The sequence below is a fragment of the Balaenoptera physalus genome, assembly GCF_965194825.1.
Source record: "Balaenoptera physalus genome assembly, chromosome: X".
NCBI classification, from domain to species: domain Eukaryota; kingdom Metazoa; phylum Chordata; class Mammalia; order Artiodactyla; family Balaenopteridae; genus Balaenoptera; species Balaenoptera physalus.
This window is the reverse complement of record NC_138903.1, coordinates 22,895,811-23,144,401: the sequence shown is the minus strand read 5'-3', so window position 1 is coordinate 23,144,401 and position 248,591 is coordinate 22,895,811. Positions and strand designations below refer to the sequence as shown.

The following is a 248,591-nucleotide window of genomic DNA, read 5'->3' as shown; positions in this document are numbered from 1 at the left end:
CCCCACAGCTCCGGGGGTGGGGCATGTTCCCCTTAGTCGTCACTCAGCGTTCTCAGTTTGACTCCTGGGAAGGCCTGTGGCTCCTCTCTCTTTACCTGAGGACATGTGCTCGTAGAAAGGCCCACAGCTCTCTGAGGCCCAACAGAAGGAAGTGAGGGTAGCCTGATTCCCCACGTCTACCTGTGGTCTCCGAAGGCAGAAAGCTGTGGCAGGCGAATCCAGGCCTTATTACGGTTGGCCGCGCCAGTCCTCACTCAGGCTCCTCCGTCTGACTCCTGGGAAGACCTGTAATTTCTCGCTCTCTTCACCTATTAACTGTCCTCCCGTCTCTGTCACCCTGGGAGGAGTTAAGGGTTGCCTCTGCTCGGCCTGACATCTATCCAGGCGTCTCCCAGGACTGACGGCAGGGGAGAGATGATGTGCTGCCCCCATCGTTATGGTTTTCCTGCTCCACTCCAGCCTTAGGTCCTCACCCCAACTCCTAGCACAACCTGGAAAGTCCCCCTGTGCTGAGTCAGCCAGCCTCAGAGCAAAGTCCTCACCACCCTGAGTCCCCAGAAGGAGAAGTCACAGTAGGCCACATGCAGCCACAGCTCTCTCTGAGGGGCTTCTGAGGACTAACAGCAGAGGGCAAGATTCTCCGGGCTCCACTCTTCTGGGCTTTGTGACCTCAGTAGTCCTCACTGTGTCAGGATCTGGGACTCTTCCCTCTACTGACCTGAGTCCTCCAGAGCTGGAAGCAAGTGGGGGACACATCGAACTACCCCTGCCTGGGGCTTCCCAGGGCCGAAAGGGTGGTGGGGCTCTGTGTTCCTCTCTCTTTTCGGTTGGGCGTTCCCCTTGGTCCTCACTCAGGAGTCCTTACACCGACTCTTCCCGTGACCTAGAGAGGCCTGTCCTCTCATACCACAGCCTTTAATTCCCTGAGACCACCTAGGAGGATGTGAGGGTTGCCTCGCGTGGGCATGACTGCCTGTGGTCACTCATGGGCGACAGTAAGGGAGGGATTCTGTGGCGTCCCCACTTTTATGATTTGGGTGGTTCCCTCAGTCCTCACGGTGCTCTGCTTTGACTCTTGGCAGGACCTGGAACTCCTCCCTGTGCGAACGTGAGGCTGGCCCCTGAGACCAAGTGCCTCATCTACCGGAGATGCTCTAAAAGGAAACGTGTGGGGCGCATCATGCCAACATTCCTGGATTTGCCGAGGGGAAGTATCCAGTGGCAGGGCTCTGTTCTAGGTGGAGTCCCTTTATCCTCATTTAGAGTCACTAGATTTCCAGTCTCTACTGAGTGAGGCTGTTCCCAACAGACCAAGGCCCTCGCCTCCCTGAGACCACTCCCAGTGGAAAGAGGGGGCACGTCAGCCAGAAAGCTTTGTCCTGGGCCGCCTGGGGCTGACATCAGGGGTGGGACTCTGCATTCTCCTCTGTTCTGGAGTGAGTGGTCCCCTTGCTCCTCATTCAGGGTCCTCATCGTGATGCCGGACCAGACCCAGGACTCCGCCCTCCACTCCCCTGAAGCTGTGCTCCTCAGAACAAAGGCGTTACCTTCTTGGAAATTCGGAATTGGAAGTCAGGATGAACCAGATCTGTCCAAAGCTGTTGGGGTCTTCTGAGGAGCAGGATTTTACAAGGCCCCACTCTTCTGGAGTCAGTGGCCCCTCAGTCCTAACTCAGGTTTCTTACCTTGACTTCAGGTGGCATATGGGACTCCAGCCTCCCTGCTGACTGTCTGCCTGCCAGCCTCAGGCCAAGGCTTTCACCTTCCTGAGACACCAGAAGGGGAGGTAAGAGACCTATTCCCTGGCTACCCCTGCCGGGGGCCTCTGTGTGGTCCCCTTTGTTATGGGGGGTCCACTCATCAGCACCCAGTGTCCTCACCCTGAATCAAATTAAGGCCTGTTAGGATCCCCTACTTGGGCAGGATTGGAGATGCTGCCACAAGACCAAGGAACTCGCCTCCCTGAGAACCTCTCCACCCTTGCCCCGGAGGAAAAGAAGGGGTACCTTCAGACACACAGCTCTGCCCATGGCCACACAAGGGAGAAAGCAGGGTACACTTTGTGGGGCCCCCTTCTCTTCTAAGGTCCTCACCTTGAATAACTATCAGAGGCTGGGACTCCTCCCTCCACTGACCTGAGGACACAGCTCTTAAACCAAGGCTTTTATGTCCCTGAGAAACTTGAAGAGTAAATGAGGAGATGCTGATCTTTTCAGGTTATCTGGCATTGCATATGTAGAAGACCCCATTGTCACCGAATATTTTTTTTTTTATTCATACCATTCACTTATTCAGCGTTACTATTACTGTGTTCCAAAACAGTGCTTTGGGAACAGGGCCCCTTTTATCCCATGAGATACCTTTTGGAGTGGTGAGAAGAAAAATGAATTAAAAGACATAAGGTCTGCCTTAGGCTGGGAGGAGTGGAAGAGTGTAGGCTCTAGACTATTCCCGACCAGGGGACTAGACCCAGCAAGGTCACTTAATCAGTCTTGTGAACTTGAGAAATTTGCAAGTTATTCACCTAGAAAGGGAGTCTGCCAAATCCTATCCTGCATGAATGTTGGAATGTTATGTACTACATATAAAGCAGTGGCATACTCATTAAGAAATATTGGGTTTTTGATGAATGGCAGTTATGATGTGATTATTATGAACCCCCAAAATACCACCCTCCCATCAGAGTTTATTTTTAATCCAGTAGGTAGCAGAGAATATGCAGTGCACTAGGACAAAAGAAACAAATACTCACAAATGAGAAAGTTTAAAAGAAATAAGGCAAACCACGAATTAAATACCTTTTACTCTATGTTTTCTCCATTTTTTGTTTCCAAATATTTTCTGTGGTCGTCTTTCACGTTTCCATGAAAATCTCTATTGCAGTGCCATGTTTTCTACTTGTGGATCATACAGAAAATATAGATGGTTCGTGAATTTCTTTTACATGTACCAAAACTGTAACTTTAGAACTCTTTAAACAGCAATAAATATGCAAGCAATGTCATGTACGAATTCAATACTCTTAAGAAAACACACTATCTATTACAAGATAAAAACATTTGAAAAAACCTAAATAAGTCAATAAATAAGGTATAGAGGTTACTAGTTTAAAACAGGAAGATAAATAAGATCTATACTTTGTCCCCTCCACCCCTACTACTCTGCACTATTTAGGAGCTTGACTGCTCCCTTCCAAAACAAAGTGAACAAACTGCCCGCGGCCTCCCTCCCTAGATGTGGGAGGAGCTGCGGGGCCTTGGCCCTGGAAGTGCACTGCCCTCAGCCATAGCTGCAGCTCTGGCCGCGGCTCTCACTCCTGCTCTCTCTTCCTCATCTTCCAGAGCCTCCTCATAGAGATCTGGGAAGGCACTGGGGACGGTACCAGCGATCTTGGCCACAAACTCCAGCACTTTCATCTTGCTGGTTTCAGCCAGGGCTCTCGGGCCCCACAGGAACTCATAGCGCGGAGGATCGCTGTTGGGCACCTGGCGGTACGTCAGGTACTTCTGCTGCACGAAATCTTCGCTGATGATCCTCCTGGGCTCCCCAAAGATCGAGTGCCTCCTCCCAGCATACAACCCCACCGCATTGAGGAATTCCCAGATCTCCTCCTCGGTGGCACGGTTGCCCTTCTTGAAGATCATGCCCAGTAGAATCATCAGGAGACCGGACGTGGGCAGCCCCGACTCATCACTCGGCCTTCCCTCGCTGGGGAGGGCCAGCTTGCTGATGAGGGCGTAGGAGTGACGGCTGGGGTCGACTTCCTTCAGCTCGAGGCCAAAGACCAGCTCCATGCACTCAGAGGCTCTCCGGAGGATCTCAGGGAAGTGCTTCGTGTACTTCTTGCTGACAGCCTTCAGCATTTCTGCCTGCGGGATGGGCTCGTTCAGCTTGTACGTCTCCAGCAGGACCTGCACCAACATGCTGGCCTTCATGGACAGAGGATCTATGCAAGTGCTGTGAGTGGAAGGTGCTGTGTGGGAGGTACTTGCACTTTCCTCATCTTGGCTCACCCGGGCACCCTCTTCAGATCCTGGGCAGGAAACCCCTGCATCACGAGAGCTAGTGGCTGGGGCTCCCTGAGGCTCCCGGCGAGCGCCAGCAGCACGGGAGCTCGGGGGAGTACCCCGAGAAACAGAAGCGGGGGAGGAGGGCGACTCTTCTATCTCTGCCGCCGCCGCCGCCGCCGCCTCAGTGGCCTGGGCACCCTTGAGACTCTGAGTCTCCCCCCGGGCCTGGTGGCGTCTCTCGCGGGCACGGCGCTTCCTCTTCTGGCCCCGAGGCATGATGACACAGGTTAGGGCCAGCAGGCGGGAGTGTGGGCAGGAAGGCAGGCAATGAGGGCACCTGGGGGAGGGACAAGGAGATGCTGTGAGCACCTTCAGCGGGGAGATTCCTCCCTGGCTTTAACCAAGGCCGCCTCTGCAGGGTCCTTGAGGGCACTGCTCGAGGACCCACAGGGCTCCCGTTCTCCTGCTCCGCCTGTCCCCTGAGACCCCTGTGGAGGACGGTAGAGTGAGCCTTGGGGCACAGCCAGCCAGCCCTGCCTGGGCGGTACGGGGGTGACAGTGGGGGCTGGCAGGGGACGTCGGTCCTCGTGGTTCCCATTCAGAGTCAGGATGACAGTTGCTGGCAAGACTCCCCCACCCTCCCCCCCCCACCCCATCCCGTCTGCTGCTCTGAAGTTGACACCACCATCTTCCATGACACCCAGGAGGAGGAAAGGAGGGAGCGTTCAGCCCACCACCGAAGGGTCCTGGGACCCTCCCTTCTGCTGCCTGGTGATGGCCCCTTCAGAACAAAGCTCTAACCTCCCTTGGACCTGGCAGAGGAAATTACGGGCAGTCTCAGCCTGACAGTCCTTCCTTGGGAGTTTACGGGTTGGCAGGAGGGGACAGGCCATATTCTCTCTCGTCCCTTCTCTTCGGGGTGGGTGGCTCCCTTAGTCCTCACTCGGGGTCCTCCCTGGACGGCCGGTGCAGCCTGGAGCTCCCCTCTTGCCCCGAGGGCCATCTGCTCGCACCAGTGCCGGCACCTCCTTGAGTCTCATTAGGAGGCAGTGAGGGTGACCACGCGGCCGCATGTGGCAGAGTTTTACCAAGCCTGCAGCGTGCGGCAGACAGGTCGAGGCCCTGTGGTTGGCGGCCCCACTGGTCCTCACTCAAGGGCTTGGGCTGACTCTTGGGAGTGCTCAGGGACGCGCCTTCTGCTGGCCTGCACCTCCCCTCTCAGACAGCCGCCCTCCCTTCTCCGTGTGTGGCCGGAAGGAAGCGGCTGACAGCAGGGGAGGGGTTCTGAGGTGCCCTTGCGACGGGGAGGACGGTCCTCACCCTGACTCCTCCCGTGCCCTGGAAATCCTCCCTCTGCTGACCTGCGGCCAGCCCCTCAGAACAAGGCCCCCTCCTCCCTGAGTCTCCCGCGTCCGTCCGTCCGTCCGTCCGCGTTCGCACTGAGGGAGCCCCTCCATCTTGAGACCTGCCCGGAGGCTCCCAGGCTGACGTCAGGGGCGGGGTCTGCGTGGCCGCCATTCTGGGGTGTGGAGCCCCTCGGACCCCACGAGGGTCCCGTCCTTCACTGCACAGGGCCTGGGGCGCTCCCTCTACTGAGCTGAGCCAGGGTCCACCAACCTCAGAGCGAGGCCTTCCTTGCCCGAGACCCCGCGGGGGAAGCGGATGGACTTGGGGCCTAACAGCCAGGCCCGAGCCTCTCGGGCCGAGAGCAGGGGCGGGGTGGGCGGGGCCTGTGTGGCCGCCTCTTTGGGGAGGGAAAGGGGATTGGGGGTGTCGGGGGCGTCCCCGCACTTCTAACTGGGGTTACCTCACACTTTAACACCTGAGGAGACGTGGGACTCCTCCCGCGGCTCACCCTCGCAGGACGGCAGCTCTCAAAAATGGCCTCGCCCCCACAGCGTGGTTAGGAGGACGTCGCATCCGGTCATGCGCATCTGGGCTCCAGGAGGACAGCAGGGGCGGGGCGGGTCCGGCCGGCCGGGGCGGGGCGGACCCCGGCCGGGGTGGGGTGGGGCGGGGCGGGGCGGGGCGGGGCAGGGCGGGGCGAGGCGGGGCGGGGCGAGGCGGGACGGGAGGTGTGGGGTGGTGCCGGCGGAGCTTCCCGCAGGACTGGCACGTGGGCCTTTCATTGACTCTTGGCAGGTCCTGGGACTTTTCCCTCTGCTGAGCTGAGTCAGCAGGCGTCACACCTTGGCTCTCATTTCTGTGGGCACCCCCAGCCGGAAGTATCTGGGGGCCTGAGCCTCACAGCCATGCCTGGGTCCCCCGAGACTGACAGTGAGGCCTCTTTGGGGCCCCCTGTTCTATGGTGGATGCTGCTCTCAATCCCCTCTCAGTGTCTTCTCTTGACTCCCTGTAGGTGCTGGGCTACCTCCCGTCTGCTGACCTGAGGCCGAGGCCTCGCATCAAAGACATCAGCTCCCTGAGACTGCTGGTGTGAAGTGCAGGCACATCTCATCTGGACACTTCTGCCTGGAGCCTCCCAGAGATGGCTGGTGCAGGTAAGATGAGCTGAGGGGAAAGGAGACGAGACTCTCTTCTGTGGTTTGGAGCCCATCAGGTCTCACTCAAGGTCCTCACACTGACTGCTGGCAGGGCCTGCGATTCCATCCTTCTCTGGTATGACTCCATCCCTGTCCCCAACCATGCCCCACAGAATCCCAGAGGAGTTAGTGAAGGGGCTCCTTAGCCTGACAGTTCTCACCGTGGTCTCTCTTTGTTGACATCAGGGGCATTGCCCAAAAGTTCAGAAATGAATTTCTGTCCTTTTGTACAACTGCTGTGTTACTTGCTATTCTCTTTGAGTCCGTGTGTGATAGTCTATTAAGATGATCATTTAAAAAGGCCAGTTGTCATCCACTAACAAAGTTTCAGATGGTTATCTCACAGCCTGTGGACCATACTGCCACATCCAGCCCAATCTTTGGTGTCCCATGCTCCTGGCATGCGGGCTCTGAAATGCTGCCTCAGGTTCCTTCAGTGAAGCAGTAGAGATTCATGGTCCCAGAGCACAGTGGAAGAATCAAGGGCTCAAGTTTAAAGGCTTTTCTCTAATCAATCCTGTCATCTGCCTCTCTTGCAGGCTACAGACCTGTCTCGAATTCAGGGCATCCCCCTACCTGCCCACACTCAGGTTCTAGTTCAGTGGAGACTTATCGTCCCTCAGGGATTATTTAGTTTTGTGTTTTTGCTTTTGTTAATGTTTTCTCTTTATTCCTTCTGTAATTTTTCCATGGTTGATTTTGGGTACAGGAAACAGTAGCCCATGTTTGATTGTCATCAGCTGCTATGGATAAGGTACTAAATCTGTAAATGAATTAAGGAAAATCGATATTCTTACAATATCTGTGCCTCACGAATACACATAACATACTATTCTGGTTGAGACTTCTTTTTCCTAAGTCAGTCAGGAAATTCTTCTAATTGCCTCCATGTAGATTATATACATTTTTGTATGGTTTCTTTCTAGGTATGTTTTTTATATTATTGCTTTAGTCTCTGGTGTATTTTCTTTTTTTTTTTTTTTTCCTTTTTTTTGATTTTTTTTTAACATCTTTATTGGAGCAGTATTGCTTCACAATGGTGTGTTAGTTTCTGCTTTGTAACAAAGTGAATCAGTTATACATATATCCCCGTATCTCTTCCCTCTTGCATCTCCCTCCCTCCCACCCTCCCTATCCCACCCCTCTAGGTGGTCACAAAGCACCGAGCTGATCTCCCTGTGCTAAGCGACTGCTTCCCGCTAGCTCTCTGTTTGACATTTGGTAGTGTATATATGTCCATGCCACTCTCTCACTTTGTCCCAGCTTACCCTTCCCCCTCCCCGTATCCTCAGGTCCATTCTCTAGTAGGTCTGCATCTTTATTCCCATCTTGCCCCTAGGTTCTTCATGACCATATTTCTTTTTTCTTAGATTCCATATGTATGTGTTAGCATACGGTATTTGTTTTTCTCTTTCTGACTTACTTCACTCTGTATGACAGACTCTAGGTCCATCCACCTCACTACAAATAACTCAATATGTAGGCTTTTTAAACTAGCTCCTTTTGCTAATCAGTATACATTTAAGTTTCTCTATATCTGTTTGTGGTTTGAAATGTCATTTCTCTTCATGGCTGAATAGCATTCCATCATGTGGACTACCACAGTTTGTTTACCCATTCATCTGCTGAAGGTCATCTTGGTTGATTTCAGTTTTTGGCAACTATGAATTTGTGTACTCTTAACATTGGTTTGAAGGCTTTCGGATGGACATAAGTTTTCAACTCCTTTGAGTAAATACCTAGGCGTTTAATTGCTAGATCATATGATAAGATTATGTTTAGCTTAAAAGAAACTTCCAGCCAGTTTCCAGACAGTGTGTCTCTATCACTTTGCATTCCCTTTAGCACTGAATGAGAGTTCCTATTGGTCCCCATCCTTGCCAGCATTTGGTATTGTCAGGTGTTTGTTTTTGTTTTAGCCATATTAATAGGTATCTCATTGTTGTTTAAATCCCAAACTCCCTGAAGACCTGTGATGTTGATCGTCTTTTCGTATGCTATTTGCCGTCTGTGTATATTTTTGGTGAGGCGTCTGTTCAGCTCTTTTCACCACTGTTAAATTGACGTTTTTGTTTTCTTATTGTTGAGTTTTTTAAGAGTTCATTGTATATTTTTGATTCATGTTTATTATCAGATATGTGTCTTACAATTATTTTTTTCCCAGTCTGCGGCTTGTCTTTTCATTCTCTTAATAGTACCTTTTACAGAGTAGAAGTTTTTAATTTTAATGAAGTTCAGCTTATCATTTTTCTCTTTCATGGATTGTGCTTTTGGTGTTGCGTCTAAAATCTCGTTGCCAAACCCAAGATTTTCTCCTATATTTCCTTCTGTTTTTTTGTTTTGTTTTGTTTTGTTTTGTTTTCCCACTCCGCATGGCAGGCAGGATCTTAGTTCCCTGACCAAGGATCAAACCCATGCCCCCTGCCGTGGAAGTGCAGTCTTAACCACTGGACCATGAGGGAAGGCCCGGGCTTTTTTTAAATTTTGAGTTTTCCATTTAGGTCTGTGATCCATTTTGAGTTAATTATTTTGCAACATGTAAAGTCTGTATCAACATTCTTTTTTGTTGTGTGCGCATGTCTAGTTGTCCCAGCACTGTGAGTTAAAAGACTCCTTTCTCTATTGAATTGCCTTTGCTCCTTTGTTAAAGGTCAGTTGACTGTATGAGGGGTCTATTTCTAGGTTTTCTATTCTGTGCCTTGGTCTATTTGTCTCTTCTTTTGCTAATAGTATGTGGTCTTGATTATTGTAGCTTTAAAGTCCGTTTTGAAATCCAGTAATATCAGTTCTCTGACTTTGATCTTCTTCGGTATTGATTTGAGTTGGTTATTATGGATCTTTTCATTTTTTATATAAACTTTAGATTGTTTGTTGCTATCTACAAAATAACTTGCTGGAGTTTTGAGCAGAATTGTATTGCGTGTATAAATCAAGTTGGGAGTAACTGACATCTCAACAATCTTGCATCCTCCTATCCATGAACATGGAGTGTTTCTCTATTTATTTAGATCTTCTTTAATTTTTTTCAGTGACGTTTGTATTTCTCATATAAATCTTATACGTATATTTTTAAGAGTTATTTATAATCAATCTTTTTTTGGTGCTAATGTAAGATGGCATTAGGTTTTTCAATTGCAAATTCCATTTGTTTATTGGACAACAATTGACTGTTGAGTATTAACCTTGGCTTATTAATACCAGGAGTTTTCTTGTTGTTGATTATTTGAGATTTCCTACATAGACAGTTAGGTCATCTGTGAGCAAAAACAGCATTTACACTTGACTGCTCTCATCTGGAACCTCCTCTCTTTCTCACCCCTTGTTTTAACTTGTCATTTATTTAGGTCTTAGAGTGTGTCTCACCATCTTCTTGATATGGCGGCAGCTCCTAGGCTCTAAAGTTCTGTGCACAGTGGCTCAGTCTTCTTTTTCTTACCATCCCCAGTTCTGCCATGGAGCCTTCCAAAGAGTAGATGCTCAATTAATGGTTGGGAATAAGAGTGGCAACGATAAGGATGTCTACTTTATTATTGTTTAATTTCTCTCACAGTCTTGAATAATCTAAGAAAACATCTTTCAATTTTACAAAAAGAAGCACTAAAAGAATAAACCAAACCAAAAATGTACCACCATTTACTCTTTTTCTTTTCTTTTTTACTGGACCCACATTATTTAACTGCCGAGTCTATTCACAGTTCCATGGAAATCCCTCTTCCATTGCTGTGTTTTCTTGTTCGAGGTCATAAAAAAAATGGAAGGTTTCTAAATTTGTTTTATAAAATATGAAAACTTTAACTTGTACCTGATAAAAGTAATGAATGTGTGATCCATACTGTCACCAGCAGAATGGCGATTTCCTTGGTTCTTGCCCTCCCAAAGAGGAAGAATTCAATCGAGAGGCGTAGAGCAGTTTTAAGTAGCAAGAGTTCAGTTAAGCAGAGCAAAAGTACACTCCCGAGAAAGCAGGAGAGCGGGCTGTCTGGAAACCAGAAGCAGCCCCGCAATGGGGTAGGGCCGTGTTTTGTAGAGTGGTGGTCCCTCCCTGTGTCCTGTGTTATTTGACTGACAAATCGATTGACAGCTTTAGGTTATGTAACTTTCCTGCTAGTATGCAGGCACTTACCCATAAGCACCCAAGCAGAACCCATGGGGTGGGGCGGGGAAGCAAAAGCCGCAATGCTAAGTTATTACAAATGAGGCATAACGAACCCTGGGTTACCTTGAGTCACCTTCTCGGTCTTGGTGCGCCTGCGTCAACCTGTGCTGGCGGTTTTGTCTTGCTTGGTCCTGGTATGGCTGGAAACCTAGCAGTGGTCCTTGACCACGAGAGGGAGGATCTCTGGGCATGCTCCAGCCACCGGTGTCCAGGTAGGGGAGGGAAAGACGAACCGTCCAGGATGGGGCAGGCCCGCTCATCTGTGACTCGCTATCCTCATCTTGGCTCTGGGCACCCTCTTCAGATCCTGGGCAGGAAACCCCTGCATCACGACAGCTAGTGGCTGGGGCTCCCCGAGGCTCCCGGCGAGCGCCAGCAGCACGGGAGCTCGGGGGAGTACCCCGAGAAACAGAAGCGGGGGAGGAGGGCGACTCTTCTATCTCTGCCGCCGCCGCCGCCGCCGCCGCCGCCGCCTCAGTGGCCTGGGCACCCTTGAGACTCTGAGTCTCCCCCCGGGCCTGGTGGCGTCTCTCGCGGGCACGGCGCTTCCTCTTCTGGCCCCGAGGCACGATGACACAGGTCAGGGCCAGCAGGCGGGAGTGTGGGCAGGAAGGCAGGCAATGAGGGCAGCTGGGGGAGGGACAAGGAGATGCTGTGAGCACCTTCAGCGGGGAGATTCCTCCCTGGCTTTAACCAAGGCCGCCTCTGCAGGGTCCTTGAGGGCACTGCTCGAGGACCCACAGGGCTCCCGTTCTCCTGCTCCGCCTGTCCCCTGAGACCCCTGTGGAGGGCGGTAGAGTGAGCCTTGGGCTACAGGCTGCCAGCCTACCTGAGTGTCCCTGGGGTGACAGAAGGGGCTGCCAGTGGGACCTTCCGCGTTCTAGGGCGGGGAGTCTGCTCAGTTCATCTTCAGGATCTTTAGGTGGACGGCAGCCAGGGCCTGGGCTTCCTCCTCTCTGTTGCTCTGCAGTTGACACCTCAGTGGTCCCGGGGACCCATGAGGAGGAAGTGAGGGGTGCCCCAGCTCACCGCCCTGACAGGGGGAACACAGTGCTGACAGCTCTGTGGAGTCCTTTCTATCCTGGGATCACTGGGTCCTCAGTCCCTATTCAGTGCTCTCAGTTGGCTTCACGTAGGGCCTGGGACCCACCCTTCTGCCCTCTAATGGCTTTACCTTCAGGCTAAGGACCTCACCTCCCTTAGACCTGACGTAAAGGAGCCTCGGCCCGACTGCCCTGTCCTGAGCCTTCAAGTGCTGAAAGCAGGGGCAAGGCTAGACTCTTTGTCGTCCCCACAGCTCCGGGGGTGGGGCATGTTCCCCTTAGTCGTCACTCAGCGTTCTCAGTTTGACTCCTGGGAAGGCCTGTGGCTCCTCTCTCTTTACCTGAGGACATGTGCTCGTAGAAAGGCCCACAGCTCTCTGAGGCCCAACAGAAGGAAGTGAGGGTAGCCTGATTCCCCACGTCTACCTGTGGTCTCCGAAGGCAGAAAGCTGTGGCAGGCGAATCCAGGCCTTATTACGGTTGGCCGCGCCAGTCCTCACTCAGGCTCCTCCGTCTGACTCCTGGGAAGACCTGTAATTTCTCGCTCTCTTCACCTATTAACTGTCCTCCCGTCTCTGTCACCCTGGGAGGAGTTAAGGGTTGCCTCTGCTCGGCCTGACATCTATCCAGGCGTCTCCCAGGACTGACGGCAGGGGAGAGATGATGTGCTGCCCCCATCGTTATGGTTTTCCTGCTCCACTCCAGCCTTAGGTCCTCACCCCAACTCCTAGCACAACCTGGAAAGTCCCCCTGTGCTGAGTCAGCCAGCCTCAGAGCAAAGTCCTCACCACCCTGAGTCCCCAGAAGGAGAAGTCACAGTAGGCCACATGCAGCCACAGCTCTCTCTGAGGGGCTTCTGAGGACTAACAGCAGAGGGCAAGATTCTCCGGGCTCCACTCTTCTGGGCTTTGTGACCTCAGTAGTCCTCACTGTGTCAGGATCTGGGACTCTTCCCTCTACTGACCTGAGTCCTCCAGAGCTGGAAGCAAGTGGGGGACACATCGAACTACCCCTGCCTGGGGCTTCCCAGGGCCGAAAGGGTGGTGGGGCTCTGTGTTCCTCTCTCTTTTCGGTTGGGCGTTCCCCTTGGTCCTCACTCAGGAGTCCTTACACCGACTCTTCCCGTGACCTAGAGAGGCCTGTCCTCTCATACCACAGCCTTTAATTCCCTGAGACCACCTAGGAGGATGTGAGGGTTGCCTCGCGTGGGCATGACTGCCTGTGGTCACTCATGGGCGACAGTAAGGGAGGGATTCTGTGGCGTCCCCACTTTTATGATTTGGGTGGTTCCCTCAGTCCTCACGGTGCTCTGCTTTGACTCTTGGCAGGACCTGGAACTCCTCCCTGTGCGAACGTGAGGCTGGCCCCTGAGACCAAGTGCCTCATCTACCGGAGATGCTCTAAAAGGAAACGTGTGGGGCGCATCATGCCAACATTCCTGGATTTGCCGAGGGGAAGTATCCAGTGGCAGGGCTCTGTTCTAGGTGGAGTCCCTTTATCCTCATTTAGAGTCACTAGATTTCCAGTCTCTACTGAGTGAGGCTGTTCCCAACAGACCAAGGCCCTCGCCTCCCTGAGACCACTCCCAGTGGAAAGAGGGGGCACGTCAGCCAGAAAGCTTTGTCCTGGGCCGCCTGGGGCTGACATCAGGGGTGGGACTCTGCATTCTCCTCTGTTCTGGAGTGAGTGGTCCCCTTGCTCCTCATTCAGGGTCCTCATCGTGATGCCGGACCAGACCCAGGACTCCGCCCTCCACTCCCCTGAAGCTGTGCTCCTCAGAACAAAGGCGTTACCTTCTTGGAAATTCGGAATTGGAAGTCAGGATGAACCAGATCTGTCCAAAGCTGTTGGGGTCTTCTGAGGAGCAGGATTTTACAAGGCCCCACTCTTCTGGAGTCAGTGGCCCCTCAGTCCTAACTCAGGTTTCTTACCTTGACTTCAGGTGGCATATGGGACTCCAGCCTCCCTGCTGACTGTCTGCCTGCCAGCCTCAGGCCAAGGCTTTCACCTTCCTGAGACACCAGAAGGGGAGGTAAGAGACCTATTCCCTGGCTACCCCTGCCGGGGGCCTCTGTGTGGTCCCCTTTGTTATGGGGGGTCCACTCATCAGCACCCAGTGTCCTCACCCTGAATCAAATTAAGGCCTGTTAGGATCCCCTACTTGGGCAGGATTGGAGATGCTGCCACAAGACCAAGGAACTCGCCTCCCTGAGAACCTCTCCACCCTTGCCCCGGAGGAAAAGAAGGGGTACCTTCAGACACACAGCTCTGCCCATGGCCACACAAGGGAGAAAGCAGGGTACACTTTGTGGGGCCCCCTTCTCTTCTAAGGTCCTCACCTTGAATAACTATCAGAGGCTGGGACTCCTCCCTCCACTGACCTGAGGACACAGCTCTTAAACCAAGGCTTTTATGTCCCTGAGAAACTTGAAGAGTAAATGAGGAGATGCTGATCTTTTCAGGTTATCTGGCATTGCATATGTAGAAGACCCCATTGTCACCGAATATTTTTTTTTTTATTCATACCATTCACTTATTCAGCGTTACTATTACTGTGTTCCAAAACAGTGCTTTGGGAACAGGGCCCCTTTTATCCCATGAGATACCTTTTGGAGTGGTGAGAAGAAAAATGAATTAAAAGACATAAGGTCTGCCTTAGGCTGGGAGGAGTGGAAGAGTGTAGGCTCTAGACTATTCCCGACCAGGGGACTAGACCCAGCAAGGTCACTTAATCAGTCTTGTGAACTTGAGAAATTTGCAAGTTATTCACCTAGAAAGGGAGTCTGCCAAATCCTATCCTGCATGAATGTTGGAATGTTATGTACTACATATAAAGCAGTGGCATACTCATTAAGAAATATTGGGTTTTTGATGAATGGCAGTTATGATGTGATTATTATGAACCCCCAAAATACCACCCTCCCATCAGAGTTTATTTTTAATCCAGTAGGTAGCAGAGAATATGCAGTGCACTAGGACAAAAGAAACAAATACTCACAAATGAGAAAGTTTAAAAGAAATAAGGCAAACCACGAATTAAATACCTTTTACTCTATGTTTTCTCCATTTTTTGTTTCCAAATATTTTCTGTGGTCGTCTTTCACGTTTCCATGAAAATCTCTATTGCAGTGCCATGTTTTCTACTTGTGGATCATACAGAAAATATAGATGGTTCGTGAATTTCTTTTACATGTACCAAAACTGTAACTTTAGAACTCTTTAAACAGCAATAAATATGCAAGCAATGTCATGTACGAATTCAATACTCTTAAGAAAACACACTATCTATTACAAGATAAAAACATTTGAAAAAACCTAAATAAGTCAATAAATAAGGTATAGAGGTTACTAGTTTAAAACAGGAAGATAAATAAGATCTATACTTTGTCCCCTCCACCCCTACTACTCTGCACTATTTAGGAGCTTGACTGCTCCCTTCCAAAACAAAGTGAACAAACTGCCCGCGGCCTCCCTCCCTAGATGTGGGAGGAGCTGCGGGGCCTTGGCCCTGGAAGTGCACTGCCCTCAGCCATAGCTGCAGCTCTGGCCGCGGCTCTCACTCCTGCTCTCTCTTCCTCATCTTCCAGAGCCTCCTCATAGAGATCTGGGAAGGCACTGGGGACGGTACCAGCGATCTTGGCCACAAACTCCAGCACTTTCATCTTGCTGGTTTCAGCCAGGGCTCTCGGGCCCCACAGGAACTCATAGCGCGGAGGATCGCTGTTGGGCACCTGGCGGTACGTCAGGTACTTCTGCTGCACGAAATCTTCGCTGATGATCCTCCTGGGCTCCCCAAAGATCGAGTGCCTCCTCCCAGCATACAACCCCACCGCATTGAGGAATTCCCAGATCTCCTCCTCGGTGGCACGGTTGCCCTTCTTGAAGATCATGCCCAGTAGAATCATCAGGAGACCGGACGTGGGCAGCCCCGACTCATCACTCGGCCTTCCCTCGCTGGGGAGGGCCAGCTTGCTGATGAGGGCGTAGGAGTGACGGCTGGGGTCGACTTCCTTCAGCTCGAGGCCAAAGACCAGCTCCATGCACTCAGAGGCTCTCCGGAGGATCTCAGGGAAGTGCTTCGTGTACTTCTTGCTGACAGCCTTCAGCATTTCTGCCTGCGGGATGGGCTCGTTCAGCTTGTACGTCTCCAGCAGGACCTGCACCAACATGCTGGCCTTCATGGACAGAGGATCTATGCAAGTGCTGTGAGTGGAAGGTGCTGTGTGGGAGGTACTTGCACTTTCCTCATCTTGGCTCACCCGGGCACCCTCTTCAGATCCTGGGCAGGAAACCCCTGCATCACGAGAGCTAGTGGCTGGGGCTCCCTGAGGCTCCCGGCGAGCGCCAGCAGCACGGGAGCTCGGGGGAGTACCCCGAGAAACAGAAGCGGGGGAGGAGGGCGACTCTTCTATCTCTGCCGCCGCCGCCGCCGCCGCCTCAGTGGCCTGGGCACCCTTGAGACTCTGAGTCTCCCCCCGGGCCTGGTGGCGTCTCTCGCGGGCACGGCGCTTCCTCTTCTGGCCCCGAGGCATGATGACACAGGTTAGGGCCAGCAGGCGGGAGTGTGGGCAGGAAGGCAGGCAATGAGGGCACCTGGGGGAGGGACAAGGAGATGCTGTGAGCACCTTCAGCGGGGAGATTCCTCCCTGGCTTTAACCAAGGCCGCCTCTGCAGGGTCCTTGAGGGCACTGCTCGAGGACCCACAGGGCTCCCGTTCTCCTGCTCCGCCTGTCCCCTGAGACCCCTGTGGAGGACGGTAGAGTGAGCCTTGGGGCACAGCCAGCCAGCCCTGCCTGGGCGGTACGGGGGTGACAGTGGGGGCTGGCAGGGGACGTCGGTCCTCGTGGTTCCCATTCAGAGTCAGGATGACAGTTGCTGGCAAGACTCCCCCACCCTCCCCCCCCCACCCCATCCCGTCTGCTGCTCTGAAGTTGACACCACCATCTTCCATGACACCCAGGAGGAGGAAAGGAGGGAGCGTTCAGCCCACCACCGAAGGGTCCTGGGACCCTCCCTTCTGCTGCCTGGTGATGGCCCCTTCAGAACAAAGCTCTAACCTCCCTTGGACCTGGCAGAGGAAATTACGGGCAGTCTCAGCCTGACAGTCCTTCCTTGGGAGTTTACGGGTTGGCAGGAGGGGACAGGCCATATTCTCTCTCGTCCCTTCTCTTCGGGGTGGGTGGCTCCCTTAGTCCTCACTCGGGGTCCTCCCTGGACGGCCGGTGCAGCCTGGAGCTCCCCTCTTGCCCCGAGGGCCATCTGCTCGCACCAGTGCCGGCACCTCCTTGAGTCTCATTAGGAGGCAGTGAGGGTGACCACGCGGCCGCATGTGGCAGAGTTTTACCAAGCCTGCAGCGTGCGGCAGACAGGTCGAGGCCCTGTGGTTGGCGGCCCCACTGGTCCTCACTCAAGGGCTTGGGCTGACTCTTGGGAGTGCTCAGGGACGCGCCTTCTGCTGGCCTGCACCTCCCCTCTCAGACAGCCGCCCTCCCTTCTCCGTGTGTGGCCGGAAGGAAGCGGCTGACAGCAGGGGAGGGGTTCTGAGGTGCCCTTGCGACGGGGAGGACGGTCCTCACCCTGACTCCTCCCGTGCCCTGGAAATCCTCCCTCTGCTGACCTGCGGCCAGCCCCTCAGAACAAGGCCCCCTCCTCCCTGAGTCTCCCGCGTCCGTCCGTCCGTCCGTCCGCGTTCGCACTGAGGGAGCCCCTCCATCTTGAGACCTGCCCGGAGGCTCCCAGGCTGACGTCAGGGGCGGGGTCTGCGTGGCCGCCATTCTGGGGTGTGGAGCCCCTCGGACCCCACGAGGGTCCCGTCCTTCACTGCACAGGGCCTGGGGCGCTCCCTCTACTGAGCTGAGCCAGGGTCCACCAACCTCAGAGCGAGGCCTTCCTTGCCCGAGACCCCGCGGGGGAAGCGGATGGACTTGGGGCCTAACAGCCAGGCCCGAGCCTCTCGGGCCGAGAGCAGGGGCGGGGTGGGCGGGGCCTGTGTGGCCGCCTCTTTGGGGAGGGAAAGGGGATTGGGGGTGTCGGGGGCGTCCCCGCACTTCTAACTGGGGTTACCTCACACTTTAACACCTGAGGAGACGTGGGACTCCTCCCGCGGCTCACCCTCGCAGGACGGCAGCTCTCAAAAATGGCCTCGCCCCCACAGCGTGGTTAGGAGGACGTCGCATCCGGTCATGCGCATCTGGGCTCCAGGAGGACAGCAGGGGCGGGGCGGGTCCGGCCGGCCGGGGCGGGGCGGACCCCGGCCGGGGTGGGGTGGGGCGGGGCGGGGCGGGGCGGGGCGGGGCGAGGCGGGGCGGGGCGAGGCGGGACGGGAGGTGTGGGGTGGTGCCGGCGGAGCTTCCCGCAGGACTGGCACGTGGGCCTTTCATTGACTCTTGGCAGGTCCTGGGACTTTTCCCTCTGCTGAGCTGAGTCAGCAGGCGTCACACCTTGGCTCTCATTTCTGTGGGCACCCCCAGCCGGAAGTATCTGGGGGCCTGAGCCTCACAGCCATGCCTGGGTCCCCCGAGACTGACAGTGAGGCCTCTTTGGGGCCCCCTGTTCTATGGTGGATGCTGCTCTCAATCCCCTCTCAGTGTCTTCTCTTGACTCCCTGTAGGTGCTGGGCTACCTCCCGTCTGCTGACCTGAGGCCGAGGCCTCGCATCAAAGACATCAGCTCCCTGAGACTGCTGGTGTGAAGTGCAGGCACATCTCATCTGGACACTTCTGCCTGGAGCCTCCCAGAGATGGCTGGTGCAGGTAAGATGAGCTGAGGGGAAAGGAGACGAGACTCTCTTCTGTGGTTTGGAGCCCATCAGGTCTCACTCAAGGTCCTCACACTGACTGCTGGCAGGGCCTGCGATTCCATCCTTCTCTGGTATGACTCCATCCCTGTCCCCAACCATGCCCCACAGAATCCCAGAGGAGTTAGTGAAGGGGCTCCTTAGCCTGACAGTTCTCACCGTGGTCTCTCTTTGTTGACATCAGGGGCATTGCCCAAAAGTTCAGAAATGAATTTCTGTCCTTTTGTACAACTGCTGTGTTACTTGCTATTCTCTTTGAGTCCGTGTGTGATAGTCTATTAAGATGATCATTTAAAAAGGCCAGTTGTCATCCACTAACAAAGTTTCAGATGGTTATCTCACAGCCTGTGGACCATACTGCCACATCCAGCCCAATCTTTGGTGTCCCATGCTCCTGGCATGCGGGCTCTGAAATGCTGCCTCAGGTTCCTTCAGTGAAGCAGTAGAGATTCATGGTCCCAGAGCACAGTGGAAGAATCAAGGGCTCAAGTTTAAAGGCTTTTCTCTAATCAATCCTGTCATCTGCCTCTCTTGCAGGCTACAGACCTGTCTCGAATTCAGGGCATCCCCCTACCTGCCCACACTCAGGTTCTAGTTCAGTGGAGACTTATCGTCCCTCAGGGATTATTTAGTTTTGTGTTTTTGCTTTTGTTAATGTTTTCTCTTTATTCCTTCTGTAATTTTTCCATGGTTGATTTTGGGTACAGGAAACAGTAGCCCATGTTTGATTGTCATCAACTGCTATGGATAAGGTACTAAATCTGTAAATGAATTAAGGAAAATCGATATTCTTACAATATCTGTGCCTCACGAATACACATAACATACTATTCTGGTTGAGACTTCTTTTTCTTAAGTCAGTCAGGAAATTCTTCTAATTGCCTCCATGTAGATTATATACATTTTTGTATGGTTTCTTTCTAGGTATGTTTTTTATATTATTGCTTTAGTCTCTGGTGTATTTTCTTTTTTTTTTTTTTTTCCTTTTTTTTGATTTTTTTTTAACATCTTTATTGGAGCAGTATTGCTTCACAATGGTGTGTTAGTTTCTGCTTTATAACAAAGTGAATCAGTTATACATATATCCCCATATCTCTTCCCTCTTGCATCTCCCTCCCTCCCACCCTCCCTATCCCACCCCTCTAGGTGGTCACAAAGCACCGAGCTGATCTCCCTGTGGTTTGCGGCTGCTTCCCGCTAGCTCTCTGTTTTACGTTTGGTAGTGTATATATGTCCATGCCACTCTCTCACTTTGTCCCAGTGTACCCTTCCCCCTCCCCATATCCTCAAGTCCCTCAGTTTCGTTCCTTTTTTTGGCTGAGTAATATTCCATTGTATATATGTGCCACATCTTCTTTATCCAGTCATCTGTTGATGGACACTTAGGTTGCTTCCATGTCCTGACTTTTGTAAGTAGAGCTGCAATGAACATTTTGGTACATGACTCTTTTTGAATTATGGTTTTCTCAGGGTATATGCCCAGTAGTGGGATTGCTGGGTCGTATGGTAGTTCTATTTTTAGTTTTTTCATGAACGTCCATACTGTTCTGCATAGTGGCTGTATCAATTTACCTTCCCACCAACAGGGCAAGAGAGTTCCCTTTTCTCCACACCCTCTCCAGCCTTTCTGTTTGTAGATTTTTTGATGATGGCCATTCTAACCAGTGTGAGATGATATCTCATTGTAATTTTGATTTGCATTTCTCTCATGATTAATGATGTTGAGCATTCTTTCATGTGTCTGTTGGCAATCTGTATGTCTTCTTTGGAGAAATGTCTATTTAGGTCTTCTGCCCATGTTTGGATTGGGTTGTTTGTTTTTTTTCATATTGAGCTGCATGTGTTGCTTGTATGTTTTGGAGATTAATCCTTTGTCAGTTGCTTCATTTGCAAATATTTTCTCCCATTCTGAGGGTTGTCTTTTCGTCTTGTTTATGGTTTCCTTTGCTGTGCAAAAGCTTTTAAGTTTCATTAGGTCCCATTTGTTTATTTGTGTTTTTATTTCCATTTCTCTAGGAGGTGTGTGAAAAAGGATCTTGCTGTGATTTATGTCATAGAGTGTTCTGCCTATGTTTTCCTCTAAGAGTTTGATGGTGTCTGGCCTTACATTTAGGTCTTCAATCCATTTTGAGTTTATTTTTGTGTGTGGTGTTAGGGAGTGTTCTAATTTCATTCTTTTACATGTAGCTGTCCAGTTTTCCCAGCACCACTTATTGAAGAGGCTGTCTTTTCTCCAGTGTATATTCTTGCCTCCTTTATCAAAGATAAGGCGACCATATATGCGTGGGTTTATCTCTGGACTTTCTCTCCTGTTTCATTGATTTTTATTTGTGTTTCTGTGCCAGTATCATACTGTCTTGATCACTGTAGCCTTGTAGTATAGTCTAAAGCCAGGGAGCCTGATTCCTCCAGCTCCATTTTTCTTTCTCAAGATTGCTTTGCCTATTCAGGCTCTTTTGTGTTTCCATACAAATTGCGAAATTTTTTGTTCTAGTTCTGTGAAAAATGCCAGTTTTAGTTTTATAGGGATTGCATTGAATCTGTAGATTGCTTTGGGTAGTAGAGTCATTTTCACAATGTTGATTCTTCCGATCCAAGAACATGGTATATCTTTCCATCTATTTGTATCATCTTTAATTTCTTTCATCAGTGTCTTATAATTTTCTGCATACAGGTCTTTTGTCTCCTTAGGTAGCTTTATTCCTAGATATTTTATTCTTTTTGTTGCAACGGTGAATGGGAGTGTTTTCTTAACTTCACTTTCAGATTTTTCATCATTAGTGTATAGGAATTCAAGAGATTTCTGTGCATTAATTTTGTATCCTGCTACTTTACCACATTCATTGATTAGCTCTAGGAGTTTTGTGGTGTCATCTTCAGGATTCTCTATGTACAGTATCATGTCATCTGCAAACAGTGACAGTTTTACTTCTTCTTTTCCAATTTGGATTCCTTTTATTTCTTCTCTGACTGCTGTGGCTAAAACTTCTAAAACTATGTTGAATAATAGTGGTGAGAGTGGGCAACCTTGTCTTCTTCCTGATCTTAGTGGAAATGGTTTCATTTTTTCACCATTGAGGATGATGTTGGCTGTGGGTTTGTCATATATGGCCTTTATTATGTTGAGGTAAGTTCACTCTGTGCCTAATTTCTGGAGGGTTTTTATCATAAATGGGTGTTGAATTTTGTCAGAAGCTTTTTCTGCATCTATTGAGATGATCATATGGTTTTTATCCTTCAATTTGTTAATATGGTTTTTTACATTGATTTGCGTATATTGAAAAATCCTTGCATTCCTTTGATAAACCCCATTTGATCATGGTGTATGATCCTTTTAATGTGCTGTTGGATTCTGTTTGCTAGTATTTTGTTGAGGATTTTTGCATCTATGTTCATCAGTGATATTGGCCTGTAGTTTTCTTTTTTTGTGACATCTTTCTCTGGTTTTGTTATCAGAGTGATGGTGGCCTCGTAGAATGAGTTTGGGAGTGTTCCTCCCTCTGCTATATTTTGGAAGAGTTTGAGAAGGATAGGTGTTAGCTCTTCTCTAAATGTTTGATAGAATTCGCCTGTGAAGCCATCTGGTTCTGGGCTTTTGTTTGTTGGAAGATTTTTAATCAGTTTCAGTTTCAGTGCTTGTGATTGGCCTGTTCATATTTTCTATTTCTTCCTGGTTCATTCTCGGAAGGTTGTGCATTTCTAAGAATTTGTCCATTTCTTCCAGGTTGTCCATTTTATTGGCATAGAGTTGCTTTTAGTAATCTCACCTGATACTTTGTATTTCTGCAGTGTCAGTTGGTATTTCTCCTTTCTCGTTTCTAATTCTACTGATTCGAGTGTTTTCCCTTTTTTCTTGACAAGTCTGGCTAATGGTTTATCAATTTTGTTTATCTTCTCAAAGAACCAGCTTTTAGTTTTCTTGATCTTTGCTATCGTTTCCTTCATTTCTTTTTCATTTATTTCTGGTCTGATGTTTATGATTCATTTCCTTCTGCTAACTTTGGGTTTTTTTTGTTCTTCTTTCTCTGATTGCTTTCAGTGTAAGATTAGGTTGTTTTTTTGAAATTTCTGTTGTTTCTTGAGGTAGCACTGTATTGCTCTAAACTTCCCTGTTAGCACTGCTTTTGCTGCATACCGTAAGTTTTGGGTCATCGTGTTTTCATTGTCATTTGTTTCTAGGTATTTTTTTATTTCCTCTTTGATTTCTTAAGTGATCTCTTGGTTATTAAGTAGTGTGTTGTTTAGCCTACATGTGTTTGTATTGCTTACAGATTTTTTTCTGTAATTGATACCTAGTCTCATAGCGTTGTGGTCGGAAAAGATACTTGATACGATTTCAATTTTATTAAATTTACCAAGGCTTGATTTGTGACCCAAAATATGATCTCCATGAGCACTTGAGAAGAATGTGTATTCTGTTGTTTTTGGATGGACTGCCCTATAAATATCAATTAAGTCCATCTTGTTTAATGTATCATTTAAAACTTGTGTTTCCTTACATGTTTTCATTTTGAATGATCTGCCCTTTGGTGAAAGTGAGGTGGTAAAGTCCCCTAATATAATTGTGTTACTGTCAATTTCCCATTTTATGGCTGTTAGCATTTGTCTTATGTATTGAGTAGCTCCTATGTTGGGTGCATAAATATTTACAGTTGTTATATCTTCTTCTTGGATCGATCCCTTGATCATTATGTAGTGTCCTTCTTTGTCTCTTGTAATAGTCTTTGTTTTAAAGTCTATTGTGTCTGATATGAGAATTGCTACTCCAGCTTTCTTTTGATTTCCATTTGCATGGAATATCTTTTTCCATCCCCTCATTTTCAGTCTGTATGTGTTCCTAGGTCTGAAGTGGGTCTCTTGTAGACAGCATATATATGGGTCTTGTTTATGTATCCATTCAGCCAGTGTATGTCTTTTGGTTGGAGCATTTAATCCATTTACATTTAAGGTAATTATGGATATGTATGTTCCTATTATCATTTTCTTTATTGTTTTGGGTTTGTTATTGTAGGTCTTTTCCTTCTCTTGTGTTTCCTGCCTAGAGAAGTTCCTTTAGCATTTGTTGTAAAGGTGGTTTAGGTGATGCTGAATTCTCTTAGCTTTTTCTTGTCTTTAAAGGTTTTAATTTCGCCATCGAATCTGAATGAGATCCTTTCTGGGTAGAGTAGTCTTGGTTGTAGGTTTTTCCCTTTTATGACTTTAAATATGTCCTGCCACACCTTTCTGGCTTGGAGAGTTTCTGCTGAAAGATCAGCTGTTAACCTTATGGGGATTCCCTTGTATGTTATTTGTTGCTTTTCCCTTGCTGCTTTTTTTTTTCTTTGTATTTAATTTTTGATAGTTTGATTAATTATGTGTCTTGGCGTGTTTCTCCTTAGATTTATCCTGTATGGGACTCTCTGCACTTTCTGGCCTTGATTGACTATTTCCTTTCCCATATTAGGGAAGTTTTCAAGTATAATCCTTCAAATATTTTCTCAGTCCCTTTCTTTTTCTCTTCTTCTTCTGGGACCCCTATAATTTGAATGTTGGTGCGTTTAATTTTGTCCCAGAGGTCTGTGAGACTGTTCTCAATTCTTTTCATTCTTTTTTCTTTATTCTGCTCTGTGGTAGTTATTTCCACTATGTTATCTTCCAGGTCACTTATCCGTTCTGCTGCCTCAGTTATTCTGCTTTTGATTCCTTTTAGAGAATTTTTAATTTCATTTATTGTGTTGTTTATCATTGTTTGTTTGCTCTTTAGTTCTTCTAGGTCCTTGTTATACGTTTCTTGTGTTTTCTCCATTCTGTTTCCAAGATTTTGGATCATCTTTACTATAATTACTCTGAATTCTTTTTCAGGTAGACTGCCTATTTCCTCTTCATTTGTTTGTCCTGGTGGGTTTTAACCTTGCTCTTGCATCTGCTGTGTATTTTTCTTTCTTCTCATTTTGCTTAACTTACTGTGTTTGGGGTCTCCTTTTCACTGGCTGTAGGTTCTGTATTCCCGTTGTTTTTGGTGTCTTCCCCCAGTGGCTAAGGTTGGTTCAGTGGGTTGTGTAGGCTTCCTGGTGGAGGGGACTAGTGCCTGTGTTCTGGTGGATGAGGCTGGATCTTGTCTTTCTGGTTGGCAGGACCGCGTCTGGTGGTGTTTTTTGGGATGTCTGTGACCTTATTATGATTTTAGGCAGCCTCTCTGCTAATGTGTGGGGTTGTGTTTCTATCTTGCTAGTTCTTTGGCATGGGGTGTCCAGCACTGGAGCTTGCTGGTCGTTGAGTGGAGCTGAGTCTTAGCGTTGAGATGGAGATCTCTGGTAGACCTTTTGCCGTTTGATATTATGAGGGGCCAGGAGGTCTCTGGTGGACCAGTGTCCTGAACTTGGCTCTCCCAACTCAGAGGCTCAGGCCTGACACCCAGCCAGAGCACCAAGACCCTGTCAGCCACATGGCTCAGAAGAAAAGGGAGAAAAAAAAGAAAAGAAAAAGAAAATAGTTATTAAAATAAGAAAGTATTAAACTGAAACATTAAAAAGTAATTAAAAAGAAAAGAAGAGAGCAACCTAAAGAAATCCACCAATGATAAGAAGCACTAAAAACTATACTAAAAATAAGTGGACAGACAGAACCCTAGGACAAACGGTAAAAGCAAAACTATACAGACAAAATCACACAAAGAAGAATACACGTACACACCACAAAAAGAGGAAAAAAATATATATATATATGAAAAAAGGAAGAGAGCCACCAAATCAATAAACAAATCTAACAATGATAATAAGCTCTAAATACTAAAAAGATAAACATAAAACTAGAAACAAATTAGATGCAGAAAGCAAACCCCAAGTCTACAGTTGCTCCCAAAGTCCACCGCCTCAATTTTGGAATGATTCGTTGTCTATTCAGGTATTCCACAGATGCAGGGTACATCACGTTGATTGTGGAGATTTAATCCGCTGCTCCTGAGGCTGCACGGAGAGATTTCCCTTTCTCTTCTTTGTTCGCACAGCTCCTGGGGTTCAGCTTTGGATTTGGCCCCGCCTCTGCATGTAGGTCGCCTTCTGGCGTCTGTTCTTCATCCAAACAGGAGGGGGTTAAAGGAGTGGCTGATTCGGGGGCTCTGGCTCACTCAGGCTGGGGGGAGGGAGGGGCACGGAATGCAGGGCGAGCCTGTGGCGGCAGAGGCCGGCGTGACGTTGCAACAGCCTGAGGCGCGCCTTGTGTTTTCCCGGGGAAGTTGTCCCCAGATCACGGGACCCTGGCAGTGGCGGGCTGCACAGGCTCCCGGGAGGGGAGGAATGGATAGTGACCTGTGCTTGCACACAGGATTGTTGGTGGCTGCAGCAGCAGCGTTAGTGTTTCATGCCCGTCTCTGGGGTCCGCGCTGATAGCCATGGCTTGCGCCCATCTCTGGAGCTCATTTACGTGGCGTTCTGAATCCGCTCTCCTCCCGCACCCTGTAACAATGGTCTCTTCACTCTTAGGCAGTTCCAGCCTTTTTCCCGGACTCCCTCCCGGCTAACTGTGGTGCACTAGCCCCCTTCAGGCTGTGTTTACACAGCCAACCCCAGTCCTCTCCCTGGGATCTGACCTCTGAAGCCTGAGCTTCAGCTCCCAGGCTCCACTCGCCCCGGCGGGTGAGCAGACACAAGCTTCTCGGGCTGGTGAGTGCTGGTCGGCACCAATCCTCTGTAAGGGAATCTCTCCACTTTGCCCTCTGCACCCCTGTGGCTGCGCCATCCTCCATGGCTCTGAAGCTTCCCCCCTCCCACCCCCCATTTCCACCAGTGAAGGGGCTTCCTAGTGTGTGGAAACTTTTCCTCCTTCACAGCTCCCTCCCAAAGGTGTCGGTCTCATCCCTATTCTTTTGTCTCTGTTTTTCCTTTTTTCTTTTGCCCTACCCAGGTACATGGGGAGTTTCTTGCCTTCTGGGAAGTCTGAGGTCTTCTGCCAGCATTCAGTAGGTGTTCTGTAGGGGTTGTTCCATATGTAGATGTATTTTGAATCTATTTGTGGGGAGGAAGGTGATCTCCATGGCTTACTCCTCCGCCATCTTGAAGGTCCTCCTGACTAATAAACTTAAGTTGTTGATAACTTCTAATACCTCTTCTCTGTAGATTTTAATAATTTTAATTGAGAAAAGTGTCTCTTGTACAGGTGCCAAGGTGCCTGGTAAACTCTGGCCAATCCTGCTAAATGGAGGACATTCTTAGGCCTGTTTTTCCTATTGCAAGGTGTGAATATATAATTCCAAATATTTTATTTTTTCACCCATATTGAGTAACTTTCTTGAACAAATATTTTCCCAAGGCAAAACTTAACAAATAAATTGCTTGTATATATGATGTTTTTAAAATATTTCACTGGATTGAAATGCCACACAATCATGTTCTTTCAACTTCTCTCCTTTTCAGAACAGAATATAAATTTTTTCCATTAGAAATATGAGCTCCGTCAAAATATCCTTCCAACACATCTAGATTTCTAGGCACAATTATAAAATTTCAAAATGAGATGTTATACTTCTTTAAAGTTCTCATAATTAAATTTCGTCTGCTTCTCCCTTGCTTTTATCTATTTAAGAAAAGTTGTATATACTTAAGGTGTACAACATGATAATTTGATATACATAGTGAAATGATTACTAAATCAAGCTAATTAACATATCTCCTCACATAGTTACATTAGTGTGTGTGATGAGAGCACCTGAAATGTACATTCTTAACAAATTTCCAGTCTTCATTACAGTATTAGTAATTATAGGCATCTTGCCAAACATCGATCTCTAGACTTACTCATACTATGTAACTACAACTTTCTACTCCTTGACCAACATCTCCCCATTTCTCCCACCTCCCCACTCCTGGTAACCACCATTCTACCTTCTACTCTCTGTTTCTGTCTATTCTACTTTTTAGGTTCCACATATCAGTGAGATCATGCAGGGTTTTTTGTTGTTGTTATTGTTTGTTTTGTCTTTCTGTCTGGCTTATTTCACTTAGCATAATGACCTCCAGTTTCACCCATGTTGTTGCAAATGGCAGGATCTCCTTTTTATAAGGCTGAATAATATTCTAATAATATACACTAATATACATGCGTACACACATTACATTTTTATTCATTCTTCTATCAACAGATACTTAGGTTGTTTCCATATCTTGGCTATTATGAATAATACTGCAATGAACATGGGAGCACAGATATCTCTTCAAGGCACTGATTTCATTTCCTTTGCTTATATACCAGAAGTAGGATTACTGAATTATATGGTAGTTCTATTTTTAGTTTTGTTGAGAAAGCTCCATTGTGTTTTCCATAATGGCTGTACCAATTTACATTCCTACCAAGAGTGTATAAGGGCTCTGTTTTCCCCATATCCTCATGAACATTTGTTATCTCTTGTCTTTTTGGTAATATCCATTGTATCAAGTCTGAGGTGATATCTCATTGTGGTTTTGATTTGCATTTCCCTGATGATTAGTGATGTTGAGCATCTTCTCATTTACCTGTTAGTTATCTGTTTATCTTCTTTGAAAAAAATGTCTGTTCAGGTCCACTGACCATTTTTTAATTGGGTTCTTTGTATTTTGCTATTGAGTAATAGGAGATCCTTAGATACTTTGGATATTAACCCCTTATCAGATATATGGTTTACAAATATTTTCTCCCAATTTATAGGTTGCCTTTTCATTTTATTGATTGTTTCCTTTGCTATGTAAAAACATTTACTTTGATGTAGTCTCGCTTGTTTATTTTTGCTTTTGTTGCCTGAGGTTTTGGTGTCATTATAATAATTCCTTTTTTATATGCTTTGTTTTTAATAATTGCAGTTTGTAACTGAAGTTCTTTGTTGCTCCATTTTGTGACTACTTTGATTAAAGCTTTCCTACTAGTTTTGGACAGAGTGCAACTAAATTTTAGAATCATTTAGAAAACTGTTGCATTGACAATATATATGGTCAATTGATTTTCTATAATGATACTTGAACAATTGGATATCCATGTGCAAAAAAAAAAAGAGAGAGAGAGAGAGAACACCCATCCATACCTAGCACTACATATAAATATTAATTGAAAATGGACCCTAGAGATAAATGTAAACCCCCAATTATGAAACTTACAGAAGAAAACATAGGAGAAAATTTTAATTGCCTGGGATTATCAAAGATTTCTTATATACAACACCAAAAGCATAATGCGTAAGAGAAAAAAAAGAAAAATTGGACTTCATCAAATTAAGAACTTCTGCTCTTTGAAAGACATTGTTAAGAGGATGAAAATAAAAACCATACTTCTCAAAATGAGTTTTATCCATGATATATATAAAAGAACATGTACACTTATATGAATACACACGCATAAATACACATATATATACAAACTCAAAACACTGAAAAAAAGCAAACAACCCAGTGAAATAAAATGAACAAAAGAGTAAAAAAGTACTCCTCCAAAGAAGATAAATGGATGGTAAAGATATATCTGTGTTTAATCATTATTCATTAGGGAAATAAAAATAAAACTACAATGAGATATCACTAAACATGTTTTAGAATATCTAAAATTTAAAAGTCTGACCATACCAGGTATTGGCAAGGACATGCAACTAAAGGAACTTTTTAAAAACATTTTTATTTTATATTGGAGTATAGTTGATTCACAATGTTTAGTTTCAGGTGTACAGCATAGTGATTCAGTTATACATACACGTGTATCTATCCTTTGTCCAGTTAGGTTATTACAGAGTATTGAGCAGAGTTCCCTGTACCATACAGTAGGTCCTTGTTGGTTTTCTATTTTAAATATAGCAGTGTGTACATGTCAATCCCAAACTCCCAATCTATCCCTTACCCCACCCTTCCCCCGCAACCCCAGTAACCATAAGTTCATTCTCTAAATCTGTGAGTCTGTTTCTGTTTTGTAAATAAGCTGATGTGTATCATTTTTTTAGCTTCTACATATAAGCGATATCATATGATATTTGTCTTTCTCTGTCCGACTTATTTCACTTAGTATGATAATCTCCAGGTCCATCCATGTTGCTGCAAATGGCATTATTTCATTCTTTTTAATGGGTGAGTAATATTCCATTGTATATATGTACCCCATCTTTACCCATTCATGTTTTGATGGACATTTAGGTTGCTTCTGTGTCTTGGCTATTGTAAACAGTGTTGCAATGAACATTGGGGTGCATGTATTCTTTAGAACCATGTTTTTCTCCAGATATATGCCCAGGAGTGGGATTGCAGGATCATATGGTAGCTCTATTTTTAGTTTCTTAAGGAACCTCCATACTGTTCTCCATAGTGGCTGTACCAATTCACATTCCCACCAACAGTGTAGGAGGGTTCCCTTTTCACCACATCCTCTCCAGCCTTTATTGTTTGTAGACTTTTTGATGATGGCCATTCTGACTGGTGTGAGGTGACACCTCACTGTAGTTTTGATTTGCATTTCTCTAATAATTAGTGATGTTGATCATCTTTTCATGTGTTTGTGGGTCAGCTGTATGTCTTCTTTCAAGAAATGTCTATTTAGGTCTTTTGCCCATTTTTGGATTGGGTTGTTTGTTTGTTTTTTTTGATATTGGGCTGTATGAGCTGTTTGTAAATTTTGGAGATTAATCCCTTGTTGGTTGCATTGTTTGCAAATATTTTCTCTCATTCTGTAGGTTGTCTTTTCATTTTGTATATGGTTCCCTTTGCTGTGCAAAAGCTTTTGAGTTAATTAGGTCCCACTTGTTTATTTGTGTTTTTATTTCCATTACTCTAGGAGACAGATTGAGAAAGATATTGCTGCAATTTATGTCAAAGAGTGTTCTGCCTATGTTTTCCTCTTAGAGTATTATAGTATCTGTTCTTACATTTAGATCATTAATCCATTTTGAGTTTATTTCTGTGTATGGTGTTAAACAATGTTCTAATTTCATTTGTTTTACATGTAGCTGTTTAGTTTTTCCAGCACCACTTATTGAAGAGACTGTCTTTTCTCCATTGTATAGTCTTGCCTCCTTTGTTGTAGATTAATTCACCATAGGTGCATGGGTTTATTTCTGGGCTTTCTATCCTGTTCCATTGATCTATATTTCTGTTTTTGTGCCAGAACCATACTGCTTTGACTACTGTAGCTTTGTAGTATAGTCTGAAGTCAGGGAGCCTGATTCCTGCGGCTCTGTTTTTCTTTCTCAAGATTGCTCTGGCTATTCGGGGTCTTTTGTGTCTCCATACAAATTTTAAGATTATTTTTGTTCTAGGTCTCTGAAAAATGCTATTGGTAATTTGATAGGGATTGCATTGAATCTGTAGATTCCCTTGGGTAGTACAGTCATTTTGACAATATTGAGTCTTCCAATCCAAGAACATGGTATATCTTTCCATCTGTTTGTGTCATCTTTGATCTTTTTCATCAGCACCTTATAGTTTTTGGAGTACAGGTATTTTGCTTCCTTAGGTAGGTTTATTTCTAGGTAGTTTATTCTTTTTGATGTGCTGGTAAATGGGATTGTTTCTTTAATTTCTCTGTCTGGTCTTTCGTTTTTAGTGTATAGAAGTGCAACAGATTTCTGTGTATTAATTTTGTATCCTGCAACTTTACTGAATTCATTGGTGAACTCTAGTAGTTTTCTGGTGGCATCTTTAGGATTTTCTATGTATAATATCACATCATCTGCAAACAGTGACAATTTTACTTCTTTTCCAATTTGGATTCCCTTCATTTCTTTTTCTTCTCTGATTGCTGTGGCTAGGACTTCCAAAACTATGTTGAGTAAAAGTGGTGAGAGTGCACATCCTTGTCTTATTCCTTGTCTTAGAAGAAATACTTTCAGCTTTTCAGTGTTGAGTATGTTGTTAGCTGTAGGTTTGTCATATATGGCCTTTATTATGTTGAGGTATGTTCCCTCTATGCCCACTTTCTGAAGAGTTTTTATCATAAATGGGTGTGGAATTTTGTCAGAAGTTTTTTCTGGATCTATTGAGATGATCATATGGTTTCTATTCTTCAGTTTATTGATGTGGTGTATCACAGTGATTGATTTGCAGATATTGAAAAATCCTTGCATCCCTGGGATAAATCCCACTTGATCATGGTGTGTGATCCCTTTAATGTATTGTTTGATCTGGATTGCTAGTGTTTTGTTGAGTTTTGCATCTATGTTCATCAGTGATATTGTCCTGCAATTTTCTTTTTTTGTGGTATCCTTGTCTCGTTTTGGTATCAGGGTGATGATGCCCTCATACAATGAGTTTGGGAGTATTCCTCCCTCTTTAATGTTTGGGAATAATTTCAGAAGGATAGGTGTTAACACTTCTCTAAATGTTTGATATAATTCACCTCTGAAGCCATTTGGTCCTGGACTTTTTTTTGTTGGGAATTTTCAAATCACAGTTTCAATTTCAGTACTTGTGATTGGTCTGTTAATATTTTCTATTTCTTCCTGGTTCAGTCTTGAGAGACTGTACCTTTCTAAGAATTTGTTCATTTGATCTAAGTTGTCCATTTTTTTGGCATGTAGTTGCTTGTAGTAGTCTCTCATGATCCTTTGTATTTCTGCAGTGTCAGTTGTTACTTCTCCTTTTTCATTTCTAATTCTATTGATTTGAGTCTTTTCCCTTTTTTTCTTGATGAGTCTGACTAATGGTTTATCAATTTTGTTTATCTTCTCAAAGAACCAGCTTTTAGTTTCATCTATCTTTTCTATTGTTTTCTTCATCTCATTTCATTTATTTCTGATCTGATCTTTATGATTTCTTTCCTTCTACTAACTTTGGGTTTTGTTTGTTTTTCTTTCTCTAGTTGCTTTAGGTGTAAGGTTAGGTTGTTTGAGATTTTTCTTGTTTCCTGAGGTAAGATCGATTGCTATAAACTTTCCTCTTAGAACTGCTTTTGTAGCTTCCCATAGGTTTTGGGTCATCGTCCTTTCATTTTCATTTGTGTCTAGGTATTTTTTGATTTCCTCTTTGATTTCTTCAGTGATGATCCATTGACTGTTTAGTAGCATATTGTTTATCCTCCAGGTGTTTGTGTTTTTTACCATTTTTTTTCTTCTAGTTAATTTCGAATCTCATAGCATTGTGATCAGAAAAGATGCTTGATGTGATTTCAATTTTCTTAAATTTACCAAGGCTCGCTTGTGGCTCAGTATGTGATCAGTCCTGGAGAATGTTCTGTGTGCACTTGAGAAAAATGTGTGTTCTGCTTCTTTTGGATGGAATGCTCTATAAATATCAATTAAATCCATCTGGTCTAATGTGTCATTTAAGGCCTGTGTTTCCTTACTGATTTTCTGTATGGATGATCTGCCCATTGATGAAACTGGGGTGTTAAAGTCCCCCACTATTATTGTATTACTGTTGTTTTCTCCTTTTTTGGCTGTTAGTATTTGCCTTATATATTGAGGTGCTCCTATGTTGGCTGCATATATATTTACAATTGTTATAGCTTCTTCTTGGATTGATCCCTTGTTCATTATGTAGTGTCCTTCTTTGTCTTTTGTAACAGTCTTTATTTTAAAGTCTATTTTGCCTGATATGAGTGTTGCTACTTCAGCTTCCCTTTGATTTCCATTTGCATGGAATACCTTTTTCCATCCCCTCACTTTCAGTCTGTATGTGTCCCTAGATCTGAAGTGGGTCTCTTGTAGACAGCATATATACAGGTCATATTTTTGTATCCATTCAGCCAGTCTGTGTCTTTTGGTTGGAGCATTTAATCTGTTTACATTTAAGGTAATTATGGATATGTGTGTCCTTATTGCCATTTTGTTTATTGTTTTGGATTTGTTTTTGCAGGTGTTTTTTCTTCCCTTCCTCTTTTGTTCTCTTCTATTGTGATTTGATGACTAACTTTAGTGTTGTGTTTGTTTGGATTCCTTTTTCTTTTTTTTGTGTGTATCTATTGTAGATTTTCTGTTTGCAGTTACCATGAGGTTTTGATATAGCAGACTGTATATAAACAAGATGGTTTTAAGTTGCTGGTCTTTGAATTTCAAATGCATTTCCAATATCCTGCATTTGTGCTCTCCTCTTCTCACATTTGCTAGTTTTGATATCATATTCTATGCAGATGATTTCCTACCTTTACTGTATGCTTGCCTTTACTGGTGAGCTTCCCCATTCATAATTTTCTTGTTTCTAGTTGTGGTCTTTTCTTGTCTGCTAAAGAGAAGTTCCTTTAGCATTTGTTGCAAAGCTGGTGGACTCCTAGAGGGCTCATGCAAATGCATACTCCCCAGAACTACCACCACCAGTGTCCTTCTCCCCACAGTGAGCCACACCCACGCCCCCACCTCCACAGGAGACCCTCCAATACTAGCAGGTAAGTCTGGCCCAGACTCTTATGAGGTCATCGCTTTTTTCCCTGGGTCCTGGTGTGCACGAAGCCCTATGTGCACCCTCCAAGAATGGAGTTTCTGTTTCCCCCTGTCCTGTGGAATTCCTGCGATCAAACTCCGCTGGGCTTCAAAGCCAGATTCTCTGGGGGCTTCTCCTCCTGTTGCCAGACCCCCAGGCTGGGGAGCCTGACATGGGGCTCAAAACTTTGACCCCATGTGGGAGAACTTCTGTGATATAATTATTTTCCAGTTTGTGGGTTGCCTACCAGCGTGTATGGGATCTGATTTTATCGTGATTGTTCCCCTCCTCCCATCTCGTTGTGGCTTCTTCTTCTCTTTGGATGTAGGGTATCTCTTTTGGTAGGTTCCAGCATTTTTTTGTTGATGGTTGTTCAGCAGTTAGTTAGTTGTTATTTTCGTGTTTCTGTAAGAAGAGGTAAGCTCACATCCTTCTACTCTGCCATCTTGTCTCTGGACCAGAACTAATGGAACTTGAATTAACTGCTGATAGGAATGTAAGATAGTACAACCACTTTGGAAAATGGTTTGGAAGTTTTTTAGAAAGTTAAAAATACACATACCATAGGATCCAGCCATTCCACTTCTAGAAGAGAAATTGAATATACATATAAAGACTTACACATGAATGTTCACAACAGCTTTATTTGTATCACCCTCAGACTGGAAATAATCCAAATCTCCATTAACAGGTGAATGAATAAACAAACTGTGGTATACCAGTCAATAGAATACTACTCAGCAATAAAAAGCAATAAACATTCAGAAACATTGATGATTCTCAAAATAATTACAATGAGTTAGAAAAAGTAGACAAAAAGAATATGTACTCTGTTTCCATTTATAGAAAAATTCTAGAAAAGGCAAACTAATCTACAGTGACAGAAAGCAGGTCAGTACTTGCCTGGGAATGAGGGCATAGGAAGTGAGGGGCAGAAGAAAGGAAGTACAAAGGAACATTAAGTAACTTTTAGAGGTGATGTTCATTATCTTATTTATGGTGATGGTTTTATAGTATATACTTATATCAAAACTCATTCAAACTTTTTATCATTTAAATATGTAATGTTTATTGTATGTTAAGTATACCACAGTAAAGGTATTAAAACTGCAGATTTAGTCATCAAAGCTACTGGTGAGATAGATAGGTGATTTTGAAAGCCAAAACAACAAATGATTGATTGACTTGATCAAATGATACATTTGATTACAGAAACATAAGAATGTGTACATCTGACAATATGCCAGCAAAAGAGCTGAAGGTTATTGGCAGTGTGATCAAAAGTATTTGCAATATTTATGTCACACAATGTGTTAATGTCTTTAATGTATGAAGAGTTTAAAGTATGAACATGAAGTAGAAAATTAATTAAAAGGCATAAATGTGCCAAATCAGTAGAAATAAAATAGAAATCATCAATAAGCATATTTTAAAAACCGTACCTCAATAGTTGTAAAAATTCATATTTTAAAATAAACCATTTCTCGTATTGTCAAATACATAAAAAAATAAATAAATAATGTTAATACTGAGTCTTGCCTCCACAAAGAATATTTGGTTGTTCCCACATATTGTGGGGAAATTAGTACAAACTCCTAGAGTTTCAACTGTCAATATATTCAAAATCCTTAAAACAGGCCCTGATCAGCAACTCCACTTCTATAAAATTACTCCAAAAAAATCATTATGGATATGTCCATGTACAAAGATTTACTAACAAATACATGCTGTTAATATTAGGAAAGAACTTAAGTATCCAAAAGTAAAAGATTGAGACAACTGTGGTGCACCCTTAAGATGGAATACATTGCTGCCTCGCGTTTCTTGATATTCAAATAACATAGCAAAATGTTTGGAGTGCAGGTTTTGAATACAGACAACCTGTGACACCACTTACTACTTTCACACCTTCCTTATGAGGCATAAGTTGTTTAGCGTACCCAAGTCTCAGTTTCTCGTTGTGTAAAGATGGTGATAATTATAGCCATCTACAGGCTATAGCCTTATCTACAGGCTTCTACTGGATACTATACAAGGTAATGGGTGGAACATTTGTAGTCCAGTGCCTGGCCCTGGTAGGGTTCATGAATGTCAAATATTATCATTAAATGAAAATGTTTAAAACAGTATTTTTTATTTTTGTAAAAAAGTATACACATATATTAATAGTAGTTAACTCTTGAGTCTTGGACTTATACATAATTTTCAGATTCTTCTTTCCTCTGTTACTTAATTTTACAATAAACAAGTATATGTCATTTAAAAATTAATGACGACAGATTTTTATAAAATTACTAAAATAATTTCAATGAAGATTAATAGTGTTTAATTTGGAGTATTTGGGACTATGAGTCATTTTTAACATCTTTATATTTTCAAATTTGCTACATTTATAAATAGAAAAAGACAGTAAATAGATTTCTTGATACTTCAAACATTTAACTTGAAAATGCACTTAATTGAAAAAATTATGCTTTTATTTTATTAAAGAGGTAAATCTGTTGTTAAGTGAATGTAGTAAAAAAAAAAAAGCTATATTTATTAAGTTCTCCAAAAGAGTACGGCACCTTCTTAAAATTGTGAATTTTCATTCAATATAGTATTGTGAATTGACTTTAATATATAGTGATCAAACTATATTTCCTCTGAACTTGTATAGTTTCCTGAGATAATTTGGAAAGATCAAGGTCCAATTGCCAATGACCTTGTTTCCTTGTTTGTGAAATAGGGAAAATGAATCATCTTAACTGCTGCCACAGGATTGTTGTGACTCTCATATAATAGAATATGGAGAAAGGTCCTGATAAAAGAAATATCCTGTAGAAATACAAAATATTTTTATTATGAAAATCATCAAGTATTTGTTGCCTATTCTTTTAATAAGTTGAAAGTATACTAAAAATTATTAATCAAGAACAAATATAACCCTATCTGGTAAATATTAGCTTCAATAACAAAGATAAAAACATACAATGACTAAAAGTGGATGGAAGTATATTTCTTTCTCATGCAAGTTCGACATCCAGACTGGAGGTGTGGCTTAATGCCAACAAGATATTCAGTGGTGACAGTGCTGTCCATGTTGGTGCTTCGCCATCCCCTAGCATAGAGCCTTCCTCTGCAGGGTCATAGTTGTCCCCTGCTTTGTTTGGCTTCTAGCTTGTGTGAAGAGGAAATAGAGAAATCCAGATCAAGCAAAAATTGCTTGTGCTCATATTTTATTAGCAAGAATTTAGTTGAGTGACCATATGTAGCTACAAAGGAGGCTGGGCACTGTGGTCTCCAGTTGGGTTGCGCTATATAACCAGGAAGAAAGTTACAACAGATTTAGAGGGCACAAGTAACAGTCAAATATATCACCCTACACAGCACATCTGGCCACTTGAAACTAATGAATCTAGCAATAATACTTGAAGTAATTTCCTGGAATTCATGATTAAATTTGCTTTACGCCTAAGTCAGTCATGCTGTTTATCTTTTTCTGTGTGTGGATGTTCTTTATTCTACAAGCTATATTTTAGTATAAGACAAAAAGAACAATTTTGACAAGTCTTCTGCATTTTACAGGGATTTCACCTCTTCTAGTCGCAAAAGAACTCTGCCCCATCATCAGATTTCTTGCTTGTCAATAGCTCCCTGTGTGAAACTTCACAAGAGCTAAAAAAAGAAATTAATGTTCTATGTTGGGTAACTTTGATGGCGTCTGTAAGGAATAGAGAAAAAAGAAAGTGAGAGAGAAGAGAGTATTTGAGCTATTTCAGAGAAAAACACATTTTATACAAAAAGCCTGTAATGCAGCTTAAAGATTTGGCAAAATGCCCACAAGGTAGCTTAACATGCTTTAGTATTGGGAGGTTGCTTTAATACTGCTCATGAGGAAGCAATTCCTTTGTTAAAGGGCTTTCCAAGTGAATGAGTCTGCCCTGTGCTTACCTTAGGAGGCCTTCCATTCCTAGGAACTCATGTTAATTGCTTAATGCATGCCTGGAGACAGACCTAACCTTGATTTCTCAAGGAAAGAAAAAAAAAAACTTCACCTTTGATTGATTTGAAAAATGAACTTAATAGATCAACCCATTAAGCCTTTCGTTATTCTTAGGTATTATTGCCAGGATTAGGTATAACCTCACACTATTTAAAATTCCGTCCGTTTCAAGAAGCATGTGGTTTGGGACAGAAGGTCTCCAATCTAATTTCAGAATTTCCATGGCTGCTCTAAGGCTGCTGTAAATTACTTTGGGCAGAAAGGTAGTAGCAGACAAAGTTCCTGTGAAATACATCATTTTAAATGTCATGGAGAGAATCAGTAATCAAGGTTTGTGACGTAAAGTTTCTTTTAGCAGATACAAGAATGAAAAGAGGCTCTATAAATTCCCTAAGGTCTCCTGTCTGATCCCCACAAAAGGATTAATAGTAAGTGAACTGGATGAGGGACCTGAAAAGATTACAATAATTCCTTCATGATTTGAAGCATGAAAAATAATGGGAAGTTATAAGAATGTGTCAGGGTCATTAAGCAACTGTTTCAGAAATTGTGAAAAGTAAGGGTGACAGGAAGTCATCATATTGAGAAATCAGATGTGCTTTCTAAGTGAATGTTTTGCAAAAATATAACATTCAAAAAACAAAAAAGACACAAGAAAACTCTGGGAGGTGTTGGATAGGTCTATTATCTTGATTGTGGTGATGGTATCACAAGTGTTTGCCTATGTCCAAATTTACCAAATCATAAACATTAAGTATGTGCAGTTTGTATATCAATTATACTTCAATAAGCTATCGAAAATATAATATGCAGAAAAGTACACAAACCTTAATGGTACAGCATGGTACCTTTTCATTAAGTAAACACCTCCATATAACACCACTCAGATCAAAAAGTACAACATTACCAACACCTTTGAGGCCCCACTCATGCCCACTTCTACTAAATGCCATTATGAAAGTAACCATCCTGATTTCTAGCACCTTAGTGTCACCTTGTCTTGAACTTTACATAAATACAATTATATGGTGTATACTCTTTGCCTGGCTTCTTTTGCTAAATATTATGTTGATGCTCATCCATGTTATGGAACATGGCAGTAATTTAATTCTTCTCATTGCCATATAGAGTTCAGTTGTGAATATGCCTCAATTTGTTTATTCTTTCTAGAGTTGATATGCATTTAGATTGCTTCCAATTTAGAGATCATATGAATAATACTGCTCTGAACACCTTTGTATACATACATACATTACTTTGGGTTATATACTTAGGAGTTGAATTCCTGTGTCATAGAGTGTACATGTGTTCAGACCTAGAAGATACTGCCAAGGAGATCTGCAAAGCAATTGTACCAATATAAACTCCGAGCCGCAGAATATGAATGCTCCAGTTACTCTACAGCCTCAACAGTCGTTGAAATTGTCAGGCATCTTAGTTTTCTGCATTCTGATTGGCATATGGTTATAACTCTTTTTTGCCTTTAAATTTGCATTTAAAGATATAGTAATAGATATTATATTTATAAATATATATATTTAAATTTGCATTTAAACATATAAGGACATAAGAATAGGTTAATCTATATATGATTTAGGGGCAGTAAATTAATTATATAAAATAATCAGTCATTGTAAATTTCATGCATTCATATAGAGAGAGAGAGAGAGAGAGAGAGAGCAAGAGTGAGAGATCTACATATACACATATATTTTTCCCCTCTCTCTTTTGATATATATGAAGAGATTGATTTTAGTTGGTGACTTATTTACATGCTTTATCTTAATAGCAATTTATTCATTTTAGTTAATGTTTTATGACCTTCATTATCCTTTATTTAGGAACCAAATGAAACATTTTCTACTTTTCCAATCCAGTGAATTGGTTATATCATAAAATAAAATAAAATCATTGAGACAAACAGTTTAAATTAATAGCATATGCTGGGTCTCTATCACAAAGTTTGGTTCAAGAAGTTTATTTTCTTTTTCATTTAAGGAGTTGGGTCATTATGCTGCAACTAATGGGAAATTAATAGATTTTTAAAGTTCTGCAAGCAATAAGGATCTTACACCCCTGCATTATTTTTAATTATTAAATGTTATGGTTGATTTCCTTCAATGTTGATCTATACAACAAGGGTTTAATTTTAAATAGATGTAAATCATTAAAGCACAAGGAAAATTCAGCTTATTCCTAAAAATTGTTCAGAAATTAAAGTCTGTAATCTAAGACTCATAGATATACTGCTAAAGAGGTAGTTGATATAAAAATTAAAATATCCTTATATTTCACTATATTGAGAGAAGGGAGGTAGACATTAATTATCACTGTTTGCATATGTCTAGAAAAGAATCTTAGAAATAATAACAAGGGCTTCTTGAATTGTTTTTATCCTATGTTATAATGTAGTCTGATAATAAGGTGGACTAGTATATGCAGCCCTCAAATGATCTAAGGTTAGACTATCACTGAATATGGAAAATGGACCCACAGATTAGTACTCAATAATATTCATTTATCCTTTGAACAAATGGAGCAATTAGCCAGCAGTGCAATATTTTGTCTGCTTTGTTAAGGACTAACCTCCAAACCTCTTGGTGTAGACTTAAGTTTGGTCACAATGCTTTTCTCCTTGTATCATCTTTCCCCCTGTGACTTTGCAATTCCTCCCACTAGAGACAGAGTTTACTTTCTCTCTCTCTCTGACTTTGGGCTCAACCACGTGACTCGTTTTGGTCAGTATGTTTTCGAAGTGCTGTAAACAGAGGCATGTAATCTATACTTCTTTGGTAGGGCTTACCTTCTTGCAGTTCTGCCATCATAATGAGAAGAGACTGGGTCTCAGAATAAACGTACGTTGAGTAAAATGGAGCAAGGAACCATATCCAGCAGAATTTGCAATTTGAAGCAGTCAGGAGAGAGCGCCCAATTAGCAGTCAACCTGTGTATCCATGAGTATGAAAATAAATGCCTGTGGTTGCATGCCACCAAGTTGGTTATGAAGCATTGTTGCAGCAACAGATAATTGATATAGTTCCTAAAGGCAGATACCATGTTGAATTCAAGTTTGTCCATAGCACCTATCCAAGTACATGTAGTAAGTAGTCTACAAATGATTATGAAATGAATATATGAAAAGATCTATTTTCAAAGCCTAAGCTTTGAGTACTTTTCTTCTCAGTATTTTATTATGAAAAGTTAAAGACAGATAAATTGAAAGAACTGTATGGGGAACATCCATATACCCATGACCTGAATTTGCAAGCTTAACATGAACTTTCAGATGCCATTTATAATAACTAAATGAAACTAGCTAAACTAAAGAATCTAGTAGTACATTCGTGTACTTTCCCCCCATAAATTATGGTTATCATATTGTATCATCGTTCCTTTGTTATATTTCTTAAGTAACTCAGAAAAGAAACAGATCAAGGCTAATGTGCTGAAGGATGGCTGCTCCATGTATTAATTGAAATGCCTAAGACAAACTACACACCTACATCTCACATACATGATACAACTAAGTGTACAGATTGGTAAGGATAGTTTCTGTTGTTCACTATCTGTCCCTGGCATAGTTCTCCTATGAAATGCCCAAATTAATCATTTTAATGCAAGGAAAAGGGGATTCTCTTCAATGGAGTGGAATCGGGCTAGTTCAGCCATTTCTGGGCTTCCCACTAGATTTAGGGTCTCTTTCAGACCTGCACTAGAATTTAGGGGCGTTATGATGAAGGGGAAGAAGAAATTTACATTTCAGAGCTTACTACTTCATCCAAACGATGAAGTAAATACTTGTTTAGTAGTATATACTTTCATGTGTATAAAGCAAATTAAATGGATTATGAAGTTGAGGCAGTACAATTGGTCTGGATGAATCCCTCAGCACGCTGTGCATCTATTCCATGCTATGTGTATTTGTCCTTATACTGTTGGAGCACAACAAACATGCATTTAACTCATACTAATTCAAGTATGTACGCTCAGGACAATTGAGAGGAATTGAGGGATGAGAGAGAGAGAAAGATAGTGCCAGTGATTCTTTTAGTAATTCTATTCATCCAAATGTGCCACAGAATAAAGGTGTAGTAGGAGTTATAATTCTGCTCTTCCTTTAATCCACCTCACCCCATCTCTGAATTCCTTTACTTGTGTAAACTTCTTTCTGTTATGAGAGTGATTCCAGTGTTTAAAAATACATATTTTTCATACAGTATGACTTTTAAATATAAGGCAACTGCTTAATCTGTTGCCGAACTGAGGAAAGAGAGATCTTCTAAAACTGGATGAAAAACTGTCAATGAGACGGAGTGTTTAGACAAGACCAACCCTTACAATCTTGAGATTGATCAAAGGTAATTTTGACTTCAAATGATATCATGTTCACAGACTTTAAAATCTAACCCTCATGTTAAATTGATTTTAGTCCCCTGAGATGAGAATAAAACCTCTATCTCCCAAATGAATTATGGAATCTCCAATCTGTCATGGAAATAAGATTTTCTAAATTTTAGAATAAATTAATATTTATCAAGTGCTGCTACTAATACACGTATCATAGCTTTACTGTTTATCATCTGTAAAATAATTTCAGTAGTTATTTGCCTAATATTCTTATCTCTTCTACTAGATAGTAAGATTCTGGACATTTTTCTCTCTTTTCATCCCTCTGAGTATTAGCACATTTCAGTGCATGATCTTATAAATGAATGAATATATTTATTCAAACACCATCCATAACTACTTCCCTACTGGATCATATTGACATCCAAAAGGACACTACATGTAAACAGATACCTAACATTTGTCAATATGAATACTTTTATATTATTCCAAATAAATGTAAAGTCAAAGTAACTATCCTACCTTAAAAACAAAACAGGAAAAGTAATATGATATAACAGCCATGACACAGAGGAGATCTAATCTGATGAGAAATAAATCTTTTCTTACTTAATCCATTGAATTTTAAAGATTGACTTGGAAAAATATAGAACCACAAGAAAATACCACAGTACTATATAATGCTAACATGTATGGACTACTTAAAACAAGCCTATGAGGCAGGTACTGTTCTCGATTTTACAGATGAGAAAAATGTCATGAGAAAATAAGTAACTTTTCTAATGTCACATAGCTAGTCAGTGCTAGAATTTGAACCCAAGCAGGCTAGCTCCAGAGACTGTATATATAATCTCTCTATCATAGCACCTAGTGCCAGGTTTATGACACTGACAGGCTATATCTACACAAATGATTTTCCTTTTAGCCCTGCTGGGAGTAAAAATTCTTACATGCACGAATAAGATTCTGAATATCAACTATCCTTTTGTGAAGTATATTCCCAAAGCAATGTAATTGAAAATGAAATAATAATGGAAAAAAAGAAAAACCTTTAAAAGCATTTTTTAATCTAACACTACATGAGAAAATAATGCACCAATCAGCAAAATATGTCCCTTGGATCAATTGTAGGCTGTAGAAGTAGCTTACCAAGAAAAGGAATAATTCCTTGGTACTAACAATTCATCAGTAAAGGTCTTAGGAGTAAAAAACAGAAATACCCTTTATAGTATTGTACCAGTTTTATTGAAGTCCAGATAAAAATCTATAAGTATTGATAGTCTTTCTAATCATGAATATTTCAAGCATGCAATTGCTTCTTGAACCCATCTTCTAACTACAGTTTATCTGGAGGCATCACTGTCTGTTATGGTTTAGCATCCTTTGGACTGACAAAGACAGGCACCCCTGAAAATAATGAATACAGGGTGTATCTTGCTGATTACTTAGGAAAGGCCCAATCGTTGTGTTTTCTTTAAATCTGGAGATAGATGTGGGTCTACGTTTTTCTGTGTGTTTTATTAAATTCATAGTACCCAGGGCTCATTCTAATGCAAAGACAGGGCTGGCTATTCCCCATTTTCTCCCTTTCTCAGGTCTGTTTTTTAACTTTCCTCTGATGTCACCTCCTTACTATGTGAGCACCTATGAATACTCAATAAATATTTATTGAATAATGAATAGTATCACAAACAAAGCCCCCCAAATCCCAAACTACTTTCCATGCTGATTTTTTAGCTTTTGCACACTATCCATGACCACTTTCTGATGGGTCAAATTGACATCCAGAAGGACAATTTCAATACAGTTTATCTTCTGATTTTATTTGAGGCAATTTTAATGCAACCCAGAACTTTCAGTGGACTACACAGGTCTTTACTACTACTACTTATAGCTTTAAAACTATCACATGTAGCTGGAATCTGATTCAGATTAACTTAGGTGATAAAGTTCTGCGGTAAACAAGTAGGGTGTGGTTTATTCCCCCATAAACTTAGGTTGAATAAATAATGTATTTTTTATTTTACTCCTAGCCTGTCTATTTAGACCCCTGGTATTTGGGTTTTCATTTTTATAAACTTTAAAAAGTTTTTTTTTAAACTTAAAAATAATGAAATGTTTGTTTCACCTTAATTACAATATACAGTTAGAATTCATAAATACAATTCGAATATTAGGTAAAGGTACCATTTTTAAAATGTTGAATGTTATTTCCACCACTTGCTTTTCAAATCATCAGTGCCTGAAATAACCAATCACCTGTATCAGCAAAGATACACTTACATTGTAAAAAAGTTTCCACCATTAAAATACTCGAGCTTCAAAACTTCCAGATGGATGGTTTCCAGTTAGAAAGAGGGAGTACACATTACTTTCACAGGCAGTAAGAAAAGTGCCTAACAAAGGATTTTAGCTAAGCCTATGTGGGTAGAAATTTCAGTCAAGAGAAAAAAATCTGGTAAGAAAGATATTAAAAAGAAAAGAACAAACTTTGTTAATGCTGCAGGAGGTAGAAATAGAGTAGCTTTCCAAAACTTGGCATAAACAAATGTGTGTCACCAGATTATAGGTCGAACAGGCCTATCAAAAAGTCAATAAGAAAACACTTTTTCAACAGCTCCCATTCATGTGACCTAAGTTAGTAAAATTCAGGCCTGAAGATAAGATGACATTGGTTTTTCCGATGTGAGAAAAACTTTGCAACAACATGAGATCATTACCATAAAAGAGATTAAAGGTGATCTGGGGCAAATATGCCAGCAAAGCATATTGGCTGAGGGTATAGAATCTTGGGTTGGACTATCTGGATGTGATCCTGGTTTTTCTACACTTTGCCTTCATATCCATGAGTAAATGGTGCAGCCTTTCAGGCCTCACCTTGCTCATCTCTAAATCATACCAAATTAATAGAATTTTCCAAAAGGAATAAATAAGAAGTTGTACGTAAAGCTCTTGGGACAGTGTCTGTGCTCCAGGACAACTGGAGTTAAAGGTTTGAGATGGCAACAAGACTTATAAGACAAAATAGGCTTCAAGCTGATGCTACATTTAATTAGCTTGATAGACATTACCTGTTATTGTTCCAGTTAGCAAACAGGTGATATACTATGTGAATGAGTGCATACCCTCACCACAAAGGAAGGTACTGTTGATAATACATGAAAGTGAAGACTGCCAAAAGAATTTAAATTATCCACTGAGTACTGAGACAGCAACTATATGTTGAGACTACTAAGAATGCTGTTTTTGCCTGGTAAGTTATCCATTTCCCCCTTCTTCTAGTAAAAGTACTGCATCTTTATTCCTGTCCTGCCCCTAGGTTCTTCAGAACCACTTTTGTTGCTGTTGTTTAGATTCCATATATATGTGTTAGCATATGGTATCTGTTTTTCTCTTTCTGACTTACTTCACTCTGTATGACAGACTCTAGGTCCATCCACCTCACTACAAATAACTCAATTTTGTTTCTTTTTATGGCTAATATTCCATTGTATATATGTGACACATCTTCTTTATCCATTCATCTGTCAGTGGACACTTAGGTTGCTTCCATGTCCTGGCTATTGTAAATAGAGCTGCAGTGAGCATTGTGGTACATGACCCTTTTTGAATTATGGTTTTCTCAGGGTATATGCCCAGTAGTGAGATTACTGGGTCATACAGTAGTTCTTTTGTTAATTTTTAAAGGAACCTCCATACTGTTCTCCATAGGGGCTGTATCAATTTACATTCCCACCAATAGTGCAGGACAGTTCCCTTTTCTCCAGACCCTCTCCAGCATTTATTGTTTGCAGACTTTTTGATGATGGCCATTGTGACCGGTGTGAGGTGATACCCCATTGTAGTTTTGATTTGCATTTCTCTAATGATTAGTGATGTTGAGTATCCTTTCATCTGTTTGTTGACAATCTGTATATATTCTTTGGAGAAATGTTTATTTAGGTCTTCTGCCCATGTTCGGATTGGGTTGTTTGTTTTGTTCATACTGAGCTGCATGAGTTGTTTATATATTTGGGAGATTAATGCTTTGTCAGTTGCTTCGTTTGCAAATATTTTCTCCCATTCTGAGGTTGTCTTTTCGTCTTGTTTATGGTTTCCTTTGCTGTGCAAAAGCTTTTAAGTTTCATTAGGTCCCATTTGTTTATTTTTGGTTTTATTTCCCTTTCTCTGGGAGGTGGGTCAAAAGGGATCTTGCTGTGATTTATGTCATAGAGTGTTCTGCCTATATTTTCCTCTAAGAGTTTGATAGTGTCTGGCCATAATTTAGGTCTTTAATCCATTTTGAGTTTACTTTTGTGTATGGTCTTAGGGAGTGTTCTAATTTCATTCTTTTACATGTAGCTGTCCAGCTTTCCCAGCACCACTTACTGAAGAGGCTGACTTTTCTCCATTGTATATTCTTGCCTCCTTCATCAAACATAAGGTGACCATATGTGCGTGGGTTTATCTCTGGGCTTTCTATCCTGTTCCATTGATCTACATTTCTGTTTTTGTGCCAATACCATACTGTCTTGATTACTGTAGCTTTGTAGTATAGTCTGAAGTCAGGGAGCCTGATTCCTCCAGCTCCGTTTTTCTTTCTCATTACTGCTTTGGCTATTCGGGGTCTTTTGTGTTTCCATACAAATTGTGAAATTTTTTGTTCTAGTTCTGTGAAAAATGCCATTGGTAGTTTGATAGGGATTGCATTGAATCTGTAGATTGCTTTGGGTAGTATAGTCATTTTCACAATGTTGATTTTTCCAATCCAAGAACATGGTATAACTCTCCATGTGTTTGTATCATCTTTAATTTCTTTCATCAGTGTCTTATAGTTTTCTGCATAGAGGTCTTTGTCTCTGTAGGTAGGTTTATTCCTAGGTATTTTATTCTTTTTGTTGCAGTGGTAAATGGGAGTGTGTCCTTAATTTCTCTTTCAGATTTTTCGTCATTGGCGTATAGGAATGCAAGAGATTTCTGTGCATTAATTTTGTATCCTGCTACTTTACCAAATTCATTGATTAGCTCTAGTAGTTTTCTGGTAGCATCTTTAGGCTTCTCTATGTATAGTATCATGTCAGCTGCAAACAGTGACAGTTTTACTTCTTCTTTTCCAATTTGGATTCCTTTTATTTCTTTTTCTTCTCTGACTGCTGTGGCTAAAACTTCCAAAACTATGTTGCATAATAGTGGTGAGAGTAGGCAACCTTGTCTTCTTCCTGATCTTAGAGGAAATGGTTTCAGTTTTTCACCACTGAGAATGATGTTGGCTGTGGGTTTGTCATATATGGCCTTTATTATGTTCCCTCTATGCCTACTTTCTGGAGGGTTTTTATCATAAATGAGTGTTGAATTTTGTCGAGAGCTTTTTCTGCATCTGTTGAGATGATCATATGGTTTTTATCCTTCAGTTTGTTAATATGGTTTATCACATGGATTGATTTGTGTATATTGAAGAATCCTTGCATTCCTGGGATAAACCCCACTTGATCATGGTGTGTGATCCTTTTAATGTGTTGTTGGATTCTGTTTGCTAGTATTTTGTTGAGGAGTTTTGCATCTATGTTCATCAGTGATATTGGCCTATAGTTTTCTTTTTTTGTGACATCTTTCTCTGGTTTTGGTATCTAGGTGATGGCGGCCTCGTAGAATGGGTTTGGGAGTGTTCCTCCCTCTGCTATATTTTGGAAGAGTTTGAGAAGGATAGGTATTAGGTCTTCTCTAAATGTTTGATAGAATTCACCTGTGAAGCCATCCAACCCTGGGCTTTTGTTTGTTGGAAGATTTTTTTTTTTTTTAACTTTTTGGGTTTATCTATTTATTTATTTATTTATTTATGGCTGTGTTGGATCTTTGTTTCTGTGCGAGGGCTTTCTCTAATTGCGGCAAGTGGGGACCACTCTTCATCGCGGTGCGCGGGCCTCTCATTATCGCGGCCTCTCTTGTTGTGGAGCGCAGGCTCCAGACACGCAGGCTCAGTAATTGTGGCTCACGGGCCTAGTTGCCCGGCAGCATGTGGGATCTTCCCAGACCAGGGCTCGAACCCGTGTCCCCTGCATTGGCAGGCAGATTCTCAACCACTGTGCCACCAGGGAAGCCCTGTTGGAAGATTTTTAATCACAGTTTCAATTTCCACGCTTGTGATTGGTCTGTTCATATTTTCTATTTCTTCCTGGTTCAGTCTTGGAAGGTTGTGCATTTCTAAGAATTTGTCCATTTCTTCCAGGTTGTCCATTTTATTGGCATAGAGTTGCTTGTAGTAATCTCTCATGATCCTTTGTATTTCTGCAGTGTCAGTTGTTACTTTTCCTTTTTCATTTCTAATTCTATTGATTTGAGTCTTCTCCCTGTTTTTCTTGATGAGTCTGGCTAATGGTTTATCAATTTTGTTTATCTTCTCAAAGAACCAGCTTTTAGTTTTCTTGATCTTTGCTATTGTTTCCTTCATTTCTTTTTCATTTATTTCTGATCTGATCTTTATGATTTCTTTCCTTCTGCTGACTTTGGGGTTTTTTTGTTCTTCTTTCTCGAATTGCTTTACGTATAAGGTTAGGTTGTTTGAGATTCCTCTTGTTTCTTGAGGTAGGATTCTATTGCTGTGAACTTCCCTCTTAGAACTGCTTTTGCCTCATCCCATAGGTTTTGGGTCGTCATGTTTTCATTGTCGTTTGTTTCTAGGTATTTTTTGATTTCTTCTTTGATTTCTTCAGTGATCTCTTGGTTATTTAGTAATGTATTGTTTAGCCTCCATGTGTTTGTATTTTTTACATTTTTTTTCCTGTAATTGATATCTAGTCTTACAGCGTTGTGGTTGGAAAAGATACTTGATACGATTTCAGTTTTCTTAAATTTACCAAGGCTTGATTTCTGACCCAAGATATGATCTATCCTGGAGAATGTTCCATGAGCACTTGAGAAAAAAGTGTATTCTGTTGTTTTTGGATGGAATGTCCTATAAATATCAATTAAGTCCATCTTGTTTAATGTCTCATTTAAAGCTTGTGTTTCCTTATTTATTTTCATTTTGGATCATCTGCCCTTTGGTGAAAGTGGGGTGGTAAAGTCCCCTACTATGATTGTGTTACTGTCAATTTCCCCTTTTATGGCTGTTAGCATTTGCCTTATGTATTGAGTAGCTCCTATGTTGGGTGCATAAATATTTACAGTTGTTATATCTTCTTCTTGGATCGATCCCTTGATAATTATGTAGTGTCCTTCTTTGTCTCTTGTAATAGTCTTTGTTTTTTGTTTTTTTTTTTAACATCTTTATTGAAGTATAATTGCCTTACAATGGTGTGTTAGCTTCTGCTTTATAACAAAGTGAATCAGTTATACATATACAATATGTTCCCATTTCTCTTCCCTCTTGCATCTCCCTCCCTTCCACCCTCCCCGTCCCACCCCTCTAGGTGGTCACAAAGCACCGAGCTGATCTCCCTGTGCTATGCGGCTGCTTCCCACTACTTATCTATATTACATTTGGTAGTGTATATATGTCCATGACACTCTCTTACCCTGTCACATCTCACCCCACCCCCTCCCCATATCCTCAAGTCCATTCTCTAGTAGGTCTGTGTCTTTATTCCCGTCTTGCCACTAGGTTCTTCATGGCCTTTTTTTTTTTTTTCCCTTAGATTCCGTATATATGTGTTAGCATACTGTATTTGTTTTTCTCTTTCTGACTTACTTCACTCTGTATGACAGACTCTAACTCCATCCACCTCATTACAAATACCTCCATTTCATTTCTTTTTATGGCTGAGTAATATTCCATTGTATATATGTGCCACATCTTCTTTATCCATTCATCCGATGATGGACACTTAGGTTGCTTCCATGTCCTGGCTATTGTAAATAGAGCTGCAATGAACATTTTGGTACATGACTCTTTTTGACCTATGGTTTTCTCAGGGTATATGCCCAGTAGTGGGATTGCTGGGTCGTATGGTAGTTCTATTTTTAGTTTTTTAAGGAACCTCCATACTGTTCTCCATAGTGGCTGTATCAATTTACATTCCCACCAACAGTGCAAGAGTGTTCCCTTTCCTCCACACCCTCTCCAGCATTTATTGTTTCTAGATTTTTTGATGATGGCCATTCTGACTGGTGTGAGATGATATCTCATTGTAGTTTTGATTTGCATTTCTCTAATGATTAATGATGTTGAGCATTCTTTCATGTGTCTGTAGGCCATCTGTATATCTTCTTTGGAGAAATGTCTATTTAGGTCTTCTGCCCATTTTTGGATTGGGTTGTTCGTTTTTTTCTTATTGAGCTGCATGAGCTGCTTGTAAATCTTGGAGATTAATCCTTTGTCAGTTGCTTCATTTGCAAATATTTTCTCCCATTCTGATGGTTGTCTTTTGGTCTTGTTTATGGTTTCCTTTGCTGTGCAAAAGCTTTTAAGTTTCATTAGGTCCCATTTGTTTATTTGTGTTCTTATTTCCATTTCTCTGGGAGCTGGGTCAAAAAGAATCTTGCTGTGATGTATGTCATAGAGTGTTCTGCCTATGTTTTCCTCTAAGACTTTGATAGTGTCTGCCCTTACACTTAGCTCTTTAATCCATTTTGAGTTTATTTCTGTGCATGGTGTCAGGGAGTGTTCTAATTTCATACTTTTACATGTACCTGTCCAATTTTCCCAGCACCACTTATTGAAGAGGCTGTCTTTTCTCCACTGTATATGCTTGCCTCCTTTATCAAAGATAAGGTGACCATATGTGTGTGGGTTTATCTCTGGGCTTTCTATCCTGTTCCATTGATCTATATTTCTGTTTTTGTGCCAGTACCAAACTGTCTTGATTACTGAAGCTTTGTAATATAGTCTGAAGTCAGGGAGCCTGATTCCCCCAGCTCCATTTTTCGTTCTCAAGATTGCTTTGGCTATTCGGGGTCTTTTGTGTTTCCATACAAATTGTGAAATTTTTTGTTCTAGTTCTGTGAAAAATGCCAGTGGTAGTTTGATAGGGATTGCATTGAATCTGTAGATTGCTTTGGGTAGTAGAGTCATTTTCACAATGTTGATTCTTCCGATCCAGGAACATGGTATATCTCTCCATCTATTTGTATCATCTTTAATTTCTTTCATCAGTGTCTTATAATTTTCTGCATACAGGTCTTTTGTCTCCTTAGGTAGGTTTATTCCTAGATATTTTATTCTTTTTGTTGCAATGGTAAATGGGAGTGTTTTCTTAATTTCACTTTCAGATTTTTCGTCATTAGTGTATAGAAATGCAAGAGATTTCTGTGCATTAATTTTGTATCCTGCTACTTTACCAAATTCATTGATTAGCTCTAGGAGTTTTCTGGTAGCATCTTTAGGATTCTCTATGTATAGTATCATGTCATCTGCAAATAGTGACAGCTTTACTTCTTCTTTTCCGATTTGGATTCCTTTTATTTCTTTTTCTTCTCTGATTGCTGTGGCTAACACTTCCAAAACTATGTTGAATAATAGTGGTGAGAGTGGGCAACCTTGTCTTGTTCCTGATCTTAGTGGAAATGGTTTCAGTTTTTCACCATTGAGGACGATGTTGGCTGTGGGTTTGTCCTATATGGCCTTTATTATGTAGAGGTAAGTTCCCTCTATGCCTACTTTCTGCAGGGCTTTTATCATAAATGGGTGTTGAATTTTGTCGAAAGCTTTCTCTGCATCTATTGAGATGATCATATGGTTTTTCTCCTTCAATTTGTTAATATGGTGTATCACGTTGATTGATTTGCGTATATTGAAGAATCTTTGCATTCCTGGGATAAACCCCACTTGATCATGGTGTATGATCCTTTTAATGTGCTGTTGGATTCTGTTTGCTAGTATTTTGTTGAGGATTTTTGCATCTATGTTCATCAGAGATATTGGCCTGTAGTTTTCTTTCTTTGTGACATCTTTGTCTGGTTTTGGTATCAGGGTGATGGTGGCCTCGTAGAACGAGTTTGGGAGTGTTCCTCCCTCTGCAATATTTTGGAAGAGTTTGAGAAGGATAGGTGTTAGCTCTTCTCTAAATGTTTGATAGAATTCACCTGTGAAGCCATCTGGTCCTGGGCTTTTGTTTGTTGGAAGGTTTTTAATCACAGTTTCAATTTCAGTGCTTGTGATTGGTCTGTTCATATTTTCTATTTCTTCCTGGTTCAATCTCGGCAGTTTGTGCATTTCTAAGAATCTGTCCATTTCTTCCAGGTTGTCCATTTTATGGGCATAGAGTTGCTTGTAGTAATCTCTCATGATCTTTTGTATTTCTGCAGTGTCAGTGGTTACTTCTCCTTTTTCATTTCTAATTCTATTGATCTGAGTCTTCTCCCTTTTTCTCTTGATGAGTCTGGCTAATGGTTTATCAATTTTGTTTATCTTCTCAAAGAACCAGCTTTTAGTTTCATTGATTTTTGCTATTGTTTCCTTCATTTCTTTTTCATTTATTTCTGACCTGATCTTTATAATTTCTTTCCTTCTGCTGGCTTTGGGGTTTTTTTGTTCTTCTTTCTCTAATTGCTTTAGGTGCAAGGTTAGGTTGTTTATTCGAGATGTTTCCTGTTTCTTGAGGTAGGCTTGTATTGCTATAAACTTCCCTCTTAGCACTGCTTTTGCTGCGTCCCATAGGTTTTGGGTCGTCGTATCTCCACTGTCATTTGTTTCTAGGTATTTTTTGATTTCCCCTTTGATTTCTTCAGTAATCACTTCGTTATTAAGTAATGTATTGTGTAGCCTCCATGTGTTTGTATTTTTTACAGATCTTTTCCTGTAATTGATATCTAGTCTCATAGCGTTGTGGTCGGAAAAGATACTTGATACGATTTCAATTTTCTTAAATTTACCAAGGCTTGATTTGTGACCCAAGATATGATCTACCCTGGAGAATGTTCCATGAGCACTTGAGAAAAATGTGTATTCTGTTGTTTTTGGGTGGAATGTCCTATAAATATCAATTAAGTCCATCTTGTTTAATGTATCATTTAAAGCTTGTGTTTCCTTATTTATTTTCATTTTGGATGATCTGTCCATTGGTGAAAATGGGGTGTTAAAGTCCCCTACTGTGATTGTGTTGCTGTTGATTTCCCCTTTTATGGCTGTTAGTATTTGCCTTATGTATTGAGGTGCTCCTATGTTGGGTGCATAAATATTTACAATTGTTATACCTTCCTCTTGGATCGATCCCTTGATCATTATATAATGTCCTTCTTTGTCTCTTGTAATAGTCTTTATTTTAAAGTCTATTGTGTCTGATATGAGAATTGCTACTCCAGCTTTCTTTTGATTTCCATTTGCATGGAAGATCTTTTTCCATCCCCTCACTTTCAGTCTGTATGTGTCTCTAGGTCTGAAGTGGGTCTCTTGTAGACAGCACATATATGGGTCTTGTTTTTGTATCCATTCAGCCAGCCTGTGTCTTTTGGTGGGAGCATTTAATCCATTTACATTCAAGGTAATTATCGATATGTATGTTCCTATTCCCATTTTCTTAAATGTTTTGGGTTTGTTATTGTAGGTGTTTTCCTTCTCTTGTGTTTCTTGCCTAGAGAAGTTCCTTTAGCATTTGTTGTAAAGCTGGTTTGGTGGTGCTGAACTCTCTCAGCTTTTGCTTGTCTGTAAAGGTTTTAATTTCTCCATCGAATCTGAATGAGATACTTGCTGGGTAGTGTAATCTTGGTTGTAGGTTTTTCTCCTTCATCACTTTAAGTATATCCTGCCACTCCCTTCTGGCTTGCAGTTTCTGCTGAAAGATCAGATGTTAACCTTATGGGGATTCCCTTGTGTGTTATTTGTTTTTTTTCCCTTGCTGCCTTTAATATGTTTTCCTTATATTTAATTTTTGACAGTTTGATTAATATGTGTCTTGGCGTGTTTCTCCTTGGGTTTATCCTGTATGGGACTCTCTGTGCTTCCAGGACTTGATTAACTATTTCCTTTCCCATATTAGGGAAGTTTTCAACTATAATCTCTTCAAATATTTTCTCAGTCCCTTTCTTTTTCTCTTCTTCTTCTCGGACCCCTATAATTCGAATGTTGGTGCGTTTAATGTTGTCCCAGAGGTCTCTGAGACTGTCCTCAGTTCTTTTCATTCTTTTTTCTTTATCCTGCTCTGTAGTAGTTATTTCCACCATTTTATCTTCCAGGTCACTTATCCTTTCTTCTGCCTCAGTTATTCTGCTATTGATCCCATCTAGAGTATTTTTAATTTCATTTATTGTGTTTTTCATCATTGCTTGGTTCCTCTTTAGTTCTTCTACGTCCTTGTTAAACGTTTCTTGCATTTTGTCTATTCTATTTCCCAGATTTTGGATCATCCTTACTATCATTATTCTGAATTCTTTTTCAGGTAGACTACCTATTTCCTCTTCATTTGTTAAGTCTGGTGTGTTTTGACCCTGCTCCTTCATCTGCTGTGTGTTTTTCTGTCGTCTCATTTTGCTTATCTTACTGTGTTTGGGGTCTCCTTTTCACAGGCTGCAGGTTCGTAGTTCCCGTTGTTTTTGGTATCTGTCCCCAGTGGCTCAGGTTGGTTCAGTGGGTTGTGTAGGCTTCCTGGTGGAGGGAACTAGTGCCTGAGCTCTGGTGGATGAGGTTGGATCTTGTCTTTCTGGTGGGCACGTCCACGTCTGGTGGTGTATTTTGGGGTGTCTGTGGCCTTATTATGATTTTAGGCAGCCTCTGTGATAATGGATGGGGCTGTGTTCCTGTCTTGCTAGTTGTTTGGCATAGGGTGTCCAGCACTGTAGCTTGCTGGTCGTTGAGTGAAGCTGGGTCTTGATGTTGAGATGGAGATCTCTGAGAGATTTTTGCCGTTTGGTATTACGTGGAGCTGGGAGGTCTCTTGTGGACCAGTGTCCTGAAGTTGGCTCTCCCACCTCAGAGGCACGGCCCTGATGCCTGGCTGGAGCACCAAGAGCCTTTCGTCCACACGGCTCAGAGTAAAAGGGAGAAAAAATAGAAAGAAAGAAAGAAAGAAAGAGGCTATAATATAGTGAAGTAAAATAAAGCTGTTGTAAAGCAAAGCTATACAGACAACATCTCACCCAGAAGCATATACATATACACTCACAAATAAAAGGAAAAGGGGAAAAATTAATATATCCTGCTCCCAAAGTCCACCTCCTGAATTTGGGATGATTCGTTGTCTATTCAGCTACTCAACAGATGCAGGCACATCAAGTTGTTTGTGGAGTTTTAATCCGCTGCTTCTGAGGCTGCTGGGAGAGATTTCCCCTTCTCTTCTCTGTTCGCACAGCTCCTGGGGTTCAGCTTTGGATTTGGACCCGCCTCTGCGTGTAGGTCGCCTGAGGGCGTCTATTCCCCGCCCAGACAGGACGGGGTTAAAGGAGCAGCTGCTTCGGGGGCTCTGGCTCACTCAGGCCGCGGGGAGGGAGGGGTACAGAGGAGGCGGGGCGAGCCTGCGGCGGCCGAGGCCGGCGTGACGTTGCACCAGCCTGAGGCGGGCAGTGCGTTCTCCCGGGGAAGTTGTCCCCGGATCACAGGACCCTGGCAGTGGCGGGCTGCACAGGCTACCGGGAGGGGTGGTGTGGAGAGTGACCTGTGCTTGCACACAGGCTTCCTGGTGGCTGTAGCAGCAGCCTTAGCGTTTCATGCCCGTCTCTGGTGTCCTCACTGATAGCTGCACCTCGTGCCCGTCTCTGGAGCTCATTTAGGCAGTGTTCTGAATCCCCACTCCTCGTGCACCCCAAAACAATGGTCTCTTGACTCTTAGGCAGTTCCAGGCTTTTTCCTGGACTCCCTCCCGGGTAGCTGTGGTGCACTAGCCCCCTTTAGGCTGTGTTCACGCAGCCAACTCCAGTCCTCTCCCTGGGGTCTGACCTCCAAAGCCTGAGCCTCAGCTCCCAGCCCCCACCCACCGCAGCAGGTGAGCAGACAAGCCTCTCAGGCTGGTGAGTGCTGGTCGGCACCGATCCTCTCTGTGGGAATCTCTCTGCTTTGCCCTCCGCACCCCTGTTGCTGTGCTCTTCTCCATGGCTCTAAAGCTTCCCCACTGCCAACCCCCCATTTCCACCAGTGAAAGGGCTTCCTAGTGTGTGGAAACCTTTCCTCTTTCACAGCTCCCTCCCAGAGGTGCAGGTCCCATCCCTATTCTTTTGCCTCTGTTTTTTCTTTTTTCTATTGCCCTACCCAGGTACGTGGGGAGTTTCTTGCCTTTTAGGAAGTCTGAGGTCTTCTGCCAGTGTTCAGTAGGTGTTCTGTAGGAGCTGTTCCACATGCAGATGTATTACTGATGTATTTGTGGGGAGGTAGGTGATCTCCACGTCTTACTCCTCTGCCATCTTGAAGGTCGGGCAGTTGAGGTCATTCAGTTTAGCTATTTCTACTCTAAATATATTAAACTAAAAATTCTTAGTTTACGATGCCATTAGACTATGGTGGCCCTAATGCCTTGGTAGTCTGTGTAAGCAAACCTAAACCTAAGCAAGAGCCAACACACTCTAAAATGCGTTGAAAGGAAACTTCAGAACAACCGATCACAAACAGCCACTAGGCTTTTTGAAATAAGGAAGCCACTTAAGCTATACCCAGTCAAGTAATTGCTTTGGTTTGCTTTGCTTCCTCCTCTTCCTTATAAAATCCTTGCCCTAGCTCCTGTATGTGGAGTGCTCTTAACCACTTCTGTTTTGGTGCTGCCTGATTCAAACTGATGTTTGCTCAAGTAAACACTTGAAAGTTTAATATACCTTAGTTTATTTTCTAACACTTGTAACCAATTTGGCAGTTGTTGACAGGCCCTGCCTGGTACCCCAGGCGTATATTCTGCTCTTCCAATATATGGGACAATTTGCCTCCTATCTTATGCTTCAAATTTTAGGACATAGTTTATGTGGTCAGAGTTCCTCAAGGAATGGTCCTTGACCAGCTGTATTAAAATCACGTAGGCTTCTTTCCCCAAAAATGCTACTCCTCAGTCCTATCAGAGACCTATAGAAACAGAATATTTGGTGTGTAGAACCTATGAATCTGCATTTGTATAGGCTATCCAAACACCATAGTTTTTGAAAACTACTCCTCTGGTGACTTTCAAACCTGGTGCTTCCTAAAATCAAGAAGTTGGATGCTGAGCAAGAGCTGTAAACTGCCAGCCCAATTACAGATTGGACACCAATGTCCTCAAGTCTGTCTGCATGGCTCCAGGTATCACATCCTCACTGGACACAAATTTCCCCTGATCCTGCTGACCACTTTTTGGTCCCTTCCCAGTATCACGGTCACAATCTCAGACTCCCATGTGCTTTGGCTGTCAGTAATCCCTCTGCTTAATCCTGATCCCAAATCTCAGTGATTCGTATGGTCTCTACTACCTCATTATGAACTTCTGTAAATTCTTCCTTTGTGGTCTGGGGTAGTAAAATGATGAAATATTTCTAGGTTTGTGTGTGTGTGTGTGTGTGTGTGTGTGTGATTGAACTCTCAGCTTTATGGTCTGACAGCAGTGAGACAGAGAAGATTAAGAAGAGCCACCATCTAAAACTAGACATACCCATTCCAACAGGGATATTCTAGAGGATATTCTAATCTCAAATATTAGCTTAGATAGCAAATCCAAGCCCAGGGGAAAAAGGGGAACCAAAATGGGAATGCAGGGATGGTACTCCCTAGGAGAATTCTTTATTGAGGGATCCAAAATCAAACTGTGCTGATTTCCTAGTGAATGGCAATCTCAATGGAGGAAACAATAGTCAATACTGGGAAACCAGGATTGACAGATTTGGGTATCATGAAATCTTATAAGTAGAGAACAGTGCTCCAAGTATTAGTCTTTGGTTTAAGGGCAGAATTTTACCCAGCTGGAGTAAAGGTGGTATTTTTCTTTTAATTTTTATTTTTTAGGAAAGTTACCAAATCAGGAACTCACAAACAGTGAACCTCACCTTGGCTTATGATGTGGGGGCATATGTTAGAACCTACTGGAAGAAAGGATGACATGATGGGCTGGAGCCTCCTAAATCCCTCCTGCTTCTAGTTAAGCCGGGTCTCACTGAGGCTGCCTGTCAGAAATATCTTCGGAGTATCTTTGTTGTTGTTATAGGTCCAAGAACTATCTAATGAGAATCCCGTTTTTTGGCCTGGACAACTATGCATTTTAAAACTGCACAAGCAATTCATATGAACCACCAGGGTAAAAGCTACAGTCCTAGGAATCAGAGTTAGGCTGAACCTGAAAGGGGGTGGGGCAGCAGGTAGTGGGGGGCAAAAGTGGCAAGTGGATGGAGGCACTGTTCCAATCAAAACAGGCTTCTGGTGTCCATACGTTTGTTCTCTACATCTGTGTCTCTATTTCTGCCTTGCAAACCAGTTCATCTGTACCATTTTTCTAGATTCCACCTATATGCATTAATATACGGTATTTGTTTTTCTCTTTCTGACTTCACAGGGAACTCTACTTCACTTTGCTGTACAGTAGAAACTAACACAACACTGTAAAACAACTATACCTCAATTAAAAAAAGAAAAAACAGGCTTCTGGCAAAGTGCTGTGAGGAAAGTTAACCCTTAAAAAGCATAAGAACATTTCCTCTTTTCTAGTCCACGTACTTCTTAGGATTATAAAGTATGAATCAAAAGAGCTCTGCATTACATTCCAAAATTATGGGAACCACTGCTATCCCAGGAAGGGGGAGCCTTTTCTGCACCTTTGCCTTTTTCCTTCTCCACCAAATACAGGTTACCTTGACACGCAGAAGATTTTATTTATAACATATGGACCACTAGACATTCAGGTCCAGTATTCAAAAGAATTTCCTACTATGAGAAATCTCTGAAACATCTAAAGAAAGTAATTTTGGCACTTTTCTATCATTCAAAAATTGTTAACTGATTTGCTTCTCACCTCTCAGGTATATTATTTTAGATAAAGGAATTTCAGTGGCAGCAATTCTTTCATAGCTGTCCAGAAAACCCATTATAAACAACCACAGGAAGGCAACCATTATCTCTCTAAAAGTGAGAGTAAACACGAGGCTTAATTTGTTCATGTGCAGTAAACAGTTGAGTTTTGAAGGCAGAATCTAAAGTGAAGATTTGATTTCTCTCTGGTCATTTTGATCTCCCTGGTTGAAAGATATTACTGAGATAAGGAAGCGTCAAAACATAGTGCCAGGTAATCAGAGTTGAAGGAATATAACTTTGTTGGGGAATTATTGTCTTAAATCTTCTCTGGCTCAAGATAGTAAAGCTTGGACCCCTTACAGGCTTTCTTCTGAGGAGGCTTGAACTAAGAATCAAGCCTGTAGGGACTTAGGAGCCAAATGGTCAAAAGCAAATATTCAGTTGGTGATTAGGTGCTTGGGATTCAGATCTGTCCACCAAGTGAGGATAAGAAGGCAAAATCTGTTATACTGCTTCTAAGTTTCAAAGGTTATGTCACTTTGTGATGACGTTTGTGAGATGCCCAAGATCATTATCATGGTGGAAAAAGACAACCAGTTCTGAAACAGCTTTGATCAGCAGGAGCACCCACCACGGAACTGGGACTAGACAGGACATTACATCCCTGATGCCAGGGTAGCTTAGGGTGAGAGCTTAGAAGTGCTAACTGGCTCACTGTTTACTGAGAGATGTGCCCCCTGTTGGAATCTACACTGGGACTAGTAGAGCACTTGAAGGCACAGCCTTTTTGTTTTGTTCAATGTAAGTAATTCTGAGAAAGATGATTTCAGAACAGAGTATCTTTAGAATATCTAAAGCTGCAGTTTTTTCCTAACACCAAGGAATCCATACTGCTTGGTGATTAAGTTGAAAGTCAGCTGTCTTGTACCGGTACCTTATTCAGTTATCTCTTTAAATTACCAAGACAGACATCATTTTTCTTCACTCACCATTTTCCAAACCTGAACAGACAGCCTCCATAAGAAATGATACCTCCTTAGAAAATACTAACCTCAAGGTGCAATATTTTGTCCTTGGAAACAGTAAAATATACACAAGGAAGAAACAGGCCTATAACAAGAGAGCTAACTATCATTTCAAATCTCCAGACTAACACTTTCACCTCTTCTCCTTATTCCAGACAACTGCTGCATGCAGGCAAGTATAGGAAATGAAAAAAGTAAAATTTCCACAGAAACTTTGTTTCTAGTGAACCCTGGAAGGGGAAGATGATCAGCCCTGGGTACACCACTGACCCAACTTGGCTCAATCAGGGTCTCTTCCTTGGGAGTTTGGAAGTCAGGCTGAGAAAAGGAATGGATTCACTTGCTAAACCAAAAAGTCAGGAGCTATGAGTTGTTTATAGCAAATCATCTACCACGTTTCTTTTTCGCTAGGAAAAAAAAGGGAAAGCCTATCTCAGAGGGAAAAACAAAACAAAACAAGCAGACAAGCATAGAGTAACAAACAAGATGTGCAGAAGGAATCAGGAATCCCAGGAGAATTTGTTTATAATTCATTTCGGAGTCCTGAAAAGACCCTTGCCTTTAAAGTTGACTGAGATACCTCCGAATCCTGCCATTAAATATGACTTCCACCTTTTGTAGCTGTAAACTAACTGGAGTAAGTTTCCCTGACTAGCAGTAGGAACCTTTACTAATATAACGAGTTAGAAAAAAGGAACTGCTAATAACCAAAAATATAAAGTTCCTGGTAATAATAAACTTAATGAAATATTTTAAATGATATGGGATTTTATATCTAAAAATATAAATAATTACTAAAAGATAAATTAAAAGAGATACAGGACTTCCCTGGTGGTGCAGTGGTTAAGAATCCGCCTGCCAATGCAGGGGACATGGGTTCGAGCCCTGGTCTAAGAAGATCCCACATGCCACGGAGCAACTAAACCCATGCGCCACAACTACTGACCCTGTGCTCCAGAGCCCGTGAGCCACAACTACTGAGCCTGCATGCCACAACTAATGAAGCCCTCACACCTAGAGCCCATGCTCTGCAACAAGAGAAGCCACCGCAATGAGAAGCCCATGCACTGCAACGAAGAGTAGCCCCCGCTCGCCACAACTAGAGAAAGCCCACGCACAGCAACGAAGACCCAGCACAGCCAAAAATAAATAAAATAATAATAAAAAAAAATTGAACTCTAGGGAAAATAAACTATTTAAAAAAATAATAAACAAACAAAAGAGATACGTAAGTGGAAAGAGAATCTCTTCCTAGATGTAAAAGAATCACATAAAGACATAAATTCTCCTTTGCTTAAATTATAAATGTATTTTGGATCCATTAGGATTTTTTTTTTAACTTGACAGGATGATTCCAAAGTTTTTTTTTGAAGAATGAACAAAAAAATTAAAAGGAAAGAATAAGGTAATTTCCAGTGCCTAGTATTGGAATGCATTTTAAAAATGACAATTTTTATAATACTGTGTATATGTACAGGAATACAGACATCCTTAAAAAACTTAGACAATCCAAAAACAGACCAAGCTTTATCTAAGCACTTACTATTTGATCAAGAGTGGTCATTTAATAAGTAAGTCTTGGATAAATTATTCTTTTTGGAAATATAAAATAAAATTAGTATATAGATTCACCTGTACAACAGTATCAATCCCAAGTAGATTAAATACAGAAATGCAGTTGAAAACCACACACACTAAATAATTAGAATAACATGTGGGTAAGTATTAATTTGATCCCGGGTCAATGAAGGCCCTTATAAATATATTTTTTTAAATAGTATATGTGACTATGTAAAGACTTAAAATGTCTTTATCTTAAAAATAAACATGAGCAAAAATAGATACATTGGGAAAAATACTCTCAAATTATACAGCAAAGTAGGTCTTAATATTGTTATATAAAAACACTTAAAACTAATAAAAGGACATGAACTGGGAACTTTATAATGAAAAATAAATAAGAAACATTAATAAACATGCAAGTTCACAAAGTGTCCAAGAAAAGTAAATTAAAGCAACAATGAAACGCCACTGACCAAAATTTTTTGTTCATTTATTTGTACTGTAATGACAATCAGTGTGTTGGCACTTTTATATACTACCGAGAAAGAGTAAAGTACAACCTTTCCATCAAACTGCTTTCCAAAACATATCAAAACTGCTCAGAGCCTAACTCAGCTATTTAACTTTGGGAAGTTATCCTATGGAAATCATCAGAAATATTCTAAGGACTCCCCTGGTGGCGCAGTGGTTAAGAATCCACCTGCCAAGGCAGGGGACATGGGCTCGATCCCTGGTGCAGGAAGATCCCACATGCTGCAGAGCAACTAAGCCCATGCACCACAACTACTGAGCCTGTGCTCTAGAGCCCATGAGCCACAACTACTGAGCCCACATGCCACAACTACTGAAACCCATGCACCCTAGAGCCTGCATGCCACAACTACTGAAGCCCACGCGCCTACAGCCTGTGCTGTGCCACAAGACAAGCCACTGCAATGAGAAGCCCACGCACCGCAACAAAGAGTAGCCCCCACTCGCCGCAACTAGAGAAAGCCCACATGCAGCAATGAAGACCCAATGCAGCCAAAAAAAATAAATAAGTGTTCTAAGATATAACCATAAGGATGATCATTGCAGAAAGTTTTACAACATGAGGTCAGTAAAATATACAATAATGCTAGGAAATTGATCAATTAAATTGTTAATTATAATTGCAATGAATACTGAGCAACAATTAGACTATCAAAGCATAATAATGAGGAAAATCTTACAATATTATTAGAAGTGGTGAAATATAAAATAACATTCACAGTAATTTATAATAGTTTAAATTATGAGGTTGTTTAATATAAATAACTAGAATTATATAGACCAAAATAAAAAGTTCTAGATATATTAGGATGGTGAGATTTTTATTTTATTCTTTATAATTATCAAATTTTCCAGAAAGAAAAAAAACTGGAAAAAGTACAATCCATGCTAATAGGAAAAAAAGTAAAAAACAAAGTGGTAATAATATCAACAATATAAAACAAAAATTAAAGAAGGCAGAAAAAGTCATTCTAGACCGGAGACCCATGTGCAAAAGCACTAGAGTGGAAAAGAGTTTGAGATGTTCTTGGAACTCCCAAGTAATTCTGTGTGGCTAAGTCACAGGCTATATAAGGGGTCAATTCTTTTTTTTTAACTTTTTATTTTATATTGGAATATAGTTAACAATTTGTGCTAGTTTCAGACGTACAGCAAAGTGATTCAGTTATACATATACATGTATCTATTCTTTTTAAGTTCTTTTCCCATTTAGGTTATTACAGAATATTGAGCAGAGTTCCCTGTGCTATACAGTAGGTCCTTGTTGGTTATCTATTTTAAATATAGCAGTGTGTAAATGTCAATCCCAAACTCTCAATCTATCCCTCCCCCCACCCTTCCCCTCTGGTAACCGTTAAGTTAGTTCTCTAAGTCTGTGAGTCTGTTTCTGTTTTGTAAATAGTTCATTTGTATCAATTGTTTTTAGATTACGTATGTAGGCAATATCATAGGATATTTGTCTTTCTCTGTCTGACTTACTTCACTCAGTATGACAATCTCTAGGTCCATCCATGTTGCTGCAAATGGCATTATTTCATTCTTTTTAATGGCTGGGTAATATTCCATTGTATATATGTACCACATCTTCATTCCTGTTGATGGACATTTAGGTTGCTTCCATGTCTTGGCTATTGTAAACAGTGCTGAAATGAACATTGGGGTGTATGTATCCTTTTGGACCATGTTTTTCTCTGGATATATGCCCATGAGTGGGAGTATACGATCATATGGTAGCTCTGTTTTTAGTTTTATAAGGAACCTCCATAGTGTTCTCCACAGTGGCTCTACCAATTTACATTCCCACCAACAGTGTAAGAGGGTTCCCTTTTCTGTACACCCTCTCCAGCATTTATCGTTTGCAGAGTTTTTGATGATGGCCATTCTGACTGGTGTGAGGTGATATCTCATTGTAGTTTTGATTTGCATTTCTCTAATAATTTAGTGATGTTGAGCATCTTTTCATGTGCCTCTTGGCCATCTGTATATCTTCTTTGGAGAAGTGTCTGTTTAGGTCTTCTTCCCATTTTTTGATTGGGTTGTTTGTTTTTATGATATTAAGCTGCATGAGCTGTTTGTAAATTTTGGAGACTAATCCCATGTTGCTCACATCATTTGCAATATTTTCTCCCATTCTGCAGGTTGTCGTTTCATTTTAATGGTTTCCTTTGCTATGCAAAAAAGCTTTTGAGTTTAATTAGGTCCCATTTGTTTATTTTTGTTTTCCATTACTCTGGGAGAGGGATCAAAAAAATATTGGTGCGATTTATGTCAGAGTGTGTTCTGCCTATCTTTTCCTCTAAAAGTTTTATAGTGTACGGTCTTAATTTAGGTCTTTAATCCATTTTGAGTTTATTTTTGTGTATGCTGTTCAAGAATGTTCTAATTTCATTTTTTTACATGTAGCTGTCCAGTTTTCCCAGCACCATTTATTGAAGAGACTGACTTTCCTCCATTGTATAGTCTTGCCTCCTTTGTCATAGATGAATTGACCATAGGTGTGTGGGGTTTTTTTTTTTAATTTTTTGGCTGCACCTCATGGCATGTGGGATCTTAGTTCCCCGACCAGGGTTCGAACCCACACCCTTTGCAGTGGGAGTGCAGAGTCTTAACCACCAGACCACCAGGGAAGTCCCCGTGGGTTTATTTCTGGGCTTTCTATCCTGTTCCATTGATCTATATTTCCGTTTTTGTGCCAGTACTATACTGTCTTGATGACTATAGCTTTGTAGTATAGTCTGAAGTCAGGGAGCCTAATTTCTGCAGCTCCGTTTTTCTCTCTCAATATTGCTTTGGCTATTCAGGATCTTTTGTGTCTACTTAAAATTTTAAGATTTTTGTTCTAGTTCTGTGAAAAATGCAATTCTAAGGGATGTGGTTCAAAAAGGACCTTGTGAAGAATGTGTTAGTTTCCTACTGCTGCTGTAACAAATTGCCACACAGGTGCTTGAAGCAACAAATTTGTTACTTTACAGTTTTGGTGGTCAAAAGTCTGAAATGGATCTCATTAGCTAAAATCAAGGTAGGCAGGACTGTGCTCCTTTCTAGAGGTTCTAAGGGAGAATCCATCTTCTAGTGGCGAGTCACATTACTTGGCTTGTGGCTCCCTTACATCTTCAAAGCCAACAATGGCAAATCAAGACTTGCTCACAATGCCATCTCTCTGGTTCTGACTCTTCTGCCTCTTTCATCCCCATTTATAATGACCCTTGTGGCTACATAAGACCCACTCAGATGATCCCGAATGATCTCTTTATTTGAAGGACAGCCAATTAGCAACCTTAATTCCCCCTTGCCATGTAGTATAATATATTCATAGGTTGTGGGATTAGGATGTGAACATCTTTGGGGGGAAGGCCATTATTCTGTGTACTAAAAAATGTTTCCTCTGGAGATAGATTGATGGTGGGGAGACCAGTTAAAGTCTACTTTATCAACATAATGACAAATATTTAACTGGCTGGGAGAAAATGGTGTCTTATTGAGACTTGCAGAGTATGAAAGAATGGGCGGGTGGGGTGGGGTGGTGGTAGACTAACCAGAGGGACTGTCGCCTCACTCCTTCTCACAGGTTCAAATTGTGTGTTTAGGGCAATGCTTTGCATATAGTAGAGGCTCAAGAGATACTTGCTGAATCATTGATTGACCTAAGGAATAATTCATTCCTCTACTTTTCTTCTAAAGTTCAGTGATTTCTGCTCAAATTTCCTGGATATCTACTGCCTGAACCCTTTATTTTAGTACTTGATCAAGCCTTAACATTATTTATTTATTTGTTTGTATTCTTCATTTCACCAACGAAGTTGAAATATTATTCATTTATTGAGAACTAACTACAGTATTGTCCATGATCTAGTTTATGTGAGTGGTACTCTATGAACTACACTTTCAAAACCTGGTTTCATGAGCAAACTTTTACATGTAATGTGGACACTCCACGTTTACATAGCTGATTATTTTCTGCATGTAGATAAGACTAAAATCTTTGTTCCCTTTTCTATTTTTATTGCCTCCAGGCCAATTCCCACATGATCATAAAGGGATTCATTGGGTGGGTTGTGAGTTTACTAGAATAACAAAGGAAAGCCTTCTCTGTATATTTCACATGAGTTGATCACCCCCTCCAATATCCTGTTATATTATTGGATTTTTAAAATAGTACAGAGTTTCTGCTCTGATAATTACTAGTGGATAGTTCCCTGCTATTTTCAGTAGAGGTGAACGCAACAAAGTATAAAAAGAGCAGAGCTCAGACTCTAAATCTTAGACACAGTATGTGAATATTAAAAATAAGTGGGCTATATGCCATTTGTTATCTTGGAAATTTTTGAATTTTTCCTGTAGTATCTTTTCATTGAGTACATACATATAATTTAATAATCAAACAGAAATAATCTTTTTTAAGTTCATTTTTACAGGAGTATATTTGCTTTAGAATGTTGTGTTAGTTTCTGCTGCTGTACAGCAAAGTGAATCAGCTATACGTATACATATACCCCCTTTTTTGGATTTCCTTCCCATTTAGGTCACCACAGAACACTGAGTAGAGTTCCCCGTGCTATACAGTAGGTTCTCATTAGTTATCTATTTTATACATAGTAGTGTATATATGTCAATCCCAATCTCCCAATTCATCCCACCCCACCCTTTCCCCCTTGGTATCCTTACCTTTGTTCTCTACATATGTGACTCTATTTCTGCTTTGCAAATAAGTTCATCTGTACCATTTTTCTAGATTCCACATATAAGTGATATTATACGATATATGTTTTTCTCTTTCTGACTTCAGTCTTTATGACACTCTCTAGGTCCATCCACGTCTCTGCAAATGGCACAATTTCGCTCCTTTTTATGGCTGAGTAATATTCCATTGTATATATGTACCACATCTTCTTTATCCATTCCTCCATTGATGGACATTTAGGTTGTTTCCATGTCCTGGCTATTGTAAATAGTGCTGCTATGAACATAGGGGTGCACGTATCTTTTTGAAGTATGGTTTTCTCCAGATATATGCCCAGGAGTGGGATTGCTGGATCATATGATAACTCTATTTTTAGTTCTTTAAGGAACCTCCATACTGTTATCCATACTGGCTGCACCAATTTACATTCCCACCAACAATGTAGGAGGGTTCCCTTTTCTCCACACCCTCTCCAGCATTTATTATTTGTAGATTTTTTGATGATAGCCATTCTGACCAGTGGGAGGTGATACCTCATTGTAGTTTTGATTTGCATTTCTCCAAAAATTAGTGATGTTGAGCATCTTTTCATGAAACAGAAGTAATCTTAATGGATTGTACACTAAAGCTGTATCAGGATTAGATATATCCATGACAAAGAAACAGCAGAGTCAAATTTATAATATAGCATAGATCTGAGGGTATGCCAAAAGCCAAAGATGGTGTATGTGATTTTCCCTGTCTGTAAAATAAACAGTAACAATGGAAGAAGTTCTGACTACTAGTCAGGAATAAATGTGGGTCCATTTCTGATTCTGCCAAATATAGAAAGAGGGATTGAACTAGATCTTTATGTTTTATTTTTTATTGAAGTATAGTTGATTCATAATCTTAGTTTTAAGTGTGCAATATAGTGATTCGGTATTTTTATAGATTATTTAAAGTTATGACAAAATAATGGCTGTATTTCATTGTTTATACATGATAGTTTGTGTCTCTTAATTCCATACCCCTATTTTGCCCCTCCCCCCTACCCTCACCCCACTGGTAACCACTAGTTTGTTATCTATATCTGATTCAGTTTCTGTTATATACGTTGATTTGTTTTATGTTTTAGAGTCCACATATAAGTTATAACATACAGTATTTGTCTTTCTCTGTCTGACTTATTTCACTAAGCATAATACTCTCTAGGTCCATTCATGTAGTGGCAGTTTTCAGAATTTCCTTCTTTTTTTATGGCTGAGTAATTTCCTTTGTGTATATATGTGTGTGTGAGTGTGCATACTTACATACATACACATACCACACCATCTTTATCCATTCTTCTGTCGGTGGTGACTTAGGCTGCTTACATATTCTGGCTATTGTAAATAATGCTGCTATGAATATTGGGGTGCATGTATCTTTTTGAAATCGTCTTTTTGTTTTCTTCAGCTATATAGCCAGAGGTGAAATTGCTGGATCACATGATAGTTTTTTTAGTTTTTTGAGAAAACTCCATACTGTTTTCCATAGTGGCCGCACCAATTTACAGTTCCACAAATAGTGTACTAGGGTTGCTTTTTCTCCACATCCTCAGCAATATTTGTTATTTATGTTCTTTTTGATGATAGCCATTCTGACAGATGTGAGGTGATATCTCATTGTGGTTTTGATTTGCATTTCTCTGATGATTAGTGATGTTGAGAATTTTTTCATGTGCCTGATGAACATCTGTATGTCTTCTTTGGGAAAATGTCTATTCATGTCTTCTGCCCAGTTTTTAATCAGGTTGTTTTTTTGATATTGGGTTGTATGAGCTGTTTATATATTTTAGATGTTAACCTCTTATCAGTCATAGCATTTGAAAATATTTTCTCCTATTCAGTAGGCTATCTTTTCATTTTGTCGGTGGTTTCCTTTGATGTGTAAAAGCTTTTAAGTTTAGTTACATCCCATTTATTTATATTTGCTTTTATTTCTTTTGCCTTAGGAGACAGATCCAAAAAAAAAATATTGCTATGATTTATGTCACAGAGTGTCATGTTCTCTTCTAGGAGTTTCATGGTTTCAGGTCTTACATTTAAGTCTTTGATCCATTTTGAGTTTATTTTGTATATAGTGTGAGTAAATGTTTTCTAATCTCATTCTTTTACATGTAGATGTCCAGTTTTCCCAGCACCACTTATTGAAAAGAATGTCTTTTCTCCATTGTATATTCTTGCCTTCTTTGTTGTACATTAATTGACCCTAAGTGCATGGGTTTATTTCTGGGCTCTCTATTCTGTTCCACGATCTATTTGTCTGTTTTTGTGCCAGTACCACGCTGTTATGGTTACTGTGGCTTTGTAGTATATAGTCTGAAGTCAGGGAGCTTGATACCTCCAGCTTTGTTCTTTTTTCTGGGCATTGGTTTGGCAATTCGGCATCTTTTGTGGTTCCATATAAATTTTAAGATTATTTTTTCTAGAACTGTGAAAAATGTCATGGGTATTTTGATAGATTATATTAACCATGTAGAGTGCTTTTTAACAGTATTAATTCTCCCAATCCAAGAGCATGAGATAGCTTTCCACTTCTTTGTATCATTTTCAAATTTCTTAATCAATGTTTTATAGTTTTCAGAGTATCGGTCTTTCACCTTCTTGGTTAAGTTTATTCCTAGGTATTTTATTCTTTTTGATGTGGTTTTAAACAGTATTGATTTTTTGGCTTTCTCTTTCTGTTAGCTCATTGTTGAATTTTGTCAAAAGCTTTTCCTGTGTGTATCAAGATGATCATGTGATTTTTATACTTCCTTTTGTTAATGTAGTGCTTCACATTGATTGATTTGCGATACTGGATAATTCCACTTGATCATGGTGTATGACCCTTTATATATAGAATTCAATTTACTAATATTTTGTTGAGGATTTTTGCATCTGTATTCATTAGAAATACAGGCCTGCAATTTTTTTGTAGTGTCTTTGTCTGGTTTTGATGTCAAGGTAATGATGGCCTCATAATATGAATTTGGGAGTGTTCCATCCTCTTTAATTTTTTAGAATAGTTTGAGAAGGACATGTATTAGCTATTATTTTGTCTGTTCTTTCCTAATTCAGTCTTGGCAGGTTGTATGTTTCTAGAAATTTGTCCGTTTCTTCCAGGTTGTTGGCATATAACTGGTCATAGTATTCTCTTAGGATTTTTCGATTCTCTGTGGTATTGGTTGTTATTTCTCCTCTTTCATTTCTTATTTTGTTTATTTGGGTCCTCTCTCTTTTCTTCTTGATGAGCCTGCCTAAAGGCTTATCCATTTTGTTTATCTTTTCATAAAACCAGGTCTTGGTTGCACTGATCTTTTTTGTGTTGTTGTTGTTGTTGGGTTTTTTTGCTATTTTATTTATTGCCTCTCTGATCTTTATTTCCTTCCTTCTGCTGACTTTGGTCTTTATTTGTTCTTTTCCTAATTCCTTTACATGGTAGTTTAGCTTCCTTATTTGAGATTTTTCTTGTTTCCAATGTAGGCCTATATTGCTATAAACTCCCTCTTAGAACTGCTTTTTTGCTGCACCCCATAAATTTTGGAAAGTTGTGTTTTCATGTTCATTTGTCTCTAGGTATTTTCCAATTTCCTCTTTGATTTCTTCACTGAACCATTGGTTTTTTTTTATAAGCATGTTGTTTAGTCTCCATGTGTTTGTGCTTTTCCTATTTTTCTTCCTCTAATTGATTTTAGTTTCATACTGTTGTAGTCAGAAAAGGATGCTTAATATAATTTCTATCGTCTTAAATTTGTTGGGACTGGTTTTGTGGCCTAGCATATGATCTATCCTGGAAAACGTTCCATGTGCACCTGAAAAGAATGTGTATTCTGCTGTTGTTGGATGGAATGTCCTGTAGATATCTGTTATGTCCAACTGGTCTGTCGTGTCATTTAAGGCCACTGTTTACTTACTGATTTTCTGCCTGTATGATCTGTCCATTGATGTAAGTGGGGTATTAAAGTCCCCCACTATTACCGTGTTACTGTTGATTTGTCCTGTTATGGCTGTTGGCATTTGCCTTCTATATTGAGGTGCTCCTATGGTGGATGTAGATATATTTACAATTGTTAGATCTTCTTATTGGGTTGATCCTGTGATCATTATGTACTGTCTTTCTTTGCCTCTTGTAACAGTCTTTATTTTAAAGTCTATTTTGTCTGATACAAGTATTGCTACCCCAGCTTTCTTATTGTTTCCATATGCTTGAAATATCTTTTTCCATCCCCTCACTTTCAGTCTGTGTGTGTCTTTAGCACTGAAGTGAGTCTCTTGTAACCAGCATATAGGTGGGTCTTGTTTTTTAAGCCAATCAGCCAACCTGTGTCTTTTGATTGGAGCATTTAGTCCCTTGACATTTAAAGTAATTATTGATAGGTATGTACTTATTGCTGTTTTATTACTTATTTTCTGGTTGTTTTTGTAGTTCTTCCCTGTTTTTTTCTTCTTTAAGTTTCCTCCCTAGTGATTTAATGATTTTCTTTAGTGATGTCTTTGTGTTCCTTTCTATCTTGTTTCTGTGTATCTATTGTAGGTTTCTGATTTGTGGTTACCATGGAATTCATCATATATGTTGGCCTATAAATTATATCTATTTGTTTTAAACAGGTAGTCCTTTAAGTTCAAATACATTCTAAAAGATCTATGTTTTTACTTCCTTCCTCCACATTTTGTGGGGGTTTTTTGAATTTTTGAATTTTATTTTATTTTTTTATACAGCAGGTTCTTATTAGTTATCCATTTTATACATATTAGTGTATGTATATGTTTTTTAATCACTTTTTAAAAAACATTATTTATTTATTTATTTTTGGCCGTGTTGGGTCTTCGTTTCTGTGCAAGGGCTTTCTCTAGTTGCGGCAAACGGGTGCCACTCTTCATCGCGGCGCACGGGCCTCTCACCACCGCGGCCTCACTTGTTGCGGAGCACAGGCTCCAGACGCGCAGGCTTAGTAGTTGTGGCTCACGGGCTTAGTTGCTCCGTGGCATGTGGGATCTTCCCAGACCAGGGCTCGAACCCGTGTCCCCTGCCTTGGCAGGCGGATTCTAAACCACTGCGCCAACAGGGAAGCCCCTATGTATGTTTTTGATGTCATATTTTACATCTTTGTTTATCTCTTTACTGATTATTTTAGTTATACTTGATTTTACAATTTTTTTCTCTTTTAATCTTCATGCTAGCTTATTTAAGTGGTGGATCCTCAGCCTTTATTACATATTTGCCTTTAACAGTAGGATTTTTCCTTTCCTAGAGATATTTACTTCTTGTTATAGCCTTTTCTTTTCCACTTAGAGAAGACATTTTAACTTTTCTTTTAGGTCAGTTTTGTGAGAGATGTATTTGAAGTGAACACAAGTCATGTCTTTCCTAAGGGTGTGCTGGCAGCTGTCACCTTGTTAGGAGGTGGGGCAGGAGAATGGAGGGGCTAGTACGTCCCCTCTGCTCAGTGGCTGTCACTGCCCTATCGGGGTGGGGTCCGGCCCCACATTGCTTGAGCAGAAGCCCTGATGTTCAGGTCCAAGCTGGCTCAGTTCCCTTTATGCATGTGGTTTCCCCCTCCCAACATTGGCAGCCTTGCCCCAGAGGCGTTTAGTGCTGGAACAAGAGGAGTGGGTGTTAATGTTTGATGAGGGTCAGGTCTTGGGTTGTGGCAGTCTAGCTAACATCAGGGATCTGGACTGCCTCTGATGGGCCACCTGTACAATTGCCAGTAGTGGCTGCCCTCTCCCTGCTCAGATGCAGCTTAGGGTTTAAGCCCACCTCAGCATCTCACAGCTGAGTTTTTTTCTCAGTTGTGGCAGCCCTTGCTCCAGTGTGGAGCAGCGACATGAGGCAAGTGTTGCTAAAGCGTTTGGTCGGTTCAGGCCGGGGTCCATGCCGACATGGTTGTGGAAAACCAGTCAGCCACCTGAATGGCTTCAGTCTACCTTTTCTGCCCTGCTTTGGGAGCAACTAAGTATTCATGTTCTCCTCACAAGTGGAGACCAGACTTCCTATAGCCCTCCTGGCAGTCCCACCAGCCCTCTGTCCGGCCAAGGGGGCTTGTCTTCCCTTTGTAGGACCCCAGGGTTGGAGTGCCTAATATGTGCCTCAAACCACTCACTACCCAGGGAGGGTTTCTGCCCATGTAACTCCCTTTTTCCTCTGAGTTTCCCTCCCAGGGGACAGGTCCCAACCTGATTACTTCTCTTCCTTTCCTACCCAATTCTGTGTGTATCTTTCTTACAGCCTTGGTTGTACAGGGGTCTTTCTGCTAATCTTCACTTAGTTCTCAGTGAGAATTGTGTGACATGTAGATGTATTTTTGATGTGTTCTTGGGCAGAGGTGAGTTCTGCATCCTCCTACTCTGCTATCTTGATTCGAGTCTTTGAACTGGGTCTTTTTTTTTTTTTTTATAAATTTATTTATTTATTTTTGGCTGTGTTGGGTCTTCGTTTCTGTGCGAGGGCTTTCTCTAGTTGTGGCGAGCGGGGGTCACTCTTCATCGCGGTGCGCGGGCCTCTCACTGTCGCGGCCTCTCTTGTTGCGGAGCACAGGCTCCAGACGCGCAGGCTCAGTAGTTGTGGCTCATGGGCCCAGTTGCTCTGCGGCATGTGGGATCTTCCCAGACCAGGGCTCGAACCCGTGTCCCCTGCATTGGCAGGCAGATTCCCAACCACTGCGCCACCAGGGAAGCCCTGAACTGGGTCTTTAGACTAAGAAATGAATGAGTTCCTCAAAGGAGGAGTGATACATTTTACAGGATAGAAGAGGGCATCTGCTGAAGTCAGGATTGAAATGGAGAAAAGAAAAACATGAAAAAGTCAGAAAATGTTGAGAGTACTAAGATGATTGATATAAAAAATAATTGCAAAATATGTTTCAGATGATGGTAAAATATTTCATTCTTCTCTGTCTTCTCTTTCCCTCTCTCTCTTTCTTCTGTGCTTATCGAGAGACTAAGTTCAGGCCAGCCCTTATGCTAATTGCTGAAGACATAAAGATTGGATCTTTGTGGCAATGTCATAATTTAATAAGTAAAAACAGGTCTTTTATTTTGAAGTACAAATTAAGTCTTCAAGTAACAATTTATGCATAATAGAAGTTTACCAGTGAAGTACTATAAAATCTACATTGATATAACATATCCTGGAGATGCCTTTTTTTAAAGCTGTGTAAAATTGTCCTTGCCCTATATAGACTCATATTCTAATAAAGGACCCAGGCATAAAATCATTTACTATATACTTTACTTTAACAATTTTTAAAGAAAGATCAAGAGATCAGCAAGTAGAGAGAGAAAGAGAGAAGTAGGGAGGAAAAGCGTTCCTGGTAGAGATTATTTCCTGGAACTGTTTTTGTAAGAAATAAAATTATAAATGTATTAAGAGCCACGATTCATTGAAGGCCTTGTATCTATGGTCAAAGTTATAACTTCTCCTAGAACAGTAGAAAGCTTCTATTAAAGTTTTTTTTTATTTGTTTGTTTTTTGTTTTTTTTTAAGCAGGATAATGGGCCTGCATGTTGGTACATGGATGGCAAAATAAAACTGAAGCATTAACAAAGGCAAGATCTTGTTAAGAGCCGCATCTTTAAACTTTTCATTTATTTATGTATCAATTCAACACATATTATTAAGCACCCACTAGGTGCATAAGTTTATGTTAGGTTTTGAGGATGCAGCTCTGAGCAAATGAGAAACAATCCTGCCAAAATAGCCCTTAGGATCTTAGGAAAACAATCACTGAATTGATACATCCATCATTTATTTGGTACATCAGGCATTGCTGTGTGTGCTAAAAAATATACTGAACAAGACATAAAAAGTCTTTACTTATGGTGGGGGAGGCAGAGAAAAAAATGAAATTGAAATTTCAGGCATGGATAACTGTTATGAAGAAAACAGTATTGTGATAGAGATCACTGGGTTAGCTAGGAACCCAGCGATCTGGGTTCTTCTTTCATAAACCATAATTGGCTTAGATAAGAATTCAAAACGAGAATGAATCAGCCATGGAATTTTCAGGAAATAGAAACTATAGAGGTTGTACTGAGACATCAGAAGGTTAGCATGCTAGAGAAATGGAAACAAGGTCAGTGTGGCTGGAATGTGGGAAGCAGTGGGGGAGTACGAAGAAATAATTTTGGAGAGATAGACAAGGACTGAATAATATAGAGCCTTATATGACTGGGCAAAGATTTTGGAATATATTCTAATTATATTGGGAAACATAGAGAATTTGATTCTGTGGTGTAACATAACGTTATTTGTATTTGCAAGAGGATTGATTTGGGTGCTATGTAGTTAACGGAAATTACCAGAGGCAAGAGTGAAACAATCAAGAGACTATCAATCATTCTATTCCAGGTTAGAGATGATAGTATATTTGAACTGAAAAGAAGATGGAGAAAAACTGGAAAAATTGGGGATATATTTTGGAGGTGGAATGAATAAAACTTTCTAATGTGAGGGAATGAGAAGCACGAATAATTTCTAGATGTTGTCACTTGAGCAGCTGGGTGGATGGTTGTGCCTCTGGCTGAGTGATAAGGGGAGGGATTGTGCAGACAGCAGGTTGATCTTGGGGTATGCTCCAGTAATCAAGAATATGTTACAGTTAAGAGTTTTTGAAAATCAAAAAGAAAACCTTAAAAGTAGTAAACGGTAAATAGACAGTTTGATATACAAATGTTTTGTCCAGGGACAAGTCAGGGTTGTAGACATGTATTGGGGGAAATGGTATTTAAAGTCTTGGGACTGAGTTAAATAATCTAAGAAGGGAGAGTAGGTAAGAATGAGAAGGGAGGTCAAGACCAAGTCATGGAGCAACCAAACCAACATTTAAAGATTCGGCAGCAGAATCAAAGAAGCTGCCTGTTAGTGGGGAGGAAAATCTCTTAGAAGCCAAAAGGAGAAAGTATTTCAGAAATGGAAGAGTTAATATTTTGGTGAAATGTTGCTTAGTGAGGACTAGGAACATGGAGATTGTTGTTGACCTTGATAACAACAGTTTCAGTGAAGTAGAAGAGACAGAAAAGCCTTGATGGAATGGATTTGGGAAAGAACAGAAGGTGAGGAGGTTGAGACAGCAACTATAGATAACTGTTTTGGTAAAATTTTCTATACCTATAAAATAGGGAAGAAATAACTGATGACACAGGAGAAAGAGTGTCTTATTTCAAGAAGAAAATTGTTTAGAAAGCCAAGTGCGAATGGGTCAAGAGATCATGTGCAGGGTGTAGCATTTTTCCAAGCAAGTGCAGTGGAAGTACTGAGGAGCAAGTGAATTAGTGATGGTAAGGAAGTTGTTATAATGAAGGACCCTGGAAACTATGCTGGATAAGAGGGGAATTGCACTTACTTGAGGGATGAGTATGAGGGGTGTGATGGTGGGTACAGAAATATATAATAGAGTAGAGGTTTAGATGTAGTTAAGGAGTGATAGTGAGGGTACAGAGTGAGCTGGAAGGATTGGTGGTGGTGGTAGTCAGGGTTGTAATTACAGGATTATCACTGCGCTGAGTGTTAAGAGGGATAAATAGAGGACATTGTAGGAGCATAAAGCCAGACAGACCTAGCCAGATTTGCAATGTCAAGAAGTCTTCCTAACAGAAATATTGAAGTTGAGGCCATTAAGATGTGAAAGAGACAGTTACATGGAGTAAAGTGGAAAGTGTTCTATTTAAAAAGAAGGCCCTGCCCTGTTAAACTGATGGAGAACTGGAACAGTTAATTAATCAATGAATTTGTTCACACAACACACATTGAGTACCTTCTATGTTCTAGGCACTATTTTGGGGGTGGGGGGAGGTATTACAATTGATGATATAGTTCCTGCCTGTGTGGAGCTTGCATTCTAGTGGAAGGAGTTAAAAAGTAGTTCTGAAAGAGGAGTAAAACACAGGGGCAGAAAGTGGTACAGCCAAGGATGCAGAGACTGGGGTAGCAGCATCATGGTGGACCTTGGATAAGGAGTAAGGCCTTTATCTTATGGGTAAAGAAAATGCACTGAAGGGATTTGGACAATAAGGGAGCAGATTTGCATTTTTGTTATAAAAACTCTACATGATCATTATAAAAGAAATCAAAGCAAAGAAGGTTAAACTAAAAACAAAAAAAAGATCCCCTCCCTTTCTGGTCTTCAACCACAAAAATACTACTGTTGGTAATTCTTTTGTTTCTTTACAAGTAGACACATAGACACACACATATATGTGCATTAGTTTCCAAACCATGCATTATACACACACACACACACACACGTATACTTGATATATTTTGAGTATTTTGTCATATCAACACATATAGATCTACCTCAGTCTTAAAAGAATTTATTTACTTCCAGTGTTGTATCTTAATTTAACTTGCCATCTACTATTAGACATCTAGGTTGCTCCTTTTATTAAAACCAGGTGTTAAATAGATCTGCAAAATTGTAAATCAAATTGTAAAACACTCTTCTAATTTTGTTTCAGAAAGGTTATTTTTCATAAAATGCGTTATTTATGTTAACATGAATGGGTTGGAAGATAACTACCTATGGGTCTGTCATGTTTCTGCACTTTCTTGTGAGTGGAGGCACTCACTCCCTTTGTTCTGGACTACTTTTTCAAGGATGTTTATGTAGTAAACAGCCTGGGAGACAGAGATAATGTCTTCCTCAATTGCAAAGAGCAGTTATGCTTACTGCCCATTATAAAAAAAACCGGGCTCCTAAACTCAAGTTTCCTCCCCTGTAACATGACTCACACTGCATGTGCTCATGTCATCTGGCACTCTTCATGTTGCCCTGTGGGAAGTGGTGCTCGGAATTAGTAAAAGAAAATTACAGTACTCTGACCACTATTAATGTGAGTTATTTCCTTTCTCATTTCTCTTTTGCCAGCATCCACGAAACTGTGGCAGGCTAACTTGTAAAAGCTCAGATGCATCACAGCTCTAAACAGTTTATTAAACCATATCTCAGTTTCAGTTTTAATACTGTACATGTTGATAGATATAACACACATATAGGCTTTGTATTAATTCTCTCAACAAGTGTTAAGGCCTGATACACTTAATTTTTTAAAAAATTTATTTTATATTGGAGTATAGTTGATTAACAATGTTGTGTTAGTTTCAGGTGTACAGCAACGTGATTCAGTTATACATATACATGTATCTATTCTTTTTCAAGTTCTTTTCCCATTTAGGTTATTGAGCAGAGTTCCCTGTGTTATACAGTAGGTCCTTGTTGATTATCTATTTTAAATATAGCAGTGTGTACATGTCAATCCCAAACTCCCAATTTGTCCCTCCCCCTTAACATTCCTTGCCAATAACCGTAAGTTCATTACGTAAGTCTGTGAGTCTGTTTCTGTTTTGTAAATAAGTTCATTTGTATCATTTTTTAAAGATTCTACATATAAGCTATCTCATATGGTATTTGTCTTTTCTCTGTCTGACTTACTTCACTCAGTATGATAATCTCCAGGTCCATCCGAGTTGCTGCAAATGGCATTATTTCATTCTTTTTTATGGCTGAGTAATATTCCATTGTATATGTGTACCACATCTTCTTTATCCATTCTTCTGTTGATGGCCATTTAGGTTGCTTCCATGTCCTGGCTATTGTAAACAGCACTGCAATGAACATTGGGGTGCTTGTATCCTTTCAAACCATGTTTTTCTCTGTATATATGCCCAGGAGTGGGATTGCTGGATCATATGGTAGCTCTATTTTTACTGTTTTAAGGAACCTCCATACTGTTCTCCATAGTGGCTGTACCAATTTACATTCCCACCAACAGTGTAGGAGGGGTCTCTTTTCTGCACACCCTCTCCAGCATCTATGCTTTGTAGAATTTTTGATGATGGCCATTCTGACTTGTGTGAAGTGATATCTCATTGTACTTTTGATTTGCATTTCTCTAATAATTAGCGATGTTGAGCATCTTTTCATGTGCCTCTTGGCCATCTGTATGTCTTCTTTGGAGAAATGTCTATCTAGCTCTTCTGCCCATTTTTTGATTGGGTTGTTTGTTCTTTTGGTATTGAGCTGCATGAGCTGTTGGTATATTTGGAGCTTAATCCCTTGTCAGTTGTATCGTTTGCAAATATTTTCTCCCATTCTGTGGGTTGTCTTTTCGTTTTGTCTGTGGTTTCCTTTGCTGTGCAAAAGCTTTTGAGTTTAATTAGGTCCCATTTGTTTATTTTTGTTTTTATTTCCATTACTCTAGGAGACAGATTGAGAAAGATATTGCTGTGGTTTATGTCAAAGAGTGTTCTGCCTATGCTTTCCTCTAAGAGTTTTCTAGTGTCCGGGCTTTTACATTTAGATCTTTAATCCGTTTTGAGTTTATTTTTGTGTATGGTGGTAAAGAATGTTCTAATTTCATTTTTTTACAAGTAGCTGTCCAGTTTTCCCAGAACCACTTATTGAAGAGACTGTCTTTTCTCCATGTATATTCTTGCCTTCTTTGTCATAGATTAGGTGACCATAGGTGCATGGGTTTATCTCTGGGCTTTCTATCCTGTTGCATTGATCTGTATTTCTGGTTTTTTGCCAGTACCATGCTGCTTTCATGGCTGTAGCTTTGTAGTATAGTCTGAGGTCAGTTAGGGAGCCGATTCTTCCAGCTCCATTTTTCTTTCTCAAGATTGCTTTGGCTATTCGGGATCTTTTGTGTCTCCATACAAATTTTAAGATTTTTGTTCTAGTTCTGTGAAAGATGCCATTGGAATAAAGGCTTTTTAATATCATCAACCTTTTGTTAGAGTGCATGGGTTTCCTGATATCAAAAAGTATATCAACCACTGCTACATAATACTTCATTATATTATTAATTTATTTACCCATTTTACTGATGGACATTGGATTGTTTCTTATTTTGGCAATTTTGAATAAACCTGCTATAAATATCCTAGTATGTTTTTCTGTGCACCTTTATTTTGAGAAGATATGTGGGGTTTATGCTATTATAAATGGTAATATTTTTTAACATTTCATGTTCCAATTTTGCTGGTACATAGAAATATAATTGATTTTTATATGTTGACCTTACGTATTATGATCTTGCTGATACCCTTCTAGTCTCTGTTGATTATTTTAAATTTTCTAAATAGATGATGATGTCATAGGAGAATTAGTTTTATTTCTTCCTTTAAAAATCTATATACTTTTATTCATTTTTATTGCATGTTTGCACTGTTGGGAACTCACATTCAATGATGAATAGAAGTGATTATAGAATACATCTTTTTTATTTTTATCAGTATTTTTTATTGAAGTATAGCTGATTTACAATGTTGTGTTAATTTCTGCTGTACAGCAAAGTGACTCAGTTATACACATATATACATTCTTCTTTTTCATATTCTTTTCCATTATGGTTTATCACAGGATATTAAATATAGTTCCCTATGCTATACAGTATGACCTTGTTGTTTATCCATTCTATATATAAAATAGTTTACATCTGCTAACCCCAACCTCCCACTCCATCCCTCCACCAACCCCTCCCCCTTGGCAACCACCAGTCTGTTCTCTATGTCCTATGTCTGTGATTCTGTGTCTGTTTCACAGATAGGTTCATTTGTGTCATATTTTAGATTCCACATATAAGTGATCTCATATGGTATTTGTCTTTCTCTGTCTGACTGAATTAGTGTGATAATCTCTAGGCCCATCCATGTTGCTGCAAATGGCATTATTTCATTCTTTTTCATGGCTGAGTAGTATTCCACTGTATATGTGTACCACATCTTTTTTTTTTAAAACATCTTTATTGAAGTATAATTGCTTTACAATGGTGTGTTAGTTTCTGCTTTATAACAAAGTGAACCAGTTATACATATACATATGTTCCCATATCTCTTCCCTCTTGCATCTCCCTCCCTCCCACCCTCCCCATCCCACCCCTCTAGGTGATCACAAAGCACCGAACTGATCTCCATGTGCTATGTGGCTGCTTCCCACTAGCTATTTTACATTTGGTAGTGTATATATGTCCATGACACTCTCTCACCCTGTCACATCTCACCCCTCCCCCTCCCCATATCCTCAAGTCCATTCTCTAGTAGGTCTGTGTCTTTATTCCTGTCCTGCCACTAGGTTCTTCATGGCCTTTTTTTTTCCCTTAGATTCCATATATATGTGTTAGCATACTGTATTTGTTTTTCTCTTTCTGACTTACTTCACTCTGTATGACAGACTCTAACTCCATCCACCTCATTACAAATACCTCCATTTCATTTCTTTTTATGGCTGAGTAATATTCCATTGTATATATGTGCCACATCTTCTTTATCCATTCATCCGATGATGGACACTTAGGTTGCTTCCATGTCCTGGCTATTGTAAATAGAGCTGCAATGAACATTTTGGTACATGACTCTTTTTGAACTATGGTTTTCTCAGGGTATATGCCCAGTAGTGGGATTGCTGGGTCGTATGGTAGTATTTTAGAGGTATTTTAGAGATAGAGATTGCATTAACTATGTAGAGTGCTTTTTAACAATACTAATTCTTCTAATCCAAGAGCATGAGACAGCTTTCCTTTTTTTTTTTTTTTAATCATTTTCAAATTCCTTCATCATTGTTTAATAGTTCTCAGAGTATAGGTCTTCCACCTCCTTGGTTAAGTTTATTCCTAGGTATTTTATTCTTTTTGATGCAATTTTAAACCAGATTGGGTTTTTGGTTTTGTAGTTTTTTGCTTTTTCTTTCTGATAGTTCATTTTTAGTCTTAGAAAAGCAACAGATGTCTGTATAAATCTTGTATCCTGAAACTTACTGAATTCATTTATTCTAATAATTTTTGATGGAGAATTTAGGGTTATATGTATATAGTATAATGTCATTTGCAAATAGTGACAGTTTTACTTCTTTCCTTCCACTTTGAATGCTTTTCTTTCTTTTCCTTGTCTGACTGCTGTGGCTAGGACTTCCAACACTATGTTAAATAGAAGTAGCAAGAGTGGGCATCCTGTCTTTTTCCTGATTTTAGAGGAAAAGCTTTTAGCTTTTCACTGTTGAATAGGATGTTACCTGTGGATTTATCATAAATGGGCTTTTTATTACGTTTATATGTTCCATCAGTGCCAACTTTGATGAGAGTTTTTATCATGAATGGATCTTGAATTTTGTCAAATGCTTTTTCTGTGTGTATCAACATGACCTTGTGATATTTTTGTTAATGTAGTGTTTCACATTGATTGATTGATTTGCAATATTGAATGGTCCTTGCATCCCTGAAATAAATCCCACTTGATCATGGTGTATGATCCTTTATATATATTATTGAATTCAATTTACTAATATTTTGTTGAGGATTTTTGCATCTATATTCATCAGAAATACAGGCCTGCAATTGTCTTTTTTTGTAGTGTCTTTTTGTCTGGTTTTGACGTCAAGGTAATGGTGGCCTCATAATATGAATTTGGGAGTGTTCCATTCTCTTTAATTTTCTAGAATAGTTTGTGAAGGACACGGATTAGCTATTCTTTGTATGTTTGGTAGAATTCCCCTGTGAAGCCATCCCATCCTGAACTTTCATTTGCTGGCAGTATTTTTTTTTTTTTAATTACAAATTCAGTTTCACTACTAGTGATCTGTCTTTCAGATTGTCTGTTCTTTCCTAATTCAGTCTTGGCAGGTTGTACGTTTCTAGAAATTTGTCCGTTTCTTCCAGGTTGTTGGCATATATAACTGGTCATAGTATTCTCTTAGGATTTTTCGATTCTCTGTGGTATTGGTTGTTATTTCTCCTCTTTCAGCAGTAATGGCTGCCCCCACTCTCCTCAGATGGTGTTTCAGGTCTGAGTCACTGCTGTATTTCATAACTGAGTTCTTTCCTCATTCATGGCAGTGCTCACTCCAGCATGGAGCTGTGACATGAAGTACATGGGGCCAGAGTGTTCGCTTGGCTTATGCTTTGGTGTGCGCTGGTGCAGTTGTGGGTAACAAGTGAGCTGCCCCCATGGTTTCAATCTGCCCTCTCTATCTTGCTTCAGGAGAAGCATGCACACATGTGCTTGTTCCTGAGCAGAGTCCAGACTTCCCAGAGCCCTCCTGTTAGTCCCACTGGCCCTCCAAGCAGCCAAGGTGGCTCGTCTTCCCTGTGTTGTATCCCAGGGCAGGGGTGCCCAGTATGTGACTTGAACCACTCACTTCCCAGGGAGGGTGTCCACCTGTGTAATCTCCCCTTTCCTCTGAGTCCACTCTCTGGGGCACAGGTCCCAACCTGATTGCTTCTCTTCTCTTTCTATCTGATTCCATGTGGATCTTTCTTTCAGCCTTGGTTGTATAGGAATCTTTCTGCCAGTTTTCAGTTAGTTTGTAGTGAGAACTATTCCACATGTAGATGTATTTTTGATTTGTTCATGGGGGGAGGTGAGTTCCATGTCCTGTTGCTCCACCATCTTCATCTCCTCTCCATCCTGTGTGTTTATGATGAATGAGAACAAAGCCACTCCAAGTTATTTGACAGTTGAAGCTAAGCAATTATTGGGGGTTTTTTCTTCCTTTTCCACCCTACCTTTGACCGGAGAGGCAGAGAAGAGGATGATGGCTAATGAAACTATAACAACTGGGACAAATACCTGTCTCAGTCATCTCTCCCCACCTCTAAAATTCTTTATCAATTGTTGTCTGTGTTACCAATTTGGTACTTACTTTAGAAAAACATTATGCATTTTCTATCATCTAAATGTCTCCTTCATAAGATGGAAACTACTTGAGGGCAAGGACTTTGTGTCAGTTATTTTGTAACCCTCCCACACTCATCACACAGCCAGAGATCCCACAAGCTGGTCCTTTGTTTACTCTCAGTGAAATCCATACTTGGTGACACAGAGCTAATAATATCTCCCTTTTATTTATACATCACAAGCTGGAAATTTTTATTTTCTGTTATCTAGCATCAGGTACATTAGTAACAATCCAGAAATACTTTGTATTTTGTGAATTTTAAAAAACGTCAATAATTTGATGCTAACACCCCACATCTAGAAGCAGAAAACAATCCTGAATTGTCTGGATTGGTACCCATAGAAAACTTTGCTAAATTTCCTCCAGAAACCAAAAAATCTTTAGGTCACATGAAGTTACTTAAAAAGTGGTAACCCACTGGTTGTTGAAAGGGGCTTCCAGATGATGCATGGCTCACTTACTTGTGGTAAAATGTGGAGACAAGCCTTCAGTTCCATTCTTGACCACAGGCATGGAAGTAAACAATTTAAATGTGTCAGAAAAATGATCTGCTGTATTTTAAGGTACAGTTTCATGCACTGTCTGTCTTACCTTCTACCTGGCTACTTATAGGGGTTAAAAAAAAAGGCCAGGAAATATGTACCCTTGGAACCAAACTCAAAATGCAAACTCAGCTTTCAGTGTCCTCAGTGAGCATGGGGTTTAGCTTGAGTGACAGTGGAATCCCCCACCAGCCAATTAGTGTGTGGTTGAATTGGAGGAAGACTGAAAGATGCAAGAAACAAAGTCACGCTAGAATGTACGGGAGGGTGAGGAGTGTTCGGAAGTGCATTGTGGCTAGCAGAAGTGATTATGTTTGATTTAAATTGAGTTTTCTAACACTGGTACTGGAGCAGGGAGCAGCCAGATTTATATGGAATGGATGGACTTTTTCTGAACAGTAGCTGCCATAAAGGCAGAGTCAGTCAGAAATTAGTATGATACAAACCATTGGGAAGGGCTCATTAGCTACATTTCACTTTTATTACAGTCTGTAAATGGCATCCCATATAGCTTTTGCCTGGGTTTTCTTTCAACCTGAAATCAGGGTTTCTGTGAGTTGTAAATGTGCAACTAATGTACCTTTTTTATAATTGGTCTGGAAGAAGAGTATTTTTAAGGCAGTTAATATTTCTGAGAATTTGTGCAGTTTGTAATAAGTAAATATCAGTGCTAAAACCTAGGATGTCTTTTTTTTTTAACCACATTAGCTATCGTTTTCATGGTTTTTTTCTAGTATGGTTTATAAAATCAGAGATGACCAATCTGAGGGAATTCTGTCCTTGAATAAAGAAAGAAGTATGTAATTTTTTTTTTATTCTAAGTACTGAGTCTCTAAAAATATGTGGACAGAGATTTGATTTTTGATTGTTGATTAAGTAGTTCATATTCCTGTCTTACTATTTTACAAAGCACATCCCGCCTCTGCTTTCTATAAGCAGCCTCTTTAAGGTAGTACATGAGAGTGGGATGTTTCTTCTCTGAAATGTTTGTATGATAGGCCTCTGTAATAAATCCAACTGTTTTTGACTTGTCTAATAAAGATGCTATTTTAAAGATCTCAGTGGAAGTCTTCTATATCAATAGGAGCTGTGATAGTTAAATTGTAAAGTACTGTAAGTAACATACTTTCTGTTTAAATAGAGATTATAATGCAGTTACTGTATTTTAGAATATAAAATATTTTTATATGCCTCTTGAAGGTATCTTATTTTAAAACTTGCTAATAATTTCCTTAAAAAAACAGGAGATTCATGTCATCACAAAATTGATGTTAACCAACTATTATTTTTTCTCTGAAAAACATAATCAAACTTGTCCTCTCATCATGATTAGTACAGTAACACATTATAGATTGTCCATTGATTCCTTTGTGCCAGTAGCTGAGAGATAAGGTGAAGATGTTACATCTGTTAAGACATTTATTCTGTACAACCCATGGAACATATTGAACAGAAGCTCAAACTTCAACTGCAAAAAGTAGAAGAAAACCCAACAATATGGTATGCATCTTTTTAATTTAAATTTAATCAATTATATACTGTTAGTGTTTGCTAAGGATATTATAATTAATACCAAAAATAACACATGGATGCATTAGCAATATATGGTGCGTATATATCTAGGTAGATAGATAGATAGAGTTCTGAGTTATGGGATAAATAGGCTTCCTAAATTTGGGAACTATCTGATTCTAACAAACATGATATTCAAAACTAATTAGTTTTAAAGTACATCTAAACCTTCTTGTTTTCTACATTTTGTTTTAATTTTGTAATTAATCTCTATTTTGCATATATTGACCAAAATCAGACATTGGAAATCTACTTCATTTAAATGGATACTGCTGTTTATGCTGAGAGCACATGTATCTATCTATCTTTTTTCTTCCTTGTTTCAGCTATCAAGTATATATTTACTGTTTTATTCTATATTTAAGGGATAGATTTACGAACATAGACTTGGGAAGCCAACTTACTTGGTTCAAATCCTAGCTCTGCAACTTTATGTTAATTAACTTACCCAAAGACACAAAACTATAATTTTGCCTCAGTTTACACCTCATCTGAAAAATGAGAATAATATGCAGACTCGTTTAGATTGCTATGAAAAACTATTAATTAAATACATATAATATTGCTTCAACTATATTAGCACTTAACAATTAGGCCTGGGGTTTAGATGCAGCGTCTCCCTAACAGCCCACAAACATATCTATGAAGTTATAGTGAAAAAAAAAGTGCCTAGTACTGAAAAAAGTAGTGTTAAGCACTAACGTATTAACAAACAATATAAGAGCAGTTACAACTAAGTAAACAGTCTTAAGTAAACATTCTTAAGAATTCTTTAAAATTTCAATATCATTTCCATATGACCCAGAAATCCACATCTAGTTATTTACCTGAGAGAAAAGAAAATATATGTCTAGTCTATTCAGCTGTTCATAGACTCTTTATACCTGAGAGTGAAAACCTGGAAACAATCCAAATGTCCATCAAAAGTGGAATACATAAATTGTGGTATGTCTATACAATGGAATACTACTTAGCAGTAAGAAAGAACTACTGATAACATGTAATAACATGGATGAATCTGAAGACATTTAACTAACTGAATGAACAAGGCCAGGCACAAGAGATAATGTATTGTATGATTCTATTTATATGAAATTCTAGAAATGACAAATCTAAATTACGCAGTTGTAAAGCATCAGTGGTCTTCTGAGGCTGAGGATGGGATGTAAACAATTCTTTGTGTTAAATTCCATCTGTTTTAAATGCTTAATGTGATTGCTATTTTCCTGACTGGATCCTGCCTGAGGGAACAACTTTGTCAAGACATTTGAAAAAGAACAGCATATTTATGATGCACAAATAAAGTAAAATAAAAAGGAATTATAAAGATACTAGAAATTAGTAAAATAGAAAATTATAGAGAACATGAAGGCAAAAGATAGTCCTTTGAATAATCTACTGGGAAGATTAAGTTAAAAAGTGAAATATGTTTATGTATCAGGAATGAAAAAAGACAATTCATTACAGATTACACAGACACTTAAAACAGCAAAGAGGATGTTTTATGACTAAAAGCTTTTCTCAAAGAAAACTCCAGGTATACATTACTTCACAGATAAATTCTTCTAAACATTTAAGGAAAAAAGACATCATCAAGCTTATATAATTCCTACCAGAGAACAACAACAAAAAAACGAGGAATGACTTCCCAACTTTTTTATGACTTCTTTAACATAACTTGAACTTGGAAAACTTGAAGATATTATGAAAAAGGAAAATTATAGGCAAATCTCATAAACATAGGTACAAAAATCCTAAATGAAAAATTAGCATATTAAATCCAGCAATATATACAATAAAATGTATCATGGTTAAGTAGCTTGATAAGGATTGGATTCATGTTTGAAAATCGATTAATACCATTTTGCACAGTAACAAATGAAATATAAAATGACATGATCATCTCAGTACATGTAGGAAAAGCATTTGATGAAATACAATGTCCAAATATGACTTACCAAAAAAACTCTTAGAAAACTGGGAATTGGAAACAACCTTCTTAATCTGATGATAAAGATTTTCTACAAAAGCAAAACAGAACTATCAGAAGCACTGTACTTAACAGCAAAATGCTGAAAACTTTCCTTCCGTGATAAGGAATAGAAAGATGTATTCTGCAGATGGCCAACAGGCACATGAAAAGATGCTCAACATGGCTACTTATTAAAGAAATGCAAATCAAAACTACAATGAGGTACCACTTCACACTGGTCAGAATGGCCATCACTAAAAAGTCTACAAATGCTGGAGGGAGTGTGAAGAAAAGGGAACCCGGAATATGAGGAAGATGGCGGAAGAGTAAGACGCGGAGATAACCTTCCTTCCCACAGATACAGTAGAAATACATCTACACGTGGAACTGCTCCTACAGAACACCCACTGAATGCTGGCAGAAAACGTCAGACCTCCCAAAAGGCAAGAAACTCCCCCCCGTACTTGGGTAGGGCAAAAGAAAAAAGAAATAACAGAGACAAAAGAATAGAGACGGCACCTGCACCAGTGGGAGGGAGCTGTGAAGGAGGAAAGATTTCCACGCACTAGGAAGGCCCTTCGCGGGCGGAGACTGCGGGTGGCAGAGGGGGGGAGCTTCGGAGCCACGAAGGAGAGCGCATCCACAGGGGTGCAGAGGGCAAAGCGGGGAGATTCCCGCACGGAGGATCAGTGCCAACCAACACTCACCAGCCCGAGAGGCTTGTCTGCTCACCCGCCGGGGCGGGCGGGGGCTGGGAGCTGAGGCTCAGGCTTCGGTCGGATCGCAGGGAGAGGACTGGGGTTGGCGGCGTGAACACAGCCTGAAGGGGTTAGTGCGCCACAGCTAGCCGGGAGGGAGTCCAGGAAAAAGTCTGCAGCTGCCGAAGAGGCAAGAGACTTTTTCTTCCCTCTTTGTTTCCTGGTGCACGAGGAGAGGGTATTCAGAGCGCCGCCTAAACGAGCTCCAGAGACGGGCGTGAGCCGCGGCTATCAGCACGGACCCCACAGCAACAGGGGCGCAGAGGAAAAAACGGAGAGACTCCCGCACGGAGGCTCGGCGCCGAGCAGCACTCAGCAGCCCGAGAGGCTTGTCTGCCCACCCGCCGGGGCGGGCGGGGGCTGGGAGCTGAGGCTCGGGCTTCGGTCGGATCGCAGGGAGAGGACTGGGGTTGGCGGCGTGAACACAGCCTGAAGGGGTTAGTGCGCCACAGCTAGCCGGGAGGGAGTCCAGGAAAAAGTCTGCAGCTGCCGAAGAGGCAAGAGACTTTTTCTTCCCTCTTTGTTTCCTGGTGCACGAGGAGAGGGTATTCAGAGCGCCGCCTAAACGAGCTCCAGAGACGGGCGTGAGCCGCGGCTATCAGCACGGACCCCACAGCAACAGGGGCGCAGAGGAAAAAACGGAGAGACTCCCGCACGGAGGCTCGGCGCCGAGCAGCACTCAGCAGCCCGAGAGGCTTGTCTGCCCACCCGCCGGGGCGGGCGGGGGCTGGGAGCTGAGGCTCGGGCTTCGGTCGGATCGCAGGGAGAGGACTGGGGTTGGCGGCGTGAACACAGCCTGAAGGGGTTAGTGCGCCACAGCTAGCCGGGAGGGAGTCCAGGAAAAAGTCTGCAGCTGCCGAAGAGGCAAGAGACTTTTTCTTGCCTCTTTGTTTCACGGCACGCAAGGAGAGGGGATTCAGAACGCCGCCTAAACAAACTCCAGAGACGGGCGCGAGCCACGGCGATCAGCGCGGACCCCAGAGACGGGCGTGAGACGCTAGGGCTGCTGCTGCCGCCACCAAAAAGCCTGTGTGCGAGCACAGGTCACTCTCCACACCGCCCCTCCCGGGAGCCGGTGCAGCCCGCCACGGCCAGGCTCCCGTGATCCGGGGACAACTTGCCCAGGAGAACGCACGGCGCGCCTCGGGCTGGTGCAACGTCATGCTGGCCTCTGCCGCCGGAGGCTCGCCCCGCATCCATATCCCTCCCTCCCTCCGGCCTGAGTGAGCCAGAGCCCCCGAAGCAGCTGCTCCTTTAACCCCGTCCTGTCTGGGCGGGGAACAGACGCCCTCAGGCGACCTACACGCAGAGGCGGGTCCAAATCCAAAGCTGATCCCCAGGAGCTGTGCGAACAGAGAAGAGAAGGGGAAATCTCTCCCAGCAGCCTCAGAAGCAGCGGATTAAAACTCCACAAACAACGTGATGTGCCTGCATCTGTTGAATACCTGAATAGACAACGAATCATCCCAAATTCAGGACGTGGACTTTGGGAGCAGGATATATTAATTTTTCCCCTTTTCCTTTTTTTTGTGAGTGTATATGTATATGCTTCTGGGTGAGATTTTGTCTGTATAGCTTTGCTTTATAATAGCTTTATTTTACTTCACTATATTATAGCCTCTTTCTTTCTTTCTTTCTTTCTTTCTCTTTTTCTATTTTTTCTCCCTTTTACTCTGAGCCATGTGGACGAAAGGCTCTTGGTGCTCCAGCCAGGCATCAGGGCCGTACCTCTGAGGTGGGAGAGCCAACTTCAGGACACTGGTCCACAAGAGACCTCCCAGCTCCACGTAATACCAAACGGCAAAAATCTCTCAGAGATCTCCATCTCAACATCAAGACCCAGCATCACTCAATGACCAGCAAGCTACAGTGCTGGACACCCTATGCCAAACAACTAGCAAGACAGGAACACAGCCCCATCCATTAGCAGAGAGGCTGCCTAAAATCATAATAAGGCCACAGACACCCCAAAATACACCACCAGACGTGGACGTGCCCACCAGAAAGACAAGATCCAACCTCATCCACCAGAGCTCAGGCACTAGTTCCCTCCACCAGGAAGCCTACACAACCCACTGAACCAACCTTAGCCACTGGGGACAGATACCAAAAACAACGGGAACTATGAACCTGCAGCCTGTGAAAACGAGACCCCAAACACAGTAAGATAAGCAATATGAGACGACAGAAAAACACACAGCAGATGAAGGAGCAGGGTCAAAACACACCAGACTTAACAAATGAAGAGGAAATAGGTAGTCTACCTGAAAAAGAATTCAGAATAATGATAGTAAGGATGATCCAAAATCTGGGAAATAGAATAGACAAAATCCAAGAAACATTTAACAAGGACGTAGAAGAACTAAAGAGGAACCAAGCAATGATGAAAAACACAATAAATGAAATTAAAAATACTCTAGATGGGATCAATAGCAGAATAACTGAGGCAGAAGAACGGTTAAGTGACCTGGAAGATAAAATGGTGGAAATAACTACTGCAGAGCAGGATAAAGAAAAAAGAATGAAAAGAACTGAGGACAGTCTCAGAGACCTCTGGGACAACATTAAACGCACCAACATTCGAATTATAGGGGTCCCAGAAGAAGAAGAGAAAAAGAAAGGGACTGAGAAAATATTTGAAGAGATTATAGTTGAAAACTTCCCTAATATGGGAAAGGAAATAGTTAATCAAGTCCTGGAAGCACAGAGAGTCCCATACAGGATAAACCCAAGGAGAAACACGCCAAGACACATATTAATCAAACTGTCAAAAATTAAATATAAGGAAAACATATTAAAGGCAGCAAGGGAAAAAAAACAAATAACACACAAGGGAATCCCCATAAGGTTAACATCTGATCTTTCAGCAGAAACTCTGCAAGCCAGAAGGGAGTGGCAGGATATACTTAAAAGTCATGAAGGAGAAAAACCTACAACCAAGATTAATCTACCCAGCAAGGATCTCATTCAGATTCGATGGAGAAATTAAAACCTTTACAGACAAGCAAAAGCTGAGAGAGTTCAGCACCACCAAACCAGCTTTACAACAAATGCTAAAGGAACTTTTCTAGGCAAGAAACACAAGAGAAGGAAAACACCTACAATAACAAACCCAAAACATTTAAGAAAATGGGAATAGGAACATACATATCGATAATTACCTTAAATGTAAATGGATTAAATGCTCCCACCAAAAGACACAGGCTGGCTGAATGGATACAAAAACAAGACCCATATATATGCTGTCTACAAGAGACCCACTTCAGACCTAGGGACACATACAGACTGAAAGTGAGGGGCTGGAAAAAGATATTCCATGCAAATGGAAATCAAAAGAAAGCTGGAGTAGCAATTCTCATATCAGACACAATAGACTTTAAAATAAAGACTATTACAAGAGACAAAGAAGGACACTATATAATGATCAAGGGATCGATCCAAGAGGAAGGTACAACAATTGTAAATATTTATGCACCCAACATAGGAGCACCTCAATACATAAGGCAAATACTAACAGCCATAAAAGGGGAAATCGACAGCGACACAATCACAGTAGGGGACTTTAACACCCCACTTTCACCAATGGACAGATCATCCAAAATGAAAATAAATAAGGAAACACAAGCTTTAAATGATACATTAAACAAGATGGACTTAATTAATATTTATAGGACATTCCACCCAAAAACAACAGAATACACATTTTTCTCAAGTGCTCATGGAACATTCTCCAGGATAGATCATATCTTGGGTCACAAATCAAGCCTGGGTAAATTTAAGAAAATTGAAATCGTATCAAGTATCTTTTCCGACCACAACGCTATGAGACTAGATATCAATTACAGGAAAAGATCTGTAAAAAATACAAACACATGGAGGCTACACAATACACTACTTAATAACGAAGTGATCACTGAAGAAATCAAAGGGGAAATCAAAAAATATCTAGAAACAAATGACAATGGAGACACGATGACCCAAAACCTATGGGACGCAGCAAAAGCAGTGCTAAGAGGGAAGTTTATAGCAATACAAGCCTACCTCAAGAAACAGGAAACATCTCGAATAAGCAACCTAACCTTGCACCTGAAGCAATTAGAGAAAGAAGAACATAAAAACCCCAAAGCTAGCAGAAGGAAAGAAATGATAAAGATCAGATCAGAAATAAATGTAAAAGAAATGAAGGAAACAATAGCAAAAATCAATGAAACTAAAAGCTGGTTCTTTGAGAAGATAAACAAAATTGATAAACCATTAGCCAGACTCATCAAGAGAAAAAGGGAGAAGACTCAGATCAATAGAATTAGAAATGAAAAAGGGGAAGTAACCACTGACACTGCAGAAATACAAAGGATCATGAGAGATTACTACAAGCAACTCTATGCCAATAAAATGGACAACCTGGAAGAAATGGACAGATTCTTAGAAATGCACAACCTGCCGAGACTGAACCAGGAAGAAACAGAAAATATGAACAGACCAATCACAAGCACTGAAATTGAAACTGTGATTAAAAACCTTCCAACAAACAAAAGCCCAGGACCAGATGGCTTCACAGGTGAATTCTATCAAACATTTAGAGAAGAGCTAACACCTATCCTTCTCAAACTCTTCCAAAATATTGCAGAGGGAGGACCACTCCCAAACTGATTCTACGAGGCCACCATCACACTGATACCAAAACCAGACAAAGATGTCACAAAGAAAGAAAACTACAGGCCAATATCACTGATGAACATAGATGCAAAAATCCTCAACAAAATACTAGCAAACAGAATCCAACAGCACATTAAAAGGATCATACACCATGATCAAGTGGAGTTTATCCCAGGAATGCAAGGATTCTTCAATATACGCAAATCAATCAACGTGATACACCATAGTAACAAATTGAAGGAGAAAAACCATATGATTATCTCAATAGATGCAGAGAAAGCTTTCGACAAAATTCAACACCCATTTATGATAAAAGCCCTGCAGAAAGTAGGCATAGAGGGAACTTTCCTCAACATAATAAAGGCCATATAGGACAAACCCACAGCCAACATCATCCTCAATGGTGAAAAAATGAAACCATTTCCACTAAGATCAGGAACAAGACAAGGTTGCCCACTCTCACCACTATTATTCAACATAGTTTTGGAAGTGTTAGCCACAGCAATCAGAGAAGAAAAAGAAATAAAAGGAATCCAAATCGGAAAAGAAGAAGTAAAGCTGTCACTGTTTGCAGATGACATGATACTCTACATAGAGAATCCTAAAGATGCTACCAGAAAACTCCTAGAGCTAATCAATGAATTTGGTAAAGTAGCAGGATACAAAATTAATGCACAGAAATCTCTTGCATTTCTATACACTAATGACGAAAAATCTGAAAGTGAAATTAAGAAAACACTCCCGTTTACCATTGCAACAAAAAGAATAAAATATCTAGGAACAAACCTACCTAAGGAGACAAAAGACCTGTATGCAGAAAATTATAAGACACTGATGAAAGAAATTAAAGATGATACAAATAGATGGAGAGATATACCATGTTCTTGGATTGAAAGAATCAACATTGTGAAAATGACTCTACTACCCAAAGCAATCTACAGATTCAATGCAATCCCTATCAAACTACCAATGGCATTTTTCACAGAACTAGAACAAAAAATTTCACAATTTGTATGGAAACACAAAAGACCCCGAATAGCCAAAGCAATCTTGAGAACGAAAAATGGAGCTGGAGGAATCAGGCTCCCTGACTTCAGACTATATTACAAAGCTACAGTAATCAAGACAGTTTGGTACTGGCACAAAAACAGAAATATAGATCAATGGAACAGGATAGAAAGCCCAGAGATAAACCCACGCACATATGGTCACCTTATCTTTGATAAAGGAGGCAAGCATATACAGTGGAGAAAAGACAGCCTCTTCAATAAGTGGTGCTGGGAAAATTGGACAGGTACATGTAAAAGTATGAAATTAGAACACTCCCTGACACCATGCACAAAAATAAACTCAAAATGGATTAAAGACCTAAGTGTAAGGGCAGACACTATCAAACTCTTAGAGGAAAACATAGGCAGAACACTCTATGACATACATCACAGCAAGATTCTTTTTGACCCAGCTCCCAGAGAAATGGAAATAAGAACACAAATAAACAAATGGGACCTAATGAAACTTAAAAGCTTTTGCACAGCAAAGGAAACCATAAACAAGACCAAAAGACAACCATCAGAATGGGAGAAAATATTTGCAAATGAAGCAACTGACAAAGGATGAATCTCCAAGATTTACAAGCAGCTCATGCAGCTCAATAACAAAAAAACGAACGACCCAATCCAAAAATGGGCAGAAGACCTAAATAGACATTTCTCCAAAGAAGATATACAGATGGCCTACAGACACATGAAAGAATGCTCAACATCATTAATCATTAGAGAAATGCAAATCAAAACTACAATGAGATATCATCTCACACCGGTCAGAATGGCCATCATCAAAAAATCTAGAAACAATAAATGCTGGAGAGGGTGTGGAGGAAAGGGAACACTCTTGCACTGTTGGTGGGAATGTAAATTGATACAGCCACTATGGAGAACAGTATGGAGGTTCCTTTAAAAACTACAAATAGAACTACCATACGACCCAGCAATCCCACTACTGGGCATATACCCTGAGAAAACCATAGGTCAAAAAGTGTCATGTACCAAAATGTTCATTGCAGCTCTATTTACAATAGCCAGGACATGGAAGCAACCTAAGTGTCCATCATCGGATGAATGGATAAAGAAGATGTGGCACATATATACAATGGAATATTACTCAGCCATAAAAAGAAATGAAATGGAGGTATTTGTAATGAGGTGGATGGAGTTAGAGTCTGTCATACAGAGTGAAGTAAGTCAGAAAGAGAAAAACAAATACAGTAATGCTAACACATATATATGGAATCTAAGGGGGAAAAAAGGGGCCATGAAGAACCTAGGGGCAGGACAGGAATAAAGACACAGACCTACTAGAGAATGGACTTGAGGATATGGGGAGGGGGAGGGGTGAGATGTGACAGGGTGAGAGAGTGTCATGGACAGATATACACTACCAAATGTAAGATAGATAGCTGGTGGGAAGCAGCCGCATGGCACAGGGAGATCAACTCGGTGCTTTGTGACCACCTAGAGGGGTGGGATGGGGAGGGTGGGAGGGAGGGAGATGCAAGAGGGAAGAGATATGGGGACATATGTATATGTATAACTGATTCACTTTGTTGTAGAGCAGAAACTGACACACCATTGTAAAGCAATTATACTTCAATAGAGATGTTTAAAAAAAAAATTAGTACTTCTGAGATAGCTTTGAATTCTTTTTCTTTAACATTATATTTATGAAGCCTTTTATTATCAAACCATTTCTTTCTCATTTCATTTTGCATTTGTTTTTCCTTATACAAAATCATGAAATCATTATTTTTTCCAATCAAGCATGCATATAAGGAATTAACTAAAAATCATCTTTTAAGACAATACAAAATATCCATTTAGTAGGAAAGAATACTGAGAAAAATACTAACATAAAAAAAAAGACTGATAGCAAATAAAACTTAAGCCCTCTAAATTTATCCATGCTATGCAATTTTGATTACCACACTAAAATGGCCCTAACTTAACATTTGTGTAAGCTAGTTTCAAATGGTGTTTTTTTCACAACAGTAATTTTAATTTCCACGGACATAAGAAGGATGAATATTTTGAGAATCACTCAAGATCTGATATTACCCCTTAACTTGCTATATTATTGTTTAGAACTTTGAGTGAAAGTAAATATGAGACATAAATACCATTTCCTTTATCTCTATATGAGGTTTTTAATCTTACTTGCAAAATAGGAAGTATGCTTATCCCTGAGGGTAATTAACTGTATTATTTTAGAACAACTATAATAAACATAGGGAAGGAAACACATCTCTAGGTCTCTGCTTGAAGACATTGGAGAAATACCAAGGCAGTGAAGACCTCAAGTGTTAAGACACCAGAGAGAAGGAAATCCAGAGTAGGAAGCCTCAAATCCCATGCTGCATTTCCTAACTGAGAAGCCAGGCAGGAAGCAGTGACTGAGAGGATGGGAAGGTGAGCAGAGCTTCTAGTGGTTTTATATAGCTAACAGGGCAAAAACTGAGGTTGCGGCCCACAAAGGATGAGGGTCCCTGACAGTAACTCCAGACATACAGTTGTGGTGGCCAAAGAACTAAGAGTGACATAGAAATAGAGTAGCCTGTACAAATACTAAAGACCTGTTATGAATCAGCAGGATTTAAGATTGCTCGTTTACTTGCCCCAAACATCACATATGCTGGAACCTAAAGCAAGTTCTCTCAGGAGGAAATCATTCAGTGATTCAAATTATTTCTACTGCATTTTCTATATAATGTCCCACAATCCATAAAAAATAAAGAGGCATATGAAAATTAGGCCAAATGAACAAAAAAGCAAGAGGACAAATAAAGCAGAACCCAGGAGATCCAGATATTGAGGTTGTCAGAGGTTGGCTTTAAAATGACTGTAATTAATATGTTCAAGAAAATAGTTGACAACATAGAGAGTTTCAGCAGAGAACAGCACACTATGAAAAAAATTAAAATCTCTAGAACTAGAAAAGGCAAAACATGAAATCAAGAACTCCATGAACGTGTTTAACAGCACATTAGATACAGTTGATAAAAAAGGTTTGGCAAACAGGAAGATAGATCAGTGGGAAAGAATGCATGCTGAAGAATGGAGAGAGACAAGGGGTAGAAAATACAGATGAAATCATAAGAATCGTAAAGGACACGGGAGAAACGGTCTAACATATAAGTAACAGAAATCTCAGAAAGAAGAAATAGACAGAAAGGGACAAGAGCAATATTTGAATAAATAATGACTAAGAATTTCCCCAAATTCATGGACATCAAGCCACAGATTCAAGAAACACGCCGAACACCAAGAAGGAAAAATACAAAGAAAATCACTCCAAGTTTTATCATAGTAAAAATGCCAAAAAATAGTAAAATCATAAAAGCAACAAGAGGGTCAAAGACACAGTGCCTTTAAAGGGGCAAAATTAGGACTAACAGCTAACATCTCAACATTAACAGTCAAAGCCAGAAGACAGTGGAATGAGTCTTCAAAATATGAAAGAAAAAACTGCAAGCAGAGAACTTTATACCCAGAAAAAACTGCCCTTCAAATAGTAAGGTAAGATAAAGACATTTTCAGAGATACAAAAAGTGAGTGGAATCATCTCTAGAGGATATGCAACAATAAAAATATTAAGGGAAATACTTAGGCAGATCACAATGAACTCATATGGAAGCAGGAAGAAATAAAGCATTACCAAAAAATTAAATGAATAGTGGCCATTTAAAAAATAAAAATAAAATTTAAATACTGTGGTGTGTGTTCTAAAATATATATAAATTATAAAATCACATAAAAACAGTAACACAAAATATGAGAGGATAGTGAAAGGAGTTAAACTATTCTATGGTCTTTGTGTCGTTCTGGAAGTGATTAAAGTACTAATTTATGATAGACTCTAATGAATCCATGATCAATATTGTAATCACTAAAATTAATACTCAACGAAGTTTAAAATATGTATAAGCTGATACAGGGGAAACGGGCTATGTTTAAAAAACCAAAAGGAGGAGAAAGGAATGAAGAAAAGGTGGGGGAAATCAGAAAGTATATGGTTTGATAGTTGATTCAAACCCAAATATATCAGTAATTACATTAAGTACAGTGAGTGGTTAAATGTGGATTGGGTTTGAACCAAGTTTGGAAGCAAGGAGCAACTGTGGTGATATATATAGAAAGAGATAGAATACCACAACGTCAGAAAATATCAAGGAAGAGACAGTTCTGAGATGCAAAGCAGAAAACAAACCAGTTACGCAAATGAAGATTTGTATGGCAGGTTGGGGAGAGGATGGCAAGAACATAAAGTAGATATGAGACCTTGAAACTACTCTAAGATTGTGTATTAGTTTGCTTGGGCTGCCATAATCAAGTACCACAGAGTGGGTGGCTTAAGCAACTGAAATTTATTATCTCACAGTTCTGGAGGCTGGAAGTTGAAATCAAGGAATCAGCAGGGTTGGTTCCTTCTGCGGGCTGTGAGGGAAGGATTTGTTCCAGGCCCCTCTCCTGGGTTTGTAGATGGCCGTCTTCTGCCTGTCTCTCTTCACATCATCTTCCCTCTATACATGTCTGTGTCCAAATTTCCTCTTACTATAAGGACACCAGTCATCTTTGACTACAGCCCACCCTAATATCCTCATTTTAATTTGCTTATCTTTGTAAAGACCGTATCTCCAAATAAGGTCACATTATGAGGCACTAGAGGTTAGGACTTCAACATATAAATTTGTGGTGGGACACAATTCAATCCGTAACAATGTTTAGCATTGATGTAGTGGTTAGAAAATAAAATGTGTTTGGAATGCTATACAAGCTAATAGAAAATGTTAGCAGAAACATAAAAATGTTACTAGAGATATATAATTCCTGTGTACTTGGGTATGAGAAGAATCTGCCATCATCAGCAGTGAATCAGCTTAAGGACCTTTTATTTGTGTACAATTCTGGGTTCCACACAAAGATTTCAAAACCTTATGGAGGGTCAGTGCAGAGCCCCTAAGTATTAGTGGACATCTGTTACTCTCATTTCCGAAGAACAAAAGATATGAATTAGTTCAACTGATGAAAAGATATTTACTGCTCCCTTCCCCATGCCCAGAATATACTTCATACCCACCTCAAAAGTGTTGGCTAGATTTCTACAATTCCATCCATACATCTTACTCTTCATGGCATTTTAATGACACAACAATTTGACTGATATACACTAACTTCTTTAAAGTTTTATTTATGTTAAATAACTGTTCAAATATCTATTGATCCACTTGGACTTTCACACACCTTAATACAACCACATTAAATGATACTTTTGTTCTCCAGAGTGGATTGTGTGTAATCCAACAGGCTTGCAAGATATTCACTTTGTGAAAATGCAGTTTATATTGCTATTTGTTTTAATTCTAAAAATAAGAAATTAAGCTTTATTGATATTTTTAGATTAACTTGAGTAATTTTGTCACCCTATATTGGTCACATGTCACGGCTGGTATGTGAACTACTTTGAGGGCAATGCTAGAGTTCCATAATGAGAGGGATTGTAGTAGTCATGCCCTCCCACCTCTGTTCATCTAAAGCATCTTGAGACAATCTGTAGCTTTTGTGTGCCTAGTTAAGATTCATTGACTACTTTGTCTAGTTTCAACCAATCTAACCCTTTGAAAATGGATGTGACCTAGTAAGATATCTGAAAAGTAACATTAGAGTGAAGATATGAAAAATTCAAGCACAAGCAAAGAACAATAAAGTGGCAGAGCTGGCACCTCTAGCAAGGGTTTCTCATCTGAGATAGGAAGGAAAACAACATCAATTGTTTCTGATCAAAGTTTTAAAAAATACAAATCCTGGAGAATACTACTAGAAGAATGAATTTACGTTCATTACTGTTCACAGTGACCTTTGACCTAAAGGTATAATTTGCCTTGAGATATTAACTAATAAATCTTTCAAGCCATAAAAAATTATAAGACACTAAAAAACTAAGCATCTAGAACATGAAAACAAACCTCTATAATTGGAAATAAAAAGCTTTTTATGTACATTAGTGACAACATTATTTAAAATAATGTTAAGTTGATGATTACCTTCTTTTCCATTTCTGTTTTGGTGTTTTTCCAAAAATGCATATACTATGATATTACATGTGTATATAAAACATAATTAAATAGTTATACGTATATTGAGATGCTGTAAACTGTTTTGCTGGCATTAGGGTCTGATAAAACAGTTGGGAGATTTATACTCTACATATGCTTTATTTTTATTTGGAAGTAGATATAGCAAGTGAATTTCCAACTGGGTTTTCTCCTTTGTAAAAAAATCACACTTATTTTGACAAAGTGAAGCTAGGGAGTACTGACTAATAAGTTTCTGAAATTCCAAGATCACTTCAGAAGCAAATTCTATACAAGAATAACTAGCTCATTAAATGGATGTGGGACACAATAGTGCTTAGTTAAAAATAAATAACATAGTTGAATATACTTTTCACTTATTCAACAGTATTTATTGAATGCTTATTATATGTCAGGGACTCCTTGGACTCCATATAGAAGAGTGAATAGGAATGATATAGTTCCCATCCTCCCAGAGTTTACATTCCAGTGGAAATGAAAGAAAAATAAATAAATATGCAATGTGTCAAATGTGATAAATGCTAGGGAAAAATAGACATTAGGATGCATTGGCTAGAGAATGCTGGTGAAGGAAACTGTTACTTCATAGAAGGTTATTGGCAAACCCTTCACTGATGAGGTGAATTAAGCAGTGACCTGCAGGAAGTGCAGCAGAGAGCCAAGAGGATCACTGGCTGTTCCATGCATCGGGAGGTGAGGTACAAAACCCCTGTGTGACGTGTTCCAATAAGAGCAAGGATGCCAGTGGGGGAGAAGTGGAGGCAGCAAGGTTGGTAGTAGTAGGACAATAACAGAGCAGAAGACTAGATCAAGAGCAAGCCTTAGGCCACTGTATGAGATTTGTATTAGCTCTGAATGAAATGGAAAAGCCATTGGACGATAAAGAGAAAATGAGTGACATAACTGAAAAGGATTGACATGTTTTAAAAGTATTACTCCAGCCTCTTGAGTCATAAATAAGTTGTTTGTGGACGGGGGGCTTAGCAGGGAGACCATTTCTTTTCTTTTTTTTTTTTAATTTATTTATTTTATTTATTTATTTTTGGCTGTGTTAGGTCTTCGTTGCTGTGCGCGGGCCTTCTCTAGTTGTGGTGAGCGGGGGCTACTCTTTGTTGCGGTGCGTGGGCTTCTCCTTGCAGTGGCTTCTCTTGTTGCAGAGCACGGGCTCTAGGCGCACAGGCTTCAGTAGCTGTGGCACGCAGGCTCAGTAGTTGTGGTTCACGGGCTCTAGAGCACAGGCTCAGTAGTTGTGGCGCATGGGCTTAGTTGCTCCGCGGCATGTGGGATCTTCCTGGACCAGGGCTCGAACCCCTGCATTGGCAGGCAGATTCTTAACCACTGCGCCACCAGGGAAGCCCTGAGACCATTTCTGAAAATGTAATAATCTGTGTGAGAGACGGTGATGACTGGACTAGGGTGGCAGCAGTGGAAGTGGTGGGAAAAGGTTGAATTCTGGACATATTTTGAAAATAGAACCAACAGTATTTGCTGAGGAGTTGAGAAAGAAAGAGTGAGAATCAAAAATCCCTCTAAGGTTTGGGGCCAAAGCAACTCAACTTGAGATTGGGAGGAGCACATGTTGGGGGGAAGGGGAAAGTTGTCAGGGAGGATGGTGGAGGGGTAGTTTGGAAGCACCAGTGAGGAACAAGGAGGGTACCCATCTCTAGGACCATGGTACAAGCATGGGGTTTGTGAAATAACAGAGCAGTAAAGAAGGAAGTTGCAGAGGAAGTATGTTCTCAGGGAAAAGTCAGGCTTGGGATAGAGTAAGAAGATGAAAGGACAGTTTTAGAAAGAGACTTAGTATCTGTATAACTGATTCACTTTGCTGCATGGCGGAAACTAACACAACATTGTAAATCAACTATACGCCAATAAAAGTTAATTTGAAAAAATAAAAAAATAAAAAGGGAATTAGGATATACAGAGTTATGACATACGGAATTTTTTTCTGATGCGGGAATAACATGAGCTCCAGAGACCAGTGGAAAGGATTGGGGGAGGTGGGCTTTAGGATATGAGGATAGGTTAGGGGATGTACAGAGTCATGTGGGGATGAGTCAGGGTAATGAGGGGTAACCTTGTTACTTCAGTCACTGATATAAAGAAATTAAAGGGCATCATTTAGTAATTCTAATGACCTAATATTTTGGTAATTGATATTATGATGTCATTTGATTGAAATATAATATACCATGGTTTTTGAAATATAAATTTCCAAAGAACCCTTGAGGATGAACCATGTGAAGGAGTTGGATAAGAATAACAAAACACAGACCCTCACCTTCAGTGAAATAATAATTCAGTTGGGGATTTAAGCCAAATAAATGAGAATTTCTATAATGGACTATTTTATAAAAATGAAAAATAATACGACTCATTTAAGGCTATATTTATTTAAACAAGTACCACATGGGTGGTATATTTAAGAAGCTACAAGCTCAGAGGAGAGATACATAACTGGTCTGGGGTTTCCTGAAGAGGTGTCTTGAAAATAGTGACAAATAAGCAATGAAAAGGGGGAGAACAAATTCCAGGCAGAGAGAAAGATAAAAATTTAAGGAACTTTTCTGAGTTTCTAGGTAGATGTTCTTCCTTCTATCTAAAGCATAAATTCTCCATAAATATCAAAATATTTCACCAGTATGATTATTAACTATTGGATGATTATATTCCTTTTCTAGTATATTAACCAGCTTGTCTCTACTGTCATAGCCATACATTTTTATTTTTAATTATGCTACTGACATAAAAAAAAAAAATCAGAAAGCAAAGAGAGCAGATGTGTATTCCACGGGATTTAAAGATTAATCTATCCTCCACTGCACCCACTTAGTTTCAAGCAGGAAGAAACACTTGCTAATGAGTCAAATGATTACCAGCATTGAGTTTATTTAGAGGAATTCCATGTGTGAGGGTGGGCTTGGAGTGAGTACACCCAGAAATAGAAATGTGAATGCCACCCTTTCAACATTATTAAAATAAAGATACGCTGACACTGCTTCGTACAACTGAAGTTTATCAATTGTTACTGTTCTAAGCTGCAGCTTCAATCTAGATGCTCTCTTAACAGGGACTAATCTTATAGGTGTTGTTCGGCTGCCCACACGGCAGAGGTAGATACTATAAAAAGCTGAAATTGAAATAATGCCATGCACTTGGCAAGTCGATGACAAGAATTTTACTGCCATCAAGAGCATCCTTCCTTCACAGCAGGTCAAATGTGACTCTAATTCAATCTGTGAAATGCTAAAATCTTTGTTGGAGAAATAACCATACCAGCTTCCCCAAAGCACTAGGAAGTAACTCTCTCTTCACCAAGTTGCAATGTATTTCACAATAATTATTTGATTTTTGACATAAACTGAACAATTCACTGCACGATTGATGCTATTAATCATTAACTGGTTGTGTTAGGAGGATACACACACACTAATCATCTGCCACAAAAATAAAGAAAACCTTCCTTCTTTTGTCTTCAAATTGTAATATTTGCTTAATTATTTTGTTTCAGTCAAACATTTAGCACAAAGTTAATGTGTCTGTTTGCAAAATATGTGGGTTTTTTTTACTCTGAATTTTTTTAAACTACATCTTAAAATGCTGTTTTAATTTCTGTCTTTTCTCCAAATGATTGTCTTGTCCCTCGTGAGGAAACCTGCTGATTTCAAAACATGTTTGAGATACTTGATAATCTGCAAGGGATTTCAAAGCTCCATTTCTGTCAGCATTTAATTATAGCCAAACTTAGGTAATACTCACTCTTGTACAGTTATAGTGGAAAAATCATTAACCTTCCCAGAGCAAATCAAACATATCCCCAAATAAAAGCTTTACTTGGGTATCATCTCCTTAAAGATTATCTCATCGCAGAGCTCAAAGTAAAGTTACTCCATGGTTTATACCACTAGGTGATTCTAAGCATAATTACAGATATTGACATTTGTCTGAGGACATAGATTATTTAAAAATTTTTAGGTTAATGACTGTGTGTCTCTCTCATAATTATGCCAACAGTTGAATCCATTAACAAACAAAACAGTTAGTTGCCTACAAGGTTTCTTGTCAAAACCTATAAATAAGCTATGTGCTCAGATGGAAAGAGGATGGACACTGGAATCCAAATACCTGGGTTTGAATCCTGTTTGTCTTTAGGAAAACTAACTAACCTCTCTGAGTCTTTCTCTTTTTTTGTTCTTGTTTGTTTGTTTGTTTATCTTTACAACAGTGATCTTCTGTTTATGGTTGTTGAAAGAATTAAATAATTACCTGTCACATATGTGATACATAGTGACTTAAACTAACTGCCAGTTTTGGCTGTAACCTCACCAAAATTATTTAAATCTATCACACGGTTACAAAAGACAAGGGAAGGGAAATATTTAGTATTAGGTAATATCCAGTATGTGGGAAAATAATTATTTTTACTGGCACCGAATCAATATTGTATGCTCTCCATCCTCCCATCCTCCACTCTTCCATGTACCGCCATGGCCTCCACACCATCAGAAGGCATGAGGCTCCCATTTAAAGGCAACACCAGTATCCTCAAAAGAGAACTGAAATTAGGATTTGGATGGAGGGTAGACAGATCTAGGCAAAGATCTAACACTAGATAGCATGACAGTCAAGAGATAAGACTGGGAAAGGAGAACATGAGGGCAGTGACTAACCAAACTAAGATTCTGTCTTTAGCAATCTGTGGAGCCTTTGGAAGAGGCAAAGCAAGTAGATAGTGGCTATAGGTATCTGGAGCTCAGAAATGAATTCTAGATTAGAAAATTCATTAGGCATTCAACAGCATTTACGAATGAGCTGAAGCCATGTGTAAGGGGGAGGTTACCCTGGAAGAATACACAGGATGAATACATAGGATTTAGGCAATATCTAAAAGATAGGATTTTGCCTTAGGTACAATTAAAACTGAGCTTAGAGGGAGAGAAACTCACATTGGGAAATAAAATCATTGGCAGATAGATATAAAGAAAACAAAGATGAATAGTCTCACAGAAATCTGAGAAAGAAACATTTTTAAGGGAAGTAAGAACAGAAAAGTCATTGGATTAAGTGATTTGTTGGACATTTTTCTAAGAAAGGTGAGAACAAAAGCCACCTTTATTGCCAAGACGATAAATATAACCTATCTCATTGGGAAGCTTGGTTGAAAAGGAAGGAGAGAAATTGGACACTGCTTATTATGGGACATGTGCTCTAGATGTGACAGTTTCTGAATATGTTTTAAGCAGAGGAAGCATTCAGTATAGAGAGAGAAAGTAGACAAGGGAGAGGAGAGCAGATCTAACAGGGGAATGGAGATGATTCCTGAAGAGAAGGAATGGACTGAAATCTAATACTTATTGTGATTTCCCTTAACCTCCAAGTGGGAACAAAGACAGTCTCTCATTAATGCACATTTTAAAACTGTCAGAGAGACACAACATAGCAGCATCTGGTCATCTGCTAGAAGTCACATTCTGTTAAGTGCAGATTATACAATAAATTTGTGACTTTCAGTGCTGATAATTCCATTACTCTGCCAACTGAAGAGACAGCATGCAAACACGCTCATTTCCACCCACTAGAAAATTGAGGATGAAGGAGAAGAGCTAAAACTCTGGGAGAAAGTGATGGGTCAGATGAAAATTTCCAACTGAAATTAAGGGAATGTACTGAACCCGAAATGGGCTATACACCACAAGAAAACAGCTTCTAGAAAATTCAGGGTAAAAGCCACTGCGTTGTATTGGCTGGAGATTACAACAGAAGGTACATACTAAAGGATAAAAGCTATCTGGGAAAGTTAAAGCCCAAAATTTGTTCAACTTATAATACTAGGGGCAAGAAAGAGGACTCTATGAATCCAGAAAAAAGCATGGTGTCTGGAAGCAGGCAGTTTTATCTGAGAATGCAGAACCTCTCAACATTTATTTTGATTGAATCTTTGCTATCAAGGATCATGATCTTCAAGCTAAAAAGAATAAAACAAACATGGTCCAGAGATATTTGAAGTCCATGAGAGGTGACAAGATAAGAGAGAACAAGTTCAAGTCACACAGGATACATAAACAATTCCCAGAGCACAGAAAGAACTAGCAAACCCAGCAAATGTAATTTTTGAGACTTTTTTTTTTTTCAATAGAAAAATAGGAAAGGTGCCAGGAAACATAAGAAAAAGGAAATCACCTTAAGTTTCGGGGAAAAAAAAGATCATAGAATCTAGGAACCATAATGCCAAAGGCAAAAATACTAGGATTTGTCATTATATAGACATACAGATAATTTGTACATATGAGAGATCAAAGCAGGAAAAAGTGAACATACACAGCTTGTGGAGACATCCACAAAGGCTCTTTAGAAGAGATGGCTTTTGAAGATTGGGGACATTTTAACAGATGGAAAGGAGGAGGGAGTGGGACAGTGGGTAGGGCATGTCAGACAAATGGGAGTAGCACTGCAGAGAAGGAAGCAAGACTGTACTTGTTAGGTTTGGAAAAAATAAATGGTATAAATATGGTAGAAGAGAAAGTAAATCTGGAGCTAAAAAGTAGTAAGTGCATATATTATGCTTTTCCTGCTAAGGATAGTGTTAGCAAGTGATAGGTGAACTTGAATGCCAAGCTAAAGCATATTTCATATTGACCTTTGTTTTTTATGTAGAGACAGCATTGGTTATTTTTCTTTAAAAAAGTCTGTCTCTGTCTACCTTAAACGTACAACTGATCCAAGAGGGAAGAAGATATGCCACTATCAAGACATTTTTGCAAATTCTAACACTTTATGGATCCTTTAACTTAAAGGAAGCTTCACACCTCTATACTATATCTGGTCCTCCAGGTCAGTGATCCAAAACTTCCCACACTCTTTAAAGGTTTTCGTTACTCATTTCTTAATATGCCGCAGGTCTTCTGTGATGGATCCCTTCATAGTGTAGGGGTTCTGATATGGGTTTTGCTCCGCCTTAACGGATGTCAGCCTGGCAGGCAGAGCTGTGAAAACTCTGACGGGAATCTATGGTATTTGGAGTTATATGACCTAATTATCAATTTTTAATGGTATGCATTTGTTGTTTTTAAATAAAAAATTCAGTGAGGGCTGCCCTGGTGGCGCAGTGGTTGAGAGTCCGCCTGCCAATGCAGGGGACATGGGTTCGAGCCCTGGTCTGGGAAGATCCCACATGCTGTGGAGCAACTAAGCCCGTGCGCCACAACTACTGAGCCTGCGCGTCTGGAGCCTGTGCTCCACAACAAGAGAGGCCGCGATAGTGAGAGGCCCGCGCACCGCGATGAAGAGTGGCCCCCGCTCGCCGCAACTGGAGAAAGCCCTCACACAGAAACGAAGACCCAACACAGCCAAAAATAAATAAAATAAATAAATTTAAAAAAAAAAATTCAGTGAAAGTCTCAGTATTTCAAAGGCTGTCACCCATTAATACTAATTCCCTTACTGTCAAGATGCTGTCACCTGCCAGCCTACTTAAGACCAAATGCAGAATGCAGTATGGCAATTTTATTTATGTGTAAATAAACTCACTCCATTGCCTTAAGGTTCCATAGTAAAGCAAACAATATATTTTTCTGGGCAGTTGGAAAAAATACTAGTACATTCCAATGGCAACATTCCAGCAGATGCCCTAGTAGATATTTTACCAACTCTAGCAGTAAATTAAGCTATGACAGTGATCATAGAGATGGAAAATTCAATCAAAGCTGCACACAGACCTCAAATTTTAAAGCATATAAACATATAAATTGGATTTAGGATACTAGCAAAGGTTGCATGTTAAAGACTGACATAAATGTGGACGAACGATATCTGGTTTTGATATTAAAGATGGTACCTGGGGGTTGAACCAGGAATTCCTAAATTTGAATCAGATTCTGCTTCCAGCTTAATCATCTCCAAAATGGGAATAACTTGCATGATTGGGATAGTATCAGAATTTTCATAGAATGTAAAAATGCCTGGCGCATGCATAGAAGGTGAGCATTAATTTTATTGTAACATTTGTATCTTCATCCATTAATAAGGATATTTCTTGATCCACATTTGTCACAGGCCTATTGTCTGATTATTTAAAAGATTTGAAGTTTTTGGAAAGCATATTAAATATAAACTTCAAGTCTGTTAATACCATTTTCTTATGAAATACTGATTTTTCTTAAGCAAATAATATTAATTATCTCACAAGGGCTTCTGTTCTGTCTTCAGTACAGCCCATTTCTTCACAAGTAACTCAGCTTCTACTTGCAGGGAATTTTTCACCTAATCAAGTATTGACATAGAAAATGTATTCCTGTCCTAACCCAAGCAATAAACAGCTGACACAAAGAGGTTCAATATTTGTGCACCAAGTGTTATACAGATGATTTGTGATGACACAAAAGTGTAGTTTTCATCTTTCTGAAAGCATTTCCTTGGCTCTCTGCTGAAAGAGGGGAAAAATCTGCCCTCACTCCTTTCTATTTAGACACCTGGATTTCATTGAGAAGGAGACTTGGTTACAGAGTGACATGATTACATGCTGCTTAGTGCCTTGCTGAGCAGGTGTGGAGGTACCAAGGCAGGATGGGACAGGGGAGAATGTGAGAAATGAGGAGTGAGTTCACGCATTTGATGTTTGTTTATTCTCTTAATCCAAATGATTATATTTAGTTAGAAAAGACACGTTGCTTTTTAATGCATCTTTTATACAGCCATATTTTAACCCCCAATTAGCTGAAGTTTCCTTGGTTTTTCCTAGTGCCCAGCCAGCTGGCTTCAGAGCATAACATGGGCCTGATGCCAAACCCTGGAGTATCTGGCACCTACAGGCTACCTACAGCCACCAGGCAGGAGTGACGATTTGATTTTTATATCTCTTGTCATTACAATGAAACAGACTCACAGCGCTTACGGCATCCATTTCCTGTCATTAGGAGAGGGAATTGGTGACTTTTTTTTTTAAACCATGTCAGTTTACTTGCCAATGAAAACAGGTTTTCCTGAAGGCGCCAGTAACCTCAAGGCACCTGTATGGGACAAATTCCTTCAAAATACGGACAAAATTTCTTCTCAAGCTGTTGAATCACTGCAGCCCTAGGCCAGAGGAAACTTGGAATGCAAGCCAATCAACAAAGAAAGACTCAGGGCTAAACCCTCAAGTGCAGAGAGCTCATTTTACAATACAGTTTTCTCCCAATTCTTTTAGGTACACAGAGCAGCTACAGTTTTGCCTGGTTCATACATATCGCCTCATCTCCTGTGTATTCCTCCGTTTTCCTTAAGAAATCGATAAAAGGGGAATACCCCTCCCAACAAAATGCTCCTGGCAGTCCACAGTACGGAAGGAATGGACAGCAAAATACAGTCGTCTATCAATAACAGCCACCACTGAGCAACTTTTAGCGTCTTTGGAAGCCAGCAGCTAGTCCCACTCAGAACTCCCACGTGCATACCCAGGCTCCTACCTACACAGTAAAATCGAGAAGCTTTTTCTTCTTGGCTGATTATTTAACATCGCTAAAGTCTTTTGAAGCATATCAATAAGTTGAATAAGTAACATGTTCATTAATGTCCTTGGATCTCCTACAACTCTAAACACAGACACTGAATAAATCAAACCCCAAAGTCCTTTAGCACCAAAGTAATGTTTTTTATTTGAAATATCTTACTCGTCTTTGAAAATGGAAATATTCCTTCAAATGAAACATAGATCTAAACTGCTAAGGGATACAAGAACTAAGAGATGGAGATAGAGATATATGTGCTATTTCCTCAGGGGAATATATTTCAATTTATTTCTGTAATCTAAAGAAAAATGTTAAGTTTGTTTTTGGTTTTGTTTTCCTTTTCAATGGTTATTTAATCAATATCTAACTTTAGGAATAAGGGACTTTAATATTACGTAGTTATTCTGCTTCCCCCCAATACAATAGAACTTAAAGCAAGTTCAACGTTAAAAGGGCATCAATCCCAACCTAAGAGGGTCATTCTATGTTTAACGTATAAAAAAACTCTAGTGTGAAGGGAGGCAAATGTCTGTTCTCTCCATTTTGACTGGTGAGGCATATGCAGTTCCTGTTTCTGTTTCTCTGTGTGTTTACTCTCTTATATATTATATAACTTAGCTCCCCGGAGATAATTTTAACAGACACAACTCAGACCCTACAAAGAGTGACCCAATGCCTTGGGGATCGGCATCAGGCCAGGCTGACATACGGTTATCAGTTTGACAAGAAATATGCTAGGCTATGTTAGGTTAGAGTGTTACCAGCCAAATTCTCCTTTGAAACCACTCAAAGGGAAGCCTGTGAACACATGCATGCTTTTATACATAAAGAGATTTTCCAATTAGGCTATTCCAGTGTTAACTTAAATAGATGACTTAGAAGTAAATTTAGTTGCCCATTTTTGTTGACTTACTTGTTTCTTGGATTTTGAATTTATGTGGTTATTCATACCCAGCAGGAAATGGTTTTTGTATTCCTGAAATTCATGGAAGACACTCAAACTGCATCCAAAAGGCTTCTGTCCTCCTGTGTAGGCCTCTAGCCAAAGCAGGAAAACAATTGCTCAGGATTGTTTTTTCTAGATGCTGAAGCTTGCTAAGGAATTGCTCATGTACTTTTACCCCACCTTATACTTGATAGAATCTGCTATACAAACTAAATGAAGATGACATATCACCTTCTTTGATTATCAGTAAATAGTTCACAAATTAACACTAAACTGCAAATGAGGGAAATAATGTGTCTTTTTCAGAAAACCGGATGCTTTCTGTTCGGAAGTACGTGCGATAACAGGGTGGAATGGTTAATGTACAATGTATGCCATCTGCTGACTAATGCAGAGTATTTACAAGGGTAAATTCTCCCAATAACTGTGTTTGGTAAATGATTATCTAAATAATACAACTACATTTGAACCACGAATTGGATCTTGCCAATTCTGTTTAACTTTACTTGTCATGATTTGGCATTCCCTCTAATTAGAAAAAAATGATAATAAAAGGCAGCTGCTCTGAGGTTAAATTCGATGATAAGTTTTCAAATGCCTCTCAGATATGCCATAAATAATGAATAAATCTGAATGCTTCTCCCTTTATCCATGTCAATTAAAGGAATAAAATATATTTCTTAAAACCCTATAGTAGAGCCATGAATCCCTGAGCTTTCCCTCTTCCTGATGTATGCTTTGTGCTACTTTACAAATCAGTTTGAATTATATGTAAACCACACAACTGGAGAAATGTAATTCGTTGTACTTTTGTTTAGACACAGCAAGTAACGCAGATAATTATTAGATATCTTGTACAATTTATATTCAGTAGAAACAGTTCAAAAGAATGATAAAGATTACCTATCTGTTTTGTTAATTTAATAGTACCTCTGTACAACTGAAATGTGTTCAAATGTAAATCCACTCGCAGGTAGTAATTTCATGGGCGTTAATAATTTCTGTCCTTAAATATAAATAGAATAACAGAATATTAATTTTGTTTTTTTCTAACCTAAAATTTCACCTGTAATGACAGCCTCTGATTGACTGCCACAGATAATTCACACTTTGATTTTCGAAGTTCAAATATCATTTTCAGTGTCATGGAAACTTAATCACAAACTTCATTTGATTAGCATATATGTTAACAGATACTAATCTCACCACCTCTGTTTAGATATTTTTTTTCATTGGCATTGTGAATATTCCCTTTTAAAGACTCATAGGGAAAGCAAGTATGCAGGAGGTAGAAACTGATAGTAATTTGGATCTTGAAATAAGGGAATCTCATTTTGTGAACAATTAAACACCTTTTTACCTGAGGGCACTTTTCAGTCTTCACAATGCAAAATAGTCTTAACTGGCTTGAGGAGTCAGAAGACAAAGTTTTAGGCTACTTGGGTGGCTGGAAATTAAAGAGGGAATTTCCAGAAAAGAAAGCCAAAGAGAAGGGAGCGCCAAAATCTACATAGAAACTGCATTCAAATACTTGGCTGACCTTCAGACTATGCATGTGCACAGGAGACTCCAGGAGCAACATATGGAAGGCTAAACTAATTGAACAGAGATTTCAGCTGCTTCCCATTTCTGGGAAGACAGAGTTTGAGTCCAGCAAAGGTAACTGCCTGCTACAACAAAATCAGCACTGTTCAGGGAAAGAAAACAGCATCTACAGTCTCTAACATATAACCCAAAATGTCTACTAAAGAATCAAAATTTATTAGACATGAAACAGTGAAAAGTGACTCATGTTCAAGAAGACAAGCAGTCAATAGAAATCAACCCTGAAATGACCCAGGTAATGGAATTACCAAGCAAAGATCAGCTATTAGAAATATATTCAAATACTTAAAGAAAAACTATGGTCATAATGAGTATACTGATGAGAAATGTCAGGAGAGAAACTGAAGTTTGTTTGTTTTTTAAAGGACCAAATAGAGAGTCTGGAAGTGAAAAGAACAATATCTGAAATGAAAAAGTCAGTGGATGGGCTTAATAAGAGATTCGGAAAGGAAAGAAAGATTTCAGTAAACTTAAAGTTAGATCAATAGCAATTACCTAATCAGGAAAACAGGACGAAAATATATTGAAAAACCGAAAGAGACTCAGTGACTTTGTGGGACAATAGTAAGTGGTCTAAGACACATGTAATTGGTATCTTAGAAAAGAATGTTGTAAGAGAGTGGATATATTTATATGTACAACTGATTCACTTTGCTGTACACCTGAAACTAACACAACATTGTAAATCAACTATACTCCAATAAAAGTTAAACACTAGGGAAAAAAAAGAATATTGTGAGAGAATGAGGCAGAAAAAAAATAAGAAAAAAATGGCCAATATTTTATGAATTTGGTGAGAAATATTCACTTATAGACTCAAGAGGCCCAGAAAACCCAAAGCAGATAATACAAAGAAAAACATGCCGAGACACACCATAGTCAAACTTCTGAAAGCCAAACATCAACAGAAAATTTTAAAGCAGAAAGGAAAAAAAGCCAAAACATTATACATACAGGGGAATAATTAATATGAATGATGACTAAGTTCTCATCAATAAAGGCTGGATGTCATATTTAAATTGCTGAAAGGAAAAAAAATCTTTTATCCCAGAGTTTTATATCCAGTGAAAATACCATTTAAAATGAAGCTGAAATAAAGGCATTCTTTAAAAAAAAAAAAAAGACCTGAATTAGAAAAAAAAATGCTTAAAGTATTTCTTCAACTTAAAGGGAAATTATACCATAATAACCCAGATGCTAAGGATGAAATCAAGAGCATCAGAGAAGGTTAATATCTGGGTAAATGTAAAGGATAACTTTTTAGTGCCATATATTTTATTTTCTTAAACTTATTTAATAGACCTATGAGTGTTTAAATCAAAATAGGAAAAGTAGTTGTGAGTTTCATAGAAATATCAGAAAAATGTAAGACAACAAAAACAAAAACAGCAGTAGGTGTAAATGGAGTTACAAAGGTGTAAGGTGCTTCTTGTGAAGTAGTAAAATATTAGTTGAAATTTGCCTGTGATAACTTAAAGATGTATACTGTAATCTCTAGATCAGCCACTAAAATAGCAAAAGAAGTACTGTATAGCTAAATATCTAAATGTTAGATACAGCTAAAATGTCAATACTGGAGCAAAATGAAATCCTTAAAAATAGGCTATCCACCCTGTGAAGACAACAAAGGGGGAAAATAAATACAAGCAAGGAAAATGATATATTATGAAAACATTGGCCTTAAGATACTTGGTATGGCCATATTACTGTAAGACAATGTAGACTTCAAGAGAATTCAAAAACACATGGAATAGTTGTATAACAAAATCAACCAACCTGACTCAAGTGGAATATATAGAACATTATACCCACAAACTGTAGAATACATGTTCATTCAAGTGTGCACAGAACAGAACATTGATCAAGACAGATCAGACTTTCAAAAGACTGAAATCTTATGAGAATGTGCTCTGACCACAATGGAGTTAAATTAGAAATCAGTGAAAATAATATATCTCGAAAAGTCACAAATATTTGGAAATTATCAATTTACTTCTAAATAGCCATGGGTCAAAGAACTCAGCATCATTTTTCTTCAGGGAAATTCAAATTAAAACCTAATGTGATACCATTTCACAAACACTAGAATGGCTATAACAGAAACAAAAATCTGACAACACCAGTGTTGGAAAGTATGTGGCACAACTGAACTCTTATACACTGCTGGTGACACATAAAATGGTACCACCATATTGCACAATATTTTAGCATTTTCTTATGAAGTTAAGCATACTCCTACTCTATGACTCAAGATGTCCACTAGATATTTATCTAAGAGAAAAGGAAACACATACTGACCAAAATATTTGAACAAGAATGTCTATACCACTTTATCCGTGATAGCTAAAATTCAGATACAACCCGAATGTCTATCAACAAGAAAAATTAATTATGGCTTATCCATGAAATGGAAGCATACACTTACAAAACAATGAACTAGGGATACACAATAACAATAATGAATCTCAAGTAGGGTATGTTAAGTCAAAGAAGTCAGACACAACAGAGTATATTCTGAATGATTCCATTTCTATGACGTTCAAGGAATAAGTAAAAGTAATGTATGGTGATAGAATTCAAAAAGAGGTTGACAATGAGGGGTGTGGGTTGACTGTAAGTGGGCAAGAGGAAACTTTCTGGGATCAAGGAAATGTCCTGTTTATTGTATAGGGAAATCATTATAGAATTGTAAACATTCATCAAAATTTATCAAACTATACCCTTCATAACTGAGCATTTCACTGTGTGTAAATGCTGCCTCAATGAAGAACGATAAACAAATATTGAACTCTAGTTAGTAGGTTTTCTTTTTGTAGGGGCATGGGTTAGCAATTCTGAAACTAATTTTGTATCCCAGGTGTGAACAAATAAGTATATTAAAGATAACAGGTAAAAGTTTTTTCATTGTTGAGAAGAGAGATACAAAGATGGAAAGAGAAGACTAGAATAAAGTCTTTAGTGTGGGAATTAAGAGTTGTCAGGTAAGTGTGTGTGTGTGTGTGTGTGTGTGTGTGTGTGTGTGTGTGTGTGTGTGTGTGTGTGTGTGTGTGTGTGTGTGTGTGTGTGTGTGTGTGTGTGTGTGTGTGTGTGTCTTTCCTAGTTCAGGCCACTGAAAGAGACAAAAGCTCTCCAGCAACATGACATATCTAGCACCTAGATCTTGGTTTCTGAGTACTGTTTTCCACTAAAAGGAAATATAACTCCTTAGAAAAATGGCTGACACCAGCACTGAGACTATGCCAGAAAATAAGTGCTCAAAGAATCATGAGAACACATCAAGGCACAGAAGAGCCAGCTAGAAGGGACTCACACAAGTCAAATCTGGGGAAATTTGAGCATCAAAATAAATAATAATAATAAAAGATTATAACCCATTGAACAAAATAAGAATCCATGTTTCCAAATTAAATAAATAAATGAGCAAATAAACAAATGAAGAAGGAAAAGCTCTTTCTCATAGTAGAATGCCAACTAATAGATGTAAACAAATAATGTAGTTAGAATGTCATCAATGAGAAATAAAATTAATGGATGAAATGTGATGCGAGAGGGGATATTTCTGTAGCCTCAGTGCATCACTCCACAAATTACTTATGCATTACAAAGAAAAATATAGTTACTTTATATTCATGAATTCTGGGAGACAGCACTTTAAGTTCAGAAAATATATGCATACATACACATATATACACACACACAGAGAGGGAATGATAAAGGAAAAGGGGCAAAATACATAAACAATTGGTGACCTTGATAAAGGATTATGGAAGATCTGTACTACTTCTGTATCTTTCATTTTTGAATTCACATTAAAAGTTAAAAATTAAAACAACAGCACGGTTCTGGTTCCACTATAGAAGTATAAGCCCACTGCAGCCCATTTCTCCACTGGTTACAAGATCTCTGGACAAAACATAGAAAACAACTACCTATTGCCAATCTGTTTGTCTTCGTTGGAAAACTATTCAGGTCCTCTGCCCATGTTTTTATTAGATTTTTTTTTATATTGAGGTGTATGAGTTGTTTAAATATTTTGGATATTAACCCCTTATCAGATATATCATTTGCAAATATCTTCTTCCATTCAGTAGGTTGCCTTTTTGTTTTATTGATGGTTTCCTTCCCTGTGCAAAAGCCTTTTAGTTTAATGTAGCTCCATTTATTTGTTTTTGTTTTTGTTTCCTTTCCCTGAGGAGACAGATCGAAAAAATATATATTACTAAGACTGATGTCAAAGAGTTTACTGCTTATGTTTTTCTACTAGGAGTTTTATGGTTTCAGGTCTTACATTTAAGTCTCTAATCCATTTTGAGTTTATTTTTGTATATGGTGTAAGAAAGTAATCAAGTTTCATTCTTTTGCATGTACCTGTGCAGTTTTCCCATCACCATTTATGCTAAGTGAAATAAGTCAGACAGAGAAAGACAAATACCTTATGATTTCAATCATATGTGGAATCTAAAAAAACAACTAACCAAAACAAACACAGAAACAGACTCACAGATACAGAGAACAAACTGGTGGTTGCCAGAGCAGAGGGGTGTGGGGACAAAAATAGGTGAAGGGGATTAAGAAGTACAAACTTCCAGGTATAAAATAAATAACTCATGGGGATGTAATATACAGTATAAGGAATATAGTCAATAATACTCTAATAACTTTGTACAATGATAGATGGTTACTAGACTTAACATGGTGATCATTTTGTAATGTATTTAAATGTCCAATCAATATGTTGTGCACCTGAAACTAACATAATATTGTACGTCAACTATACTTCAATTGAAAAAAAAAAAAAAAGCAACTACCTGAGAGCTCTGCTAAGTAAACAAAAGCAAGAAGATTGCGGAGGGGAAGTCAAAACATGGTAAAGCATCCTGTTAGGAGGATTCTGTATTCAGCTTGTTTCACAAGTGTCCTTAGAATCTTGCTTTATTTTTATATAAACAAAACTGGAAATTATATACAATCTATCATGGTTGTAGTTTATGAGAAAAAAAAAGCAAAGGCAAAAACTTCCTGTGGTGGGATTAAACTCAAAGGTTGGTGAGTAGATGCATATCTCTTATCATTTAAATAAATAAATTTTTTAAGGTTATGGTTTGTACTTTTTAAATTATTTCTCACTTTAACAACTTTTTCAATTAACCAAAAACTTTCGTGTGATATGAAATAGTTCCTACTCTATTAATAAATTCATCCAGCAGCAAAGATAATTTAAAACTTTGGTGTTCAGTTGACTTAAGAATATGCACATTCGCAAAATGTCATGAAGATTATACTTGAACAGTGTATTGTGCTTTCTAACTTTAACAAAATGAATTGCTTAAATATTTTATTGCATGTCAAAATCTGTTAGATTAAAATAAAATTAACTTGAAAATGTAATATTACAGAGGATTAAAAATGCTAAAAAGCCCAAGTACATGCTAGCCCTTTTGGTTTTGAATGTCTACTCTTTGTAATACTTGGGGAAAGGTTGGCTATTAAACAGAATGGTGAGTTACTACTATTTCAGAATCCCTGGAAATACCAAAGTATAATTTTTAAATAACAGCATAGGAAAAACAGAAGTAAATTTAAAAATCAAATATAAAGTATTTAAATTTCACTATAGGTATTATCATTATAATTGCTTGATTTTTACTAAGCATCATGACCATAATTTTCATCTGACTACAGCACTAAAAATCACTCTTACTGAGAGGAGATCTTGAAAATGTGCCGTTTTCTTTGGAAACATATCAACGTGTTGGGTCTGGAGAAAGCAATTGCCTTCATTTCCTGTACATTAATAGAGAACAACATGAAGATGGACATCATTGTAAGAACTGATCATAAATTGTAACCAAAAGTCCCACATGGTTGTGGGAAGAGAAGACTAAGAATTGAGTGAGTCTTCTCATGACAAGATGGAAGGCAGGTTAGAGCAGGTTAAATTCTAAAGCGATGTTTCAAAATGCCTACGCATTTTAACTACTCGTCATTATAAAATGTAACATGAGGAGCTAGTCTATATTTAATTCAGATATTCTCTACTCTCTGAAAATTGCATGATGTTTGGACACTATATATTAGATGACTGTGATGAAGACTATGTAAGGCTATCTAACATTTTTTCATTGTTTCTTATCTGTGATGTATTGAAAAACACTCCAGCTTTTCTATCAAACCTGATTAACTTAATTTGTATTACTAAAAATAGTAGGGCTTTTGCTTTATAAAATCTAATTTTTACATAATTCAAAGCCACCTTTCTTTTATATATCCTTATAAACTTAGAATGTGCTTTCAAGGAACAGTAATCAGTCATGAGTTGTTTCCAATTCATTCTTCTTCATTCCCTTCTGCAACATCTCCAAAATCCTCTGAGATCCAATACCTTTAGGTTTGCATTTAAAAGCCTCAGTAGCCCAAGCCTCAACCTCTGTAACTTTTATTTCTTCACAACCCTCATTTATTCTGCTTTCCCTGGTGTATTTTTCAGATGCTGGTGCTTCATGTCTTTAAAGTGCAACTAGATTTTTAAACCTAGCTCATCCTTCCAGAGCTTCCCTCAACAAAGACTTATAGAGCCTCCTGGGATCAGTACAGAAGACATTCTCATAAAACAGAACAAGCTCAAGAATTTTCACTGGGGCTGCATTTGAAGAAGGCCGGTCAACCCTTATCGGAGAGATCATTGTGAGGAAAATGGAGTTAGAGTTCTATGAAAAAAAGGGGGAAAAAATTGAGCCCCACAAGTCAAGGAAATAGAAGATATTCAAAAAGGTAACACATGTAAATTACATTTGAACAAAATACATAAATTAGATTTGAACATAAAAGATGACAGAAAAAATTTTTTTTAATTTCTATGCAATGCTAAAGTAAGGGTTGAAAACAGAACATTCAATAAAAACATTTACTTGGTCCATATGAGAAAAAAAAAAAAAAAATATATATATATATGTATATATATATATATATCTCAGTTAACCTTTATATATAGTTAGGCTTTAATGAGGCATAAAATATTTCCATATAAAATATAGATTAGTTAGCCACAAAGAGTGCCAAAACAAAAGCATTTCACAATTATGAGACTTTGATGTAATCGTATCCAAGGATACACCTACAGAGTCTGCTAAATTCCAAAAAACCCTTAAACTAATCCTTAAATTGAAAGCTGACAATCAAATTGTATTCTAGTGATTGAGGGCTTTATTTTTATATAAACTTTAATTTTTAAAAAAATTTTCTGTGTGTATGAGATATTATTTTTACACCCAGGACGCACTCAAAAACTTAGCCATTTGTTTAAAAAAAAATCTTCTGCAGCATTTAAAGTAAATCTCTCTCCATCCTAATATAAACAATGACTATATATTTGCTAAAATAAATATTTTCCTAAATGAAATAAGTTATTCATTCACTGTAAAAGATATCTTGCTCGTGATAAAAAAAAAAACCCACAGCAATATCAAGCTACCAATCTGTTAGGGCAATGCATCATCATAATGATAAATAAATTACTGTCCTTGGTAAATTCAGTGAATACCATTTAAAAGGAGGACTGAAGCCAAGTAGAAAGTACTAATAAAGATAAAGCAGGGAGTTAGCAATGTCCTTTGAAATTGAACATATGCATTTTAACAGGCATTATCAGCCTTCCATGTTTTAAAGAATGATACATTAGGCACCACTCAATACTCCAAGGGAAAACCTTTAAGGAGTTTATAAAGTATGACTTGGCATACCTAGTTTTAAAGTGAATATTTATAGCAAAGTGTTAACACTATGCTTTAAAACAATCACAGCAACAGAATAAAGCACATTGGTCCATCAACACTTTATTCAGCAACTACATATAATGTGTAAGGCACTGTCAAAGTCTGTTCTAGATCTCAAGTCTAAAATTTGTCTTGTTTTCCTCCGAACAGGAAGTTCTTCACAATGTTTTAGGACATCAAAAACTCTTAAGCTGGTGATCAAGAGGCTTTCTCCTTATTAAAATTTGTTACTGAAGTATATTATAATATGTAAAAGGACATATTTCATAAGTTTACACCCAGATAAATCTTCACCAAGTATACAACTATATAACCAACACTCAGATTAAGAAACAGAGTATTACATACATCCCAGAAGCTCCTTATTCCCCCTGCTAGTCACCCCACCTCCACAGGTAACTACTATCCTGCCTCTAACAGAATGGATAAGCTTTACCCTGATGTTGTACTTTATGTAATAGATTCACGCATCATGGGCTCTTTGGTTACTAGCTTCTTCCAATATTATGCATGTGAGATTCAGCTACATGGCTACATGTAGTTATAGATTGTTCATTTTCATTGCTATATAGTATTCCATAGAGAGAAACAGAGAGTATACACATTCATAATGTATTGTATATTCCTCTTTTTTGGAAATGTGAGTAGTTCGGGTTTGGGGCTATTACAAGTGGTGATGTTTGGGGCTATTACAAGTAGTGATGCTAGGAACATTCCAATGCGTACCTTTTGGTGAATATGTAAGTATACAACTATGAATGGAATTGCTAGGTCATATATCCTTATTAATTTGTAAATACATTTTCCATATTGAAAAATGGGGGGGGAAAAAGCAATGTAGTACCAAACAAATCACTTAAAAGCTCACCATTTAAAAAGATATACAAAGTAAGAACTTAAGGGACCTGACTCTAACTTATTTCTTACCACAGGTCAGATACCACATTTAGCAATCTGATATGACTCATCCAGACTTTCTCTGTGCTATGTGGAATTAATAAAGGCAGAACAATTATTAAAAGTGACAGTCAGGAGTGAAATTCTACCATGTGTTGAGTGAGAATGTTAATTCACGTTTCAAAAAACCTCATCACCAAAGTACAGGCAATATTTCTGACCACATCATAGTAACTGAGCTAAGAAGCATACACCGTAAGATTGGGAGGCTATTACTATCTTCACCAGTAGATAGCCAACAGCTCAAGAAATGAGTTTACTACATTTTAAAGTGCTTTCAATGATCTCATAATTTGAATTGCACTCAACTGTGATCTCTGACAGCTATAGCAAAGTTTTAAAGTTTTACGGGTATTTATCATACAAGCATCTGAATGAAAGCACTTCTGATTCAAATTCTAGAAGACACACATCACCAGAAAAAATAAACTTAAATTCATCACCTTTAATTGTGTCAGTTTGCAGCTCATTTTAAAAGTTTTTTAAAAAAGTATTTAAATCCAAATATTTGGCACTATCTCTTCATATAAAGAAATATATCCATTTCAACAATGAGATCCTTAACCAACCCCCCCAAACAAACCCCACTTTCTTTTCTGATAGACAAGTATTTTAAAGTATTCCTACCACTTTAAATTTGCAATGACCTTATCATCCTCATCCTGGTTTCTTGCTTATAGAAAAAGCAGTTCTGTTTTCTCACACTACTTAAATCTTGAGTAAACAACAGATCTTTGCTGAACCTCACTTGGTTCTCTTATTCCTCTCTATTCCTGTTTTTCTCTATTTTGAAATTTTCTAAACATTTTGAAATATCACAAGAAAATAGAAGATACTATCTTACTTTTTAATTTTAGACTAAACTACAGATATTTGAAGCATCTTTGTGCTTTCAGATAAATTATTGTACAGCTGACCCTTGAACAATGTGGGTTTGAACTGCCTGGAGTCCACTTATACGTGGATATTTTTCAATAGTAAATACTACAGTACTACACGGTCCATAGTTGGGCGAATTGTGGATGCTGAGGAACCCCAATGTGGAAGGCTGACTATAAATTATACATGGATTATACATTGTTCAAGGGTCAACTGTATTGTGCAAATGGTTAATTCCTCCAGAGTACGCTTAGAAGTGTCTCAGTGTCTAAGATAAGATCCCCTGTCTTTTTCTCCTGAAGTTACCTATACATGTAACTCTTACTTTAAAGTAAAATTGACATCTCAGAGTTTTAAAAATAATTCCCACTGAAACCTAATTGAACAATATTTTTAAGAAAAGTATATTTTCCTTTATACCCAAAATTTATTGAGTGCTTACATATACCATTATCTAACCCAAGTGGTTTGTATGTATAATCTCATTTACCTCTCACCCCCAAAAAAGGAAGAAAAGCTATAAGATAAATTATATTATTATTATGGTTGATATTCTTGTTTAATAAATAAAATAAGGTATAGCGAGGTTAAGTAACTTTCCTAAGACCATGCACTATCAAATGTTGGGGCCAAGATCTGATCCCAGGCAGAGGGACAACGAAGTTCACCTACTTAACTACCACGCCCTATTGTTTCCCAGATTCGTACATATGCCTGTATATTCAAAATACTTCTAATTTATTCACTGCTCCCACACAGGACTCTCAAGAACAATAAGAACTATCTTCAACACCCACAACCTAGAATAATTACTTATAGGAAGCTCCAACTTCCCTAAAGACTAGTTTGTCAAAAAACTAAGTTGACACCATTGACACCAACTGAACATCTTAAGACCAATGGCCCCTACAGGCATATTCCAAAGGAAGATGGAACAGTTTAGGCATCCAAAGTCCAAGGAAAAGATCAGAACTTGGAGATGTGTAGTAGTTAAAAGGGAAGAACAAAATGTGTCTAAGATTCAGGGAAAGCAGGTACAAGAAAGCTAGAAATTAGAGCAAGGGAAGCAAATAAGGTAAAGAGCAGATCATCAGTACTTAAAGCTCAGAAAGGATGTCTGAACCTTAAGGCACCTACCTTTCCTATTCAGCCCCCCAGAGTCAATGCCAAATAAGCCTGTGTGAAGGCTGGTGGGAGGTAATCACATACTCATGGTCTGCGTGGGCAGGAGGCCAAACCCATTTAAGAAGAAGTTTTCCTCATGCCAGGCTAGCATGGGAGCCCTGGAAAATAGGCAGTGACAAATCAAACACTATAATACACTTTCAGTGGGGAGAAGGTGCAAAATCAAGTATCAGAGCCACTCCAGGTAAACTTCCCCTACTTACCAGTTTTACATTGGGCCGGCCCTGGGGAATACTCAGTATTAATGGGATCACAATATTAATAGGATTTCATAAAGTTTAGGGATGCATATCTTTAAATTACTTGCTTATCCCCTCCTCCCCACTGCTTTTCCCCTCTCCTTTTCCAATCAGAAATCAACAGAGGAAGGTAAGAAAAAAGGTGTAAAGGTGGAGAGACTGAATTCCTTGGGAAGTCTAGAATAGCCTTAACCAAATGGCAGAATGGAAGAAGACTAGGGTACGGAGATTAGACATGTCCACTGAACAAAAGGGGTCTATTCAGACGAGCTGAGCACTGTGGCCAAGCTGTGCAATGTTCTAGGGCAAATTACCTCATAATTGTGTGCCTCAATTTCCTTACCTGGAAAAATAGGTGTGACAATGCTTTCTTCACAGGGTTATGAGGAATTGAAATAAGACATGTGACAGTATCTGGTATATCTTAGGCACTCAAAGATGTCAGCTGACTCAATTCTTTCTCTGAACACTCACACAAATGTTTATGTCTCTCTTAAGGCATAATTTACTTCCTACTTGCACTATAGTTATTTCTACATGCATCCTATCTCCTGCACTAGTGTGTAAGCTCACTGAGAGCAGGATATATGTCTGATCCATGAGTATCTTTCTTAGTTGGAATTTAGTAAATGTTTATTTGGATGGATATGCTTAAAACAGAAAAGACCACTGAAAGATAATGGAGTGCATAATAATCAGCCAAGTAAAGATTGGGAATGGACCCTGTCAAATTACCCATGACCTTTTTCACAGAACTAGAATAAATAATCCTAAAATTCATAAGGAACCATAAAAGACCCAGAATTGCCAAAGCAATCCTGAAGAAGAACAAAGCAGGAAGCATAACCATCCCAGACTTCAGACAATACTACAAAGCTACAGTAATCAAAACAGTGTGGTATTGGCACAAAAACAGACATACGGATCAATGGAACAGAATAGAGAGCCCAGAAATAAACCCACACACCTATGGTCAATTAATCTTTGACAAAGGAGGCAAGAATATACAATGGGAAAAAGACAGTCTCTTCTGCAAGTGGTGTTGAGAAAGTTGGACAGCCGCATGTTAATCAATGAAGTTAGAACACACCCTCTCAGCATACACAAAAATAAACTCAAACTGGCTTAAAGACTTAAACATAAGACATGACACCATAAAACTCCTAGAAGAGAACATAGGTAAAACATTCTCTGACATAAATCATACTAATGTTTTCTTAGGTCAGTCTCCCAAGGCAATGGAAATAAAAGTGAAAATAAACAAATGGGACCTAATTAAACTTACCAGCTTTTGCACAGCAAAGGCAACCATAAACAAAATGAAAAGGCAACCTACAGACTGGGAGAAAATATTTGCCAACAGTGCGACCAACAAGGGCTTGATTTCCAAAATGTACAGAGAGCTCATACAACTCAACAACAAAAAAACAAACAACCCAATCAAAAAATGGGCAGAAGACCTAAATAGACATTTCTCCAAAGAAGAAATACAGATGGCCACTAGGCACATGAAAAGATGCTCAACATCACTAATTATTAGAGAAATGCAGATCAAAACTACAGTGAGGTACCACCTCACACCAGTCAGAATGGCCATCATTAAAAAGTCTACAAATAACAAATGCTGGGGAGGATGTGGAGAAAAGGGAACCCTCCTACACTGTTGGTGGGAATGTAAGTTTCTGCGGCCACTGTGGAAAACAGTATGGAGGTTCCTCAGAAAACTAAAAATAGAATTACAATATGATCCAGCATTCCCACTCCTGGGCATATATCCAGACAAAACTATAATTCAAAAAGATACATGCACCCCAATGTTCATAGCAGCACTATTCACAATAGCCAAGACATGGAAACAACCTAAATGTCCATTGATAGATGAATGGATATAGAAGATGTGGTACATATATACAATGGAATACTACTCAGCCATAAAAAAGAATGAAATAATGCCATTTGCAGCAACATGGATGCAACTAGAGATTATCATACTAAGTGAAATAAGTCAGAAAGAGAAAGACAAATAGCATATGATATCACTTATAGGTGGAATCTAAAATATGACACAAATGAACCTATCTATGAAACAGAAATAGAATCAGGGACATAGAGAACAGACTTGTGGTTACCAAGGGGGAGGTGGGTGGGGGAGGGTTGGATTGGGAGTTTGGGATTAGCAGATGCACACTGGTATATACAGAACGGATAAACAACAAGGTCCTACTGTATAGCACAGGGAACTATGTTCAATATCTTGTGATAAATCATAATGGAAAAGAATATGAAAAAGAATGTATGTAAATGTATATATGTGTATAACTGAGTCACTTTGCTTTATAGCAGTAACACAACATTGTAGTTCAACTACACTTCAATTAAAAAAAAAAAAAAAGGATTGGGAATGGAGATGTTCAAGGTAGGAGATACCTGGACATTCGGTCCAGTGGAGAAAGAGCCAGAAAGTCCTTATAAGTGATAGAGGGACACAGCAAATGGACTGTGTTCATGGGAACCAAGCAAGATGGGACACCATCTTGGGTCTTATGTTTGCGACTTGAGTGTAGTTGAACTAGTAAAAATTTAAACAAAAAAAAATTTGAGCCGAAAAAATCAAGTTACTGGGGGACATGGGAGGAAATAAGTGAACATATACATAATTTTAATGTTAATAAAAATAAATACTTTTTAGAAGTAATGACTGTGGTTCTAGAGTTAGTGAATTCTAGGTTTGACTCTGGTTACTAGCTATTTAATTGTGGGCAAATTATATAATTTCTCATGTATAATATATGCAGAATAACAGTACCTACTTCAGGGGAATGATGAGGGGATTAAATAAGATAATTCATGCTAAGGCACTTAGCACAGTGGTGGCAATATAGTAAGTACCCAAAAAATGTCAGTTTTAACAATAATAATTATTATCATTATTGCTTTCATTTTACAACTGAAAAATACAGAATCTGGAAAGGTAACATAATTTTTCCAAAGTCATATAGCTAATAAGTGTTGGAACCTGGAATTAAGCCCAGGTTGGACAGCCAGGAAAGCCCACACTGTTAAGACTTACAATATAAGCAGGACGTTTGGACACATGAACAAAACAAAAGAGTACTTCTTAGAATGGCAGAGTTTGCACAGGACTGACCCTGTTGGTGGTGTGTATTCTCTTGACCCACTCTGTCCTAACATAAAGATTAGTCTCATAGGCAGCAGAAGGGTAGCTTAAACCTTAGGGCTCTGGACCCTAACCCAACCATGGGGGCTGGAAAGAGGTATAAATGGGAGTTAGTTTGGTCACTTCGATCTCCCTTAAATGTTCCTGATAATCTGGCAATCCATCAGTTGGGAAAATATCAACATAAAAACTATTTATTGTTGGGAGGTAGAATAAGAACATGGTCCTTGCATTGATATAAACATGGTTTTAAGTTCTGGATCTTCCACTTACTAACTCAAACTATAGGTGAGTCATTTAACATCTTTAGGGTTCAGTTTTCTCATCTGTAAAATGGCAGTATTAAAAGTAGATACAATATACGTTAGTTTTGAAAGTTAAATATAATGTACATGCTGTATACTCAATAAGTGTTAGCTATTCTGGACATATTATTAGTACTCACCCATAACTGGTTCTCCTCTCCTTCTTTGACTCATGGGAGGCTGACTTCCCAGCTGTCTTGAAGTAGGTGTGGCCATAGGAATAGCTCCAGCTAATGAAGTGTAAACTGAAGTGACATAAGTTACTTAGTGAGAGAAAGTATGAAAAGGCCCTACCCAGCCTCCTCTGCTGTGGCAACCCTGGAAGACCATGTTGAGACGGTGTTGTGACAAGTTGGTGCCTCTATCCAAGCCTGGGTCTCTTAGTGACTGTGTGGCACTGGGCTCCTCCTTGCCCTATTTTGGACGTGCACTTTGAGTGAAAAAATAAAACGTTGTTGTATTGTCACTGAGATTTAGCAGTTACCGTGTTATCCTAGCATACTTAAGTCTATCCCATCTAATACAGGTATTATTATCATCATCCATTATCATTATATTGTTCATCATCATTTTCATGGTATCCACCACTGTACTTAGTATATTTTATGTTATGAATTTTGCTCTATTTATATTTTGCAGCACGTTAAATGTAAATTAAAGTAAGTATAGTTTGGGTCAACAATAAGTATGTTTAAATGTTTTGTCACCTTTAACTCACTATCCTATGGGACATTGAAATTCCACACTATGGACAATTCAAGAGGTGAGAGTTAATTTTTTTAAAATTTAAATACCTTTAAAAAGTATGTAAAGTGTACAATATGGCAAAAACTCAAATTCCAAATGGAGGAAAATTTTTTGAAATACTGACTTTACATAAGCCTAGGCATCTATTTCTAAGATACAGAATAAACTTACTTTACTTTTAAAGTAGCTACTGAAAACTTACAATGAGTAGTGAACTGTGTTGGGTGCCGAATGATACAATGATAATTATAGGAAAGGCACAGATAAGTGCCTTTGCACCATTCTTGACAAGACAGTGAAGTCTGAAACCATGGGATGAGAAGAAATGAGATGCAAAGAAGACTATGTTAGAATTTTAATTTTATCTAATACTATCAAATGTCAGCATTATACTAGATAGTATTGTATAATATCTGCATTATTTAAAGAACACCAGCTGCTTCAGGATATAACCCCCAAATCTCAGGAACTTACCCAATCAACGTTTATTTCTCTCTCATGCAGAGTCCTGGTCAGGAGGTTCTCCTCCACGTGGTGACTCATGAATCCAGTTTCCAACCATCTAATGGCTGTGCATTTGGCTGGCTGCTAAACAAAGAGAAAGAACATGCAGAATGGTAAGAAAAACTTAAGAGCACAGGCCTAGAAATGTAGCCCAATATATTGTCCAGAGCTAATCAAGTGTCTCCACCCATATGCAATTATGTTGAAACAAGAATATGCAGTAATATGCAATGAATATATACATATGTATATATATGCAGAATTAAGGATTTTACATTATTAAATATTGAATTTAAACTCTGGAAAATGAGACTGAGAGTATCCAAAATTATAGAGCAAGCAATAATGTACTAAAAAGTATGGAAAAAATGCTAAGTAGAATGAAGAATGAATCCAGACACTTCAATGTGCATCTAATGGGACTTCCAAAAAGGCAACAAAGAAAGAATTGAGAGAGAAAATATAATGCTTAGAAATTTCTCCAAGCTGAAAATATTCACTATATTCTGGATTGAAACAACCAAAAACTATACTGCAAAGCAGGATTTTAAAACCCATTCCTAGGCACAGTAGACTGTAATGTCAGACAAAAGATACAGGGAAAAGCGAGATTACTTATAATAGGTAAAAAACTGACATCAAGCTTCTAATCAGAAGTATCTGAAATAAAAAATCTATGAAGAGAGCTTAAAATTAGAAGAGATAAAAAGAGAAAAACTTTGAACATAGAATTGTATATGTAATTAAAGAGTGGGAGAAAGAAAAACATTTTCATACATTCAAGAACTCAAAACCTTAACCATTAAAGAACACGTTCTGAAAGAGCGAGTAAAAGATGTGTTCCAACAAAAAAAGAAAATAAAATTAGAAGTAAGGAATGGGGTACAAGAAGTAATGGTAAACAAAGCAAAACAAAAAATCAGGAACTCGTTAAATCTAAGTATTTATTGTAAAATATCATGCTTATAAAAATCTGGAGCTAAAATTCTAAATAGTAGCCGCATTAGAATTTGAAATGATAAGGGGAAAGAGTGGACAATAATGAAACCATGATGAGTTTTTTGTTTTGTTTGCTGTAGAGTTTTAATTACAGATTTACTGGAAAATTATAGGTTAAATATTTGAAAATTTAAGAGCAATTCACAGAATAATAAAAATTAGAATATTAGAAAATTAGAATAGAATGGAAAATTAAAATTTGAAAATAGGAGATGAAAAGAAATAAACAAATTCAATAAATCCAATAAAAAGCCAAAAAGGGAGGAAGGAGAAAATATAGAAAGTATACCACTACACAGAAAAAAATAACAGAAGTTGGCAAAATTAAACTAAAATCATAGTATATATGAAAGGTTCAAAATCGCCCCTTAACTCCTCAGAATGCATTTAAATATTTGAGAGCTTCATCCTTATTTTCAATATACTCTATTAATCCTTAATTATTCAAGTCATTCATTTCTGAAGAGCTTTTGCAGTTGTTTTGAGTTGTGATTTCAGTTTATCTTTGCAGCTTATGACAATGAGGGAAAGACCAACATAAGAGACACTAGTGTTAAGCAGAGAAGGATTTGCAGGGTAGGAGACTAATGGCATAACTCTCTTTTTACTAGTTTTATTGAGATATAATTGGCATATAACACTGTATGAGTTGAAGATATACAAAGTAATGATTTGATAGATGTATATATTGCTAAATGATTAGCACTGCCAATCCCTCTCCAACTCTTCTAACAAATTGAAGAGGAGGCAACACTCCCAAACTCATTTTACAAGGCCAGCATTACCCTGATAGCAAAGCCAGATAAGGACACTACAGGAAAACAAAACAAAACAAAAAAACAACTACAAGACAGTATCCCTGATGTTTATAGATGCAAAGATTCTCAACAAAATACTAGCAAATCTAATTCAACAGTACATTTAAAAGACTGGACACCATGATCAAGTGGGATTCATCCCTGGGATGCAAGGATGGTTCAATATATGCAAATCAGTAAATGTGATATACCACACTAATAGAATGAAAGATAAAAATCATATGATCATCTAATAGCTGCAGAAAAGACATCTGACAAAATTCAACATGTACTCAAGATAAAAATCTCTCAACAAATTGAGTATAGAAAGAATATACTTCAACATAGTGAAGGCCATATATGCATAACTCTTTATTCATTAGCAGACATTCCAATGTTGCAATGACTTTTACTTTCCTATAGAATAACTAAAGAGGGGACTTTGATGATCAACACTCAGATAACTAAGACCCAGTATACTCAGTTACTGCTGGCACATCTATATGTTGGCAAAGATATATAGAACATCATCTAAAAGGACATCTACCAATCACACATATGTGGATACTAATAGGGTAGATATCTGTGTCAGTTCAGGGTCAGTTCTGATTTATCTCCTCATCATGGGTCTTATTTTCCTACCACTTTGCATACCTGGTAAATTTTGACTGTATTATAGACATTTCAATTTTTACCTTGTTGGCTGCTGGATATTCTTGTATGCCTAAAACATTCTTCATCTTTGTTCTAGGATGCCATTAAGTTCTTGGAATAGTTTGATTTTTTTCAGATTTTCCTTTAAAGACTTGTTTGGCAGAACCAGGGCAGTGCTCAGTCTAGGGCTTAGTATTCCTTCCTATTAAAATAAGACTCTTCTGTGTATTCTACCTAATTCCCCATGAGTCATAAGGTTTTCCAGTCTGTCTGGTGGAAACAGGCTCTATTCCCAACCCTGTGTGTATATTGAGCACTTTTACCTCTCATGTGAAATATATCAATTCACCTTAAATAACATAATTAGAAATTTTATCTGATCCTGTTGGTCCCTTCCTTCCCAGTTTTGATTCCTTTTTATCTTTTTTTTTTAATTATTATTTATTTATTTATTTATTTTTTGGCTGTGTTGGGTCTTCGTTTCTGTGTGGGGGCTTTCTCTAGTTGCGGCAAGCGGGGGCCACTCTTCATCGCGGTGCGCGGGCCTCTCACTATCGCGGCCTCTCTTGTTGCGGAGCACAGGCTCCAGAGGCGCAGGCTCAGTAGTTGTGGGCTCACGGGCCTAGTTGCTCCGCGGCATGTGGGATCTTCCCAGACCAGGGCTCGAACCCGTGTCCCCTGCATTGGCAGGCAGATTCTCAACCACTGCGCCACCAGGGAAGCCCCTCCTTTTTATCTTTTAGCCCTTTAACTTTCCTTTGCATTTGAAAAAGATTTACTTCACTTGTATCATCCTGTCCCCTTTAGCCCTCCAGCTTATTTTCCCATCACTGGACATATCTGAATGTACTGGGTATCTTTACAGAAAAATGCTGGTAACAATTGAAGAGTTTATTTTATTTAGCTTGCCTTTTCCCTAATCCATTAATAATTTTGCCTAGCAGGCCCATAACATTGAAAAGTTAGAGACTGAATAGCACATTCTTATTTGTTTTATCCACAGAGAAATAAATCTACTTGTAAGATTTAATCCTACAATCCGTTAAAAACCATCCAAGTGTCATTGACTTCCAACTGAGAAGTCAATGCTTTCAATTTAGGAAGATAATGCACCATCTTTCATGACAAAAATCTTTTTCACTTTTGGGTTTTTAAGAGTATTATCAATAAATATCAATTTAAAGCACACTTAATGTCAGATTCTACAGAACAACCAGGAAGAGTTATTCATCCCAGGTTCATACTATATAAGCTTTTAGATGATGTGCGTGCATGTGTGTATATGTATATGTGTGTTGGATATTATTTACAGAGGAAATAAAATGATTATAAGATCCTCTCTTTTTGATAGGTAGATGGATCAATGAATGGGTGGCATTGAAAAAGACCATAAATTTCCTTAGTACAAAAGGCAGTACACAGAAAAGTTTGTATAGATTTACATCAAGCTAGATACGCAGCAAGTCTAGTTTTTACCACTATCTTTACTATTGACTGAAGTGGCTAAACTCTCACTTTTGTGAGGCTAGAATAAGGGAGATAAGTGGCCAAGAAACAGGCCTGACAAACAGTGAATCTGTTAACAATGATAGGTAAAAAGCATGGATTCTGGAAACAAAGAAAGAATTCTTTAAGACCTTGACTAGGTGTCAAAACAAGTTTGAAATGAGGGAAATGAGAAATCAAAAAAAGTCTAAAATCACATGTTGGAGTCCTGTAATAAACAGAGAATAATGAGAAGGAGACTTGAGGGAAATGTGTAAAATTCAATTCCTCAGAGAATCATGATGAGACCCTGGGAAAGAGAACAAATCCTTTCATGAAGATAGTATTTGAATCAGGGATATCCATGTACCTGAATTGATTTGAAAGCAATTCTACCAAGAATCAAGAAAGATTAACTGGAAAACATTTACAATATTTCTATGTGCTTATCCTGCCTTTTTATTGAGGTATAATTGACATACAGTATTATATTAGTTTCAGGTATACAACATAATGATTCGATATTTGTATATATTGCAAAATGATCACCACAATAACCCTAGTTAACATCTGTCACCATATAGTTAAAAATTTTTATTTTTGTGATGAGAACTTTTAAGGTCTATTCTCTCAGCAACTTTCAAATATGCAATACAGTATTATTAACTATAAGCACCATGCTGTACAACACATCCCTTTAACTCATTTATTTTATAACTGGAAGTTTGTTACAATATTTTAAATCTTATAAGCCTAAATCATAAGTCATAGGTGGAAAATTCATTTTACTTCATTTTTATATTTTTCAACAAGAACTTCTTAATGATTTTAAGAGAGCCAATTTGTTCAGAAGAGAATATAAAAGGGAGGTGGCTCATGAAGTAAGGAACTTCCTTTCCTTCATACATGCAGCACTGGATAAATAGCTGTATTTCATATGGGTTTAGGTTTAGGCCATGTAAAATGAGTTAATTCTATATCCTTTGTACTCCAAAGATGGCACTATGGGCACACCATCTCTAGGCACACATATCTGTAAGACACACATCACACAAATCTCAAGACATACATACCCACATACCACTGTATGTTCCACCAAAACCCCTAGCAATAGTGGTGCTAGGTTTCCCTCTGAGTCGTTGTTCAAATGGTAAGGAACATTTACATGGGTAATGGAACCAAGTCCATCTCTACTCTCTTGTACATAATCCCCCTAGTGACCACAGCACACTGTTCTAAAAGGAATACCTGAATGTAGTCAGAAGCTATGAGAGAGTTGGATGAACTGGTTCACAAGGGCATTAAACATACCCTTGGAATCATGAGAAACTCTTCTCATGAAAGCTAGTGAAACAGAAAAAGAGGTCAAATTAAAGCCTTTAGAATTGGAATGGCTAAAGATTTTAATCATGATCAGTGAGGTGGTCTATTTCTAAGATGCCTATTTAACCCTAATAGCTTAATCTCTCCGAAACAGAAGATGATAATCTCTCAAAAACAGCACAGAAAAGAGGGTAAAATAGAATATAAGCCCTGGCTATGTGTATGACTGTGTGACCTTGTGTATGTGTAGCTTAGAAAGTAGGCATGAGACGTAAAGCTTACTTTAAGATTGCGATCTTGATCGCCTAAGTTTTAGGCCGTAGGTTAGTTTCCATATATATTTAAATTATTCAATGGAAGTTCTTATGAAAAGGATTGTGTAGTCCAAAGGAATTCCTGCTGCTTATATTAAAATGCTTGCTATATGCTCCTCTACGATATTTCCAGGGGCATTTTTTGTTTGTTTCTTGGTAGAATGTCTGTAAGAGGGTGACATACTATCACCATTGTACAAATATTTGTTTCACAGCTGTGAAGAAAGTATAATGAGAGAATAGGAAAGTAAAACAAACAGTAAATAGGACCACACATGAAACCCTGAAATGTGCTGCCACCATAAATGAAATATGTATTTAATGATTCCATAATTACCATGACTGAAAAGGTAATATACATGGAAAGCTTTAAAAACCTATTGCATACTCTCCAGAATAAATAACTTGGCTAATACAAAATTATTCACTTTTTCAATAGAAAATTGTGGGGAAATTTTCTTTATCAATATCATCTTTCTTCTTTGTTGTTATACATATATGTTGTCATAAATTGAAAAATTTGAAAGAGAGTAAGTTTCCCACTTAGAAGGAGCACTGTTAAAGTGGCATTAGCTACTTCATTTTTAATGAACTGTTGGTAAAATTAATATCAGAGAAGGCCAGTAATACTGATAATTATAAAAAAACAGAATGATACAGTGCCCACCCTCGAGACACACACAGCTACATACACTCTATCAAAACTCCTAGCAATAGCAGTGGTAGGTCTCCCAGCAAGATGGTGGCTGGCTCAGGTCATTTTGATTAACATACCTCCATTTCTAGCACACAGAAGTAAAGTTTCACAAGCCCAATATTCTAGTCTATGCCTCAGTCTTCTGAGTAGATGTTCCCTAAGCTTCCTTTCTGGCCTATGTGGATTTCTCGCAACAAATTTGAAAAAGTACCTACTGTGATTCACCAAGTAAACATTCCCTGCATCTTGCCCTCCACTCTCTCACTTCCCATTTGCATTCAATAGTTCAGAGGTGGCTAGAACAGCAGTTATGGTCTGCCACTGGGAAATTTCTATACAGCTAAATATTATTTATAACAATAATAATAGCTAACGTTGATTAACAATTTCTATCTGCCAAAGACTTTGCTAAGTGTTTCACACATTTTATCAACCAAATTTAAGAAGAAACAGAGGATTAGAAAGATTCAATACTTTATTCCAAATCACCCAGATAATAAAGGTGGAGCTGGAATTTGAACTCTTTGTATGTCCTACTCAAGATAACAAGCACTTAATCACTCCTTCACTGCTTATTGTCCAAACGCAACTACAGATATACTGGTTGTAAGCCAATTCCTAATGACCTGAAGTGAAACAGAATATACTGAGGACAACTCAGAAAATTCTAGAATCACAGAATACCCTAGGACCTAATTGGTTACTAGAGACTTCAAGCAAGGGTTCTTAAACCAAGCTTCCATAGGTGGCACATGTAAGAAGTAAAAATTTCAGGTAAAGACCTATGTCAACAAGAGTAACACTCAAGGAGCCTTAACAGATAGCTTGTTCAGTACGTGGCTCATTGGACATATGATGATAGCATTTAGTTCCGGTCTCAATCGTGAGTTTAATATATGGCTGTGTGAAGTCAGGCAGCGAAATATTCTTAGACCACTCGAGATGTTCAGATCACGGATATCCCCTCTAATGTCTAAGTATTTAGAGTATCTGTTATAGATACAAGTTCAAGACCCACATCATTCACTTGCCTAACTTTAAACTTTGTGAAATCTTTATAATGTATTGGCTACACTGTGAAAAATGTAAAAGATTCCATTTTTGTATATTACAATAAAATCCTTTCTTATTTTACTTAGAAAAATATTTTCCTTGCAGGAGCACTAGTAAAACAGAATTTGATATGCTTCAGGAGCTTTCTTGAAGATGTGGGGATATGGAAGAAATACCTCAATAACTTGTTTCCCACTTCTAAAGCTGCACTAAATGAAAGGAGCTGTTATTAATCTTGCCGTCGCCACAGAGAGCAATGTGGCAATCAAGTGTGGTTAGTCAAAGTAGATTCAATTATGCACCTATAGAACTTTTTTTACTCAGAGCACAAAAATGTCACTTAATATAGATTTTGAGTTCTATACAGTAGAATTGTAGTATATTAGAAAACTTTCTTCAAATTGAGCAACTCTGAAAGCTGTGAAAACCTTCCTACTCCACATGTCTCACAGAATATAAATGGAACAGAGATGTCAGTGAGAAAAGTCAATTTTATTTTTCTGCAGGTTCACCAGCGTATGTTTGCTCAAAGTCCACTGGCAAGATTAGAAGTTTGTTGCTATTCAAGTCATTTTCCATGTTCTGAAGAAGGACTTTATTCATAGTTCCCGTATTGCTAAAACTTAATCACTTAATCTTCTACGAGGTCCCGAGAAAGCACAAAGTAAATAATGCTTTACTAATGGTTCTGATGAACCTAGGGGCAGGACGGGAATAAAAATGCAGATGTAGAGAATGGACTTGAGGACACGGGGAGGGGGAAGGGGAAGCTGGGACGATGTGAGAGAATAACATTGACATATATACACTACCAAATGTAAAATAGCTAGCTAGTGGAAAGCAGCTGCATAGCACAGGGAGATCAGCTCCATGCTTTGCAACCACCTAGAGGGTGGGAGGGAGATGCAAGAGGGAGGGGATATGGGGATATACGTATGCATATAGCTGATTCACTTTGTGATACAGCAGAAACTAACACAACACTGTAAAGCAATTATACTCCAATACAGATGTTAAAAAAAAGTAATGCTTTACTGAACAACAAGGGGAAAGTTAATGAAAAGGTGAGGGAGGGGAAAGGAAAAGAGCAGGACCCCACGGAGAAAAAACAGAGTTGCATTTCTTACATTTAGTCCTGACACATCATGAAAACTAATGATGTAACTCCCATGAGTTGCATGCAAATCAGAGCATTAATCTCTACCAAAATGGTTTATGTTATAGGAACCAACAAACAGATCTCCTTCAACTGCAGTAAATCAAACATGGTGGATCGTTTCTGTTTGACTGATGAGTACACATGTCACTGGCAGGAGGGCAGTGACATATGGAAGAGCAATAAATATTTTTTCCGACACTCCAGCAGCCCTTGTTCAATGACACTAAACGAAGATAGAAGACTTCAGGAGAAAATGCAGGCCTGTCTCTATTAGCTGTCATGCCACTGCCGAGGCAGCAACTCCAAGGTGATTTGGTGTTCTGTGGTGTAGCTTACACATTTAGTCTTAAACAAATGAATAGCCTGAAAGCAAAGAATCAATAGTTCTCTCAGAACAGTGTCTACAGTGTTTCAGATTATGGCATTCTCCTAATAACTTAGATTTCCTTTAATGACAGTGATCTTGGGCACCTTCAGATTCTCTGACCCAGTGCTCAACCAAATCTTGCTAAAGATTTTCTTTGTCCTCCTCAACACTACAGTTTATGTGCTGTCTGCATAACTTCCCTTTTCCTAGTAGGAAGAAAATCAGGGACAAATGTGTTAGAATGTATTATGTTATAATCCATGTCCAAGAGATTTTGAGGTATTTGATTCCAAAACACCATGTACTAATTTTTCAATTATCTCAATATTTCCTCAAATCTCCTCATATGTTATGATTTTGGCCCCTACCAAGCATGGTTATTAATGGCTACTATGATTCCCTTTAATAGGCAAAATGCAATAGGTATATTAAAATGTAAACCTGAGTTGTTTACAGCTTGACTTGTGTGGCTTCTAATTCCCTTTGAACATCTGCTGTCACCAGAGGACACCCTGAATCTCAAGTGGTGAGGAGAATAGCACATGGTTCACATGGACCTCTGCCAACTCTGGTGCCAGAGTCGCAGTATAGTGGAGTGTAAAACCTTCGCATGGTTCAACCAGATTCTGTGGGGCAGGATTGGAAAGACAGAGTTCTGGGCCTGCCACAGAACAAAGATCCAACCAGAGAGATGGCCGTTTCCAGGGCTGCCAGGAAAATCACTCAAAGAGATGTGTGCGGCAAGTTAGCAATAAGAGACAGGCAAGTTACCCATTTTGAGATCCAAGAAAAGGAAGTTTGTCAGACATGGATGCCACACCATGATAAAAGGTAAGGCTCTTTGGTCCAGTTTCAGGGAGTTGTATTCTCTTGCTGAAAGCCTCTATTCCAGTCTCCTGACTGCACTTTAAGAGAAATGAACAAATCTGGCCTGGCCTCATAATCACTCAAAATTTAAAACTTAAAATATAGGAGAACAGTGGAGTATTGTCCAATATAAAAACAAGTCAAGAATTGGACTTAATAGATAGCCTCAACCACCAGAGGGCAGACATCAGAAGGAAGAAAAACTACAATCCTGCAGCCTGTGGAACAAAAACGACATTCACAGAAAGATAGACAAGATGAAAAGGCAGAGGGCTATATACCAAATGAAGGAACAAGAAAAAACCCCAGAAAAACAACTAAATGAAGGGGAGATAGGCAACCTTCCAGAAAAAGAATTCAGAATAATGATAGTGAAGATGATCCAGGACCTCGGAAAAAGAATGGAGGCAAAGATCGAAAAGATGCAAGAAATGATTAACAAAGACCTAGAAGAATTCAAGAACAAACAAACAGAGATGACCAATACAATAACTGAAATGAAAACTACACTAGAAGGAATCAATAGCAGAATAACTGAGGCAGAAGAACGGATAAGTGACCTGGAAGGCAGAATGGTGGAATTCACTGCTGCGGAACAGACTAAAGAAAAAAGAATGAAAAGAAATGAAGACAGCCTAAGAGACCTCTGGGACAACATTAAACGCAACAACATTCGCATTATAGGGGTCCCAGAAGGAGAAGAGAGAGAGAAAGGACCAGAGAAAATATTTGAAGAGATTATAGTCGAAAACTTCCCTAACATGGGAAAGGAAATAGCCACCCAAGTCCAGGAAGCACAGCGAGTCCCATACAGGATAAACCCAAGGAGAAACATACCGAGACACATAGTAATCAAATTGGCAAAAATTAAAGACAAAGAAAAAATATTGAAAGCAGCAAGGGAAAAACGACAAATAACATACAAGGGAACTCCCATAAGGTTAACAGCTGATTTCTCAGCAGAAACTCTACAAGCCAGAAGGGAGTGGCATGATATACTTCAAGTGAGGAAAGGGAAGAACCTACAACCAAGATACTCTACCCAGCAAGGATCTCATTTAGATTTGATGGAGAAATCAAAAGCTTTACAGACAAGCAAAAGCTAAGAGAATTCAGCACCACCAAACCAGCTTTACAACAAATGCTAAAGGAACTTCTCTAAGTGGGAAACACAAGAGAAGAAAAGCACCTACAAAAACAAACCCAAAACAATTAAGAAAATGGTCATAGGAACATACATATCGATAATTACCTTAAACGTGAATGGATTAAATGCTCCAACCAAAAGACACAGGCTTGCTGAATGGATACAAAAACAAGACCCATAACTATGCTGTCTACAAGAGACCCACTTCAGACCTAGGGACACGTACAGACTGAAAGTGAGAGGATGGAAAAAGATATTCCATGCAAATGGAAATCAAAAGAAAGCTGGAGTAGCTATACTCATATCAGATAAAATAGACTTTAAAATAAAGAATGTTACAAGAGACAAGGAAGGACACTACATAATGATCAAGGGATCAATCCAAGAAGAAGATATAACAATTATAAATATATATGCACCCAACATAGGAGCACCTCAATACATAAGGCAACTGCTAACAGCTATAAAAGAGGAAATCGACAGTAACACAATAATGGTGGGGGACTTTAACACCTCACTTACACCAATGGACAGATCATCCAAAATGAAAATAAACAAGTAAACAGAAGCTTTAAATGACACAATAGACCAGACAGATTTAATTGATATTTATAGGACATTCCATCCAAAAACAGCAGATTACACGTTCTTCTCAAGTGCACACAGAACATTCTCCAGGATAGATCACATCTTGGGTCACAAATCAAACCTCAGTAAATTTAAGAAAATTGAAATCATATCAAGCATCTTTTCTGACCACAACGCTATGAGGTTAGAAATGAATTACAGGGAAAAAAACGTAAAAAACACAAACACATGGAGGCTAAACAATACGTTACTAAATAACCAAGAGATCACTGAAGAAATCAAAGAGGAAATCAAAAAATACCTAGAGACAAATGACAATGAAAACACGACGATCCAAAACCTATGGGATGCAGCAAAAGCAGTTCTAAGAGGAAGTTTATAGCTATACAAGCCTACCTAAAGAAACAAGAAAAATCTCAAGTAAACAATAACCTTACATATAAAGCAACTAGAGAAGGAAGAACAAACAAAACCCAAAGTTAGCAGAAGGAAAGAAATCATAAAGATCAGAGCAGAAATAAATGAAATAGAAACAAAGAAAACAATAGCAAAGATCATTAAAACTAAAAGCTGGTTCTTTGAGAAGATAAACAAAATTGATAAGCCATTAGCCAGACTCATCAAGAAAAAGAGGGAGAGGACTCAAATCAATAGAATTAGAAATGAAAAAGGAGAAGTTACAACAGACACCGCAGAAACACAAAGCATCCTAAGAGACTACTACAAGCAACTCTATGCCAATAAAATGGACAACCTGGAAGAAATGGACAAATTCTTAGAAAGGTATAACCTTCCAAGACTGAACCAGGAAGAAACAGAAAATAGGAACAGACCAATCACAAGTAATGAAATTGAAACTGTGATTAAAAATCTTCCAACAAACAAAAGTCCAGGACCAGATGGCTTCACAGGTGAATTCTATCAAACATTTAGAGAAGAACTAACACCCATCCTACTCAAACTCTTCCAAAAAATTGCAGAGGAAGGAACACTCCCAAACTCATTCTATGAGGCCACCATCACCCTGATACCAAAACCAGACGAAGATAATACAAAAAAAGAAAATTACAGACCAATATCACTGATGAATATAGATGCAAAAATCCTCAACAAAATACTAGCAAACAGAATCCAACAACACATTAAAAGGATCATACACCATGATCAAGTGGGATTTATTTATCCCAGGGATGCAAGGATTCTTCAATATATGCAAATCAATCAATGTGATACACCCTATTAACAAATTGAAGAATAAAAACCATATGATCATCTCAATAGATGCAGAAAAAGCTTTTGACAAAATTCAACACCCACTTATGATAAAAGCTCTCCGGAAAGTGGGCATAGAGGGAACCTACCTGAACATAATAAAGGCCATATACGACAAACCCACAGCAAACATCATTCTCAACAGTGAAAAACTGGAAGCATTTCCTCTAAGATCAGGAACAAGACAAGGATGTCCACTCTCACCACTATTATTCAACAAAGTTCTGGAAGTCCTAGCCACGGCAATCAGAGAAGAAAAAGAAATAAAAGGAATACAAATTGGAAAAGAAGAAGTAAAAGTGTCACTGTTTGCAGATGACATGATACTATACATAGAGAATCCTAAAAATGCCACCAGAAAACTACTAGAGCTAATCAATGAATTTGGTAAAGTTGCAGGATACAAAATTAATGCATAGAAATCTCTTGCATTCCTATACACTAATGATGAAAAATCTAAAAGAGAAATTATGGAAACCCTCCCATTTACCATTGCAACAAAAAGAATAAAATACCTAGGAATAAACCTACCTAGGGAGACAAAAGACCTGTATGCAGAAAACTATAAGACACTGATGAAAGAAATTAAAGATGATACCAACAGGTGGAGAGATATACCATGTTCTTGGATTGGAAGAATCAATATTGTGAAAATGACTATACTACCCAAAGCAATCTACAGATTCAATGCAATCCCTATCAAATTACCAATGGCATTTTTTACAGAACTAGAACAAATCATCTTAAAATTTGTATGGAGACACAAAAGACCCCGAATAGCCAAAGCAGTCTTGAGGGGAAAAAACGGAGCTGGAGGAATCAGACTCCCTGACTTCAGACTGTACTACAAAGCTACAGTAATCAAGACAATATGGTACTGGCACAAAAACAGAAACATAGATCAATGGAACAAGATAGAAAGCCCAGAGATAAACCCACACACCTATGGTCAACTAATCTATGACAAAGGAGGCAAAGATATACAATGGAGAAAAGACAGTCTCTTCAATAAGTGGTGCTGGGAAAACTGGACAGCTACATGTAAAAGAATGAAATTAGAACACTCCCTAACACCATACACAAAAATAAACTCAAAATGGATTCGAGACCTAAATGTAAGACCGGACACTATAAAACTCTTAGAGGAAAACATAGGAAGAACACTCTTTGACATAAATCACAGCAAGTTCTTTTTTGATCCACCTCCTAGAGTAATGGAAATAAGAACAAAAATAAACAAATGGGACCTAATGAAACTTCAAAGCTTTTGCACAGCAAAGGAAACCATAAACAAGACAAAAAGACAACCCTCAGAATGGGAGAAAATATTTGCAAATGAAGCAACTGACAAAGGATTAATCTCCAAGATTTACAAGCAGCTCATGCAGCTCAATATTAAAGAAAAAAACAACCCAATCCAAAAATGGGCAGAAGACCTAAATAGACATTTCTCCAAAGAAGACATACAGACTGCCACGAAGCACATGAAAAGATGCTCAACATCCCTAATTATTAGAGAAATGCAAATCAAAACTACAATGAGGTATCACCTCACACCAGTTAGAATGGGCATCATCAGAATATCTACAAACAACAAATGCTGGAGAGGGTGTGGAGAAAAGGGAACCCTCCTGCACTGTTGGTGGGAATGTAAATTGATACAGCCACTATGGAGAACAGTATGGAGGTTCCTTGAAAAACTAAAAATAGAACTATCATACGACCCAGCAATCCCACTACTGGGCATATACCCTGAGAAAACCATAATTCAAAAAGAGTCATGTACCACAATGTTCACTGCAGCTCTATTTACAATAGCCAGGACATGGAAGCAACCTAAATGCCCATCGACAGATGAATGGATAAAGAAGTGTGGTACATATATACAATGGAATATTACTCAGCCATAAAAAGGAACGAAATTGAGTCATTTGTTGAGACGTGGATGGATCTAGAGGCTGTCATACAGAGTGAAGTAAGTCAGAAAGAGAAAAACAAATATCGTATATTAACGCATGTATGTGGAACCTAGAAAAATGGTACAGATGAGCTGGTTTGCAGGGCAGAAGTTGAGACACAGATGTAGAGAACAAACGTATGGACACCAAGGGGGGAAAACTGCGGTGGGGTGGGGATGGTGGTGTGCTGAATTGGGTGATTAGGATTGACAGGTATACACTGATGTGTATAAAATTGATGACTAATAAGAACCTGCAGTATAAAAAAAACAAACAAACAAAAAAAGAACTGGACTTAAAATATTCTTCTAGTACTAATTTATCTTTATAACCTTGGGTAAATCACTTATCATTTGTAAGTATTTATTTTTAACATGTCTTGGTTGTGCTAAATTAAACCTATGGATGCTCCAGCTCTCAAATCCTGACTTTCTATTTCTACTAATTATTGAACATATATATTTACAACCATATCTTGCTATTGAGCTGCTGTGTTACAATCACGATTCATAATTAATGAAGCATTCCTGCTTATAAATTATGTTATGCAGTCTCAGTTTTACAGAAGATATTCCAAGATTGAAAGTTGACATGAATTGCAATGTCTCTTCAACATACCTAACATGCAAATATCAAAAAAACTAGAAAATTTTTAAAAACCTGCTATATGAAACTTTTAAAACTTGACAGAACAAAGAGACAATTCTTCTGCATACTAAAAGTTAATGAGTTTCAGTCATATATCCATCCATTCATTCAACAATCATTTATTGAACGAATACCATAAGCCAGATGCTATACCAAGGGGGGCTAAGAATGGAGTAGTGAATAAGAAAGACAAGGGCATTATCTTCATGAATCCCACATTTTGGGGGAAATTGAAACCAGTTAGAGAACAGTAATATTGTCATTTATAAATGTCCTGTGTAGCACAGCCTTTTCCTCATGGAACTGTCAATCTAGCTGGGAGATGATGTTAAATAACCACATGAATACTTTCACTCAGGACAACAGTTACAAAGAAGTGCAGGTAGCAGGGAGAACATAACACAGTGGAAAGAAAGCCACTCTGGGGATCAAAGGATGCTTTTCCAAAGAAGTGACTTTATCCTATGAGATGAAAGAGGAAAATTTGTTTCTTAAAAGTGAGAAAAGAGAGTGGAGGTGGAGAAGAATGTTTCGCATGGGGAGTATTTGTAAAAGCCTGAGGCAGAATGGTTTGTGGAGCTTCACAAGAAATCCAAGTAAGACTGGCGAAGAGTAAATGAGAGGTAGAATGGCAGGCATGTCAGTCAGTATACTGGGGACAAGGGCATAGACCAGGTTGGCAAGGGCCTGGTGGTCAATTTTCATAGTTCTTTAACTTTATAGGAACAAATACATTTTAAAGAGAATTCAACTTATTGAAAGTATTGAGTCAAAATATTTTTCACAGGTTATCTCTTTTGTATCTCACATGTGAAGTGAAGAAAAATAATATATAAAGCTATAATTATCAAAATGATTGAAATATTGATGTCAACTTGACCGAAATTGTATATACAGTATCACTTTGAGCGTGCCCATGCACACGTGTGTGTGAATTCTATTACTGATGATTTCAGGATTGTATAAGCGCTTTCTCCGCACAGACTTCTCTTATAACTGTTCAAAATAAAATACTATTTTGTGTGAAAAACATTCTTTTTAATATTACGATTAGTTATGATCCTGATAGGGAAATGATATGGATTGTAAGAACATGACTTCAATGTTCTAGGGCAGTTGTAAACATGACATATACTTAGTTCACATGCTAAACATCAAAGAAAAAAATTCTAAGGTTCCTAGCCCAGATTCTGACTCACATTTTATTTTTCCTCATGCAGGGGCTTAATCAGACCAACTGAACACAATAAGGAATTCAATCTTATCTTTTATATGAGTCATCTTGAATAATAATAAGTTACTCATAGACATAAGGGAAATAAATTATCCTCCTCAGACATTTTACCATGAAGATATATACCCTTTCTATAAACAAACCACTTTCTATAACTTAAACTATTTTAGGTAGGATTCACCCTAAAATTGACTTAGATATTCCAAGGTTTAAGCTTTTAGAGAGGACACTAGCAAAGCTAGATTCATTGATGATGAAAGAAACCAATGCTCCATCAGAGTAGCAGGTAACACTAGATCATTCTATTTTCTAAGTTCTGAAAACTTAACGGTTATGACATGAATTTACACCCATTCTTTACATTAAGTACAAGCTAGGAACACGTGATCATAAATTGATGAGGAAAGCAGTGCACGTTGAGTGTAAACACTTCTTTCTGAGGTCTTTAAGACTCCTATTCCAATTCCACTAAGTCTAGCTATATTTCCACTTCCTTTTTTTTCATAGTTTTTTTTGTGACTCATCCCTCTATCGCACTGATAAATGGATGAAGTAAATAAACGTATTAGTTTATTTTTGTACAATATAATGTCAAACCGTATAAACTATGGGTTCTCATTCCAATTTTGCCTCTAACACTATTTTCATTCTTCATATTGTTTTTTCAGAATCTGTGGCAGAAAGTTCAGACTTCAAATGAATAATGGTTAAACTCAATCTAGTACATATTTTAGATGCAGCCTGTAAACATTGGGAATAAGGTTTTTTCCCCTGTGTTTTATTCTCCTTATCTCAGAGACAAGATTAGAGACGAAAAATAAAACCTAATTTAGATCCCTTATATAACAACATGTTAAAATTGAAGTTTAAACCAAGACACCAATGCCCAATAAATGTGAAATTCCAAAGTGAGGTGTCAGATTACCATATGCAGAAATTATAAAGGAAAGAGAAGTGGTTTTCAATACATGGATGCACATTGGAATCACCTGAGGACCTTATGGATCCACTGATGCCTGGGTTCCAGCCCCAGGAATTCTTCTTACATTCAGCTGGTGTATGGACTGGGCATTGGGATTTTTAAAAAGCTAAGACATTCTAATGTTGAGAACCACTATTTTAGCTAATAGTAATGAGTTAGAGAACACTGAAGAGTCACACTTTACAGATAGTTAAACACTGTAATTGTTCAATGAATATTTGTTGAATTAAACCAATAACATGATGCTTCAAGTCTAGTGAAATATTAATGTAGGAATTATGCTTAAACTATTGAAGTAGAGATTGAAGCATCCCTCAGCTGATACTGCTTATGGACTTGCTAGGAATAAAGTTAGATGTCTTCATGGAGTCTTTTTCCCATAGGGATTCTAAGACCATAGCTAATTCTTCTGTTACTTCTTGAATCATAGTGTAGGTTGATTAATATCTAGATCAATTATAATTTGTTCATGCTTACAAACTTTTTTTAAAGTCTAAAAATACTATTTTTGAAGTAATTGTTATCTGGAAGTTCCATTTCTAAAATATATCCTATCTATTAAATCTGTAGGTATTGTGATAGACAGAAGTAAGGGATATTTTTCTGACAGGGATCACAAAATAAGTTTCAGGCCAGGATTTGGGAAAGAATTTAAGGTTGCTAGAAATCCATACTATTTTAGTGGTTCTAGTAAAGTGAATTAAGTCCATTTCCCTTCAAGCCTTCCACAACTTGCTATGCACCCTCAAATGTGTGTGTGTGTGTACGCACGTGCATGTGCAAGCACACGCACACATGCACGTGTGTGTTTTACTGTCATCTTTCACATTTTGGCACAACCAGATTTTTTTACTTAAATTCTATTTGCCTCTTTTGTACTTAATACCAGTCATTTTTATTTGCTTCTTATATTTCAAACAACTTCACAACTTTACTCTGAGGGATGCTCTATGGTAATGGGATGAAGGACAGATACAGCTGCAGCATATCAGCAAGAAAGCTGTGAACACACACATACACACACAATTCCCTTTGGGAGTTTAGAGAAGAACAGGGAATCAGTGAATGTTAATACCTCCCATGTAGCAGCTTTACTAGACAGATTTTGGATAGTTGGCCTTTTTCATAGCTAATAGCCATATAAGTTCTTTCAATGGTCCTTCTCCTTGCGATATTAGAGCTGTCTCATTGATAGGCTCTCAATTCTCAGAGAATAGAGGACTTTTGAATCTTGTTTTTTTATTTGAAGGTACAGTTGATTTATGACATCATCAGTTAATTCTCGCCTCTCAATATTTAGAGTAAGAACTTTCTTAGCTGGTTGATATTTGACAAGACCGCACATTCTTTAATGACACTGGTTGAAGACCAGTGAAAGACCACAGTACTTCCTTCAGTCGAGATAGATGTATTATTACTTGTGTTAAGAAATTCCTCAAATTGCATCTCACAAAGTGATTATGTTTCTACTAAGGTGATAACCCTAGAAATACTGAAATATAATGGTGGGAAAGCACTATGTTGTAAATTGCTTGGTGCAAATATCACCATAACATTTTTAACAATTATTTAAAGTCTCTATTGTGTGCATTCACCTCACCATAGTTCTGCTTGTTCATAAATAAGGGCAAGAGCACGGGAAATGGCTAGTTAAAAAGATGTTTTCCTCCCCCCCCCAGAGGCCTCCTAGGATTCAGGAGGAGTGACATATTCTTAGAATCTAGCAGAACTAATAAGATTATGTGGAAAGGATTGAAGATGTGAGAGGGAACTTGCCTACTGATTCCATATGCTTCCATCCTGATTTGCCTGACAGATTTGATCAAGCAAAGTTCAGGAACTCCTGAAGCTAAACTAAACAATGTCTTCAGGGATCTGTTACTTAAGTTAAAGTGTAGTCAACCAATACAGGAACAGTCCCCTATAAGGAGGAAGCAATTACTCTGCCATTAAACAATCCTGATACCAAAATGATAACTCTACTACTTACTAATAATTTAAGACATCTAAGCCTCAGATTATCATTAGCAAAATAGAGAGGAGCTGCTGAGAAGACTGAGAGGTATTTCGTCAGGTCAGAAGATCAGACTGTTTCAACGAATAATTATAGGGCATTTACTGTACTTCATGGATGACACAAGGGCTGAGAAGATGCAGATAAAATGGCAAACCCTGCACTCAAGGGGACTGCCGGGTGGTAGGGATACAGACTTATAAATCATTATAATAGAATATGGTAATCAGTGTCATTATAATGTGTAGTGGGAAGACAGGGGGAAGAAGTCCAGAAATGCCTAGAAGAATCAAGGAACTCCTCACAAGGAAGATAACCTTGGGCTTGGGCTAAGACTTTAAGGATTCAAATAGGCATTTATTAGAGATACTAACTTAAGGATCACAGTTTAGGCAAAAGAACAATGGTGTAAATGACAGGAAGGTGTAAGAGTGCTCTTGGGCAAGAGGTTTGTAAGAGGATGTTAAAGAGCAGTTATAGAAAATTTGGTTGATCAGGTAGGCAAGGGCCAGAGGATGAAGAGACTGGTATGTCATGCCAAGGAATTGTTGTTTGTTTGGGTTTTTTTCCTAAAGATGATGAGAAGCCAATCACATATTTTGAGCAAAGAGCTGACGTCATATTTGTTCTCAAAAGATCATTCTCAAGAGATGTTAGAGGATGGATTGGAGAACGGTAAAATTAAGGAGGAGAACACAGTGAACAGGACATTCATTACTGTGGGTAGGATCTGGTGAGAGTAGTGGCAGAAGGGATGGAGACAAATACATCAAGAATTTATTATGGAGCAGAGTGAATAAATATGCAGAAAAATTGGGTATGGAAGATGAGGAGATCTAGAAGGAGATTTAGGATTGGGACTTGGACAACTGAATGGATGGTAGTTGTTCCTCACCAATATAAGAAATTTCAAAAGAAGCATATAGAAATGGGAAGATGGTGAGTTTGTTGATAAGCCTCCAGAATATGAGGGGTTCATAAGACGTTCATTTAGAAATGTAAAACATCAAGAAAAGAGCCTGGCCCATAGTAGACGGTCAGTAAATTGTAGTTCACCTTCCTTTTGAACCAAGAAGTGTCATTAAGCTACTGAATATATGTAAATAAAATCTAAAAAGAGGGACTTCCACAGTGGCGCAGTGGTTAAGAATCCGCCTGCCAATGCAGGGGACATGGGTTCAAGCCCTGGTCCAGGAAGATCCCACATGCGGCGGAGCAACTAAGCCCGTGCGCCACAACTACTGAGCCTGTGCTCTAGAGCCTGCGAGCCACAACTACTGAAGCCTGTGTGACACAACTACTGAAGTCCACGCACCTAGAGCCAGTGCTCCGCAACAAGAGAAGCCACTGCAATGAGAAGCCCGTGCACCACAACAAAGAGTAGCTAGCCCCCGCTCGCCACAACTAGAGAAAGCCCGTGCGCAGCAACAAAGACCCAATGCAGCCAAAAATAAATTTAAAAATTTTTTTAAAAACCTAAAGAGAAATATTTGGTATCCTTTCAGTTTCAAAACTGATTCTTCCTATATATTTTGCACATGCTCTTCCCTTCACCTAGATGATCCTGCCTGCACAGTCCTCCTTCAGGCTCTTTTCATCCTTCCAGTCTTGGTTTGAAGATCTTCTAAGCCAGGCCTTCTGTAATCATGTTGAGAAACAGTAACCTCCCAACTCAGTACACATCACATCTTCCTACTGATGACCTTCACAGAAAATTTCTCAATTTTCAAATAAATGATTCATATTAGTTTATTTGCTTATTAGTTTATCTGCCTTTCCCTTTAGGTTCTATTTTAAGGTGAAGAAAGAAAGAAAAAAAGAAAGGGAGGGAGGGAGGGAAGGAGGGAGGGAAGGAAGGCAGGAAGAAGGGACGGAAGGAGGAAGGGAGGAAGGGAGGGAGGAAGGAAGGAAGGAAGGAAGGAAGGAAGGAAGGAAGGAAGGAATCAGTAAACTCTGTTTAACTTTGAAATTAATTATCCAGTCTGTGGATATAAAAACTCCGTCACCTGTTCTTATTACAAATGTATGCAAAACCCACATTGTTTTCAGTTTTTGCATATTTCACTCCTTAACATCTCAGAATAAAGCAGGGAAGGAAGGGAAAGTATAAAACACAAATAAAATTGTGCAACAGTCTCTTTCACAGATAATAATGATCTCCTGAGGTTTGTGCCCCACACCATGGCAAGTGTACTGATGATTAGAATTCTAACAAAAATTATGATCCAGCAAGGAAATGGCTCCACAATACCATCAGCCAGCTGAATGTATCTACAGCAATACAAGTCAAGAAAATCCTACTCAAGCATCTATTATAGGCAAACCAGTGTGCCATTTTTGGCAGGTGATAAAAAATGATTTAAAGCACAGTATCTTCCTTAAATGAATTTACAATTTAGTAATGAGGATGAGAAAATTACGAATAACTAAACCATATGGCAGAATGTGAAACAAGCTATGAGAGATGTTCAAACACAACACCGTCAGATGCCATAACATTCCTTTTCCAAGTCAGCAGTGTGCGTTCTTAAATGGCAGTGGCTTCCTTTTTAATTCAAGAATAGATGAGGTAACAAACCAGAGACCAGGGGAGTAATGCAGGTGTTGGGAATTTGATATTCTTCTTGGAAATATAAACTACAGAATGGAATGCAATCACAGGATCAGAAACCATACAGTAGGTTCATGGCAGTTAGTACATATTTGAAATCCATCTCTTCATCAAATTTTTGTGACTTTTTAAAGCGTCTATATGAAAGTGGTTTTAATAAAATGTAACAGTGACTTAAGAACATATTTGTAAAGAATTTCATATTCTACCTATGTGATGCTAAGTTACTGCATATGGTACAGAGCTCTGCTTGTTTTTCTTCCATGTCAGTTTTGACTCTCAAATACACATAAAAGACCCATAATGTCTGTAGCCTGAGATATTACATTTGAGATTTTTATACTCTGTAGTCTTTTTACTGCTTAACTTATCACTTAAAGAAATAGAACCTGAAATCAATGGCCAGTTCATTTTCCTTAATGATGTAAGAGCAAATAAAATCCACTCCAACTGTCGTGGTTCGTAAGCAATGGGAAAGAGTTTTGTCAAAGTAAATAGGACGTGAATACATTGAATGATGAAATAAGATTCCAATGATACAGTCATCTTTCTGACTAATTTCACAATATTAAATATCTCCCTTGAATGTTATCATGTTGAAGTAATACACCAGAAAAAAATTGTAAAACCTAAGGAAGAAATTCTACAGTAAAATATTAAATCTTACTTCTTTAAAAACCTAGCAATTCTCAGTCCAAAATTTTTTTTCCACATCTTTATTGGAATATAAATGCTTTACAATGTTGTCTTAGTTTCTACTGTACAACAAAGTGAATCAGCTTTATGTATACATATATCCCCATATCCCCTCCCTCTTTGGAGATTAATCCTTTGTCAGTTGCTTCGTTTGCAAATATTTTCTCCCATTCTGAGGGTTGTCTTTTCATCTTGTTTAGGGTTTCCTTTGCTGTGCAAAAGCTTTTAAGTTTCATTAGGTCCCATTTGTTTATTTTTGTTTTTATTTCCATTTCTCTAGGAGCTGGGTCAAAAAGGAACTTGCTGTGATTTACGTCATGGAGTGTTCTGCCTATATTTTCCTTTAAGAGTTTGACAGTGTCTGGCCTTACATTTAGGTCTTTAATCCATTTTGAGTTTATTTTTGTGTATGGTGTTAGGGAGTATTCTAATTTCATTCTTTTACATGAAGCTGTCCAGCTTTCCTAGCACCACTTATTGAAGAGGCTGTCTTTTCTCCATTGTATATTCTTGCCTCCTTTATCAAAAATAAGGTGACCATATGTGCGTGGGTTTAACTCTGGGCTTTCTATCCAGTTCCACTGATCTATATTTCTGTTTTTGTGCCAGTACCATACTGTCTTGATTACTGTAGCTTTGTAGTATAGTCTGAAGTCAGGGAGCCTGAATCCTCCAGCTCCGTTTTTCTTTCTCAAGATTGCTTTGGCTATTCGGGGTCTTCTGTGTTTCCATATAAATTGTGCAATTTTTTGTTCTAGTTCTGTGAAAAATGCCATTGGTACTTTGATAGGGATTGCACTGAATCTGTAGATTGCTTTGGGTAGTACAGTCATTTCCACAGTGTTGATTCTTCCAATCCAAGAACATGGTATATCTCTCCATCTGTATGTATCATCTTTAATTTCTTTCATCAGTGTCTTATAGTTTTCTGCATACAGGTCTTTTGTCTCCTTAGGTAGGTTTATTCCTAGGTATTTTATTCTTTTTGTTGCAATGGTAAATGGGAGTGTTTCCTTAATTTCTCTTTCAGATATTTCAACATTAGTGTATAGGAATGCAAGAGATGTCTGTGCATTAATTTTGCATCCTGCTACTTTACCAAATTCATTGATTAGCTCTAGTAGTTTTCTGGTAGCATCTTTAGGATTCTCTACGTATAGTATCATGTCATCTGCAAACAGTGACAGTTTTACTTCTTCTTTTCCAATTTGGATTCCTTTTATTTCTTTTTCTTCTCTGACTGCTGTGGCTAAAACTTCCAAAACTATGTTGAATAATAGTAGTGCGAGTGGACAACCTTGTCTTGTTCCTGATCTTAGTGGAAATGTTTTCAGTTTTTCACCATTGACAACGATGTTGGCTCTGGGTTTGTCATATATGGCCTTTATTATGTTGAGGTAAATTCCCTCTATATGCCTACTTTCTGGAGGGATTTTATCAAAAATTGGTGTTGAATTTTGTCAAAAGCTTTTTCTGCATCTACTGAGATGAATATATGGTTTTTCTCCTTCAATTTGTTAATATGGTTTATCACACTGATTGATTTGCGTATATTGAAGAATCCTTGCATTCCTGGGATACACCCCACTTGATCATGGTGTATGATCCTTTCAATGTGCTGTTGGATTCTGTTTGCTAGTATTTTGTTGAGGATTTTTGCATCTATGTTCATCAGTGATACTGCCCTATAGTTTTCCTTTTTTGTGACATCTTTGTCTGGTTTTGGTATCAGGGTGATGCTGGCCTCGTAGAATGAGTTTGGGAGTGTTCCTTCCTCTGCAATTTTTTGGAAGAGTTTGAGAAGGATAGGTGTTAGCTCTTCTCTAAATGTTTGATAGAATTCACCTGTGAAGCCATCTGGTCCTGGACTTTTGTTTGTTGGTAGATTTTTAATCACAGTTTCAATTTCATTACTTGTGATTGGTCTGTTCATATTTTCTGTTTCTTCCTGGTTCAGTCTTGGAAAGTTACACCTAAGAATTTGTCCATTTCTTCCAGGTTGTCCATTTTATTGGCATAGAGTTGCTTGTAGTAATCTCTCATGATCCTTTGTATTTCTGCAGTGTCAGTTGTTACTTCTCATTTTTCATTTCTAATTCTGTTGAGTCTTCTCCCTTTTTTTCTTGATGAGTCTGGCTAATGGTTTATCAATTTTGTTCACCTTCTCAAAGAACCAGCTTTTAGTTTTATTGATCTTTGCTACTGTTTCCTTCATTTCTTTTTCATTTACTTCTGATCTGATCTTTATGATTTCTTTCCTTCTGCTAACTTTGGGGTTTTTTTGTTCTTCTTTCTCTAATTGCTTTAGGTGTAAGGTTAGGTTGTTTATTTGAGATGTTTCTTGTTTCTTGAGGTAGGATTGTATTGCTATAAACTTCCCTCTTAGCACTGCTTGCTGCATCCCACAGAGGTTTTGGGTCGTCGTGTTTTGTCATTTGTTTCTAGGTATTTTTTAATTTCCTCTTTGATTTCTTCAGTGATCTCTTGATTATTCAGCAGCGCACTGCTTAGTCTCCATGCACTGTTTAGTCTCCATGTACTGTTTTTTTCCTGTAACTGGTTTCTCATCTCATAGCGTTGTGGTCGGAAAAGATGCCTGATACGATTTCAATTTTCTTAAATTTTCTAAGGCTTGATTTGTGACCCAAGATGTGATCTATTCTGGAGAACATTCCATGTGCACTTGAGAAGAAAGTGTATTCTTCCACTTTCAGGTGGAATGTCCTAAAATTATCAATTAAGTCTATCTGGTCTATTGTGTCATTTAAAGCTTGTGTTTCCTTAGTTATTTTTTGTCTGGATGATCTATTGGTATAAGTGGGGTGTTTAAGTCCCCCACTATTATTGTTTACTGTCAGTTTCCCCTTTTATGGCTGTTAGCATTTGCTTTATGTATTGAGGTGCTCCTATGGTGGGTACATAAATATTTATAATTGTTATGTTTTTTTCTTGGATTGATCCCTGCTCATATTGTAGTGTCCTTCCTTATCTCTTGTAACTGTCTTTATTTTAAAGTCTATTTTATCTGATACGAGTATTGCTACTCCAGCTTTCTTCTGATTTCCACTTGCAAGGAATATCTTTTTCCATCCCCTCACTTTCAGTCTGTATGTGTCCCTAGGTCTGAAGTGGGTTTCCTGTAGACAGCATATATAGGGGTCTTGTTTTTGTATCCATTCAGCCAGTCTTTGTCTTTTGGTTGGAGCATTTAATCCATTTGCATTCAAGGTGATTATTGATATGTATGTTCCTGTTACTATTTTCTTAACTGATTTGGATTTGTTTTTGTGGGTCTTTTTCTTCTCTTGTGTTTCCTGCTTAGAGAAGTTCCTTTAGCATTTGTTGTAAAGCTGGTTTGGTGGTGCTGAATTCTCTTAACTTTTGCTTGTCTGTAAAGCTTTTAATTTCTCCATCGAATCTGAATGAGATCCCTGCTGAGTAGAGTAATCTTGGTTGTAGGTTTTTCTCTTTCATCATTTTTTTTTAATTTATTTTTTATTTTTGGCTGTGTTGGGTCTTCATTGCTGCACACAGGCTTTCTCTAGTTGCGGTGACCAGGGGCTACTCTTCGTTGTGGTGCACGGGCTTCTCATTGTGGTGGCTTCTCCTGTTGCAGAGCACGGGCTCTAGGTGCATGGGCTTCAGTAGCTGCGGTGTGCAGGCTTCAATAGTTGTGGCACAAGGGCTCAGTAGTTTTGGCTCATGGGCTCTAGAGCACAGGCTCAGTAGTTGTAGCACACGGGCTTAGTTGCTCCACAGAATGTGGGATCTTCCCAGACCAGGGCTCGAACCCGTGTCCCCTGCATTGGCACGTGGATTCTTAACCACTGCGCCACCACGGAATCCCCCTTTCATCATTTTAAATATGTCCTCCCACTCCTTTCTGGCTTGCAGAGTTTCTGCTGAGAAATCAGCTGTTAACCTTATGGGGATTCCCTTGTATGTTATTTGTTGCTTTTCCCTAGCTGCTTTTAATTTTTCTTTGTATTTAATTTTTGATAGTTTGATTACTATGTGTCTTGGCATGTTCCTCTTTGGATTTATCCTGTATGGGACTCTCTGCACTTCCTGGACTTGATTGGCTATTTCCTTTTCCATGTTAGGGACGTTTTTGACTCTAATCTGTTTAAATATTTTCTCAGACCGTTTGCTTTTCTGTTCTTCTTCTGGGACCCCTATAATTTGAATGTTGGTGCATTTAATGTTGTACCAGAGGTCTCTGAAACTGTCCTCAATTCTTTTCAATCTTTTTTCTTTATTCTGCTCTATGGCAGTTATTTCGACTATTTTATCTTCCAGGTCACTGATCCATTCTTCTGCCTCAGTTATTCTGCTATTGATTCCTTCTAGAGTATTTTTAATTTCAGTTATTGTGTTGGTCATCACTGTTTGTTTGCTCTTTAGTTCTTCTAGATCCTTGTTAAGTGTTTCTTGTATTTTCTCCATTCTGTTTCTGAGATTTTGGATCATGTTTACTATCATTACTCTGAATTCTTTTTCAGGTAGATTGCCTATTTTGTCTTCATTTATTTGGTCTTGTAGGTTTTTACCTTGCTCCTTCGCCTGTAAGTAATTTTTTTTTCGTTTCTTTTTTTTTTTTTTTTTTTTTTTGATGGGTGGTGCTGTATTCCTGTCTTACTGTTTGTTTGGCCTGAGGCATCCAGCACCGGAGTTTGCAGGCAGTTGGATAGAGCCAGGTCTTGGTGCCAAGATGAGGACCTCCAGGAGGCCTCATTCCGATTAATGTTCCCTGGGGTCTGAGGTTCTCTGTTAGTCCAGCGGTTTGGACTTGGAGCTCCCACCACAGGAGCTCAGTCCCAACCTCCGGCCTGGGAACCAAGATCCCACAAGCCATGTAGTGAGGCAAAAAAAAAAAAAAAAAAAAAAAAAAAAAAGGAACAATACAATAACACACAGTAAAAAATAAAATTAAAAAGATAAAAAATATATTAGGAAAAATAAAAGTGTAATTGAAACAACTGCAATAAGGTAAAACAAAACAACAACAGAAAAAAGAAAAAGAAAAAAAAATGGTAACAAGCCAAAAGGAGAATAATAACAAAGTATAAAGAATAAAATAAAATTAGAAAAATAAAAGATTAGAAAAAATAAAAATATAAATGAATCAACAACAATGAATCAACAACAAGGTAAAACAGAACCCCAATCTAAAAGAGAAAAAAAGAAAAAAGAAAACTTTGGCTATGGGGGGGCAGAGTTTAGGCGGGGGTGGCACTTAGGCAGGGGCAGGGTTTAGGGTGGGGCAGGACAGGTGACGTTTGTGTGTGGGGCAGAGCCTAGGCTCAGGACCCACCTGGAAGAGGAGAGGCAGCACCTTCACAAGGCTGCCCCCGGGCCGTCTGGAGCTCCCCCACACGGACGATGCCCGCAATGCCCTTGCGGGGCTCGGGGCAGTGAGGCCCAGGGCACAGGGTAGCTATGGCAACCGGGAGCACAGCCCGTGGTGCCGCCTGACAGGTGTGGGGCCCCGGCAGTGGCAGCACGGGGCAGCACGTACACCAAGGTGGACAAGGGCTCAGCCATGCCCTCCAACGGCCAGGCACGCGAGAAGTGAGTTGGTGGGCCGGGACGGTGGAGTGTGGAGTTCCGGAATTTGGAGGTAGGGCCCTGGGTGGGGGTGTAAGGGTGGCGCTTGGGCTCTGCACAGTAGGAGGGAGGCTCTGGGGGCAAAGGATTAGGCCAGGGAGCCCAGCAGGCTCCCTGGTGCCTAAGTGGACAGGGAAAGCACTGGCCGCGTTCCCTTCTTTTCCTCCGCGTCCCTCTATGTCTCCCCTGTCGCCGCTGGACCCCTAACCGTGGGTGGGTCCTGGTGGGTGTAGGAACTCCTCCCCTCCCCCCAGCCACCCCTCAGGGGTGCCGTCCTGGAGGTCCGGCCTTTACTTTTGCTCCCCCTTGCCTCCCTCCCAGTCCCTCAGGATCCGTGCAGCTGCAGGGGGCCTCGGTGGGCAGAGGATCATGCCCTGGGATCTCAGCAGGCTCCTGGGAGCCCAAGAGGGCAGGGGAAACCTGGCCACTCTCCCTTTTGATCCTCTGCCCTCCCAGTGGTCCCCTAGTTTCCCCCTTCGGTCGTGGGATCCCTTCCCCTTCCCCAGCCTCCCCTCAAGGGGCGCCAGTCCCATCCTGCCTCCGCTTCTCCTCCCCCCTCACTCCTCCCCATGCCCCACATCCTACCTGGTCACTGGGGGTTCCTCCTATCCCCTTAGGTGTCTGTGGTCCCCCACCAGTGCCTGGTAGGTGCCCTAGTTGTGTGGAGACACGAATTCCACATCCTCCTAGTCTGCCATCTTGACTTCTCCTCCCAAAATTTTAATAATGCTTATAACTCCCATGACCATTACTTTTAAATTAAGTTCAATGTCTGCATCCTTCCACATCTGCTAATTTCTGACTTAACCATTTAGTGCTGTCATTTGATCACAAAATAGATTATTTCATTTGTACAATATTAATTGTACTTACTATTTAAGTCAATAATATTTCTTTATTTCTATGATCTTATTACTATTTTATATTAACTGGAAGCACTTACTGGTACCAGTGTCTCCATTCTGTCAATAGATAGTAGCAATGCACTGTGTTTAGAAGTCCACTCACCAGTTTTCTTCACACTATTATTAGTGCACATAGTCCTCAAAAATCGTACATCACTGATGTAGGATATAATAGTTGCCAATGAAAGGAAATTGCCTATTCATTTGTAAAATATACAGCATAAAGAAATAATTTACCTAATAAAACTGAATACTGTACTACATTGAGTTAAGATAATGAAACAGATTGAAGATACAGGAATTACTTTTGTAGACATGTCAATTTTTAAATAACTTTGCTCTTTAATATCACTTCTTTCCCCTCAATTCATTTTATGTCATTAAAATAATCTTTACAAATTTTAGGGGTTTTCCAGATAATACTGATTTATAATTGTATAATAAATGACTTAAAAATTGCCCTGCCTAAAGTTACAAATTTTGGAGCTTTCAACAGACTGCAATTTACCAATTCTTTTCCACTAATGACTACACATTAGTTCTTACTTCTGTTGGACCCTAATGGATATTATTTTATAAATTTGGGGAAAGTATCAGTTTGCTGGTATTTAAAGTCATTTCCTTTTGTTCCCATACCAGCTCTAGATTCTCCTTAATAGAAAATGGCAAACTGTTTTCAATGTATTTTAGTTTTTCTTGTCTTCATTCCAAACATAGAGGCAGAGCATCAAAGGTGTTTCATTTGTGAAACAAAATTTAAGGTGAAACAGAATTAAAGGCAAAGCTAGCTCCTACCTTGGGCAAGTTCTGTGTAGAAATGTGGACACCCTGCTCCCCAGATTTGTGCCTCACTGAAGATAAAATGTAAAAGTCCAAATATGCCAGGGAAAATTCTATCTTAAGAAAAAAAAAATGGCTTGCTTCAAATGGGCTGGCCTTCATTTCAGTCAATAAGTATGTTAGTTTCTTGTTCACTGCTGACAAATGCTCCATAATACTCATTGGTCCTACAACTAAGCAAAAATACCAGTAGCCTATTAAGAAAGGTAGGCGGGGGCTTCCCTGGTGGTGCAGCGGTTAAGAATCTGCCTGCCAATGCAGGGGACACGGGTTCGAGCCCTGGTCCTGGAAGATCCCACATGCCGCGGAGCAAATAAGCCCATGAGCCACAACTACTGAGCCTGTGCTCTAGAGCCCACGAGCCACAACTACTGAGCCCACGTGCCACAACTACTGAAGCCCACGTGCCTAGAGCCCGTGCTCTGCATGCAACAAGAGAAGCCACCCCAATGAGAAGCCCATGCACCACAACAAAGAGTAGCCCCCCGCTCGCCACAACTAGAGAAAGCCCGTGCACAGCAATGAAGACCCAACGCAGCCAAAAATAAATAAAATAAATTTATATTAAAAAAAGGTAGGCAGAAGATGTGAACAAGCAGTTCAGAGAAAAAGAAATTCAAATGGATATTCGATATATAAAATACGCTGAACGTCACTCAAAAGAGAAGAAATACAAATTTAAATGACACTGAAATACCATTTTTCATCTTTCAAATTGGCAAAAATCCAAAATTTTGTAAGCCTCTCTGTTTTGAAGATATAGTGAAATGGGCATTCTCACACACTGTGAGTAAGAATTTCAATTGGGAGAACCCCTATGCAGGGCAATTCGGCAATACCTATCTAATTGAGAAATACATACGCTGCTTTACTGAACGTTTCCACCTCTGGGCATTGAGCCTACACATGTACATGTGCTCAGGCAAAATGAGATACAAACCAGATGTTTCAGATCATCACTCATCCCAACCCTTGTTGCAGTTAGGTATGACCATGCCACTAAATTCTTCCTAGTGAAATATGGACAGAAGTCATAGGAACTTGTACCCAAGAAGATATAAGTTTGCTCTATATGTTCATCCTCCCTCCTCACTGGAATGGCCATGACCAGAGCTACCTCAGAAGCCATACTCCTTGATTCTGTTAATGTATTTTATGAGTTTTGAAATTTTTTTTATCAGAATCAACCCATAGCATGAAGCACTTAACCAGAAGGTACATATTATATACCTTGACAATATAAAAGTGATATTATGACTGACAGAAAGTGAGAGGTGAAAGAGGGAAGTAGAGCTGGAGGGAAATAGAGGGCCTAAGTTCCTTGTTTTACGTGGTGGGAAGTCAAGAGATACTTTCTCAAGTTGATGAAGAAGGAGACATATGCTTATGGAGATTAGTAAAAGTATAATATCAGTAATCAAAAAATTGATTTTTAACAAACCCCAATATAGGAGAGTGATATATGGCATAAGGAAGCTAATCCTCTTTCATAACTTGGAGCCAATGCATATTGCCTAATGATGATAAATCCCAAAGCAAAGAGATAAGCAAATGCATCCTTTAGAGTTAGTAGGCAATATCCTGAAGTATTAAAAACAGTCAAAAGTCATTACCTCTGGTTTGGGACAACATGGATGGACCTTTAGGGCATTATGCTAAGTGAAATAAGTCAGACAGAGAAAGACAAATACCATATGATATCACTTATATGTGGAATCTAAAAAAGCCGAACTCATAGAAACAGAGTAGATTGGTGATTACCAGGGGTGGGGTGGGGGAAATGAAGAGATGTTGGTCAAAGGGGTACAAACTTCCAGTTATAAGATGAATAAGTTCTGGGGATCTAATATACAACAGGGTGATTATAGTTAATAATACTGTAGTATGTACTTGAAAGTTGCTAATCTCATAAATCTTAAATGTTCTAACCTTAAAAAATAAATGGTAATTATGTGACATCATGCAGGTGTTAGATAACCTATCATGGTAATCATTTTGCAATACATAAGTGCATCAAATCAACATGTTGTACATCCTAAACTTACACAATGTTATACGTCAATTATATCTAAATAAACTTGGTGGAGGGAAGTCATTACCTCTGAGGAATGAAGTTTAGCAAACACCTGCACCTCTCTTATTCCTCCTGTTGAATTCAAATAAAATTTAATGATTTTATTTGAAATTTGCATGCACAGTATAATCCTATTTTTATATGAATTTTCTCTATCCTTCCAGATATCCTTCTCTCCATAACTATTAATAAGATATTTGGAATGAAAAAATTAATTATATTATAGTTTCATTCCATTTATTAAGAAAATTTTTATTTCTTCTTCGTATTTCGGATGAGTTCATTTCTTTTTTGTACTTCTGCTCTAATTTTGACCATGTATAATTTATTAAAAAATTAACATTATTAACATAAGAGGCATAGACATTTTATTTTAAACAATTATTTTCATGCTTGAAAATTTATTTGAATGAGGTTTTAATTTGTTTTTGCTCGTCTGCATGTTTTAAGGGAGTTTTACTTTGTTGTTACTTTTCTACATTTACTTTTAATTGTACACCATTAATTTAAAAAGAAAGTGATTATTGTTAAAAAGGGAGATGTAAAATGTTATGTATAGTACAGAAAATATTTTCATTCTTGAAACTGATGAGGAATCTAGTGGTGCCTAAACATCATTTCTAAATATAACTTCCATTTTATCATATAATACTATAATTTTCTAATAGCTACTAATTTCTTTGCAAAAGTAATCTAGGTTTATTGGTCACAATGACTATTTTAATTCACTGGGATACTTACGATTTGTGAAGGAAATTATCTTAATATTCCTTAGAACACTGACAGGATATACATTTATTATTTAAAAATAAGAATAAGATAAAATCAGAAGAAAATGGAAAATCCTGAAGTTAAAACAAGAGGAAACAGACTTTGACATCTGAAAGTGATCAGTGTGAGAGAAATGAAGTAAAATAGATGTTTTTTTCACTGTCATCCATACTGTTATTTGAGAAAGACCAGAGAGTGTACGGATTTTTTAAAAAGAAAAGTAAAAGAAAATTCCCCTTCTACTGACTTCTGAGTAGCTCTGTGAGCTTCAGGCTAACCACTGAATCCAAATCTAAACAGCATGGCAGGAGAAGATGGCTGGTTTCTAAACTACAGATGAATGCGACAGTGGGCAAGCCTACTGCTCACCCACTCCTGTGGCCCAGCAAAGACCACTTGCCCTATGACTATATTCTCAGACAACAAAATATCCCTTCCTGGGTCAAATGAAGCTATTAAGACTTTAGCAGTATGGTTTTTGAAGATGAACAGCATGTTAAAATGGTAAAAATCTATTACGATTGCAAAATTGCCTGGAGCAAAGTGAGAATAGAACTTTCAAACTCCCTAACCTCATGCAGTGACCATCTTGCCAAATGATAGTTCTCTTTCTAGTTTGATGGCCCAGCAGCTATCCCAGAAATAAAAAGCCCTTAAGAAACCTGGTAAAACATTCAGCTGCCATTTCAAATTTCTGAGGGAAAAATAAGCACAACTGACAGGCAAACCTAAATTTTGCAAAGACAAAAACCATTAGACTTTATAAAATTAATCAATCAGCTCTTTGGCAACATCACTAAACTCCATCTCACTAAAGCTGAGACATACCTACAAAAATCTATTTTGATGTTAGGAGATCTTCATATAAGCACAGAATTAACATCATCAAATTTACTCATGTACTTCTAAATCATTAATAAAAAAAATCTTAGACTATGAATAGACAAATAAAACTCTTCTAGAGAGAATGTTTAATCTTCACATTTTTCCACTTATCCCTTGCCAAGACACAATGATGAGAAAAAGAGGCACAGTGTAATTGTGAGACAAAAATGCAGGAAAACACACTAATTAGGACTAGGGCAAAGATGATTCTGGCTGTGAAAATATGAATTGAAGAATATTCTCAAAACTTTGCTCAGTTTTAAAATGAGTGTAATAAAAAATGCAAATCAAGCTAATAGAGTTCACTCGTTCTGCTGTCTAGCTGGTGTTCAGGTAGGAGTGATTTATGAGAAGCATACCAATTGCACATAAATGTATCCTTCCAAAAATGCTTTGGAAAGCTATGAAGGACTTTGAACATGGTCCTCCAAATTTTCAAAATCTCAACCACAAGTAAAAAATCTGCTAAACAAATCCAGTTGGATTTCCTGAGACTTTCATTGTGCCTCAGGCACCTGTGGAAGAAAGCAGTCAGACTCTAAGTGCCTTCAGGCCAAGCCTGTGCTTGCATATTTTTTTTGCTTTTGAGTTCAGTGCCCATAGTAGACATTTAGTAAATCTTTGTCAAAGGAAGGACAGGGCTTCCCTGGTGGCGCAGTGGTTGAGAATCTGCCTGCCAATGCAGGGGACGCAGGTTTGAACCCTAGTCTGGGAAGATCCCACATGCCGCGGAGCAACTAGGCCCGTGAGCCACAACTACTGAGCCTGCGCGTCTGGAGCCTGTGCTCCGCAACAAGAGAGGCCGCGACAGTGAGAGGCCCGCGCACTGCGATGAAGAGTGGCCCCCGCTCGCCACAACTAGAGAAAGCCCTCGCACAGAAACGAAGACACAACACAGCCAAAAATAAAATAAAATAAAATAAAATAAAATAAATAAATAAATAAATAAATAAATAAAGGAAGGAAGGACAAAATAAGGAAGTAAAGGTGGAAAGTAGGGAGGGAGAGATGGAGGAAGGAAGAAAAGAAAAATGGAAGGGAAAGAAGAAAGTTAAGGAATCTGAAGAGCAAAGCCATGTTCAATTCCCTGAGAACTGCTCAGAAATGATGTGTCATTTACATACATCTAAATACAAACTGATGAAATGAGAGGAAAGGAGGATGAAACACATCAATTAAATGGCTCTATAAAGTGGGAAGCTGATACTGCCACCAGAGGAATCGTAAGTGTAAAATTTCTGGGGCATGTTACTTCTCCAAGTTGTGTCATCCCAATAGGAAGCCTCAATACTGGCAATGAAGACCCTGAAACATATGTTTGACTAGGTCTCCATATTGAAAAAGAAATCAAGTCCAAAATAAAAATATATTCATCCAGTCATCCAAAAGCCACATGCCATAATGCAATTTGTAAACAACCGTGGAGACTCAATCTTGTCTTTCTGGTTCCAGGCTGTAGCAATGTCTAAGGAATCTGTATGTAGAAGGAGAAATCTTAATTGTGAGAAATTTTTATTTGTCAAAAATCACAAATATTAATTTAAATAGAATACTTTAAAAAAATTCCTAGGGGCAGGCAGAATATACAAGGAAATAAAACTACAATGTTTTACTAAGAGAAACAGGAAAGAGGAACTAAATTTTGGGGCATGGAGATGGCAGACTAGATTTCTGCAAACTTTTATATGCTCTTATAAATGCCATTCTCCATTTCAATTCCTCAGTTTCTTAATAATCATTTTATATTCGCCAAGCATATACCATCTGATAACTTGGAAGAGGAAGGTTACAACTTTGATAACGGAAAGAAGTCAACCTAAAATGAAACACCACTTAAAACACAACACAATGAAGTGGAAAATTCTCATGGAGACATATTAGCTTATAGACCCCTTTTTCCTCAATATATTTGGAAAAGAATATTCAATGTCCACCTTGTTGATTTCCCTCTCTGCTAGGAATTAGCCTTACAGTGTTTGTAAACTTGTTAATTTAATCCAAAGCCACAGGAAGTTGTTTTTTTAATGACATCAATAGCACAAAATCTCATTAAAAGTAACAATTTTGTTCAACCAACAGATTTTTTTTTTTTTCCATTTCGACTTAGGTAGTTTACAGTACACTTGAAAATCAGTACTGTTAGCAGGGATATGGGAATGGATTGATGAGTGTGCTACAAGACGAATGACTGATTTTTTCCCATCTATACTCAGCACTGCAGTAGTAAGGCCATTAGTCCATACCCAGAGTCTCTTTATGGCTATGAGGAAACTTGGGAGAAAGAAACTATCATCACCTTCAGTGAAGACAATGAGAACCATGCCAATATCAATCCCAGTTCCCATTAGGCTAATATGGCAGCACTGAGACCACACATTTAGAAAGTCTCCAATTTGTCTTGAATTGCACAGGTGACCATTATGAGCTTAAAATGTGGCACTCAACCCTAGGGTCCATGACCAGACAGTGTAACTGTCGTGGATGGTGTTAAACTACGAAATTTGTACCAACTATTATCATCTGAATGAATACCTTCGAATCCTGCTGAGCCCAAAAATCCCATACACTTGACATAAAATACGTAGAGAACTGAAGTGAAAATGCCCTCAACTTACTAAGTATTCTCTGATTAGCCTAAGTTAACACTTCCGCCTGTTCTTGGCTTTAAAGAGAACTCTTTCAGAGTTTGCCTATTCAGATCCAGCATTAGTATTTGAAGTTTTGCCTAATTTCTCCCTGCAACTCACTTCCCTTTGCTCCCCAAACACTACTCTCACTTGACTTTTCTCCTGCAGTCCTTCAAACTCCTTTGTGATTCCCTCTCTTGCTCTGACAGATTGGTAAATTTTTGTCTACACCAGGATTCTATCTTAACCTCTCTACTCACTCTACCTTCTTTAGTAATTATATCCATAGGCATAGCTTTGAAATGCCCTCTGCATAATTATGAACCTCACTTTCTATTTCCAGCCTGACCTCTCTGCTGCACTCCAGACCTGTGTATTCAGTACAGCTCTTAGACGTTTCACTTGACTCGATCACAGACTGTGACACACGCAATTCACCACTAATATCCAACCTCCTCCTCTTTGGCCAGTAACACAAGAGAAATTAGAGAAGCCAGGTACTCCTTCATCATCCTCTCTTGCAACTAGGGTTGACCAAGTGATACAGTTCTGGCCAATGAGATATAAATAGTAGTTTTGTGCAAAGGCTTCTGGGAAAGCAAACTCTGTTGTTTGTTCCCTGTCCTCTTTTTTTTTTTCTAATGCCTGGTGATATTTTAGTGCCTTTTCATATATTTCTTAGCCTTTTGGATGTCCTCTTTTGTCATGTGCCCATTAAACTTTTTCCCCATTTTTTCTATTATGGTACAGCTTTTAACTGATTTGCAGGAATCTGTCTGTAATGTGGAAACAAGTCTCTCTTGGATATAGATCTTGAAAGTATTTTATTATAGTCTCTGGGTTGCTTTTTCACTTTCTTACTGGTGTCCTTCACTGAACAAAAGTTCCTAATTCTAGTATACTCTAATTTGTCATTTTTCTTTCCTTTATGAGCAATGTTTTTCATATTCTGTTCTGAAAATCTCTGCCTACTCCAGAATCATGAATATATTTTGTTTCCCTCTAAAATTATGGTGGCTTTAATTTCGTAATTAGTACTGAAATCAATCTGGAATTAATTTTATATACTGTGAGGTAGAGTACAGATAGGCCTTTTTCAATATGTATATAACAAATATACCCAACACCATCTAGTAAACTGTTCCTTTCCCAATGCACCATAATGTCATAAATCACACAATCATTATGTGTGTGGGATTGTTTCTGAGCTATTCTAGTTCATTGATCAGTCTGTCTGCCATGTACCAACACCAGACTTTTAATCATCACAGCTTTATAGTAGGACTTGATATCTCGGGTGAACATCTTCCATCTTAGTTCTCCCTAAAGATTGCCTTGGCTATTCTTTGGCCCACTGATGTCCATATACATTTTAGAATCAGTTTTTTAGATTCTCCAAAAGTAAAGAAATAATCTGCTATGATTCTGACTATGATTACATTGAGTCCACAGAGAAAACCTGGGAAAACTGCCATCTCTGGACACTGCACTTTCCAACCCATAAATGTAGTATATCCCTCCATTTATTTGGGTCTTTATTTTGAGAATGTTTTGTAGTTTATATTGTACATAGTTGCACACATTTTGGCATATTTTGTTAAGTTTACTCCTGGGTATTTTATGCTATTGTAAGTAGTATATTTTAACATTTCATTTTCTGTGTTTGCTTCTGCTATATAGAATTGATTTTTGTATATGTTGTATGTTGCTAAGTAATTATGTTTGTTTGTAGATGCTTGAGTTTTTCTCATTTTTATTCTAGTTTTATTTCTTCAATTACAGCCCATATTCCTTTTTATTTCTTCTATGCTAATCCATATGCCTACTATTTCTTTTTCTTTACTTATTACACTGGTTAAAACTTCTTTTATTATGTTGAATAGAAGTGGTGAGAGCAGGCATACTGTCTCATTCCCAATCTCTGGGGGAAAGGTTTCAATATTTTGCCATCAACTATATGGATTGCTATAGAACTTTTGTAGATATTCTTTATCTAATTATGGAATTCCCTACTATTCCTGATCTACTAAGATTTTTTTTTTCTTTTTTTTTTCTAAGGTATTTTATAATCATATGATTTCTCTCCCTTTTTCTGTTAATGTACTGTATTACATTGCTTGATTTTTAGATGTAAACTGCTTTTTCATCCCAAGAATAAATCCTATTTGTTTTAATCTATTACCCTTTTTCTTCATCGCTAGATTAGCAATTGTATTCATTTGCTAAAGCTGCCATAACAAAGTATAACAAACTGGGTGGCTTAACAGAAATTTACTATTTCCCAGTTCTGGAGGCTAGAAGTCTCAAATCAAGATGTTGGCAGGGTTGCTTCTTTCTGAGGGCTATGAGTGAAGGATATGTTCTAGGCCCCTCTCCTTGGCTTGCAGACAGCCATCTATATGTTCACATGGCACTCTCCCTGTATACTTGTCTCCAAATTTCCCCCTTTTATAATGTTATCAGTCATATTAGATTAGGGCCCACTCTAATGTCTTGCTTTTAACTTGATTACCTCTGTAAAGACCATATCTTCAAATAAGGTCACATTCTGAGGTACTGGGGGTTAAGAGGTCAACACAGGAATGTGGGTGGGGGTGGGGGAGGTGGGGAGGGAGAATGGACATAAATTAACCCATAACAGATATATAAACATATTTTGTTTAGAATTTGTACGTCAATTTTCATGAGAGAGATTTGACTGTAATATCCCCTTCTTGTCTTTGTCTTGTTTTAATATTAAGGTTATGCTGACTTATATTTGCAAATTTCAATTTCTCTGATTACCACAATGATTTGGGATTTTTACGTTTGTATTTTGTCTTCGTATTTTGTGGACTACCTCTTCATGTCTTTCACATCTTTTGCTTTGAGGATGCATATTTTTCTTATTAACTAGGAAGAATTTTTATTATAAGTCTTTCTGTCTACTGCATTATGCTATATTTTTTCCGGTAGATTTTATATGTTTTTAGGTAATTAGATATTATTAATACATAGGTATTCAAGGTTATAATTCTCTTCGTGGCTTTTATTGTTTACTGTCATGTCCCCTCCTAATGAAACCCCCCCTTCATGTCAAAGTTATAACATTTTCAACACTACTTTCACTATGCATTTTATTGCTTAATTTTTGTATCTGTATCTTTAACATATCTGCAAGTTCTCACAGATAACATAACCATCTAAATTTATTACCTTATATACTTAACTTGTTGCTTCTATATCACTTAGTGGATAATCCAACATTTTAACCCTGATTTGAAATGCTAACTTCATAGTATGATAAATTTGTATTCAAATTATGATTCGTTTTGTACTTTTAATTCTTCTCAACTCAGTTGTCTATCAATATGTAAACCAATACCCACTTTAATTACTGTAGTTTTCTAATACATTATAATATGTTTAAGATTAAATACTATGGCAATGTTACATAATTCTCGATACTTTTCTTTTAAAATTTTGCCCATGCTATTCTCATGTGTTTATTTGTTCAGATAAACTATAGAATCCCTATTGTTAAGATCAGAAAAAAATAATATGCCACTGGGATTTTTATGAGAATTGTGTTAAATGTATAAACCGACTTGAGATATAATTATCATCTTTATAATTCTAAGGCATCCATCCAGGAAAACAGTATGTGTCTCCATTTAACCAATCCTTTTAAGACTCTGTTTACAGTTTTGTAATTTTCTTCATATAAGTCTTGCACATTTGCGGTTAAGTTTGTTCTTCGGCTTTAAATTTGTTTGATGGGGATAGAATATTTTGTTTCATTTTACTTCTAATTGGTTATATTTGTTAACTTTCAAACTGTAAATGTTATTTTAAAATTTATTTATGAATACTTTTTCTCACATCATTGAGGATAGCCGCTCAGATTGTGTAATGTAAAATTCTAGTGTGCTGTTTTCATATACACTGCAATATAAATGATACACCCTGGAGTTGTCTGCAGCCTCAATATTTTAATATACTTAAATTGAATTTGGCTTTCTAGTTAAAAAGTTGTATACTTTAACATCCTTTATTTTTAATTTTAAATTAATTAGTATTTTTAAGAAGAAAGGCAAATATTCTTTGTAAGTTTAAATGTTTTGCCTTCTTTGTTATCATCTCAGTAGTTCACTCAGGATTGCAAGCTATAGAAATGGTACTGATGCCAACAAAATGGTTATGTAAATAAGGAAAGAACATTCACAGTAGAGGGACATGCAATATTTTTCCTCACACGGCGCACTTGTCTCTATCACTGTTTCCACAATCACATTAAACTCAGTAGGCCTAACGAGAGCTAATCTTCCTCCTCACACCAAAGAGCCACTCCTATTGGCCTATCCTTTTTTCTATCAACTGGTCACAGGCACACTAAGTTTAAAAAGCTCACAGGCACCTTCTCAACCTCCAACAAATCCACATATTCAATCAGTTCTTCCCTCATGATGCATTTCAAGTCTACCTTTGTATTTTCTCTTTCACTGCCAGGATCCTAGACAAGGCTCATGTTACAATAGTCTGGCTTCTTTAATTATAACACTCTAACACAGAAAAGTTATCATTCTTATTCCCCACATAAGGTTTAGCCCCATTCTCTGGGACTAATTTTTGTCCAGGGACAACGTTAGTACTCAGCCCAGTAAAAAAGCATCAAACTTGGCTTGACCATTTGTTTTTTTCTGAGTCCTCAGTAGGGGGATTCCCTTCACCGTTCCCTAATCATATTTGACTACCTTCTACCACTGTTCCTGCAGCCACTCTTCTAACTTCATTGACTTCGCCTACAGCCTAGTTTCCTAGAGTCTGGGTCCCCAGAACGCACCACCAGAGCTCCCCATTGAATGTAACTGCTTGAACTTCTGCCATCTCTGAAGCGCTTTAGCCTCTGCCAAGCACCAGTACCAATTGGCTTTGATCTTATAATTGGTTTGGATTCTTCTATAACATGACCTCCCCCATTTTCAGGTCAGTCTTTGACCTTAGGAAAAACGTCCCAATCTTGTTCCCATATTCAAAACACTGACCTTGGCTTTAGTCTACAGATGTTCCCAGATCACTTAAATAACATCAGCAATCAGTGATTGCTTAAAATGAATAATTAAAGAAACCTGACATGTTTAAAACAAATGGCTACACAGGAACGCTAACCAGATAACAGAGAAAAAAAGAGCAGTTTTCTGTTTCTTGAAACATGCATCTCTCATGATTCAACCATTAAAATCAATCAGCCGAATGCTTTCATTTATAAATGTCAAAATTGTGCAAATTTTTACTTCAAAGTAAGTGCTTAAAACAATATTGCTGGGACTTCCCTGGTGGCACAGTGGTTAAGAATCTGCCTGCCAATGCAGGGGACACGGGTTCAAGCCCTGGTCCGGGAAGATCCCACATGCCGCGGAGCAACTAAGCCCACGCGCCACAACTACTGAGCCCACGCGCCACAACTACTGAAGCCCGTGCTCCACAAGAGAAGCCACCGCAATGAGAAGCCCACGCACCACAATGAAGAGTAGCCCCCGCTCGCCGCAACTAGAGAAAGCCCACGCACAGCAACAAAGACCCAATGCAGACAATAATTAATTAATTAATTAATTAATTAATTTTTTAAAAAACCAATATTGCTACGTGAAAACTGAAAATGTCAACACTTTCCATTGTATTTTATTATTTGAAACTGTTAGTGTTTATGTCAGACATATAAATAAAACAATGAGGAACTTTTCATTTCTAGGGTGATACTTGAAAATCACACAGAATTTAATCATGCCTGCAAGAATGCTTGTTGGAAAACTGACCTCAAATATCATGAAAGCTCTCTAATCTGATTCTCTGAGGTTTGTGTTCTTGCATTTTCTTCTGTGTGGCACAAATAGCAAGTCTTCTCTAATAATTATCAACAGTGATAGAAGACGTCATTAGGGCCAGGTTTTTTACAGCAGAGGGAGAAGTATGTAGCTGCATTTTTTTATATGCCTATAAAAAAGTGGTATTTGGTAGCAATGCAGAATAGAGAAATGGACAGATGACAGCCATGTAACCCTGGAGTTTTAAATAAAACTCTATACTTCAAATGATGTTTTTCCTAAAATGTCAAACATTTATTTTGACTTAAAAAGTCTGTTTTCCGGGCTTCCCTGGTGGCGCAGTGGTTGAGAGTCCGCCTGCCAATGCAGGGGACGTGGGTTCGAGCCCTGGTCTGGGAAGATCCCACATGCCGCGGAGCAACTGGGCCCGTGAGCCACAACTACTGAGCCTGCGCGTCTGGAGCCTGTGCTCCGCAACAAGAGAGGCCGCGATAGTGAGAGGCCCGCGCACCGCGATGAAGAGTGGCCCCCGCTTGCTGCAACTGGAGAAAGCCCTCGCACAGAAACGAAGACCCAACACAGCAAGCAAGCAAGCAAGCAAGCAAGCAAGCAATCAATCAATCAATCAATAAATAAAGTCTGTTTTCCCCCAAAGGTAATTGAAGGCTGTTAAGGGAAATGATTCTGCATGAGTTCAAAGCTTCTGATAGAGCCTTTGTGAACACCCCCATTTCTCAACGCTCTTTGGCATAAGTGAATGCATTGGCCAGTCAAACTAGCTGTTGTTGGTCCAGCTTATTAGAGCCAAGGAAATAGATTCTGAAGAAATCAGAATATTCAGGGTGCTCTGAAGAGCTTCCTGTCCAAAGTCAGGCCAAAGTCTTTGAGGGAAAGCCAAGAGTCAAAGCCAGGTAGACCAGAAAGAAGCATCAAGTCCAGAGAGAGAAGCAGGGTCACTAATGGCAGAGAAGGAGCCAAGAGTCAGAAGCCAGATGGATACTGAATTTGAGTGTGACCAAATGGAGGCAAACAAGACAGCTCTGGCGCAACTGCCTTCCAAAGAGGGCAAGATCAACATGGATACCAGTGCTCTTCCAATAGGGACCACTGATATTTGCAGAAAAGGCATTACAGCAGTAACTTCCAATACGAGAAACTCCATTTAGATCATCACTTATGGAGAAAAGGTTACTAACAGAAAAAGAAAACTGTGCCTTCCAATAATGAAAGAGAGAAATTTTTTTAAAGAATTAAAGATGAATCAGTTAGACCACACAATACAATCTACTTTATCCAAGACTCTATTGACTAACATTGACCCACCTACACATCCATAATGCAATCATAACATATGGTTATAAGAAAGACCCTCAGGCTTTACAGCATTCTGAAGTACTTTCTTAGTAATGGATGAACAAATTATATTTCGAATAATTTGGAAGTCAACTGTAATCTATTTTCTTAAATGAGAAATTAAGTCAATTAAACATTTTAACTGCCTACTTATTATATACAATTGAATGATAGATATGGTACTTTTCTTCATCAGAATATTTTATTAATCACACCAACATCATACCAGACAACAGAAAGTTTTCTGACTAGACAGAAATGTAAAGATAGGACTAAACATGAGGAATAATGCTTTATTTCTGCTCTGCAGTTATAAAATTAATACTTGACATTTGTTAAACATGTACTAAGTGCCAGGTACCATTTTATATACTTAACACATATTGCCGCTTTTAATCTGAATAGCAGTCTGATTTAGTATTTACTATTATTATTTTATAGTTGAAAATTAAGGTTTAAAGGTATTGAATAACTTGGTCAGCTTCATATAGCCAGTAAATAAAGGATTTATCAGCATTAATATATAGATAGGCAAGTAGGAGATACACATAGAGGAGAAGATGATAGAGAAAAATATTCCTGCTCATTCTTACATCTTTTAAATGGCAGACTACATCACGCCCAACTTAAAATTAGGTAGGACTTAGAGATTAAAATAATTAGCTAGGGTAAAGAATGGAAATAGAATTAATCTTTGGCCTTAATTTAGGCTAAACTATGTGAAATTCCCAGTACTTTAACATTTTGACCTGCAAAAATGGTACTCATACGATTCAGTCTAATACGTCCTTCTACAAAGCACTTAAAAGCACAATTATATTGCCTAAATATTAGAAGTCATATTACCCATATTACCACTCCCTGTGAAATTCCTAATTTGGATTGATATATAAATGATTCATTTGGGCGTGCACAGAATATTAAAAACTATTTAAAATTTGGAAAGTATCTATTACTACAATAGTTTGATTCAAGTAGTAACTTAGTAACAATGTTTAAAATAACCTTAACACATTTTATCCAAAAATTTCAAAATATTTTAAAACCAATACTTTGTAAATCCCAGATCTCTGTGATGTGGGTAAGCTCTTATAATTATTCTTAAACAGCTTAGAAGCCAAAACATAAAAAAAATTTAAGTGGCTTCTTCCTGTCATTCAATGAGTCAGCAGTGACAGTAACAGCTTGAATTACAGGACATTATTTATGCTGTGCCATACAGTCAACTTCACAATGTCACATCAGGGGACATATTTTGTTTGGCTTTCATATAATAATTGATATCCCTCCAACACTATTCTACCTAAGTGAAAATATTAAAAATAATTTGGTGATTATAAGCAATGAATGAACCAGATGAAAACAATAAAACATTGGCAACTGAGTTTGGCTCATCTTCATAGTGGCACCACAGCTGGTGTCCAGCAGCACCATGCTCTGCTTCATTGCAGAGTTACAGCCACCTGCAATAGCGCCGTCTCATTTTATTCACAATCTTCCATCTGGCTCGCTTCCCTTTTAGACTTGGTCCACAGTCAGTCAAGTGAAATCTCTTGATTCCACTAATACTCACAAGTCATTTTGCATTTGTGAACTGTCAAGTGCCTGAATTGTTTCGTAGTCTATTTGGCCAATATTGCATTCTAAACTTAGTGCCTCATTAAATGTTATTTGAATAAAGGAATCCCTCATTATGCAAAGAGGAACTAGAATACTGAGATGCCAGCAGGCCACAAAAGTTAAGCAACTGAATTTGTCATCTATTGAAATGCCTGATCAAAATCCTGAGAAAAGTTCCACTTCCTGGTGACTTCGCCAGCCTAAGTTCCACTCACGGTAAGAGGTTTTCACTGAGCAGAAAATGCTTATATTATACATACAACTTTCCCTTCGCATGGTCCTGATACACAAAAATTTCAGTTACCCCAATTTAGTTAAAAAATACCAGTCCTGGAAATCACACGATCCAAATTTCAATTACCACAGTATATTAACTGTGAGAAATTGCCTAAAGTACAAACCAAGATGCTAGCTCTTCAGTTCCATAGATCATTCTGTAAGTAACAGTTTTATATTATGATTAATGACAAATCAAGTCCCTTCTTTCAAAATCTGTCAGCGATTAGTCACTGAGCATGTATTATTCAGCTCACACACAGAGAGCAAAGTGTATAGTTCTGTTGCCTCCTTGTTTCCCCATGATAAACCCACATGACATTTTTTTTAATGGATAATCCAAATAGGGAATTGGGCAACAAAATGTAAGTGCAACAAAGAAACAAAAAGTGACAACCCTAGAAGTGAAATTCAAATAGCACATAAATAGATTTATAGAAGAAATAGTTGACTGTGGGAATGGTATCACAACCACTGAAGAGACTCTCGTTATGTAGTCAGAGGAACTTGGGGAAGGTGAACTTAGTGACATAATTAAGGGCAATGGTTGTGATAAAAAGTATGATATTGTTCCATAAGGAGTGATGCCAGCAACAAAATCTTCACAAGAGTTCCAAGGAACTCTTGGAGATATTTCATGACACTGAATGAACAACGGATACAACACTGGAAGCTGATCAAATCTTAGAAAAAGGGTATGATAATTCACCAAAGCATAGAAAAGATTCTTACTCTGTGTCATAAGTTACATGACAAGAAGAAAGCAAGCACTATTCAAACTATTCTTGCTAAGTTGTTGAAAAAGAAATGAAACACTTTAATTCTCACTGTCTGGGTTTTAAATAACAGAGTACTACACACACTAGTTTTATTGTTATTTTACTGCTCTATACATTTATAACTGAAAATAAGAGTTTTAATATTTTGATAAGAATTTTCAAAGGTCAGAGAATAATTATAATTTTCCCCACTGATTATTAAGATCATTTTGCATGATTTCAAACCACACAATCATTTTTATGGTCCTGTACTACTCTGCAGAGATACAAAGTGAGTACAGAGTATTTCCTGTAGTTTTTTAGGGGTCAAACATCAATCTCCTGCTAAGAACTAGAAATTTTGGACTAAAAGTTTAAATGGATACATTTAAAAATTATCTGGTTGAAGGCATTAGAGAACCATCAAGGCAATGATGACTTTTTTTTGACACAAGAGTAAAGATCTAGGTAAGAGGAAGTTCTAGGGAGCTACAGAGTCTCTGGACCACCAAAAGTGCTCAGGACATGAGTATCAAAGGAGTTGGTGAATGAATAATAAATGAAGGAAGGAACTCAGCTTCTAACTATTATTATTACCCAGGTTAGGAGAGTAGTGTTAACAATTATTCTTTGTGTGATATGGAAATCTCCACAAGGGTTCTCAAATTACCAGGAATAGAAGCAGCTGGTAAATTAAGCTACTGACAGCATCATCAATTTGGGGCGGGGAGGGGGCGAAGTTCCACAGAAAGCTTAACTAAAGAGTGTCAACAATAAAGAGAGAATGACAGTTTGAGTCCTGATTTCTCATCTGATATTCTGATTACTGTCTACCATCAGTATGTTTTAAATAAAGAAGCAAATATATTACATTTTGAAGACACACTTCACTAAGGAATCACCCATATGTGCACGTAGAATAAACTTACCTATTAGAGTGGAACCTGCCATGATCTTCCTCTCCTGTTCCAATCCCTTATTAATGAGATATGTTGAAATGCCCTTTGTTTTCTTCAACACTGCAGGGAAGACCATAGCCTCTGATGCCCACCACTTCTGAGTTCAGCACTCTCTTCCTGTGACTCAATCATAAGTTCAGAGTCTGGACCTGAGAAAGAAATGAGCAGCTATTAAATTTTGGCTCTCAATTCCCTACCCTCCCTGTACAAATTCTGACTCCATTTGTCTAACCTTTAAGCAAACCAATCCTTAATAGTTTAATTTAATTGTTATACAAGTCCATATATGCTTGAGCATATAAGTGGCAGGTGCATATGAGTCTAAGGAGGAGGACTGCAAAACACATGTTTTTTTTAAAATAAATTTATTTATTTATTTATTTTTGGCTGCGTTGGGTCTTCGTTGCTGCGCACAGGCTTTCTCTAGTCGCGGCGAGCGGGGGCTACTCTTCATTGCGGTACGTGGGCTTCTCACTGCTGTGGCTTCTCTTGTTGTGGAGCACGGGCTCTAGGCGCATGGGCTTCAGTAGCTCGCGGGCTCTAGAGCACAGGCTCAGTAGTTGTGGCACACGGGCTTAGTTGCTCCGTGGCATGTGGGATCTTCCCAGACCAGGGCTTGAACCCGTGTCCCCTGCACTGGCAGGCGGATTCTTAACCACTGTGCCACCAGGGAAGTCCCTGCAAAACACATTTGAAATAAAAACATGATAAGAATTCGTGTCAATTTTAGTTATCACTTCAATAGTACTCAAGAGATTTTTGGAAAAAAATCACTTCCATATGATATCACATTTTGACACACAGTGATAAACTGTGGTTTCATAGTCTACGTACTTTGATGATACTCTTTGGTGAGCTTAGAAACAAAGCCAAATAACTTTATTAGGGAGAGAAATAAGGAAGGATTTTTCCCTGTAAGTTCCCATGGTTGGACTGCAACATTTATCTGAGAAAACCCTAGGGAGAAATTAGAGAAGCACAAGTATACTCCTGTAACAGAAACAATAAAGGTTATATTGAAACAAAACATCTGGGACATCCCTGGTGGCGCAGTGGTTAGGAGTCCGCCTGCCAATGCAGGGGACACAGGTTCAATCCCTGGTCTGGGAAGATCCCACATGCCGCGGAGCAACTAAGCCCGCGAGCCACAACTACTGATCCTGCATGCCACAACTACTAAGGCCTGCCTAGAGCCCATGCTGCGCAACAAGAGAAGCCACTGCAGTGAGAAGCCCGCACACTGCAATGAAGAGTAGCCCCCGCTCTCTGCAACTAGAGAAAGCCCATGAGCAGCAACAAAGACCCAACACAGCCATAAATAAATAAATACATTTTAAAAAATTTTCTATAAAACAACACATTTTTAGTAAAATATGTGATATATAGTATAATATACAGAAATTAGTATATCATATAAAAACATTACAAGAACAAAAGTTTTATTTAGAATTTTTAACAGATGAAAAAACTAACAAATTATTGTGTTCTTTTTAGGATTTTACTTGACTAACCCCATTAATTTGGATTCTATTTAAGTTGTATTCCATAGATCTTGAGTTCTAACAATGACAAAATAGGTTGATTCAGACCAACTCTTCCACTAAGGACAACCAGAAAATATGAATAAAATACTTAACAAAAAATCCATATCTATTTAAAGGCATTAGAAAGCTACCAAGGCAGTGAGCATTTATAGAACTAAGATCTAGAAAGGAGATCAGCCTAGAATTTGGGGCCTCACAGAGAGGTAAAGGGGATTGAAGCAATATTTGAAGAGATAATTCCTGATAATTTTCCTAATTTGATGAAAGTCATCAAGCCACAGATTAAAGAAGTAATATGAATTGCTAGCAAGACAAATTCAAATAAAACCATATCCAGAAATATTATAATAAAACTGATGGAAACCAAGACAAAAAAGAAAATCTAAAAAGTGTCCAGAGGGAATATATTATTTTCAAAGGAGGAAAAATAAAACTGAAAGCTGACTTCCTAACAAAATGAGGGAAACCAGAGAACAATGGGATAATGTGATCAAAGGACTGAAAGAAATGACTGCCAATTTGTATTTCTATTTCCAGTAAAATATTCCTCAAAAATAAAAGATAAAAACATTTTCAGACAAAGAAAACACAGTTCATCATAACCAGGTCCTCTCTCCTAAAGAAAGAAGTACCAAGGGTGTGTTTATCAGCACAATAAAAATGATGCCAATGGAAGGCTCAAAGATGCAAGAAGGAAAGAAGACATTCAAAAAATAAGAGGTTATTATCAAAATTTTTATGTCAGTACATTTTTTTTAATCAGTCATCAATTTTATACACATCACTGTATACATATCAATCCCAATCGCCCAATTCAGCACACCACCATTCCCACCCCACCGCAGTTTTCCCCCCTTGGTGTCCATACGTTTGTTCTCTACATCTGTGTCTCAACTTCTGCCCTGCAACCCAGTTCATTTGTACCATTTTTCTAGGTTCCACATACATGCGTTAATATACGATATTTGTTTTTCTCTTTCTGACTTACTTCACTCTGTATGACAGTCTCTAGATCCATCCACGTCTCAACAAATGACTCAATTTCGTTCCTTTTTATGGCTGAGTAATATTCCATTGTATATATGTACCACACTTCTTTATCCATTCGTCTGTCGAAGGGCATTTAGGTTGCTTCCATATCCTGGCTATTGTAAATAGTGCTGCAATGAACATTGGGGTGCATGTGTCTTTTTGAATTATGGTTTTCTCTGGGTATACGCCCAGTAGTGGGATTGCTGGATCATATGGTAAATCTATTTTTAGTTTTTTAAGGAACCTCCATGCTGTTCTCCATAGTGGCTGTATCAATTTACATTCCCACCAACAGTGCAAGAGGGTTCCCTTTTCTCCACAACCTCTCAGCATTTGTTGTTTGTAGATTTTCTGATGATGCCCATTCTAACTGGTATGAGGTGATACCTCATTGTAGTTTTGATTTGCATTTCTCTAATGATTAATGATGTTGAGCATTCTTTCATGTGTCTGTTGGCCATCTGTATATCTTCTTTGGAGAAATGTCTATTTAGGTCTTCTGCCCATTATTGGATTGGTTGGTTGTTTTTTTGATATTGAGCTGCATGAGCTGCCTGTAAATTTTGGAGATTAATCCTTTGTCAGTTGCTTCATTTGCAAATACTTTCTCCCACTCTGAGGGTTGTCTTTTCGTCTTGTTTATGGTTTCCTTTGCTGTGCAAAAGCTTTGAAGTTTCATTAGGTCCCATTTGTTTATTTTTGTTCTTATTTCCATTTCTCTAGGAGGTGGATCAAAAAAGAACTTGCTGTGATTTATGTCAAAGAGTGTTCTTCCTATGTTTTCCTCTAAGAGTTTTATAGTGTCCGGTCTTACATTTAGGTCTCGAATCCATTTTGACTTTGTGTATGGTGTTAGGGAGTGTTCTAATTTCATTCTTTTACATGTAGCTGTCCAGTTTTCCCAGCACCACTTATTGAAGAGACTGTCTTTTCTCCATTGTATATCTTTGCCTCCTTTGTCATAGATTAGTTGACCATAGGTGCGTGGGTTTATCTCTGGGCTTTCTATCTTGTTCCATTGATCTATATTTCTGTTTTTGTGCCAGTACCATATTGTCTTGATTACTGTAGCTTTGTAGTACATACAGTCTGAAGTCAGGGAGTCTGATTCCTCCAGCTCCGTTTTTTTCCCTCAAGACTGCTTTGGCTCTTCGGGGTCTTTTGTGTCTCCATACAAATTTTAAGATGATTTGTTCTAGTTCTGTAAAAAATGCCATTGGTAATTTGATAGGGATTGCATTGAATCTGTAGATTGCTTTGGGTAGTTAGTATAGTCATTTTCACAATGTTGATTCTTCCAATCCAAGAACATGGTATATCTCTCCACCTGTTGGTATCATCTTTAATTTCTTTCATCAGTGTCTTACAGTTTTCTGCATACAGGTCTTTTGTCTCCCTAGGTAGGTTTATTCCTAGGTATTTTATTCTTTTTGTTGCAATGGTAAATGGGAGTGTTTCCATAATTTCTCTTTCAGATTTCTCGTTTTATTGGCATAGAGTTGCTTGTAGTAGTCTCTTAGGGTGCTTTGTATTTCTGCGGTGTCTGTTGTAACTTCTCCTTTTTCATTTCTGATTTTATTGATTTGAGTCCTCTCCCTCTTTTTCTTGATGAGTCTGGCTAATGGCTTATCAATTTTGTTTATCTTCTCAAAGAACCAGCTTTTAGTTTTATTGATCTTTGCTATTGTTTTCTTTGTTTCTATTTCATTTATTTCTGCTCTGATCTTTATGAGTCCTTTCCTTCTGCTAACTTTGGGTTTTGTTTGTTCTTCTTTCTCTAGTTGCTTTACGTGTAAGGTTACTGTTTACTTGAGATTTTTCTTGTTTCTTTAGGTAGGCTTGTATAGCTATAAACTTCCCTCTTAGAACTGCTTTTGCTACATCCCATAGGTTTTGGATCGTCGTGTTTTCATTGTCATTTGTCTCTAGGTATTTTTTGATTTCCTCTTTGATTTCTTCAGTGATCTCTTGGTTATTTAGTAACGTATTGTTTAGCCTCCATGTGTTTGTGTTTTTTACGTTTTTTTTCCCTGTAATTCATTTCTAACCTCATAGCATTGTGGTCAGAAAAGATGCTTGATATGATTTCAATTTTCTTAAATTTACTGAGGCTTGATTTGTGACCCAAGATGTGATCTATCCTGGAGAATGTCCCGTGCACACTTGAGAAGAAAGTGTAGTAATCTGCTGTTTTTGGATGGAATGTCCTATAAATATCAATTAAATCTATCTGGTCTATTGTGTCATTTAAAGCTTCTGTTTCCTTATTTATTTTCATTTTGGATGATCTGTCCATTGGTGTAAGTGAGGTGTTAAAGTCCCCCACCATTATTGTGTTACTGTCGATTTCCTCTTTTATAGCTGTTAGCAGTTGCCTTATGTATTGAGGTGCTCCTATGTTGGGTGCATATATATTTATAATTGTTATATCTTCTTCTTGGATTGATCCCTGGATCATTATGTAGTGTCCTTCCTTGTCTCTTGTAACATTCTTTATTTTAAAGTCTATTTTATCTGATATGAGTATAGCTACTCCAGCTTTCTTTTGATTTCCATTTGCATGGAATATCTTTTTCCATCCCCTCACTTTCAGTCTGTATGTGTCCCTAGGTCTAAAGTGGATCTCTTGTAGACAGCATATATATGGGTCTTGTTTTTGTGTCCATTCAGCAAGCCTGTGTCTTTTGGTTGGAGCATTTAATCCATTCACGTTTAAGGTAATTATCGATATGTGTGTTCCTATGACCATTTTCTTAATTGTTTTGGGTTTGTTTTTGTAGGTCCTTTTCTTCTCTTGTGTTTCCCACTTAGAGAAGTTCCTTTAGCATTTGTTTTAGAGCTGGTTTGGTGGTGCTGAATTCTCTTAGCTTTTGCTTGTCTGTAAAGCTTTTCATTTCTCCATCAACTCTAAATGAGATCCTTGCTGGGTAGAGTAATCATGGTTGTAGGTTCTTCCCTTTCATCACTTGAAGTATATCATGCCACTCCCTTCTGGCTTGTAGAGTTTCTGCTGAGAAATCAGCTGTTAACCTTATGGGAGTTCCCTTGTATGTTATTTGTTGTTTTTCCCTTGCTGCTTTCAATATTTTTTCTTTGTCTTTAATTTTTGCCAATTTGATTACTATGTGTCTCGGTATGTTTCTCCTTGGGTTTATCCTTTATGGGACTCTCTGCGCTTCCTGGACTTGGGTGGCTATTTCCTTTCCCATGTTAGGGAAGTTTTCGACTATAATCTCTTCAAATATTTTCTCTGGTCCTTTCTCTCTCTCTTCTCCTTCTGGGACCCCTATAATGCGAATGTTGTTGCATTTAATGTTGTCCCAGAGGTCTCTTAGGCTGTCTTCATTTCTTTTCATTCTTTTTTCTTTAGTCTGTTCCGCAGCAGTGAATTCCACCATTCTGTGTTCCAGGTCACTTATCCGTTCTTCTGCCTCAGTTATTCTTCTACTGATTCCTTCTAGTGTAGTATTCATTTCAGTTATTGTATTGTTCATCTCTGTTTGTTTGTTCTTGAATTCTTCTAGGTCTTTGTTAATCATTTCTTGCATCTTCTCGATCTTTGCCTCCATTCTTATTCTGAGGTCCTGGATCATCTTCACTATCATTATTCTGAATTCTTTTTCTGGAAGGTTGCCTATCTCCACTTCATTTAGTTGTTTTTCTGGGTTTTTTTCTTGTTCCTTCATCTGGTATATAGCCCTCTGCCTTTTCATCTTGTCTATCTTTCTGTGAATGTGGTTTTTGTTCCACAGGCTGCAGGATTGTAGTTTTTCTTCCTTCTGATGTCTGCCCTCTGGTGGTTGAGGCTAAGAGGCTTGATGGGAGGCTCTGGTGGTGGGTAGAGCTGACTCTATGTCAGTACATTTTAAAACTATATGGCATGGACACAATTTCCTTGTAAAACAAAACTTACCGAAACTGCCACAAAAAATAGAAAATCTGAATATTTCCCACCATTAGGAAAATTTCTGGCTCAGATAACTTAAACCAGTAATTGTAGCATACATTTAAGGATAAATAACATGCATTTCAAAGTATTTCAAAGAACAGGGGGAAAAGGGGAAATTCTTTAACTAATTTCATGACCATCATAATCCAAATACCTAAACATAACAGAGGTTTTACAAGAAAGGAAAATTAAAGGCTGATTCTTCTCATAAATACAGACATAAAAAATTCTAAACAATGCATTAATAAATCAAATCCAGGGACTTTCCTGGTGGTGCAGTGGTTAAGAATCTGCCTGCCAATGCCGGGGACGTGGGTTCGAGCCCTGGTCCGGGAAGATCCCACATGCCACAGAGTCACTAAGCCTGTGTACCACAACTACTGAGCCTGTGCTCTACAGCCCACGAGCCACAACTACTGAGCCCACATGCCACAACTACTGAGCCCACATGCCACAACTACTGAGCCCACACGCCTAGAGCCCATGCTCTGCTACAAGAGAAGCCACTGCAATGAGAAGCCCATGCACCACAACGAAGACTAGCCCCCGCTTGCCCCAACTAGAGAAAGCCCACACGCAGCAACGAAGACCCAACGCAGCCAAAAATAAATAAATAAATAAATTTATTAAAAAATTAATCAATCAATCAAATCCAGCAAAAGGATAAGCTATTAAGAACACAATGAATTTATTAGAAGAATGCCAAGTTGGTTTAACTTTGAAAGTCAATCAATATAAGCTACTATATTAAAAGAATAATTACACAGTTTCTCAACACATGCAGGGAAGAAACAAAAACTTACGACCCAGAAATAGAGGGACACATACCTAATTAGATAAAAGTTATTTTGGGAACAGTCATTATATTTAGTGATACAATGATGGAAGATCTTCCTCTGATACAGGGATAAAATAAGAATGCCTGTTAGCACCTCATCTAGTCCATATTATACTGAAGATTTTAGTCAGGGCTAAAAAGGAAAGAAAAAGAAAAAAAATTCCAAGAATTGGAAAGAAATGAATAAAATACTTGCTATTCAAAATAATGATTATTTAGAAACTCCAAAAGAGTGTGTGTGTGCGTGTATGTGTATATATATATGTATATATGCATATGTGTGTGTGTGTGTGTGTGTGTGTGTGTGTGTATATATATATATATATATATATATATATATATATAATCAGTATCAAGTATACACTAGTATAACTATAATTTAGTAAGGTCCTAAATATAAGATTAATATTCAAAAGTCATTTGAATTTTATAAACCACCACAAATAAGTATAAAATAAAATTTTAAAGCCAATACTGTTTGCATTTCCACATAAGATTTAGAGTAATCTTGTCAATTTCTGTAAACCTTGTCAATTTTAAAGCCAATACTGTTTGCATTTCCTCAATTTCTTGGGATTTTGATTGGGATTGTATTGAATCTGTAGATAAATTTGAAGACATTTTATATGTTAACAGTGAGTTTTCTAATCCATGAACATAGGACATATTTACATTAATTTAGTTATTCTCTAATTTTTAAAGTAATGTATTATTATCACTATACAAAAATATCCTATTTTATAGAGGTATTAATATTAATATTTATATAGAAGCATTTCACATCTTGGGTTAAAAGTGATCCTAAGTATTTCATATTTCTTGGTGCTATTTCATATATTTCTATAAATTGCATTTTTCAACTGTTCAGTCTAGAGAAATAAAATTATCTTTACATATTGACTTATTATTCTGAAACACTGCTGATTTATTAGCTGTTGGCTATTTTGTAGATTTTGACGATGTTCTATATAGTGTAATGATTTTGAAAAAGGCATCAAAACGGGTCAATAGGATAAAGATATCATTTTGACGAACAACCCTAGAATAACTGAATATATATACTGAAAAAATATCATGAAGCTTTGTTCTACCTAATACAATACACAACAACTAATTCACTATTGATCACAGACCTAGATATATAGGTTAATATATAACTTCTAGAAGAAACTATTTAAAAATATTTTCATAAACTTGAGGGAGTCAGTGCTTTCTCAGATAGGACAACAAAACCATTAACTATAATAGAAGAAATTTATAAATTTGACATCATTTTTAAAAGACTTCTCTTCATCAGGAAACATCACAAGAAAATACAGAAGGCACACCCTGGGAGAAAATATTCACAAAGCACATATCAAATAGAATTTGTATGGAGAATATACAAAGCACTCTACTGTCCTAAAAATCAGTGAAAAAAATTGAGAAAAGACAAACAATATACAAAGATATTTACAAAGGTATATAGCAAATAAGCACATGAAAATCCTGAATATCATTACTGAAGAAATGGAAATTAAACCTACAATGAAATACTACTCCGGATCAGCCAGGTTGGCTAAAATAAAAAGGATAATACCAGCACAAACCCCCAACCTGAAAACTACCAAATGCCCATCAACAGTAAAATGGATAATTAAATTGCAGTATATTCCATAATGGAGCACTATACAACTATCAGCACAAATGATCTACAATTACATGTACTTATATGCATGAGTTATTAATACTATATTGAGCAAAAGAGTAACTACCAAGAAGAGGACATATTATATGATTCTAGTTTTACAGCAAAACTAATTTCTGCTGGTAAAAATCAGGATAGGGGATACACTTAGGGCTGTAGGTGCTGAAAGGGAGAACAGTGAGGTCTTGTGGTAAAGTTCTCTTTCTTGGCATGGGTGCTGGCTACACAGGCGTGCCCAGTTTGTGTAAGTTCCCCAAGCTGTACATACATGTTCAGTTTTATGTATGTATGTTTTACTTGAATGAACAGTTTTAAAAACTGTTTTGAACCAATACTGCTTTTAATAGCACAATAAAATAGAAATAAATCAAAATGTACATAAGACCTCTACACAAAAAATACTATATTACTAAGAGAAGATAAAGATCTAAATAATTGAAGGAATACACCATGCTCATCAATTGGAACACTAATGTTGAAAGATATCAGTTCTCCTTCAAAATGATCTGTATTCAACAGAATTTCTATTATAAACCTCGCATCTATGGAAATTTGTGGAAATTAATAAACTTATTCTATACTTCACATCGAAATGTAAAGGGTCAAGAAAAAGCAAGAAAATCCTCGAGGAGTCAAACAAGTTGAAGGAATTACTTCACTTGCTATCAAGACTTGTTATGAAGTTTCAGTAATTAAGAGAGTATGTTATTCTCCCAAGGATAGCCTATAAAACAATAGAACTTAATAGAAAGTACGTAACAGACACACATGTATGGACACCTGCGTAATCAAAAAGGTAAAACTGAAGAGTAGTGGGGAAGGGATCATCTTATAATAATAAATGACACTGTGTCATTAATTAAACAGATTGTAAATCTAAATGTAAGAGATAAAATAAATTTTAGAATGCATCTTCAGTATCTGGCAAAGATGTCTCAAGTGGATACATAAAGCACTAACAATACAGTAACAGATTAATAAATTGGACTAAATTAATATTAAGACATTCTCTAAATGAAAAGACATTAGGAAAGCAAAAAGTTAAGAGAGACTAGGGGAAAATATGTGCAATACACATAACTGACAAAGAACTCATACCATAATATGTAATATATAAGGAATCTTTATAATATAAAAAGAATTCCTACATATAAAAAAGATACGATCTAGAAGCTGATGTTAAAATGGGAAAGAGACATGAAGAGGCCCTTTCAAAATGATCCCAGAGTAGTAAATAAACATAAAAATGTTTCTCAACTTCATTCGTAATCACTGAAGTGCAAATTCAGACTACAGTGGCATACTATTACACACCCACTAGAAGCGTTAATATTACAAAATTTGACAACTCTAAGACACATGTATGTGCTAAATGGACTCTAATATGCTACAGGTGGGAGTATAAATTGTACAACAATTTTCGATATCTACTAAAGCTGACCATACTCACACACTTTGATCTAGCAATCACACTCTTATTGATATATCCAACAGAAATAGGTACATAAGTGCCCCAAAAGACATGCTCAAGAGCATGTGAAACAGCAGTATTCATAATAGCCAAAGATAGGAGACAATCCAAATGTCCTTCGACAGTAAAACTGACAGTCAATCATGGTGTAATCGGAAAACTGTATAGCAAAGAAAATGAATGAACTACTTACACATGCAACATCATGGATGACTGTCACAAACAAAGTTGAGCAAACAAGGCCAAACAGAAAAATATATATATCTACCATATCATCTGCTTTATAAAGCTCAAAAATAGGCAAAACTAATCTATGGTGTAAGGACAGTGCTAAATTATTGGTGGGTATGGAGCAACTAGTAAATAAGGGGCCAAAGGTGGGTTTCAGAGGTGCTAGTAAATTATTATTTCTTGACTTGGGTAGTGTTTACATGTGTGTGCCCAACTTGTGATAATACACTGAGCTGGTCACCTGCTTTCTTTTCTTTCCCACCCCCCACCCCCACCCCAGCTGCGCCATGCAGCATACAAGATCTTAGTTTCCCCGACCAGGGATGGAACCCAAGCCCCCCTGCAGTGGAAGCGCGGAGTCTTAACCACTGGACCGCCAGGTAGGTCCCTGGACACCTACTTTCTTTTTGCACATTATAGTTCAATAAAATCTTATTAAAATATAATTCATAAAAGTTAAAATATACGGTTCTGAGGTGTTTACCTTTGCAATTATTAGTAAACGCAATTTTCACAGCAATTCGTTAAAAAAGCAAGAGAGGTGTTCAACATACCGAAAAGAACAAAGTATTTTAAAAAATGTTTGTAGTCCCCATATGGAATAAAATACTAATTAGTAACTACTCTGATGTGAGTAATTTGGCACAACAAAAGATAAAAACACTTCATATGATGACTAGTTACTATGTTTTTCTGAAAGTAATAAAGCTCCATTAATTTTAATTATATTTTAGAAATCAGATTTGCCATTAAATCAAGCTGGCCTCTCTCATTTGCCAGGCTTAAATTTTGATGCATTTGGGTATTTCTACACATCATTAACATGGTGACTGGAACCAACTTTGGTAAAATTCAGACAAATTAGTCTGTCTATGCATTTCTGGCATAAGTCATATTAATATTTTTCTCCTGACTTACTCTCTTTCTTTTCTAAATCTTTGGTTATCTTTGTGTGTATATCATTTACATATGGGAAACTGTTAACATTTAAAATGTCATCTTCAGATCACACATGAAGTTACTTGTTCTTTGTTAATGTTACAGAAGACAGAACACTGAACTGAAAAGCCAAAGGGCATGCTCTGCCCTGAAGCATCTGGGTGATCTTGGGTGAATCACTTCACCACATCAGGCCTCGTGATCCCATGTGTAACATAACGAAATGAAACTTTTACCTGCCAGTGTTCAAGGAACCTACATTCTGGTTTAGCCTTTTGATATTTGATAGCAAGGATTTACTAAAAGACATTGTAATTATTCTTCCCCTATTCCACTCGACCCTATCTTGAGTAACAGGACCAAACCCTCCTGCTTGCTTGTACTACTCTCAACTCAAGCCAAGTGACCCAGTCTTTCTCCAGGCTGAGTTCCTAAGGGATTCTCCCAAGCAATGAAACCAACAAGTGCAGTGACTAAGACAACATAGGTCAACTACATTATTTGAAAACCCCACTGATTTGAGCAGAGAGAATAGCAGAAGCAGGTCTGCAGTACCTAGAAACCTCATTAAGTGTGCTGGCTTATATTCATCTTTTTGTACATAACTCAGATTTCCCAAATGACATCACTTCTCTGTCTCCCATACAAATCCTTGCCAAACTTGGTCCTAGACCTTACATCTAGATCAAAAAAAAAAAAAAAAAAGAGAGAGACAACATCTATCCTCACTTCTCAACAAACACAATTTAAATGTGATGTTTTTCCTTTAATCATGTTTCCATTAGCATGAGGATTGGGACCCACTGCCACTGTAACAAAACTGGAACATACACAGTTCACCCACTATGTATGGTTAATAACTCCATTTAGTTTGACCTTTACTGTGTTTTTCACTGCCTTCATTCCTGTGGCCAAAAGAATGCAAACTATTCCACAGTTTTGCTTGTTTTTTTCTTCTCTCCCTCCTCCCAAAGGTCAGCCTAATCTCTAAAATTTATTTTAAATGTATAAAGTCATTCCTTTTATTTTTATAAGATATCATTTATGTTATTCCCTTCTCTTATACAATAGCTTGCCCTTTTAAATCTCCCTTATTACTTCCCATTCTACTTCCCACTCAGCATTCTCATATTAAAGTTTTTATTCCTCTATTTTTAAAAGTCTGTATTTTACAGCCTAATGAGCTATTAGTAGTCCAGTGCAGGAATTATCTAATTTATGGTAATTGATGTATAACATATTTTATAGACACTATTAGATCATAAGCTATAGTTTATGCATTACAATTACATTTAACAAGATGTGAATTCTCTTATTCTTTACAGTATCAACATGAAACCAGAACTTCTTCTAAACTCGTTCTAATTGACTTTAATCATTCTATCCCTTTTAATGTCAAATTTTCACTTCTTGGCAAATTGCAGCCCTCTTTCTACGCTGACCACTTTGTCTTCTCTAGATGAATCCTAGCTTTCTCATGATAATAAGATATTCTAAGCTCATCTTTATTTTTTCTGCCCCAAGTGAGAAATTCTTCCTTTTAGTGGAATATAATGCTGGGTTCAAAAATAGGAGAAACCAGAGTGCACAGGAGAATGTTGCATTTAATGACCTAAGTAGCCAGGATGGCGCCAGAGATTACTTAGGTCACTTTACTGAAAAACAAAGAGTTCCCTTGTCAGAAGGTCAGGAGTTCATGTTGATTTTTCCAACTTAGTTCTACCTTTGCTTATCTTTAGACTCTACTATGAGAGCTTATTATGTCACTATTTTTTTCTCTGTTGAGTGATGTCTTTTAGAGTTATCCACTCTTAAAGATGCCATGCTATATATTGTGTATGTGATTAAAATTATCGTGATTTCCCCCATCCCATGTAAGACTTTAAATCTCCTTTCATGAGTATTTCTTTTTGTTCATTTGGATCAGTGGCCAAACTATTCCGAAGTTGGTTCGAAACTGTAGAGGTCTAGATAAACTACTGTGCCAGCTTCACCTGAGCCCAGCCTCTCTAAAAAGACAAAGAAATCCAAACTAGTCCCAGAGGAACACGAAAATATTAAAGGCATACAGCACTTAGACCAACAAATTAAACCCATGCACTCAGTGGAAAATAACAATAAATAACTGAGTTTCAAGGTTTTTGCATAAAATCTTCCAGTTTTCATTCCCAAGAACCAAAAATACATGCTTGAAACCCCATATTTGAGATCTACTATTTTAATCTACTTTCTAATTTCCTTTCCCTTCATCAATGTTCATTCGGGGCACAAGAATTCTAGTGAACTCTGATTTTTACAGAAAACCTTAGCTACATATTTATCACTCCAAGTCCTCCCAACCCAGACAAAAGATATCTGAAAAACATCCAAATTAATACTGAGAATTATCAAATAAATATGCTAACTACTACAATTTGTAAATGCCTATTTTCCTAATTAGAAAGTTGACATATTAGCCATCCGAAATACTTTTATAATGAGTATATTGTGTCCCACAAGATTTAGCTCATAAAATACAAAAGCACAAATAATTATAACACATTTCAGTTCCCCGATAGCTCCCAATTCCATTGTCGCATTTCCAGATTGTTTTAGTCTCCATAAGACAAATACTGAGCATTGAGAAAACTACATCTGAAGGAAAGCTAATTGATTGCCCAGCTCTGAGTTCCTAGGTTTCCTTCAATCGGAGATGATAATGAGTATTAGAACCTGTGAGAAAATGTAGAAAATCTACATTATTTGTTACTTAAAACAAATGACCAAAGTAAGTTGGAGAATTAGCAGATCTGTAGTATCTGTCCTATGTACACCAGTTCCCATAAATCCTTTAATCTATGATCCAAATTATATTCCTCATCAATTTATTTGTCATATTAACCCCTTCCAAATGTCTCTGGAGACTTACCCACCCGAGTGAAATTAGCTAAACATGTGTGTTCCTGCCTCTCGTTAACCTTTACTTCATTTGTATATGATTGTTTATAATTCTATCCCCATACGATGTGATCCCACCCTAGACTAATCATTGTTATATGAACTAGTCTATTTGAGAGCTAGGCTATACAGAGGAAGGGAGGAGAGAAAGGCAATACTTCTTTTTTCATGGACCCAAGTTTCAGCTCCACAAGTATTGTGACAGGAAGGACATTATAAGAAATCCCAAATCTAAAATTCAAAACCCCTTAGGTCCGGGGCTTCCCTGGTGGCGCAGTGGTTGAGAATCTGCCTGCCAATGCAGGGGACACGGGTTCGAGCCCTGGAAGATCCCACATGCCGCGGAGCAACTAAGCCTGTGCGCCACAACTACTGAACCTGCGCTCTAGAACCCGCGAGCCACAACTACTGAAGCCCACGCACCTAGAGCCCGTGCTCCGCAACAAGAGAAGCCACCGCAATGAGAAGGCTGCGCACCGCAACAAAGAGCAGCCCCCGCTCGCCGCAACCAGAGAAAGCCCGCGCGCAGCAACGAAGACCCAACGCAGCCAAAACTTACTTACTTAATTAATTAATTAATTAATTTTTTAAAAAAACCCTTAGGTCCAAAATTCTTGGAAAAAATATCATCAGGATTCCCTGGGTAAGATAATGGTTTTTTTTAATGATTAACTAATTCATTAATTAATCTTGACTGTGGTAATGCATAAAGTAACCCATGTACTCCACACTTTCCTGTGGACTAATACCTCACACATTCTGTCTTACCTGAAACATTTCTTAGGTATACCAATAATAATAATAATAAAACAAGAATTGTCTCAGAAAATTAGACAATGTAGAGAGATATTACCAATTAATAGCCTCAAAGAACAGTTATTTTGTTGATTTCATTGAGTCGTTAAATTTGGTTGGTTGAGGTTTTTTGCTCACTTCAGTCTAAACCTGAACTTTATAGACATGATACGAATTTTTTTTTTCTACATTGTTTAAACTTTGGCTGAAAAAGTTTATATTTCTGCCAGCTGATAGAATTACATAGTGCCCATTCATCTTCATTATTGCCTTTGTTTTAGACGATAAATTCTATATACCACTTCTGCTGTTCCCCATGTCACAGCTTCTTTGAAGTAATCAGTATTTGGTAACACTACTTAATTCACCTTTTTTGTTTAATAGCTTTATTGACATTATAATTCAATTATAAACTTCACCCTTTTAAAGTATACAGTTCAGTGGCTTTTCCTATATTCACAGAGTTATACAAACATGTCCACTACTGAATTTAAGAACATTTTCATCACCCCCAAAATGAAGCCCTGCCCACACTAGCAGTCACCCCCACCTCAGCCCTAAGGAACCACTAATCTACTTTCTGTCTCTGTAGATTTGCCTACTCTGGATATTTAATATAAAATAATTCATAACATGTGGTCTTTTGTGACTGGCTTCTTTTACCTAGCAAAATGTTTTCAAGGTTTGTCCATGTAGCATTTATCAGTATTTCATTCCTTTGTAGGGCCTAATAATATTCTATATTATGGATATAACACATTTTGTTTATCCATTCATCAGCTGATGAACATTTTGGCTGTTTTCTTTTTTGGCTATTATGAATAATGCTGCTATGAGCATGCATGAACATATTTTTGTGTGGTCATATATTTTCATTTCTCTTGAGTATATACCTAGTAGGGGAATTGCTGAGCCATATGGTGACTATATTTAACATTTTCAGGAACTGTCAAATTTTCCAAAGGGGCTGCACCATTTTACATTTCCACCAGCAATGTTCCAATACTTGGTTCATCTTTAATTACCATATTAAAACTAATTATCTTCTCATTCATAAATGTTGATTTCATTAAAATCAAAATATTGCTTAGTTTTTACTTTGGTGCTTTTATTTCTTCCATGCCCTTTTCACGTTCTTATAGCATGAAAATAAACCCGAGATTTTAATGCATAAAGCTTAACATGCACATCCAGACTTTTTGGTGCTTCTCACTTCCACAGTCTGTCCGCAGCCCCAGCAAGCTTTCAACCCTCCTTTTTCCATCTCATTACTACTGCTCTCTTAAAGTAGTAAAGAACTATGAGGCTCATGATTCTTAGCAATGTCAGGCTTTTAGAACCTGCATAAATTATGAGACAGAAACATTGACTGTTTCAGTTAGTGATGAATTTCAAATCACTGGGACTACGAACAGGGAACCATAGTTTAAATTATATTCTGTCCATATGTCTTGTTTATGGATGCTTATGTTCACATTTAATATGAGGTCTCAGAACCTGGATCTCAGTAACAACTGTTCCCACTGTTTAAAAGCAGCTTGTTTCTTACTATTGTAAAAAGAATGTTACTCAAAGCTATAACTGCTGCTTGTTCAGTTTCCTTTGTTTCCCTTTTAATACTGAAGGTGGGCACGCTCAAAGGCGGATATTCATTTTATAGTTTGACATTCCTGTTCACTTTTAGCCCAACAGCCGTTATGAGCGAAGGTATCAGTGGCACAGTTTTAACCACATAAATTGGATTAGTGCCGTTCTTTGTTCACTCTGCCTAGGCTGCATAATCTGGACTCTTTTTCTGGTGCTTAGTATTTGTGGAAAAGAGGCTAAACAGCATAATATTTTTTTACCCTTTGAGCCAGTTGAGCCACAAATATTTTTGATTGTGAACAAATACTTTAGCTTTCCATCCAGATTTTCAGATCGACCCCCTCACTTCTAGTGTTGCTAATCAACATCTGGGCCAACAGAGAAATTGTGCTTCATGCATACAAACGAAATCACATTCATTTGTCTACAAAGAATATAACTATGTTGATGCCATGCAAATACACCGTTTATTAAGCAGGTCCCTTTGCACCTGTTTGGTGATCAGCCCAATTTAATCCAGGCTCTTCACTAAATATTCATGAAGTTGAGTGGGCAAAATTTTTCAAATCCTTGGCAGCCTCGAGAAAGGACTCCTCAAAGAACATTATGAAAAGTTAACACGTTTAGAGCATCCTAATTGTGTATGTGCTTAGTGTCCACACTGTCAAGAAAAGACAAGCATAATTACTTTACCATCAATTGCAGATAGACTCTTAAAAAGAACAGAGAAATTAAAATGTGAATTCGGTGGATAAAGGAAGAAGGCTATTAAGAATACAAGATGTTTATGCTTTCCCCGCTCACTCTGGGTACTCAACCCTGGCTACACATTGCAATCACCTGAGGGACTTTTCAAAAATACCATGACTATAAGATGCGTGTATATTATGCTTCAACAAACCATCAAGAAAACATAACCAAGGCATGGGTTACAGCCCCAATCAATTGAAACCTAAGAAAACCTAGTAATTGGATCACAGGGGTGGGGAGTCTCAGTGCTTGTCAAACTGTGATGTGTACATGAAACCCCTGGGGATCTTGAAGTGTAGAGTCTGATCGAGTAATTCTGAAGCATAGCCCAAGATTCCAGATTACTAATAGACATAACTGTAATTTCTAGTGTTTCACCACCCATGCTTTGAGACACAAGGCTCTAGTCCAGCGGCTCCCAGACTTGAACGTGTGTCAGAGGTCCCTAGAGGGCTTGTTAAAACAGAGGGCTGTGTCCCACCCTAGAATTCCTGGTTCATCAGATCTGGAATGGGGCCTAGGAATATGCATTCCCAGGCAGTGCTGATGAGCCCAGTTTGGGAGCACACTTTGAGAACCACTGCTCTAGGCCATATCTAAACCTTACCATGTTCAAAAATAAAAGTCACTAAGACACAAAAATAGCTCTCACAACGTATAGATACTCAAGTAGGAACTCTCTAAAATGCATTAGCTTGCTCAGCATAGATTTTGAACAGGTTGAGTTATCTGATTTCCCAAACACACAGAATGAAAGCTTCAATTTGAAGCAAAGTTAATATCCTGCTGAAAACAGTGTTACAGTTGTCAAATCAGCAGTGAGGGAGGAGCAGAAATATTAAAAAGCAGGTGTCAGTGACCTGTCTCTGCCAAGAAAAAAAAAATCAGTTCCTTGGCCTCACTCACTATGTAGCCAACTGTCCTCAACTATCAGCAACCTGTAGACACCTACACCAGGCTTAGTCAGGAGTGATCTCAGTAAGGTTCATGGGCATGTGTGACACACAGGGTCTTCCCTTCTCCTAGTAACTTGCATCTGTGCTTCTATCCGCATAAATGATCAAAAATATTTGCCAAAATCCTAGACTAGGAGCTGCTCAATAAATGTTAAGAGCTCTAGTTTCCACTATAGATTAGCTAAGTGCTGACTGCCTTGACCCTGTAACTCATTTCTGCATGCATCTGCCACCCTCCCCAGCCTCCAGACACATATGAATCGTCTTTTTTTTTTTAATTTTGCTTATCTAGCTGACCCGCAACTAAAGAGACCCTTATATTCGATCTAACCATTTCCCCAGCCCTTGCTCCTTCTTTGAAGCCTTAACCTGATGCCACTTTTAACCTGGCGCCACTTTTAACCTGGCATGATACTCATCTGCAGCTAATTTGTGCGTTTAGGAATTAAGTGTATGGTCTACCTATTCCAACCACAACATGTAAGTCCCTTAAATTCTGTTGGACTCTGAGAAAACTTCTGCCTCGTCATCCCGGGGTTGGGGGGTGGGGGGGAGGAAGCAGTATCACCATAGAACTTCTGACCTTTTATCCACCTATCCACTAATCATTTTTAGGAAGAGGAATGGATTATCTGAATGGAGCCTGCTTGGAGCCTGACGCCCAATGGGCCACGTTACCAGCGGTGCCTAAAAGCAAGGCAGGTCTCTCTCTCTCTCTCCCTCTCTCTCTCTCTCTCTCTCTCCCTCTCTCTCTCTCTCTCTCTCTCTCTCTCCCCCCCCCACCCCCCCTCCCCTCTCATCTCTTAAACCACCTACCCTCAAGCTCCTGGCAGGCCCATCAGGTGTCAACATCTTTGTTCCATCCTCTCTGACCTACTGATTCAATAATTTACAATCAAGAAGGTCCCAAGATCTAGGTTAGGAAATTGAGGCCAGAGGCCCTGGCCTGTTCTCCATTCCAGCTTTTCTTACCATAAAGCTGAAAAGGTGAACCCTTTTTGATTCCCTATAACTATTTTCAGTTGATCAGAATTTGAGAGGGGTAAGGAGGGAGTCTGAAAGTTTGTATTGACTCATTCCCTGACTCTTGCATATATCTGTTTGCTCCTCGTATTTAGTCCTATAAAATTGCTCTAATAAAAATCATTTCTCATATATCTTAGATACCTGATTTCCTCCTTATCATAGTATAGGTTTCTGTAAGTGGTATTACTGAATCAAAAAGTATGAGCATTAAAAGGTACAAATTTGGGACTTCCCTGGTGGTATGGTGGTTAAGAATCCACCTGCCAATGCAGGGGACAGGGTTTGATCCCTGGTTCAGGAAGATCTCACATGCCGTGGAGCAACTAAGCCTGTGCGCCACAACTACTGAGCCTGCGCTCTAGAGCCCGTGAGCCACAACTACTGAGCCCGTGTGCCACAACTACTGAAGCCCCCGCGCCTAGAGAGCTCATGCTCTGCAACAAGAGAAGCCACCACAATGAGAAGCCCGCACGCCACCACGAAGAGTAGCCCCTGCTCGCCGCAACTAGAGAAAGCCCGCGTGCAGCAATGAAGACCCAATGCAGCCAAAAATAAAAATTAATTAATTTTTTAAAAAGGTACAAATTTCCACTTATAAAATAAGTCCTGGGAATGTAATATACAGCATGGCAACTATAATTCATAATATCGTGGTGGATATTTGAAAGTTGTTAAGAGAGTAAATCTTCAAAGTCCTCATCACAAGAAAAACAATTGTTAACTATGTGTGCAGATGGATGTAAACTAGACTTAACGTGGTGATCATTTCACTATATATACAAATATCAAATCACTGTGTTGTATACCTGAAACAAATATAATGTTACGTGTTAATTATATCTCAGTTTTTAAAAAGTACGAGCATTATAAGGTCTTTGATACATAGTGACAGTGTTTTTCCACAAAGCTTTTACTAATTCACCATCTCACTAGCAATATATGAGTGCTATCTTATTTTATCCCCATCAGTATGTCAGCGCTATTACTATCTTTTAACATTTGTCAATATTATAGGAGAAAATAATTTAAAATTTTTCCTTTGATTATTAGCAGGTTGAACAATTTAATATGTTTATTATTCATTTGTACTTCTTTGGTGAATTACTGCTCTACAGGTTTTGTAATTTTTCACATTGGACACTGAAAACTGAAGATTTTAAAATTATTTTCAAGGGACCATTTTCAGATAAAATATGCTTTGCAATAACAGTGAGATTGGTTTACCACACCACTACTTTCCTCTGCACACAGGAAGTTTTATTTTCTTCATTTCACTTAGATTGGGGTGATATGACTGCTAGGTCATCAACTGTAACATGAGCAGAAGTCATGCATCATTTCTCATCTGAGGCCGTTAAAAGTGTTGTGAATTCTTCACTCTCTCTCTCTCTCTCTCTCTCTCATCCATATAGCAAGAAGGGAAGAACTCTTAAGGTGGCAAAACTGCAATAAGCAAACCTGAAGTTGCAATGCAGAGGCCTAAATAATCAATATGGAAGCCGTCCCAGATAGTCTTCTTAGGGGAAAAGCTACAGAGAAAAGGCAGCTGACCTGCAAAGGACTGTGATGTGAGTAAAAATAAACATTTTACATTGAGACCTTACATAACCTAAGAAATATATCAGAGCACAGCCTAGCTAATAAAGGAGACTAGCCCTGAATCATTGGTTCCAAACTGGGGGGTGGATTTTGCACACCACATGGGCTATTGGCATTGACATCTTTATTTGTGACACCTGGGGGTTCTACTCCTGGCATCTGGTTGGGAGAGACCACGGATGCTACTAAAGCATCCTACAATGTACAGAATAGGCCCTGCAACCACAGTTTATCCCACTGAAAATGTTGATAGTACTTAGGTCAGGGCCTGCCCTAATTCTATCATATCTGCAGGTAATAACTTCCCAGTTTATCTTTGGCTCGTAAGTTCTCTTTGTAGTAGGTTTTTGAAGTATATAAAACTTTTCCCATACTGTGTGTGTGCGTGTGTGTGTGTGTTTATCCCCACTGAAGGAACAATATATGGTCATAATAGATTACTTGGGAAACAGAGGACATCCTAGCTAATGAGCCAGCATAAGAATAAGGTGAAACAAAGTGACCTTTATGCCCAAAGGGAAACAGAGTAAGGAACATTCTTCCTCAGGAGCTGAACTAGGAAATAGTTTCAAATGTATGACATGAATTTCAGACTGAAGAAAAGTCACTTAGGGACAATGCCGCTCTGGCTAAGAAAACAAGGGCTGTATGGTAGGAAATAAGTAAAGGAAGATCCAGAAAACACCATCAGTACCTCTGAGCTTGGAAGAGCTGCAGGGGGAAAGGGGAGGATTCTGTTACAGCACTTTTTCGCTCTGCGGACAATTTCATTCAGAGCTTATTCTAGCGGGAGAGACTCACCAAACAGAAAACATTCTGGCAGTGCTTTGACAGAGACCCATCTCCTTACCAGGCACTTAACATCATTCTGATGTAGAGAAGCACTTCCTGGAATTAGGAGGTTGCCCTGACCTAGAAGGGCAAGTATGGGAGGTAAGTGATAGTTACAGGAGAGAGAGGAATCCCTCTCCAGAGAACCACTTTTACCTTGGTGTTCGGAAAGAACACGGTAACTGAGAAAAGCATGTAGCAATTGCAAATTGAAAGCATATATGATGTGTTCTGGATATCTAGTGCTGAGTAAGAAATGGCAGCAAATTTTTTTGGTTGAAAACATTTATTCTGCTCATGAATTTTCAAGCTGGGCAGGGCTCACTTGAGAGAGCCTGTCTCTGCTCCACACAGCATCAGCCTGCAGCAGGAGATAAATGGGCTCCAGGCTGAGCCGTTGGAATTTGTCTCCTGAGGATAGACACGTCAAGATAAAGATAATGGCAGGACCAGAGAGGAGCTGAGCCCTGCATGGGTAAAAAGATAAGGAGGCTACATATTTCTCATTCTTGAGGTCAAGGAGACCTCCCAAACTACATATGCACAGAAAGTTCCTCAGGGGTCAGAGAAAGGAGAGGGCGCTAGCCCATAATATAGCCTGCCAACCTCCCAGAGACCCTCGCGCTGGAATCCATCCTGGCTAACGGATGCACACGCGCATCTGGGAGGGCCCTGAGTCAGACAAGATATGGACATGGAGCCAGACAAGCAAGATGATTGGCCAGAGGGAACCCAGAAAACTGTCCCCATATAAATGATTTAAACCACCCCAAAGGCACACAACTCCCTCTGAGCCCGCCTGTGTGTCTTTCTGCACATACTCTGCTCCTGATAAATGCTCTATCTGCTTTACAAATTTCTGTCTCTTTGCTGAAATTCTCTTTTTCCAAAGAAGACAAAAGCCAGGGCCCTGCTTCTAGGTACTAGTCCCTGGTGGTCTAGTGGTTAGGATTCGGTGCTCTCACTGCCACGGTCTGGCTTTGATTCCTGGTCAGGGAACTGAGATCCTGCATCAAGCTGCCGCACAAAGCTGCCGTGCACTGCGGCCACCCCAGATCAAGCCGGAATGGCTCCAAGGCTGGGAGCCGTAAGCATCTGAAGGCTTGCTCACTACCACATCTAGCGGGTGATGCCAGGAATACACAAACAGCTGCGACTGGAACAGCGGTCTGCTGCTGTCAGCCCTGTGTGACCTCTGGGAGCTGTTCAGCTTTACAGCTTTCTGGTTGATTTTTGCTCAGCTTCATGGAATTTCTCCCCCCACACAGCTTAGTTCTCCGGAAGAGACTCCAGGGGACTCCTGTGCAGGTTTCTGAAGCATTTTCTTCATGAAGCTTCTTCTCCTCACTCATACTCTGCCCTACAAGCTCCAGCCACCTCGGCCTTTCTGTCTCTTCAAATCATGGAAACTTCCCTGCTCTGGGATCCTTGTCACTAGAAGGCGGGACAGCAAAGGCCTCCAGGCAACAGGCCAGGGCTTAGGCTTATGTCAGTCTATTCCCTTTTCACAGAGATCACAGTCCTGAATTTACTGTCGTCCAGTGTCCAAAGACTATTGCCACATATATTTTTCCAGTTTTCTAATTATTTATGCAGAAGGGTAATTCCAGTCCTTCTGACTCTACCACGGCCCACAGCAGCAATTATGTATGATAACTTTTTAAATTGAGAAATAGACACATCAGGTCCATTATACTATTATCTCTACTATGGTATATCTTTGATTATTTCCATGTAGCAAAAAAAAAAACAATATAGAAAGAGTTAGGAGAAGAGATTTAAAATTTTTCATCTTAACCAAGCTGCCATTCCCATGTTAATACAAGAAAAAGACAATTTCAGTATTTGATATTCAAAGTTACCGAGGGTAATTGCCACAGATTCCTTGTCTGAAAAGAAAATCATATGTATAACTGATATTCCACAAATAAAGAATACAATAATTCAAACATGAAACCGAATTCAATGATAACTATTGAAAATTTTATATAAAAGAATGAAGAATAGAATCTTAAAATCAAAAGGTCACACCACCAAAAATTTGAAGCGGTTCTAATGCAAAGGTTCAATAAGCTTTCTAATGTAAATAAAGAATTCTTCAGGCATCCAGCAGAAAAATCAAGTCACCTATCAAGGGGGAAATACAGACTTTGCTCAGATTCTCCACAGAAGTAGTTAATGCCAGAGGGCAATGGAACACCATCTACTAATTCTGAGGATCAAGCCTAGGATATCTAGACACATTGTTATTTAAGAAGATCAGCAACAGAAAGACATTTTTAAACATTAAAAAGTCAATTCCTCAAGACATTTTTTGAAAAACTACTCTACAAAAAAGTTCAGGAAACCAAGAGATAAAAAGGACTGATGGGAAACATTGAAACTAAATATAGAAGCTTAAATGATCAGAGCAATTACTAAACACACTCTCTCTGTCACCTTCTCTCTCTCTTTCACACACACACACAAATACAAGTATATATTCATATATGTAAACACACACATATATATACATACACATATGTATATATACACATTAAATATTATAAACCACTGTGACTTCTCAACTTGGAGGTTAATACATGTGAAAGATAAGTCATATTAAGGTTAAAGTTACCCTTAAAAACCCTAATAGAGTTCAACATACACGGTTTTGTGCCTACAACCTAATATGTTAAATATTCTAAATACTAACATTTACTTGAAAACTACTCCCTAGACACATGGAAGGAACAAAAGGAAATCTATATGCAGATAACTGGGTATTCAAACAATTCTGCCTTTAAGCTAGTTATCAAATACTTACTGTGAATGAGCAATTGGGAGAGAATTCAAAACTATTTCTGTTCTCCTGCAGTGTTGATTCCACTGTCTTAATATTGTGCATTGATTCACTATGCAGCTCTCTGGGAATTCAAAACAATAAAATCCAGGGGTGAATGGAAAAGGGATTGAGAATTCTAAAGAGTTTCTTCTTGCCTACAGAATTTACTTCAATTTGTTTAAATATCCAGCATCTGTAAACATAATAAATATTAATAAATTTGCTTGTGATTGTAAAGATTAAAGGTTAGCTTGTAAAATCAGTGTATAACTTAGAGATTCTACTGTAAATCTTTGCAAAGTAAAACATAAATGCACTACAAAAATCAAAAGGTCGGGGACTTCTTTGGTGGCGCAGTGGTTAAGAATCCGCCTGCCAATGCAAGGGACACGGGTTTGAGCCCTGGTCCGGGAAGATCCCACATGCCGTGGAGCAACTAAGCCTGTGCGCCACAACTACTGAACCTGCGCTCTAGAGCCCACGAGCCACAACTACTGAGCCCATGTGCCACAACTACCAAAGCCCGCGCGCCTAGAGCCCATGCTCCGCAACAAGAGAAGCCACGGCAAGAGAAGCCTGTGCACTGCAACAAAGAGTAGCCCCTGCTCAATGCAACTAGAGAAAGCCTGCGCACAGCAACGAAGACCCAACGCAGCCAAAAATAAATACATAAATAATTTTAAATATATATATATATATATCAAAGGGTGGAATAAATTTTAAGAATGTTAACTACATTATCTTTAATAAAAGAGAGTAAAACTAATACCACCTAAAAATGAAACTTAGCTTGTAAAAAGGGCATAATGGAAGCTAATTATTTGCTTTACATAACCTTTTGTCTAAGTCTTAAATGGATATTTTAGGAACTGGTGCATCTTGTCTTGAAGTATATATACAAATAATAACTTCAGTTTCACTTCATTTTCCTTGTCTTCAATTAAATGAATCACATCAAATTTAATAGTTTTATTTAAATTAGCATATATAATATGATCCAGTTTTTATAAAATTATTTCTCTATCCATTTTTCTATCTGTATGTATACAGTTGTCCCTCAGTATCCACAGGGGATGAGTTCCAGGACCCCTCCAGATACCAAAACCTGTGGATGCTCAAGTCCCTCGTATAAAATGTTGCAGCATTTGCATATGTATGCAAATATACACACATCCTCCCATATAATGTAAATCTCTCTAGATTACTTATAATACCCAATACAATGTAAATGCTACGTAAATAGTTGCCGGTGTGTGGCAAATTCAAGTATTGTTTTTTTGGAACTTTCTGGAATTTAAAAAAATTTTCCATCTGCAGTTGGTTGAATCTGCAGATGTGGAAGCCATGGACATGGAGGGCTAACCTTATATAAGAGATGTCTATAATGATTCCCAAAATATTAACACTGATGAATTCTGGTGACAATTTGAGTTGATTCAAATTTATAGATTATTATTTCCTATATTGCTTAAATTGTTAATGTACATATTTCATTTGATAACAAAGTCAGATCTCAAAAAACAAAAATCAAATCTCTCAGAGCAAATGAGAGAAATGTCACCATCCTGTATTTGCCATTGTCTTCACCCTCCACTTCCATGCCAACTGCTACTCTTGGGTGTCAAAAAGCAAAGCCTCTCTTCTCCTTTAGAAAAAAAAATCTCTCCTCCATATAAACGCCATCTAATAGATACCCAAAGAGATCTAGTTCAGGACTAGCCATGACGTTACAAAAATTTCACGCCCACAGGACAGATCTGTTTAGATCTGTCTTCATAGAACATGTTTGATATTTTGAATTGTATAATGCAAGGATAAAAAGGTTAAAAGCTGACATTTGCCATTTACCCACACCTGGTTATATCAGTTCTGATATAATTCAGTGTGTTGGTTTGTTTGATTGCAGGTTAATATAGTGTATGCAAAAATGACCAGCTAATTATTCCCTAAAGTTACATAGCTTTTACACCCTGTTGTCTGCAAACAATAACACGGATGCTTTTTAATGATGACGGTTTATACTTTTTAAGCTTCATTTTTCTTCTTGGCCTTGTCATTTTGAGGATCATTAGAAACACACTTTAGTGGCGTTTACTACACTATGTGTTAAGGACTGAATGTCTGTGCCCTCCCCCCAAATTTGTATGTTAAAACATAACCCCCAGGGCTTCCCTGGTGGCGCAGTGGTTGAGAATCTGCCTGCCAATGCAGGGGACACGGGTGCGAGCCCTGGTCTGGGAAGATCCCACATGCCGCGGGGCAACTAGGCCCATGAGCCACAATTACTGAGCCTGCGCGTCTGGAGCCTGTGCTCCGCAACAAGAGAGGCCGCGATAGTGAGAGGCCCGTGCACCGCGATGAAGAGTGGCCCCCACCTGCCACAACCAGAGAAAGCCCTCACACAGAAACGAAGACCCAACACAGCCATAAAAATGAATAAATAAATAAATAAATAAATAATTTTTTAAAAAAAACCTAACCCCCAATGTAATGGTATTAAGGGGTGGAATATTGGGGAGATGATTAGGTCATGAGATGGAGTCTTCATGAATGGGATTAGTGCCCTTATAAAAGAGATCCAGAGAGTTCTCTCACTCTCTCCACCATCTGAGGATGCAGCAAGAAGAAGGTCATCTATGAACCAGGAAGGGAGCCTTCACCAGGCACCGAATCTGCTGATGCCTTGATCTTGCACTTCCCAGCCTCCAGAACTGTGAGAAATAAATTCTGTTGTTTATAAGCCACCCAGTCTATGGAACTTTTTATATCAGCCTGAAGTGACTAAGACACTCCACACATCTTCTTTAAGGAGAACCATTTCTTTTTATAATTAACTCCTCAACTGTTTATTGTTCTCTGTGGATTCTCCTGTTTTAGTCTTCAAAACCTGGCTTTATCTTTGGAACATAATAGTAACATGGTCAGAAACATTTAATATATTCAAGAGTAGAGCTGGTCTCTTCGTTTGAAGAGTGTCCTTAGAGAATACATTTTAAAAAAATATATCACCCCTTAAGTACAACTGAAACCCTTTTTTTTTCATAATTCACATTTTACTGGACCCAGAGGTGCAAATTTCCTTGTCAGCACTTGTGATGGTTGGTGAATGCTGAACAACAAGGTAACTGGCTCAGCGAATCCCTGTGGTAATAACTAACAAAATCACTATAGACCTTGTGGATTTAACCTTATTGTTGGCTTTTCATGGTGACCCTAAGGTTTCTATATGTTGTATGTGTAACTCACCACAAAGCTCACTGTGCTGGGACTTGTTGGGGAAAGAAGTTATGAACATACAGCACACATAGAGGACATACATGCATGTAGACTGTCGAGAATTTGGTGGTAAGAGTTATATTAGACAGACCACATCCAGGATGATATGTCCAGCTCTGCATTCTACAGTTTACCAGGAATGTTGAACTATAGAAAGTCTATTCACATCATTCTGGAAGGTGACCAAAACGAGGGAGATCTAGAAACCATGCCAGGAAAGGAAAGATGAGGGATATGGAGTGACCCCCCAAGTAAGAAGAGCCAAGGGAAAACCATGGGAAGCTGGCACATGGGGTACTTTATAGGAAGAATTAGAACCAATATGTGAATATTTTCGAAAGCAGACTTCAAATTAGTAGAGAAAAAACTATTAAGACTAATATGAGAATGAAGTTGCATATAAAGAAATGAAATTCCCATCATTGGGATGCTTTGAAAGGAAGCTGAAATGGCCTGCTAAGCTCTCAGAAATGTAGCATGAAGGCTGCCTCAAGTGAACAGGCATGGCACCCTAATTATTTTGTAAATCGAGGAATTTTACCACTCTTTTAAGAGGGAAAGAGAACTCCAGTTTTCAAAAGCATAATAAAGAGTCAGCTTTCAGGAAAGTGTCCAATTATGAACAGGGATTGTGAAACTGGAATCCAGATCATATAACTGCAAATATGTGCCACTTATCTGTGTGTGTGTGTGTGTATGTGTGTTTAACTGAACCAAATTGTGTGTGTGTGTGTGTGTTAGTAATATATTAAAACATTTAACATCATAGTCATAGGAATACAAAGAGGAATTATTACTATACCTCCCTGTATCTTAATATTACATAACTCAACCTTAACTGATACAGCTTTTCGAGATTTCATTAAATCCGGTCTTCCTGAGTGAAATATCTTCTGGATTTATCTCACAAGTACAAGGCACTTACATTTAAGAAAGTCTACTAACAGATCATTTAGATTATGCAAAGCCAGACCCAGGAGTCCACTGCATGTAAGATTGACAAGGGCAGGTATTTTTGCCTGTTCCCTGATCTCTAGTGCCTAGAACACAGTCTTTCACAAAGTCGGTGCTAAATAAATATTCACTAAATGAATGAATGGATGGAGGTTGAGGCAAAATGAAACAAATATTTTTAGGTTCTCTCCTGGCTTCCTCAAGAGAAGGAGAGAATGGTCTTGACTTAAGGAGATAAGAAAGCGCTCTTGCAGAAGGCAGGAGGAAAGGGTATGGTCAGCAGAGAGGACTACTCGTAGATAGGAAAGAGGAAACGGCGCTTAGATAGAGGACTACTCTGTCTAAGAGTATGGCAGCTGCAGAGGGCGAGACAACAAGACGGGACACGCTTTCATTCAAAGCTCCAACAGTTCTTTGAATAAACCTAGGACTTAAAGTGATAACTGAACTACAAAGGCATTTTAAAACTAGTGATAAAAGTCAATGGATTTCAAACAGTGTCTGGCAGTATAAGTTTATTAACAAAAATATACATGTATTAGCAAAATCCAGAGAAGAAACTGTCTGGCCCGAAGGATTCTCTTGGAATTTTTTTTTTCCTTCCAAAAAGAAAAATGGGATGTTTAGTCAGCAGAGCTAGGGCATTTATAACAATGTCCTTTCTGTAACCATTGATTTGTTTTCATTAGGTAAGTAGTTAGTTTTCTAAAGCTTTTTTCTCCCCTTTTGCTCTTGGCCTTAACAAGATTGGTGGTTCTGGCACTGTCATTAATTCTGTAGTTGCAAAATTCCCTTAGGGAAACACAGTAACTTTATTTTATTGAAAATACTAAGGGAAGGATAGTTTATTAGGTATTCGGATGACTGGATGTTGAGAAACATATCATTTATCATTTAAAGTATCTCTGGTGCAAGGGCACTGTTAAGTGTGTGCATATAAAACAGAGCATCTGGATTAAAACAGAAATAAATGGCAATGAGATTTGCTATCTTCATTATACAAGACAACTAGATATTTGGGGACACATGTCTGAGTAAGTTTTTCATATTTTATCAGCATGTTTGCCAACCTACAGAAAGAGCGTAGGTGCTCCCATCCAATCCTAGAAGCTTAACAGTTTTTCTTCCATCTTATATTTTGGTAAAAACTGGGGATGATTGGGGGAAATGTCCCATGTCACAACTGTATGAGATTAAATCAGTAACTGACACAAACCTGTCTAAACTGCCAAATCATTAAGTAATAGCTCAGCCACAATGAGGACCAAATTAGATCAGTCAATACCTATACAATTTATCATAAATATCGCCTAAAATGTCAAGTCCAAGAATTAGATTTATCTAGAAATTAAGAGCTGGGAGGGATTTTGGAGATTAAATCTGATCCATCAGTTTTGTGGAAGATGAAATCAAAATGATGATAGTAACACACATCCCCTGTTCTCAGGGAGCTATCACTGTCATGAGAAAAGAATCCCTAAACAGGAAATTATAATATAGTGTAATGGAGGGCAAATAGGTATAAGCATGGAATATTAGAGGATTACATAGAAATGACATTATGTCTTGCTTTGGGGACTATGTGAGGATCAAAAATAACTTCCCTGAAAAGGTGACTCTGAAGCTAAATCAAGAAAGAGTTGTGTAGGTCACGTGGAGCAGAGCATTTCTGGAAGCGGGGATAGAAATCCCCAAAGGAAAGAAAAACCACATATGTTTTGGGAGATACAAGCAGTCTACTTGGGTTGTCAGCACACAGAAACAATGGTAAGATGGAGGATTCTGGGCATCAGGATAAAAAATAAAATTTCCATCTAGAGTATGTATGTGTATGTATGGGTATGTCTATGTATGGATGTGTGAATCAAAAGGTCACAACATAATACTTAGCCAGACTATAAGCAATGCACTCTGTTTTCTATTCCTATTGCTTTTCATTTAAAAGTGTCGGTCAACACCCAAAACATAAAGGTCATGAGACACCACGGTGTCATCATTTACGGTTTGAAAGACACTCACGTAAAGGTTGAAGGGTGATGAGCAAAGGTCAGATCATAATAAGCTGTTTAGGCTAGACATTATGGATTGGGGAATGGGGAGTCATGGAAGGCTTTTGAGCAGGGAAATGAAGTATTATTTGGATTTAGAAAGATCATTCTAAACTGTTCCAAAAAGGATTGGAAAGGTTATGGGAAAGAAGGTCAATGTTAGGAGTTTCTTACACTACTATGTATAAAACAGATAACCAACAAGGACCTACTGTATAGCACAGGAAACTACTCTCACTATTTTGTAATAACCTATAAGGGAAAAGAATCTGAAAAAGAATATATATATACACACACACACACACACACACACACACACACATATGTATATAACTGAGTACATATATATATATATTCAATATATATAACTGAATCGCTGTGCCATACACCTGAAACTTACACGATATTGTAAATCAACTATACTGCAATAAAAAACTTTTTTAAATGTTAGGAGTTTCTTGAGGTAATTTAAGCAATTGCTAATGGTAACAAAATCATGATAGTTGTTTTGAGGATGAAGAAGAACAATTAAGAAGTTGTAATTAACATACATCGTCATTGTTTGGAAGAGGGGATAAATGAGAGAGGAAAGACAGTGGTTCAATTCTGAGGAGTGTGTCTTAGGAAATATGTGGCTAGTAATACGATTCACAGACGGGAAAATTAAGAACAGGCACAAAGAACTGCGAATAATGATTCAGTTTGGGGCATTCTGAGTTTTAGATGTGTGTTGAATATCCAAGTAGAGATATCAAGCCAGAAGTTAAATATATGATTCTGAATAGAAATGAAAGTCATTGCTGGACAGATGTGGGAACTAGCAGCATACACAAAATAATTGAAGCCATCATTTAAAAAACCCATTTATGAACTGTAAATATTTATAATAATATTTTTCTGACCCTCAAAAATGCATAAAGCACCCCTGTCATGTGTGTGTGGTACATTAGTATCATTGTTACATACAAATCAGGAACATGAGACTCAGTTTAAATAATTTACACAGCTGACACTGTGCTGCCAGAACTCAAGACTGAACCCCAGTTTTTTTATGCTGCATCTTTCAAATTTTCTCCATCCTACCAGGATGCCCCTCGCCATCGTGCCATCTGCTTTACTTGAGGTCATTAGAATAAACAAACCTCTCCCTATCCAAATAATACCTACTTCATCTGCATTTATAAGTCATTAATTATTAGGTTGTTTGCTTTTTGTGTGCAAGAGTTTGAATTAATCATACTCTGTAATTCATTGAACATGATCCTCATTCATCCCTGGAAGACCAATCGCTTGTTCTGTGTATTGATCCTCTTTTATCCCCAGTATGCTATTTCCATCGCCTGCCACTGACTCATTTCCTAATATGTTAGATATTCATTCTTTTTTGTGTATTGTATTATATGCATGCATGTTCATTTGTTTTCTCTTTTTGTTTTAACTCAGCACTATCGTTTTTAAGAGCTATTGATCATTTTGTAGCCATGGGTCTAGTTGGGTCTAACTGCTACATGTACCATTGCATAGAATGCATCGACCACATTGTACTTATCACTTCCCCCTGAGGTCTGCATCTAGTTGCCTCCAACTTTTTTTTCCAGCTTGATAGAAATACAGTTGACATATAACATTATGTAAGTTTAAGGTGTACAATGCGATGATCGGATACACATATCTATTGCAAAATGATTATCAGGATAAGCAGTTATCTCCAACTTCCTGTTACCAAAAACAATCCTGTGACAAATTTCTGTTTAAATATTTTCTTTATGGACTTGCATGAGAATTCTCTGAGCTACATATCCTGGACAGAGATGCAAGGACATACGGTATATAAACACTTAATTTCACTAAATGTTATCAGATTTTTCTTCAGAATGGCACAAACTTTAGGAATTTTATTTAAGAAGCTCTTTCCACCCCTAAGTTCCTAAAATACTCTTCTATTTTTCGTCTATTAATTTTATAGTTTTACCTCTCATATTTAGTGATTAATCTATCTTGACTATATATATTTATAATGTTTTACATAAAGTAAGTTTAAAATAAGCTAGTTTTAATGCCATCCACCAGCCAATCCATCAATCCATACTTGCTCCACTGATTTCCAGTCTCATTATAATCACATATTAATTTCGCATATCAACATACTCTTGTCTTCTCTGAAGCATGACTCCCAAGCCTTAGAAAGCATCATCTACTAGGTTTATGATTTAGTTCAATCAACTTATCTCAAGTTTTCATAATTTCACACTTTCCTTATTATGACCCCTCTATGGAAACGGTGAAAACACCTGATTTTAAACAATAATAAATGATTCAGTGCAGTTGTGTCATGCCTCCGTGAACCTTTGAATTTGGCAAAGGCCTCTAAAACTGGACAGATACAACACATTCCTGAGAAACAGCACGGGAAGGGAATATGAGAGCTGACACAGAGCTCTGGGCTACAATAACCCCAACTGTTCCACTGATTTAAGGGGTGATTTTCAGCCAATGACTTTCTTCCTGGGTAAAATTAATACTATAACTGCCACCTCCATATCTAGAAAAAGTTTCAGATTCAATGGCTGATACTTATGGTAAAACAGCATGAGACATTTACTGGTATAAAATCTCATTATTTTCAACTTATGAATGCAGACATTCTGAACAATTAGCAAAGATGTTTTATGACTCTTCCTTCCCCCTAAAACAAATCCCAGTAAAAATAAACACATAAATTAATTTTTGTACATTATGTTACTTGATGTTTTCTTTAATAAAAGTCTACATCTCTCAAAAGAAGCTTTTAAAATTCTAATTTGACTAACAAGATGTCCCTGAGCTATGGATAAACTTTCAAAGCAGAGTTTTAAATATTATGCTATTAACAGATTCACTGTCCTAAAACTCTTCTGGACCAACAGGAAACACTGAACCTTCCTTTCCTTCTCCTCTCACAACCAGCGGCCCCAGCAGTTGCTAGTTCTCTTGAGTATCTCTGTTTGTAAACACTAGTATAATGGCTGTTAATTCTCAAATACTTGCAGAAGCCTATGCAAATTTATTCCAGATGAGGGCGGCCAATAGCTACTTCTAATGCTTCTGTTCTCTGTTATCATGCTGCCCACCTCAGCTCTAAGTAACAATTTGAACTTTACATTTGCCAAATGATGCTAGAAACATCTGTTGACTGATTTCCCCCAAAATAGCTCTGGGTGTCCAACCTTAGTCACCCCTATTCCAAAAGGTCAGCCCATTTCCGCTTCCACTAATTGCCACATTCTCTCTCCCTGTCGGCATCATTTCAAGACAAATTATCCCTTCCTCTGCTCTCTTTATCATAATCCTTTGAGTAATTTTCATCCAATTTTTGTATCTTTTAACGTGATTGATAGTATTCATTTGAAGAGGAATCTCATCTCCTCTTTTAGATATTTCTCAATACGTCAGTTTTAGGAAAGCAAATGTAAAAGATGACACGAGCTGATTAACTTCCCACTTCTGTTACCTCTTTACAAACATTTATGCATTATTTTTCTTAGAGAAATTCTATCACATGATAATTAATTCAAAATCACTCTCATTTTCTCTGTTTCATATCCTTACTAGAACAGTCTTGAGTTAATATTTCCCCCAGCCAAACTTCAAATCTATCAAAATATTTATAAGTCATTATTAATATAATAAGAGTTATCTTCCTCTGAATGATTTTTTCTTATCATCATTCCTTTGGAAACATTATTTTAAGAGTTTTTCATTTCTATCCTTTTCATGGTGCATGTTTTGGTTTCCTTAAGCATAGTTATGTCTGAAAGCTACAGCACTCTAAAATGCTGAAAACAGAGTAAGCCAAAAAACAGCAGAGGAAAGGCAAAAAAACACATCTGCTTCTCAGCATCCTGAACAAATTCACTGATCTTCAGAAGCATGGTTTTGAGCAGATAAGGATTAAAGGGTTTGGGTTGCATTTGTTACAAGTAAAGACAGGGCCCTGACTACTGTAATTAATGTCAACACCCAAAAGAAAAAAAGCAGCAAGTTATTTGAGAGACTGATTCAGCATTTTAGTTGTTATGTCTCCAGTAAGAAGGGGGGAAAAAAAAGAAAGGAAATTAAGTAATTAACTCTTGCGGAAAAGGAACAAATGACTCAGATGATTATAAAGGGAATATTTAGGAAGGAGGGTCACAGGAACTCTGATGAAAACACTTGGAAGAAAGGAGAAGAAATGGCAAAAGAGAAGGAGAAAAATGGAAAAGGCAGAGTGTAACAGAGGGAGGGAAGAGGAGAATGAAAAGGAGGAAGAGAGAGAGGTGAAAGGAGAAACAATAATGCAGGGTTGAAAAGCGTATTCTCGGAACCGCTGAGCAAATCACACAGTCTTGCTCGCCAGACAAATTTCCGGCACAGGTCCTATGAGAAGAGTCTTAATTAAAAATACTCAGTCACATTCTAAACATACATCATTGAGTGAGTGAGTGAGTGAGTGAGTGAGTGAGTGAGTGAGTGTGTGTGTGTGTGTGTGTGTGTGTGTGAGAGAGAGAGAGAGAGGGAGGGAGGGAGGGGAGGGAGAGAGCGAGAGAGCGAGAGAGCGAGAGAGCGAGAGGGGGATGGGAGCGGGGCACAGGTCAAGACAGATGCAGCTCACAAATTCTATCATACAATTCCATTTCTCAAGAATTTAATCGGAGTGTAATATCTGAATGCTTAAGGGATTTATTTTATTAAAATAATCACTAGCACTATGACCTTGACACGCTTGATCTCTTTAAATTTCAATGTCTTCACCTATAAAATGGGGATTACGATGACATCTATCTTGGAATTTTTGTGAGGTCGACATTAGCTAACATATGTAAGTAATTGAGAACAGGGCCTGACATACAGTGAGCGCTTTATCCATGTTAGCTAGAATTAGTAGTAGAGTTAGTAGTAGTAATAACAGCATTGAAGAAGCTGTGGATGAACTGGGGCTTAGAACTGATTAATATTCGTCCCAGAGAATAGAGAGAATGATGTATACAAGAAGGATCCAAGAAGAGGAGTCAGGGGATAAGAATTAGAGCTTGAATTTTCCACTATATGGCTGTGTGACCCTTTAATTTAATTACCCCGAGCCTGGCTTTCGTCATTTCTGACAAGAATGCATTGGGCTGATTTATACCGAAGTTCTTCAGATACTAATCTTCAATGGTAGCTTTCATCTGTGATTTAAGTTGTCCTGGGCTCCACTGTGTAGAAAATCTATCATGAAGGGGAGTGCTGGACGCTCCACACAGTCCTTGGCCCTCTGGTTTCACAGGGTGTAATAATGGTGCTTATCCAGATCACAGGACGAGCCACTTTCATGCACTCCTCTTGTGATCACGCCAAATTATTTCTTACCGTGATCACTGCACCAAAGCCTTTTGAAGAGGGTCGTGCCTAGACAAGGTATGAAGAGAACTCAGATATTCCCACTGAAGTTATGGGCCAAGTGTTTCCAGGAATCGCCACCTCACGCTCCCTGTCCTGCTATCTTAGCCTACCTCTCAGTCCCCCTTGGGGTGCATCCACTGTAAGATTCTGAACAAATTTTCAGAAGAGCTAATAATTGAGTATCTTCTTCCAAGTGCTTTAGATGAGTCAGACCTGATTTAAAATTCAATTGTCTTGGGGTTTGGGTGAGCTCTCTTAAGTCACCAAGTTGTACGTGCCAACCCCTTTTATCCATACATCACTGTCTGAGGCTATGAAGTATGTGCCATATCTTAGGAGTTTCCATTCTGATGTTCCAAAGTACTTGTTAAAAAGGAGGTAAACCAAAATGAATCCTATATCTAATCCTTCGAGTTAGCTTCGAATAGATAGCTGTGGGTAAATAGGTGATATTAAAAAGCCCATTTGTAAGGTTAGAAAAAAGGAAATGACTAGATTTCAAATTATACCATTGGTGCAAAAAGTCAGCTTGACAATAATTTTTAGTGACAGCGTTTACTGATGAAATCTAGCAGTGCCAAAACCATGGAGAGAAAACTTAAGTGAAACTTTGAAAAAAATAGAACAAACTACTACAATCCTGGAGTGGTGCTAGAGATTTGACTACCATGATCTCAGAGGCCACCCGATATCTAATTATATGAAATTTCCATACTTAAGTTTAAACGTCATAGTTTGATCTCACTCCTATATATATACACATACATTTATGTATATATAATTTATGTATATATATATATATAAATGCCTTATTTTAACTAGGCTTTCCAATACATATTTCCCATTGGACTTGAGTTGAGAAACAAAAATTTTTAATAACACTATATAGAGCTATGACTAGAAACATATTTTCTAGCCCTCATTTTCCTGAGTTGTTCACAAATGAGTAACATTACTAAGTTTTTCTTATTAACTTTTAATATTACAACCCTAAATTATATTCCCATGAACTTCACAAATATATTGTATTTGTTTTCTTGATATTACACACTGAAATTCAGCATGAGTTATCACTTAATTTTTCACTTTGCCCTTGTTCACTCTTTTATTCTTTTCCTCCATCGGTACTTCAAACTATGAAGATGCATATATTGATTCCTTAATAGTTATATAAGTTTCCGGGAACCTTTATACATCAGACATCTTAGCCTTCTCTATGTTCTTTTCTTGACTAAGTCTGAAATTTGCTTCACCATCTCTTAAACTTCTAAAGCTTAATAAAGTAGAAAACAGTTTTATGAACTCACTGTACCCCTTCAAGATAATCAATATTAGGAAGTGTATTTAACTGTCAGTAAATAACTTCCAGATCATAATCAGCACAATGGCTCGTTCATCAATGTAAAAAAAACATCTAGAGGAGGAGAAAAGAATATCTAAAGCACCTGAGATTCTGCTCCTGAAACATCCTTTTTTTTTTTTTTCCGACACATACCCGTTAGTTGGGCTTAGTTGTGGAGGGTTTGCTTGCTTTATAACAAAACATTGATGCCATTACAAGAAAGTGGTTCATTCTGTCAGCTATTTCTCAGCATAATGGCTGCACAGATGACAAAGAATTGCTCAGACTATTAACATCATGGTTTATTATCATCCTTTGATGGGGGAGCTTCTACCACATTAAAAGAGTAATAAAGCTATTTTTTCCCAAAGAGTAGTATCAGAGTTTGGGGAAAACATTTATTTAGCAAGCCTATATTGACACTATTTATATACCAAATATAGGTCAAAATTATAAACCAAATGTTTTAAATGAAATGAATCAGAAAAATATGTTTGGTCACAAGGAGAGCTGAGCAAATGCACACAGCTAGTTCCAAGGTACTCTAAGTGCATGTATCACTGACTGTGGCATAGCAGCATCATGTTTTGGTCTTAAGGATCACAATTTTCCCTTTATTAGATTTAACAGCAAAAATATTAGCTTTCTTCTCTTTCCAAAGCAAGTCATAAAAAGTCCATTATATTTTATATTCTCTCTTCTTTAGAGCACTCGAATTATGAAAAATTAAACTCTTCCTTATCAAAATTGTATGTCACCTTGTAGATCACAGGAAAAGGATAGAAGATAGAAGAAAAATCACACAATGAACTTCATGAAAAATGACTATAGGCCTTATCTTAGCTCACTGTCATAGAAGCACTTCTTTGTCAACTTAGTTTCACTAAAACTGGGATCTAAATTTTATTCACGTTCAAAAGGACGTTCTTTAAAGGAACACTTATTGGATGCTTACTCTATGCTGTTAGTACTACACAGACACAGACATGCACACAATATCTCAATTCCTCCTCAGAAAAATATTCTTCAATTGTAATCTCCAGCCATTTTCATATCCTTTTATTTTATTTTTACATCTTAGAATAGATGTGACAATTGAAGCTCAGACTTGTCAAATAACTTCCCCAAAGATACACAGCTCGGAAGTGAAGAAAACCGAATACAAATGCAGCTCTAATTCCAAAGCATTTGTTCCTTCTATTATATCACGCTGCCTCCATAAGCTCCCTAACTAGGTGTAGTCTAATGGGTTGCCCTCAAATTGCTTAGTCTCTATTTCCAATTTAATTTTTGCACTACCACTATTGTACTTGCTTCCTCCCTTCCCCCTCCCTAAACTCCTGCCTTACACTATGCCTTCATGGGCTAAAAAATGATCCTTCCAAAACATATTCCTAGAGTAACTACTCTGTCCTCAACACTGCGTTGGGACATTAGGGTAGAGTAAGACATGATTCATGGAACCCCAGTAGGGAAAAGGGTAAAAGGAGAAACAAACACACAGTAATAATCATATCCTAACTAACCTCTGATTAATATATGAATTAATATCTATGTGTCAAACACTGTGATAAGTACTTACATGTAAAACTGCTAATTCTAACAACATCTGTCTAGGTCAGACTCAATCAATATTCCCAACTTATTAGTGAGGTAACCATGGTTTTGGAAGCTAAATAACTTTTCCCAAGAAAAGAGTTTGTAAGAGACAGAACTCATATTTAAATGCATGCTCTTAAGGAAATCCCAAATTAAGGTGATTATCTTCTTTTCCCAACTTGAAGATACCCACCTCCCCACCCGATACACATACCCAAAAAAAAAAAAAAAAAAAGTAATTCTTCCAACTTGAATATATTAAAAATGTCTGGGGAATGGAATTGATATATTCAAATGCCCCATTTGAATATTTAATTTATTAATATGATAATGCATAAGTATATGTAAAATCCCCTAACGTAAAACAACATATTAATTAAGAAATATAGCATTTCTTTTTATTATCACATTTTGGGAAGCAATTTCTACTGCGACACTTTGGTATTAGTATCTTCTCTTCCCTGGAGCCAGGTTTCAGGCATCAAATACAGCTTCCAGAACACTCTGTTGTTACATTCACCAAGATTATTTGCGCATTAACCACTTTTCACTCCATCTATAATGCTGCCACTGATAACTGTATTGCAACCCAGAAGCACCAATTCTCGTAACTGTAGGTCTGCTGTTTTCTTTGTATTCATCCTGTAAATGGGTATTTGTTGATAGGCAGCAAAGGATCGCTGATTTTTAGTGTTCCTTAAAAGTCTTATTTACAATTTTGAATATCTGCAGTTACCAAATTTTGAACACAGGAAGTCCAAAGGAAGAGGCATGAAATAGACACAACAACAGAAGTGGTAGTCTTGGGATACACTTAGCGCACAGAAAACTTCTTAGCCTTATTATATACTGATAAAAATACAAGTGAGGGCTTCCCTGGTGGCGCAATGGTTAAGAATCCGCCTGCCAATGCAGGGGACATGGGTTCGAGCCCTGGTCCGGGAAGCTCTCACATGCCGCAGAGCAACTGAGCCCATGCACCACAACTACCGAGCCCGCGCTCTAGAGCCCACGAGCCACAACTTCTGAGCCCGTGTGCCACAACTACTGAAGCCTGTGCACCTAGAGCCTGTGCTCTGCCACAAGAGAAGCCACCGCAATGAGAAGCCCGCGCACCGCAACAACGAGTAGCCCCCGCTCACCACAACTAGAGAAAGCCCGCGTGCAGCAACAAAGACCCAATGCAGCCAAAAATAAATAAATAAAATAATTTTTTAAAAAATACAAGTGAAAGGATTAATATAAATTAATCAATCACCCAACTGGAAAGGTGAGAAAAAAGAAAAAAAAAGGAAATGGAAAGAAAGTAGAAAGAAAATAATAAAGATAAAAGCAAAATTCAATTAGGTTGAAAACAGAAAGATAGTGGAAGAAATAAACTTTTTAAAAAAAAAGCTACAGATTAACCACTAGTTAAACTAATCAAGAAAATAAAGTATAAAATACACAAAATAAGAAATGGCATGGGTAAAATAACCACTAAAAGATTAAACTTTAAAAATTGTGCTGGATTCTCCCATTTACCCCTCCCTACTTTCTTTTCCCTGCCCTGTGCAGAGGGAGGGCTGACTCATAAACGTTGCAAGCTTTCTTGTCCCCTGGTTCCCATCTGGGTTTGGCTAAATGGAAAATCAGAGAATGGTAAGGAAATGCAATTGGGATATTTATTCCCTCTAAGAACCCTCCAACTAGGCTACTCTGGACTGGCTGCATTCCTCTCCAAAAGCTACAGCTCCTGCCAGGTGGCCCTCACTATAAAACCACCCACTCTGGGTTCCAGTAATCATGCCTTCTCTTTACCCCATCCCTGGATTGGTGAGAGCTCCCCATTGTTACAAGCCCAGAGTTCTGTACTATTCCTCTTTGATTTCCTTAAACGTTGCCCACACATTTGTACACTGCCCTTTAATTTAACTTTCCTCAAAATGCCCAGGTTAACTATACCATCTGTTTCTTGCCAGGATTCTAACTGATCGAAAAATCCCATATTCTTTGCAAATATATCTGAAAAATGTAGGTTAAATTTTTAATTTTTAAAAAATATAATTTACTAAAATTAATCCTAACAGAGAAAGTTTAAATAGACCAACAAATGTAGAAGAAATAGAGAAAGTTATCAAATAACTCCCCCCACCAAAAAGACCAAGCCCAGATACAAGGGAACACAGCCAACTCGGCAAAGAACAAAGAGACACAATGCCACTTAACGTTTCAAAGCATAGAAAAAGAAGGGACACTTAACGAAGTATTTTTATGAAGGGAATATTACATTGATACCAAAACTTAAGAGAAAGTGGACAATAATGAAACATATAGACCAGTGTCACTTATGACTTATCAAAGCAAAATTTCAAAATAAAATATTAGCAAACAGAATTAAGACACTAAAAAATAGTGTATCATAGACAAGTAAGGTTTTTTCAAAACGTGTAACTTATTAAAACAGCTCACTGTATAAATAGGGCTCAGGAGAAAGATCATGTGATGAACTTCATAGATGCTAAAAAGGTACTCAACAATACAATATTCAGCATCCATTTACGATGAAAAGAAAAGCTCAGTGATTATTTTTCTAAATATGATTACATACATGAAGGGCCCAAAGCCAGCATTTTATTTAATAAAGAAATACTATGAGCATGAATGCTATAAGGAATAAGGCAAAGATGCCCACATTCCCTCTACTATTTACACTTTATTTGAGGTGTTAGAAACTTCTACACAGCAAAGGAAACAAATAACAGAGTATAAAGGCAACCTACAGAATGGGCGAAAATATTTGCAAACTATGTATCTGATAAGGGGTTAATATCCAAACTATATAAGGAACTCATACAACTCAACAGTGAAAAAACTAGTAACTCAATAAAAAAATGGACAAAGGACTTGAATAGACATTTCTCAAATGGCCCACAGGTACATGAAAAGATGCTCAACATCACTAACCATCAGGGAAATGCAAGTCAAAACCACAATGAGTTGTCACCACAAACCTGATAGGATGGCTATTATCGAAAAGACAAACGGTAACAAGTAGAGTTAGGGATGGCAAGTGAGTGGAAAAAGAGAACCCTTGCGCACTGTCACTGGGAAAGTAAACTGGTACAGATATTATGGAAAACAGTATGCAGATTCCTCAAAAAATTAAAAATAGAACTACAGTATGATCCAGCAATCCCACTTCTGGGTATATATCCAAAGGAAATGAAAACAGGATATCAAAAAGATATATGCACTCCCTTGTTTAATGCAACATTATTCACAATAGCCAAGATATGGAATCAACCTTAATGCCTGTCAAAAGATAAGTGAATTAAGAAGATGTGGTTAATATCTACAATGGAATATTATTCAGCCATGAAAAGGAAGAAAATCCTGCCATTTGCAACAACATGGACGGACCTTGAGGACAGTGAGATAAGTCACACAGAGAAAGACAAATACTATATGATCTCACTTACATGTGGGTCTAAACAAGCTGAAGTCATAAACAGAGAGAGTACAATGGTGGTTACCAGGGGTTGGGGTAGGGGGGATAGGATGGATGTTGTTTAAGGGTACAAACTTACAACTAGTAGACAAACAAGTCCTGGAGATCTGATGCACAGTATGGTGAATTCAGACAACAATACTGTATTATAATCATCAAACTCGCTAAGAGACTAGATCCTAATTATTCTCACCACAAAAAAGAAATGATAATTATGTGACATGATAGAGGTTTTAACTATCATTACAATGGCAATCATATTACGGCATATAAATGTATCAAATCAAAAATTTTTTTAATTTTAAATAAATTTCCAAAGGCAGGAAAGAGAGGGGAAAATACTAGGAAATTCCATGAAAGTTCAGACTTCTGAGGCTATTCTAACAGAATAGGAATAGCAAATCTAGAGTTTGGGGTAAGAACAAATGGCAGTTATCACCAGAATTTCCCATTGGATTTATCACTAAGGAGCTGAGCACACAAATCAATAAAATGTAAAATAAATCGTGGGTGAGTCCTTTTTCCTTGAAAATAAATGATGAACAATTAGACTTGTCTGACGTTTTAGAATAGCTGGATGTTAGATTACTTGGCTGCTAATACTGAAAGAATATAGTCATAGCATCAAAGAGATGAAAAAATTTACATAAAATAAATTATAAAACTAGGGCCAAAAAAGGAGTTATGAAATCCCACTAATATTTTTTGGAACAGTTACAGGACTTTCGAAATGATCAGCAATGTCTGGGTTTATGTTCAAAAGAATTCAAAGCAGGATCTCAAAGAGATCTTTACACGCCTGTGTCCAATGCAGCATTGTTCACAATAGCCAAGAGATGGAAGCAACCCAATGTCCATCACAGGATGAATAAAGAAAATGTGGTACATACATCAAGGGAATGTTATTCAACCTTAAGAAAGAAGGAAATCCCATCTCATGCTACAACATGGATGAACTTTGAAGGCATCATGCTAAGTGAAATAAATAAGTCAGTCTCAAAAAGACAAAAACTGTGTGATTCCACTCCTATGAGGTACCTAAAGTAGTCAAACTCATAAAAACAAAAAGTAGAAGGGGGGTTTACCAGGGGCTGGGGGAGGGGGAAATGAGGAGTTGGTGCTTCATGGGGATAGAGTATCGGTTTTGCAAGATGAGAAACTTCCAGAGATCTGGTACACAATGTGAATATACTTAACACTACTGAACTGTACCCTTCAAAATGGTTAAGATGGTATATTGTATGTTACGTGGGGGGTTTTACTCTATTTTTTTTAAAAGATCAGCCATGGATTTGGTTCGCCACAGTTACTATCGTGATTAAAAATAAGGACTTTGTGATTGATCAAAACTGGACCTGAACCGGGGCTCTACTGCAGTCTAGTATTGTGACCTTGAAAACATGACCCAAACTTTCTGTGCTATGATACTATCTATAAAATGGAGGCATATAACAGCCCAGACTCGCAAGACAGATTGCCCAGATTTCAGTTCCATCTCCGCCACTTACTTTTTGTAATTTTGTGAAATTTACTTAGCTTCTCTAAGCTTCAGTTTTCTAATGTGTAAAATGTGGGTAATAACGTGTTATTTTCTTTGTGAGGATAAAGTGAGATAATGTATTAGTAGCATATCACAGTGTGTCAGGCACATTATATTCATTAATTAAACAAATATTTATTAAACACCCAATATGTGCCAGGCACTGTTCCAGTGCTGAGCATGAAGCAGCTTCCATTATGTCACAGAGCTTAAGAAAGGAATAAAGAATATATTAGTAAAGCCGACACTGATAAATGCTTTGGGGAAACGAAATGCAAGGAAGGAGCAGCTGGTGGCAGCAGAGTGTGGCTGCTTTAAGCGGGTTGGCCGAAGCAGGCAGGCCTCTCTGTAAGGTGACATTTATGCAGAGTCCCGAATAAAGAGAGGGAATGAAGCATACATATTCCTTGCAGCTGCGCAAAGGGCCTGAGGCTGAAGCAGTCTTGGCAAGATCCAGGAACAGGAAGGGGGGCCATGTGACAGCAGCAGTGAGTGGGGGGAAGAGCGGCAGGAGAGGAAGTTTAAGGAGTAACAGGGGCAGATCCCTTAGGATCTCGAAGTTCGTTGTAAGGACTATGATTCTGATGCTGAATGAGACGCAGAGCTATAGGGGGTTTTTGAGCAGAGGAGTAACATAAACTGATATATGTCAAAAAAAAAAATCATTCTGGCTGCTGGGTTGAGAATAGATCTCAGGAGCCACTGGTAGTGGCAGGGACTTGATTTTAAAAAAAAGAAAATAACAGTAGCTGCCCTCAATACTATATTTTGCCCTATTATTATTATGTCTTAGCATTACTGTGCAACAGGCCTGAAATGCCCAATAACACCATGTTGAAAGTTCCAGCTTGCACAGAAGATCGCAGGTAGTAAATGCAGAGTCAACGTGGACAGAAAAACCGGCCAGTGCTGTAAGGACATTCTTTGCACTGGGGGTGGATTCTGAGTGCTTCTCCTCCAGGCAGAAATGGAAATTATACACAATAAATACAGGCTGCATGAAAGCACTGACCTGGCATTCTGAACTAAGAGACTTCTACCTTCAAAGGCAGAAAACAGGCAGTGGGAGCTGATCTGCACCTTCTGGGGGAGCTTATTTTCCCTCTTCCAACTGAGATACGACAGGTTCAAAGATGCACTGGTGAATGGTGGTAATCTAGTCTAGTATGTGCCTTAGGAAAATTGTTTACCTTCTCAGTTTTTCTTGAGCTACAAATGAAAAGCATTACAGTTTTTCAGTCTTGATGAATAAATTACAAAGGCACACAACTAAACACTCTAGCTGTATTTTCCCATTTTTTTAAAACTCAAACTTGTCAGGCAATCAACTACTAATGAATAACCTATGTATTCCTTCTAACTCAGAGTGACCACCAGAGTCTATATAGCGATCTCTGAGGCCCTACGTGATCCTTCCACTTTCTACCCGGGTTCTTTTCCAACAGCATCTCCTACTTCTCTTCCTCTTCATCCCTTGGCTCCAGCCCTGTTGGTCTCCTTCCTGTTGCCCAAACACACGTGTAAGTAGGTTGAATGGTTGGCCTCAAAAAGATGCGTCCCGGACTTCCCTGGTGGCACAGTGGCTAAGAATCCGCCTGCCAATGCAGGGGACACGGGTTCGAGCCCTGGTCCAGGAAGATCCCACATGCCGCAGAGCAACTAAGCCCGTGAGCCACAACTACTGAGCCCGCGTGCTACAACTACTGAAGCCCACGTGCCTAGAGCCCGTGCTCCACAACAAGAGAAGCCACGGCAATGAGAAGCCCGCACACCGCAATGAGTAGCCCGCACACCGCAATGAGTAGCCCCCACTTGCCGCGACTAGAGAAAGCCCACGTGCAGCAGTGAAGACCCAACACAGCCCAAAATAAATTAATTAATTAATTACTTAATTTTAAAAAAAGAAAAGATGTGTCCCCTGTGATCTGTAAATACAACCTTAGTGGGGAAAAAAAAAAAAAGGTCCTTTGCGGATATAATGAAGGTAAGGATCTTGAGGTGAGATCATTCTGGATAATACAGGTGGACCCTAAATCCAATGATATGTCCTTATAAATAACAGAAGAGGAGGAGACACAGATATACAGAGGGGAAGGCCAAGCCAGAGACATAGAGGAGAAGGTCATGTGAAGACAAAGGCAAAGATTAGACTGATGTAACCACAAGCAAGAAATACCTTGAACCACCAGAAGCTGGAAGAGGCCAGGAAGGATTCTCTTATGGAGCCTTCAGAGAGCATGTGGCCTTGCTAACATCTTGATTTCAGACTTCTGGCCTCCAGAACTGTGAGAGAGTAAGTTTCTCTTGCTTTATCCCACCCTGTTTGTGGTAATTTGTTACAGCAGCCCTAGGAAACCAATACAACCCAGAAACTCTCCTGTCTCAGGGCCTTTGCACTTGCTCTTTCCTCTGCCTTAATCAATCAATCTCTTCAGATATTTGCCTGACTGTCTCCATCACTTCCTTTAACTCTTGGCTCAAATATCACCTTCTCAGCAAGGTCTTCTCTGATTACTCTATTTAAAATTGCAACTTGCCTGATACTCTCTATTCCCCCTTCCTAGCATTATTTTTTCAAAACTACGTCTTAATATATTATATAATTTGCTACTTGAATTTTTATTACCTGTTGTATTAGCTTCCCAGGGCTGCCATAACAAATTACCACAACCTGGGCAGCTTATAACAATAGACATTTAGTCTCCCCTCTGTGTTGGTATCTGTGTCCAAATTTCCCTCTTCTTATAAGGACATTAGTCATTGGCCTGGGGACCACCTTAATCCAGTACTAGCTCATTTTAACTTGATTACATCTACTAAGAACCTATTTCCAAATAAGGTCACATTCACAGATACTGGAGGTTAGGACTACAACATGCCTCCCTCCACTATCTTGTAAGTTCCATCAAAGCAGGGATTCTTGACTATGTAGAACCTAGAGCAGTGCTGGCCATGAAATAGACACTAAATAAGTATTTGTTTAAAGAACAAGTGAATGACTAGGCACTAATGAGACCAGGATGTCTAGTGAGATACCATCAAATTCATTGGATGTAGATTAAAATGTATCACATTTTTAGAAAAAAAAAGATGTGCCATGATGTGAACATCAATATCCATAAAAATATCCAGTATATTGAGTAATTCATGGAATTAAGATATCTTAAAAGCCTACCTTCCTGAAGCATTCAGTGTCACTCATTTGTTTCCAAGCCTCTTATTTTAGGTAGAAATCACTTTTTGTCTTGATTTCATGTCACTAGTAAACATTTAGTCCCTATTTCCCTCCATTCTACTTCTTTATGGCCTCAAATGAAAGGAGAAGAGGGGAAGAATATTACAGTACTAGTTAATAGGATTTGATCCACTGGTAAAACATCTAGCACCTAAACAGCTGAATACCAAATTTTACATTTCAACATGAGGTTTCCAGGAATAAAAGAATGTTCAGTCTCTGACATTTATTGACTACTTCACAGTATTAATGTAGTTTTTAAAAAGAACTCTTTAAAAGGTAAATAATTTAAGGCAAGAGCTCAAATTTCTATGAATGACAGTGTGTACAGTTTATTCATTACGTGAAACCATTGGTGACATCATCATTCAAAGCAGAACCACCTATAAGGGAAAAGAATCTGAAAAAGAATATATATATATATATATATATATATATATATATATATATATATATATATATACATGTATATATATATGTATGTATGTATGTAACTGAATCACTTTGTTGTATACCTGAAACTAACACAACACTGTAAATTAACTACAATTAAAAAAAAAAAGGTAGAATCACTTAAGACAGCCTCTGTGGGGCATCTGTGTGTCTAGTATCAGACACCGCTGCTGTCCTCTTAAAAACAATAACTGTTCAAGTCAGTCACCAAGTGAGTCCTGACTGTGACAACAGAGCACCACAGAGGGTCTCTACCCCTTTTGCCTCAACCCAATTCTTTTAATGAGTGAGCTGTGATTTCTTCTATAAAACTAAACTCAACATAAGGAGGAAAAGTAATGTAGTAGGTATTCTCAAATGTCATCTTTTAAATATATTTTTGTCAATATGGATGCTTGGTGTATTATTGTGAAATGCTAAAATATCCACCGAGGCTTTCTGCATTCTATTTTACTATGCTCTTTTGCTGGCGAAGCAGCAGCAGCGCCATCTTCTGGAATAAATGGAATAGGACATAATTATGGTGTTTGTAAAAGTCAGAGTCCTGAGGAAAAACAGATCATCTCCGTGCAAGCAGCAAAATGAAAAGTCTGCAAATAGATCTTAGTTGTTAATCGTCAAAGAAGAAATTAACATGGAGTCAATTTCTGACATCAGTGAACAACTGCATAAGGGCAGCAAACCTCTTTTCCAGCAGCAAGATTACGTGGGTAGCTCATGCCATTGTGGAATTTTTTAATGTATAAGATACATACAAAAATGAGACAGAACTAGAGGAAAAAATATGTGCCACGAATTTACTGAAGGAAAGTGAATCATAAGATCCCAGTAGATTCAAGCCACTTTGCTATGGGAAAGTGAGAGAGATGGACAAAAGTTTTTTAAATATTCTTCCTGCCTACCAGGTACATATAATATAAAATGGAATAAAGTAGCTGACAAAAGAATATTACTGCAGCAGACCATACAGAGAGTCACTAAACGGTAGGGCAGAGTTCCATCTGGGATATGTTAGTCAGGGGCGCTGAAACCATCCCTGGGAAATTAATGTTATGAAGAAAGAAGCAATCATTTCTGAGACAGTGTTACACATAGCTAAATGGAATACTTGGATTTGGAGACGGGAGAGGAATCTCTGGGGTGGGACAAAGGTTGTGAAGCCCCCTTATAGGACATGGTCACTGTGGGTAGGCGAGAATTCTGAGATGCTAGTCCAAGATTCCCGGCCGCTGACGTACGCTCACCTTCACCCAGTTACTCCAGCAAACACTAATCTAGGCACTGCTGGAAAGGAATTTTGTAATGAGTTGATCTTAAGATACAGAGAGCAAGGTATTCCCCGGTGATCCAGAGGTTAAGATTCCACGCTTTCACTGCTGAGGGCCTAGGTTCAATCCCTGGTTGGGGAACTAAGATCCTGCAAGCTGCGCGCGGTGCGGCCAAAAAAGAAGATACAGAGAGCATCGAAGTGGATCTGACTTAATCACACGAGCCCTTTAAAAGCAGAGAGTTTTCTTTGGCTGGGTGCAGAGGAGGAAGTCAGAGATCTGAGGTGCTGTTGCTGGCTTGAAGATGAAGGGGGTCACGTGTCAAGGAATGAAGGTGGCCTCGAGAGCAGAGTGGCCCCTGCTGACAGCCGGCACGAGGATGGGGACCTCAGTTCTACAACTGAGTGGAATTGAATCCTCTGCCAGTAACAGGAACGCACTCGGAAGTAGATTTTCCCTCAGAGTCTCCAAATAACACAGCCTGGTGGATACCCAGATTTCAGCCCGTGATACCCTAAGCTGAGAACCCAGCCATGCCATGCTGGACCCAGACCATTGTAAGGCAATAAATGAGGGCTATTTCAAACCACTAAGTCTGTGGCAATTTATTATTTAGCAATAGAAAAGTAATAGTCAGATAAGAACAGATACATTTTAAATTGCTTTCTAGAAGCGTAGTTCCTGTAACCATCCACCTTCGCATTTGCTGAGGGGGTCATCCAATTTGCTCTTTCCTCCTACAATGCTTAGTCTCACCTTTAAATAAATATTTTAGGACGTATTAAAAGATAATGCCTTGGGACTTCCCTGGCGGTCCAGTGGTTAAGACTCCACGCTTCCACTGTAGGTGGCACGGGTTCGATCCCTGGTCTAAGATCCTGCACTAAGATCCTGCATGCCAGGGGGCAAGGCCAAAAAAAAAAGTTGAATGCTTTGTCAAGCACCAAATTATCAGCGTTCTCAGTGGGCCTACATCATGAACTCACACTCAGATGCCTTCATGGCTGCCAATAACCAGGAGTGAAAATCAAAACATTGAACAGCGGATACTGCATGGGTGTGGACCAACCACTCGGCTGCCCAATCTATCAGAAAGGCTGCAAGCCGGTTACCGTCCTGGCACCGGCCGAATATCTCTGCCAAAAACTGTGCCCCTGGAGGGAAACAGGTAAGAAGAAAGGTAGGAATGTGGTAGAATATCTTGGGAGGCAGGAAAGAAGAGAGTCTTGCAAAGCTTTTCTAAGAGTCACCCCTCCTCGGCTTCTTGGAGGCACAGTTCTCCCTCTCGGCAACTTCAGCCTTAGGATTGCCAGATATAGATCAGCAGAATAACGTGGCATTGAGTTCACCTTGAATTTCAGATAAACAATGGAGAATTATGTAGTATAGGTATGTCCGAAACATGGCATGGACCCCATAGACACCAGTTTACCTCCAGCCAGTCACCAAATAGCACATGAGACACATTTAGACAGGAACAATTATTGTTTAGCTGAAACTCACACTGAACTGAGCAGCCTGTAATTTGATGGGCAACTCTATCATCTTGGTCTTCTCTTCCTCCCCACACAGGTCATTTTTTACTTAAAACAGATCTAAGTTTCAGGTCCTTCTCTCTTCCAAGGTATATTACAGTAACAACCCAAGTCTTCACCATCCATGTACCTGGGCACTCTAACTTTGCAGATCATCCTCTTTAAAGAGTCTATTTCCCCACCCCTTGACCTTGACTTCAGCCACGTTACTTGCTTTGACAGAGAACAGGACAGACATGACAGTGTGCCATTTCCCAGCGTGAGCACTGAGAAACCTCGTGGGTGCTTCTCCTGTCCACTTGCACCTCAGCATCACTATATGACTCCCAGAAGACTCCCAGAAGGAGGATGCAGCTACCCTCGCAGAGCCCAGGCTAGACCAGTTGACTCGCAGCCAATCACCAGACTCATGAGCAAAATCAATGCATACTGGTGGGGAGATTTCTCGGTTGCTTGTTACACGGCACTGTTGTTATTACAGTAACTCATACTTCCCTTCCCACCTCATGGTTAAGGTGTTAAAAAGAGAAGTTCAATAATCACAATGCTGGCTGCCTTAAGAGGCCACAAAAGGAAGAAAAGAAATCAGTCCCTGGACAGGTAAGAATAAATTATATTACCCTTCCTTGGCTCTCTCAGGTGCCTCGGAGAATCCCAGGGAAAACACTGAGAAGTGAAACTTACTGAACCTTACTCTAATGCTCCGAGAATTATTGTCTTGTCACATCCCTGTTTTATTTTGAACTGTCATGCTGAGCTTTATTGAGAATTACAGTGTTGGTAGGGAGGATTTGATAAAGCTTGTATAGCATTATTTTCCTTGAATTCTAGGCTTTTTTTGTCCTTTTCATTTTACTTGGCGTCTAGCTGAATCAAGCACTTCTGATTTTGTTCTATCCACCTAAGGATTAGAGCTAAATAACTTTATTAAAGGCCAATGAACTGTAGTTCAATTCTCTCACACTCAGATATATTTTCCTACATATCTGAAGGCTTTAACATACACAAACATCCCCACAGTTAAATTTCCTCTCCAGTACACTTTTTAAGAGTGTGTGTAGTTGAGCATTTACTTTTAATATGATTGAGACTGAAGCAGATACCCAGTAAAGCTCTACGCCACACAGCCTTTCAACTACAGATTGAAGTAATAGCTTGTACTTGTTCATTTGGCTTTTATGACACAGAATAGATAAACTGTGAATCTAACTGGATCGTTCAAAGACTGATAATGGGATATTGGTCCATGTATTTCTGGTGTGTCATCTCTCCGAGTTCATCTGGATATCGTCACCAAAAGTATCCTGAAAGCCGGTTTATGCAGCATTCTGTCAATTGGACGTCTCTATTAACCAGGTCTTCTACTCTTTGCCAGGGTAATGATCACAACATATCTACAAGACCCTAAAATACCTCCTCACCAGTAATAGTAAATTATATCCAGTGTGGTTTTTGTGCTACACATATATTACTGAACTTCAGTGCTCCAAACACTGAAGATCATGCATGGTGCATACAACAGCATTCAATTTGCTTAATTAGAACAAGCTGGTCTCTCTTCCACCACATGGATAACAGAGTTTACTGAGGCTACATTGTTTGTCTTAAGAAATCATTTATATTTGCTCCTAGGAAGCAAAGGTCTACTGCCCTTTGGGGAATCCTCATAAGCCTAAGTGCGGCTCATATGCCAGATATACATCAGGGACGTTAAGATGCTTGAAGGAATGCTTTGCTCCTCAAGTTGTGGTCTGCAGGGCAACCGTGTCAGCATCACGTTGAGGTCATTGGAGATGCTAGATCTCAGGCCCACCTCAGACCTACTGAATCAGAATCTATATTTTATCAAGCTCCCAGAGGATTCCTATGAACATTAAAGCTTGAAAAGCTCAGCTCAGTACTTATTGCCATTGTGTCATCACCCCAAGCGCCGAGATGCACTCAAGGATTTCCAGCTGGACACTTCACGTATGTTACCCAGCTCTCCTGAAGCTGAAATTCCCGGAGGAATGGGAATTTCCACAGCCCAGGTCTCAAACTTATGAATATTAAATAAGATCACACTTTTTAAAACCATGAAGGACCTATAGACATGTTAGCTCTTGCTACTTTTCAATGAACGTGCCCTTATGGTTTCGTTCCTGGTGGAGTGTTCAAAAAGCAGCATAATGATCTCTAACAGTGATAAGTGCTTACCACGCGCCGGGTGCTCTTCTAGTGTTTTACACAACAAGCCCAAGAGGCAGCACTTCCTGTCCCATCATACAGGAGAGAGAACGAAGGCACAGATTCAAACCCAGGCAATCTTCTCCAGAGCCACTGTCTTTGGCCCTACCCCAAACTGTCACTCATTCTGATATACTTAGGAAACATTTGGTATCTAAGTCCAAGTTATGCTTGGCCTATATTTGCATTATCTTCAGGGTCACCTGACACGCATATTGAAAATATCAATCTAAAGCCTCTACCCCGGACATCTGGACTCAGGCCTAGGAATTCCTATTTCTAAGAAGTGCCCAGGGGATTTCTGTGATCATTCAGGTTGGAGAAATACTGTTCCAAATTAGGGCTCCCTCTTCAGAATTAGCTGTGGCTGCAAGCTGAGAGCACATCGGTCGTCTCATTAATGTCAAGGCCATCGCCACACACACGTTCTAAGAAGCCGGCCCACCGAGCGCAGAGCCCGGCTCTCATTTGACTTCTGCTGCAGAGCTTCATTACCTCTCCTGTTCTCCTCGGTAACACAGGCCAGGATGAAACTAGCTTCATCTGCCTTTTAAATGAACTGAAGCCACCATGACAGACCTAAGCCAACTGTGTGTCTTTTCTTGCACACACACTGGGAATGGATGTGCTCATGCTAATGACAGCTCTCTCCCATTTCCTTTGTCATTGCTTCTGTTCTACCTCGGAATAAAATCTAAATCCGATTGCATGTTCAGCTTTATTCCTGGCATACCCTTCGGTGTTCAGGTCCCCAAACTATGTTTGTACCTGAGCAGATAATAATCTCATTCCACAAACTTAGGTCTTTCTATATCTGAACGTACACTACAGTTTGAGTTCCCAGTCTACCATTAGATAGAAACTGAAATGCCAGGAAATTTCCCAAAGGTAGGTGGCCTGCATAGTGACAAGGTGTTGGGTGACATGCAATATTCTCTCATGCTGGTTTCTACCGTGAGGTCCAAATTGCCATCATTTGGGTGTATGTGTGTGGTCTGTCCACACAGGTCACTGTTTGAACCCCTTGTCTCAACTGCAAGGCCTCTTCAGAGGCACCAGCTATCTGTGCCAGGTTCGTGCCACTGTCAGGGGCATGGAACATATTCTGCTGCTCGTGCCCTGCATGGGGCACTAGGAAATTCTGTGACAGGGTCTCAAATCCACTATCTTTAACACACAATCATGTCTCCCACTTTCCTGTGCTCCCTCCAGGAAGGGGAGGAGATAGGCGTGAACTACAAGCGTCCTCTGTCCTTGAATTCCACAAACCTAGGCAAGATTCGAGTGGAAAGTGGGGATCAATAGGTCGCAGGGCCCTTTATCTGGGAACCCCCAAACCAAGCTTCTTTGCCACGCTTCTGATTCCCCCTGCCTCATTTTGGGCATCTAGCTAATCTTGAGAGGAGGAAAGACCTACTCCATGACTCACAATTTTTCCAAAATGTTTGTTTATGCCCTGGGTTTTTTCGTCCCCTCTAAAATTTAAGCTTTTGAAATCCAAACACCAAAAACTGACTTCTGCCATCTGCCGTGAACACAGAGTTAACCCAACCATCCAAACACTGGGGAGTATAAGGATAGGAGGAAATTCAAGAGAAAGAAGCATAGGCTGACATTCCAAAAATATTACTCTGCTACACAATTATTTTTGAAATATTGTGGCACTGGACATCCTCCCCACCCCATAACTGGCCACAGTGAAAGAAGCAGCAGTGACATGACATGGGACAGAGAAACTGCATGATCAGATCCAATGAGAACACAGCATCCACAACTCCAAACTAACTATACCATGCCACTCAGGATTTAATTTTGCCTTCTGAAAAATAAATAGACAAAACATCCCTCTCTTGATGCCCTCAAGTAGGATTCTCACAAGGAAGAACTTCTAATTTGACCCAAATCTGAGAAGCACATGCACATGAAACAGTGTAGGGAACATGAAGGGAAGGGTTAATTCCCTGTCTGGCTGGTCAGATTACCCTTGGCAATAATCATAGCTAAGATCCATTGAGACTTTAGTATATGTCAGCTGGTCTATTGAGTCCTTTATCTTCTATCTCCTTGTTTTATCCACAATAATCCTCTGATTGCATTATTCTTATCTCTGCTTTTTCAGAGGAGAAACATAACTAGTTGGTAGAAGTGGTGGGTCTTGAACCGAAACCCAAAATTAAATTCACAACCGTCATGTTCTATTGCAAATAAGGGAATGACGGACACCACAACCAGACTGTACTCCCATTTAATGGGCTATTGGATCTGATTTGGTGCCCGTGTAAGAGCAAAGCCTGTATGAATCAACCAGAGAAGCACACCTTATATGCTTACAGAGGGATCATCACCTGATCTACCACTTGTATAACCTGGAGACCCCGATCTATATTGGAATGATGTATGTGGGAGACTCCTTTTCCTTTTGAGGGCAATAGATAATGTAGATGTTAGTAGGCATAAAACATAGATTTCGGATTAAAACAACATTGTGACATAATAAATAATCTTTAACTTACATCTAAAGTTGAAATTTGAAGATATCTAACCTATTTGATGTATCTCTTCCAAGTAAGTCTCAGGGCTATAAGTATAAACTAAGACCCAGAAAGACGAACTCATACAAACTGAACAAATAACAGGCTAAGAAAAAATTCAAGCTAAATATTAAATGCTTATATTATAAATCTGCTCATTTCATCATTTCATTCATAATATCTTGCCAGCTTCCTCTTCTACTGACAACTATTTTCGTTCCAAAAGCTATCACCATTACATCACAATTAGCTATATATGGAATTGAATCCAGTTAGAATGGGGGGAGGGCCTATAATATCTAGTTACAGACTCCTTTGTTTCTGGCTATAATCGTTGCTTTTGATAAAATACTCCTTATGGGGACTAAATAACTAACTCTTTTGTAACACATAAAGAAACACAACTTATGCTTAATTGGAAAAATATGAACTAATGCTTAAGAGTCACCTACCCCAGCCCGTGGGGCCCATGGTGCTCGGTAATGGCAATGCTTCAGTCCTACACACAGCATGAGCTTCTTTCATTGCTCTGTTTTCCTACATTTCAACTCTACTTGCTGAGCAGAAAAGATCTCCATAAGAACACTTCATTTCCCTGGCCAAAACAAATTGATAATTATAAAGTAACTAAGTTGACTTGTGTTGTATTTCAAGTGCTTTAAGAACTTGTGTTGCCCTAAAAACAAGCCCTTTCAGTCTTGATGTGAACTTGTTTGGTTTTAATCACCCAGATTCTATTCACTCTCCCACCTTCTTCCCCATGGTCTCTCCCCTTCTGATGACTTTCCTGCTAGAGAAATAGAACAGTCCCATATTTAATTACCCAATACTCATTTCAAAGAAATGTTAGGGTAATTTCATCATTGCTCAGACCCAAACAGAACATCTTACAGTACAACTTAACAGGAACCAAGGAATTAACCTCCTTAACTATTTTATAGACTTTCAAATTTCCTCCAAGATTTTGTTTGTTTTGGTCCTATTCACCAGTGTTTAGTCTCTTTGGTTTTTTAAGTGGATCCATAATTCTATCTAAAAAGCCAACTTCCATCTTTCTTATTCTCATTGCAAGGATGCTTACAACATCTCAGCTAGTTAGAGATATAGGGATTTCAAAGACTGAATAACATAACCCTCTCGTTTTACAAACAAGGGACTTGAAATCTGAGGAAGTCAAATGACTTTATCAGCGAGCCACACCTCTTACTTTTCTTCTGTGGTCCACTCAACTGATTAATCTTATTTTCTTAATTCCACTATCCACTATCCCATATCAGACTCCAAAATGATACATTTAACATATTTAATAAACATGTATAATTATTAGTTTAATGGGCTTTAAACTTCCCAAGGAAGCATACACAAAATACCTACTCACCTAAATAGACAACACATTCTCTTTGGGATAAACAACTGTGCAATGACACCCATTAATGTAGAATTTACTTTCAGAAAGTCCTTAGAGGCAGAGTGACTTTGCAATCTGCAACATTCACCAGCTAACCTACAACTCCAGATAGTCTGACAAACTACTACCCTGTTCTTAAGAGGAAGTGTTAGAATTGGTCCTTTGCCTCAGTCAATACCTATTTTCTCAGTTCTATAGCAATTTCATAAAAATATGGGGTATTCGTATGGTTTATGGGTTACATTGAGGAAAATGAAAATTATTATTTTCTTCCAAAAGTATAGCCCTTCAGAGGCTATCAATTGAAAGGCACTGTGTGCGTGGAGATGGCTGCTGAATGGGGACTGAACTATAGTTGGGTGGAAATTCAGTGCTTTGGCCAAAAGTTGAAAAAACTGCTGGCTGTTTTAACCTCAGTGTCAGGTGGAAGGAGTCTGGCTCCAAATGCAGATCATTTAAAACTATCAAGACTTTTTCTTCAATAATACCAGCAAGGCTCATTAGCCCCTCCAAACATCTCAACTATTCCATTTTCTACACACGATATTTCACTGGAGAGCTGAACAGATATTATTTTAAGAAATGAAAGTACTTCTTTTCCTCAGAAGATTATTAAATGTGATAGCATACTCAAAAATTCAATAGCTACTCCCATGCATTAGGAATAACCAAAATGATTTGTTCATTTATTTATTAACTATTTATTAAGTGTCTATGTCAGACTCTGTTCTTAGTGCTGTGGAACAATTAATTGTGGTGAACTGGATAAAGTTCTTGGCCTCATTTGAATCCATTTGCTTTGCAATTTGACAAAGTCTTCCCCCGCTCCACTTCCGGGTAGAAGTCTCTGTTACAAAAGTAGCCTCAATCGACAAGTGATGTGTGAGAACACACTAGGTTTTCATCCTAATATGCAATATAGTTCCCATCTTGACGTTAATATAATCACTAATCCTTCTCCTTTGACTGTAAATTTGGCTGACAATTAGCTTCTCCTTATTTGGAATTCTAATGCGCAATTGCCCCTACAGAGCTCATTAGGAGTCTTGCTCAAGTTACATGCATGCTGGTTCATAGCTAGCATATTTTCTGACATTACGAGTATGCCTTATTAAGCAGAATCTTGCTGAATGAGGCAGACACCCAATCTCTTCCTCATTTTTATAAGAGAAAAAGAAGATACTACTGAATTCCCAAAACATAGGCCTTAAGCAGTCTATGAAAATGTAAAACCAGCCTATACAATGACCATAATTTCTGTTGGTTATAGCAAGCACATTATGAAATATCAATACTTAGAAAGTTTTCTTCATCAACATTAGACATTTAAATCAACTGTGTCCACTAAAAATCTAATAAAGCAATACCATTTATAAACATGAATATTGGCTTATTGCTTGGTGAAAATAAGTAATTTATATGAAATCAGAGACAGGCAAAATTAATGAGTGGCAATAAAAATCAGAACAGTGGTTGATGGGGGTGGACTAGAAGGGGGCATAAGGGAACTTTCAGGGGTGATAATAAATGTTTGTATCTTGATGGGGTGTTGGATAAATGAGTGCATACATTTGTCAGAACTCATCCAATAGTTCAATGAAGACTTGGGTATTTCACTGTATATACATTATACAATTGAAAAAACCATAATAAATGGATAATTGAATATGTGAGGGAAAATTGTAATCAGAATTACTGTTTAAGGAAAAATAAATTCAGATGTTCAACAAAGGTTCAGGAACAGTTTCCTGGAGAAGTAGCAGCCAGTAAGAGAAGTGAAGAATGATCCTGAATGAGAGAATGGAGGAGAGAAGGCCAGTCTGGGTGCTGAGGGAGGAGCAAACACAAAGGTGTGGTTTAAGTGAGGAACGATGAGAAAGGAGGCTGAAAGGCCCACAAGAGCCAAGTCATAAGGGGTTTTAATGTCCTACTAAGGAATTTAGATGTCATCCTGAAAGGAATTTGGAGGAAGTCTGGAAGATTTAAAACTGAGGAGTGATGTATATATAGATACACAGACAATCTACAAGCAATCTGAGGAAAGGATTCAAGGAATTCATGTCAGAAGGTCTGCAGCAAACCTTTTAATTGGTTATTTCCTAATCCAGGTGAGAAAATGAGCGCCTCAACTAAATCAATAGCAACAGGCATGGAGACATGGACCCAGGGGACAGATTTATTAGTCATTATTAAGGAAAACACATGATGGAATCTGGTGACCCATAAAAGAGAAGGTGAGGGATCAGGAAAAGTCATGGCTACTGACCCTATTTCTGGCTTGGGCAACTGGGGGGATGATTGTGTTGAGGTGGAAAATGCAGGAGGAGCAGAAACAGAAGGGCAGGAAGTGGAGTTCTCTCAGCCCATCATATTTTAGTGCCTGAAAGACACCCAAGTAGAGCTATCCAATGGGCTCCTGGGTACATGTGGGGTGACCACAGCTACAGATTTGCCCAGGGTGGTTTCTGTTTATGGTTATTGCCCCGGAAAAAAAAAATTAATAGCACTATTTTCAATCCCCCCAAATGTTCCAGTTTTGTCAATAAATTATATGGTCACCCTAGTCATATGGCACAGGATTTTAGGCCACTTGTGTTCAATTTAGAGATAAGACTTTTGGTGTCATCAGCACATGGGTAGTAGATAAAGCAGAGGTAAAGGGCGGGATCACACAAATGGAGATTTTCATCGAACCTGAGAAATACCAACAACAAGAGAAAGGTGGAGGAAGAGGGCCCCAAAAGAGGAGAATGGCAAAAGGTATCTAGAGAGCTAGAAAGAAAAGTAAAAAATAATAGTATTCTGGAAAAGAAGGGAAAATTTGTTCAAGTGATCCTCTCCAGATGACGATACACCCCTCAAGAAGAGGCCTGCTTTCCACCGTCCTTGGATGGCGCCAGCGTCCACCAAAGGCCCTTATGTGTAGGAAGTACTTGGTAGATGGCTGATGATTAATTAGTAGAAAGAGGCAATTTCTGTTCCTAAGTGGCAAATAGTCTTATAGATGCCCAGTTCCCAAAATGTGAAATTCTTTTAAAGTAAAATTTTAGTTTCAGAAGCTATGATACAAATCAGTTGTCTTTTTCCGAAAGAGAGTACATATTATAGCTCTAACAACATTATATTCTCTGTGCAAGTCCCCCTTGCTTCAAATAATATACAAGGAGATATGTCTTTGCCCATAATTCCCTCAAATACTGGCTTCTCTTAGCTTTTACTGCTCTACATCATCTTTGACTGTAGCAACTTCAATAAGTATTGTCCTTCCTATTGTTTGTATGTGCCTAACAACTAGAATTATTTCCCCCTATCATTCTTACATTTTTCTGTCATTTCCACTGCATCTTGCCAAAAACAAAAACAGCAACCAAGACACTCATCTCCTGGAAAAAATCTAGAAATTAACTGTTTGCTATCCATCCATAAATACAACATGCATAAAGACTGGCAAAAAGAAAAAATTGTAGAGTGACATAGCTAACTAAAACCTTCTTCCTCACTCTCAAAAAATGAAAAGCCAAAGTTTACTTGACCAGGTCTATGCATACAGACCTAAACACTCCCAAGAACAATAATTTACATAAATCTTCTAAGATTTGGAAGCTTGTCATAATTCAGAATGTAAATTGGTATTTCACAATCTAAATCTTAAGTAACATTTATCTACAGTCAATAGCTTATCTGTGCTGATGGCATGCAAAAGAGGAAAAATAAGTAAGAAAAGAAGGACCCAATACCTACCACTAACATGAAGCACAATGGGCATAGATTCTGTCAAATCTGTGGGATTGAAACTGTCATACAGAAAGTTCTCAATAAATGTCAGTTTCCTTTCCTGTTTGAATAAGTAAGAATGCTTCTGACAACAAGAAGAATCGGTTGGCTGACCAGGCCCATGTGAACAAACTGGCATGAATCACATGACTGGTGGCACCCTGGGAACGGGTGAGTAGTTGTGAGCCCGAGGCACTGAAGAAAACCCATCCAAATGCATTTGTCTGGATTATTCTATGACCGCCGTAATATGCATACCTCCTCTTTTGGATCAGTTAGGACAGGCTTTAATATAGAGTGCGTTCTAGAGTCCACTGTGTGCTGCTGTGACATCTTCTACTAAGTTCAATACAAGATTATCTACCTCTGGGCCACTTCACATCCACATCATAGACTGAGTTTCATGACAGCGTGTAGTAAATTTGTCACATGGAGGTGGTCAAAAACAGAATATAAAGTAAGAAAAGGTATTTGGACCATTCTGTAGCAAATCTTGAACACAGATTGAAGAAATCTGGATTATATCTAATGGGTAATAACTGATATACTTCTAGTTTTTAGCCAGTGGCCTGATATAATGTTGAGGAAAGTTAATCTGAAAAGTTGAGGAAAGTTAATCTGACATCCTTCAAAACAGATCAGAAAGGCAAACCAAAGAAGGCAGAGCACCCGAGATGATGACAGTAATTGTGGGACTAGATTTTGGAAACAGGGTATATAGGAAATTTAATCTATCCTTCATGTGCACTTGTAGGTTGTCTTAATATAGTTATTGACATTTACCCAGTATTTCAGACTGGGGTTTCCTTCCATTAGTGCTAATGAAATTTTACAAAGGTAGTATAAGAACAGCAAAAACACAAGTGTGTGATTTCTGACACTCAACTTAGTGCCATTTCATCCATTACAAATTAGTTTAGACATGATATTTTTGCCTTAAATTCTGAAAAATGAAATTAATTCAGTGAAATTGCTTGGCTCAGCTAAACTTTCAGTCTTCTAAGTAATCATCACAATTGGAATCGGCTAGAAATGGCAAAGTTTTAACTTGCAAAGCAGGATAATATTTTGAGATGTTAATGAACGGGTTTTTTTCTGGGTAAGTTTCCTCGAGTCCATTACTTTTCTCTCCACCATTCAGCATCCACAAGGGGAGTATGAACACAGTCGAGAAGCTAATTGATCTTCTTTCAAGATCAATTACATTTTTACAAGAAGTAAAAATGAAACAGAAAAATAGCAGAAACAATATTTCCAAAAGTCTTAGTTCTCAATTTCAAGAGCCACAAACTTGAGAGACAAATTTTGTTTTTTTATTATAAAGACTTATCAAGCAATTGTTTAAAGGGCTGAGAGTTAAGTAGTAGAGAATCAAAAAAATGAGGAAGATGTGTAGGCAGATGGACATGAAGGGGAGAACTCTCTGAATCCTCCCATGTGATCGTTTACTCATTCAGCTAACTTCTCTGGGGGCTTATCATGTTCCAGGAACTGGCCTTGGGTGCTGGAGATACAGCAATAATTAAAAAGGGCAAAAATCCCTCTCTCAATGAGATTACACTCTAAGTGGTAGAGACAGACCCCCCCCCCCCCAAAATGAGATAACTCAGTAAAATGTTTAGTAAGTTGTGTGGCAATAATTGTGAATGAAGTTAAATGTAGTGCACGAGTAGCTTAAAACTGGTCAAGAAATAGAGTGGACACCCAAAAGGAATCTCACACCAGGATACGGAGAACACAGAGTGTGCCGCCATCATGATCAAAGGGCATCATAGGAAATTTAGACCCCCAGTTGTCGATCTAAGCAAAGGGCTTGAGGTTCAACAACCTTGGGGGGCCAAAGTACATTAGAGAGAGGTGGGCAAGGATGGGAGTTTTCAGAAAAAACCTGAGGCTTCTCCCCCAGTGCCAGTGCAGTCAATTGATTGCAAGAATGGTTACAATACTTCACCTCTCCCTGTATCTACAGTCTTTGCAACGTGATTTTGTAGCAACTCCCATCCAGAAGTGGAATTTATCTCCCCAACTCCTGAAACTGGTCTGGCTTTGTGATTGACTTTGGCTAATAGAACGAAGGGCAGCCACGAGTGTGTGATTCTGAGCCTGAACCTCAAGGGACTATTCGCTCTTCTACGTATTCTTTAGAAACCCTGCCACTACCGCCTGAATAAGTCCAGGCTACCCAGCTGGAGGATGCGAGATCACGTGCAGGAGAGCGCAGTTAACCCAGCGAAAGTCATCCTAGACCTGACGACTGACAGATGAACCCCAGATGTGTCAGTGAGCCCTAGCCCAGCAGGGCTGCAGATACCTAAATGAATCCCCCAAGACCATGAACAAGATCTAGCTGATGGCTCATGAGCAGTAATACATGTTTATTGTATCAGCCACCGAGTTATGGGGTGGCTTATTTCACAGCAATAGCTAACTGATACAACCAGAAAAATGGGTGAATGTACATTTTATGAATGTAAATTCTCCAAGGCCTTAGAATATCCCTGGGTAGAGGTGAGAACAGGAAAGTGGAAAATATTAAATTAACTAAGTTTAAATTCTGAGTTAACCACATTTAAATCTGGAAGTAATTAAGTTACTTTTGATTGGGAAAATTGGTAGAAATGGGGGTTTGTGAACTGAGGTTCTGTACAAAAGAAAGAAAGTCACACACACACATGTGAGATGCGACCGTAAATTATAAACCAGTTACACTTCCGCTAAAATAATTTCAGTTATACTAATGAGGCAGCTGCTCCAGAGAAATCAATGTTGTCATTACTCAGCCATGCCCTTCAGGGACCAGAGCACCTGATATACCTCAAAGTTTCTGAATCAAAATGTAATTATTTCAAGAAATCTGTTACTGTTGTTTCCATAGCACATTATTTAATTTTAAAACTTGAGAGTACTCTTTCTGTATATAGTGGATAGCTTCTGCGAGGAAAATGTGAAATTAACAGGACTACAGCAAAGGTCATGCAGCCTCCAACCCCATCAACAAGGCTCCAGACATCCTCATCCTCAGCCACTGTGTGATCTAGAGTAGGAGTTGAAAAAAAGCCCTCTATATGTTTACTATTGCTTATACAAACAGTATCTAAGTACCTACTGTCCTTGACCAAGAACTTTGATAAAAGGGTAAGAACTGGGAATGAAGGGGGGAAACTGGGTTTCAGATAGTATTACCCAATTCTAGATGTTAGAAGTCAATGAATTAACAAGACTAGGACCCAAATCAGGATTGATAATTCAAAACAAAACAAATGGAAGGAATAACAGTAGAGAAAATTGTGATGACTTTTCTAAATAATACTGCTTCTCTTTTCTTTGTTTTTTGAGAACATTCAAGGCCACCATATTTCACAACTCCACAAGTCAATGCTCACATCCTCGTCTATGCAAATGGCAGCCACTACAGGTGTGCAGTGTACAGCCCAGACTGTGTGCGGCTGCCACGAATACAGGATTGACCTTGCTGGTGTGTCACGCCAGGAGAATATCTGGGCTGATTAAGGATTTAGAAATGAATCATTTGTAGCTTCTATGTGCTGGCACTTTGCTCATGTTATACCACTTGATTGCATAATTATTAGTAATTAAAACTATTATTTATTAATAATTGTGTTATAATATATTATAATATCTCTAGTAATACACAGCTCCAAAGTTGCAGTAGGGGAAAAATGCTTATATTCTTGCTGCTCAAAGTGTAGCCTACCTCAGACCGGCAACAGCGGCATCACCCAGAAACTTATTAGAAATACAGAATTTCAAGACCAACTCCAGGCCTGCTCTCCACCCAGAACTACTGATTCAGAGTCTGCATTTTTAACAAGGTCCTGATTTGTACGTACATTAGAGCTTGAGAAACACTAATCTACATAACATCAAGCAGTATCATCTATCATACTATTCCTTAACTTCCAAGACTGTGCCCTTAGGTAGGTGGTGAAGAAGTCTGCATTTCCCCCTTGGGTTATGAAAATTGTTTATATCTCTAAACTACTTGGAGAATCATATTAAGTGATGGATGCTACCCACAGGAAAAAGGAAATAAAAACAAAATCTGCCTACAAATTCAAGGTGTCTCAAAAGCATCCATCCATATCTCATAAAGAGGTCGGATAGATGTCCCTGGCCTTTGAATCTGGATGGGGTCACGACTGTCACAAAAGTGGTGACGTATAACTTGCAAGGCTAGGTCACAAAAGGCAGTGCAGCGCCTGCCTGGACCCCCTGGCTTGCTTTGGAAACGCACTGCCATGCTGTGAGAAAGCCAGGCAGCCACATGGAGGTGTTCCGGCCAATAGCCAGCCTCAACAACTGAACAAGAAAAATGACCCTTTGTATGATTTCAGGCTCCCAAACTTTAAGTCATCCCCAGACTTTTGGCTGCCCCAGCCCTTATCACATGGAGCTGAGATGAGCTGTCAGCACTGAGCCCTGCCCAAACTGCAGATGTGTGAGGCAAATAAATGCTTATTGTTGGTTTAAGCCACGAAGTTTGGGGTGGTTTGTTATGCAGCAATAGATAATCAGAATAGATCTGGTCCATGAGCCCCAAGTAAGGACACCTGCCTAAAAGTGCCCTCTCAGTGTTGCCACGGAGAGTGCAACAGGCTCTTCTAGCAAGCTACAAATTTGGAACACAAGGACCTTGACCAAAGCAGGCTTCATTTGCTTTCTTTTCCCACTGGGCCATGAGAAACTCATGAAAATGAACTGCCAACAGCAGCCCTTGGTATCTCGCCATCCCTCGGGTTAAAAACTCACTATCTTAAGAACCCTGGATGGTAAAATACGTCTTTGTAGAGTCCTACACAGCATGGTGGCTTCTAAGATTAAAATATTGCTTATAGCTACATTTATATCTTCTGCAATTAGAAGGTGGGTCTAGAGTCCAGTTGACCTTTCTCTCTTTATTTGCCTGGATTCTCTGAGACTCTCTTCCTCACTGATCACAGGCCCCATAAGGTCGCTCAAGTCAACAAAGAAACTCTAATAATGATCAAATCTTTTGCCAAGAAAGCACATGTGAGTTCTGAATAAGAAAGTCTGGTCACGATTGTTCACTGGCATGTTTAGGGGACTGGTCTTAATCAGTCACTGTTCTAATTCTCCACTGTCCATTATGGTAGCCACATGGGGTGATTTATCTTTAAATTAAACTGAAATAAAATAAAATTATAAATTCAATTCCTCGGTTGCATGAGGCTCATTTCAAGTTCTTGACAGCCACCTGTGGCTAGAGGCCGCCATATTACACAGCATAGATATAGGACATTTCTTTTTTTTTTTTTTTTGTATTTTTTTTAACATCTTTATTGGAGTATAATTGCTTTACAATGGTGTGTTAGTTTCTGCTTTATAACAAAGTGAATCAGCTATACGTATACATATGTCCCCATATCTCTTCCCTCTTGCAGGACATTTCTGTCTTCACAGAAGTTTCTATTGAACAGCACTGCTCTGAATATCTAATATTAAGCATAAAAATTCTCTTCTTTTACTTAGGTATACTTTCCATCTACTCTTTGGTGATCAAGGACCCTGGCTTGTTTGACAATTTTTAATTTAAAAATAAACTTTCAAGATTAGAGTAGGTTGAAGATTGCATTGGATGCAGTCCATGTCTTGGAATTTTCTCGTTTGAAACAATAAAAAATTTTGTCTTCCAAAACTAACAAAATGTACCATCTCTGCCTTGTTCTATAAAACCAATTTCCATGATATATATTGATTCCAAAAAGTGGGTATGATCAGCCAGACATTGGCTAATAAAAGTTTTCAGGGATGTTCCTGATGGCAATTCATTGATGTTTAAGGAAGAAGAAATTTCAACATAGGATTAAGCGCCTCTAAGTAAATTGACTTGACTTAACGACAATTTCATTTACAGAAAATCAGGTTGTAAAATAATTCTTCTAGAAACAAAGGGAAAGCCTCTTTCTCAGAAATCATCTTTCTTCAAAGCCAAAGAGGGACTTGGGAAAAACTGTCTCTTCCCTTTCCCAAAAAACATAGTTCTTAGTTCATTTTTATTCAAGAGAGCATGGATGTCAAAATGGACAATTCAAGCAAGTTATAGTCTCCTCATCAAATAAATGTGCAAGTCTTAAAAGCTAATCGAGGTGCGCCAATTATGTCTTTTTCCTGTATTTTAAGGATAATCCAAGAATTTTTTTATTGGTTAAATCTATGTAAAAGAGATTATGCCATAATTGGCCTTTAATATCAGGGATGCACATTATCTCTTTAATTCTTAAAAACATAAGATCAGAAAGTAAGCGTGAACAAATTGTTGACTCATTGTTTTTATGCTACAGGGGGTGGAGAAGGGAGTTATATTTATAAAGGAATCTCTGAGAATTCTGTTTCCAGATCATAGTGTTTCTTAGCCTAGTTGAAAGGAAGTGGTTTGGTAATATATGTGGAAACAATACAAATATCATAGAATTACCTTTTTTTTTTTTTGGTGGGACTCAAAGGATTTTTCTTTTTTTGCAATATCACTGCAATAGTCATTTCACTCATAAATTAAAAGCTTAGTGCTCTAAATCTAAAAACTATAATGGTACACAGATCACAAGGCCCTGGAAAGCTACTTAAAACTATTTTTGAAAGTTTTAGAGTATGGTATGTACATAAAGAGAGGTTTTTTTTAAGTGTTCTAAAGTTGATTGAATAATAATATAAAAACTAAAAGTCAAAAATATCACTATGACATAAAGCAGCATTATATAGTATTTACACTATGAATATGTCTGTATTCTGGTTAAGTATTCAGTTCAGAAGAGTCTGTGTAATTAATCATGTCTGTGCTTATATATTCAACACTAAAATAGAAAAATACCCTATTGAAGAATACCAATAGAGGACCTTCAAATTTTAATATGTGAAGAATTGACGAGGACTTACAGCAAACTAATGAAAATGATTAAAGATTTAAAAATAGGATTGAGGAATAAAGGTTAAATGATTTGACATAATTTAAACCCAAAGAAAAGAAAAACAGGAGGTGTTTTAATAATGATCTCCAAAACATGAAGGCTTATTACAAAAGAAGTGAGTCTCCATCTCTGGTATCGACAGAATAAAAGGAAATATTGAAAGATAAGTAGACCACCTATTTTCTGGTAGAAGGCTGTGAGACATTCTGTCACAAGCTTAGAAAACACTGCTTTCAGATTGTATAATGGAAATTTTTTTAGTTACATAAAACTAAAAGTCACTATCAAAGATGAGGCAAGCTCCCCAACGGGAGCCCTTTCAGCCCCGCCTTACCTTGTAGATTCATTTTTTGCCACTAAGAGAGGAGATAACAGTCATACCCTTCACTCTCCAATCCTAATATCATGCAAACAAAACATCTTAGCAAGCTACCCCTATCCTTACCACAACTACCAATCCATTTTTCACCTGGTAAAATTTATTAAAGAACAGAAGAAAGAAGGGGACAAACAAGTCATTAGGGAAAGGACTAAAATATTTGTCTATACTACATAAAAGTTGAACATAGGCTGAGTGATGAAAAACTGGAATGTTACTGAAGTTAGATCAAACCGAATTTACATTCCATCTAAATGAATAACCTGTACTCAAGGTTACCTGCCTTCATTCAATCAACAAATATTTATTGATCACCTACAATCGTACTGCGCATCATTCAGCCCCCGTGGAAATACCAGCGAGCAAGATATAATAACGCCTGTCCTCACGGAGCTTATATTCCATTGAAGAAAACTTGTGTAGAGTCTTATATATCACTGCAGGAAATTTGGATTTTATTCTGAGAATGTTTTTCACAGAAGAGTGACATGATTTAACAAATATTTTTAGAAGATTACTCTAGGTTCTATGTGAAGAATCAACTGCAGAAGGGCATGAGCGAAAGTGGCCAGGTTAGATAAGAGACTAACGCAATAATCCAGGCAAGAGGTGATGGTCTGGACAAGGGTGGTGGCAGTGGATGTGGTGAGAAGTGATCTGATTCTAGAAATAATTATGAATGTACAGTCAATAGGATTTATCGATAAACTGGATTTGAGGTCTGAGAGAAAAGTCAAATACAGCCCCAAGGTTTTGTAGCGGAAAGACGGAACTGCCATTAACCGAGGTGGGGAAGACTGGGGGTTGTGGAGGGCGGAGGTAGGGGGAGATAAGGCGCTCAGTTTTGAACAAATGTTTGTGATGTCTGTAAGAACACAAGGTGGAGATGTCAAGCAAGCAATTAGATGAACTTCATGTCTCTGAACTTTGTTCTGCTTATCTCTAACATTGGGTAATAATTATGTGAGAATCAGAGCTAGCACACATAACGAACTTGGCACATAGCGGGTAATAGATAGAGTGAATGGTAACCACCATTACTATCAACAAATCTACATGAATGTTGGTAGGGGAGACTAAGAAAGATCAAGAAGGCAAGGGGCAGTTAACTATGGTCATAATCATGCTACAAACCAAACAACCATCAAATCTCAATGGCATAGCACAAGAAACATTTATTTAGCTGACTGTCGGCTGATCTAGGTTGGGCTCACCCCTGTGTCTGCTGCCAGCTGGAAATTCAATTGATTTAGGCTGGCGTCAGCGGGGAATGGCTATGCTCTGTGTGGCTCTCATCCTCCTCCTGGGACTAGTATATTTGTCCCATAATGAGAAGAGATGCTAATGAGAGAAATACTGAATAGTTAAAAAAAAGTAACTTCATTGTAATTTACCATTTGTTTTCTTACCAACTAAAACTAATTCCAGTGTGAAACGGTCTTAGCTGTCCACCTCTAAACCCTGCTCATCAGCTCAGAACTCCCCACACTCTGTTGCCCCCTAGTGACAAGGATTCACCCTGGAGGCACACGCTCAGGGGCCATCTTGCTCAAAAACTGAGTTAAATTGCACCTGATATAATAGGAAGGTCCTCACAGATCTACAGGCTCTCAGCAATCTGACCACAGCAGTGACAGATATCTTCCACTTTAAATACAGGGAAACGATGTGTCACTTGCTGCTATAACAACACACATGGCCAATCATTTCTGAATGACCAAAATATTTCTAGTCTGTTCATAATCATGACTCAGATTCAGGGCCCATCTCAAAAGTGATCAGTTAACTTTTAGTTATTACTCACAGTCATTCTTACCCTTAGCTTGATCTCTTAAAACTCTGGGCTGATGATACATATTAGAAAGCAGGGGGAGGATATTAAGAACCGGGCTATGTTTCTTCAATTAAATTATTTTTATGAGCCGATGTTTTCACTGATGGAATAATGTACCAATGAGTACAAGTTAATACTAGGGTATGAAATGTAAATGCAGTTATCTGAGATACAAAAGATTCTGTTATCTATGTTTAGTCCCGCTCGTATTATGTATACAGACATACAGCATATAGATTTAAATATAGTTTATGAGGATGGAATTATGGTTTAATTATTAATTAAGCAATATGTGGCAAGGCAACAGTTCTGACATTTATGAGAAAATTAAATTTCCAACACAGAAACCATAAGACACAGTCGGGCGCATCCAATCCCCAAGGATGTGATTATCTAATGATAAACCATGTTTCCTGCAGCTGCGTGATTGCCGTGACCAAAAAAAAAAACGTTTATTATAAGAATGTGTTCTTTCTGTATGAAGAATAGATGAAGTTCATTGCACAGAATATCAAACAGATGTTTTGACCAAATTGTGTATCTTCAATGGATGAATTCTTGCTATTTAAACTGGACAACTTCTGAAAGCAGATATAGTCTATATGAGGAAAATGTAAATACTTCTCCAGCAAATCGTGCATCACTGTAAAATAACAAACAGCTAGTAAAGGTACAGATGCAGGCAGTTTTGAGCTTTCCAGCTTCATTTTGTATGTACATATACACAAAAGCTCGTGAGGATAATACTGACTCAGGATGATTTGGAACATTTTTCCATTCATGGCACTAGTTCTGCTATGGTTCCACCATCTGTGGATGGACTTGAGAGGACTGGCAAGGATAAGGCACACGATCTGTTTTTGTTTTTGTTTTTTTTAACTCAGTTTAGAAAAAAAATCTAACTTTTTTAAAATATAAAAACATGACATCTTGATCTTATTAGGCCTACTCTATGTTAGACAAACTATAAGGCACATATATACACACATCATTTAATCCTAATCATAACCTCAAAGTGGCATTGTTACAATGACTACTAACTAAAGTTTAGATACGTAAACGTCTTACCCATGACCACACAACTAGAGAATACAAACACTTGGATCTGAAACTAAGGTCTGTCAGACTTCAAAAGCCATGATTCTCTTCACTATGTCATGGTGCTGGATATTTTCCAGTTACCCTGGTTCAGATCTACTTTCCACCCTTCTACATCCTAATTTTGGTCCTTGGAGCCTGGTCTGTGGGGACTACGTCAACATGCTCCATTTCCTTACAGCTTTTGTTTGGGTTCAGCCAAAGGGAGTCCGTGCAGGAGATCTGACACCTACTATCTAGAAGCTGCCTCTCTCTCTCATTCTTCCATTCATTCATTCATTCTCTCATTCATCCTCCCTCCCTCCCTCCTTCCTTCCTTCTCTCTCTCTTTCTCTCTCCCTGCCCACCCTCACCAGCCCCTAGGTTCCAGTAACGGCTCCCACCCCTTGCTCATTCAGGCCATGGTGCCATCAACCTCCCTGATATACCTAGCCCCAATTCACTGCACCTTCTCTCCTGGTTCCTACCCCCATGTATAGAGTTCCCTTACTACGCTATCTTCAAATTATTTAATCTGAGTGTTCCATCTGTTTCCTGCTGACACTCTGATATAGCCATGCTTTTTTCAATTTATTAATATTCTATAAACATTAGTTTGATTCTATTCTTTCAACAAAGTTAAATACAATTACTATTTTCCAGACACTGCTAGGTTCTAGGGACACTAAGATCTAAAATACACACCTGCTTTCAAGAAGCTCACGATCTAGGACAACAATACATTTTGATAAATAGTATTACAGAGGAATTTACAAAGAAGGGGTACTGAATCTACACATAAGGGTTAGAGGAAGCTTCCCAAGCAGACAATGTCTGAGCAAGACCTTAAAAGGATGACTGGGAGTTGCTGGGAGGACATTTCCATAAGAGGGCCCAGGGTGCCAAAGGCACGAAGGCTTGAGAAAGCAAAGGATGGGAATAGAGGGAGAGCTCTCAAGCATGGCAGGCCCTCCAACATGCCTGGAGCCTAGAGGCCTAGAGTGCAGATAGAGTTTGGGCAAGAGGTAGTCTTGGAAAGATGGACTAGTGGATTTTAAGGCTGAAGGGCCTTCTAGAGTCTGTCCTTAGCAGTTTTAGTTTAATCTTGAAATACTACGAGTAGAATAGATACATTCACAACCTTTCACTAGGAAAGTAGTTCTGAAAACAAAAAGGAAAGTGGATTAGAAGGAGCAAGTTATGAAGACCCGTTGAGAGGAAACTGTAGAAGTTGGAGGCTATAGTTACTTTGGCTTGAAATGGTAATGGAAGGTTGAAAGGACGAGTAGATAGAAAATTTTCTGTTGCTGGATTGTCCTATATATAAAAACTATATATCATGTGTTTGGAGGAGGAATCAAAGATGCCTCCCAGGTTTCTGGTTGGGCCTCCAGGTGGAAATCACCTAAATATCAGAGTTTCTCAACCACAGCACTCTTGACTTTCTGGGACAGGTCACTGTTTGGTGGAGGAGGGGTGCTGTCCTGTGCATTATGGGAAGTTTACAAAAGCAGCACCCCTGGCCTCTCCCCACTAGATGCCAGTAGCACACCCCACCCCCCCACACTCCCTCCACCCATGAGTTGTGACAACCAAAAATATCTCCAGACATTGTCAAATGTCCCCTGGCAGGCAAAATCACTCCTGATTAATCACTCCTGTGATGAATGAGAGATTGGGATTGACATATATACACTAATATGTATAGAATGGATAACTAATAAGAACCTGCTATATAAAATAATAAAATAAAATTCAAAAATTCAAAAAAAAAAAAAAAGAACCACTGTCTAATATGGAAGCATAAGGCTAACTGACTTGTGTAACCAAACAATGAGCACCTGCTTTGGACAAAGGGAGTTGGAAGAGTTTATGATAAAGGAGCTGTTTGTACAAATGAGGGGGACCCAAGGGGATCTTGGCTGTAGATTTCCACTTGGGAGACATTAGCACATAGTCATTGAACAAGAAATTCAGATCCCCTTGGAAGGGCATGGC

General features: G+C 38.7%; 1 long non-coding RNA gene and 2 pseudogenes across 3 annotated transcripts; all 3 read right to left on the bottom strand.

Annotated features, from left to right (window-relative positions):
* Positions 1–3,092: 3,092 nt before the first annotated feature.
* Positions 3,093–4,520, bottom strand: LOC309651836 (melanoma-associated antigen B4 pseudogene; annotated as a pseudogene). The gene has a single exon. The product of its transcript is annotated as a melanoma-associated antigen B4 pseudogene (transcript).
* A 10,570-nt stretch (positions 4,521–15,090) lies between these two features.
* Positions 15,091–16,518, bottom strand: LOC309651835 (melanoma-associated antigen B4 pseudogene; annotated as a pseudogene). Its single transcript has one exon. The product of its transcript is annotated as a melanoma-associated antigen B4 pseudogene (transcript).
* Positions 16,519–19,450: 2,932 nt separating this feature from the next.
* On the bottom strand, positions 19,451–246,372 carry LOC309653014. The gene is made up of 2 exons (XR_014258979.1): positions 241,636–246,372; positions 19,451–19,513 (listed from the first exon to the last, which is right to left on the bottom strand). It is a non-coding gene; the product is annotated as an uncharacterized lncRNA (long non-coding RNA).
* Between the last annotated feature and the right edge of the window lie 2,219 nt (positions 246,373–248,591).